This window comes from Peromyscus californicus, unplaced genomic scaffold, assembly GCF_007827085.1.
Source record: "Peromyscus californicus insignis strain IS unplaced genomic scaffold, ASM782708v3 Scaffold_9__1_contigs__length_137607984, whole genome shotgun sequence".
NCBI lineage: Eukaryota > Metazoa > Chordata > Mammalia > Rodentia > Cricetidae > Peromyscus > Peromyscus californicus.
The window spans coordinates 123,695,935-123,917,058 of NW_026294617.1; the positions used below are offsets into that span (position 1 = coordinate 123,695,935).

The window sequence follows — 221,124 nt, forward strand, 5'->3', positions numbered from 1 at the left end:
GGGTAGCTCAGGATAGATTAACATCGTCTGTGTTTGAATGCCACCTCTAAAACTATGGTTGAAACTGACTTGATGCTGCTGCAGTGTTGCCAGAGGAGACCTCTGAGAGATCACTCACTCCAAGTCACAGCCTTCACAGAAGGAACACTGCCGTTCTTGCAGGAGTAGGCTGTTCTTGCAGGGGTAGGCTGTTCAGCCCGTCTGGTCCTCTCTGTGTCGTGGTTGTGATACCTCCAAACCACATACACCATGACAAGAAGGCCCTCTATGAGATGGCCCCTTGACCTTGGATTGTCCAGGCTCTGGGCTGTAAGAAAAGAACTTTATCTTCTTTTTGGATCCCCCAATTTGTGGCATTCTGTTATAGTGGCAGAAATCGGACACTGAAAACATCTCTATGTTGGTGGCCTCCCTTCATGGTTATGACAGACCCAGATAATACATTTGCACATGAACGCACATAAAACAGAAAGACAGGAGGGTGGGGGAGGGGGTTCCTTCTACTCCTTTTATACAGGAAGCCATTTGCTTAGATTCCTCACCATGAAGTACTAGCTAGAGCCAAATAGTGTGGCCACCCCAGCTGCAGGGAGAGAAAGAGGAGCATGTGTCTGTCCCACTCAAGGCAAGCAGGATGGAAATGAGCATTGGGTAGGCAATCATCTGGTTTCCACTGCGTCCCATTTGCTGTAGTCTGAATGTAAACTGTCTCCTTCAGCTAATATATTCCAACACTTGATCCCGGGCTGGTGGCACTGTCTGGGAAGGTTGTGAAACCCTTAGGAGGCTGAGCCTCCCTGGAGAAAGTGGGTCACTTGGGGGAGGGTGGTCAGCCTTAAGGTTTGACAGCCAAGTCCCGCTTCCTGTCTGCTCTGCATCCTGACAGTGGATTCCATGATGGACTGTTTCCCCCAAACTGTGAGCCAAAACAAACCCTTACGACTTGAAATTTCTCCTGTCAGGTATTTGGACAAAGCGATGAGGAAAATGATCAGCACATCATTCTTACCTCTCTTTGTAGAACAGGAAGTGGGGGCCTGGGAAGTGATACTTAGGTTTGCCCGTGTCTCATAGGCAAAATGGCAGACTGAGAGGCAAATTCAAGAAAGCTGTATCCTGAGCCCTGAGTTAATCACCACCAGATACCCACCTCATCTTCTCTACAACTCTCTCTCTCTCTCTCTCTCTCTCTCTCTCTCTCTCTCTCTCTCTCTCTCTCTCACACACACACACACACACACACACACACACACACACACACACACCCTCCTACCCCTCTCCCTCCTAGCTGTACTTTCTTACCCTTCCACATGTTGCAAATCTTCCCAAGTCCCCACTAGGCAAAAGGGCATACACAATGTCTCTACAGCATAGTGAGGGAAGTGATGGTACCATGGAAATATCGGAACTCCTAGGAAGGCAGAGCATAACGGCAGCAGGGCGTGGAGCCGGCATACAGTGGAATGGCGGATTGGGCACAGTAGCTGGAAAACCGTCTTTCAGGCGGAGCTGGCTGATGGACATCTTCGGATCATTAGCACTTTTGCTCGAGAGCTGAGGGTGAAGGGCTGGTGTCAGCCACCAACCGCAGCACAATTTCAGTGAGTTCTCCAGAACTCTAATCTTGCTCCCATTGGAAGATGCAGTTAGATATGCCGGGGCTCAGATGACCTTTAGTGTCAGGGCTTTAAGGGCTGCTTCTCTGTGCGGGGATGAATGAGGCAACCAGCCTGTTAACTCTGTCAGACTCTAATGGGGGAGCCAAACTGAGGCAAAGCTGAGAAAACTGGGCCTCTGAGGTCGGTGGGTGTAAGGTAGGGTCAAAGATCAAAGGGACCGTTCAACTGGTAGGTGGTTGAAGAATGGGTGTGTCCCAGGACATTAATGATCCAGAGAGGATCAGTGGATAAATAAAATGACTCAAGAAACGCTAAACTGTGTCCTACAGGCTGCTTTCTATCAGAGTAAAGGATTTCTTTCAGCTTATAGCTTGCAGGCCATCATGAAGGGAGGGCAGGGCAGGAATCTGGAGGCAGAAACTGACGCGGAGGCCATGGAGGAACACTGCTTACTAGCTTATTCCTCATGGCTTGTTCAGCCTGCTTTTTTACAGAACCCAGGACCCCCTTTCCAGGAATGGCACCACCCACAGTGGACTGGGTCCTCCTCCATTAATCATCAATCAAGAAAGGCTTGCGAAGACCTACTCTGAACTTCTGATGTTTGACCACTCAGGAGTGCATGGCAGCTTGTCGTGGCACCGACAGGAAATGAGTTCTGCGTGTTAAAGTAAAAGCAGGTCCACATAGGCAAGGGTGACGTGGCCAGGTAGATGCATGAGGATAGGGGTCCCTGTGAGGACACAGCCCAGCTGCCCTGGGAGCTAGATCTGTGCTAATTCATGTGGCAGTCTCTCAAATGCATCCAGGTACACAAGAGCCTCCTGCTTGTAAGTACCTCCCCCAACACACACACACACACACACACACACACACACACACACACACACACACACACACCTCTGTTGCCTCTGCCAGGGACGCACAGGGCCAGGGTGCTGATGGCCAGACTCTTGGATTCAGGGCCCCTGACCACTTCCCAGGCTTGGCTGATGCTGCTCTTCTGTCCCCTCTACCAAAGCATTTTCCTCGCTCTAGTTTTAAATGACTGGCTGATGAAATTCTCTGTGGCTTCCCTGGGAGGCTTGGTTCATTACATCCATTAGCACTTCCCCCATCTCTCCCCAGCGTGAGATTTTCAAAAGCATCAGTTCAAATGGCAGCCGCCTGCCCTCCAGCCAAGCGTTGACATTCCCCCTTGCTGTGCTGGGTCCCCATGCCTCCCTTGGCACTGAAGACATCCCAGTTGGCCTTTCTACTTGTGGGGGCTTGTTTCTGGTTAAGAAAGCCTGTGTGCCCTTGGGTTTTACAAGGATCACATTCCTCTGCCGGGGTTGTTCCCTGATTGGAAGATAATCACTTTAGAGAAAGAAAGTGAACCAAACAGGCTTTCACCCTCAGCTCAGGAGGCCTCCTTGTTTTCTGTGAGTTGATTTTGATCACAGAGCACCGTGGGGACCACCCGACTTCCATTAGAGACCTCACTGGGGGATCCTGTGTACAGAGACGGGGGCCTGGCTAGAGCTTTGGGCACAAAGTTCACCCTGCTGTGGGCACAGTCAAAAAAAGGATGGCAGGCGATCTGTTTGGTCCTTTGTGAAAACATTTTGCTCTCCAAGTAACTGGTTGAAAAATCAGACTCTGCTGCATTGTTAAACACCCAGAACAAATTACTAACTGAATGTAGAAACAGCAGGATTGGATATATGGACAATTTGAAGCTCAGAATATTGAAAACGAGCGTTCCAAATAATGATAATACCTTAATAATTCTAAATATGGAGAGCATTTGGTGCTACTGTTTTTTGTTGTTTTATTGTTTTGTTATATGCAGGGACACATGTGTTTCAGACTGGCCTCAAACTTGCTATGTAGCTGAAGACGACCTTGAACTTGAGACCTTCCTCCTTTGACCTCCAAGGACTGGGATGCACCACCATGCCTGGTTCACGCTGCGACTCTAAACTGCATGCTTGGCAGATACTCTATCAATTGAGTTATGCCCTAGAGTTTTGAAAGATTTCCCTATTGTTGAGCCAGAGCTGTGGATAGTAGGAACTTTCAGATATAAGGGAGCCTCCAAGAACCTGTAAGCCAATCGTGATGATGTCAATTAGAAAACTAACAGGCAGCTGAAAAACCTACTCGTTCAGGTGAAAATCGGGTTACGTTCACAAATACTGTAAACAACCAAGATTATGTGACCAGCAGTGCAGAAGTGTGTGCTCTTTGGAAGTATGTCGTGAAAAAAAAAAAAGTGTCAAAAATGTCATGCATGCTGTCACTTGCTTCCTGTAGCCTCAGCAGACATCATGAATGAATCACCGTACTGTTCTGCATGACTTAACTACTGCATGAAAATCGGAAGGATTTTCTGCATGGTGCCTACGGGGTCTATCATGCCTGATAAAACTCTGGTCATCAAATTAACATCATCCACTAGCACTCTCATCCTAAATGGTTTCGGATTGTAAGGATTTAGCTCGCTGTCATGCCTCGGATGTGAGCCAGACAGATGACAGGAACAAGGGAATACAGTGGGAAGGAAAGGCTTATTGAGTTAAATTAAATGAATCTATAAGGGAAATCTCTGTAGGAAAGATAATATTTGATTTGGTTCATTATGGAGAGGAGGAAATAGAGCCCAATGGAAAACTGAAAAATAGTCAAGAAGGTTGAGGATGTAGCTCAGTTGGTAGAGCGCTTACCCAGCATACACGAAGCTCTGGGCTTGGTTCCCCCTCCCAATAACTCAGGTATGATGGCACATATCTGTAACCCCAGAGAGACAGAGGCAGGAGGATCAGAAAGTTCAAGGTCATCCTCAGCTACATAGTGAGTATACCCTGGGCTACATGAGAACCTACCCCCTCCCCCAGAGTCAAACTCTGGAGCCACAGCAGGGGAGTGCACTCTTGACATTTGAGAGTGCATAGAATGAAGCTAGAAAAGGAAGCTAAAATCCTGGAGCGGACTGTGAATCCGGCATTGGAGGTTTCCTGTAGGAAGTGATGGTTATCGGCTCAACCGAAGTCAGCTGTCCACGAGGAAGAGTGGGAGAAGCAGCCGCAGAGTCAATTGCACCAAAGGAGCCTGGAGAAGAGGATTGGGTCCTTGGAGGGAAAGACTGCGGCCCCTTCTCCCTTCCTCTGGGCCAACCGTGCCAAGGGTCTCAGCATCAGGCCATTTCTGAATTGACAATCTGAGTTGTTCTAGATGCCTGGTGTGGACAGCCCTCCCTTTCTCCCCATACCTGGGGACCCAGAGGCCTCTAATGTCCTAGGCTGCAAGCTCACTGAGGGCAAAGATCAGGTGCCCTGTACATAACAAGTATCTCATAAGGCTTATTGAATTACATCACTTCAGAGTTTTCCTCTTTTTTTTTTTTTTTTTTTGGTTTTTCGAGACAGGGTTTCTCTGTGTAGCTTTGCGCCTTTCCTGGAACTCACTTGGTAGTCCAGGCTGGCCTCGAACTCACAGAGATCCGCCTGGCTCTGCCTCCCGAGTGCTGGGATTAAAGGCGTGCGCCACCACCGCCCGGCGAGTTTTCCTCTTTTTATTAGATGCACACCGACTGTATGTTCTGCCCCATATGAGAAGGACTCAATGTGTTCCAAGTGGAGTATTAGACCTCTCCCTGAGTCCTTTCTCTGGCCCCTTCCCTAGGGATTTTACTCCTTCATTCCCACAAAATGCAGCTCACATTCATCCCTTCTCAGAGGTCAGAGTGACGCTGTAGACACAACCGTTATGGTAGACTCTGTGACCTTACAGAATCCGTGTCCACTGTGAACACACAAAAGGATCCCTGCCTTAGAGGACAGATCTGCAGCCCCTTGACACAAAGCTTTTCGTAGTTCAGATTCACAAAATGGCCTAACTCAAAACAACTGTAAACAGCCTACTCTGGTGAGGACCAGGAAGTCTACATCACCCAGCTTAGGAGTGTCGGGGTCAGGCTGAGTGCTTGGTCTCCTGAGTCCGACCAAGTCGACAGCCTTTACTACCCACCAACTCACATCTGCCTCTCCTGTCCACTGAGCGCATGGTGTGTGAACTTAGATTGCTGAGGTAACGAAGGTGACCTTGGGGGGAAAAATCACCTTTATTGACTTGGAAGAAAATAAAAATGTTCAAATAAAATCCATTTCACCCCACAATGGCGATGAACACAAGACCAGGGATGGCAGTATCTTAGAAGGCATTGCATGGTCTCAAAGTGTTCGCTGAAGTTCTGGTCAGTATCACTGTTTAGCAGAGCAAATGGGTTTCCCACTGGCCAGCAGAGACAGAAACACACTAACAGAATAGGCCAGCAGAGGCCCTGCCACAACGCCAGCCCACACTCAGGACTCAACACTGCTCCTTTGGTTGTTGTTGCTTCATTTCCAGAGGTTGGAGGACAGACCTGAAATGTTACCCTTTACCCTCTGGACATCCCAAAGGAAACTGTACTGAAGGACAGCCACCCAGACTTCCACAGCTCACTTACTCTCCTCACACTCCTTAAAGCAGGCATTGTGTTCAGAAGGACCTAGTTGTGTTCGAGCCGAATGGCAAGTTCCACAGACTGCTTTGGAACAACTATTGTCAGTCAGCTAGAACAACATGCTCGAGATGATTAACTTACACAAAAGGTTTAGTTTGGCCCACACTCTTCAGAGTCCAGCACATGATCAATAGGCCCCATTGTTTTGTGCCTGAGGTGAGGTAGGTCATTGTGGTGGGAGTGTGTGTGGAACAAAGCCTCTCATACCGTAGGCAGGAAATGAAGAGGAAGAAGGGATGGATGGACCATAGTGTCCCTTGGGGGCTACCTAAGTGCCTCCTATTAAATTCAGTCTCCTGAAGGTGTTGGACCTTTGGTTGGCACTGCCCTGGTGACCAGTTCTTTTACCACAGGCCTCTGGAAGTTACTAATACCCGGACTGCAACAATGTTGTGTTTATGCCGGTTCACATATCCTCGCACCATGCACAATAAGAACATAAATTATTTGCATTAATGGATTTCTTTTCTGCATAAAGGTTTAGCAATAGCTGCTAGTTACCATAGTGTATTAATGCATGTAAAACACTACAAAAAGTGTCTGTCACATGGTACCCATGGTTTCTTTTTAAACTGCACTTACCATGCCAATGATTCATAATGCATTGGCTTACGGTTCCTTTCTGTCAGCACTCTAGCCGGGAGAAACCTGGACAAGTGCTGTGTTTTCCTCCTTTTCTTAAATGAAGATTTCCACCCTAATGTTAAGAGCATCCCATGAGGCTAGGTGGCGGGGTGGGTTGGGGGAGAAAAAGAGACAGAGAGAGAGAGAGACAGATGAAGACAGAGACACAGAGAGAGACTAGCAACAAATAAATTAAGTACTGTTTGCACATTTAGTTTCTTTTACTGAAATAATAGGCCTTGTTTCTTTATTCATGGAAAATGTTTGGGCTCCTGAAAGAATTAAGTGGTAAGTTTGAAGAGCTTCTATAATGCCCCCTCCCCCTGGATATACACAACACAGCTTCCCATTATCATCATGCTCACCAGAGTGGAGCATGTGTTACAATCAATGAAGCTGTTTAGAGACATCATTATCACCCAGATTCCATGGTTTGCATTCTGGTTCACTCATTTTGTTTTGCTTTTAAGGACAGGGTCTCATTCTGTAGCCCAGGCTGTCCTCAAACTTATTGCCATCTTCCTGGAGTGTGTGTGTATTGGGAGGCATGGTTGAAATCCTGAGAGCTGGGATTACAATTATAAATCACTACATCTGGCTTCTAGGAGTGTGTGTGTGTGTGTGTGTGTGTGTGTGTGTGTGTGTGTGTGTGTGTCTGTCTGTCTGTCTGTGTGCGTGTCTGTATATGGTATATGCACATATTTCCATGGATGGATATGCACACATGTGTGTGCATATGGAGACCAGAGGTTGACACAGATATCTTCCTCAATCATGGTGTACCTTACTTTTGAGACAGGGTCTCTCAGTGAACCTCACTGATTCAGCTATGCTGGCCTGTGAGCTCCTGGGGTCTGCCCTTCTCAGTCCCCAGCACAGGTTACAGGCACATCCCACTTACCCAGCTGCCCAGCTTTTACAGAGGTGCTGAGGGTCTGACCTTTACCAACTGAGCCATTCCACAGCCTCTAGGGTTCACTCCCATACTGTAAGTTCTATGGTTAGATTATTTTTGATCCTTTTTAACTACACACACACACACACACACACACACACACACACACACACACACACACACACACCCTTAAAACACATCTTGTACTATCAAGAACTTATCTAGCCCAAGAAACAGTTATCCTCTGAGCTGCTCTCACTCTCCAGCAGAGGTCACAGAGAACTTCAGATGTTAGGATGTCTGATCACCCCAGGAGTGATAGAGGTCAGCAGAGCTGCATTGCTTCCCGGGAGTCTTAGGGTTCCTTCACACTTGAAATGAACGCCTTTCTGGGGGATGTAGAAATGCTGTTGGAAGCAAGGTCAACTGGCTGATGATGGGGCAGACCTGAAGGAAGGCTCCTTCACTGGACACTCTTTTTCTCCAGCGCTGTAAGAACAGTCGGACCCTGGTCCTGCCCCATCTGACCACATCTCCGCCATCCTCTCCCCTCATGCCAATAGACACAGTGGCCAATTGAGGGGGGATCACGCATCATTGCAATTGGCAAGAAGCCTTTCGAGTATGTGAAAACAGAGCTTTTAATTTTTACAGAGTTTCCGCGAAAAGATCTCTACTGATTAAATAGGGGAAAAGCGATTTATTATTTATTATTATTTAATGTTGGCAATTAATTGCATTTTATCTGGTGGCCGAGCCCAGTCCTCCCCCCAGAACGCTGAGGGAACAGTGGGGCACTTGGAGCTACCACAAACACTGCCAGCAAAGCTCTGCTCAGACTGCAAGGAAGGGAGTCGCCTGTGTATTATTTATGTTCCCCTTTCAAAACAAACCCTTCAAAAGAACAAAGCCTGTCTTCTGCTGGCTGCGGTGGCACTCCAACATATGGCTGTCACTCCCAACTCCCTCAGCTGAGGACTGGAGTGGGTGTCCAGGTTGCACGAGGGGACCGCCTGCAGCCATCTGCTGAGTGTCAGCTCTCTCTCTCTGAGCTGAATTCTAAGTGTGGAGCAGGCTGTGGAGGAAGAGAGGGGCGAGCGGAGAGACACAAAGCATGGTTTGTGACAGAGAAAATGTGGCTCTCCTGACTGTCATTTCTTACATGCTGAGTTCAAGTCTACTCTCTGGGAGAAGTGTGAGACTGTGGAGGAATTTGGGGGTGAAGGGCAGAGGTGGAAAGAGAAGGGGAGGAGAGGGGCGGGGAGGCTGGGAGAACAGTGAAGCCCTGCCTGGAGGTTCCTGATCACTCCTGGTAGTTTGACAGTGCTGTTCCCACCACCCCAAATACTTATGAAGACCGTGGCAGTGAGGGCACCCATGGGGTCATGTGAAAAGTGTGTTTTCAGGAGTAATTTGGGTTGCAAAATGAATGCTTAGTAAAATGTGACAGGAATTCTACCCTCTTTTGCTTGGAAGTCCCAAAATGAAAGATGTATAGGATCTACCTGGGCCTCATGGCGTTAGTGTGGTCCTTGTGTGTCCAGCTTTGCCAGCGTGCCCCTGCCGTCTGAAACACGGCAAAGTAGGGGGGCCAGATGAACGTCACACAGTGCTGGGCTGGAGACCATGTGCACACATGCATGCCTTCATGTGTGTGCATGTGCACACATGCAATTCCTTGAAGTAATTAAAAATATTTAAAATGTGTGATGTTTAAGGTCACATGCTGCATGCTGTTGACACTAGAGTGAACGGTCCAAGTCTAGGCACACTGATACCAGAAAATATCCAATCACTCATATATGTGTATTTTAAAAGACTAGGGTTTGGAATTTTTAAATCTTATTATAAGGTTATTTGCTGACTATTGTTGACTTCTAATTCAAGCTATGTTGTTTAAATTCTAGCATACTCATTAGTAGGATTGAATTTGTATTCAGGGCCACAGTGTTATGTATATTGGTTTACAGCCTCAGTAGTAAGCATTGTATTTCACAACTTTTTGCTGGTTTTATGATATAGGCCTCCTCCATTTGTTCTTGGCTTAATCATAGCATAATTTCATGAGCGTATTTCAAGTATCTGTGCTTTAGATCTAGTCCTGGATGGCAAATTCCCCTTATGCTGGAGCTCTTAAAATGAAAGTATGTGGCATGTTTCAAGAAGAAACTTGAAACATGTATTTGCCTTTAGAGGTCATGGAGCCTTCTGAAGATCATTGTTCCCATGAGCTCCAAGCAGTGTACCTTATCACCCTATGCTAAGAGTAATGATTGTATCAGAGTCACTCACATCTTGTCTTAAAATGATCGTCAAATTGACAGTGTTGGGGAATATTATTTTAAGGTGTATTACTTCTGTTTATGTTGATTTGTTTAACTCTGTGAAGCTGTGTTACTGTGCCTGTCTAAAACACCTGATGGTTTAATAAGGAACTGAACTGCCAATAGCAAAGCAGGAGAAAGGATAGGTGGGGCTACAGGCAGAAAGAATAAATAGGAGAAATCTTGGAGAGAAAGAAGAAGTAGCCAGAGAAGGAGGAGGACCCAGGACCAGCCGCCCAGCTGCACAGCAGGCCACGGGGTAAGAAACAAAGAAAAGTATAGAGGAATAGAAAAGGAAAAGCCCAGAGACAATAGATAGATAGGGTAATTTAAAGTTAAGGAAAGCTGGCTGGAAACAAGCCAAGCTAAGGCCGGGCATTTGTAATGAAGAATAAGCCTCTGTGTGTGATTTACTTGGAAGCTGGGTGGTGGGCCCCCCCAAGAGCAAAAATAACCAGCAACAGACAGACTCTAGAATCACCAATGAGACTAGACTCTGAGTATGTCTGTGAGAGATTTTCTAGGTTAATTAGTGTAATTAGAGTGGGGAGACTCAGGACAAATGTGGGAGCACCGTTCTGTGGGCCGGGCTCCCAGATTGAGTACCAACATCCATCCATCTCTGCTTTCTGAGTGTGGGTGCCGTGTGACGAACTGGACCACACTGCTGCTGGGATGGACTGGACCCTCAAACTGTGAGCCAAACAAACTCTTCTATATCAGTGCCATCTCTAATTGCTGAGAACAAATAACTTACAGAAGGACTCCCCACCCCACGTCAATTAACCAGACCTAGACAACTGCTCACAGAACCCCTACAGATCGGTTTCCATGGTGAGTCTGATCCCATCAACCTGGCAAGATTAACCATCGTGACTTCCTTCTTAAGATTTTGTCACAGCATGTAGAGAAGTAACTAGTACAGCCTCGGGAAGGTCCTAGTGTCATGGATGTGAATCGCATAGGCCCTGTTCCTACGGTTTGTCTAGCAAAGATCATAGAGTTATCCTTCCTCCAGCCAGTGAATGAAATCGGGATGGATAAAGCACAGTCAGGAAGGGGAAAGAAAAGGAAGGAATCCGATAGGAAGCGTCTCCGAAATGACCATCCAGCACTGCGGTGGGTCATTTCCGGAGGTGGCCAGTCACCCTAGGAACCGTCTTCTCTGGCCGCTGGGAGGCATTGTCCACATGGACTCGTTTTGATAAGGGCCTCGTGGGAAAATGAGGTGTGCTCCGAGCACCTCGGAGTAGGGGAAGAGCAAAACAGAGAGGCAGTCAGCAGCCTTCTTCCGCCGAGGGCCGGGACATCTCAGGCTCTGTGGGCTGAGGCGACATTGAGCCAGTGAAAGGCTTTATTTTTTCTCATTTGACAATTTGCATTTAGAAAGGAAAAGTGGGTTTTAGCTCTCTAGCTGTATGAAATGGGAGGCTGCATTTGTGCCCGCAGGCAGACATTCACAGTCTCTGCACAGCGTTCACATGGACGGCCATTAGTGCTTTGCTTAAGTACCTCGAAGTGGGGGGAATCCACTATCCTTCAAAGTTACCAGCTCCATCTCGGCACACCTTAAATGGCTAGAAAGCATTTTTATGTTGGTCTGGAATCTGCCTTCTTCATCTTACTACCAAGGAATTACTTTAAGGGCTGATTAAATTTCTAGAAATGTTTTTTTGATGGGAACAGTTCTCTGTGACCTCTTCCTCTGCGCACTGGTCATGTTGTAAACGTTCCTTGATGTGAAAGAGCCATTACGAAAACAAATTATTGCATCCTGCTATAATGCGGAGAAACCCTTGAGAGCCACTGGGGTTTGGAGAGTCATTGCCTTCTTCCTAAATGTCCCCACACTGCAACACTCCATGGATTCTTGCTTCTTTTCTCAGTTTCTCTGCCTGATCCCTTATTATAAGGATGTCATCCATGTCCTTTCTCACTGTTGTCTGTGTGTCTGCTGAAACGGTTCATCTCCCTTTCCTAATTAAATGCTCCTCATCTTCCCCTGATTTTAAACCAGCTCACCATGAGAGCACACACACCAGGGGCCTGGAGTCTGTGGTATTTGACTTGAGCAGTTTCATTAGCAAAAGCATTTAAGCCAGTTGGAGGATCTCTCTCTCTCTCTCTCTCTCTCTCTCTCTCTCTCCATTTCCACCTCTCAGTGTTTCCATATCTTAGTTCCTAGGTAGGTTTGGAGTGAACCAGAGAAGTCATCCCTTACCATTTTGTAACTCATTGGTTTTTATTCCCCGCCGAGGCCTGTGACTACGTTTCTCAACATCGCATAGCTCCGGATCCCAGTTCAGGGTTTCCCATACACTAGGAATTTGGGAGACTGAGAATGAAAGGCTTGAGGCTAATGCTAGAATGATTTGCTTCAACATATTTCAATTATCAGTGGAAGTTTCATGTGTGTTTCTTTAATTAACACTAAGATTAGGACTATTAAATAATATGGTTTAGAAACTAAAAGCAATCAACCCTTAGGGATACAATTTGACATAAATAAAGACAGGCAATTTCCAGGATGCTATTTTCACATAATCCACCCAGCCTTGACTCTCATCCAGCATGGATCTATGGGACTTAGCAAATGCGCACAGACCGCGCCAGGCTGTGCTTGACTGAGTTCAGGAGCTGGGGGTTGCTGTGTGGGATGTCTCTGTTTGGAGCTCTGGATGCTGGGAGGGGATAGTGAGCTTTAACTAATTACACCTCACATCACCCCCAGGAGGGAGGGAATGATTGTAGGCAGGCTTGGCTGAAGTAACTCAGAATGTCTTAATAATCACTTAATAGAATCTTATCATGAGAAGCAAATTGCATTAAATGGGCAAATGAAGTTGACTGTGAGAAGCAGAGCCAGGAAATAAAATGCTATAAGGGGTTTTATATGGGAAAAATCCAATTAACACCTTCTTAAAAGAGTTGGCCCCGTGGCTTTTCCATATCCCTCCTAGTGTCTCGCAGAGGGTTACACCCTAAATAAATGCCTTCCCCATCAATATGAAAGGACCTGTTGGTAAAAATGAAGGATGTGAAGGCCATGTTCAGCAGAGGAGAAGGAGGAAAACCTAGAAGCCACTGGACCTTACAATTCCACTTGGAAACAAAGCAACGTAACTTCATTGTGACATGGCTTGCACAAGCGTGGCTATGAAACTCCGCTTTCTGATCTGATTCTTAAGTGAAATAGCTATCTTGGTGTAATATCACAAAACACCAAGCAGATAAGCTGTGTGGGAAGGACTAGTGTGCCCTTGTCCATCCGGGAAACCCTGGTGACGAACGTGCCGAGCCTGGGTGGTGGGACAGGAAGGTAGCAACTGGGTTTGTGGAAAACAGTTCAGGTGAGCCCAGGGCCCACAGAGGTGCGACCTGCAGAGGCGATATAACGTGTGTAGTGTGGTGATGGGACACAATGGAACCTTCTGGGGGACTTGTGATGCTGTAGCTGGGATAAAGGAAGGTCCATCCATTTTCCTGTTGTTGTGACGAAGTACCTGTCAGAAGCAGCTTTGGGGAGGAGCGGTTTGTTCTGGCCCACAGTTTTAGGGGAGAAAGCAGGGTGGCTGCAGTAGCTTGGTCCCTGACAGAGGGAACCTGTGGCTACTCAGAGCACACAGCCACACGGAACTGGAGAGTCTAGTGGGAACCAGAGTTGGTATTACCTTTTAGGTCCACCTCTATCAACCGACTTCCCACAGCTTCCGTAGTCCCAAACGGTCTGTAAATAGCCTAGCTGGGTTCACGAATATGAGCTGGTGGGGGACATTTAAGACCTGACGATAACCCAAGGGTCAGCTCTCTTTAAATAAAATGGCTCTGAGGGATATGTTCACCGTCACAGCTTCGTTTTAAATTTCCTTAATTTTATTGACTATCACAAGAATTAACTTGCAAATAAAATAAACATCACACACCAAAATTAAGCAGACCAAAGTCAACACATCTCAATGAACAGCTGAATTCTGAAGCTGTGAGGCTTTGCTCTGGATTTTACAATTTCTCTATGGGATGTACTTTTAGGTACTTGTCCACCGCCAAAAATCCATGACAGAATCAGAACTAAGAATCCTCCTCCACTACTTATGTCCGTTACCCACCCTTAAAAAGAAGGGCAGCCGGAGAGCGACAGGGAGTCAGACAAAGTCCAGACTCTGCCTTCCTGATGCAGGTGTCCAATGTGGCTGGAACAGGGTGGAGTGTAAGGAGGCCAGGATCCAGTAGAGGGCAGAAGTGAGTCAGAATCCAGAAGCAATAGAGCAAAGACCTAAGCCTAAGACCTAAACTCAAATTCAAAGTAACATTATAAACTGCACTCTGAGCTATCATTAGGTTGAATTATATAGCTAATTGTAATTAGGTGAACAGCTGGACAATATGTATGAATGTTTGTGTGCACATATGTGTAATTATCCATCAAACTGCTCCAAGGCAATCTTCAGGAAGGTGAAGTCTAAGATAAAAGAACTACTTTCATCACGTTCTGTGCGTGAATTTTCTTTTGTAACAAGCATGCATTCCAATGAAACAACTATCACTTATTTATTGCTTTTAAGAATAAAATATGAAGTGAGTGAAGTAATAAACATATACTACTAACAAAAGAGAAATCAGGCTTTGGACCTTGGTGGAAGGAACTTCTAGAAGGACAAGAGAGCCTGTTTACTGTGTAGATATTTTACCGTGGCCTTCCTCCTGGGTTGGGTCTCATTGGTCTGTCAACATCAGAAAGCTTTCCTGTGGCCTCTCTTTCTTTATTGTTTCCATCATAATACTTTCATTTGCCATATCGTCCTATATCACACAATGTCAACTCATCACCCTCATTTCCCAGATCCAGAAGGAGCCCTGGCCGTTAATGACATGTCCCTTCTCCCAGTAGTGATGGGCAGGCCTCAGGGATATGGGCTAGGGTGGTTCTAACTAAGTGTGATGCTCTGTTTCCCTTCTCTCTTGCTTTCTTGTCCTGTGGGTGACTAATGATGGAAAACAGGTGTGTGTCACAGGCAGTCGGGGTCACTGTACTGGCACCCGGGATGGTGGTAGCAGATCATCAGGTGAACAACATCAGGAATATAGGACAGGCCACAGCAGCTTCCAGTCCAGGCTTAGACTCATTCAACCTAACTGGCTTCCAAATTCTGGTCGGGAACGCTTGGGTACAAGGCATAGATTCTTCCCGAGTGTTTTCCTGCTGGTTACCTGGGGGAATTTTAACTTTTTTTGTCGGTATAGAGGCCAGGCAACTGTGGGTCCCAAGAATGGAACTCGGGTACCAGGCTCAACAGCCCCAGCTGAGGAATTTGAATAATATTCCCTTTAACAATTTAAAAGGTGAAACGAACTAAATACAATAAAATGAAGGAATTTAAGCTTGTAAAAAGCAAAGTAGACATAAACAGGACTTTTAAAAGCATACAAATCTAAAAATGTAAGATTTCCAAATGGTTAGCTAAAGGGGAAATGGAGGGGGGGAGTTACCATAGCAACACCATTCCGAGCCACCGCGTGTTTCCCAATGTCTTTCTCTGTGGGGAGATGTTCGAGGGCAGATTTTGATTTTTTTTTTATTAAGGAAAAGAATAAAGAATCAAGTTTAGTGGGTTACGAGCTTTGCTAGCATGCCAGCAAGGGTCCTCCAACGCCTGCGACGTCTGCGGAGGAGAGCTCTCCGGGAAATGACAATTGACCACGTGGGGTCGCTGTTGCTCCACCGCTGCCTCCGCCGCAGTCTCCTTGGCGAAAGCGCTTCCCTGCTCCTCCTCTGAGCCACCCCAGCGTTCACTGCGTCTTTAAACCGTATTTATGTCTACTCTGTGCCTGAGACTCTGTGAGCCTCTTGGGATCGAGTGGTGAACGGCAGTCAGTGACGTTCACAGTCTAGGGAGAGAGATAAGTAAACAAATGGAATCATTAAGCGTGTGGTTAGGTGTGGATGAAAAGTCCCCACCGGTGATGGGGACTGAGGAGGGTGACTGCCTTTGTACAACGTGTGGGAAGATCTTGATTATCAGTTATCAGGCTGACCCCTGGCTAAGCAGTGAGCTCTCTTTCCCTTCCCCTAAGGTTGAGCACCAAGCAGAGGGAAGTACAGGGCCATGCGGCTGGGTGCAAGGAGAGAAACCCTGGGCTCTGGTCAGAGCTCTTTAGCCAGAGGGAGGTGTGGGGCAGGCATTGAATACTCAGTGCTACACACTGCAGAGCAGTCCCCTGTGAATTGCTCACTAGTTGTTGCTTCTGATGCGTGTAAACACCTTGAAGAACCTGTTCAGTATTATAACAATTTAATACTCTGATGTGGCTGTTATCACAACACAGATAGAGGTCATTAGGTCTAACACAGCCATCGTGGGTGGGACAGAATTGTAGAAGTTTGAGGGAAGCAAAGCATTTGGTGAGGGAGTGCTGGACTGTGGTGTGAGGGGGAGACTGGGGAGCAGCCTTCTTCCTAGTGTTTTCCATTTCTGTTGTTGTTACTCCCTCACGTGACTGCTAAATGGAGCCTCGTCCATCTTAGTAACAACACTGATTGGCACAGCAACATAGAAAGTGTTGGATGGGGGCGCGGGAGAGAGGGAGGGAGAAATGATTGGCTAGAGGGAGGGAGGTTTGGATGCGTGGGTTGACAGGTAGAAGGTAAGAGGTGTGGAAGTGCCAGGCGGCTATGTGAGCCTTCTACAGAGTTTTGGTGATGGGTTCTCGCCATTCAGAGCTGAGGCTCAGCATTTCCACAGCCTCCTTCCTTGTGCATGTCAAACACTTAGTGAAATACCTACTACATGCAAGTCACTGCCACAGACACAGGGGTGCAAAAGTGAACAAAATCTTATAGTCATAGGCGGTGATGCTTACAGTCAGTCGGGGAAAGAACCCCAGATGCAACTAATCCAAATTTAGGAAGTATTGTGTAAAAAGAGACGTGGGTGGAGTGTCGCCAGGGTTGAGAGATGGCTTTCAAACCATAGAACTAAGCAGAATCTCACAAACGGGATACTGGAGTTTCATCTCCGGAATGGGAGGTTCCCTCCAGGATGGCAGGCACTCCGTTCCTAACCACTCGGTGTTACCAAAAGAGAAGGAGCATGGGGCTTTGTAGCACCAAGCCCTTCTTAGAAGCCCAGGGCAGCACCACCCTCTTCATCCAGACAGCCCAGCTTCTCAGAGCAGAGCCGCAGGCCTCCATGGACCAGCACATCCTGGGTACAGATCTGACCACATCCCCAAACCTTCCAAGCAGCCTCCTCGGCTTCCAGTCTGTCTCTAGTTTGCAGTCACTTTTCCCTTTTCCTGCTGGAGTATTTCTCCAACTTCAGATCACAGTCCATTAGTGGGTCAGGGATCAATACGATGGATGCGAGCAGCGTTTCTAAAGCCTGGTAGGCTGGAATGGGAGCTGCCAAAGTGCATTTCATAGTGAAGATACACAGCTTGAGCGAAGCAGGCGACAGTGGCAGTCCTGTCAGGTGGCCCTTCTCTGGCTCTCGGACATGGTTCCTTACTAGGTTCTTCCATGGCAATTCTGAAATTTCATAGACTTGAGATCTCTGTTAAGCTTAGATTTTTCTCTGAAGCCCAAGGCTATGTAAATCAATGACACAATTTGGTGAAGTGCGTTTTAGTTCTAAGAATAAACTTACTTCTCAAACAGATATTTTGTTTGTGTCGCATTAAAATATTCCCAATTCTTCCTCCAGGGCAAGCATGCACAGATCTTCCCATAGCTGGCCAAGAGGGCTTAATGGCAACATTCTGTAGAACATGTCCACAAGGCAAGAAATACAAGCCAAAGAAAGGGTTGTAAAGTATTTGTGCCAGGGAGACACCCAGAGCCCCTCAGAGCTATGGAGACTTTTGATGTACTTCTAGGCTGTGCAACACCATTAGGAGTCCATAAACTCTGGCTTCTGTCACTCCCAAATTCGACTCAGATCCACTGAGGTCCTGCTTTGCATGATGTGGGTTTTATGGTGTGTGAGGGTGGGAGGATTCTCCTGAGGAGACATCTAAGAAGTATCTACCTCCTAAATAAAGAGGGTACCGACTGGCCGTGAGGGATTCTGATGGATCCAGCTTAGTGAGGTAAATGAGTTTATTCTGATTACTTAGAGCAGCACAGGCTGGCGGTGGGCATCTGTACCACCACAGCTTCCCAAGCCCTGCCCACCTCACTCCTGCTGTATGTGGCTCCAAGTTTACAGCACTCAGACAGGGCCAGATGCAGCTCTTCCTCGTGTTAAAGTTGGTGGTTGGTCACAGGCTCTGACGACGGAAGGAAGGCACAGATGCAAACAGACTCTGAGAAAGTTCTGTGTCCCTTCCTCGTGTTAAAGTTGGTGGTTGGTCACAGGCTCTGACGACGGAAGGAAGGCACAGATGCAAACAGACTCTGAGAAAGTTCTGTGTCCGTGAGTGCTGCCCCGCTCACCAGGGATTCTGCTGCTCTTGGCAAATGCTGACCAAATGTGGGAAGGATGGTCTGTTTTGTTTCAGCACGGCACAAAGGACGGCTAAATGGTATCTTGCTGCAAAGTGGACCCCAGGATTCTGGGGACTTCACCATGCCCCAAATGCTATCTTTGAGAGGATCTGGTGACACCATGGAAGCACACGTAAATTTGGACAGAACCATGTTATTCTTGCTTTTTCCTCAGAGGCACAGACAGACCCTGCCTGTTTGTTTATTTATTTATTTAGTTTCTTCTTTTGAGACAGGCTGCCATGTAGCCCAGGTTAATTTTGAACTTCCTAGGTAGTTGAGGATGACCTTGAACTTCTGGCCTCCAGTCCCTTTTCTGGAGGGTACTGGGAATCCAATGATGTATGAACCTGCTGTCTACACCAAACCAGCTTGAGTCCTGAGCAAGCATTTAGCAAGCTAATGGCTGGGGATGGATGATGAAGGACCTTCCTAAACTGAAAAAGGTATTTCAGTAGCTGTGTGACTAGTCAGCAGAGCTAGCAATGTTCAGTTGTTATAAAACAACTGCTCGTCTAAATCAGACTCACGCCCCTACTGTAGGTAAGGAGGTAAGGAGCAGCGTAGAGGTAAGGAGGTCCCAGGATGCTGCTCGGTGGGAGTGTGTACCAGGCATGAACGAGATTCCTGGGTTTGATTCCCAGCACTGGATAAACAAGTGATACCGAATGCTGGTGAAATTCTGGCTATTGTACCTAGAAACATGACGTGCTCCCCTCCTAAGCTCTCCAACTCTGCTCCAACAAAATGCAGGGTAAGATTCTGGATGGAGAGACACCTTATACTAAAAGTGATGGCCAAAAAGCACGGACCAAAAAGCTGATGAACTTGATTCAGATGAACAATTATTCATCTCTTTTTCAGATTTCTAGATACTTGATTGATTCCAGATAGACCAGCATGGATTTTCAAAAGCTGTGACTTCTACTGAACAGCCACTCATGAGGAGAGAAAGGATGTGAGCTCTCGGGCTGCAGGTGCCGTGGCCCACAGAACAGGCAGGGCTGAAGTCTAGGGAAGTCACTATATACCAGTGGCTCTCTTGTTGCTGTGATAAATACTCTGACAAAAAGCAATGTAAAGGAGAAAGGGTCTGTGTGGGCCACCTGTCCAGGTTATAGTCCACTGTGGCAGGTAAGTCCCAGCAGAAGGAGCTTGAGAAACCTGGTCACATCACATCCAGTCACAAAAGAGTATCGAACACACTCATGTTAGTGCTCTGTTCACTTTCTCCACTTACATGCCCAGTACCACTCACAAGTAAAATGGGTCGAACACACTCATGTTAGTGCTCTGTTCACTTTCTCCACTTACATGCCCAGTACCACTCACAAGTAAAATGGGTCTTCCCACATGGCTTAAGGAATCAAGGCACAGCCCCTCTGCCCCCTGCGCATGCCCAGTCACCCATTTCTCAGGTGGCTCTAGACTTTTGTGAAGTTAATAATTAATACTAATCATCACACAGACAAAGTTGGCCCATCTTGCATTCTGTCATCCATCACTAGCCTATGATACAGCTTTTCCGAGGTTCTTAAATTGTTCTGTAAGAGGGTCGGATGCTGGATCATATGTCCCTGAGTATGGTCGTAAGATACAGAGGTTCAGCAGTTCCCGTGTTCACCATCCCTGGGCTGCAGTTGACCTTGAGATGACCCAAGCTGTGTTGTCACCTCCTGTCTCAATCTGCGTCAGTCCAGATGCAGATCTGTGGGTGGCAGAGCTGGTCTCAGCACGTGAAGCAACCTGGCTCATTTTCTTCAGGATACTTCCAACCCATGCCCATGGGTCACGTGAAGCCCAGAAGAGCTATGGAGAGAGTCCAACACAAAGTCATAAGGTGACTTAAAACATGAGTGTTGGGGGAATGCTGTTAAATTTTTTGGTTATTTTTGTTTTTTGTTTGTTTTTACTCAGTTCTGTGATTCTTAAGGATGAACAGTGACAATGTCAAAAGGTGAACATGCCACCATTTTGAACCCATCCAACAGATTACTCGCAGAAAATGTTGGGAATGAGACAGTCTGGCCCTTCTGTCTCGTGCATGGACACGTCTGTTTCTCCTTTAATGACTAAGATTGCCTGAATAAATATTCTGAGAATAAAGCCAATATGACCAAGCAGAACCAGCCCATGTGACAGTGGCTTTGACCACAACTGTAATCAACTTACAAATGTTTATTATGCTTTTATAAAAACTTTTTATTTATTCTTTGTGTCTTTCACATCACGCATCTCAATCCATTCATTTCCCCATCCCTTCATATCCACCCTTTGCCCTTGCAATCCTGCCTCCAAATAAAATAACATTTAAGAGAAAGGGGAAAAAAATCTCATCATGGAAGCTGTAGTGTGACACAGTGAGTCACACAGTATGCCCTTTAGTCCATATAAATTTACTTGCAAGTGTTCGTTGCAAAGAGTCATTGGTCTGGTTTGAGGCCTCTAGTTTCTGCTACACTATCTATACTGGGCCCTCACTGGGACTCTTCTTGGATATCCTGTTGTTGCCCTGTGTCATGGAGATCCTACAGACTTGGATCTGCCAGACTGGGGCCCCTTTATGTGCTCTAGTAGATCCTAGATGAGTTGGATGTTGGGGTGGGCCAACCTATAACCCTGGTTCTAGGCCTGGTGGTTGCAGGGTTGGTCAGCCCACCAGCTTTCTCCACCCTCACCACCAGGGTGAGCTCTCCAACACTGTCCTGGCTAGTTCACCCTATGCAGCAAGGAGCAAGGGGTCAGGGCTGGTTCTCTTGCTTTCACACCCTCAGGGCCAGCTCACCCACACCTATACCATCAAGGCCAGCTCTACTGTGTTGTCCAGGCAAGGTACAAGGGCCACTCTCCTGAGTGCTGCAGCTGGTGAGAGGCAGGGACAGCTCTACTACCCCCATGACTTCAGGGCCCTGCACCTCCTCTGGACAGCGAAATAGAGCTGACAAGTTCTCTATAGTGATGCAGCCAGTGAGGGATGGGGCCACCTCTGTGCAGTCCTATCCTCTAGTCCTTCGGTGGTAACAGGAGCCACAGACATCCACACAGACAGTGGCTACATCAGGGTCACAGACCCAGACAGGCCTTGGGAGCAGCTGAGGTCTGGACATCGCTATGGCCCTGTGGTTTCAGCAGGCTTCCCACCTCAGCCCACTCCTCACCACCTTCACCTCCTCAGATCTGCCTCTCTCCACAGGACATGAACCATTCTGTTCTCTCTCTTTCTTCCATACCTCACCATGTATTTGCTCACCATAATAGTGCCTAACTGCCTCGCACACGAATGGAGCCAGGTGGACTGTGCTTCCCCTCACCACCCAGGGTCTCCTTCTCCTGCTCAGTCTTTTGTTTGTTTCATTTTTTTGTTTTTTTGAGACAGAGTTTCTCTGTATAATTCCCCTGGCTCTTCTGGAACTCGATCTGTAGTCCAGGCTGGCTTCAAACTCTCAGAGATCCACCTGCCTTTGCCTCCTGAATGCTGGGATTAAAGGTGTGTGCCACCACTGCCTGGCTGTCCTGCTCAGTCTTATCAGTGCTGGGCAGGGTTATGGTTTGCTCACCTTGCCTTTCAGATCTGCCTCTCTCCACAGGACATGAACGTTCTGCTGTTTCTAACTAAGTCTCTCTATTGGTCTATTTTATCAATAAAGACTTGGGAGCCAGATGCTGGGGTGAAAACCTGCCAGCTCAGAGAGACAGAGAAAGCACCCAGCTGTTTCCTCCTCCACCACTGTCCCAGAAAGAGACTTTTGTCCTATCCTGTCTAAAACAAAATCCCCTCCCATCTGATGTCCCCCCCTTCTACTTCCTGTGCCTCTCTCTCCAACCTCCTGACTTCCCCTCACTTTCTATGGTCACTTCCAGTCAACTGGTTGCTTGCTCCACCTCTTGACCAATGGTTGATTTTATTGAATAACACAATCTCGGGGTTCACAGTGTGATAAATATCCCACATCATTTCCCACTTTTTGTCCAAATAAAGAAGGAAAGGGTTTAACTCTAACACAGTAAAACTATTTACAACAATGAAGCTATTTCTACAATGTTCAGCTTGGTTGTATTTGACATTCTTAGGATTAAGTATTTCTGAGTTCAAAGTCCTATAAAATGTTCATGACAGTCTCAGATGAACTCAGCAATTTGAATGTCCTGAGCAGTTTGTAATCTGAAGCTGAGCTTTGGGTGGTGTTTGCCAGCTTAGTGGCATTACCACAGTCCAGGTGGATTCCTCATTGCAGCCCCATCTTCTTGGAGACCTCAAAGGTGTCCACTGTTTGTGCAGAACCTGACTGTAGAAGAGGCTGGAGGTGGGCGATACCACTTGACCAATTTACTTCTTTTCCTGGAACATTTTCTTTTTGGTGATCCATCCTTCTTCCAAAACAAAACCCTGACCCAACCCTAACTTTGGGGAGTTCTTTTTTTTGGCAGATTATAAGGGAAAATGATTTCGGGCAACAGAAAAAGTATTATCTTTCAATTTTTAAAAAAAAAGGTTTTTTTTTTAAAATTTGAAACTAAATATACCTTAGTATGTGTGGATAAGTATACCTATGTTCCCCTTTCTCTTTACATATATAAATTCAAGGTTTAAAGTATATTGATTTTTAGATCACAAAGGACATCCACTTTGAACTTCAGCCTATTCTTCTAGTAATTCTGTAGAGGGGTTTTTATAATAATCTGTAAATGTGGTATGTGATTTTTCTAGTATGTAAACATACCAATTAGGAACTGTATCTGAATTCTGTCTCTGAGTGGTGGGATTAAAGGCATGCACCACCACCTTGTTCACTGTAGCTCTAGAATTTAGGAAACAATTAACTTATAGAATTTTGTCTGTCTTTACTGTGATGAAAGACATGAGCTATTATGGTCTTGTTCAAATATTTTTCTCAGCTCCAAATCACTCAAACTGTTAGAGATTTTTTAAAAATTGAACTGTAGTAACCCTTTGATTTTACTTAAAACATTCTAAAACTCTTAACTATGTTTTTAATACCAAACAATAAAATATCCTTTTTATTTAAGAAGAAAACTCAAAAGCTGATATCCAAGATACCTTGGGCCACATGGCAATCTACAATCTAACATTCTAACATGGAATTAAGAAGTAAGGTTTATTTTCATTTAGTGCCAGTAAGGCAAATGTGCCTTTGGTAAGTTATGATTCAAAAATATTGTTATTTTTTAGTTTTATTTTTTCATACTTGATCAAATAAAATACATTTGTTAGTCTTTACAAGTTCAGGAGGTCTCTCCTGTTTAAAATCTAATCTTTATGAATCTTTGTGGTGTCCATTCTTTTTCTCCTGTGGAAACAAAAGCAAAACCTCTTTCCCAATGTAACACATATTCTGATTTCCATTTTGAGGTCAACACATCTTTAAAATATGCAGGATGATTTAATTAAGAAGGTTTTTTTTCTGCTATCCAATGTCTCTCTGCAGCTGTTATTCCTTTCTCATTGGCATTTAAAAAATTTAAAGTTAACAAAGCATGGTGTAATCTATCTCTGGGGGTCCTTATTACCCCTTTCTGTTTATGAAGCACATCCTTTAAAGTGTAATTATATCTTTCTCTAACTGCTTGTCCTGTAGGATTATGTGGTATACCCATAATAAATGTTTCACATGATAATATGCAAAATAACTGCTTCATTTTACTAGAGACATACACTGGAGCATTGTCAGTCTTAATTTGTACAGGTATCCCCATAATAGAAATAACTTCTAATAAATGTTTAATAACAGAATCAGCCTTTTCAGAACTTAAAGCAGTTGCCCATGGAAATACTGAGTATGTATCTATGGTAGAGTGCACATGCACATAATTTTCTAAACTCTGCAAAATGAAACACATGCATTTTCCAAATTTCTTTTTTTGGGTACCTTTTGGGTTACTTCCTGTAGGTAATGGAGTTTGGTTATACAAAGAACAAGTAGAACATTTCCTTATAACTTCCTTGGCTAGTTCCCAAGTGATAGAAAAATCTTTCTTCAAACCTTTGCCATTAACATGGTGTTTCTTATGAAATTCTGAGACTTCTAGCACATTACTTATCAATAGCTATCAATATTATCATTACCTTGTGCTAGAGGGCCTGATAGACCCATATAGGATCTGATATGTGTTATGTGCAATAAATAATTTCTATTTCTGATTACTTGCTGTTGTTGAATTAATATTGAAGTTAATTATGAATCATCCAGAGTAAGTTCAGCAGTTTCAGTATGTAAAACAACTCTTTCTGCGTGTTAAGAGTCAGTAACTGTATTAAGAGGTCCAGGAAAATCTAATAACACTATAATGGCATACAGCTCTGGGTTTTTTTTTTTTAACTAAATCATAAGAGCTTTGAGCCACTTTACTTATTTTTCCTGACTTATACCCTGCCTTTCCTGTAGGGGCTCCAGAAATTGGTGTTCCCTGTACAATGTGAGGAAGGATCCAATTAGTTCTTTTTACAAATTTTATTCTATTGCTTTTGGGATATTAGCTATTAATCTCTCCCAAGAAATTACTGCAAACTCTTTGCCAGTGTTCATTTTCTGCCCATAATGAGGCAATTTCAGCATTAGTAAAAGGTACCACATTCTCTGCTGGGTCTATTCTTGCTAATTGACAAAGTCTCATTTTTCTGTTCAGAATCAGTTCAGAAACCTTTTCTACATAGGTCTTTAATTTTTTACTCTGTGTGCTAAAAATATTCATTCTAAGATATTCTCTTCTCTCTGCATAAGAATTCTTGTAGGAGAATGAGTAGAAGACAAAATAACTAAAATACAATCAAGCTTTGGATCCAAGTGATCCAGATGCACATCCTGTAAAGTCCTTGAGCCACACAAGTAACCAGGCTCCTCCCTCAAGGACCTCTAACTGCCAGGTTCCACCCACAGTGTACTCTTAACTGTCCTAACTGCTAGACCCTCCCCCCCATCCTACAGAGCAAAAAGCCCAATCTCTGGACATGAAATCAAACCAATCTCTACCCTGAGAAGCTCAACCCACTTCCCAAGAAACTCTATATAAGCCCTCTATCCTGTTCAGCTTGCTGCTGTTTCTTGCTTGAGTAGAGGCAGCTACCTCTTGGTTTTTTCCCTCCCAATAAATCTCTTGTGTGAGGTTTGTTATGCAGTGTGACTTTGTGGTATTCCTCAGCTTCTCAACAAGCCAACTTCCCATCTGAGCTGTAATGCTTGCACATCCTATAATTGCTTTTCTACCAGAGAATTCTCAATCAGCCTCAACTGATAAATATCTTGGACTATTTAAGTCCTTGTCTCCTTGTAAGTTTTGAAATAATTACTTAGCTCTTGAATAGTTAATTCCAATTGTCGGCTATAGTCAGTTAATATCTCCCAGCAATTTTTGAAATTCATTAAGAGTTAGTAAATGCTCTCTCCTGATTTGTGCTTTCTGTGGTTGAGTTTTCTGTAAACTATCTTATATCCTAGATAATTAATAGAACCTCCTCTTTGTAGTTTTTCAGGAGCAATTTGCAGCCCCCCAACAAGGCAAAATTCTCTTTACTTCATCAAACATTTTTCTAAGGTATCTGCATCTGAATCAACCAGTAAGATATTATCCATATAATAATAAATTTTAGATTGAGAAAATTGTTTATGAATTATTTCCAATGGCTGCTGTGCAAAAAATTGACACCTGGTGCAGTTGTTTAACATCCTTTATGGAAGAACTTTCCACTGATACCTTTTAACAGGTTGAACATTATTATAAGTGGGCATTGTGAAGGCAAATTTTTCTCTATCCTATTCTTGTAAAGACATAGTAAAAAAGCAGTCCTTAAATCAATTACTATAATAGACCATCCTTTAGGTAACAAAGAAGGCAGGGGAATTCCAGGCTGTAAAGAGTCCATTGGCTGAATCACCTTATTTATGGCTCTTAAATATATTACCACTTTCCATTTGCCAGATTTCTTTTTTTTTGTACAGTAATTGGATAAACTAAGATTAGTTTTCTAACAACCTTGGGTTGCCTCTCTTTAGTTTCATCATGCAGTAGCATGGTAGATTTTTGTCTAAATTCCTCTGTCTGTGTCTGAGTATTTTTCTTGTTTTTGTTTATAAGTATTTCTAAGACTTGTATCTTATCAGTCCACTTTTCATATTTTGCACAGAATACCACTATGATCATTGAGGATAAAATATGAATTACCACACTGATAGTAATTATAAGTATTATATCAGTCTCAGTTAAGTCATTTATCTTTTCATTTTTTGCTTCTATTTTCAAGCCATCTAAAGTAGCACTATACAGAGTTCTAACACCCTGTATTATGACATTTTTCATCCTTCATATGGGAAAGAGTTTTCTTTTAAGTATTACTTAACTCTCTCCTTAAGGACTTCCCAGGTGTCTTACCAAATCTGATAACCTCTCAGTTTGACCACCACTGGCTTGGTTTCTCTGTCCATGGAGTCATACCCCACATTGGGTGTCAAATGTTTTTAACTATGTCTCTATTGTTCTATTTTGTCAATAAAGACTCAAGAGCCAGATGCTGAAGTAAAAACCTGCTAGCTCAGAGAGACAGAGAAAGCACTCAGCTGCTTCCTCCCCTGATGTCATGCTAGAAAGAGATTTTTCTCATATCCTGTCTGTAACAAAAGCTCCTCCAACCATATGTCCCTCTCTTCTACTTCTTGTGCCTCTCTTTCTCCAACCTCCTGACTTCCCCTCACTATCTACGATTACTTCTGGTCAACTGTTTGGCTGCTTGTTTCACCTCTTGACCTATGGTTGATTTTATTTAATAACACAATCCCGGGGTTCACACTGTGATCAAATATCCCTCAACACCATTCTCTCTCTCTCTCTCTCTCTCTCTCTCTGTCTCTCTCTCTCTCTCTCTCTCTCTCTCTCTCTCTCTCTCTCTCTCAACCATGTATTTGCTCACCATAATAGTGCCTGACTACCTGGGGCACTGCCTGTGGCAGACTGTCCCTGGCAGGTATGTGGGTCACCTTTTCCTGCTCAGTCTTCAATATTTATTATTCTTACTCAGTAAAATTAAAACATTTTTGCTTTGAAACCTAAACTGGATGAATAAAATCACCAGCTCTCACAGGGTATAGTGGCATACACCTTTAATCTTGGCACAATCCCAAGAAGCAGAAGCAAGAGGATCTCTGAGTTTGAGGCTAGTTTTGTCTATATAACTAGTTCCAGGACAGCCATAGCTACATACTTGTCTCAATAAATAAATAGATAAATAAAGCCTCTAGCTGAGTCTAGAACAACTGGCTTTTGATATGCATAGTAAGGGTTTCTATGCAGTTTTTCACTCTAACTCGCTATGACATTTGGTCCTTCAAATCTTCCATTGAGATTTCAGATGTTGTGATGTCTCAGGGCACAGACACTATGAGAATAGTGGACTGAGACATCACTGATCAGCTGAGGAATTCATGAAGGCCATTCTATTTTACCATTGATTGAAAAGATGATTATTTCTGTGTATGCACCAAGCATAACACACATAACATATCATCCTTTCTCCTTGCCCTTGATATTGTCAATTCCCTAAAGTAAAAAGAGAGAAACTGCAGCCTTGGTTTGGGTTTGGTTTGGGGTTGTAGCCTACAGTTCCCTTTCAGTGTTTCTGCTTCAGCCAGGATGCTGTAGATGATAGCTGCTGGTAGACCAGTGTCCCCGAGAGCAGGCTCTCTCTCTCTCTCTCTCTCTCTCTCTCTCTCTCTCGCTCTCGCTCTCGCTCTCGCTCTTGCTCTCACTCTCTCTCCTGGTACTGGGGATGGAACTAAGGGTTTTGCACACACTCGGCGAGTGCTCTGTCACTGAGCCACATTACACACGTAGGTGTCCCATGGGTTTATTCCCCAAGGGACCTGATTCTTGTTTGTTTTAGCCAGTTGCCTGGTTCTTAGTGATGGCTACAAAGTAGAATCAGCTAGGGAGCTATTAAAGTCTGGTGTCACCCCATGACTTCCCGTATGTTGGTCCTCTGTAGGTTCTGTTTATGCTTTTGTTTGGTTGGTCTTTGTCATGTGGGGTCTGGGACCCAGGGCCTCTCACATGCTGGGTAAGTGCTTGACCACCGAGCTCTATTCCAGGCCTGTGGTAGGTATTTTTTCAGAGCGAGTCAAATCATGGGTTCAGTTTCTATAGACAGGAGTTCAGATTCTCATCCGATTGCCACCTGCCAGCAGGTGAGTCTGGAGCAGACAGTATCTCTGCACCCCAGGCTCTTGAGTCATAAAATGAGAATAATAAAGCAAATTTTCCAAGATTTACAATGATATATTGTTAATATCATGTAACAATGAAGCCTGGAATGTAGTAGGCACTCAAAATGGCTGCCATCATTGTTTGGAGGCTGCTGTTATATAAATATGAAGGATAACGTTAGGAGATGAGATGAAAGAGAGAATGAAGATGATTTCCAAAGCCTTGTTCTTGTGTAAGTGAACAGATGGACACCCCCCCCCCCCCCCGCTCCCCATTCATCCATTCCCATGGTTTAAAATACGGGAAATGCAAACTGCAAAGAAAGCATTCTAGTCTCAGCTTAGAAAGAGATGAGTTGGACATGTAGGTTAGATCTCTGTGTGTAGTATCCACTGGGCAGATTTGGAGATGGGGGGAAATACGGGAAGAGCTAGGATAACTTTTCTGTAAATATGGGAAGAGATAGAACAGCTTTTCTGTGTGATAAGAGTCGCAAAGCTGGAGGAGTCAGAAGAATGGTAAATCAACTGAAGGCCCTCTCGCTTCAGTCACTTTGTGCACTGCAGTGATGCACAAGTCATCACAGCGTGCCTGCTGGAGTAATGACACCCTGACAATGGAAAGATGGCTTGGAACCACAAGGAACCAAACTGTCACTCTAGGCCCTCATCCGACTCTCTGGGGTAGAGTTTTTACCATTTTCCTAGAATGTGGTCTCGGGAGTTTCCTAGAATGGGAAAGATAGCCTGGGCTGTATTCCTCTGGTGCCTTGGTGGCTGAGGCACAAGCTTAGGTGTCTCCTTGCTGTCAATTCCTTTATATCCTGGCTTGTTGTGAGTCCAAGACTGGACCCTATTGGAGGAAACATTTTCTGCCTGTAGTTGTCTTCTCTGGGATCTGCTAACGTGACCCCAAAACTCAGTGTCCACTTCCTTCTGTCTGAGGCCTACCAAACGTGATAAGAGCTCAGGGCTGTGTTTTTCCTTAGCACTTGCTGGCCTGAGGATGAAGCCATATTGCCTCTAGGTGTACCCGGTCTCCCAGAATCAGTAAATTGGTAGACCTTCCCCTTCATACCTAGGACTTTCCCTTCATGCTTGATGCTTCCATAGTCTATGAATTCATACCTGAGCCACATCACAGATGGCCTATATTCCCCTTTTCAATCCCTCTGGTCCTGCAACAGAAGCCTGGGCATCATTCCTAGGTCATCAGTCCCTACCCCCTGGTTCTGTCTGGGTAGCCTGAAAGGGGACAACTTATGCCTACATGCAGTAAACTGAGCTCATCTGGGGTTTTCATTTTTTTCTTAGCTGCAAAATCCTTAGTTCAGATAAAAACAAGTGGAAGAATATGAAGCAGGATGTTCTGCATAATAGCAGTGGCTGTCCCAGGCCTATTCACTTAACATGTCCCAGCAGAGCCCCAGGCAGCCCTGGGTAACCTTACAGGAGCTGACCTTCCCCTAGAGCTCTTACGGTCCGTGCTTCTGCAATCCTGTTTGTTACAACACTACACACCTGAACCTTCTGTGTCTGAATTCACTCATCTCTGTTAGGGTTTCCCACCATCTGCTTCATGATGACCTTTTAACTGGGAACTCGGTTACATGCTAGGAGCTGTCTGGTATAATGGCTGCTCCTAAGTCATACTTAGATTCTCCTCTCTTTGTCCTGGGCTCCTACCCTGATTTACATCTTGTATTAGTTTCTGCTGCTGCTATTACAAGCAATCATAAAGCTTAAGAACTCCAATTTACTATCTCACAGCTGTGGAGTGCTAAGTCAAACATGGGTCTCATGGGCCTAAGCTTTAGGTGATCACAGACCTGTCTTTTTCTCCAGTGGTTCCATGGTTTCTAGCCGTTTCTAGCTGGGAAAGTCACCTTCTTTCCACGCTCAAATACAGCAGTGCCACCTGTACCCTTCTCCTGGGGTCACACTTCCCTCTGGCTCTCCTTCCCAGTTTTGAGCGATAAGGACCTTGTGATTGCATTGTGTGCCCCCACCCTGGGCAATCCAGGGTTATCTTCACTCAGGGTCCTTAAACTGACTGTGTCTGTAAAGTCATCTAACATCTACAGTTTCCAGAGTTTAGGATGACTCTGGGGCCATGGTCCCTCTACTGCACTCTCCAGTGTCCATCCGTGCTCATGCTGTGAGCAGCAGACGTCACTGAAAGGTGGGAATATGACACTTCATTGCAGCCATAATGCATTATAGTTTATATGGATTCCCAGGCATCACCATGTGTAGACGAATTGCTAAACGGTCTTATTAATAAAAAATTCAGAACCAGAAATTGGGGTTAAAGCCTTAGAGAGATCAGAGGAATAGGAAAAGCCACAGTTAACCTCACCTCACCAACCCTGCAGCTTCCAAAGTGAGCTACTTCCTGTCTACCCACACCTATATGTCATTCTGTTCTGTTCTCTCATTTGCTCTCTCAGCCCAGCTACATCACTTCCTCTTCCTGCCCAGCTCTATCAGTTCCTGTCTGTCTATGCAGACCTCCAGACCTCTATGGTTAGTGCTGGGATTAAAGGCGTGTATCACTATGCCTGGCTCTGTTCCCAGTGTGGCCTTGAACTCACAGAGATCCAGACAGATCCCTGCCTCCCAAGTGATAGGACTAAATGCATGTGCTACCACTGCCTGACTTCTATGTCAATATAGTGGCTGCCTTTTTCCTCTGATCCTCAAGTAAATTTTATTGGGAGACACACTATATTGGGGAATACAATACATCACCACATTTCCCCTTTTTTTCTAATAAAAAGTTTTAAAAAGTTATAACTAATATAAGAAAAACTATATCCAATAAGTACAATAACTATATGCAAGCAATAAATACATCAACAATGTCTAGTCCATTTGCATTTGACAAATTCAGAGAAAATATTCCATTATCTATTCTGTTTTTGTGAATCCAAAGTGTATCTAATTCTATCTATTTTGTATTCTATTCTATCTTGTATACCAACAGAAAACTATCTTATGATGTCTTTCAAACTTATACACTTAACACCAATTAGTGAGTTTCTTTTCTGAATTCCTTAACAAGGAAAACTATAACTATCTAATCTTATTTCTGGTTCTGATTTTTTTATTAATAAGATTGTTCAGCAATTCGTCTACATTTGGCTCTCACCTTTGGGCATTAATCCACATAGACCTAAAAAAGCTTAAAGATTCTGAACACACAGAAAGGGAGCCACACTAGGCTTCCTAGTCTCACAGTCTCATGCCAGTAGCAGTGTAAAGACTCCCAACAGCTGCCTGTGAGTTGGAGCTGGCCGCCAGTTGCCATAAGCTAAGCAGCATGGTGGATTCCCACCGCAGTACACAGTGGTGTCTCTGAGCCACACAGCACACTGTGTGGTGGATTTAGCTTTTGCTAGTTCAAAATAAAAATAAAGAAAAAGAAGAAGGAGGAGGAGGAGGAGATTACTGGGCTACATGTTGCTTGACAGAGGCATAGGCCCACTGCTTCCCAGAGTCTAGCGCAAAGCGTGGCTCCAGAGCTGTCAGTGAATTACCACCGCCATGTTGGACGGTTGAGATGAGCAGAGCCAGTAGCCAAAGCTGCCATTTTAGTCCTAGTCAGACTGCAGTTTAAAGCAGTAGATTCATGATAAGATAGATTCAGACGGGATAAACCTCTAAATGGTTACATTATATGTAAAAATGTATGTAGGCTTGGAAGAGAGAGGAAAAGGAGTATACGCAGTTATATAAAGAAACAGATAATTTTAAAAAATAAAGTCTTTAAAAAGACAGTAAACATAATATAAAAGTTAAACCATGTAAAGATGGAAATCACACAGTGAGTCTGGATTATATTGTCTTTGGGATTTTTAACTGCAGAAAGACATTTAATTGTAAAGGTTGCTGAGTTAAACCAAAATATATACTTTAAAGGTATCTTGACTTCAAATTTTTTATCTAAAGATATGTTGCTTTGGAAAGGAGGCTCTGCTTTTGTTTCCATAGAAAGCAAGAGGCTATGGATTTTCCAAGTTTGATCAGCCAAGACTCCCTGAAAGGTCTCTGATGACTCCATGGCCCAGATGATCCAACATCCAAAATCAGCTTCAAAGCAACTGGCTGAGATGATCCAGCCTTCACAGACTACAGCCAAGATTTAACTATAATTCTTAATTTTCTCAGGATCCCCATAAGATTACCAGTGCCCCCAACCAACAGGAAGTAGTAGGAGAAGCTATATCCAAATTCCCAAAATATTGTTTATATATGTTTATTTTTATTTAAAGGGTGTTGATTATAAATGCAATCTCCTTCTAAAGAAGAAAAGGGGATAGTATAGATATGATAGGATAAAGAGTAACAACTTGTTTCAAATGTTTTATATTGCTATGGATTTTAGTTTATTGATACAAATTTAATGTTAATTTTGTTATACTGTATGTATATTTCTACTCTTGTTTAAAGTATTATGTTTATGTAACTCATTTAAATTGTAGTGAATAATTAAGAAATACAGATTAACAAATAGTCATCTATGATAATCAAACTTACAGTCAGGTTAAGTTTTCTAGGTATACATAGATATATTTCAATTAGTTAGATAATCTTCAAATACTTCAAAGACCTACAGAATATGGCATTTAAAAATGTTTTAAAAACTTAGATTTTCTGGATAGTGAGACACGTCTGCTCCTGGCAGCACCAATTTACTTCAAAGAAGAAGATGGGCATAGAAGACACTCTATATGGAGTCTATCTTCTTTTTGGCAAAAGTAGCCATTTGGGCAAGAAACTGCTCTTGCCTGGACTACTGATAATATGTTGTATCAACTGGACATGTAGGACACATAGGAAGGTAACCATTGAACTTTGCAAGGCAAAATGGTTCTTCAGGTTCCTGCTTCACAGAGGAGACTGCCAGACATTCTGCAGGACACAAGAAGAAGCAACTAAAAACTCTAGGCCTATAGGCTGAAGATGGATGCCCCAACATTGCAGAGGAACTTTGGATGACTGTCCAGGAAGGCAGCTGTCTCTGTCAGTCTAGATTTTTGGAAGTTGTTTACAATGTACTTCCTGTTTACTTAGGTAATATTATATCCTTCTGGAGTCTCTGATGTAGTTGAAGACTAAATAATTATGGTTATACTTTTCCTTGCTTATGATAAAAGATAAATTAGATATGAAACCCTAAGACTCACAAATATAGGATAAATGATGAAATATTTTCTTTAATTTTGCCAAATACAAAAAGACTAGATATTGTAACTGTAATACTTGCTTGATAATTGTTTGTTATATATAATTATACTGTATGAAAGCTAAAACCTTCCTTTTTGATTAGATAGAAAAGGGGAAATGCTGAGGAATATCTTTCTGTATGCTTTGAATGTATGTTGTTCCCATTGGTTAATAAATAAGCTGCTTGGCCTATGGCAAGGAAGCTTAGAGGCAGGTGGGAAATCCAGGAGAGAGAGATAGGAAGAAGAAAGGCAGAGGTGGAGGAGACGGCATCCCACCATCCAGGGAGCAGCATGTAATGACATACAGATAAAGCCATGGAGCACACGGCAACATATAGATTAGTAGAAATGGGCTGAGTTTAGTTATGTGAGCTAACTAGCAAGAAAACTGAGCCATAGGCCATGACCATGCGATTTGTAATTGGTATAAGCCTCTGTGCATTTACTTGGGTCTGAGTAGCTGCAGGACCAGGCAGAACACAGGAAAACTTCCAGCTACAACCCTGCGTCCACATCACCATGGAAAGGGCTCCCTGACTATTTCACTCTAAGTAACATCCCCAATGCCACCTACCACTCCACACCCTCCTCCGACACCAACCATCTCCTTTTCTTTCCTACCCTCCCATCCCCCACTCCCCTGGGAATTCCTAATTCTTCTCACACCAATGTTGCAAAATAGTTCATTTTCTCTAGGGCCACTTCTGATCTTGGCTTCCCAGGAAATGGTTCTGTTGAAGAGGTGGCCTCTCTTAGAAAGGGCTTCTCATTGTAAGTCCCAGTGTTTTCCACATTGTAGTGAAATCATAACATACCAACTTACCACACACTTGACCCCACCACCGGGTGAGTGCCACATGTATGCACTGGCTGTTCTTTAGACACACATACAAGGAGAATGTCTCAGGGATGTAGCTGGAAAGTTTCACTGGTACCTTTCCTTCTCCCAAGTTAAAAAGAGAGGGGTGTGGGGAGAAGAGATATTGATTCATGCTGAAGTGAGTGATGCTAAAAATAGGGAACTTTTAAAGACAGATAAGAAGCTGCCAATCCATAGGAGATCACTTCCTAAATATAACACCAGTAGCACAGACACTGAGAGAAACAATCAATGGGACCTCTTGAAACTGAGAAGCTTTTGTAGAGCAAAGGATACAGTCAACAAGGCAAAGCAACAGCCTACAGAATGGGAAAAGATCTTCACCAACCCCACATCTGACAGAGGACTGATATCCAGAATATATAAGGAATTCAAGAAATTAGACATCAAAATGCCCAACAGTCCAATTAAGAAATGGGCTATAGAACTAAACAAAGAATTCTCAACAGAGGAAACTCAAATGGCTGAAAGACATTTAAGGAATTGCTCAACATCCCTAATTATCAGGGAAATGCAAATCAAAACAACTCTGAGATACCACCTTATGCCTGTCAGAATGGCTAAGATCAAAAACACTGAAGACACCTTATGCTGGAGAGGATGTGGAGCTAGGGGAACTTTCCTCCACTGCTGGTGGGAATGCAAGCTTGTACAACCACTTTGGAAATCTATATGGCGCTTTCTTAGAAAATTGGGAATCAATCTCCCCCAAGATCCAGCTATACCACTCTTGGGCATATACCCAAGAAATGCTCAACCACACCATAAGAGCACTTGTTCAGCTGTGTTCATATCAGCATTGTTTGTAATAGCCAGAACCTGCAAACAACCTAGATGCCCTTCAACTGAAGAATGGATAAATAAAATGTGGTACATATACACAATGGAATACTACTCATCAGAGAAAAACAATGACATCATGAGATTTGCAGGCAAATGGATGGATCTAGAAAAAATCATCCTGAGTGAGGTAACCCAAACTCAGAAAGACAAACATGGTATGTACTCACTCATAGGAGGATACTAGATATAAAACAAAGATGACTAGACTGCTACTCACAAATTCAGGGAGGCTACCTAGAAAACAGGACCCCAAGAAAGACACAGGGATCACCCAATGACAGAGAAATGGATGAGATCTACATGAACAACATGGATGTGAGTGGGGGTAATGAAGGGCAAGGGTCGAGAGAAAGAGAACTTAGGGGAGCGTGAGATCCCAGCTGGATCAAGAACAGAGAGGGAGAACAAGGAATAAGAGACCATGATAAATGAAGACCACATGAGAACAGGAAGAAGCAAAGTGCTAGAGAGGCCCACAGAAATCTACAAAGATACCCCCACAATAGACTACTGGCAATGGTCAAGAGACAGCCCAAACTGACCTACTCTGGTGATAGGATGGCCAAACACCCTACTTGTCATGCTAGAAACCCCATCCAATGACTGAGGGAACCGGATGCAGAGATCCACGGCCAGGCCCCAGGTGGAGCTCCAGGAGACCAATTGGTGAGAAAGAGGAGGGTTTGTATGAGCAAGAATTGTTGAGACCAAGTTTGAATAAAGCACAGGGACAAATAGCCAAACGAATGGAAACACATGAACTATGAACCAATGGCTGAGGGGCCCCCAACTGGATCAGGCCCTCTGGATAAGTGAGACAGTTGATTAGCTTGATCTGTTTGGGAGGCATCCAGGCAGTGGGACTGGGTCCTGTGCTCATTGCATGAGTTGGCTGTTTGAAAACTGGGGCTTATGCAGGGATACTTGGCTCAGCCTGGGAGGAGGGGACTGGACCTGCCTGGACTGAGTCTACCAGGTTGAACTCAATCCTCAGGGGAGTCTTTGCCCTGGAGGAGGTGGGAATGGTGGGTGGGCTGGGGGGAAGGCGGGGGGAGGGAGGAGGGGGGAGAACAAGGGAATCCGTGGCTGATATGTAAAATTAAATTAAATTATAAAATAAAAAAGATAAAAAAAAAAAGAAGCTGCCAATCACATCACAGTCACATACCAACCCTCATTGGACAATTGGAACACAGGGATTGGAGTCTAAGTTTTATTCAGTTGTGTACCCAGCTCCTTAGCATGTTATGTGAGCACAACAAATCCTTATTACATTTTGAATGAGATAATTAATGGTGTAAAAAGCAGTTATACAGTCTTCCTTCACCAATGTTCTTTTTCTCTAGTTCAGAAGGGACATTGTCTTTCCTTACACGACAGTGTATGGAGAGTGGCCTGTGCTTCTCGAAAGTCCAGTGAGAACTGGCATTAAGGGAGCCGACTGACGTAACAGAGAAAGACCCACCATGGGGTATATTGGAATGGGACATTGGTGCCGTGCAGGAAGTAGTGTAGCCAAATAAGCTTTCAAACAGTGAAGCAGCAGGATTTACAGCAGCGTGATAATCTCCACTCTGCTTCTGACACTTACTAGACAAGAGCTGCAAGGCACAGAATCTGCAGCCCTCAGGGAGGTACAGAGGAGGCCGGAGTCTGTTCACACTCCTGGTGGAGTGTGTCTTACATTCAGTTTCATACAGCTGGTGATTAGAACATCTTTCCGACAAATAGTTTTTTGACCACAAGTTGAAGTTTTCCTTCAGCCCTTTTGTCCTAATTCTAACCCCAAACACCTATATAGCCTGGATACCACAGAGGTGGCCCTTGACTGCTGTCATGTAAGGGCAAAACCTTCTGTGGAGCATCTCCAGCCTTCCATGCCCGGCTGAGTCCTCCTCTGAATTTTCAACACCAAACAGCAGCTCAGTCACAGGCGGGATGGGACCCCCATGCAGCATTGGTCAAGCCTTGGGAGAAGCTAGGAGACCTTGACCTGTGATGGTTCTCAGCAGATGTTGGCTGGGTGCCACTTTTGATCACCCTTGGGATCCAGTGATTGTGATTATAAACATGTGTCCCCCAAGAGGAAGAGGAGGGACCTCTTGTCCTTACACTTTTCTTCTCTTCCCCATGGGCTTCTGGTGAAAGAGTTCTCCCCCAGGAAGTTGTAAGTAGACTATGGGATTCCTAATTGTCTAAAACTAAGCCACTTCATCCCGCTGCCTCTATTCCTAAGGGAGACTTAAACTCCAACCCGGAGAACCACAGTGCATGCAGTCATTTCCCACATTTCCCGGGACAAAAAAAAAAAAAAGCTGCTAGATTGACATTGTTTAGGCTGTAAGGTCGAACTACAGAGTATATTTATAACCTATTTCTTTGCCTGGACCAAGGCATTTAGATGATGTTACTAGATCAATATTCTTAAAGAACTTTATTATGAAACAAGACAAAAAGACAAGCTATCATACAAAGCAATTAGTGACTTAATGAAACACCAAACAACCTTGTATTCACCACCCAAGACAAAGAAGAGAAAGTGGCCAGCCACCCTGCACATGGTACTTCAGTTAAAGATAGATAAGCTCCACACCTCTCCCCTTGTAGTTAGAATTCTAACACTCAAGCTGTTTCGTTACAGGCCAGTGGGGACAAATTTGAAATTGGCTCCCTCTCTTCCTGACACAATCCTACAGTCTTTGGCAACTTCTTTCTCATCTAGAATGAGGAGATGCTCCCTACATGTCTGGTCCAAGGCTTCAGTCAGTTTTATCATTTGTTTGGTTTGTTTTTTAAGAATGAGAACCTCAGCTAATTTTAATGGGAGGTAGTATCTCAGAATCCCAATTTGGGTGCTCAAGAGTTGATAGGGACCTGGGCTGGTCACAGTATCCCTGAACTCACACATACAAAATAAGGTTTCACATTACTGCGCAGGTTAGCCTGGAACTCATTGTGTAGCCCAGGCTACCTTCAAATTTTCACCAGTCCTTTGACTCCAGAGTACTGGGATTACAGGTGTGGACCACCATGCCCAGTTCAGGCTTGTTCTTTAAAGAGAAAAATTCTTCACTTGTTTACCTGACAGTTTCCATTCAAATACCACAACTACTGTGCTGGCTAGTTTTAGGCCAACTTGACACAAACTATAGCCATCTGAAAGGAGGGAACCCCAATTGAGAAAATGCCTCCATAAGAGCCACAAGATATACGGCATTTTTTAAAGTTAGAAATTGATGTGGAAGGGCCCAGCCCATGGTGGGTGGTACCATCCCTGAGCTGGTGATCCTGGGTTCTATAAAAAAGCAGGCTGAGCAAGCCATGGAGAGCAACCCTTACTGGCAGCACTCCCCCATGGCCTCTGCATCAGCTCCTGCCTCCAGGTTCCTACTCTGTTTGAGTTCCTGACTTGGTTTACTCCAATGCTGGGCTGCAATGTGGAAGTATAAGCCAAATAAACCCTTTCCTCTGCAGCTTGCTTTTGTCGTGGTGTTTCTTCGCAGCAACAGAAACCTTAACAAGACAAGCACACATATCAAAAATATTTTCTTCCATGGGAAGAATTCAGTGTCTGAGGGGACAAAGGGTCATGGATAGATGGGATAAAACTAGATGGCATCAGCTCTGCACCACATTACCTGCAGTCCAGTCTCAGAGTAACAATTCTGTCACCAGCAATGATGATAACTGAAAACAGTGAGATCTGTTTTTGCATGTGTTATGTGTTATCTCCTCTCTCTCTCTCTCTCTCTCTCTCTCTCTCTCTCTATATATATATATATATATATATATATATATATATATATATATATATATATATATATATATATGTAACAGGTCTATGTCCTCAGGGACCATCTGCAATATTCACAGCCACCTACTGAGGGAATGTCTTGACTCATTCAGGCTGTATGATCCACAGTCTCAGCGTCAATGCCTGACAAATGGCTCGGGGGATGATGCACCTGGTTCCTCGCATGTTGATAGCAGTTTGTATCTTTTAGTGTGATTTTGCTGGGTATGAATTCTTGGCTTACATTTTCTTTCTTGGAGTGTCTTAAATATATCATTTCATTTTCTTACATCCGTCTAAAAGTCTGAAGACAACATCCTTTCCAGCCCCTCCTAAGTCACATCAGGACACTGTTGCTCATAGTTATTTGCTCTAGTATTCCTCCTGGTCCAGATTTTGTTTCTTTTATTCTTCACTGAGTTTTTATTCCATCATTTCACGTTGTGTTCTACTAATTTTGGCTTGTTCTCTTGTGTCTAACATCACTTCAGTAGTGTATTTTATCTTGTTTGTAATAATGCCATAGTTTTGACTTATTTCTAAAGATACTGTGCAAACTGGGCATGGTGGCTCACACCTGTAATCCCAACACTTGGGAGATAGAGACAGAAGAGCCGGGAACTCAAAGTCATCCTCAGCTATATAGAGAATTTGAGACCAGCCTGGGATACCTAATGAGTGACTGTCTCAAAAAGACAAAGAGTAAGTAAGTAATAAAGATGTCATGTTTCATTTTAAGGGATTTGTTCTCGAAATAACTGCATGTGTGATTTGATCTAAGTTACTTTGTGTTGATCATTTTTATTTGAAATTACTTCAGGATAGTGTATACAACATCTGTGATGGTTTTCAGAATTAAAAAGGAGTCAACTCTAAAAGAGCCTGAAGCCAGAGGGTCATAAATGAAGTGTTCTCACAACAAAGGCTTGATGATAACTGTCTCAGAGACTCTGCCAGGGCCCCAGTCCTTTATACACTCTTGAAAATGTGTTTTTATGAGAACATCGACTCAAAAACTGTTCAACGTTGGACTGGCATCCTATCATTAATCCTTATGATCAAGGACTGTGGCAAATATGTGATGTAATCCTTCTCACTTTTGCCTTAAAAAATGTGTCCCTTCCTCAACCTTTTTGAGGCACATGTATTCCCACTGTGCTCTGTTGCTCTCAAATAGATATCACTGTTTTTGTTGTTGTTGTTGTTGTTTTTGGTGTTTTGAGACAGGGTTTCTCTGTGTAGCTTTGCGCCTTTCCTGGAACTTACTCTGCAGCCCAGGCTGGCCTCGAACTCACAGAGATCTGCCTGCCTCTGCCTCCCGAGTGCTGGGATTAAAGGCGTGCGCCACCACTGCCCGGCGATATCACTGTTCTTTAGACAAGCTATCTGACTATTACGTAGATTGGATCATCACAGACAGCTCCCTGTGCTTGTGTTTATATTCACGTGCTTATTTTTGGTGTATGTATCTAGTGTGTACGTGTGTTCACATATGTGCAGGCTCATGTGTGTGCACATGCAAGTTGAGAGCCAAGTTGACACTGAGTGTCTTCTTCCATCATTCTCCTTTCACGATCTCACTGAACCTGGAGCTCATTCTCTCTGATAGTCTGGCTACCCAGCTTGTTCCAGATATTTCTGACCCTTGCCCACCATCATCATAGATTATGGGAAGCTGGCTATCACACACACTCAGCTTTTATGTGGCTTCTGTGAGTCTGAACCTGGGTCCTTGCAGCAAGCGCTTCATCTTCCAAGTCATAGCCCAGCCCCCATGTGATTATTTTTCATGCTGAGCTCAGGAAACATGGTAGTTTGATTTCTGGGATCCCCTGGCTCTGTTTCCCTCTACCATTTGTATTTGTATCAATTTATTTGCATTTTCTCTCTAGCTCCACTTTGATTCCATGCTCAAAGTTTCTGCTCCGTGTGGGCCTTTTCCCTTTTACAGCAAGTAACCCGAGAAATCAATGAAGAATTTTCAGCAGAGAAGTGACACTGTCCAATGTCTTGAAAATCCTGTGCTGTCTGCTCTATTGAACAAAGACTGCAGGGAGGAAGACAAAGGAAGAAATTTGGCAGGAAGTGACTGCAAAACTCATACCAACAAACTTTATGTACAAAAAATAAAACCAGGTGATTAAACAGCAGCCTAGTCACTTAGCTGGTATGTGCAGAAGGTAACATTTTAATCCAGGGCAGTCAATTTCAGAAGCTATGGATGATCAACATGTTTTAACATTTCTCTCCACATGGTGTAATAGGTTTCCATATCATGAGTGTGGTGGTTTAAAAAGAACAGCTCCATAGGCTCATATATTAGAGTACTTAGTCACCAGGGAGTGGCACTATTTGAAATGATTAGAAAGTGTGGCCTTGTTGGAGAAAATGTGCCACTGGGGGTGGGCTTCGAAAAGCCTATGCCAGACCCAGGTGTTCTCTCTCCCTGCTTTCTCTCTGTAATCAAGATGTAGCTCTCAACTACTTCTCCAGCACCATGCTTACCAGCCACCACGCCCCTTGACACTCCCCACCATGTGATAATGGACTAAACCTCTAAACTCTAATCAAGCTCCCAATTAAATACTTTCTCTTCCAAGAGTTGCCTTGGTCATGGTGTCTCTTCACAGCAATAGAACAGTGACTAAGACAATGAGTCACAAGGAAGCATTTCCAAGGCTCCCTTGCAGCTAGAATGTAGAGAGACATTACTTGGGTTTCACCGGTCAAATGTATCCAGATTTAGCAATAATTCAGAATATTCAGTTAATTTTTATTGTATGTATTTTTTACTCAGGTATAACTCACATTCATGATTTATCCTTTGAAAGCACACAGAACAGTGACCTTCAATATAAGCACAGAGTTCTGTGGCCATCATTACTCTCTAATTCTGCAATGTTCTTATCTCTCCCAAAAGAAACTTGTATGTGCTAATGATCATTCTCCATTTTTCCATTCTTCCAGCCCCTGGCAATACTGATCTGTTTTCTCTTTCATGAATCTATTTATACACATAAATAGACTCAAATATGTAACCTTTCATGAATAACCTCTTTCACATAGCATATTTTATAGGTTCACTCATATTATAGTATAAATCATTATATCACTCTTTTTGTGGCTGATAGTATTCCATTGCATGATGTTATCATTAATTTGCTTGTGTCATTGGACTGGAATAGAGAAAGCTGAGATATCTCATTAAGCATTCTTTCTGGTTGTATTTGTTTAGTTATTTCCAGAAAAGATGCCTCTTAGAGCTGCCGGCCACAGTAAAGTAGATTCTCCCCCACCCACACAATGGGAATTAGCATAGTCTAATATGCTGAGGGCTTGAATAAAACAGAATGGGAGAAAAGGAAGAGATTTTTTGCTTTTTTGCCTTTTCTGTGGAGGTGGGGCACCCCGCTTCACCTTTTCCTACACTAAGACCAGAATCCACAGTATCAGGTCCCCCGGTTCTTGGGTGTTTGAACATAGGTTGAATTACATCATCAGCTTTTCTGGGTCTCCAGATTAAAGGCAGCAAATTCCAGGTTATCAGCTTCCACAATTATGTGAACCACACTTTGGAATAAATTTATTATCATGTCTTATTGTTCTGTTTCCCTGGAGAACCCTGACTAATATACATGAACCATTGTATTTCTATTCATCTGGATAGATCATTGTTAATCCATTTATCATTTATTCTTTGAAGGCTTTATAAATAATGCTGCTATGAACATCCATGTGTAAGTTTTTATAGGAACATATTTTCAGTTTTCTCAAGTGAGTTCAATTTTAATTTCAAATAAATACTACTTAAGTATAAGTTTGTCTACACTATTGCATGGGACAAACATACTTAGATTCCATTCATTGCTTATATAAGCTTTGATTTTAATTTGGAATATTTTATTTTATTTGACTAGTCTACCTAGGTAAGACCTAGCAAAAATAGTAAAATAATAAGAGATAGTGCCAGTGGCAAATACTATCAATACTTCAGAAATCAAAACTCATAATTATACAGTCTCTTCTGGGGAGTAGAAGAGAGGATATCACTGTATACTTACAAGGGAAGCACCCACATAGTGGTACTGCAGAGAGAGGATTCTGTGGGCTCATACCTCTGATAAGCACAGATGAAAACATCCCTGTCATAGTTAGGGTGTCTATTGTTGTGAAGGGACACCATGACCTCACCACTCTTACAAAGGAAAATATTTAATTGAGATGGAGCCTTACAGTTTCAGAGGTTTAGTCCATTATCATCATGGTGGGGAGCATGGCAGCTGGGACTATAGCAGTGTGCAGGCAGACATGGTGCTGGAGAATTGTACATCTTGATCCAAAGGCTTCAGGAAGTAAACAGAGACATTGGGCATGGCTTGAGCACATAATAAACCTCAAAGCCTGCCTCCACAGTGACATACTTCCTCTAGCAAAGCCACACCTACCCCAACAAGGCCACATCTCCTAATAGTGCCACTACCTTTGGGCGCCATTTTCTTTTAAACCACCACGATCCCCAACAAAATGAAAAAGCTTGAGTCCAAAAGTCCACTCTGAGGACAACAGATTATACCAGAAATCTGGGTCTCTCAGGCTTAAACCTGGTCCCAAACTCAGATATCTCTAGAAGTACCTGTGAAATTTAAGTGAATTTACATGCATGATGAAAGCCCATTCCAGTGTCCAGATGTTGTCCACCATTCCAGTGTCCAGATGTTGTCCACCATTCCACTGTCCAGATGTTGTCTACCATTCCAGTGTCCAGATGCTGTCCACCATTCCAGTGTCTAGATGTTGCCCACCATTCCAGTGTCCAGGTGTTATACACAATTCCAGTGTTCAGATGTGGTCCTTAGGTTAAGCTGTGGAGAGTGACACAGAGACCAGATTATTTTTCTACTTTATAAAATATTTTTCTGCCAAATTAACCCACTTTAAGAATGCCTTGTGATAAACAGGACTGTGAAAACCACAAATGTGTATTTTATTAGAACTATCATGCCATAACTTTAATGCCAACATGCAGTGGGCAGAAGCAGATGGATCTCTGTAGTCTGAGGACAGCCTAGTCTACATACTTCCAGATCAGCAATGGCTACATAGAAAGACCCTGTCTCAAACAACCAAATAAACAAACAAAAATATCTATCTCATCAAGATATCATGAATTGTAATGCTCCATGCTATTTCATGTCCAAAGGAGACTCACAGTCAAGGAGAGCTACATTTTCCTTGAACATTTTTCCCTTCTACTTGTCTTCTGGAAAATGCCCAGTCCTGTGACTGGTTGAGATTCTCACTCCCACTCACCACTACAAATACTGGAGCCAAATTTATGGCATTCCACTAGCAAATACATAAAAATGTCATGTTATGTTTGAGTCTGTGGTCCTTCTAACTTAGATGGGTCCTAATTTTTCCCATATTAAGTCTATTTTTGTATGAGAATGAAATTAATTGACACATGATGGATTATACTCTTGGTAGAGCATCCAGACTGTATGTTGAAGACAGCAACCCCCAGGCCATGTGAGAGCTCCAGGCTGAAAGTCATACTTTAACTTACAGTTTTGAAGGGAGGAAAAGGATGTGTGATGTTGCATTTCATACTTAGAATGTGAGATTTATGGTAGAACACTAAGCTCTGTTATATTTCCAAGTGGGTCCCCTTGCTCTGGGCTTGTAATAATTTAAAATTGCTGGCTTCAGAATCAAGGTGTTATTTAGTCAGGGGCTGTGGGAAGTGAAATTTCAATAAATACTTTGATTGTACCAATTCCAGATATCTCTGCTAACTTTCCTCACTGTTCAGAGAAATAGGATTTTTATTAAGAGGTCATTATAATTTATTTTAAATTTTGAGGCAGGGTCTCATGCAGCCCCAAGTCTCTAAACTCTATTTAACTGAGGCTTACCTTGAACTCTTGATCTACCTGCTTCCATCTCTCAAGTGCTGGGATCACAGGCATGTGGTATCATTTGTTTTCATTCTTGCAGGGAAAGATAAATAACTACAGAGATTTGGCAACAGTATAAAATACAAATGTATGTTATATTTATCTCTGTCAATCTGCTTTCAAAAATAAGCAAACAATCCCTGTGATCACTAATTATGTGCCAACTTGGAAAGCGTTTTTGGACAAGAATAACTTGAAAATCAGTGTATTTAGAATAAGTAAAATTCTCTGTAATGGGGACAAACCTCTTCTAATCTCAGTTGGGAGCCTAAATAGAATAAAAAGTTCAGCTACTCTTAGCACTGAGGAGCTCTCTAGGCTACTAGTCCCAGGACAGGAATTACACCATTAATCCCACACATGCCATCCCCACCTTCCTAACCTCCATACTTCAGGTCCTCAGTATAGAGTCTGGATTTGCTAGCCTCCACAATTGCATTTAATAACAGTCAAGAAATTAAGTCATGATCTTGCACATGAGGAATTGTCAGCTTCACAAATGTAGAGAGCTGAGGATCATGGAGTGGGACCCAAGGAGGAAGTGGTCTTCAGGTCCCTATTCTCACTACAGGAAGTCTACAGAACACAGGAAAGAACATGTGTGGCTCTTAAAATGCAGAGCTAGGAGAGTGAGGTATGGTGGCATATATCTATAATCTCAGTACATTTGAGACTGAGGGAGAAGGATTGCCATGACTTCAAGGCTAGACTGGGCTGCATCATGAATTCCAAGCCAGGCTGGGCTACAAAGTCAGATCCTGTCCTTTCTTAGTTAGGGTTTCAATTGCTATGAAGAGACTCCATGACCACAGCAACTTTTATAAAGGAAAAACTTTTAATTTGGGTGGCTTAAAGTTTCAGAGGTTTAGTCCATTACCATCATGGCAGGAAACATGGTGATATGCATGCAGGCATGGTGCTGGAGAAGGAGCTGAGGGTTCTACATCTTGATCTGCAATCAACAGGAAGTGAACTGTGACACTGGACATAGCTTGAGCATAGGAGACCTCAAAGTCCACCTCTACAGTGACACTTCCTCCAACAAGGCTACACCTACTTCAACAAGGCCACACCTCCTAATGGTGCCACTCCTTTTGAGGATCATTTTCTTTCAAACCACCATGCTGTGGGATGGTCTGTATGTCAAATATGTTGTTCTGATTGGTCAATAAATAAAACACTGATTGGTCAGTAGCCAGGCAGGAAGTATAGGCGGGACTAACAGAGAAGAGAATTGAGAGAACAGGAAGGCGAGGGAGTCACTGCCAGCCGCCACCATGACAAGCAGCATGTGAAGATGCCGGTAAGCCACGAGCCACGTGGCAAGGTATAGATTTATAGAAATGGATTAATTTAAGATGTAAGAACTAGATAGCTAGCAGCCTGAGCCATTAGGCCAAACAGTTTAAATAATATAAGCATCTGTGTGTTTATTTTATGAGTGGGCTGTCGGACTGCCGGGCTTGGCGGGTCCTGGAGAGAAAACTCTCCAGCTACACCACCACATCTCAAAATTCATTTAAAAAAACAAAAACAAAAAGAGAGTGAAGAGTTGGAAATGTGAGTGGGGAAGAAGAGCTGAGTGTTATTGTTGAACAAGCAGAGGAAGTCTGATGTCACTATACTCAAACTTACCTGGCCTCCTTTGACCTAGTGTTTATACTCTTTTCCTCTTCCTCAAATTATTCCTCTGGCCTCCCCAGGAGCTGGGAAAGAGCAATGTGACCCTGATTCGTTCCTGTATGAGCAGACCACAGCTGAAGGGAAGAAGAAGAGAACGTTGTGGTAAATAATGGCTCTGTTGACAAGAGGTGTGGAACCACTGCTACAGGATAAGCCAGCTTCTCGCTGGAGAGGCCTAGCTTAACATTAATGCGTTCACGACAGGCTGCAGACTAACAATATCGGGGCCAGGCCTCACCATTGCAATAACCAGGAAAAGCAATGAGCTGTACCCTATGGGAGATCAATCAGAACTGTGACAAACAAGTACTAGATGTTCCAAGACATAAAAGATAGCTTACATCATTTGTATATAGGTTGCCAATTTCCTTGCAGCAACCCCAGTTCCAATCCCTGTTTGACAAGTTGTCTGTTACCTCACCCCTTCCTGATCAGGAGTTCAACCCCCATCTGAATCTAGAATTACCTTACCCCCATCCTTCACTCCTTTAAAACCCAGCCATAACTGAGCTCAGTGCCCTCCTGATCCAACCAATGTGTCTGTTGTTAAATATTTCTCCTAAAGTAATCAGACTGTGTTCTGTTTAACTAGGAATACTGTCTTACTCAGAGTAAATATACACAGATCTTTTGTGTGTCTACAATGCTCACATGGCTGTCTTTAAAGACAGGTAAGTAAGAGAGAGAGAGACCCCCTCCAGGTTACTAACATGATTTACTTTTCCAAAAGTTTTCTCTTTTTCTTTCTTCTGGAAAGAGAAATGAGTGCTTGTTCTTAAGATAGTTGGCTTCTAAAAATACCAAGAATATGTGAATAAATTAGGATAAGAACATGAAGCATGGAACTTTGTAGGTTAAATTAAGAATTCTGGCCGGGCGGTGGTGGCGCACGCCTTTAATCCCAGCACTCGGGAGGCAGAGCCAGGCGGATCTCTGTGAGTTCGAGGCCAGCCTGGGCTACCAAGTGAGTTCCAGGAAAGGCGCAAAGCTACACAGAGAAACCCTGTCTCGAAAAACCAAAAAAAAAAAAAAAAAGAATTCTGTTCCCTCTAGCCAAGGCTAACTCTATTGAATTTTGTAGCATCACTCAGTGACTTTCTTTAGAAGTCCATAAATGCAAATTTTTCTCCTAATGTTCTAAAAGGTCATAAGTAAAACAAATAAACACCCTAACTAAACTAAAAGTATGTAATTTCAGATAGGCAAGTATGCAGCTACAAGTTATGGGTCAGGTATGTGGGGTCCACTCCAGGTACCCTTGACTGTGTTTTAGAACCTGATTAGGAAGACAGGCACTATGCGTACACCTAAAGCAAAGACTGTCCATTGATGAAGAGCGGTATTAGTCATGAGCTGCACAAACTCAGCATTTGCCAGGGGCCACTTGCCAGGGACACGTTAAAGAAGGTCAGTCCTCATTCATAGGGCCCAGGCAAACCTATGTTGTTAGAGCAGTCTGGACTACCTAGTTAAATGGGTCTATACCCTCTCTTGAAATCTTCCAGCATGGACAAGTGTGCTAGGGATGGACATAGTCTCCATTTTTCATGTGTTCACAGAAGGAAAGGGAATTCCACTCCTTTCTCCAAAAATGGAAAGAACACAATCAACTCCCTTCTGATCCTTTTCTTCCTCAGGCAAAGTGGACTGCATTGAAGGTGGACCGTAGTGGCAACCAGAACTGGGAGAGTTGAGAATGCCAGCTCTCTCTTCCTTCCAAGGGTCCAGTGACAGTGCCTGTCAGTTCAGCGACAGGGTGTCCATCAGTTCTCTACCTGCCGTGTGCTTGAGTCAGAGACTCAACAGCCATCCCATGACAACTTGGTGGACAGGTCTTTCATAAGAGACAGATTGGTGAAAACCAATTTTCCATAAGCTAAAAGCCATTTTATGTCTCCCACCTCCCCAACCCCTGTGTGTGTGTGTGTGTGTGTGTGTGTGTGTGTGTGTGTGTGTGTGTATGTGCATGTGAAGCCACAATCTGCATACAGAGCTTGGAAGACAACTTTGGGGGAATCTGTTCTCTACTTCCACCATGAGACAGAGCCTCTCTGTCTTTGTCTCTGACACTCTCTGTCCCTCAACCCCCACCTCATTTTTAAGACAGAGTTTCTCTATTTAGCCCTGGCTGTCCTGGTACTCTGACCTCAAATTAAGAGATTTTTCCTGCTTCTTCCTCACAAATTCTGGGATTCAAGGCATGTACCAACATTTCTTAATCATTTAAGCTTAGGTTGAACCTAATGCAATAGCAGATCTGGGGAGGAGAGGGCCAATATAACATGCTCAGCAATGGTTACACTGGCTAACTGAACATCTCAACTCATGTTGTTCAAGCTGACTAATAAAAAGGAGACCAGGTGGCGCACTGTGGCAAACAGAGTGTGGGGAAGGGAAGGGAGCTGCTACCAGATGGATGATGAGAGAAGATGGCCAGAATTTCAATTTTTCAGCCAGAGAGCTTGACTTTCTGTACCTCACCAAGCTCAAAGCAATGCTACAAAAGCACCAGCTGGCTACACAGAGATGGTCTAAGGATTGCAGGTGTGGAAGACAAAACCACGTGGAGAGTCATACCTGTCTTCAGGTTGATGAGTGCACTCTGGTATGAGACTCCTCTCTGTTTACAAGGTTCTGCAAAGAGTTTCATGGTGTATATAGCAGAAAACTAGGACGACAGCCATTCCTTGGCCCATTGCCTGTGACTGGAAAGGAAGGCATACCATCTAACCTGTCTCCAGTGAAACCTAGAAACAGTGAGAGAGGATTTACAAATTTTAGTTTAAATCTAGGAAGACCATTTCATTCAAAGCTCCTTTATCTAGTAAAAAGTGAAGAAGAAATGGAGGAAATTAGCTTTGCTCTTGGGAAAGAACAGTCAGATTCTGAAAACGGAAGTGAACCATGGACCAGGCATGGAGCTAGTTGGAAAAATTAGAAATAAATTAATTTGTTGCAGTTAACCATTTGATTGAACCTTCTCCGTTAGGAGGCCTGTATTTAGTAGAGTCATGGATCCCAGTTACTTCTACAGAGAAGTATTTCATAGCTCCTAGTTGAAGAAGACCCTTCTTCATTTACATATTTTTGTTTACACAAAAATCACAGCTCTCATCTTAGAGAGAATCATAATAGGTTATTCTGGAGTGATTTTGAGTGACCATTGTTGTTCAGCTTTATACTGTCCCACATTGGAATGTCAAAATGTTGTTGTTTGTTTTTGCTCTTTTGGAAGGCCCACCACTCAGATCCCAAATAAATCTCACACAGAGGCCTATTCTTAATTATAAATGTTCAACCTTAGCTTGGCTTGTTTCTTGCCAGCTTTTCTTAACTTTAAATTATCCCATCTACCTTTTGCCTCTAGACTTTTACCTTTTCTTACTACTGTAAACCAGGGTCTAGTGAGCACAGAGTTAGTTTATATTAAATTCCATGTTCTAATGTGGAAGAAGTTTCATGAACTTTTATAGTTTTACAGGACAAAGAAAGTCATAAATCAAGACAAGTTTAAAATACACTGATGGGTGCTTCAGAGAAGTGGTTACAGTGAGATGGGGTAGCTTTTCTAGAGGCCCAAGATGCTGTCTGGTGGCATTATTGGTCTGATAAGCTATTAGATTCCAAAATGTTTCTATCTATTAGTCACAGTATGTTAGTTCTAACACAAAGGTAGACAAGGCTGTTCTAAGAAGGAAAGAACTAACCAAAGACAAGGAAATTGGCCTCTGGACCAGCAACATTCCGATCTCTCCACAGTACTGAACTTCTAATCAGTCCAACAATCTCTGAGACACAGCTCCTTTTCAGTTTTCCCTCATACTGTCTTGAGCAGGTTTACATAGACAGCCTTTGCCACAACAATGGATGTATCCCTCATGCTGTGGCCAGAGTGCCATGATGGAGAGGGATGTCTTTCCGTTTCTCTTTTATTCCCAAAGTCCTCTGTTTTCAGGGGAGCTCATTTGAACATTCCCTTTGTTTATAGTTCATTTGAAAATAGCTTTGACTCATTAGCTGGTCTGTAAGTAATAAAACTATGACTGGCATTGGGGAGTAAAGAAAGAAGGACCCAGCACCTCCTGTACAGGGGCTTTCCGTTTAGCCGATGACCTAATTCAACTGGCTACAAGCTCTGAAATTATCACTAGCTAAAAGAAATTTAGCTAGTAGTTTCAACATCTTACATTTTTGTGGAAAGAATACATGATGTGTAGGGGTGGGAAGAGTTAATTTTTTTCCTAACCCAAGTAAAGGAAAGTAGTTTGTTTGCTTTCAGTGAATTAGTGCAGGTGAGCTCAAGACTTTCAGGTTCCTGACCTGTTAGACTACAATCAGTGCTTTTTCTTCAGGTTCAAAGAGATGTTTGTTTTGAGTTTTTCATGGACTCAAAGTGCAAGCCAGCCTGAATGGTGCAGGTTAGAAAGTACAGGGCAGAGTGTGTGCAGCCAAATTTCCTTGTCTTTGCTCCTCACCAGATTTGCGTTCGAATGATACTCTTAAAATTCATTAGACCAGCAATAACTCAGTGGCATTTAACCTGACAGTCAGGCACAATGCCGCCTCATTACTGTGCTCTGTTCGCACAGTTACACACTGATAAAAGGCCTTTTCATTCTGTTCTCGGTCTGCTCAATCAAAAAGCACGGATAACATTTCCTTTCCTCGGTCACGCACCGCCCAGCTGCACATTCCACTAATGTTTCCGGCCACGGTGCTTAGTGATTTAGTGGTTTTACAAATGCATATCCACAGACTGATCGAATTGAATTAGGAACAAAATTGCTGCAAAGGCTGAAAGTTCTCAAACCCGTGACTGGCCGTGCGGTGACTCCCTACATTCCGAAGGCGTGGATGGAAAAATGACTGAATCTCCAAGTGTGGTTTCTAAATATGCAGTGGATGCAACAACCTGAACCTTAGAGCACAAATGTTTGCTGGTTTCTGTTTTGTCACTTAAAAGATGCTCTTCTCACAGCTTGAGCATTCTAACTAACTTGAAGTGCAATAATTGGAGGCTGCTAACTAGGCACCTTGGCTCTATGCTTGCCAGTTTCGCTCATTCCGTTGGAACAGATTGTACATCTTTTTGGAAAACCTTTGTGTACTGTGGGAAGATTGGACTGTGCCCTGCTCTAATTTACTCCATATTTTAGGAAACAGAGGCTTCCCAGCTGCGCCTTGACCTGCTGACCCCATTTTATAAGCAACATGTGGCTCCATTTTTGTCGTGAACACAGAAGCAGGAGTGACCGTGCCTCGTGCCTCATGTTTGTGTAAACAGACACTGCCCAGCACCACCCAGGAGGCCCAGGCAAAGTTGCCATCTATAAACATATCAAAGTAGACTGGGAACACATGAACATGTGGGTGTATTAAAACTGTATCAAAGACACAAGGCCCAGAACCTGTCACACACGCCACACCATAATAAAGACACATAACCTGATGGTGATGGTCCCCACTGACCTCTCATCTGACCACCTAGTCTATCATCAAGGGACAGACAGGCAAGGCAATGAACCCCCAACTGTCCCAGGAACTTTCACGCAGCGTGGTGTCTGCTGCTGTCCCTCGTTCTTCCTTCCAGACTAATTCTACGCTTTGCATCTATGGTTCTGTACCCCGTGACTCAGCCTGATGCCGTAGCCCTGTTACCATGTGGCTTAGCTCTGTAGGCCTCTGGCAGATCTCCACTGGGTTCCCATTACGTATTACAAGCACTTGAAGTGACTGTCTTCCCATTAGTGTCTATCTCTGCCTCCAGGAAGGCCTCTTTAAACTCTTCTGTAGTCTGTATATATACAAACAGATACATGTGTGTGTCAAGCTCTGTGAAGTGTAATGTGTGATCAGGCTGCTAACATTAGTGATTAAGACTATTTTCAAAGAACTTGTGCTTGCCACGGGCTAGATATCAAAAAAATTCAACTACATTCTAAACTGCAGGCAATGAAACTGACTTAGCTTGTGAGTTTGTTATTCTATAAATCCCGACATTGTGGAAAGACACATGTCCATCTATGTTTCTGCCATAGTATGCTGACAACGTTGGCGTGTTCATCTGTGCTGGCCAGGGGCTGAGCCAAGGTGTGACATTCCCCACCCCTCCTTCTGGATGCTCTGGAACTTACTCAGCTATCTTTTCCGATTAGGAAAACTTGAAGAATGCCAACTCACTTTCTACTGTACGATTTTTTCCATTGGAGCGCTGTTGTGATGGAAAAAAACATAATTGAAAAATGTACAAATAGGTTCCCCTAGCATTTCCTATCTCTATTTAACCTGCTACACTTTCCATAACCATTGGTCCAGTAACAAGGCAGGAGGAAGCAGAGAAAAAGGCACCTCTCCCCATTCCAAGACCCTCTCCACCACCACTGCCTGGCCTCATTTGAGTCTCAAAGGAGCAAAAAAATGTTCACCATAGCTGAATTGGAGGTAGAATTTTCTTGGTTGGAAGAGGAGGCAGGATTGGGAAAATGATAACGAGTAGCCGGTTGAAGAAAGGATACTCTGTAGCAGCTCTTTGGGATCGGGATCGTCTGGAGAGCAATTAAATCTCACCCAGATTTTGAGGTTCAACAGAAGCAGAAACCAGCCTGTTGTTTTCCAGAAGGATTCCCAAAGAGTGGGGGAAATGTAGAGAGTTTGTTCTGGAGTCATTCTGAGTGACAATGGCCTAGAGGTTAACTCAAATTCTATGTTCCAACATGGAAGCAGTTTCGTGTTTATAGGTTTACAGAACAAGGAAAGTCACACATTAAGCAAGTTTAGAATGCATTCGTGGGCACGTCAGAAAGGTGGTTTCAGTGAGATGGGGGAAGCTTCTCCACAGGCTGAAGATGCTGTCTGGTGACATTCTTAGTTTTTGAGTTGGTAGAAGCCAGTAGTTTGCTAAATAACAGATTTCAAAGGGTGTTTATCTATTAGTTACAGGATATTAGTTTTGACACAGAAGTGAGCAAGGAATGACTACTTTAGGGGGCTAAAACAAGCCCAAGATAAGGAAATTGGACTCTGGACTTGCAATGTTCTGATCTCTCTATAGTGCTGAACTTCTAATCAGGCAACCAGGCTCTGCAGACACAGCTTCCTTTCAGGAGATCTTATTTACCGTTGAATCCACAAAAATCTCTCTCTAATTAAAATGCAGTTGCAAGCCAAATCATGAGAGGAGCCTAGAACTGAGGAGTTTTCCTACCACTCAGGAGATGGTGGGGATGAAAAGGAGATTATGTTCAGGTGCAGAAAAAACAGCCCTCCATCTCTTGAACACTTTGAGTTTGGACCCTAAGATCTAACCTCATACTGAAGGGCTGGGGGCAGAACTCAGGGGTAGAGCACTTGCCTATCACAAGCAACGTCCTAGGTTAGACTGCCAGGGCTGCAAACACACATAAATTCTCGCTGTATTTAAGAAAATAACAGCAATAATTAATCTAAAGTTGGAGGCTCTTGCTTACAGTCCAGACTGGCTTTGGAATCTTGATCCTCTTGCCTCAGCGTCCTCTGTACTTTTTTATAGAAGTTTTACAGTTAAGACACGTTTTTTCAGTCTTCAATCTATTTTCAGTTGTCTTGTGGACTTTTTTTCTCTCTCCCTTTTTGGCAGTTTTAACATTTTAATTAAAATGCAATTATATCATTTTTTCCCATTCCCTTTCCTCCCTCTAACTCCTCCTAAGCCTCCTCTCAAATTCATAGCCTCTTTTTCTTTATTATTGTTACATATTCTTATTCTTATCTAACTATATACGTATATAGACATATGCATATATGCTGTGGATATCGCTCTATATAAATAAAGCACTGATTGGCCAGTGACCAGGCAGGAAGTATAGGCGGGACAAGGAGAGAGGAGAATTGAGGAAGGAGGAAGGAAAGGGAGACTGGCTGGAGCCACCGCCAAGACAAGGAAGATGGAAAGTACCAGTAAGCCACGAGCCACGTGGCAAAGTAAAGATTAATAGAAATGGGCTGAATATAAGAGTAAGAGCTAGACAATGAAAGGCCTGAGCTAATGGCCAAGCAGTTTAAATAATGTTAAGAGTCTGTGTGTTTATTTTATAAGTGGGCTCCGGGACTGGCGGGACTTGGCGGTGGGAGCTGGAGAAAAACTCTCCAGCTACACATATATGTAATGATTTCACGGCTAGTCATTTGGTATTAGACAGCAAGTTAGGGAGCTCATGCCTGGGAAAGGCTAACTTTCCCTCTCCCAGCAGTCATTAGCTACCTGAAGTTCTTTGTCTGGGACAGGGAAGCTACACCCATGGGTGGATTTTTTTTAAATACTTGTTCAAGTTAATATCCAAATAAGGTGCGTACATTGTATTGCATGTTTAATACATTTGTGTCTCTTTTTATTTCGTACATTCCTCTTCCCTCTTTACTTTTCTTTCCTTATATTTTAGTTATTGGAAGGTCCAGATCATGTGCCCTGCTGGCTTTTGTACATTCTAGTATTGTTGATCTTTATCACACCGTTTAAGCCGTTCCTTGGCCTGCTACCAATTTGTGAACTTCCTGTTATATTTAGTCTCACTTTTAGATCTTTCTCTGTTCTTTCAGCTATCCACAGGTCTATAATGTTCCAGGAGCCCCGTCCAAAAACCAAGCCAGCATGCAGAAAGGTTTTCTGGGAGGGGGAGTTGTCTTTGTTCTCCATGAGTGTAAACGTTCACCTGTGAGGGCCAGCTCCTGCGTGCTTTACTAGACGAGTGTGCTCTCCCCTCCTCTCTGAGGTCTAACCAACCACTTACTCACAGATGATTCACTGTTTCCCAAAAACCTTTCTTGGAGCACCAACAAACACGAACACACACAAAACGTTCGTTTGTCTTGCCTTTTGCGTCCTATATCCCATTATGCCACCACAGTGTCTCTAATTTCTTTTTGTTTGGCAGACAATGCCTAGTGCCCTGGGATTGCTGATAAAGCCGGTCTGTTCCTATTCACTGCAGCACTAACTTTTTTCCTCAAAGAATAACTTCTGTCTGATTAGACATACTGAATGGCTGACTTCTTTCCAGACAGACTAGTGGGCTTTCCCCTGGGTGGAGGTGGGCCTAATCCTGGGCAGCATTTGATCGAAGCTGGGAACCCATGCTGAAAGCAAAGCCCATGGGAAAGAGGGTATCAGGTCGTATTGAGAGCAGGGTGTTGCAGTTTAAAAATCAGAGAAGCCACCCGGAGCTAGCCTCACTGTCCCTGGCTGTGTAAATGCTGGAAGATACCGCCATCATTTTAGCTTAGCCTTTGGGTGATAGCAGCACTGGTTTGTGTTCTCCTACCTGATCTCACAATTTTGTCATTTCTGATACTTTTAATACCTTTCCACACCCTGTTATGTAAGGAGTATATATGGACGTGTGTGTGTGTGTTTGTGTGTGTGTGCGTGCGCGTGCTAGCTAGCTAGCTAGCTACATTCTTAGAATGACTTTGCTATAAAAATTTCTCAGTTGCTTGTATTTCTCAGTTGCATAGAACTTCAAATCTATCCTGTCTTTTTAAGGAGTACAGTTATTTTTATTGCATTGAGTTTCAGTTTATAACAAATGAATTTGCAATCAGAAAAGGGCTTTGAGAAATGAAAACTCTGAATTACATGATCGGAGAAAGTACATTCTGTGTTGCAATGTCAATTTGTGAAGGGGAGTATTGACAGACTCAGAAGCAGAAATTGATGAACAAGGTGGGATGCATTATCCTGACGGGGACGTTAGGGAGTTGTCCCTCGGTCAGAACCCTGGGAAAGATGAGATTTACTAATCAAGAAAACACCGTGTTCTCGTGCCTTTGGGTCGGAGGGGAATGGAAAACAGGTGAGTCTGCAGGAGAGGCACGATCCTGCTTATCATCACGGTCTTGGCAGTTTACAAAATGAATTTCTCATCTAACTGCACAACAGGCTTGTGTGGTGTCGTGTTACCATCATTCTCAGCAGAAACAAATGAGGAGGAGAGAGATTAGGAGTCTTGCTGCAAATCAAATAGCCAATAAGCGCTGTAATAGTGAGGAGGTGTTTGGGTGCCATCTGCAAGCTTGTCTCATCCACCCCCTCCCCCAGCCCATCCCTCTCTACTTTGTCTGTCTCACAGTGTGGGCCTCAATGCAAGCTTCCACTGAGCGCTGAGCTGCCTTTTCTGGAGATGTAAGGGCTACATGGCTCTGTCTCTGTTCTTCTCTTGAATGTAGTGTGCATGGCAGCTATCCAATGTCTACAGCTTATCCTTGGGCAAACTGCTTCTCCTTCCTGGCTGGGCTCCATTTTTTCCATTTCTAAGGTTCCTTTTACTTCTTAATACCCTAATAATTTTAGAAAACATAACTCCAATAATAGAGTAAAATCTTGAGCACTGTCAAGCTGAGCACTACACTGAATCACTCATATACATCCTTGACAGCTCTGTACTGTCCTGAAATGTTAGACTTCTTCTACAGAGACACTTCTAAAACACAGAGATGCTCAACAGCTTTCCTGCAGCCCAGATTGTCCTCTCCCCCTATATCACAGCAATAACTTCCTAATTGGTCTTCCTGTTCCCAATTTATCACCACTACCTCCATTGTCCAAACAACCTTTGGAGCGACCTTGTTAAACATTTCTATCAGATCGAGTCTTGCCCTGAGGACATTCCCTTCCACCTAACTGACTAAAATTCAGACTCTCCATTGCTTTTTTCTTCACATTCTGCTTGCCCAAATTACTCATGTTCTGAAAAACCTAGAACCTGTGTGTGTGGCAAAAGAGACTGTTTGCAGATCTGATTAAGAAGCCTGTGTAGGAAAAATACCCTGCATTGTGTGAGTGTGGTGGTGTGTGTGTGTGTATGGGGTGGGGTGGGGGGGTGACAACATAGTCACAGAGATTCTTAGAAGAAAAAGAAGAGGATGGGTCACAGAAATCTGAACACACCACTCTGGCGGTTTGGACAATGGAGACCAGACTGAAGCTAAGAAGTCCGGAATCCTCTGGAAGCTAGTTAAAATGAGGAAGCATGTTCTCTCTAGGGCCTCTATGGAGGTAGGGTGGCCTTGTCATCTTGAGTTTGGTCCAGTGAATCCATTTTGGATTTCTGCCTTCCAAACCACAAGCTGTCACTGTGTATCTTAGTATGCCACTAAGTCTCTGATAATTTGTTAATCTGTTACGGCAGCATTTGAAGCTAATCCTCACGCACAGACCTTCCAGGTCTCAGACATATGAATTTCACTCTGTTTTGTTTTGTTTTGTTTTTCGAGACAAGATTTCTCTGTGTAGCTTTGCACCTTTCCTGGAACTCACTCTGTAGCCCAGGCTGGCCTGGAACTCACAAAGATCCACCTGCCTCTGCCTCCTGAGTGCTGGAATCAAAGGCGTGTGCCACCACCGCCTGGCTGAATTTCACTCTTGCTGGATCAAGACCCCTGTATTTACTGTTCTCTTTGCTGGAGTAGCCCGCCCCAGATTTTTCATGTGACTGCTGTTCCTGAGGTGACCCCTACCTGTTACTCATGGTCATGCACGTTAAAGATTTTGCAGAATATAAGATCAGAAGGAACAAGGCACACAACCTAGACAGAGGTCAGTCTTCTCCTAAACGCTTGCTAGATAGATCCTGTTACTAAGCACTTCTCCTTCTGTAGGCCATTGCTTATGGAACCTTGCCAAATTTGGAAACGGGGGATTATACTCAGAGAAGAGACATATCCTTTCCTTCCCATTTCGGCATTTTGTCGGTTGCCACAGAAGATATCCAAGAATGGAAGCAAGTGGATTCCTTTCAAAGATCTTTGTTGACAACAGCACTTGTAACATCTTTACAGGGCACAGGACTTCTTTTCTGTTTATGCAGTGAGTTCAATACTTACAGCCTTGATGCAACGGGAAAACTCAAACATCTAGTCACCTTCTTCCCAGGAGGCCAAATAAAAAGAAAGCTTCGGTGAGCTTTGCAAATAGATAGCTCTTTCCTCCACCTGCGTGAGTGCCAGTATGATGGTGCCGCACATATGCTTAGGGCAACGTGAGTCTCCTGAAACTTGTCTTCAGGAGTTTCTATAGAAACATGAAATTTGTAGAGTTCACTGAATCCTTGTAGAGCATTGAGGGAGAGAGAGGTGTTGGCTGCCTCTGAAGATGACAAAAAGGTTTTTCACAACCCCAGTCCCCGGGTGGCTAGCCTAAGTGAGAGATAAACGGCCTCCAACAATTGGGCTCATGTCAAGGGATGGAGTGCTGTCTCTTTTGGAGTTCTCCTTCCATAATCCTATGTTTGTGTCCCTTTGGTTTTTGTGTCTCTCTATCCACTAACCAACTGCTGAGACCCAGGAGTGCAGCATTCTCATTGGCCAAGACTGAGTCTCATAACTACCTTCAAATTTAGGGTTAGAATCAATCTATCCTAAAGTTGCTTCAAGGACAATTGTAGAGATACCCCTTAAAGACAATCAATGCCTGTCACCAGTATGGGGAATAGGTACTGGGTAGTCCCAAGAAATCATGTCTTCTGCCCACTCCTGTGGCTCAAGGTGGAGTTCCAGGCTTCAAGACTTTAAATCAGGAGGATAATTTTGAAGATTTCGGGGAAGGGAGATCCCTAGATAACGCCACCTCCTCTCCAGCCCGCCCCACGTGCAGTGAGAGCCATCTGGTCTGGACTTGTCTGCTGTATCCACGCTGCTGGCAGTTCCAGCTTCAGTCCCTTTGCTTGTGAAGTCAGCTAGCAGCCTTCAAACAAGCCAGAGTCTTAAGACACCCGGATTAAAAAGGCCCATCGCGCTTTAGAAACACAGGCGGCGGCTCTGAGGATGTCGGTCTCTCCAGACCTCCAGCAGAGCTGGTGGCCCTTCCTGTTTCATTCATTTTGCTTTGTTGCACAACATAGTTGAAAAAGGAAAATATTTGATTATCAACAATTAACCTTCGACTAAAAAAAATGATATAGCAAAAACTTCTTTACAGATAAATTTTGAATACCCATTTTATTTTTTTTAAGGCAATAAATTTTTGAATATTTTAGAATGTATTTGTGTGGTTGACTTCCTATGCTGGGTCTATAGGAAAATGTGAAAATTCATTTAAAAGTTTAAAATTCTGTGTGTGTGTGTGTGTGTGTGTGTGTGTGTGTGTGTGTGTGTGTGTAAAACCTGTGTATCACTGTGCATACAGAGGTCAGAGGACAGCTTGTGGGAGACAATTCTTTTTCTGCCCTGTGGGTCCCAGGGTATAAATCAGGTTGTCTGCCTTGGTAGCAAGCACCTTTACCCACAATGGAACCTGAAGGGGTTTTGTTTTTTAAATATGGAACACTTTACAGATTTGCATGCCATCCTTGTGCAGGGGCCATCCTAATCTTCTCTGTATGTTCTAATTTGTAATGTGTTGCCAAAGCAAGAACTAAAAGTGCTTTGTTTTGTTTTTTATGAAACTGGTAACTGAAGGTATTCATCAGATCTTTCTGACATGGGTTGCCAACTTAGAACATAACAATTAGACTCCTTTTACCTTTCTCTAAGCTTCACTTGTTATGATTTTTGCTTAATGCTTTATAAAATTTATGAATGAGTGGGTAAGACATTGTCAGTGCATTGGGACAACTCTCTTGAGTGTGGAATGACTGTGATTTAAACACAGCTTAGTCATATCTCCTTGGACTTGTTTGCTACCCAGGTTTCCAGGCTCCTCTTTCTCTTCAGGAACCTCAGTGGGCATGTGTCGTTTTCCTACGTCCTCCATCCCCTTTCTTTGGTGACAGCATTATCCCTCTGTGCCCTCTCCTTTACTCCCGTGTTTCTGACGGGACCACCAATCACAGCAATGCTGCCCCTGGCAGAGAATTGTATCATGACCAAAGCTAGGCTAGTGGCTGCCATGTTTATTAGGACACGGTGATCTGGTTTAGAAGTGACCACATGACCCAGGAACAGAGCCGTCCACCGTGGAAAATAAACGTAATTGGTAAAGGGTGGTGCTACCTACAAAGACAAAACGTTAAAGCAAAGACTAGCATCTTTCTGTAAAGAAAAGCAGGAAAACATTGCGATACTTGGAGAAAATAATATGAACAGGAGGAGTTTTTAAAATGACCTTTGTTTGCTAATGGGAGCAATTCAATGGTGAGAGAAAAATTTGAACATAAGGTGTAAGAAAGCATCTTGTGGGTAGCTATGGGAGAAGAACCTAAGGTACAGAGAAGGTGGTGTGTCCAGCAGAAAGGTGAGTTGGCTTCTCTATGACCATAGATGAAGAAGAGGAATACATGGGGAGAGCTGCAGTGAGGTGCGTTTGATTGTGTTGCTTGTGGTTTTCCTTAAGGAATATGAGTCGTGGTCAGTGAAGCAGGAAGAGGGCACTGGGGTTTTGAGAACAACAGACTAGGTGAATCAAAGACATTGACTAAGAACATGCATAAAAATTGATTGGCAGCACTGTGGGATAGCTTAATATCTAGGAATAGCATAACCATGGTTTTATTGAGACATATTCAGATTCTAAAGGACAGGAGACAAGAAGATGACCAGGTGGGGCTAGTTCTAGATTTGAGGATGATTTGGGAAGTGGTTTGAATGATAACCCCCATTGGCTGATATATTTGAATGCTTGGTCCCCAGTTGGTGGGACAGTTTGGGAAGAATCCTTGGTCTTGTTGGAGGAGGTTTGTCCCTGGAGACAGGCTTTGGGGTTTCCTAAGCTCATACCATTCCCAGTTAGCTCTTTGCTTCATTATTGGAGATCAGATGTGGGCTCTTAGCTACTGCTCCAGCACCATCCCTGCCTGCTGCCATGCTCTCCTTTATGATGGTGATGGACATTAACCCTCTAGAACCCAGAGCCCCCAATTAAACTCTTCCTTTTATAAATTGCTCTGGTGTTTTGTAATGGTGGTAGAACAGTAACTAAGACAGATGGGGATAATGCATTGGAAGTATTAGACAGTCAAGAAATGTAAGAACGTATTTGAAGGAGTAATTATGATGAAGGATAATGGAATTGGGGCAGGCAAGAGAGGAATGGGGGTCTTGGGAGAGATACGGTGGAAAGCAGTAAGGTCAAAAGAACGCAGTGCTTGGCAAAGTGGAATTTTTAGATCTGGGGCATGAGGGGACAAGGGCTGAAAATGTAGGAAGTCTAAAATGAAGATTGGCAGGTGCAGACATTTTAAGTGACAAGAGAGGAGAATGTGGAGAGCAGTGGGTAAAGTTCAATGATGGAAGACAAGCTCACTGGGGATAAAGAGGCTCATGGATGGAGAGGTCGTGGGAGTGAATGGGCTGTGCATGTAGTATTAACCTTACCAGGAATTGTGGCAAGATAATTAAGGGAGCATGCCACTAAACTGTGCTGAAGTCTTCAAGGAAGCATGAAAGTCATCTAGAGAAAACGACAAGACCACAGTAGGGATGTCTGGAGGGAAGTCACTATGGTTTAGGCCATAAATGCACCCACTAAAGGACCCCGTGGTAGAGGTTTACATTCTGGTATGGCTCTATTGGGAGGCTGCAGGACCTTTAGAGGTGGAGCCTTGTATTTCTAAATCCCTGGAGGCATGTCCTCAAAGGGAGTCGGGAGATGCCAGCCCTGTCCTCCTCCTCCTTTACTTCCTGGTCATTATGTGGATGGTGCTCTGTCAATTGCTAGGCTGCTTATCCACAGGCCCAAAAGCAACAGGGCCCACAGATTATGGACTGAAACTTCGCAGGTGTGATCCAAAACAGCCCTGGATCAGATTGTCTCCGATATGCGTTACACTAACGGGAAGCTGACTCAGACAGACAGACAGTTGGTGAGAGGAGCTTGAAGCAGCTGCTGAGGAAGAGTGAGGAGGACACAGTGGTCTGGAGGTCACAGGAAGGAGCAAGAATGCCGTGTGCATCACCCGACGGCCCCGTGGAACATGACACGTGGGAGAAAATTGGTCACCACTCACAAGGACCACAGAGAATTCTGTGGCTTTGACAAAAAGACAGAGTCCTTTAGGGTTAAAAGATGAGAAACTACTCAGATAACATGTAGTGAGAGGAGACTTTTTTCTGATGTCAGGGAGATGGGAATGAGATTTGACCAGAGAAACCTGGACATTCTTTGGTCACTTAAATATTTACAGGATCATGTGGTGATTGCTTAAAGCAGGGAGTATTGGTTCAGATTACTCTTCGAACTTGAGTCTGACAAATCTGAGATAAGGAATGAGCAAGAACTAAATGTTTTAGAATCCGGCTGAGTCAGGATCCCTTCTTCTTTCTCACTGACTCCTGCTACCCTTTCCCTTAGGTCTACGCTGAGTCTGTCTTCCCTGGGGTCCTCAGTGCTTTCCTAGGTGATTACAACTGTTTCCTGGCCTCTCACATGGTTTGTCCATCTTTGACATGGTTCTTCCCATGTCTCCAGGGTGTTCTTTGTAGATTATTAATTTCAGTAGGTGTCTCCATTGCTCTATACCCATGTATGGCTTTCCAGGTGCTGCAAATCACAGCACTATAGTTAATAAAATGGCTTCATGCTCAGGACTTTTGCTAAATAAGATCATTCCTGCTCTTGCTACATAGAGGAGAAGAATGATGTTTATTTTATTTTATTTTATTTTTTTTGGTTTTTCGAGACAGGGTTTCTCTGTGTAGCTTTGCGCCTTTCCTGAAACTCGCTTTGGAGACCAGGCTGGCCTTGAACTCACAGAGATCCGCCTGGCTCTGCCTCCCGAGTGCTGGGATTAAAGGCGTGCGCCACCACTGCCCGGCTGATGTTTATTTTTTAAAACATCTTTTATATTGACCAAGTGAATCACCAAGACAAGCTTGGAAAAAAAGAAAAGCAATGTTTACAGAATTAATTAAACCACAGGCAAAATGGGCAAAGCTAAGATTGAAATCATAGTAAGCTTTGGAAGGCTGGCCTTCCTGCGCCAATTAAAATTAACCAGGAAACAGATCTTAACTGTTTAACATATCTCAATAAAAAGTGACTGGGGAGCTCAGCAGTTAAGAGCATTGACTGCTCTTCCAGGGCCTAAGGTTTGATTCCCAGCACCCACACAGCAGCCCATATGTCTATAACTCCAGTCCCAAGGAATCCGATGCCCTTTTCTGGCTTCCGTGGGCATCAAACATGCATGTGATGACAGGCATACATGCAGGCAAAACACTCATGCACATAAAAATAAATTTAAACATATTTTCAAGTAGTTAGGATAACCTATTCTCTGGGTAAAGACAAACTCAGTTCTCAGCTGTTTGATGAGTGTCTCAGCCATGAAGAGCAGCAAGCAATTTATTTCATTTTACGCAAGAGCTGTGTTGTTCTATGTACAATGTTGTGTTTACGATGACCTCACCAGATTCTAAGCACCTTGGAGAAATCTTCCCTCGTCTTCAGTTTCGCCACTCACCTTTATCCTTGTATCCCTCGTCTTTATGTTGTCACCTATAATTTTTCATCTCAAGTTTTTGGCAAGACTAGATTGGCTGGCCAATGAGCCCCATACTCGGTACCACTCTAAGAGACTCCAGGCCGAGACAGGGAGTGCTGGGGGTGGGGGGTGGGGGGGTGGTGAGGGGCCACTTAGCCCAGTCTGAAGGTTTCCGTTAATTAGTCAGGAGTCTTTCAGATAAAAATGACAGGAATCAACAGCGATGAAGGAGCAGATTGGCACTGGCAGATGGTTAGGAGGAGAGCTGGGCCAATCCCAGCTCTGAAATGCACTAAGTAGGATTGTTACCCTCTCCCGGATAATCCTCATCTGGAAGTGGAGGCCTTAGTGACAGGGTTAGAGGGATTAAGTGAGTCTGTACAGGAAGCACTGACCTGTGCTTGAGGCTGCAGCCACTCCATGAACAAACAATCCTGGGAAACGAAGACACTTGACACAATAGCTCCAGATAAGTTAAGGTTTTATACACGTTTTACTGTTACTAAAGAAACAGTTTTATTCACACACGAGACAGAAAACATGATTCTTTTTCTGTTTTCTTTTTCACCTCTCTTCCCTTTTAATGGTCGTTATCTGTCAGAACCACAATTCTCGCCTGGAGTTTTCACTTTAAGGACTGTGTTGTGCCCCTTGAAAGACAAATGATACAAAAATAAATGAAATTGGAGATGAGCAAGCTTGGAGATTATTCCTTCTAGATCAAATGGTGGCACATCAGACAGAATTTGCAATGTCCTTATTTCCACAGTGGTGAGAAGTGTTCGTGGGCTTTACCCTCATCTTTTATAGCCACAGAAATGCCCATCATTTCCATTTATGATGCTTCTCCCCACCCACATGCTTATGGATATATATATATATATATATATATATATATATATATATATATGTCATTCAGCGTTTTGTCCTTAGACATTCAGGAGGGCTTTGGCTCTCTGCTGTTGCTGGGGCTTCAGGAAGATTGTGTTTAACTTTTATTTTTGCTAAATGAAACTTAGAAAATTTTTTTTCTCATGTTTTCTTTCCCTAAAACTTCCAATTGTATCCACCCCCGCATTTGAGTCTAAATTTGGGGTTTATGTTTGATAGCATAGTCAAGTTGAAAAACACAACAAAGCTTGAAAATCCCCATCTGAATAATGCTGACTTCAGGCACAGCTGTTAAGATAAAATAAAACCAAGACAACCCAGCAACTGAACTCAATTGTTTCTCTTCTTAAAGGGACAGGCAGGATTAAATGGCATCATCTGAAGTACAGTATTTTACTTGGTGCCAAAATGTTCACATCTGAGATTTTACGTGTTTGTTTTGATTTTGATTATAGAGAGGATCCTATTCCACAATAATCCAACTGGAGCAGTTATTTGCTAATGGTCACTGAGCATGTGCAAAGAAACTGCAAATGCCAGAGAGATGGCCCAGTGCTCTTCAGAGGACTGGTGTTCACTCCCTAGGTCCCACAGCAAGCAGCTTACAATCACCTGTAACTCTAGTCTAAGAGGGCCCAATGCCTCTGACCTCTTCAGCTCAGGGTGCCTCTAGGTACACATATTCTCCCACCCAACCCCCACATAATTAAAAATAAAATAAAATAATTGAAAAACAGAAATTGCCTAATGAAATATAAATCATAAAGGCAAATACATATTCACCAATAAAATAAAATTGAATTGCCAATTGAAAAATTTAAAGGTTAAAGTGTTTGCTTGATTCTAACAACTTAGCCTTCTGTAGTCTGATCCATCCTGCAAGAAACATTAAAATCATCTCAAAAAACAAAAAACAAACAAACAAAACCCAGTTGTAGCTGATGGCAGAGAGAATTCTTTTGAGGGAAACCAGAATATGGAGAAAGGTCCCTAGCATGAATGTAGGCTAGATGTTTTTTTGGTTCTACCCCGGCATGCTCATCGTGTAAAAGGATGTATCAAGTTTCCCTGTAAATATTTGACTTCAACAGTGCATTCAGAATACCATTGGATCTGTAAAGGTTTTATTTACATATCATTTTTCCTGGCAGGTATCCATTACATAAAGCACGAGCAAGCAAGAAGACATAGTCCTGTGACCTAAAAAATAAACAACAATAAACCATTTTGTAGAAGCTGAATTTATCAAAATTCTTTTAGTATTTCTTTTATAGTTTATGTAATACTGGGGAGACTGATGGGGGAATAGATGCACCACGCAAGGATGAAGGCCTGAGCTTCATCCTCATCACTAGAACCCATGTCAGAAAGCTGGGCAGGGTAATGGTGCAATTTGTAATCCTGATGCTGGAGAGAGAGACAGCCAGATCCCAGGGCTCACTGGAGAGTCAGTCTGGACTAATCCATGAACCCCAAGACCCATTCTCCCAAAACCAAGGCAGACAGAGCTCAAGAGTGAGCACACACATGCACACATACACAACCAAAACAGCAAAGCAAGTAAACACGATTCTGAAAAGCTTTTTTACCATCAATATATAATTCTAACACAAGTCTTAGATTTGCCCTTTGATGATTTGGATCTTAAATGTTCCCAAGGGGGACATCATGTGTTGAAGGCTCACTTCTTAGCTGATGGCACTATTGAGAGACAGAGGAACGTTAAGATGTAGAAGAGCTGGACTTGGTAGTGTGCAGACCTGTAATCTCAGCACTGAGTACATATTGGAGGGCAGTGGAGACAGGAGGAACACAGTGGGACTTGCTCTCTGCAACCCTAGTTCCAGTTCAGGAAGACATCCCATCTCAGAGGAATGAGGTAGAGACAGAGTAACAGAGCAGGACACCCGACATCCACCTCTGGTCTTTGTGCACACACAGGCACATATGTGCCACACACACATTTTCAAAAAGAGATGGGACCTACTTGGAAAAAGTTAGGTCCCTGGGAAGGTGCCCTTGCAGGGGATACTGGGACCCTCCGCCTCCTTTCTCTACTTTTCAGCCACCATGAGATGAGTAGATGAGTTAACATTCCCCCAAACAGTGGAGCCAACCCCTCATGTACTGAAACATTTTTAAAAATTTATCATCCCATGTACTTTGTCACAGCAATAGAAAGCTAAAACAAGCCCCAAATTTTTCCTTCTTAATTATTCCATTCAACCTTTATTTTGTAAACAAGTCTTCTGTTGACTGTTGTTACAGCTGATCACATTTATAGTCGTAAACAAAACATCACAGCCTCAGATCATTTCTTGAGAGTCTTGTTTGCCTGTTACTACTAGGTAGTACTCTTGGTTGGAAGAACGGCAGCCTAACAGTGGCTTGGAACCTTCGTGGTTTACTAAGGAAACACGCAGAGAAAGGTGGGCCCTGCAAGTTTGGGAGCTCGGTGACATCATCATGGACCCAGGTAGTGTGGCTCAGAGTTTAACATTGTCATTATTTTCCCTTCCTCGGACACTGGAGTTCCTGTCGTGGACAGAAAACTTTTCTTACATTGTTTGGCACAGTCACCATTTAGTAAATATCTACTAAGCCATGAGGTCGGCCTAGGACGTGGTGAAACTGGAGCGCTATGTACAGAACCAAATGTTTGAATTACTCAAGTTATGCTGGATTGTGCTTTTAAACAGATTTCTGTATAGCTGAAGACATTTTGGGATTATGTATAATCTTTGAGTTCTTTCGAAGGTCTTTTGTCAACTGAGCAGGGCTCTATATTTAAAATTTCAAGTCTAAGAGAATGAAGCAAATTAAATTACTGTTTTTAAAAAGGCACGGGCATCTGCTGTTTGGTAAGGTAGCTTTGTGGTGTGTGTGTATGTGTGTGTGTGTGTGTGTGTGTGTGTGTGTGTGTGTGTGTGTCACAAGTGTGCACACTTGTATACTGGAAAGGAAGGACAGACTGAGCAAAAGCCATGTATCTGAAGAAGGATTGAGAGGAGGTGTGTTTGGGGCTGGTATGAGGGCTAAAGTTATGTTTTAAGTTTAAATTGCTGTATTTAAGAGATCTAAAAAAAGAAAAAAAAAATACCACTAACCTGTAAGCCCCACTTACCCAAGGACAGATAACTTCCTGGAATGCTGGAGGCTGTTGTTCATGAAAGATAACAAGCTACTTTTGTAAACAAGGTTGGTGCCCCAACTGCACAGGATGTACTTGGCTCACCCTTAGGTGGGAGGTACGTAGGCAGGACATATGTCAGGATGTACACTTGCCCCCGACTGGATGAAGGTGGGAAGTAGGCAGCCTGGTGGGTTTTGCCTTTGTAAGCACCATCAGCTTCTCATGGTCATTCTCTGGGAATCCTGGGTATGGACCTGGCCACGGTACATTGTCCTGGCCTGAATTTAATAAAGCTTGCTTCAAATGTTGGCTCAAAAACTGTGGTAGTGGTTTTGTTCTTGTCTAGTAGGGATTAACAATGGTTTTGTAAATGGTGATTTTTTTTTTTTTAGACTTGAGACCTCACAAGCTTTCAGTTTCTACATGTCATATTATAAGCAGGGCATGAGGGTGCACATTTGTAGTTCCAGCTACTTGGGAGCCTGAAACAGGAGGATCAGTTGAGCTTAGAAGTTCAAGATCAGCCTGGACAACATAGAGGGACTTGATTAAAAAAGGAAGTTGTGCTCCTCTTCATATGAATGATTGATAAAGATGAGTTTCTGTCAAGAACTTGAGATGAAGTGTGAGATGGGAATTTAGAGCAGTCAGTCCTCCTTCGTGTGCTCACCATTCATGTGTGTGTCATGTGTGTGCCCACTCTTTCTGAAGGCAGTGCACTTGTCTATTAGAAATGCAGTCTTAGGGGCTGGGGAAGACGGTTCAGTCAGTAAAACAAAGACCTGAGTTTGATCCCTCATACCTACATAATACAAAGGCATACTCCAGTAACCCCAGTGCTGGGGAGATGGACACAGAGGGGTCCTCGGAGTTTGCTGACCAGCCATTCTAACCAAATAAATGAGTTTCAGGTTAAATGGGTGACACTGTCTCAAAATATCAGGTGAGAGTTTCTAAGGAAAACACTTGATGTCAACTATGGCCTTTACATGTACATACACATATACATATGTACATGTGAATGTCCACACATAGGTGTACACACATGAACACACACACACATAATACACTCTAGAAACTCTCTGGTTGATACCTAACCACTTTTCTATGATATATTTTCTCAATTGCTTGGATGATCTATGTATGATCAAATTTTGCATGACATTTTAAAGTTCATAACTCAATCTTGAGACACATGGTAACTTGGGAAGCACTGTGTTAGTGTCTGCTAAAACCCATCAGGTATTCTCAGACTCATTTCATAAGAAGCCACAGAGTAAAGCATTTTGGCCAGACCAAAGCCTAAAGTGCTGAGTAGGGAATGCCCAGGTATCCACCTATGTGGCAGGGTGGAGTCTTCAGTCATGGATAGTTTGTTTGCCTGGGGCTTTTTACCTGGACCAACAGGAGGAGTACGTATTCTCTGTTTTTCTTCCAAACACAGTTCTTTTAAAGCAGTGTTCACAGTCATTTCAATTATGCTACTAATAGCCCAAACAGAGGGACTGGTCAGAAAGACATTTTTGTAAATACAGCATGATGTCACCCATCCATGGGGATAGGTAGGAGACTGGGTCCCATTAAGTTTAAAGATGAGTCTTAAGACTTTTGTTTTGTTTGTGTGGTGCTGGGGGGTTTGGGGATAGGCTGTTGAACCCAGAGTCTTGCATATACTAGGGCAAGTGTTCTACCTCTCAACCACATTCCCAGGTCTTGGACCGGTTTTCCTTTTTTCTTTCTCTTTTTTCTTTCTTTCTCTTTTTTCCCTCCCTCCCTCCCTTCCTTCTTTTAGAATTACTCAGTTGGCAGACTTAAGATTGTCCTAAAGGTCTATACTCATTTGTCAGTCCCTTGTGGACTATTCCCTGGCAGAGAAGACTCTGAATTCTCTTGGCCCTTGAACTCTGGCCATACTGTGTCAAACTGTTCTCATAAATACAATGACCATGAGCACAGGAGCAGCCCACTCAGTATTCAGCAAGACTTAAGTTTACCCATCCTGCTGTCCTCAAAAAGGTAGTCCTGGCCAGAACCCAGAACTAATGGAAGCAGGACCATTAACAGAAGTGACTCAGCCCAGTCTTGTCTGTTCCAGCACACACGCAGGCCTGGACAAGAAATGCACTTCAGTGGATCCAGAAATCATTGCTTATTGAACAGCCCAGATGGTATTCACTGCAGCAGAAAGCATTTAGGCGTTGGCCTGTTACTACCCAGCTTTGAATCTGCATGCCAGAAGAACCTGTGTCTGAGTGCATGCCCGGGTATTTTAAATACTTGTCTCTGAGAAAGACAGATGAATTGAACTGGGGGTGGTTCAGACGCTATTTCAGCAGAATTAAGATAATTTAAAGATCACAATAATATCTACCTCTAAAAATTCTTGCATAGCAGAAATTAGTAAGCTGAAATGCAAGTGTTTCTTTCCCCCATCTGCCTCTTGCCTAATCACAGCAGTTCGGTTAGTGGAGGCTTAGTCCAGCCATGAGGAGCTGAGGCTACAGAAATGAACATGGCGAGCACAAACCCTGTCTCCTGTTACACTCTAGTGGGAGGAGTCGGACCCCAGCAGGGGAACAAATTGAGAAGGCTGCTCTGTGTTCAGGTGGGATCTGAGTGAGGAAAGGGAAGCAGTGTTGAGCCTTTGGGGGAAGAAATCTCCAGAAATACTGTTACAGTTTGATTTGAAATGTCTCCCAAATGCCACGAGATAATGCTTTGTTCCCAGACATTGTCGATATGGGGCAGTCAAGGAACTCCTGTGGGGGGTGGGCATAGTAGGAAGTTGGTTATCAGGATGTGTCCTTGAAGGAGACTGAACACTGGCCCCTTCCTCCCTCCACCCTCCCCACTCTCAGCCTCCTTTTTGTTCTGGCTACCCAAGGTGAGCAGCTCTGCTCCACGGCTGCTGCCCACCATGCTATTCAATCTTGACCCACCCCAAAGCCGCAGGCCAGCCAGCAGTGGGCTGCAAGCCCGAACTGTGAACCTCGGAACGCCTTGCTTCCTTTTCACGTTATCTCAGGTCACAGGGACAGAAAGCTGAGATATGACTGAGGGGTAGGTGCAAGAGACCAGGGGATTTACACGGGGCCTCTTGGATGCCATTTTCTGTAGTTGGAATTTTCTTTGGACCACCAACCAGCTCCCAAATAAAGACAAGGAGACTTATTATTATGAATGATCAACCTTAGCTTAGGCTTGTCCCACTAGCTCTTTTAACTTAATTTAACCTGTTTCTATTCATCTATGTTTTGCCTTAGGGCTTTTTACCTTTCTTTCATTCTGTGTGTCCTACTTTCCCGCTTCTTCCCTGTCTGTCTGGCTCCTGGTGTCTCCCTGACATCTCTTTTTCTTTCTTCCAAGAGCCTAAATTCCTCCTCCTCCTCCTTACTCTCCCTGACTGGAAGTCCTGTCTATGCCTCCTCCTCACTATTAGCTCTTCAGCTTTTTACTAGACCAATCAGGTGCCTTAGGCAGACAAGTCATATGTCTTTACATAATTAACCAAATGCAACACATCTTTACATATTTAGACAAATATTCCACAACATAAACAAATGCAACACATCTTTACATAAACAAATGCAACACATCTTTACATAGTTAAACAAATGCAACATATCTTTGCATAATTAAACAAGTCTGTAACAACTTTCTGTGCTAAATAAGAGGTTCCAGAAAGGTAAGTTCCGCTTAAGCCAAATGTGATAGAGTGGGAGGCTTGGTCCATATTAGTACACTGAGAAGTAATGTCTTAAACCAGAGTTTAGTTGCTGGGAATCAGGCTTATTCTCAAGGAAAGTATCAGTCATATACATCCTGAGGATACAGATGCGAGCTGCATCTTTGGAGGATGTATAGTTTTCACTGATAAAAGTGTTTACTTTGAAGTAGAAAAGATTCACCTGAACAGTCATCAGGTACTGAAAACCACTCAAAAGTCTCAGGCACTGAGAACACAGTGAGCAGACAAAATGGCCCTTGCTTGCTGAGGCTTTATTCTAGTGGACCAAACAAGCAGTCAGAAGACATGATAAAGTATGGTTGGTGGTTAAATGTGAGCAAGGAAATGGATATTTGGGAACTGGAGGGTGTCTAGTTAGGCCTCACAAAGATGGTGTTTGTGTAAACTTGAAAGGGGAGAGGTAAGTAATACAATGCTAAGGGGAAGCAGTTGATCACAGGGATGGCCAGGGCAACGGTCCTGAGGCAGTAGTGTGTCTAATAAGGATGAGGAACAATGAGGGAGATAGGAGTTAGCTGTTAGTGGACAGGCCTGTAGGGTAACAAGGTCAGAGTGCTAGAAAGATGTGTATGGAGAGGGGCATGTCTCTAGAACCTTGTAGCTAGGAAACATTTTGGCTTTGATGATGAGTATAAAGTCAAAGTAGAGAGATGGTGTTTTATACAAATTTTCCTAAATGGAGGTGAACAGACTACAGGGGAACAAGGGTGAACATTTTCATGTCTTGGAAAACAAAAACATCATTACATATCACTTCCTCTAATTCTCCTGGGGAGGAAATCAGCAGAAGTAAATCTGGAAAGAAACCAACCAACCAACGCTGGCCTAGCCTACTTTACCTCACCATAACAAATTACCTTCTCTCAAGCCCAGTCTCTTTCAGCCCTGGGCTGCAGGTATCCCTAGGCCTTCTTTCAGACAGCTGCCTCAACTATTTATCTTGTCCTGTGTGCCAGTCTGGATCTTCTTGATCTAAGAAACTGAACACCTGACCCCAAAAGCCTTAAGCAATGAGCCTATGTCATGTGAGGAGTGGTCTGGAGCTGTTACCCAGGGTCAGCACAGGCTGATTTAGCCATTCAGTGACATCTGGGTTTCAGGGTACTCTTCTTTGTGCTTCTGTCTCCTGACTGTAAGATATGCCACCACAGTTCTAAATATGTATTAAACTGGAGGATGCCAAGGCAAGAAGGAGGAAGAAAAAAGACTTCTTACAGGCTGTGTAGGCAGAAATTTCTGTTCTGCCAGCAACTCCCAAATACCCAGCAGCCACTTCCCAAATAATTGACTCAGAGGCTCAATATTACTTATAAATGCTCAGCCAGTAGCTCAGGCTTATTACTAACTAGTTCTTACACTTACATTAACCCATAATTCTTATCTATGTTTAGCCATGTGGTTTGGTACCTTTTCTCAGTATGGTATTCTCCTCTTGCTTCCTCTGCATCTGGCTGTCAACTCCTGACTCTGCCCCTCCTCTTCCCAGAGTTCTCCTAGTCTGGCTCTTGAGCTCAATCTCTTCCTGCTCGGCTATCGGCCAATCAGCTTTATTATTAACAATGAGTAAACCACAGCAGGCTGGCAGGAAGGAAAGCTTCCCTTGAAGTGCCCCACTCTCTCTTTCTATTATGTATTGACCAGAATTAGGTCCTGTGCTTGGCCCCTCAATCAGCACCTGTGAAAGAGGAACACAGCACAGAAGTTTAGATCAGTTCATCTCAAAGGATGATCTGTGGCACCCTTGGGAGAGTCTCCCTAAAAATCCTCCAAAGGTAGTCTATGAGGTCAAAGCTACTTTTGTTATAAAACTAAGACATTTGCCTTTTTCACTTTGTCTGAGTATACAATGGGGTGCTCCAGATGCTACTAGAAATAGCATCACAGAATGTAGAAACTTGAAAATCTGTATGCCTTCTACTGTCTTTGCATGTAAAGATACATGCACATTTTTAAATACCATTAAATTTTAAAGCAATACGGATTTTCATTAAAATGTTATTTATGTTGACATTGAATATGGTATTTATCCAAAGATGTGACCTTGTTGTTGAATGGGTGTGGGAAGAAGACACAGCACACTTTTTTTTTTTTTTTGGTTTTTCGAGACAGGGTTTCTCTATGTAGCTTTGCGCCTTTCCTGGGACTCACTTGTTAGCCCAGGCTGGCCTCGAACTCACAGAGATCCGCCTGGCTCTGCCTCCTGAGTGCTGGGATTAAAGGCGTGCGCCACCACCGCCCGGCAACACAGCACACTTTAAGGATGTCTTTTTAGCCTTTTCAGCTGTAGAGGGAATCAACCTCTCCCAGGACTGAGACACCTTCCCTTAGCCAAGGGCATTTTTATTGTCCTCCAAATATATACTTCCAGCAAGTTGATTTCCATATTCCCAAAACCTCCTGAGGAAACTTCCAAAGGGACAATGCCAAATGAAATTCTAGATTAAGGAATATCACAGTTTGCCGGATTTTTCCCAAGTTTGCATACACTTTGTACCCTTGGGAAACTCTTAGACAAGATTCACAGAGAAACAAAAGGTGGATAAAGGCTACATGCTAGCACTCTGGAGCCAGATCAGGTGTTAACTCGGTGGGAATTCTCCCATCATGACCTGTACAAAGGAAAGCTTTGGGGAGACCTTGGTACTTTACTGTGGTGCTGCAAGCCGCAGGGAAATGTAATGGAATCCAACTACTATCACTAAAGCTACTACTTGGAAAGGTCAAGGACTTTTTCAAAGGTCAAGCCATGGCTTAAGAAGTCTTGGTGATATTTTAGCTTTTGTATATATATTAGCTGGTTCCTACAATCATTTTTTTGTATGCTATGTGTGGTTCCAAGAACTCTTAACAGTGCATTTATCTGAAATAACTATCAAGTATCCAAGGCCAAATGATCTCCTGAACTAAGTAAGGTAACACCCTTGTGGAACACCCTTGTGGAAAACGCCCGTTTCCTAGGTTGGGCGGTCCTAGCTTGCTTTCTTGTACAATTTTAGCTGAGATCCTCCTTTCTTATATAGCCTTACTAACATTATAGACTCCTAACTTCTTACCTAACCTTTTGAGCACATAAATCCCCTTTTCTTGATAGACTAACCAATCATTAGCTCTCAGTTGACCTCCTTTTTTACCACTCCCTTTTTGGGTTCTAAAAGAAACCCCGATGGTCACTCCCTGAGGAAAACTCTTGTCTGCCTTTATGACTCTGTAAGAATTCAAGCCTGGTGACCTTGCTTGGCCAGAGGATTGCTATTGCTTGGGTTTATAACTGAATGCCCTAGGGAACTTGAGGATGGAGAACTGAGAGAGAGAAGGAGGATTTTTGACTAGAGAACTTGAGGGAGAGACCGAGAAAATAGAACAGAAGAACTAGATGGGTATGAACTGGAGAGGAACGAACTAGATGGGAAAGAACTAGATTGAAGGGCTAGAAGAGAATACTAGAGGAATAAGATGGAAGATGAGGAAGGGCCAGATGGGGAAGGATAAGATGAGGAAGAATAAGATGAGAGAGATGGGAGAGGAGTTAAGATGGGAAGGAACTAGATGGATGAGAACCTAGATGGGGCAGAACTAAGATGAGAGAATTAAGTTAGGACTTAGAGGAGTCAGCAGATAAATGTAGAGACAAATCAGGCAAGAAAGGAGCTAGGCATGAGAGCAGAACAGAAGCTGTGTAGAGAGAGAACTGACTCAGAATAATAAAGTGTATGGACTAAGGAGTTTTGTGTACATAGATTCATTTAATATCATCAAAAATTAATTATCAGCTGGTTGTAGATTCTTCCCAGACCCTAGGAGGGGACTCTCGAGGGGCTGGACCCCCATAGCCTCGTTACTGTGTGAAGCAGGTCCTGAGACACAAAGGCTGAACACCTCAGACAGGTTGAACTGACTGACTTCATTAACTCAGGAGTGAGTGCTCAGTTTCATTGCCAGAATGAAATGGTAAAGATCAAGCCTTAATTACTGTTTCAAAGGACAAATTCATATTAAGATGTTTTCTTGAGACAGGAAAAAGAGTGACACTTTGGAGAGTGGACAACGGAACTTATACCCCTTGGGTGCAGAGGGAGCAACCACAGCCCATTAATGGTCTGATTTAGGTTGCAAGATAATCAGTGGCAGTAGTTTCTTCCTAGCTTCAGCCCTGCATCGCAAAGCATCCTTTTAACGATGGGTCCTTGCCATGTTTCTGATGGTCATTCATCTGTACTCAGCATCTAGTCCTTCTCCCTCCTCTTTTATCCAGCCCTCATTTTTTCCACGTAGAACTGAGGGTATGTGCAGTCCTCATTTCTCTCTCTTGTTCTTTGGTAGCAGTGGCTTGCATATTTCCTGTTTTCTTTTTATGCTGTTTTGGTCTCAAACTGCTCTCAGGAGCCACTTAAAAACCTGTTTTTCTCCTCCGGAGTAAAAACCCCTGGCCAGAACCCCACCACTTCGCACTTTACAGCGATTTTCCATGTAACCCCTCTTTCCTTGGGGAATTTTAGGCAGACATGGTAGGGAGGGGCAGGCTGATTTGACCCCCGCCCCCCCCATGCTGTTTATACCTTTTCTTTGCACTCACCGCGTGGGCCTAGCGAGTTTTTTCATCAACTTATTTTCACAGGTGCCATTTCTTAGTTTTCCCCTTGCAGCTGTCTCCTCCTTAAGCCCGTTCCCTCACTCTAATTTTATTGACTCTGTTTTACTCATCTCACTTAGGCTAGACTCGAGCTCCCAGGGTAGTCGGAGATGACCTTGAACTTCAGTTCTGCTGGTCACAGACACGCACCCTCACGCGCGCGTCGTGTGCGGTCCTGGGGACTAGAACCCTGGTTCTAGTTTTACACGGATTTTTGTACCATGGGCGTGTTCTGCACTCAAGGTTCCCGAGGCGGCCACTACCTCCCTTCTCCAGGGCCTGACCTAATTTTGGGTGCCCTTCGGTGTCTCTCCATTCTGGCCAGCACACCCGACTCTCCTGGGAGCCCCACTTTGGCTCCTTGAGGCGCGCTGGGGTCCCGGGGGCCTCGGAGGCCGGCTGGGACCCTCCCCCTGCCCCGGCGGAGAGCTGGGGGCGGGGAGCGGCGGCCGGGTGAACCCGGGCGGAACAGGTGCGGCGGCCGCAGCTGCGCTGGGGAGCGCGGCTCGGCGTCTGCTCGGGGGTTTTCGGAGCCCGGGCCTCTCCGGACCAATTGGGGTCGCGGTTGTTCGTCGCCTGGCAACCGGCGGAGCCAATGGGCGGCGCCAGCGCGGAGCGGGGTGGGATGGGCGTCCGCCGCGGGAGGCGGCGAGAGGCGGGCCGGAGCGGCTGGAGGCTGCGCGGAGCTGCGGGGCGGGCGGGGAGCCGCTGCGTGCCGCCGCGGGTGCGGGCCCGCGGGCTGCGGGAGGCGCGAGCCGCTCCCGGCGCCGTGACGGTGAGCGGCGGGATTGTGACGCGCAGGCGGGGCGGGCAGCGGGCTGGAGGTGGGCTCGGGCACCGGGGCCGGGTGTCGGCGTGCTCGGCGCGGCCGTTGCGGCGGTTGGAGAGCGTTGCTGCCCGCCGCCTGCAGCGGGAGGTGCGAGGTAGGTAGTGGGGGCCCCGCGCCCTTGCGGGATGTGACGCGGGCACGGGCGGGGTCCACTCGGCGCGCGGGCTCGGCGATTTCTCAGAGGCTGCCACAGGACTTAGCGAGCGGTCCTCCGCGGCTGCTGCAGGGGAAGGTGCTTCCTAGTGGTCCAGCCCCACGTTTAAGGGAAGAACTTACATCATCGCCCCGGTAGGCTTGCTTGAGAAAGGGTTTGGCCTCGGATTTCCCAGTGCAGGACGGTGAACGGCGAGCTCTGGTCTGCATGTGTTTCTCCTAGTGCAGATAGCCGGGTTATGCAAGTCACCTGGGCCCAGGAAATAAAACTTGCCAAATAATTCCTCATCAGCACCAGTAGAGGAATCTTAGCATTAACACCTGCAGTTCAGTCCTGAGTGTCAGACTGATTGCTGGGAACTCTGATGCAGTTGTAAGAACTGGAATTTCCTTCTAGAGTCTAGATTCTAGACTGTATGGAAGGCGGAGGGTTTCCAAGCCCAGGGGATGAGAGCTTCCTGGATTTGGGATTTGCCTCCATCCAGGTTAGAGTCCAAGCCTGGAGTTAGATGAGAACAGTGCTGCCATGGAGCCCTCGAGGTTCTGGAAGAAAATCCTTCTAGCTCATGATTTGATCTTGAACTGGAAAGGTCTGTATATGATGCGACACATTTACGAGGCTGGATAAAGTTTGAAAAGATCTGGATTAGAAACATGTTGTCTTGAAATGTAGAAGAGAAGCAGATTTGTAAACTTGGATCCAGCCAAACTTAACCCATCCAGTCTCCTTAATCCCCGACAGCTCCTGGGCCCAGGGAGCTTACAGTGTTCATTCAAACTAAACAAGTATGAGAAGCTGTGATCCCGTTTGACACTCGGTCCTGCCTGGTGCGCATGAAAGTTCTCACACAAAACGGTTCTCTGAGAGGAGGATTAGGAATGGATAGAATTCAGACCAGGGCTTTTTGGTGCCTGGTGGGGCCCCTTGGGCTTAGTCATTTTACACCCTTCCTTCCCCTCTCGTTCCCCATCTGTACAGTGGAGATAGTAAGTCCAAGGATTAAGTAACCGGTGAAGCAGCTTGAAGATTAGTGCAGAGACCCGCTTATTCTAGGATGAAATGTGAAGCTCTCTCCATAGCACACTGAGCCTTGTGACGAGACTTGTTTAAGTGTGTAACATCCCGGACTTGCTGAGGCAGGTATATACGGAACAGGCAAGTTAACTGTTCTTTGTTTTTGTTTTGTTTTAATTCCAGAGGCCTCAGATCTAGCCCAGTCAAATTATAGACTCGGGCTCTCTTAAAACCGGACAAACCAGCTCTGGCCCAAACTGTCAAGGATATGGATTTTGTGAAAGTGTCCTCATTTAGCATTGAGAGAGACAGAGAGACAGAGACAGAGTCTAGAAAACACCTTTCCACAGTGATTTGAATTCATTTCTTGTTTAAATTGGAACAGTAAGCCTAGTGTGGCTGCTCATGCCTTTTATCTCAGCTATGTAGTAACTGAGGCAAGAGGATAGCTTGAATTTATGAGATCCAGATAAAGTGAGGCAACATGCTGATTCCATTTAAAAAACAAAACAAAACACCTCTTCGTTCTAAATGCTCACACCCATTCCTTAGGGAACCAGACCCAGGGCCATGCACATGTGTTCTGTCGTTGAGCCAGGAATCCAAATGCTCCTTTATGAAGCTGGGTTGCTTTGCCACACAGCCTCCTGGGTAGCTGTGATTATAGCCCTGGGCTACTAGGCCCAGCTTCAAAAGCAGTTTTTAGTGATAGCTCCTATATCCTTTACATATAGCTGTAAAAACAGCTTGTTGGCATAGCCATTTGTTCATAACTGTATGAGTCGAGTCTGTGTCTTGGGTGATTATGGCTAGCAGGTATGTCTTTACCTTAACATCGTGGGCTTATGAGACAGTAGAGAAATACGTCATCCGTTTCCTTCTTGGTAATGGAAAAACCTAGACTCACACCTTTGATGCTGGTCCGGTATTTTGTATAGTGTAGGAGCAGATTTATTATATGTTAAAAAATATATTTTTTAATCAACATTTATTATCAGGCACTCAGCTGCCCCTTGCCAGGCCTTAGGCTAAAAAAGATGTGTTGCCCTGAGTATTTTGTACTTAGGGAGTTTTATGTGTGGAGAAGGGGGAAATGCAGACATGGGAGGGCTTTAGAAAAGAAGGCATTTCAGCTGTGTCCTGATAGTCACTCACCAAGCAACTGGTGCATTCTGCACAGCAAAGCAGGCGCAGGTTACAGGTGGGTGGTCCAGTCCATGTGGCTGAGGACTGCAGGTGGCTGAGGACTGCAGGTGGCTGCTGGAGCTGCATTCGTGAAGAGTCACGAGCAGTGCTGTGAACCTTGACCAGAGGACAATAAGGAATATCTAACCGTTTTATTGAGGGACTGTGTTGCTTCTGACATAAGAGTATGTCCACCCAAGTCAATAATTTGCATAGTCCATGGGGCTGTAGACTTCGATGGTTCAGGTGTGACTGAAAGTAGCCACTTTTCACCAAGCACTTAATTGGAATCCACAGAAACCTTAAAAAGGCAGCAGTGGTTCCTTGCAAGCAGGTCTGTAGCAAACTTTTTCATTGGCTACCAGTTCACAAATAATAACATGAAACTATTATTGTGAAAGTTTGGGATTTAGCTTAGGCTTATCTCAACTAGCTCTTAAAACTTAAATTAATCTGTATTTTTATTAATCTACGTACTACCCGCGTGGCTTTTACCTCTATCCCATTCTGTATGTCCCACTCATTATGCATCTCACTGGTGTCTCTCATGTGCCTAGATTCTCCGCTATGACTTCCTCTTTTTCTGCCTTAAGCTCCGCCTATCCTCTCCTGCCTACTATTGGCCATTCAGTTATTTATTACACCAATCACAGCAACCCATCTTCACACAGTGTACAAATATTCTGCATAGAGGTCTTTGTTGAATTGTCTTCTGTTGCTAGGACTGGGTGGTTGATCTCCCATGGTGATGAAGATGCAGCCCACCAGTGGACAACAGTCCCAGTGCAGAGCAGAACCTGAGGGATGGGAGGACCAAAAAGGTCAGGCAAAGCAGTGTATGATTCAGAGATGAGATGTGAATCGATAACAAGTTCTTAATGGAAATTAAAGAGAATTGTCTGATTACAGTTCTGAACTGCTGTGCATGCCTCTCCTCTGTTCATAGTTTCTCCCCAGTCAGATGTTCCATCACCACCCTGCTGGTCTGCTTGTCATCAAGGAGAAGGGATGATAATACTGTGACCTACTCCATGGGGTTGTGCTGATTACATAAGTGTGTCCTGGTAATACCTACAAAAATAATGTGCCTTTGGAAAGCTTTCTGTGTGATAAGTGTTTGTAATTAGCCAGGCCTGGTGGCACATGTAAAGTCCTTGCATGCTGGAGGCTGAGGAAGAAGGATTCCAAGTTCAAGGCCACCCTGAGCTACTAGGTAATCCCAGTCTCAAAAAAACTGAAGCAAAAATCTAAATGTGACTCAACACAAACCCTAAGTTTACTTAAAGAATGAAATTTGGGTGAGGTTTTTTGAATTTTTTTTTTTTTTTTTTTTTTTTTTGTAACTCGATTGTGTGGTTCTCAAGGCTGAACTTTGTGGATGATAATGTCATTTCACAGTTTCAAAGGTTGGATGTGTCTGCCCTTGACTTTAATCTCCATTGAATTCTTCTGCAGGCATCTCTGTAGGTTCTGCCCTGATCTTCTCTATACACATCTACTCGAATCCAATTTCATTAATCTTATTCCTCTGTTTTAAGTGATATTTTGTCTAGTATCAAAGACAGGCTTTTACTAGAGAGAACATGTGTTCTTTCTGCCTAACTTCTGGAATATTTATTTTCTGCCCTTCTCTGTCCAGCTCATCATGACCATAAACCTCATTTGCTGTGTCCTTGAGAATATTTTTATTTTATTTTATAAAAGTATGTGTGCTTGTATAATGAAAATTGGGTCTAGGCATAGTGATACATGCCTTTAATCCCATTGCTCAGGAGACATAGGCAGGTGGGTCTCTGTGAGTATGAGGCTAGCCTGGTCTACATAGTGAGCTCCAAGATAGCCAGGGCTACATAGAGAAACTCTGTTTCAAACAAACTGAAAAAAGAAAAAAAAATGGAATAAAAAGCAAAAACAAAGAAAAAAGTACTTTAAAATTTTCTTGTTTTAGTTCCTGGAATACAGTGAGCACTAAAAAGTATTTTTGTGCCAGGTTGCTAAAAATAGAACTTACTTAGAAATATTAAGTTTGGAGGAAATCTGCAAAATGTTTCTCTAAAAGAATTGCAGTCCTGTGATATTCACATGGTTGGCAGATACTCGACTCCTGAGGGTCCCAGCTGTTAACAGAGTACAGTGTGCGCTGGGCCTTGGGTTTGGTTGTCCCCAGCCAGAAGACAGCACCTTCAGTGTTCCACTTTATAGACTGTCCCTCCATGTGGGATCTAGAATTAAAAGGTGAGACAACAGCTAAGAGATCGATCGTCAGCAACTAGCCATGTTATTCTGTGGGGAAGAGACAGGCTCAGGGAATTGGCACCGCTCCCCAGGATGCTTGCTGAGTGAAGAGTGGGCCAGAGTCCTGATGTTCTAGAAACTACCTAGTTTGTTTTCTCCCTTCCAGGCTTGTAGCTGTAGATAAAGTATCGGTTTCTTTCATCAATAGAGTAGGGCTGTATCCACTCACTCCTTTCCTATGGCCATCTAAGGAGTAAGGGACTTAGCCAGTGAGCCACATGTGGCGCGTGGTGGACGCTAGAGTTGTCATCTGCTCCGTTAGCTAACCTTACATAAACAGATGGCACGTGCGTTCTTTATTCTCACTGCACAATTTCTTGCCAGTCTCTGGATAGCTTCACAGATCTCTGAAACTGTAGCCAGAGCTCCTGGTCTTTACACTTTACAGGGAAGACATAAAACAGTTGAATCCCAGAACTCTTGGCTCATTGTGCCCCATGTCCAGGAAGACTGGAAAATTTCAAATTTTTTTTTTAATATGATGAACAGTGTGCATTTTAAAAGTTTATAAAGGACTTCAACTACAAAGAATTAACTAGTTTGTATTCCTTGGTTCACCACACATTGTGCATGTGTGTTTATGTGCGGGTCACATGGCATGGGTGAATGCATACTTAGCATGCATTTGTAGAAGGTCAGAGGGCAATCTCAGATGTGGGTCGTTGGGTGCTTTCCACCTTTTGTTTGCGACAGGGTCTGTTACTGGCCTGAGACTTTGCCACATACTGATGGAAAGAACTAAAGAGAGAGATTACATACTTCATCTAGATATTTATCCATAGCTGTAAACCTGGAGAAATCAATACTCCTACAGCATTCTAAAATCCTTACACATCCTGGCCCACTCTTAACTCAAAGTATCCTGAGTGAATGATGGGAATTCTCTGAGCCTGTCTCAGCATTATAAAATAACATGGCTAACTATGGGGTACTTATGTGACCACCCATGAATTTGCCTGTCTTTACCTACCATCTTCCTGCACCTGGCTTTGGCATGGGTTCCTGGAATCCACACTCAGGTGCTCAGGCTCATGAGACAAACTCTCAACACATATTCTTTGGTCAATTTGTTTTATTTATTTTAATAATAAAGCACCATTGAATATAAAAGGGAACATTGACAGTAACCTCTATATAACTAAATGTAGACCCCTCTGTCCCCTTTTTATAAGGCAATGATCACTGAGTCCTGTATCATTCTTGTGTCTTGTAAAATACAGATTTATCACATTTGTTTCCACATGTATATAATTAAAAGCCAGGTGTTACATGCTCTGTCTCTTGGAACGATCTTTCTGTGGTGTGTGTTTTATAATTCATCTGTTGTGTGTCACTAGGTTTTCAATGGCTGCATAACAGCCCATCTTGGGAGTCGGTCCCACTTTTCCCTTATGCCGTTGGAAAATGAGTGCTTGGGTCATAGTGGGGTCATACCCTGAGCTGTGTGACACACCATGCTTCTCACAGACCCTTTCTCCTGGAATACATGTGTGGTCCACAGTCTTCATAGTGCAGCAATAATCAAGGGTGTGTGAGGACTGTAGCTGCAGAGTGCAGTGTGAGGACTGTGACTACACTAGAGTGCAGTGTGAGGACTGTGACTACACTAGAGTGCAGTGTGAGGACTGTGACTACACTCGAGTGCAGTGTGAGGACTGTGACTACACTAGAGTGCAGTGTGAGGACTGTGACTACACTGGAGTGCAGTGTGAAGACTGACTACACTAGAGTGCAGTGTGAGGACAGTGACTACACTAGAGTGCAGTGTGAGGACTGTGACTACACTAGAGTGCAGTGTGAGGACTGTGACTACACTGGAGTGCAGTGTGAGGACAGTGACTACACTAGAGTGCAGTGTGAGGACTGTGACTACAAAGTGCAGTGTGAGGACTGTGACTACAGAGTGCAGTGTGAGGACTGTGACTACAGAGTGCAGTGTGAGGACTGTGACTACACTAGAGTGCAGTGTGAGGACAGTGACTACACTAGAGTGCAGTGTGAGGACTGTAGCTACAGAGTGCAGTGTGAGGACAGTGACTACACTAGAGTGCAGTGTGAGAACTGTGACTACAAAGTGCAGTGTGAGGACTGTGACTACAGAGTGCAGTGTGAGGACTGTGACTACAGAGTGCAGTGTGAGGACTGTGACTACACTAGAATGCAGTTTGAGGACTGACTACGGAGTGCAGTGTGAAGACTGTGACTACACTAGAGTGAAGTGTGAGGACTGTAGCTACAGAGTGCAGTGTGAGGACTGTGACTACACTAGAGTGCAGTGTGAGGACTGTGACTACACTGGAGTGCAGTGTGAGGACAGTGACTACACTAGAGTGCAGTGTGAGGACTGTGACTACAAAGTGCAGTGTGAGGACTGTGACTACAGAGTGCAGTGTGAGGACTGTGACTACAGAGTGCAGTGTGAGGACTGTGACTACACTAGAGTGCAGTGTGAGGACTGTGACTACGGAGTGCAGTGTGAGGACTGTGACTACACTAGAGTGCAGTGTGAGGACAGTGACTACACTAGAGTGCAGTGTGAGGACTGTAGCTACAGAGTGCAGTGTGAGGACAGTGACTACACTAGAGTGCAGTGTGAGAACTGTGACTACAAAGTGCAGTGTGAGGACTGTGACTACAGAGTGCAGTGTGAGGACTGTGACTACACTAGAATGCAGTTTGAGGACTGTGACTACGGAGTGCAGTGTGAAGACTGTGACTACACTAGAGTGCAGTGTGAGGACTGTAGCTACAGAGTGCAGTGTGAGGACTGACTACACTAGAGTGCAGTGTGAGGACTGTGACTACAGAGTGCAGTGTGAGGACTGTGACTACAGAGTGTAGTGTGAGGACTGTGACTACACTGGAGTGCAGTGTGAGGACTGTGACTACACTGGAGTGCAGTGTGAGGACTGTGACTACACTGGAGTGCAGTGTGAGGACTGTGACTACACTGGAGTGCAGTGTGAGGACTGTGACTACACTGGAGTGCAGTGTGAGGACTGTGACTACACTGGAGTGCAGTGTGAGGACTGTGACTACAGAGTGCAGTGTGAGGACTGTGACTACACTGGAGTGCAGTGTGAGGACTGTGACTACACTAGAGTGCAGTGTGAGGACTGTGACTACACTGGAGTGCAGTGTGAGGACTGTGACTACACTGGAGTGCAGTGTGAGGACTGTGACTACACTGGAGTGCAGTGTGAGGACTGTGACTACACTGGAGTGCAGTGTGAGGACTGTGACTACACTGGAGTGCAGTGTGAGGACTGTGACTACACTGGAGTGCAGTGTGAGGACTGTGACTACAGAGTGCAGTGTGAGGACTGTGACTACACTGGAGTGCAGTGTGAGGACTGTGACTACACTAGAGTGCAGTGTGAGGACTGTGACTACACTAGAGTGTAGTGTGAGGACTGTGACTACACTGAAGTGCAGTGTGAGGACTGTGACTACACTAGAGTGCAGTGTGAGGACTGTGACTACACTGGAGTGCAGTGTGAGGACTGTGACTACACTGGAGTGCAGTGTGAGGACTGTGACTACAGAGTGCAGTGTGAGGACTGTGACTACACTGGAGTGCAGTGTGAGGACTGTGACTACACTGCAGTGCAGTGTGAGGACTGTGACTACACTGGAGTGCAGTGTGAGGACTGTGACTACACTGGAGTGCAGTGTGAGGACTGTGACTACACTAGAGTGCAGTGTGAGGACTGTGACTACAGAGTGCAGTGTGAGGACTGTGACTACACTAGAGTGCAGTGTGAGGACTGTGACTACACTAGAGTGCAGTGTGAGGACTGTGACTACACTAGAGTGCAGTGTGAGGACTGTGACTACACTAGAGTGCAGTGTGAGGACTGTGACTACACTAGAGTGCAGTGTGAGGACTGTGACTACACTAGAGTGCAGTGTGAGGACTGTGACTACACTGGAGTGCAGTGTGAGGACTGTGACTACACTAGAGTGCAGTGTGAGGACTGTGACTACACTGGAGTGCAGTGTGAGGACTGTGACTACACTGGAGTGTAGTGTGAGGACTGTGACTACACTAGAGTGCAGTGTGAAGACTGTGACTACACTGGAGTGTAGTGTGAGGACTGTGACTACAGTGTGCAGGGCCCTGCTGCCTATGCTAGAAAGAAACTAGTTTCTGATGGCCACTTTGGGTTAGTAACATGCATCACTACATGAAATCTGTTATCGTAATTTGCATGTCCACACAATTTTATTCAGCCTTTACCCACAGGGAGATAGGATTAGAATCCTGTCTTTGGCGGAATTCATAGAGGAAGAGATTGCTGTCACACACTGCAGGGCCAGATGGCCAAGAGAGTGGCTGTGTAGACCAGGGCTGGAATCCTGGCGCAGCTCTCTGCTCCTCATTAGCCCTGCGACCCTGGATGCATTATCTAACCTGTCTGCTTTAATTGTCTCATGCATGGAAAGGAGTTAGTATGGCATACAGGGATGTAGTGGGGTGGACTTGGAAATATGTGTGAAGTGTTTAGACCAGTGTCCTGTGTTCTGATTGTAGTTCTGCACCTGTTGGCTAATTAAGTTCCTGCAGCAGACCTCAGAAATAGATATTGTGGCCCTTATCATACAGGCTAGGAGACCAGCTTGGAGAGATGGTTTGTGGGAAGTGACTTCGAGTAGGATCCCAGACCTATGGCCAGGCCTAGGAGGCCAGCGTGGTTTATACTGAATTTCCTAGCTGCAAAATTCCTGATAGCCATATGAAGGCAAATCAATAAGAATAATAGCTGTTTTTTTAATTTTAGCTCTGGTATGGTACTGTTTTCTTCATGAAGAATTCATGCTTGTATAAGTACTGCATGCTCACTGGCCACATGACTGGAGCTCTTCTGGAGAGTTCACATCTGTGGAAAATGCCTATAGTACTATTTCATACAGGTGAAACAATTTAGAGTTTAAATCTGTAAAACTAAGAGGTTGAATTTAGTGTTTCTGTACTTGTAGTTAGCAGAGGTACTTATAATGGAATTAAAGCTATAGTCTCCTTTAGAATGAAATTATAATTAAAGGTGTTACTCATATTTTAAATAATCAAATTTCATTTTTGAGATTAGTGATATAAATAAAGCATGCTGATAACTGAATCTTCAAGTTCTACGACTGAATTTAGAAGATTACTAATGTTTAAGGATTTAGGTTTTTTTTTTTTTTTTTCGAGACAGGGTTTCTCTGTGTAGTTTTGTGCCTTTCCTGGAACTCACTTTGTAGACCAGGCTGGCCTCGAACTCACAGAGATCCACCTGGCTCTGCCTCCCGAGTGCTGGGATTAAAGGCGTGCGCCACCACCGCCCGTAAGGATTTAGTTTTAACAATTTTATTTTCGTATTCCAACAATCTGGTAACTCAACCTGGTGATGTTTTAGCAGAAATGTTAGCGAACTTTCTAAAAATCATGTGCAGTATTTAGAAGGCCAGCTGGCACCATGTTACTCTGTTCCTGTGTGATGGAAAGCTGTTATTTCTGACACTTGATGGGCATTTGTTGCAAAATTCTGATTAGGTAGGCATTGTGCCTTCTCAAGCTTGAATTGCAAGTCAACTTGGAAAGAAGACTTTAGAGAATGCACTTTGTAAAGAGGTCCTTGCCATGAAGGTGAGGTTTCTGCCGCATTCCTTTTCCCTTTGTAGATATAGGGCAGATGTAGGGTGACCAGGACAGGAGAAGTGGCATTAGATAGCACTTCTTCAAGCATTAGCTCAGCATGTGCATCTTCCCATTGCCGCTTCCTTTCATATACGTTTGCCAGTGTGGACACACTGACTTGTCATGTGTGGTCATTGGAGTTTTCATTGATTACTGTTGATCATTTATGGGTTATTTAACTGAGTGTAGCTGAAAAGATGAAATGAGTAAGAATATGAGCGATCAAAGAAGAGAGTTGGTGGCTGGAATAGCAGACCTGTGTGGGCCTCAGGTCCTTGAGTGGAGATATGTGGAGTTCTCCTGCATGTCAGGGCCTTGGCTACAAAGATGGGACATTTCCTACCTCTCCAGAAGCCCATAAACTAGTAGGGAACCATCCAACGTAATATACAGAAAGATTAAATAGACTAATAGATGTTAATCATCATAAATCTAGTCATTTGCATTTGTAGTTCTTGGTATCATTTTTAGTTCCATTTCATCAGGATGTATTTAAATTAATTTTAGAGAGGGCTTGGAAATGTATCTTTTAAAAAAACTTACATTATCTGTTAACAAATTATTCCAAAGTTTATCAGCTTAACACATCAAGCATGGATTACCTCACAACTTCCATAGAGCAGGAGTCTGGCACAGCTTAGCTGAATGCCTCTAGCTCAGGCTCTCTTCAGGGGCCACCATCCAGGTATTAGCCATGGCTCAGGCAAAATCCACTTCCAGCTTGCTCCCGGCTCTTGGCGGCCTCATGTCCTTTTGGGCACAGATGTCAGTTCCTTGTCACATTGGCTCTCAGGGCTACTCACAGCAGGATGGCTTGCTTGGTCCAGAAATAACCTGACAGATAGTGAAGAAAAAAAATAACATGGAACCAATGAAAAGGGGAAGTGCTGTAGGATGTCTTTCTGTATGCTGTGAATATGTGTGGCTCCCATTGGATAATAAATAAAGCTGTTTTGGCCTATGGCAAGGAAGCTTACAGCCAGACAGGAAATCCAAGCAGAAATACAGAGAGAAGAAGGATGGAGTCCGAGGAGACACGAGCCTGCCACTGAAGGAGCAACAAGATGTCAGCAGACTGGTAATGCCACGGCCATGTGGCAATATATAGATTTATAGAAATGGGTTAATTTAAGACCAAAGAGCTAGCTAGCAAGAAGCTTGAACCATAGGCCATATAGTTTGTAATGAATATTAAGCCTCTGAGTGATTATTTTATAGCAGCTGCAAGATTGTGGGTGGAAGCGATTTGTCCGGACTGTAGGGCCGGGCAGGACAGGAAAACTTCCATCTATATCTTATGCCCCATGTTGGGCACCAGACAATGCAAGAAATCCATGGGAGTCTGCTTAAAGAGGATTAGGGAATTTATTAGGATATAAATTGAGGAAATAGACTCACAAATACAGTACTCAGTAGACAGCTAAAGTTGTCCTCTGATCTGACTGGGAGCAAATCCACCTGGCAGTTTGATCACACTAGGAAGCAGGGAGAAGGGACCTCATGACCCCTCTCCCCTTCCTTTTAAGAGGTCATGTACAACAACAAGCAGCACTGCCTCATTTGGGCCCTATAGCCCAAGGTCATGTGTGGAGCAAATACCACTACACACATTCATAACCTCATTTTCAAAGTGAAATCGTATCATGTTACCTATACTGTTAGAAGCCGCCTACTAGATCTAACCCTTACCTAGGAGCATAATGACCCAAGGCTATCCCAGCAAGACCAGGGCTAGGGGACTCTTAGAGACTGTCTACACCAAAGCCCTACAGGTTGTTGATGTGTAAAGAACATGAGTCTTTAGAAAGGATAACAAACTTCTCTGGTGGAAAGGATGGGTATAATTAATCAGAACTCAAAATGTTTGTGTGAAATGTCTTAGTTTTGACATGCAGAGACAATTCACAGGCTTGCCTGGATTTGATCTAAGTTCTGTAGGAATGGTGTGCTCTACGTGAAGTTACTTCAAGTAGATAAGAAGTACTCCGTCTTTTAAAGACATGAGGTGCACATCTTTCTGACTTTACAGCAGTTGTACTTGGTTCCCAAGCATCTTGTCCTATTTTCATAAAAATGAAATCTTCACTTAGATTGAGCTACAGTACAGCGTTTGTATGAGCTAACCTCTTGGTTTTCTGTTGAAAGGTGGTGGTGGAATGAAGGGAGCCCAGAGTTTTGAAAACAAGTGTAGATCTAGGCATCCTCTTGATCTCTCTGGTCCCTGTTTCCAGCATTTGACACAGAAAGACTAAGCATAAACTGAATCTGGCATAAAGAATGATGAGTCTGGAAAGTCTTTCTTTCTAAAGAAGCATTCCTTATGGGATGGGTGAAGACGCCACAGAGGAGGTGCAGAAGCCGGCACGCATCCTCAGGTCCCTGTGTAGAGATGTGCTAAGCCCTGTGCTACACTGAGACTGGGCTACAAAGACAGAATAACGTTAGTGCAAATGTCTCACTGCTTTCTGGTTTCCTGTCTGGATTCTACCCTAGACATTGCTACTAGATCCGTAGTGTAATTACTTCTCCCAGAAGGCTAGACAGCTCTTGCTGTGTTTATGTATGAAGGGCACAACATTGGTGCCTAGAACCAACAACCTCAAAAGTGGGAATGTAACCTTTTTACTGAAGTTATTGCTATTTTCTGAAGTTACTATAATTTTCTCTTATGGAGACCATTGATCAGAATACGTGTTGAAAATACCTCCCACAGATGAGTTCATTAGATGGCTGTGTACATGCTACCTGGAAATAGTGAATAAAATGGTGTCTCTCTGGTGTGAAAAGGAGAAAGATTTTTGTTTTAAACAGTTCTGGGGATGAAACCCAGGGCCTCCCATTCTAGGCAAATGCTCTTTGACTGAACTACTCCCCAGAGTGAGACTGCTGATGTTCTCATGGGTTATTTTGTACATTTTATTCCCTCTAAATTTTAGATGAATGAAATAGACTGTAGCTTGAGTTTTCCTGTCTGGCCCACAGTCAGGACAAATCTCTCTCACCTGCCAGTCCCACAGCCGTCAGACCCAACCAAGTAAACACAGAGACTTATATTGGTTACAAACTGTATGGCCGTGGCAGACTTTTTGCTAACTGTTCTTACAGCTTAAATTAATCCATTTTTATAAATCTATAGCTTGCCACATGGCTCGTGGCTTACCGGCATCTTCACATGCGGCTTGTCATCATGGCGGCTGGCAGTGTCTCTCCCACCCAGCTTCCTGTTCTCTCAATTCTCCTCTCTGTTAGTCCCGCCTATACTTCCTGCCTGGCCACTGCCAATCAGTGATTTATTCATTGACCAATCAGCAACACATTTGACATACAGACCATCCCACAGCACTTCCCCTTTTCTTTTCTTAAAAAGGAAGGTTTTAACCTTTACTCATCTCCAAAGTCAGCTTGGTATATTTGGGAATTTGGGCGTAGCTTCTCTTACTACTTCCTGCTGGAGGGGGGCACTGTATCTTCTGGGGAAACAAAGAAAATTTTAGGATCATGGAGTAGTCCGTGAGGCTGTATCATCTGAGCCAGTTGTCTTGAAACGGTTCTGGATGTTGGATTATCTGGGCCATGGTGTCATCGGAGACCTTTCAGGGGGTCTTGGCTGGTCAAACCTGATGTATCTTACTCTGGAACAAATCCATAGCCTCTTGCTTTCTGTGGAAACAAAAGAGACTCTTTTCCAAAGCAACATATCCTTACATCCAAATTTTGAAGTCAAAGTATCTTTAAAATATACATACTGGTTTAACTCAGCTTCCTTTACAATCAAATATCTCTCTGTAGTTAAGAATCTCAAAGACAACACAATCCAGATTCTCTGTGTAATATTCATCTTTACATGGCTTATTTTTTATATTAATTTTACTGTCTCTTTCAAGACTTTATTTTTTAAAACTATGTATTTGTTTGTATAACTCTATATATCATCTTTTTTGTCTCTTTCAAGCCTACGTATCTTTTACACACATTGTAAACTATTACATCTGAATCTGTCTTATTGTGAATCTATTGCTTTAAGCTGCAGCAGCTGTGGCTGCTGGCTCCACCCACCTCAGCTTCCCAACATGGCGGTGGCACGTTTTTCCACCAGGTCTGGGAGCTATCGTGGGTCTCTATGCTTTTATCCAAGCAGCGTGTAGCCCAGAAACCTCTTTTTTTGTTTTATACTAGCAAAGTCTAAATCCACCACGCAGCTTAATGTGCCACTTGCAGAGGCCTCATTCCCGCCATACGGCAGGCCGAGCGCGCACGCTAGGAACCTGCCATTAGCTCAAACCGGCAGCTGACGCTCATTTGAGAGACACAATTAGGAAGCTGTTTTTGGCTCCGTTTTAGAATCTTTTTTGTCAGTTTTTAGATGGAAACTCTTGCCACCACGTTGGACGCCATTTGTAGCTTGAGTTTTCCTGCCTGGCCCACAGTCAGGACAAATCTCTCTCACCTGCCAGTCCCACAGCCGTCAGACCCAACCAAGTAAACACAGAGACTTATATTGGTTACAAACTGTATGGCCGTGGCAGACTTTTTGCTAACTGTTCTTACAGCTTAAATTAATCCATTTCTATTAATCTATACCTTGCCACATGGCTTGTGGCTTACCGGTACTTTACATCTTCCTTGTCCTGATGGCGGCTGGCAGTGTCTCTCCCACCCAGCTTCCTGTTCTCTCAATTCTCCTCTCTGTTAGTCCCGCCTATACTTCCTGCCTAGCCACTGCCAATCAGTGATTTATTCATTGACCAATCAGCAACACATTTGACATACAGACCATCACACAGCAGTAGACTTTGAATGTCATTTCAGTTCTTGACATTTCAGTCATAAAATGTGCACGTGGACCTGACCGATCTTGGAGTCTGTAGGACTCTCCCAGCTAGTGGTGCATGCACACAGTGAGAAAGAAGTTAGAGAATGCCAGATTACTTGACCCAAATTGCTATTGTTAACTTTTTCCCTCTTTTGAAATGTTAGTAATACTGCGAGTGTAGCCAAGCCTGATACGGTGTGTTTTGCCATGGGTTGTTGCAGTCTCGAACAGCTGCTTGCTGCGTTGTCGTGAATCTGTCGTCCCAGCTTTCATGACAGAGCCCAGGCTTGCTTTTAGTGCTTCCTCATTGCGGTGGGTTTGTGGTAGTGTGAGGCTTGTGCTATGTGGAGATGCTGCTGTTACTGTTTATTTTTCTTTGAAATTAGCCTTGTCCTATTTTAAAATCATAAAAATGAAATCTTAGATTGAGCTATAGTACAGTGTTTTGTGTGAACTAACCTCTTGGTTTTCTGATGTACATTGTTCTTCTTTCTTGAAAACAGCTGGTAGAGTAACTTCTCCCAGGTCTCATGGTATGTACTTTGGTCCATCCTTAGACTGTGTTAGTGATCATGGGTCTATATCCCATGGTATACTATGACATGGTATGATATACTATGATATGCTATGATAAACTTGATTTGACTTGTTAGATGTTGTTATATCTTATAGTCAAGAACATAGACTGTACACATACAACTTAGTGAATTGTCTGTGTACCCACGTAATTGAGCCTCAGATCAAGATGTTTCTAGAACCTCAGAAGGCTACTCTATACCTTATTCACTTCCTCTTCCCATGAGATAAACCACATAATGTTTCCTTTAATTAGCTTTTAACATTTAAAAATTAGATTTCATATAAAAGTGCAGAATTCCAAAAATTGAAAGAGCCTAAAAATTAAAAAAAACTTGAAAGACTCTTCAGCATAGGGCCTGCCGCCTCTTGACTGCAGTTTCCTGTGGCTGAGAAGCAGCTGTCCAAAGTGTCACACATGTCTTCCCATTTGCCCACACTCCTCACCTTCCGCCTTCTGGAAATCTGGTGCTAGTTGTCAGTTATAATTTCATTTGAATTGTTTTTCTTGTGGTAGAAATATGTCTCATCTGTTAAAATGAGGAAGTATGAATAGTAAACAAAAGTTACATCTTTTTAGTCCATTTTACTCATTGTATTTCTAGACTGATATTTCTTACTGTACAGTGTTCTCTTGCATGAGCCAGTTTTCTGTGGAACATGTTTCTATTTGATTGTCTGTATTATAAAGAACACTCTGTAGATGAATCTTTATGTACATTATCTTCTTGGGATAAACTTGGGAGTGGCCTTTCCAGATCCATGTTGCCAGCTTTGCTCCTGGAGTGTGAGATGATGTTGCCTAAAGGGCCACACATAGGAATGTTTCTTCCCTACTCTGTGGCTTAGAATGTAAAAGATGGGCTAATATTATTAGGAAAAACACAGCATGGGGATAATGGCCAAGAAGGTTTCATCTTCTCATCTACATAAATAAGAGTTGTTCTTGGATGTGATGCAGAAATATTCCCTATTACAATGCTGCACCTTAGAGTTATATCAGGTACCATGTATCTTGGGAAACCCTACACACACACACACACACACACACACAAACACACACACACACACACACACACACACACACACACACACACACACACACCACACCACACCACACCACACCACACCACACCACACCACACCACACACAGTGTCTCTGTGTTCTAGTTTCATTTTTGTTGATGTAATTAACATCCTGATCAAACAACTTAAGGGAGAAAGGGTCTATCTGATTTATAATTCCAGGTTATGGTCTATCATGTGGTGAGTCACAGAGGTCCTGAGACAGCTGGGCACACTATATCCGTTGTTAGAGCACTGAGGAGTAAACATGTAGATTCTGCTTACTTACTGTTTTGGTTCAGCTTCACTCTTACACAGTTTGGGACCCAGCCCACAAGACGGTGCTGCCCACATTCAGGGTGGGTCTTCCTGCCTCTGCTAATAATGAAAATGCCCCCACAGGCATGCTCATAGACAACCTGATCGAGATAATTCCTCTTTGAGATTCCCTCCCCAGGTGATTCTAGGCTGTGTCAGTTGACAGTTAAAATGAACCAGCACATTGTGCACCTAATATTTTCTCTGTGTACATAGGAACAAATATTGTAGAACCTTTCTGTTGTAAAGGACATGTAAATGAACTGCAGAGATGGCTCAGTGGTTAAGAGCACTTGCTTGCTGTTGCAGGGTACATGGGTTCAGTTCCCAGCAACCACAGAGTGGCTCACAACCGTTTGTAGCTCCAGTTCCAGAGGACCTGATGCCCTCTTCTGACCTGTATGAGCACCAGGCATGCACATGGTGCACATACATACATTCAGGCAAAACACTTATATGCAAGGAACATGCATATATTTGAGGAACATGCAAACTATTTTTTGCTTTCATCTTTTAAATTAGATGACTCTGTCCCTTTCTTTCTAAGGAGATGCTCACGTAGAGTGGCAGAAGCTGTTGTCTGTGTTTCAGCACTGAACCACCTCCTCAGGTACCCTGGCTCTGGAAATTGCTATGGGAGATTGGATGACTGTTACAGATCCAAGTCTGTGTGCAGGTAACTGAGTCCAAACAGCAGACACCATCCAAGAGGAGTTATTGAGAAAAAATATAAACTAGATACCATCAGTGGTTATCACATATCCAGTTTTCATTTTCAGTAAAGTTATTAAAAAGCCAAGCTGGGCTTTGGGTAGGCAATAGATTATTTATTATCATTTTAAGGGAAATTTTATGCATTTGAAATATATTTATTGGCTCCTTCAGTCTCTAATTCCTTTAATCACATAAACTAAGTGGCACAGACAAGTATGTTTTTTCTATTTTTATAAACCCAGTAGTGGAAGTTAAGGTGTGAATCTATTTAACATACCTACCAAGAAAGATTATTAATGTATTTGTAGCTTGAGTTTTCCTGCCTTGCCCACAGTCAGGACAAATCTTTGTCACCCGCCAGTCCCACAGCTGCTCAGACCCGACCAAGTAAACACAGAGACTTATATTGCTTACAAACTGTATAGCCATGGCAGGCTTCTTGCTAACTGTTCTTACAGCTTAAATTAATCCATTTCTATTAATCTATACCTTGCCACATGACTCATGGCTTACCGGCATCTTCACATGCTGCTTGTCATGGCGGAGCCTGGCAGTGACCCCTCTGCCTTCCTGTTTTCTCTTTTCTCCTCTCTGTTAGTTCCGCCTATACTTCCTGCCTAGCCACTGGCCAGTCAGTGTTTTATTTATTGACCAATCAGAGTAATTTGACATACAGACCATCCCACAGCATGTAATCATGTCATTTTCTCATTTTACACTAAAGTGTCTTTGCCCTAACTTTAAAATACTTTATATGTAATTCAGAATCTTTGGTAATGGAGATTATGTTAGCTTTATAATTGCCTGAATGCTTTTTATTTTCAGAAAGCAAAAATCTCTCTCAATATACCTCAGAAACAAAGATGTCTCCATCAAGTTTATACTCCCAGCAAGTGCTGTGCTCTTCGATACCTTTATCAAAAAATGTGCACAGTGTTTTCAGTGCCTTCTGCACGGAAGAGAACATTGAACAAAGTATTTCATATCTTGATCAGGTAATGTGTTTTTTGTAAGAATTAAGAGCATAAGTCATCTTATATACTGGAAAATGTCAAAGCTACAAGAAGAGCATTTGCCAAGCCTGAGTGTGTCCTTACACAGTGGCCAGGACTGAGACACGCAGAGACCATGGTGAACTTCTGTCTGACACGAGGTTACCTGCCGGGTGCGCAGCAGCCAGATGCCTTCTGTCCCAGGCTCCTGTCCTGGGAGTCCAACCCACATCTCATTAATAAAAAACCTGGATAACTTAGGCCAGGCCATGGGTGATTGTTCAGTAAAGAATTTAAAGTTGTTTAAGTGTTCGTTCTCTGAATATTTAATATTAATGATCTAGGAATGGTTTTCTGTTTTTCTCTTTTTCCTTTTCACTAGGTTGTCTGTCTATCCACTGAAAAACAGTTAACTTACATATTGAAAGTTTCAGTCGACAAGTTAAAAATATTTTATGTACTGCATAACGTTTTAAATAAGTGTATATGTGGAGTGGCTCTGACGTGCACGTAGTGAGGGTGGTGTGTGTCAGGGTGACCTCGGTCTACTCTAGTTTTCGAGAATCAAGACATTGTTACTAGCTTATCACCGTGTGGTGCAATGCCCCCTCTTGCTGAACTGAACATCCTGCCCTCAGACCAGCGTCTTCCCAGAGATAACCACCGCTAAGCGGACATTTTCTCCTCTCAGGAACTGACTACCTTCGGTTTTCCTTCCTTATACGAAGAACCCAAAAGTACAGAGACAAAGAGAGAGTTAAATATAGTCGCTGTTTTAAACTGTATGAACGAGCTCCTTGTGCTTCAGCGGAAGAACCTCCTGGCCCAGGAGAGTGTGGAAACACAGAATCTGAAGCTGGGCAGTGACATGGACCATCTGCAGAGCTGCTACAGCAAACTTAAGGTACTCGTTCATCTGCCTGCCTCAGCGCTGGGCCACAGGGTACACTGCCACAGTGTGCCTCAGCGCTGGGCCACAGGGCACACTGCCACAGTGTCCCTCAGTGCTGGGCCACAGGGCACGGTGTCACAGTGGCCGTGGGCTTCAGACGGGATTCACAGCTGTGTTTAAAACCTGGCGTTCTTTTAGTTGTCGGTAGGAACGATTTCAAGTAATGTGCACAAGTTGGTGGTTCTGCTTCTTGCTGTCTATGTTGAAGGCCTTGGTTTTGCTGTTTTAGTGGCTTGCTGAAGCTGTACAAAGTTAGGAAATACTTAAGTTCTGGGGAAATTAGGGTTCTCTAACCTCATCCAATCTTGCTTGATAAAGTACATGCTTCATAACATGTTGATTCCAAGAAAAATATTCCCAAGGTTTGTGTACCAAAGAGCAGAGCTCAGGAATGGAACAGGCCAGACAGCAGCTGACAGCAAGGAGTCCCCACGCTGCAGGGGAGACTGGGGGTTCCTGTGTCCCTCCCTTGTAACCCTTCTCTGTACTTTACAGGGCCATTGACCGGCCACCTTAACATACAGAATGCTCTTGCTGATTTCTGGCTGCTTTCTTCTCTATAAGAAGCTTTTCTATCTTTTTTTTTTAATAAGAAATATAATTTCCCCTGCAAAAAGAGGAACACACATTTGAATCATGGTATAGGAAAGACTTGCATTATAATTGTGCATTAAGGGTATAGACCATAGAAACCATTTTTCCTCCCCTGCTTATGAGAACAAAGCCTTTGCACGCATGTGTATACTCTTGGCAAACTGGCTTCCTTGTGGTTTTCCATGTATTAGTTCTTAGCCCTCTTTCTTCTGTATGTCTTCTTGCTACCCCACCCCTTCTAAAACAGGTAAGAAAAGCCAAAGAACCTTGACTTTGGGGCTCCATAGGAGAATGGTAGTTTCTGTGTAATATTTATAAGGTACTAGCATATGCTATGAGTGTATATGGTGTGCACTGCCCTGCTCATGAATGCCGAGCACATTTGGGGATGCTCTAGAGAAGTGTCCCAGATCCTCCGTGGCACATGCTCCTTTTAGCCCACCGCTGCCCGATGTGTCTTGTCCGTCCTCAGACCAGGTGCAGTGACACTGTCTCTCTCTAACAGTGCTTTTAGCTTAGTGTACATCCTGTTTGCCTAAAGGACAGGCAGAGTACCCCACTGTGTGTGTCTTGGCTAGCTAGGGACCCTGCAGGGCTGGAGAAGGAACTTAGTGACTGTTTCTAGGGCTGTGAGCTGTACATGCCACATTGATTCAGGTCCTCTTCTCGGGACCTGGATGCTAATCAGGCTGATGCAGATCTAAAAACCTGGAAGACAGTGCTGTCTGCATACCATTGGCCAAGTGCCATGTGATTGGTTAGTGCCCAGCTGTGCTGTATAATGATGCAGGTTAAGTTGGAGTGAGTGAGGTCTTCCCTTTAAGGAATGAACTAGAACTACCCAGAGCAGATTGTTCTACCTATGATGATGTCATCTAACTTAGATTTGACCTGGGTCAGAATCTGTTATTTGGCCTAGCTGAGGACAGAAATTAAGGTTTCTAGATCTAATGTGATTAATTCACTAGGTACTGGGGGAAAAAAATAGTTCCTGCTCATGTGTTTCCTGACTAATGGAGTCTAATACATGAGTCCATAGTTACAATTATTTCAATGCACACCATGTCACATTTTCTTTATACATTCATATCTTTATATCTAGGCTAGTCTATTGCTTGGCTGCTGTGAACAGCGCTGCAGTAAGTGTGGGTGTGCAAGTGTCTGTGCGGTGTGAACAGCGCTGCAGTAAGTGTGGGTGTGCAAGTGTCTGCAGTGTGAACAGCGCTGCAGTAAGTGTGGGTGTGCAAGTGTCTGTGCAGTGTGAACAGCGCTGCAGTGATTGTGGGTGTGCAAGTGTCTGCGGTGTGTACAGCGCTGCAGTAAGTGTGGGTGTGCAAGTATCTCTGCAGTATGTTGACATAGAATCCTGCAAACTAGACCCAAGAGTGGTATACTGGATTGTATAGTATTTCCGCTTTTAGTTTCTTGAGGAACCTCTGTACTGGCCTCCATAATGGCTCAGCTTGTTTCTTTCCTCGCATCTCGACAGCATTTGGAGTTGCTTGTTCCCTTGATGGTAGTAGCCGTTCTGACCAGGGTGATGTGGAATCCCACTGTAGTTTTCAAGTTGTGTTTCCTGTAGGGCTTGAGATGTTGAACACTCTTTATATACTTACTGGCCATTTGTAGTTCTTTTGAGAACTGCCTAGTCAGTGTGTTTGTCCATTTACTCAGCAACTTGGGGCTTTTGTATTAAATATTTTGAGTTCTTTTTGTAGATTGTAAACATTATTTCCCCACCAGAGCTGTGGTTGGCAGAGATTTTTCTCCCATCGTTTTCCTCTGCTGACTGCTTCCTTTGCTGTGCATAGCGTAAGCTTTTTGACTCCGTGATGTCACGTGTCATTGGAGTCCTTTTCATCAAGTCCCTGCCTAGCCCTCCATCTGAAATGTTTTCTCTGTTCTTTCCTCTGGCAGCCTCAGAGTGTGTGGTCTTATACTAAGGTCTTGGGTCCATTTTGGTTTTTTTTTTTTTTTTTTTTTTTTTTTGGTTTTCCGAGACAGGGTTTCTCGGAGTAGCTTTGCGCCTTTCCTGGACCTTGCTCTGTAGGTCCATTTCGAATGAATGTTTTGCATAGGATGGATGAGGGATCTATCCTGCTTTCCCAGAACAACTTGTTGAAGAGGTTGTCCTTTCTCCAATGTCTATTTTTTTATACCATGGTCAAAAATGAGGTGGCTGTGGCTGTGTGGGTTTCTTTCTGGGTCCTGTGTTGTATTCCAGCGGCCTTATGTCTGTTTCCACGGCAGTCCTATGCTGCTGTCCTTTTGTTACTGTGGCTGTGCTGTATAATTTGGAATCAGGTTTTGTGGTACCTTCAGCTGTAGTCTTTCTGCATATGGTTTATGTATTCTTTCTGCGTATGATTGCTTTTGCTGTTTGGGCCTTTGTGCTTCTCTATGAATTTTAGGATTTTTTAAATAATTTCTCAGAGTTGAGACTTGAACTTGTGCAGTGTGAAGGATAGTGTCCCCAATCTCTTCACACTCAGTGGCATTTATTGTTCCCTAAAGCCAAGCATCCACCAAAGGATGAAGGTATCACTTTAGATGACCGGACTTCTGAAGTATGCTCTTAGAGTGTGAAAGTCTTACAGAGAATTCTGAAAACTTCAGTAACAGCATCGGAGAGGAAGAGCCTTGTAGTTCTTGTATATAAACAGAATAAAAATGAATTTAAATAAGGCATGTGATTTTACACATTGATCTTGGTAGTAATTGCTTTAAGTACACATTCAGTGTGCCGCTGAGGTTGGACTACACTTCCCAGGTTGATGTGTGGCTTCTGTCCCGCTCTTCTGAGGACTTTGTGACTCCCGTTGGTTTCACTCAGATGGTGTATTTCATGTTCCAGGAACAGCTGGAAACCTCCAGACGAGAGATGATTGGGCTGCAGGAGAGAGACAGGCAGTTACAGTGCAAAAACAGGAATTTACATCAGCTACTAAAAAATGAAAAAGATGAGGTGAGTTTTCTGTTACCATGCATGAGGTGAACTGTTGGGTTTTGGAATTTGAGGTGTGACATAATGGCCACTTCACTTTTAAAAAGGACCTGTCTGTTCATCCTGTGTCACACTGTCATGGTAGGTGGGCACTCCTGTGCGTGTTCTGCCCCTGCTCCAGGAACATCAGCCCGTAGCTGGCAGCAGGCAGTGCCCCTGTGCCATCCTTCCCATACTCACCCACTTTTTCTCAAGCACAAGAGAGCTCAGCGTGTGCGTCCTCCGTCCCCTCCGTACCGTCGCAGATGCACAGCTCCACGCCACACCCCTTTGCAGCAACACCTCATGTCAGCAAAGTCTCCCTTTACAGTGAAGGCCTCTCTCTGGCTCTCACTTGACCAGGGCCCCACACAAGCTAGGCAAGTGCTCTGCCACTAAACTGTTCCCCTTTCCTCTCTTGTGTGATCTTAAATGTACCATTTTTCATCTCACAAAGAATTTGGCAGCCAAATACTTGCCTAGGATGCACAAAGCTGTGGCAATTCATATATTTCATTTTTAACTCCAAATATCCTAATTCTAATCTTTGCTTAGTAGGTACGGAGACCCCTTATTTTTAGCTTAGTGCCTAGAGCACTGTGATGATGTGGAACTATAGCATTAGTGCATCTAAAGGCGTTATTTATAATGCATCTGAGAACAAGCCATTAGATCTTCCTTGTTCTGTGTTGTGACCCCTGTCCATATAATAGCTATAAAAATACAGTATTTTTAGTATTTAACTAAGAGGCTTAGAAGAGAGTTTATTTCCATTTTATCTCTTTTATTTTATTTTGTATGGGTATGGGTATTCTGTCTCCATGTCTGTGTACCACGTGCATGGCTGGTACCTTCAGAGGCCAGAAGATTAGATCCCCAGGAATGAGAGTTATAGGTGGTTGTGAGCCATCATGTGGTTGCTGAGAACTGAACCCAGGTCCTCAGCGAGAGCAGCAAGTCTCTTAACCATTGAGCCATCTCTTCAACCCCAGGAGTCCATTTCTTAAAAATCCCATGAACAGATAGGTTTATTTTTACTCTATTTAATTAGTATTTAATAATGGACAATGAATATCTAACCAAAGTTACTGTGTAGGAAATTTCGATATGATGTGTTGATTACATTCAGTTTGACTATAGTTTGTCTTTGGTATGGAGTAAGCGAAAACACCACCCTATGGCTGGGCTGGAGAATGGCTTTAAAGAACAAATTCTGCTTCCTGTCAAGAGCTGCCTGAGCTGAGCTGGTAACACAGGCCTGTAATCCCAGCTGCTAAGGAGGTGGGCAGGAAAATTGAGACTCAAGTCCAGCATGGACAGCTTTGTGAGACCGTGCCTTGAAGTAAAAAGCAGTCTGGGAGTGTGGCTCAGCAGTAGGCACTAGCCTAGCGTGCACAGGGCAGACTCAGAAGAGCAGGATCTGATCGAGGTTCCCAGTGGTTACTGCTCAGAGAGAAGACAGCTTGCTGGCAGCTGGGTGCCACTGTGTATTGTTGTCATTCATTGTGTGTTTCTTAAGGTGCTTTCCACTGGTAGACGTGGAAACTCACTTTGTGGGAAGATGAGCACTAGGACCTGTTTTACCTTTTGAATTTTTGGATTTTACTGGGTTTAGCAATACTTGTTTGAAAGAAAGTGTTTTTTCTTTCAGGTACAAAAATTACAAAATATCATAGCCAGTCGGGCTACTCAGTATAATCATGATATGAAGAGAAAAGAGCGTGAATACAATAAACTAAAGGAGCGTCTGCATCAGCTTGTTATGAACAAGAAGGATAAAAAAATAGGTATGATGCTGATGGATAGAGTGAATAGAGTAACTGCTGTGATGTGCCTATTGCGTGAAAGAGTGAAGTTGTAAGCATGGCTGTAGACGTTAGGTATTTCCATGTAAACTGTAAACTCAGACACTGATTGGTGGGGAGAAAACAAAAGTGGGTTGTTTTAGTTTGCATCACGAGTTACATGTTGTCTTAATTACTTTCCTATTGCTATAAGACAGAGTAACCAAGGCAACTTATAGGAGAGTTTATTGGGCTTACAGTTTAGATGGCAGTCAGTGACTGTCATAGCGGGGAGCGTTGCTGAGAGCATTGCTGAGAGCTTACATCTTGAGACAACTATGAGGCAGGAAGAGCCAAAGCCCACACCCCTAGTGATATACCTCTTCCCACAAGGCCACACCTCCTAAGCCTTCCCAAACAGTTCCACTAACTGGGAACCAAGTTATGGTCCCTGGAGGCCATTCTCATCCAAACCACCACACAAGTGTTTGTTTAACATGTCGAGTGTGGAGTTGAAAAGTAAAGCCAGAGGACAGTAGTTCCATAGAAAGAACTGGAGGTAGGAAGCATCACAGTGGCTTCTGAACGTCAAAAGAAGGGCGATTTTGGGGTTAGCTTTGTAAGTGGCAGCAGCAGCAGCAGCCTGGGGTGGGTAGCTGTTTCTTGACTCAAACCCAATCAGAAATAAATGATAGATTTCTTCTTATTCGAAATTAGAATAACTGTTTTCTTATGTGAAATGAGTCTGACTGCTTCTGGGGAAGACGGAGCATTAGTACTGTCAAGAGCTTTCTCTCCTCTGAAGATGACAACAGTGATGTGGTTAATAGGGCAGGACAGGCCGCCTCTGTAAAGCCCAAGCAGTGACTAGGTTCAGCGTGAGTGCTTCCTCTGCCGTTGCAGTGTGTAAACAGGCGGCTGTGGCTGAGTTCTCGGAAGCTTGGTGGTCAGGAGTAGGCAGCGGGCCTGCAGCCTGTGCGTTGTCGTCCCCTGATAATGGAGTTAACAGTGACGGGTAACATCGTGTGCCAGACACTGTGCCCTCTCCATTGAGTATATCCCTTATCCTCAGGAACCGGAGGGTATTTCTCTCCTTCCCCCTGCCAGGGAAGAAGCGAGCTTAGCATTTGAAGAATTTGCCGAGCCCCAGGGTATTTGAAGGGTCCTGGCCTGTGTCCCAGGTCAGCTTCGGTCCCTCATATGTCTCCAGTGTGGTAGGTTTTAAGCACATGGTAGAGATTGATTATGTTTTGTGCTTACATTTGTAGCCATGGACGTCTTAAATTACGTGGGTCGAGCTGATGGAAAACGAGGCTCGTGGAGGACTGATAAAACAGAGGCCAGGTACAGCCGTGTCACCTGACGGTGTGAGCAGGCTTGCTGTCACCGTGTGTTCTCACACCGTGGTTTCTCCCCAGGAATGAAGACGAAATGTACAGAATTCTGCTGAATGATTATGAGTACCGCCAGAAGCAGATCCTAATGGAGAATGCGGAGCTGAAGAAGGTCCTCCAGCAGATGAAGAAGGAGATGATTTCTCTTCTCTCTCCCCAGAAGAAGAAACCTAGGGAAAGGGCAGATGACACCACAGGCACTGTTGTAAGTGCCTCTGACACCAGCCTAGGCTGCTAACCCACACAGTTCACACCCCAGCTAGGTAGCGCAGTGAGGGTACCAGGAGGATTTTGCACAGTACAGTCGGTGCTCTGCCCTTTGTAGTCACTGTGACAACTGAAAGTTGCCCCTGGGTGTTTCCAGGCACATCCCAGAAATCATCTGGAGATGGTTATCTGGTACTTCATGAGTATCATCTCAGTAATATTTCTCCTGGAAGTGATTTCCAGCATTATAATTCTTAAAATGTTATAATAATTTGACTAGACTTTAATTATACCCATCTTAGATGTGAGCAAACAGAGGCACAGTAGTTACTAACACGACATGCAGAGCAGAAGTAGGATTGATTTGCATCTGCCCTCACCCTCAGTGCTATGTGTGACAGTCTTCAGTACCTGAAGCGTGATCGTAATTAGTCTTAACAATAAAATCCTAGAGTCAGATATAGAGGCTGAAAGCTGAAAGATCAGAGAAGCAGAGCAGCAGCCACTAGAGAATTCAGACTGAATGTGGTGATCCTGTCTCCACCTCCCTTGTGCTGGAATTAAAGACTGAGCCTCCCATGTGCTGGGATCACAGGCATAGCCATCACCACCTGGCTCTGTTTCTCTTTCAGACTGGTTCAATCTCGTGTAGCCCAGGGTGGTCTTGAACTAATCTTCCTGCTTCCTTCTCCCAAGTGCTGGGATTAAAGGTGTGTGCCACCACTGCCTGGCCTCTATGGCTAACTAGTGGCTAGCTCTGTCCTCTGATCTCCAGGCAAGCTTTGTTTGTTAGAGCACAAACAAAATATCATACAACAAATACCATGTTGTCTCTTTGGAGCTAAAGAAACATTCAGTCCACACCATTATAGAAGCTCACTGTGTTCTAAGTCCCGAAAAGACAGAGCTAAGGTTTTGACAATTCCTTCAAGAAGCTCTTTGGGAAGGGATAGACATGTAGAGAAACCGTTACCACATCGCTGCCCAGTCAAAGAAGACATCACAAAGAGAGCAACTGTGGAATGTTTTCTTCCAAAACCAGTCGATGCTCTCAAGGTGGAAAGCATGGGAAAGGCTGCTTGACTCAAGCATCTGCCATGAGAACCCAAGTTCTGGCCTTGAACTGAAGGTCACAGTGGTTAAAATCTGAGGATAACAGTTGGATATCAGGTCTGTCTGCTAGCCAGGCCACAGAAGTACATTTTGTAAGCTCATCTTCAAGGAGTCTTTATTTTGTGGGCTCTTAAATTGGCCAGCTGAGAAGCCCACCTCACCTCCTTGCCTTTTTTTTTTTTTTTTAATATTAATGCACGGGACACAATCCTTTTTTGTGTGTCCCAAAGTAGATGCCTGGAACTATAGATAGTACCAAAACAAATCCTTATGTGTCCTGATTTCCCTGTATATACCTATGAGAATGTCTGATTTCTAAACCAGGGACAATAAGATTAATGTCAGTAACTAACATTATAATAATATATGGTGATGGATGTTAACGTATGCTCTTCCTCCTCGAAATGCGACTTTAGAACAAGGGTGCCACTGTGTTCTTTTACAACTTCTGACTTAATACCTGCTTTAAACTTAGGTTTTGAGTCTGTCACTTTCAGCTAGTTGTGAACTCGACCAACATAGGTCACATCCCGTACGAGGTGTGTTCAGGGTTGGCTGGTACTTTAGTAATAGTCAGTAGAAGTAGGGAGGGAGTCAGGAGTACCTTCCCCGTCATCAGGCAGTGGTGACGTCCCCGGTGGTTCCTCACAATTCAGAGCTAAAGGAAGGCAGAGGTGGTTTTCCTATTAAAGAGTTCTTTCTCTACTTCCTTTTCTCTTAAAACTTAGGTAATTTTACCATTCCCTTCAGTGAAGGTTTTAGGACAGAAGAGCAAGAATAATTAGGACCCTTGGGTGCTAGGTACCTTTTGGATTTCACTTAGGTTTAGCTTGTACCGTAGCCAAAATATGAAGCCCAAATTAAAGTTAGGTGGATTTGGTTTTTCAAGACGGGGTTTCTCTGTGTCGGCCTGGCTGTCCTGGAACTCACTCTGTAGACCAGGCTGGCCTTGAACTCAGAGATGCACCTGCCTCTGCCTCCCAAGTGCTGGAATTAAAGGCGTGTGCCACTATTCTCCAGCTTGTTTTTTGTTTTTATAAATCTTGTGATTGTAGATTTTTACCCAATCTGGAAAACAAGTAGTATTTTTGGTTTTGTTTGTTTGTTGTTTTGAGACTGGGTCTTGCTACATAGTCTAGGCTAGCCCAGAACTTAAAAATCTCTCTGCTTTCACCCTCCTGGTGCTGGGATTTCAAGCGTGTGCAATCACACCTACCTATTTGGAATTTTTTAAATTTACTTTATTGGGGGCAGTATGGAGATCAGAGGACAACTTGTGTGAGTTATTTCTCTTTTTCTATCAATGCACCATATGGGTCCCAGGTATCGAATTCAGGTCGCCCAGTTTGGTGGCAGGTGCCCTTATCTGCTGAGCCATCTCGCCGGCCTGGTAAGAGTTAACAGCAGGTTTATAATCAGGGTGTAGCACCATGATCTGAAAAATAGAAATCCATCCTGCTCCACAAGCTGCAGCTTTGAGTGTAACATGATGCTGCAGTTGGAAAATTGCAAATTTGATCTCCCAAGACAGCTCAGTGATGAGACTCGAGCCGCACAAAAAATAACATAAAGTTACTTTAAAATTGTGTATAAATTGTGTATACAAGGGACATTTTAAGTAGAGTTGGTGTTTAGGCTTGCATCATATCCCTGACAGATAGACAGACAGACACACACATACACACACACACACACACACACACACACACACACACACACACACACACACACACACACACCCCACGGAGACAGACAGACAGAGGAGAGAGATACTGAAAATCCCAGAGTGTTTTAACTCCCAAGTGCTCAGGCCCCGGCATCTCTGGTGAGGGATGCTTTGTCTGTAGCTTAAGAGGCTTTGAAATGGGTCACAGCTCCTGGAGACCGATGATGGCAAAAGCTGTCACTGAGCCATCTGCCGAGCCTGAGTCACTGCTCTGCTTAGAGCAGGTCCCTGTTCCTCCAGTGCTCATGTCAGATCATCTAGCCAGCTCTTCATTCCTGCTGCATTTGCCTATGATTGAGGGTCTAATGACTCTTTTTTTTTTTTTTAATCTTTTGCCGTCTTTCTCCTGAGGGGTATTTTTCATAGTCATGTATTTTGACCTTTCTGAAGTTAATAACAAATAAGGACTATTTTATGTGGATGCATGTTTGGTTTGCACATTTAGTATTGTTTCTCTGTGGTAACTTAATCAACTGATAAATTTTCTTGTAATTTCATGTCTTGGTACAAAAAAAGAAAAACATGTCAACCATAAAATGATAGGAGAATTAGGGTTGATTATGTGACTCTGTAGATAATTTCAAAAGGCTTATTTGTTGCAGCAATCTAACTTAGAGACAAGCTGACCATCTCAGTCCTGCCTGTCTGTTGGCTTGTGGCACCAAGCCTGCCTCTAAGCCTGAGTTTACTTTTTACAGTTTGAGGAGGAAATGTGGGGCAGCATCCCACACAGCATTCACAGACAGCAGCTGTCTCTCCTCAGACAGCTCTGTCAGAGTCAAACAGAAAGAGATCTGATTTTGGGAGTTTCTGTCTTCAGTGTTAATTGCGTTGTTACAAGATACTGGGTAATGGGCAGAGAGCTGTATCAGTCTGGTGCGGCTGCCTGGGTGTAAACCCCTGTAAGCTGCTGGTCTTTCCTTTTGTTTTCCCTGTGCTATAGGTTATCTCTGATATTGAAGATGATGCTGGGGAGCTGAGCCGAGAGAGTGTGTGGGGCCTTTCTTGTGATACCGTGAGAGAGCAGCTTACAAACAGCATCAGAAAACAGTGGAGGATTTTGAAAAGCCATGTAGAAAAACTTGATAACCAAGGTAACTACTGCTCCAGTGCATGTGAAGTGGGTTGTGATGTAAACTGTTTCTGTCCACTTGCTCAGACATCAGTACTGTGGCCTCAGAGTTGCTGCCCACAGCTCAGCCTGCTGCTCTTGAGTGTCCAGTTCCATCTGGTTTGCCCCTGGCTTTGCATTCATTGAGAGAGATGCACCTGGCTTCAGAACCAACCTTAGAGAGCAGTGCCCCTCAGGTTCTGATGCTGTGTCCCCGTGCAGCTCAGTAATGAACTCAGTAACGTGTAACTCAAGAGTATGAAGGTGAACCCTTTTATATGTATTAAAGTCTGCATGCTTTCAAGTCAGGAAAGTTAAATTTTGTATTTTTAGGATTTATTTTGATCATTTTAATTGTGTTTGTGTCTGCAAATGGGTATATCCTATGAATGGAGGTTCCTGCGGAGGTCAGAGGTGTCGGCTTCCCTGGAGCTGAAGTCCCGTGCAGTTGTAAGCCCCCTGCATGGGTGCTGGGAACAGAGCCTAGGACCTCTACAGGAGCAGAGTACACTTTTAACCTCAGCCTGTCTTCAACATGAAATCTCCATTTAGTAAATGAAGTCTACTTAAAATTTATTGAAATTATCAGTTTTAGTACTAATGCTGTAAGTTGTAAAAGGCAAACGCACAGTACTTGTAGTTCCCCATTAATTTGCATGAACTGAACTCACTTCGTCATTGCTGCTCATTAACAAGCATGCCTGGACGCCAGTTTTGTAGGATTTAAGGTGAGAATACACAGCTGGTAGTACTGTAGCACTCTGTCAGTCACCATCAGAAACAGTTCGTACATTTGCGGGTTTGTTAGCATTCCTCTGTGGCTGAACCAGTTAGTTCCTCCTGAAGACTAGCTGTCAAGAACCAGAGGCACAGTGAGGTGTATTATTAATCTTCTCATGATAGTCTTGAATAAATGTGGTTTATAAGTTAAATGTTGGCAACAACGCTTATTTGTAAATCTGTTTAGCCCTAAAATTATATAACTGTGTAGTTAGAACTTAGATTTGTTTCGCTTTAAAACATGTAATTTTGTTATAACTTAGGAAAATATAAAATGTTAAAGAAAATAACTTCCTTTTACAAAACCTGTGAGAAGCCCAGAAAGGGAAAAGTTGTGAGAGTCTTTTATTTTTAAATGTCTGTTCAAGAGCAACATAAGCGGACGGTGGCTTTAAAACCTGTGCCTAGTTCTGGCTGTTCTAGTCAGGGTTTCTATTGTTTGAATAAACACCATGACTAGAAGCAGCTCGGGAGGAAAGGGTTTATTTTACCTTACAGCTCACAGACCATCGTGAAGGGAAGTCAGGGCAGGAACGGAAGCAGAGGCCACGGAGGATGCTGCTTACTGGCTTGCTCCTCTGGCTTCCTCAGCCTGCTTTCTTATAGACCCCAGGACCACCTTCACAGTGGGGCTCCACCATACTGAGCTGAACCTTCCCACAAGGCCAGCCTGGTCTACAGAGCCAGTTCCAGGACAGCCAGGGCTACACAGAGAAACCCTGTCTCCAAAAACAAAGGCTTATCAGTGAAGAAGATGCCTCACAGGCTTGCTCACAGAGCAGTCTGATGGAGCACTTCTCAGTTGAGGGGCCCTCTCCTGAGATGGCCCTAGCCTGTGTCAAGGTGACAACAACCTAACCAGCACACTGGGGTTCTGTCAGTTTCAAAGGTCCACTTAGAAGGCCTCAGTGATGAGGACGTCATCTCCCGACAAGACCACGAACAGGAGACCGAGAAGCTGGAGTTGGAGATCCAGCAGTGTAAAGAGATGATCCGAGCCCAGCAGCAGCTCTTGCAGGTAGACGGGAGTGGCACAGGATGCTACTGAACCTGCTAGACCTTTGCACCTCTGTCCCCGGGTCAGTAGAGGTGACGTTTCCCGCCGCAGTTGAGGTCTGCACCAGCAGTTAATAAGCTGCATCCCCTCTTCACATGGTCCTGCTTTGCCGAGGGAAGCAGGTTCTCATTGGCTTGCTGATTCTTCATAGTGTATGTCCTCAGCCAAGCTTTGGCCCATCTTCCTCACTTTCACTTGAATGTGCGTGAGCTGGATGGGCTTCCTGACTTACCGTGTTTTAAAATTTAATAGCAGCAGCTGGCCACTGCGTGTGACGATGACACCACCTCACTGTTGCGAGACTGTTACTTGCTGGAAGAAAAGGAACGCCTCAAAGAAGAGTGGTCCCTCTTTAAAGAGCAAAAAAAGAATTTTGAGAGAGAAAGACGAAGCTTTACAGAAGCCGCAATCCGCTTGGGGCTGGAGGTGAGCTGTGCAGGGCTGCTGCATTGGGCACGGGTGTGTGGGGGAACACTTCCGGATCCCACCTGTCTCTGCTGTCCATTTGACCTGAAGTGTCACCTGACCATCTTACTGTTGTGTGGTCTCTACCCGAGAATACTGCTCAGACACAGGTTTCAGCCAATGGAAAAGTCTTTATTATCCAGCCAGTGACTACATTGTGTGTTTGGGATCCCAGCCTTCCTCAGGCTGAGCCTTTAAGCACAAAAACCAAATCTTGAGTTGACATACTTCAGTTAACAAGAACAGTTAGCCAGAAGCAGAACTACAGAAGCCAGAAGGCAAGGTTAGTACATTTAGAGACTTTCCAAGAACTGTGGACCTTGATGGATTGGGTCTTTCCTTCAGTTTTGGCTGGTGGTGCTGTCCACCTGCTGAGTTTCAGGGTCTGAGTGGTTCTTCCATCATGGAGTCAGCTGTGCTAAGGCCTGGGGCCTGTTCCATTACAGGTAACTGGAAATTGAAGGGGTCTTCTGTTAGATCTTCAGTTCCTTTGGGGCATCTATCACTTATGTACTGTCAATACATGTGATGCAGAAGGTAGTCCAGCAGCATCCTTGTTGAATAGAAAAGAAAGCACAGGAAAAGATTCTGTTTCCCAGTCCTCATAGAGGAATGTATACAAGTTAGCAGTTTGGATTTTTCATCATGTATGTCCACAGGTTGCAGTCTATCAGCAATACACTGCCTCCATAGTGCCCTTTCAAAAATTAAAGACACGGTGTTTCGATATGGTTTTAAAACTCAACCTATACAAACCTATACAAAATATTGTGGAGTGAGACAGTGTCCTCTTAATCTCCAATTACATCTCTTAGAAATAACCAGTGACTTAGAAAAATGTCTATTTGAAGCCGGGTGTGGCGGCACAAACTTTTAATCCCTTCAGAGCTGGAGAGGGTACTTGCTGCTTTTACAGAGGGCCCTGACTGGGTTCCCAGCACTCACAACCATCTGTAACTCCAATTCCAGGGGAGGAGGCCTTCTTTGACCTCCATGGGCACCAGGCAAATGTGGTGCACATACATTCAGGCATCCATACACATAAAATAAAAATCCAGTCTTTAAAAACGGTTAAAATACTATAAAATTTAAAATTCTCAGAAAATTACCAATAGACATTTTTGTTTTATTTTGATTATTTTGGAAGTCTCTGTGTACGCTGGTCTAGAACTTGCTGTCCAGGACTGGCCTTGAACTCACAGAGATCTGCCTCCTGAGTGTGGGAATTAAAGGCATGTGCCACCGTGTCAAGTAGAAATCCTTGTATTAGTCGTTCCCTACTTCCCTTGCTTGCCCCTCCACTTTGCAGTCTTACGAGATTGTTTTCATTGTCCAGGTGCTACCACATAGACCTTCTGCCCTATACTATAAAATGTCTATAAATTCGGTGATTTGTCTGAAGTTGGGGCCTAGAAATGGAAAGCCAGAAAATGATGTTGATAATATGATTATGTGACATTATTCGTTCTATAAACAAATCATGCATTTGAACACATAAATGATGGGGGTCCATCCAGGGCCTCATACATGCAAGGCAATCCTCCTGCCTCCGAGCTAGTCTCGGCCCTAAAATACAGTCAGACTTTGCCTGCCAGGGAGGCTGTATCGCCCTCTAGTGTTTATGTTGTGATCTTTCGAGTCAGACTCTGCGACTGTGTTCCTGCCACTCGTTAGTCCTTTTCTAATCTGTGTCACTGTCTTATGTCACCTTTTAAAAAGAAACATGGCATGGTGACAACCGTTCTGAACACTGGAAATTCTAAAATGATGTTAGAGTGCATCAGCTGGCTGTTTAATTTGAACTTGTAGCTTTCACCTCAAAATTAAAAGGATTATTCATTTATTTTCATTTTTGTTGTAGTTGGGGGCTAGATGACAACATAGCCTATGTTACTTTGTGGTAATTTTGTGGGCCACCCGCCCACATACCTCCTATGGAGGTTTACGGGGTTTTCGTAGTTCCTAGGTTCTTCATCTGGAAGAGGCTAATGACTTTTTCTTCTGCCTGTTTCCCTGTGTTTGACTTGTCCATGTTGTTAGGTGTGTCTGTGGCTGACGGTGGGCTCTACGTTCTGCATATTCTCTTGTTTTAGTCTTTGGGTCACCAAACTGTCTTCAGGATCAGCTTTATTATTTACATCTATTTACGTCAGAATTTGTAATTTCCCTTTTCTTTGTACACTATTATTGTTTTGCATGCATTTATGAATCTTGTAATATGTGTGACAGTCAGTATTTTCAGAACTCTTGAAACATCGTAATCTGCGGTCAGTTTATTGTCTTGGCCTTTTTTCCACTTCTGTGCTTGGTTTTCTTGCTGTCTGGTGACACTTGGTTTCACACTCCCATTTATATGAGTGACAGACTTGGTGCTGGTCATTTAAGGGCTAACACCAATTCCCTCCACAATTGTAAAATCCTTCCATTGAGCCACAGCTGGTCATGTGTCTTTCCAGCTGTCTGAGAACATGTCTGCTTGTAGACACAGGTGAGAGTGACCGATCAGACGGAGATGAGGGAAAGTGTAGTTTAGGCATCCTCTGCTGATGAGGAGGTGCTTGGTGTAACCTGTGCCTGCCCTCTTGTGACTCAGTAGCAGTGACCATGGCAGATGGCTAGAGGACAGAAGAAATGCCTGATGAGTCAGAAGGCTGTTTCCAGGTGACTGACTCGTGAAGCAGGATATTGTTCGGATATCAGTTTTATGGTCGAGAGTGTTCTTTGTGTTCAAAAATTCTTCTAATACTCTGTTCATGGGAACCCCCGGCAATTGTTGGAGTAGTAAGTGAAATCTCTGATGTAGTATTATTTAAATTATTTGAAAGTTACTATCTATGTCTGAGGGTGTTTTACCTGAATGCATGTGTCTGTGCACCATGTGTGCCTGGTGTCTAAGGCCAGAAGAGGATATCGCATTCCCTGGAACTGGTGTTACTGATGGTTGTGAGCCACCATGTGGGTGCTTGGAATCGAATCCAGGTCTCTGTAAGAGCAACAAGTGCTCTTAACCATTACCCCATCTTTTCAGCCCCCATTTTTTTTTTTTTTTTGTTTTTTGTTTTTTTTGTTTTTGGTTTTTCGAGACAGGGTTTCTCTGTGTAGCTTTGCGCCTTTCCTGGGACTCACTTGGTAGCCCAGGCTGGCCTCGAACTCACAGAGATCCGCCTGGCTCTGCCTCCCGAGTGCTGGGATTAAAGGCGTGCGCCACCACCGCCCGGCTCAGCCCCCATTTTTTAAACATAATTTTCTCAAGCATCTTTTAGTTTCTAAGCAACTATTTTGTACAAGATCTATACAGGGCCCCGAGAGGAAAGAGTTGGAGAAGTTCCGGGAAATGACAATGAAGTAATTGCCAACTCTTTGGTTGTTGTTCCCCTAGAGGAAGGCATTTGAAGAAGAAAGAGCCAGCTGGTTGAAGCAGCAGTTCTTAAACATGACGACCTTTGACCACCAGAGCTCAGAAAATGTGAAACTGTTCAGTGCCTTCTCAGGAAGTAAGTGCTCACAGGCCGTGTCCTCTGATGCGCGCACGTCAAGTGCAGAGGCAAGCGTGCAGCCTCACAGTGCACAGGATGATCTATGTGTGGAGCTAAGACTTCGTCCTCGTGAAGCATTTCCTGTTTTTGATCTCTGCTCACCTGTGTGCTCAGGTGCTGGCAAGCAAACCCCAGAACTCAACCCATAATAGGCTCCAGCTCAACAAGGAACAGTGCCCCCGGCTCCAAAATCAACTTACTGATTTATTTACTGAAGTCACAGTAGAGCCCAGAGGAAACCTTGCATATAAAAAGTACTTTTGTGAGTGTATAATAATGCCATGTTTTTGAAGATTAATGATTTTAGGTATTGACCTTTTTTAAGCTAGATCCTTCTATTTGCAGAGTATGTGACAGAGAAGGCAGTTAATACGTTCTTTCTCAAATCCCACTCCAAATTGCAGTGATTACTCCTGGTTGACTGTCTTCATTATGTTTGATGTTTTACCATGTGCCCCACTCTTTCCCTTGCTTCTGAAAAACAGGTTCTGATCCAGACAATCTTATAGTGCACTCCCGGCCACGACAAAGGAAGCCACACAGTGTGGCTAATGGGGCCCCAGCTTGCTCATCAAAACTGACTACATCTCTGCCTGCTTCACCTTCTACTTCAGACATTTGCCAGACACACTCCTGTGTGTCTGAACACAGGTATTTGTTTTGAAATGATGTTTTCACATACTGCTAACGTGGTTAACATTGCATTGCTTAGGAGAAGTTGTTATATATAGCATTTGTGACAGTAGAGGCTTTGGAGAGAAGTTAGATTCTGGTTGCACAGAGATTCCCAGTGTGTGAAGCTTTGTACTCAGTATAGAAGTCTAGTGGCAAACAAGGGAGGATGTGGCTTATTTTACATTTAAAGTATAGACTTATGGACCAGCCATGATGGTACACAGCTTCCCTGCCAGCACTCAGGAGGCAGAGGCAAGTGAGTCTCTCCAAGTCGGAGGCAAGCTCTGTGTACATAGTGAATGTTCAATAGGGAAGGTTCGGAGTCAGTCGGGGCTGCATAGTGAGACCCTGCCTTAAAAGAGAGACAGGGATGACTCATTTCAGGAGTCACTCAAAAATCTCAATACTTTATTTGTATCGAAGGATGCCATTTTGTTAGTTTTTCAGAGTTCATAGTTTAAGTTTCTTTGGTATGCCCATCGCACTGGCATTAAAGGCAGAGAGCCAAGAAAAGCCACTTCCTCATGGGTGATAAAGGAGATTCATGCCAAAGTGAGAGTATTAATGCAGTTTATTCTCTACCACTTCTGTGTGTCCCTCTGACTTTCTTAAATGGTTTCCCAAAATGTACTGTTAGCACAGACACGGGGCAGTCAGACTTGATGTGTTCAGGAACATCTGCTCTAAACCGTAATCAAGGAGCAGGCTGTAGATGTATCCAACCTTCTTATTAAATAAGAAACACAGAACCAATGCAAAGAAGAAAGCCAAGAGGTCAGAGCTAAGAGCTAAAACCTTACCCTTCCTCCTGCGGTGGTCCTACCTCTCCGAACCAGAGCTACCCCTGTGTTAAAGTCTTTATCCTGCCTTCTCATTGGTTGTAAACCCAACCACATGACCGCCTCCTCACAGCCTGTCTGTATAGGCCTCCAGGTTTTCCATGATTGGTATTAAGATTAAAGGCATGTGTATCCAATAATGGCTGTATCCCTGAACACACAGAGACTTACCCAGCTCTGCCTACCAAGTGCTGGAATTACAAGTGTACGCTACCACTGCCCTGCTTTCCTATGGCTTGCTAATAGCTCTGACCCCCGGGCAACTTTATTTATTAACATACAAATAACATTTTAATAAAAAGGAAAAAAAAAGAAAAAGCTTATAACTAATATAAGAAAAACTATATACAAAAGGACAATAACTATATACAATATATACAAGTAATAAATACCTAAACAATGTCTAGTCCATTTGTATTTGACAAATTCAGAGAAAATAATTTCATTATCTATCCTATTTTGGTAAGTCCAAAATGTATCCTAATTAATCTTCAACTATAACTAACTAACCTTCAACTATAACTAACTAATCTTCAACTCCCTCAGAGACCCAAGAAGGAAATAATATTAGCTAACAAAAATAAAAACAGGAAGTGCACATAAGCAACTTCCAAAAAATTTGTGAGTTGACAGAAACAGACAGCTGTCTGGACAGTCACCTGAGGTTTCTCCGAAGTGCTGGGGCATCATCTTCAGCCTATAGGCTTAGCATATCTGACAGACTCATTTGTGAAGTAGGATGTACACAAGGTCAACAGTTCAACCTCACATTGAGTGAGAGTAGTCCATGTACCAGAAACACCTGAATTCCACTAGTGTCATGTCATGATTCAGGATTTTAAATTCTGGAAATTGTTGATGGTTTTTTAATTCAGCTGTCCATTCTTCTTGGCTGTGTATATATGGCTTCATCTCAGCATCCCATTCTTCTCCATATCCCTCTATCAAATGCCAGTCTACTATTGAGAGGCGTGAGCTTAGTTACTCTTCAAGAATAACTGTTTCAGCTGCTGTTCCATTGCACATCAGAGGCCATCGGCCCACTGCCTGTTCAGCTGCCTTCGAAGAAAAGGGCACTGTACCTTTTTCGAATTGCGAAGGCCACTTCAGGGATGGTGCCATATTGTCCTGGCCTCTGAAGATGCCTTTTGATAAAGCCATAACCACACTTGTTTTGGCAAGAATCAGTAATCCTTTGTTTTATGTCCTGTCTGTCCATTTTGTCCTGTTGATTCGAGGATACTTTGTTGTCTGGTGGCTAACTTTTGCCACAATGAAAGTTAACTCCATATGCAGTTTCTTCAATGCCCATATTTTCTCTGAAGTAGATTGGTACTGCCAGGAGCCGACATGTCTCATAGTCATAACAAAAAAGAAAAATTTTCTAAGTTATTAAAACATTTTAAATGCCATATTCTGTACATCTCTGAAGGGTTTGAAGATAACCTGTCTATCTAAAATATATCTACTCAATCTTGAAAACATACCTAATATAACTACAAGTTCTATTATAATATCTAACTACTAACTTTCATTTCTTTATATCCTAATAGTTGGTAATAACATTCAAGGATCAGAAAATTGCATTACATTGTTAGATGAACGGTACAATTAGAAAAATATATATAACATTTTCTAACAATATCAATTTCAATATATATAATTTGTATACAATATAAAACAATCCAATCCAATGTAAAGTATCTACATTTTTCTTTTCTTTCTTTCTTTTTTTTTTTTAATAAGAACCTTAAATCTAATCTCCTTTGCTTAGCCTTTTTCCTAACCCTTGACAACAACTTGTAACCAACCCCCCTAATCAATGAAAATTATCCCAGACCCAAAACCCATTAAAAGACCAAAAAAACCAACCGCCCCACACCACCTCTTTGGGAATGTGGGCGTCGTATTCTTGAAATTGCTTCCTGCTGGGTATGGGCGAAGGTATCTTTATCCTGAAAGAAAAATTTTAGGTTAATTGTCAAATTCTAGGAAAGGTAAATATATCCTTCGTTATCCAGTCTGTGTATAATGCCAAAATTCAGGGTTTATCTCAAATCCTTATTCAAGTAGTCTTTGAGACTGGATCATCTCAGCTAGCTCTCTCAAAATTGCTCTGAGCACTTTGTAGTTCAAAGCTGATCTGTAGATGATGTTTGTCAGCTTAGTGATGTTATTATTGTCCACGTGGAATTGTTGTTGTTGTGGGGCCCCATCTTCTTCCTGGAGACTTCAGTTGATGTTAGGCTTAACCGTGATTTCCTGCAAAAAACTGATAAGAGACTCGAACACAAAGACTATATATGCGACTTTTTAGAATTAGTTAGTACTCTATATGACCATTTATATCTTAACAAAGTTTAAAATGTATATATATCTATAATATCTATAGATTATATATAGATATTATAGATATATATAATATCTATATATATTAATCTTGTAAATTTTGATATAAAATTCATACTTTAAGAAAAGTTTAAAGAATCAGAATAGAATCAAAGAGTTGAGATTCGTAATAGAATAGTCCCTTAATTAATTTGGCTTTTCTCCTGTCCCATAGCAGAAGATGGCTCTTTTCTTCTGGCATGATACAGATAGTTTGCATTTTCCTTTTAACAACATGCTTGAGTTTAAAGAAGGAGAGAGCCATTCTCCAACTCCAAAGTCAGCTTTAAATTTTAATTGAACTGGGACTATTAGAAGTTAAATAGTGTTAAATCTTTAAAGAAAAGCAGAAACAAACACTTAGGAAGACATAAAATTTTTTTAGATAACATACCCATACACCATTTCACTCTGTTTCTTAGGATAGATGATTTGTTCCTTTTCTTCAGTTGTCTCATTTGTACTTTGAACCACTTTACTTAAATTTTCTGATTTGTAACCCGCCTTTCCTTGTTTGTTGGCATCTGTATAAAATGTACGAACTCCAGATATGGGTTTTTTCCTCACAATTCGAGGCAAGATCCAATCAGCTCTCTTTATAAGATCAATTCTATTGCTGTTAATTTCTCCCAAAAAATTACTACAAGCTTTTTGCCAAGCTTCATTTTCTATCCATAATTTTTCAATGTCCTCCTTAGTTAAAGGTACGACAATTTCTGCTGGTTCTATTCCTGCTAATTGACGAAGTCTCAATTTTCCTTTCCAAATCAAGTCAGAGATTTTTTCCACATAAGTTTTTAATTTTTTATTTGGTTTATTTGGTAAAAATATCCATTCCAATATAATATCTTCCCTTTGCATTAATATTCCTGTTGGGGAATGCCTAGAAGGTAAAATAACCAAAATGCAATCCAGCTTTGGATCAATACGATCTACGTGCCCTTCATGTACTTTCTTTTCTACCAAGGCCAATTCTTTCTCAGCTTCAGGTGATAATTCTCTTGGACTATTTAAGTCCTTATCACCTTCTAAGGTTTTAAACAAATTATTCAGTTCATCATTTTTTACCCCAACAATAGTTCTTAGATGAGAAATGTCTCCAAATAATCTTTGAAAGTCATTAAGAGTCTGTAGTCGATCTCTCCTAATTTGCACTTTTTGAGGTCTAATTTTTTGAAGTTCTATTTTATATCCTAAATAATTAATAGAATCTCCTCTTTGTACCTTTTCTAAAGCAATTTGTAATCCCCAGCAAGGCAAAATTTTCTTTACTTTTTCAAACATTCTTTCTAAAGTATCTGCATTTGAATCAGCTAATAAAATGTCATCCATATAATGATAAATTATAGATTTAGGAAATTTTTTACGTACCACTTCTAATGGCTGTTTTACAAAATATTGGCACAAAGTTGGGCTATTCAACATTCCCTGTGGGAGAACCCTCCATTGAAATCTTTTAACCGGTTGAGAATTATTATAAGTAGGCACTGTGAAAGCAAATCTTTCTCTGTCTTTTTCTTGTAAGGGTATTGAAAAGAAACAGTCTTTTAAATCAATAACTATGAGAGGCCAGCCTTTTGGTAACAGAGTAGGTAAAGGAATTCCAGATTGTAAAGAGCCCATTGGCTGAATTACTTTGTTAATTGCTCTAAGGTCTGTTACCATTCTCCATTTACCAGATTTTTTTTTTTATAACAAATACAGGAGAATTCCAAGGGCTGGTTGATTCTTCAATATGATGAGCATTTAACTGTTCTTCCACCAGCTCTTGTAAAGCCTGGAGTTTCTCTGTTGTTAAAGGCCATTGCTGAACCCATACAGGCTTGTCTGTTGACCATTTTAAAGGTAGAGCTGTTAATGTTTTTGGAAGATTATCAGTTGTTGTGCCCTGTTCTTGTATGACATGGATGGCTGGTGAGCACTCATTAGAATAATATCTTTTAATATTTGTCTCAGAAACATGTACTAATTTATGATTTGTTTCTGAGATTGGAGGGATATTAATCTGAGTATTCCACTGTTGTAACAAGTCTCGACCCCACAGGTTCATAGCTATGTTAGCCATATATGGTTTTAATTTTCCTTTCTGTCCTTCTGGACCTATACATTCAAGCCATCTTACACTTTGTTTCACTCTAGATAATGTCCCAATTCCTAAGAGTTGAATGTTTACCTCCTGAAGAGGCCAAGTTGGATGCCAAAATTCTGGTGCAATTATGGTAATGTCAGCACCTGTGTCTACCAGACCAGACAACAAAACACCATTTATTTTTATTGTTAGTTTTGGTCTTTGTTCATTAATAGAAGTTTGCCAAAAAATTTTCTTTATGTTTTTTCCTGTATTTCCTATTTTCTCTGTTTCATCATCTCGACTAACATGATTTATTCCAATAGACATTTGGTTATTTAGTCGCTGTTATTTGTTATTTATTAGTTATATATAATTATATATATATATATATATATATATATAATTAGTTATATATATATAATTAGTTATTTAGTTTCCTCTACAACTGCAGGAAAGGTTTGAACTGGATTTACTGTGGGGGCCTGCCTGAGGCCCCTCTGGGAGTTTCCCGAAGCTCGAGGCAGAGGGTTACCCTGTCTGTCCCTTGTTGATCTACATTCGTTGGTCCAGTGTTTTCCCTTACCACACCTTCTGCATACTCCAGAAGGAAGGGGCATTCTGTTGCCAGTGTTCCTTGAAGAAACATTATTTCTAGGAATGACCTGTTTACAATCCCTTTTCAAATGTCCTTGCTTTCCACATCCAAAACATCTAACATTGCTCAAACCTTTTGAAATTGCTTTTCCTACCCACATATCATCATGGTCATAAGCCTCTACATTAACTGTATCTCTAATCCAATCTTCCAAAGGTGCAGATCTTGCCTTTAACGGCCTGATTATTCTTTTGCACACTGCATTTGCATTCTCAAAGGCTAAAGATTCAATTATTATCTGACTAGCCTCTGAATTCGGGACCATTTTTTGTACTGCTGAAGTCAATCTTTGTAAGAAATCTGTGAAAGATTCTTTGGGGCCCTGTATAACCTTTGTAAATGACTCAGTTTTTTTTCCTGGTTCTTCAACTCTGTCCCATGCATTCAAAGCTACCGTTTTACATAGAACTAGGGTTTGGACATCATATGAACATTGTGTTTGTACTGAAGCATATTGGCCTTCGCCAATAAGCTGATCCTGGCAGACTTGTATTCCGCTATCCCTCCATTGTCTTTCTATATTTTTAACCTCATTACTGAACCATATTTTCCACTGGAGATTTTGTCCGGGTTCAAGAACAGCCTGTGCCAATTCCCGCCAGTCCTTTGGTAGAATCCTATTACAAGTTGACCAGGTGTTTAACATTTGCTTTACATATGGGGAGTGCATGCCATAAGATGCTATTGCCTCCTTAAATCTTCGTAAGTCTAACATTTCAACTGGAACCCAAGTATTTTGTTCATTCTCTTCATCAGGTAGCTGCTGTACGGCTACTGGATAAATTAAGGGTGATTGTGTGAAAACTGGCTTTCTTTCTGTAACCTTATGATCCAATTTTGAAACAACTTCACTATTTATTTCTTCTGTCTGAATTTGAATTTCTCTATAATTCATTTTTACCGGTTTAACAAGTTTTTCTAAGACTGTTATCCTGGCACTTAAGTTGACGATCTTTTTAAATAGTAAAATGAGGATAAGAAAAGTAATAAACTGAATAATTCGATCAATATTAATCTTTTCATATAGTTGTTCCATTGTCAGAGTGCCTAAAATTTCAAACAAAGCCCAATTTTCTTCCAATGTACACATAAAGCCCATTTTTTTTTTTAATGTAGAAAAAAATTCTCTTTTAAATAGATATGTTAATTGACTTACCAAGTCTGGGTAGAACAGTAGAATCCCAGGGAATTTCACAGCCACCTGGTGTTCGAGGTGTGAATCCAGCGAGAGAGAGCGAGAGCGAGAGCGAGAGCGAGAGCGAGAGCGAGAGCGAGAGCGAGAGCGAGAGCGAGAGCGAGAGCGAGAGAGAGAGAGAGAGAGAGAGAGAGAGAGAGAGAGAGTGAGAGTGAGAGTGTAGCCGCTTGAGCCGAGTCAAGCCTTGGCTTTACAGGCAGGGGCCCTGTTCAGCAGGGCAGGTCTGAGTTGTTTGTAGCAGTTGCAAGTAGCTCCAGCTGCGGGTCAGTCAGGCCTGGGCCCAAGCTAGGCAGCCGGGCCGCCCAGGCTGGAAACCGGACCTGCCGCCAAGCCAAGCCAAGTGGTTTTTAATGAATTCTTGTCACATTGGGCGCCAAATGTAGATGTATCCAACCTTCTTATTAAATAAGAAACACAGAACCAATGCAAAGAAGAAAGCCAAGAGGTCAGAGCTAAGAGCTAAAACCTTACCCTTCCTCCTGCGGTGGTCCTACCTCTCCGAACCAGAGCTACCCCTGTGTTAAAGTCTTTATATAGAGTTCCTGTCCTGCCTTCTCATTGGTTGTAAACCCAACCACATGACCGCCTCCTCACAGCCTGTCTGTATAGGCCTCCAGGTTTTCCATGATTGGTATTAAGATTAAAGGCATGTGTATCCAATAATGGCTGTATCCCTGAACACACAGAGACTTACCCAGCTCTGCCTACCAAGTGCTGGAATTACAAGTGTACGCTACCACTGCCCTGCTTTCCTATGGCTTGCTAATAGCTCTGACCCCCGGGCAACTTTATTTATTAACATACAAATAACATTTTAATACAAATAAAATATCACCATAGCAGGCGATTAGTTATTAAGATTTACCTTACTTTTTCCAGGAGTTCAATCAATGTGCTGAATATAACTCCTGAAGAAACTAAAGCAAGTGAGGTTGGACGAGAATGTACAAATCAGAAATGGAGCGTGGTGTCAAGACCTGGCTCACGGGAAGGTTGCTACAGTGGATGCTCCTCCACCTACACAAATTCTCACGTGGAAAGAGACGACTTACCTTAGATGCATAGACTGCAGTGTTCTCACTAAAATCTGAATTAAACAGGGTGTATCATAAAGTCAGTCATCTAATTTAAGATGGTCTGGGTTGTTTGTCTGGACTTCCCAGTCTTCCCCCAAAGAGCTGCAATGCTAAGCAATTTAAAAGGATGCAAAAGCTTTGGGTGTGTGTTGGTAGCAGAAGCAGCTGGCTCTGTGAACAGAGGAATGTATGATGTTTGGATGAAACAGAAGCACTAGAATGGATTTCCCTCCCAGGTATTGAAAATAGCACTTTTAGGGGACTGATTATTGTAAACATTAAATTTTTTGTCCCAGATATGGTTGGCATTGGAAGTTTAGCCTTTACTTGAATGTCTACTGTAGATTTTTAACAAAGCAAGTTCTATATTTATTATGTTTAGTGTGATTTTGAGATTACCTCTTTCATATGTTTTACATAAAGTGAAATTTATGTATGTTCTGTACATAGATATACATGATTATGTTAAGAGGCTTTAAAGTTTCAGGATTTCACACAATGCTTGAGTGTAGTATTTCCTGCCAATAAAAATGTTTTCAGTGGCATTGTGTTTACAGGTGTGTTAGGACCACTGCACACGACAGTTAAGATTTTATTTTTAAGCCATCTAGGCAATAAAAATTCAAAGCCACTCCATGAAAACTGAGTTCGGATAACTAGAACTACTAACACTACATTTTTGAGATTTTTAAAACATTATATTTTATTTTATATATGTGAATGTTATCATTTCTAAGAGGAATATTGATTATGGAGTAATGGGGGAAGACAAAAGTATCTTTGAATAACAATATAAGAGCATTGGTTTAAGATATTTGGATGATAAAGGATATTTAAGATAGCTGGATGGTGATATTTTCCTTACCAAATGTGTGCCAGTACAGTAATATCTGTACCAGCCAGGGCTTTATATCATTGCCAATAATTTTGTAATTAAAAACTTTTCCACTAGCTACTACTGCTAAAGAAGTGAGACGGTGTAAAAACATTGACTTTTATAATTGAGATGTGACATTCTGGACACTCTGTGTCATTTCATTTTCAGAACAGTCTTAGGCTCTTTTGTCTCTAATGTTTCTGCTGCATGTTTCTTCATGAGAAGTATATTACTATTGATAGAGATGACGGTAATAATCAAAGTAGACCTAGGCCCAGGCTTCTCCTGGATGGATTTTCATCCCAAAGCTTTTAAGTGCCTCCCCCGCTTAACTCTGCACATAGAAGCCTACGCAGCAGTCCTTGCTCAGCGATGCAGGTTAGCCCCGTCTGCCTTTCTCTTTCCTTGCCTCTGTGTGGCTGTTGCATTAAATTCATCATGCTACCAAAAGAGAAAACTGGTGTTGTCCATTCACTCTGTGACTGTGAGGTCATGCAGCAGCAGCAGCAGCAGCAGCAGCAGCAGTCATTTGTCTGGGGCTGGTAAGACAGCACGGCCCCATGAGGCTTTGCTGTTGAGAAAACGTTCTCTTGCTACCAGCCATGCTCACAGTTCCAGGAGCTAGCTTGAGAGTGTGAGCCACTACCTTCAGTCTGGTGTGTGATCACTTCTTCACTCTTTAAGATGTGACATTTCAGAGACACTACTGTAGTCCAGAGAAGGAACCCAGCTGGGATATAATTACCTTGCTGCTGAAGAAGGCAATCAAAGTTGTGAAGTAGTTACTGATTATTTCTACCCCACATCCCCACAGGGCTCTGTCTCCATGACAGCCTTGACCAGATACAAACATTGCTGGTTTTCATCATAACTGTGCTGTATTCCATGAGGAGGGGTTTCTGGAAAGAACACCTGCTTTTTTTGCTGTGTTTGCATTTCAGCACGGGCTGAATTCTCATACTGCAAAGAAACCCCTGAGACTTTCCAAGGAAAAACCATAGAAGGAAGCCAGATCCCTTTGCTTTAGGGGTGTGCACGAATCTGCCAAGAGCTGCACATCCTCCTAGCTCTCTTGTTTGCTGCCCACTCCAACTCTAAAATGATCCCTAATCACACACTTCCCAGAGATGGGCCAGAGGGATGTGCTGGAAAGCATGAGCTGCCAGGAAAGCTCCCCGAACTCTGCCCTTTTTTGGCAGGCATTTGCAGTGTGCAAGCAATACAGCCATGCTGGTCTCATGACTCGAGCGATAATGCCAGCGTCCCTTGGTTCAAAAGCCTCTTGGTAATCATATGTGCTTTACCAATATTGTTATTGTTTGTCAATATGGAAACCTGAAACTTTGTAACTCAAGTTGGTTTTTACATACTTGACATACCCATTTTGAATTTTCAAAGCTTACAATTGGCTCTGAAAACTTGAGATAGTTTCTACTCTTAAGTAACTGTTACTTACAATGATTAAAAACTTAATAGAAAAATCAGTGATGGGAGAAAACCATGGCTAAGATTTAATAAAGGAGTATTTTCTTACAGAAGCAAATAGTAAATGACTTGTTTACAGTACTATCCATAGCAAGTTTTTTGCCTCATTGTATAAATGAAATACAATACGTTGTTTGGGAATAATTCTGTGGTTCCTATCCCAGCTAAGTAGGATTGTCCAGAGGTTTTGTAATAACCTTATTGTTGTGGGAAAACATATTCTATGGTGCACGATGAGAGAGGGCTTGAAATCCAGTTTTAACCTCCCCTGTGGTCCATCTGAAAGGCTTTGGAACCCCAGGGGCAGCTTCTAATGTGTGGAAGCTTGGAGCACTGTGAGTTAACAAAGCCCTTCTCTGATTGCCCTGCTGTAAAAATTCTTAGAAGTATATATACCGGTGCAGAACATGTTCTTGGGTTGAATCGTGGAACTTCAGTAAATACACTTTGCTCTATGTTCGTGTTTACTCTTCCATTCAGTAAACATGGGCGGAGGGCCTGCTGTTATAACGGGGTTTGTCATGTGTCATGAGGGCCCAAGGATCAGAAGATGGGCATACTCACCAGATCGTTGAGAATCCCTGAGTTGAATGCCAGTTGTCAAACCTCAATTGTCATATAAGCCAGTGGTTTGTCAGTCACACATCTGGACTGTCCCAGGTCCTCTTGCCCATTTCATAACAGTAGCGATGCTTGGCTTCCATGAATCCTGCTGGTATTTCCTGTGGGATGCACTATGGAATACATTTATTGGTTTGCAGGGTTTGTTTTTCACAAATGTTGATATGCAAAGCAGATAAGACTTTATCCCCACAGGGGAGAAATGGATTATCATCCAATAGAAACAAAGCAAAGATGTGAGCAAGCAGGTGAGATCATGAAGTGGGTGATTTTAGTCTGTTTTCTAAATTGAGTGTTTGGTGATTTTTTTTTTCTCCTGGGGCTGAATGTAAATTAGAATGGAATGAACTACTGACTACTGATTAAATGATTTGATCTAAAACCACCAGTTGACTAGTTGAAGTTTTATTTTTGTGAACCCTTAGGAATAGCACATTTCAAAGGGTTCGGGAGATACTGTTATGCCAGTGGCATATACAGACTCACGTCAGTGTTGGCCTGTTGAAAACTTTGGAATATCTTTATCAAGTGTACCATTTAACTGATAGCAATATTAAGATCTGTTGGGAAGTTGTTAAGTATGGATGGATTTAATTAAGCGGCACATTTCTTCATTGGAAGAAGGGACAGTAATACTGACCTTAGTTCTCAAGCTCTGCCAGCTGAAATGGTAGCTCTTGTTTTCTGTCTCTGATGCCTGTGCTTGAGCCTTTGCGGAGTTTGAGGGTGGAGTAGATCCCACGACACATAGTGAAAGTCACAGTGTCATAGAAAAGGCTCCATTCCTGGAAGGCCTGTGTGGCTGAGGCGGCCCCATCTTCATCCCAGTCAAGGACATGTTCACATCATGAAGAGCCGACTGGTGACTGGTGTGCGTTCTTGTTAAGGTCCAGACCTGAACGTCACCTACAGCCTGACTGGGAACAAGTGTGGGGGAGGGGGGGGTAAACAGCTTTTTACAGTCAGCCGTGGAATGTCCTTGATCCTGACACTTCTTCCACTCAGTCACTACAAAAGCACAATTCTGCAATAGGTTTACTGGTGACTATGGAAGCTTCAAGGATTCTCTATCTTTGGAAGAAACATTTATTTTAAGGCTCATATTTTAAAATCTTTGTCATAACAGATTTAAAAACGTTTAAATGGTATTTTACCTATTATTAAAATACAGTGTACCGAACACATTTTGTTTTGGCTCTTTCAGTAGACCTCTGAAAGAATATTGACACCCTTCTTTTAAGATTTAATAACAAGCTCGTGTTAAATGAGAGCCCTGGGCCGCAGAACTAGGGAGCGTGGAACCAGAGCACTGGTGTCTCCCGGTCCCCGACCTCCTGCCTCCTCGGCAGTGCCACGTGGAACCGGAGCACTGGTGTCTTCCGGTCCCCGACCTCCTGCCTCCTTGGCAGTGCCGTAGTTCCCAAATTGTTTTTAAATTTTTAATTCTTGCCTAGTGTGGACTCACGGTAACCCTGTATGTCTGACGTTCACTTGGTGCAGAGATTTGGTGAAGTGCACTTCTTAGCCTATGTGGAGCCGAGTGCTTTGGGAAACAGTAACAGATTTTAAACACTTTTCTTTCTCTTTTCTCTTGAAAAGCCTTTTTTTCACGAAAGGTAAAAGACCTACTTTTTGGTTATTTTATTCTACTTAAGGAAAGAAACATATAATTGCTAAAATCTGTTACTTGGTGTCAGTGAAATTCAGCTTTTCAAACAAAATTTCACTGGAATGCCTCAAAGGAAAACAGAAATCCAACATCTGGCCACACAGTGCTTGGCACATTGTTGTAAGAAGTAAACAGAAACAGTGTGCTGGACTTTGAAAGACTAGCGTGGACCCTGTCTTTCTATGGCACTGTTGCTCATTTTGTCAGGGAAATTTTTTGACACAGGACACAATTCATAAGCGCTTCCAAATTTAACTTCGCTCTTGTAAGGCGCAGAAAGATCGGTAAATCTGAGGTGAACTCTGGATTGGCCGTAAGGACCAGAGAGACAAGTGTACCTATCCCAAACACGGTGGCTTTTGTGTGACATCCTGGAGTGACATTCCTATTGACTCAGTCCCTCCCTATGAAGGGTAGTTTGCTTTGTAGACACTAAGTCCCTTAATAACATTTCAGTTATCACTCTGTCTGATGGCTACAGATAGCCGCAAACTTCTGGAAAATTTTTGATAGTGATGGGGCTACTTGTGACTGGTACTGCAGGCATCAGCTGTGATGAATGGTCACCCTGTGTATGGTGCATTGCTTCTCTAAACAACTCCAATTTGAAGTTTCATTAATTATGCCCCAGTCTCCTTCCCCAGAACTTTGAGTCCTGTCTCAGATACCAGTAGTTCCTGAGAGGGAAGCAAGTTATAACGTATCTTAATATATAGTTCTGAACACTTGCTTATATATGATGAAAAACAACAAAATCCCAGAAATTTGTACAAATTCAAATCAATATAAGGGGATAATTTTAAGCATAGTACAAACCTTGCCTCTGTTTCTGCCTTGTGTGATCTGAGAAACAGCTACCAGCTGAGCCAAGCTGCGCAGAGCCATCTCCGATTATACTCTGTCGCTCCAGTGCACAGTGCATTATAAACTACACCCACACCTAATGGTACCATTTTCCCTCCCATCTTCTGCATCTCTCCAGCGTGTCACCATTTAGATGTTGGAACCCACTGATGCAATGTTCAGTCTTTCTCAAAGTGAAGTGTAAGCATTACAGTGGGCTTGTATTTCTTAGCCACTTAACATGCACGATGAAGCCATTTTATCCGAATGCCTTTGCTGTTTTGTTGGGGGTGGTACATGTGGTGTGCACAGAGGCCAGAAGAGGGTGTTGGAGTTACAGGTGGTTTTGTGAGCTGCCTATTGTGACTGGGAAATGAACTCGGGTCTTCCAGAGAACAGCAAGTTCTCTTAACCACTGAGCCTAGCCAATGAGGGGCAACTACACAATGTCACCAGATTAGGATGCATCCTGAGTGCTGGGAGGTAGGAGGGTATATTATTTTCCATTGCTGAATAAATGAGTCTGCTGTTTACCTTTTACCTGATTCCCAGTGTCTGCCGTTGACCCCTCGCCTTCTCACCCCCTCCCCCAAGGGAGCCATTAGGACCCAGCAACATCGCCTCTCCTGCCCCACTTTGTTAAAAACTCATGGGTAACATTTTTATGGCAGCCTCAGGGCTCCATTGCACATATGCAAGCCCTTCTTCCCCTGCCATCCTAGCATGGAAGCAGTCTTAGAGTGTACAAGAGAACACAAACAATTGTGTTGGTGCAACACTTAGCTATGGTCACAGAAATGCAATCACGTGCCTTTTTTCAAAATAGTCTTCATCTGAGGCTGACACCATGTGTGTTTGACCAGGTATGGGGTCACTTACCTGCTATAGTCTTTAAGGGGCATTGTCAGCAGTGCTGGTCCCACAGAAAACTCGAGTTTGATTCTGTGTGTAACTCAGGGAAATCCAATGGGAAGTCACATATACAAAAGCCGAAATGGGCAACTCGCATAGCAGTTCATTATAAAAAAAAAAAAACAACCCAGCAGTGTTTTGAACAGTGCAAGGTGTAAACAGAGCGCAGGAGGTAAGAGGCAACAAGATCTGCAGGAGTGGCCATGGCAGACTCCACCCCTAGACAGGCAGAAACCTGGTCCTGCGAACTGGCTGTGTGACAAAACTTCTGGGGAGATGTCATACATGTTCACTTGGAGGACAGGGTGAGGGATCACTTACAGGAGCAGAGATGACTCAAGACAGCTGTATCACCAAAGCCCACCCCAGCATGGGTGACAGCTCACAAAGCTGGGGACCTGGCACGACAAGCCTGCAGGCAGCTCAACAGGTCGGAGAGTGTCCTTTCCAGGTGCTTCCATTGGTCTAAACTTCTTGCAGGCAGCTTAGCTGGTTTCTGCGGCTTCCAGGCAGCTGGTCTGGTCTCAGAATCTTCTTTGCAGCTTGTCTTTTCTGGGAGTCTTCTTTGCGGCTCAGCTTCAGTTCATCTGCAAGAGACTCTCAGCTTTTACTGCTTACCCTGGCAGGGAGGGGGTCTAGTGAATCTGGTCAGTTTCAGGGACTTCCTGAAGCTATTTTGAGTTGTTTAACCTCCCTGCTTAAGGAGCTTTCCCTTCAGGATGGAATGGTTCAGTCTTGGAGGAAACTTAACACAATTCTCCACCCACTTCTCAAGACTTTTGTGTTTCCTCTTCACAGTGGCCTCTGAGCCTGAGAAGGGACTACAGATGTCTACTTATGGCTAAGAATGAGGCCACTGTGCCCCGAGTCACTTGTTTTCAAGAGCATCACCAGTTATGAGTCTGTAACAGACTTTCTTTTGAGCCACCAACCAGCTCCCAGATCATGACACAGAGACATTATTTATGAATGCTCTGCCTTATGTTTGTCCCTCTAGTTCTTAAAATTTAAATTAACCTGTTTCTCTTCATCTACGTTTTGCTTTGGCGCTTTTTACCTTTCATTCTGTATGTCCTACTTGGTGTCTGGCTAGCTGGCAGGCTGGTGGCTGCCTGGCTGGCCCCAGACGTCTCAGTCTCTTTCTCCCTCATTCTCCTCTCTCGAGCCTAGATTCCTCCTTATTCTCTCTGCTCGCCTGCCCTGCCCATCCCTATTTGCCTAGCTATTGGCCATTCAGCTTCTTATTAGACCAATCATGTGCCTTAGGCAGGCAAGGTAAAACAGCAACACATCTTTACATAATTAAACAAATACAAAATGTCTTTGCTTAGTTAAACAAATATTGCACAACGTGAATTTAAATTGACAATAACATTGGTTTATGGGCATAAGCATAGTATTTAGAAGGAAGTTTGACAGGCATAGAAGTTGCTTCCTCGGGCTGGAGAGATGGCTCAGATGTTAAGAGCACTGACTGCTCTTCCAGAGGTCCTGAGTTCAATTCCCAGCAACCACATGGTGGCTCACAACCATCTATAATGAGATCTGGTGTCCTCTTCTGGTGTGCAGACATACATACAAACAGAACACTGTATACATAATAAATCTTTAAAAAAAAAAAAAAAGAAAAAAAAAAAGAAGCTTTCTTGTTGGAACCTATGACCTCCCAGCCACAGGCTTTTGTTTGGGCATACAGTACCAGGCTTGAACTCACCCTTGAGTAGTGGGCCCTAAATCCAATCATAAGGCTGTTGATCTTACCCATGCCATCTGAGCCACATCTACCTGGCATGTTCCTATTGTAGCATGTAGGGTTCATAGCGAAGCAGGAATGTTGGTGACAGTTCTCCCCCAGCAGCCTCCGTGGCTCCTGCTGGCACTGTGAAAGCCAGCCAGGAAGGTGGGAGTGTCCAGTTCATTCCCACCCCAGTTTCCCCATTTTCCGCACTCAGCACGCACATGTGGTGTCTTTAGCAGGAGGGACTTTCCATCTAGTTCTGACATAAAAACAGCAGCCCTAGCAATAGTCTTTATTGTTTGTGGGGCCTCAGGGCCTTCCCTGGCCACCAACTCTCAGAGAGTTAGCCTGTGAGGCTTCTGGCTATATGGCTTCTGGGAGTGTCCATTTCCACCCTTTTGGGTTTTTTTTTTTTTAATTAACGCAGCCCCTATAGGGTTTTAAGGTAGGTGGAAGTACCTTTGTACCTGGTTATCTATCCAGTAACTTTCCAAATCTGCAAAACACTCAAGTTAGCATTATGTCATGCATATAACCAAACCTTTTTCAGATGATGGGCAAGACAAGGCAACAAGCCTCCTGAACCACCATTCCATAACAAATAGTGGTGTTCCAGAGATAACCTTGATGAGACACCATCAAAGTCTGTCGTCTGTGCTGAGTGGTGTCAAGTGATACCAGAGGTTCACAACTAAGAAGATACTAAAGTCGAACCTAAGCGAGGTCTAATGCAGCATGGAAAGGTTCCATCCATTTGTCTCAGTTGCTTCCTTCACAGATCAAAGTTGGGTACAAAGCATGGAGAGGAGGCACTAACTTAATTAGCTCCCTGTAATGCTCATTCTCTCCGAGCCATTACATTTCCATATCTTGTAGTTCTTGCATGGAGCTTCTACATTTCTCCACAACTGATGGCAAAGGTGAATGTGATCCTGCTCTCGCCTGCCGCACCTGCTGCTTCCCTGGGTTGCCATGATGGCTGTAGCTGTGGTTGTTGCCTCTCCATCCACCATACCTCGCTGGTGGGAGAGTGCCTGGGCAAACCATCTCCACCCTTAACCTTTCGCTGTAGGGAAACGTACCCTCCTTAGTATGGGGGTACACTCAGCACCCCCGGGACAGCTTGATCATCTTCCCCTGCCTTGTGCTGTCACAATGTCTCCTGTGAACTGCTCCTCAGGCTTTAAAGCCGCCCAGAAGCTGCTCAGCACACAATTTGGCTTTTTGTCAGTTTTCCCCCCTTAGGAAGTCCAGCTCGACACAAATATTGCCACATTTGCCTTTGAGTAACCCAGATAGATCTCTTCTCTATTTTACCATTTTTCAAATTCTCCTCTGCTGGAATACAATGCTGGCTGGTTAGAGGTTGCAGTCTGCCATAGCCTGGCAGCTCTCTCTAAGCACAGCAATATGGAAACTCCCTCCCTCCCCAGCAAGGCTTCCTGCTCCCTACCTGCCCTTATCTGGAGAATGTCCCTGGGCCTGGAGGACTGACCTCATCTAAAGGCTGTCTCTAAACCAGATGCCTGATTCATCTTCAGCTTGACCCTTGGCACAGATCCCTGCTGAGAAGACTTGTGCTAGGAACTCTGCTACAGGACCTACTGCCACATACGGAGCCTTGGGATAGAAACGTGCCACTCAATGCAAATTAGGGTTCTCCCCAACGCTCCCCAATCCTATATATTCCTTATGCTCTGCAATAAAGTTGAGCTGATTCACTGAAATCTATCTCCTGGGGGCCTCCCTCCATTCCTGCTCATGGACCCCATACAAAGATTTTTGATGACCCTTCTGCCTCTTTCCCCTCTCAGACTAATGGCTGACAGGCAGAGTAGGAAAGAGGACCCCCACACTCCTCCGGGTTTTTTTTTTAACTTTACGGACACTTTACATATTGGGCCAAGTCACTGAGATCCACTGTGGTGATATATTGTGTCCCCCAATATATTGTGCATCCTAATAAACTTATCTGGGGTCCGAGAACAGAACAGCCACTAGACAGACAGAGGCCAGAAAATGGTGTCACACACACCTTTAATCCTAACATTCCAAAGGCAGAGATCATCTGGATCTCTGTGAGTTCAAAGCCACACTGGAAACAGCCAGGCATGGTGACTCACGCCTTTAATCACAGGAAGTGATGGCAGGAAGCAGAAAGGTATATAAGGCATGAGGACCAGGAATTAGAGTCAGTTAAGCTTTTAGGCTTTTGAGCAGCAGTTTAGCTGAGATCCATTCCGGATAAGGACTCAGAGGCTTCCACAGTTTGAGGAAACGAGATCAGCTCAGGAATTGGCGAGGTGAGGTTAGCTGTGGCCTCTTCCGACTCTCTGATCTTTCAGCGTTCAACCCAGTACTTGGTCCTCCGTTTGTTTTTATTAATAAGACCTTTTAAGATTCGTGCTACAATCCACCAAAACCTTTCCTGCTTTATACAGATCTTGCCCCACCAAAGGACTCAGCAAAGTCACCAAAGTTCCTTCTCAATCTCTAGGTCCCTGTTGAATCAATCATGGACACACACACACACACACACACACACACACACACACACACACACACACACACACACAAGGCCTCTGGTCTCTGAAGCACCACAAACACCGGACCATTGCTGAGACTCCTTCCGTCACAGCCATGCTTTAGGTTTTCATCTTCGGTGGCGATGATGTGCTCCCAGATCTGGCTCTGCAGCACCGGCTCCAGGTCCAGAAGCTCATGGATGGAGTAGGTGTTGGGACTGACTGACTCAAAGCCCTTGATCTGGGCCAGGATGGCTGCCAAGTTGGTCAAGCTGCCCTGAGCTCTGGGGGCTCTTCCCAATTTTTTTTAACTCCTCTGTGAACATACTTCTATCAGGCCCAGTGAACTGGGATTTAACCACAGCTTCTCTTATATTTCCCTCACTAGTGTCTGTCCTTCCTATTGTTTTCCATCTGTACAATTGTGGGGTTCAGATGGAGATAACCAAGCGTTCCTAATGGCTTTGATAAGGCAATCCTTCAGGGACTGACTTCCTTCACACTGTCTCAGGGCATACGGCCTTTGCCTTAAGGAGGGATGTAGTTATGTTACTTAGTTTTTTCTTCCACAGCAGACTGACCCCATCTGCTCCGTTCCACAGCCTCATGAGTTAAGCTGTGACAGGCCCTATCATTGCTTGTTTGGGTCTCCAATTCCAGCAGCTTGATTGCTGAATATTCCTGGATTACTATGGGTTTGCACTGGACCACTGGATGCACCATTTGCCGGTGGAGTGTAGTTTTTTTTTTTTTTTTTTAACTAAAGGTCAGACCTATGGGGTATCTTCTATTGTTTTTACCATGTTTCCCTCACTCTGAATCTTCCCACAAGTTCCAAGTTCTCGGATGCCAGGAAAGGATTCTGAGCACAGATCTAACCTGTACTGGTTTTTCTCTCTTGCTCCTTCTACCACTGCCTTAAGCAGCAAGTCAACAGCTCCATCTCATCCTTTCATTTATCTAATTTATTTGCCGAATCAGAGGGCCTAGAGCTCAGCACCCCTGAGGTGGCTGGGACGGTCATTCAAATCGCACTGAACTGCACGTGCTTCTGGACTGAAGACTCCCAAGGGGCTGCTGGTATGAGGTTTGTTTCTGAACTGGCTAGCTCTCAGCCTACAGGTTAAGTTCATTGCCTCAGCTTCAGGGTCACAGACGTTGTTGTCAGGAGGGTTGGGAAGCGCCGGCAAGGCTTTCCTCCCAGCTGTCATCTTCCCAGCTCTTAGAGAAGACAGTCGGCCTGGTCCATTGCTTTTGTACCTGACAAAAGCAACTTGGCAATGTTTTGTCTGAGCTCACAGTTTGAGGACACAGGCGACCATCGTGGGGAAGGCATGCAGCAGGAGAGTAGGATGCAGCTGGTTGCATTGCATCCATAGTCAGGAAGCGGGGACAGACGCATGCTCACTTTCTGCTTATTCAGTCCGGGACCTCTGCCCATGGAATGGTGCTGCCCACAGTTAGGTGGGTCCTTCAACCTTGGTGAACTCAGAAACACCCTCACAGACATGCTCAGAGGTTTGTCGTCTAGGTGATTCTAGGGCATGTCAAGTTGATGATACTGACCATTGCAGTAAGCTGTGTTATGTAACTGGCTCAGTTACATAACTGAGGAGAAAGGGACTGTCACTGGCTCACTTTGGGGGGACTTGTTCTGGGAGCCCCATTCCCTTCTCTTTCCAAGAAATGCTACCTGACGCCATCACGGCAGCAGAGCTGTCTCTCCCAGTGTCACCACTGCAGTTAGGGGTGGGAACGGGAGTACTCTGCTCACCGGCTACAGCAGAAGGGCATCCTCCAGACTCCTGCACCGTGACTCCATTCCCATTGCCCGGGGTATAGATCGATCACTCCCCCTGAACACAATGGAGCCTCAACAAGGGGGTAACAGTCCCTTACCACTTCATCACTGTGGGTTTATACGGTGTATTTCTTGTGCTGACTGAATGTCTCAGCTTAAGTTCAGTGAAGAATGTGTGCCTTTGATGCATGGGCAGTAAACACATCTTTGGCTATAAGGAGCACCTTCCTACAGCAGTGATGGCGTATAAGTTCTCCTGTCTATCTTCCAGACATCTCAATGGAGACCTGGGTGCATTGCCAGTCCAGGCAGGGAGAGGGTGGGCAGGAAAGCAACCATTGCTGCCCCAGGCCTGGCCTTGCTTATACACAGCTTGCTTCCTCAGTTGTGGCTATGGCTTGGATATATGGCTCATACTCTTTTAGCTTGGTGCTTATTATGGTGGTGTAGATGGTGGGCCTCTTCAGTGGAGCCTGAGGTCATGGAAGCATGCCTTTGGAAGGAATCATGGCTGTTTGTCTGTCTCACCCCATTCCTCTGACTTACTTCTTAGCATGTTTTCCATGTGTACACATCCACTAGGAAGTGATGTGGCTAAGAGGGCCTCACCCAAGCTGAGCTAATGCCAGAATTGTGGCCTTGGAGCTCCAAATCTGTGAGCTGAATAGACATCTCATCTTTATTAAATTATCTTGACCATATTATAGTAACAGAAAGTGGATGAATACAGCTACCCTGAGTCACCAGCCTCAGAAGGACAGATGCACATCAGCTATCCAGAAATGAGTGTATAGCTTATTATCAACTCCCATCTTTCCTTTTAGTTACAAGTGAGGCTAAGTGAATTCTCTAGGGTCATATAGCTAATAAAGATAGACCTCATGTCTGAAATAACAGGTTCTATAAGAACTGTACCAAGAACTGTGGAGTCATTGTGATGGGCAGGATCAGTACACTAAGAACCCTCGTGCTGCAAATAGGACATGTTAGCTTTCTCTAATATTAAGTCTGACTAGTTGGTTTGACCCCTGACTCACAAGGACATATGTTTCCAGCTGTGGAATTAGGTAGAGCACAACAGAGCTCAACAGTCCTTTTGGGTTGCTCTTATACCATTTTGTGCATGGTACTAATAAAATGGTTCTTAATAAAATTACCATCACCACATCTACCATGGTCATTATTATTGTTAACTTCACCATCATCATAGCTTATATGAAAATTAAGGCAAGTTTCTATTATTTTAATTAGAATTATAAAAGAATCCTGTTCCATGTCTTGAACACTGTGGAAGAAACTGGAAGAAACCTGGTACATGGAAACTTACATGTTGAACTGACCTCTCCCAAATTCATGTTGAATTCCTAACCACTGGTTCAGAAATGAGAGCCCCTCTCTAGTTAAAATGAAACCATCAGTTGAGTTAGTTAAATGAAGTCTAACTGAATGAAGTCATCTAGTTAAAATGAAATTATCAGTGCAGGTTGTATTGCAATAACTGGTGTCTGCAGAAGCAAGGGAAATTTTGAACGCATTCATATAGAAAACACATCATGTGAATATGAAGGTGACTATTTACAAGCCAAAAAGCAAGGTTGGAATAGACGATTCTGTCATAGTCTTTAAAAAGACATCACCACCAATGTATCTTGTTCACAGACTTCTAGAATTATGAAACAGTAGATATGTTGTTATTGTTTCATTCATCTGGTTTGGGCCACTTAATTATTGCAACCTTAGTAAACTAATACAGGCAGCAAATGGAATATTGTGGCCATCTCCAAGTGTGTGGGCTATGTATCATTTATCTAAATTGTTCTATTGTCAATAAAAACCCGGGACTCAGATCAAGAAAGCAGCGGAGGAAAGACCAGCTGACCCTCTGTCTCCATGCTTCTCAGATTGAAAAAGCTTGTGAATCTTTCTAAGCCCCTCCCTAATCTTTTCTGTGCCTTTCTATCGTATCCTGGGTCCTCCAAAATCTCTATGGCTAATTCCTGTCAGCTAGTCATTGACTCTGCCCACCCCTCCCACCCCCGCCCCGATTCAAGGTTAACTTTATTAACAGTTTCAAAGGGTCACAGTGTGACCAAATATCCCACAACAGGGCTGTGGTTAACAGTGCTAAAGATGAGCAGGCTTCCGTCTGCTCTTCGGTGCAATCAGTCTTGGCATGTTAACAGAGACCTCCTGGCCAGCAGGACGGCCTTAGTCCCTATTGGTTTTCATCATGTGGCAGGTGGAAAGTGAACTCCTTTTCAGTAATGGTTGCTATGCCAATACAAGCCGGTGACAAGTATTCTGTTTGCAGATTGGCAGCCTGTTTTCTAAGGCCCTCAACTTGAAGTACATGAAAGGCGCAGCGTCTCTCAGTCTTTGCATGCAGGATGGACTGGCTCAAATAAGATGCAGCTTTATAGGATGAATGTGAAGCAAGTTAAACAAGTTTACTACATTAGTAAAAGGGGAACAAAAGTGGGCTTTACCTTTTCCATCAAACCAACAGAGAGGTTTTACTGATTGGGAATTTATTCTGAGCCCACAGGAATATGACAGGCATGAGAGCACATCAGCTCCTAAGAGTAATAGTTCTGCTGTATGATGCATAGTCCTGCTCACGCTGGAATGTCCGTAAGCACCATACATGCTGTCCTTAGAGATCATGGAAAAGAGTTCTGAGTGGGATGAGGACTGTTAGAGCAGGGTCCAGTGAAGGAGGTTGATACAGCTACAGGCGGAAAGGTTTGGGATTCAGGAGGAGGAAATGCTGGCCATCTGTGTTCAAATATCTGAAGAGTCCCCTACAGAAGAGAGATCACCGTTTCCAGCAAGTTCCCAAGGGAAAGTTCCTGGGAACAATAAGACAATTTCCAGCCCAAGGTGAAGAAACTATCTGCAATTAGTTTTCTTTAAAAGGTTAGCTGCTTAGTAAAATGGCAAGCATATTCTGGAAGAGCCAAGCAAAAGCAGAAACCTTTTTTTTTTTTTTTGATACAGGCTCTCACTATGTAGCTCTGACTATCCTGGAACTCACTATGTAGACCAGGCTAGCCTCGAACTCACAGAGACCTGTCTGCCCCCAGCTTCCCAAGTGCTGGTATTAATGACATGTACCACAATTCCCAGCTTTGAAATTTATTCCTTATGGAAGGGAAAGATGGGTGTAAGGTGAGACTGGAAGACCTGATGTTCAAAGATGGCCATGGAGATTCTAGAATCTGTCCTGACCTGTGCGGCTGACTTGATGTCAGTCCTAAGCTGTCACCCTAATGCTGTTCCTCCATCTCAGTAAGATAGATACCTAACTCAAATTGAGATGACTGTTAGAAATAGAGCATTCTGGCCCTGGGGTGCTGCGCAACTCTATCCGAGCAGACAGGTGACTTGCTCAGAGGCCAGGTAATAGGCTCTGGAGCAGCTTGAGTGCTGCCCCTCCCTGGTGGGAACTGGAGGCTACTTGGCATCATTGTTAAGATCACGGACTTGGAGCTATATTGTCCAAGTTGAAATCCTAGCTCCACACCTTACTATCATTGAGCTGCAATCAACCCTTGAGATACAAATCAGGTTTTAGACGGAAAAACACCGAAAACAAGAGTATCTGCTAAGGCAAGCTCAGGTCAAATCCCTGCCTCACATTTAGGAACATCAGGGCCATCTGCCTGTAGTTTAGCTCCATTGTCTGTGATATCAGCCTGAGACCTACGCCTGTTTCACACGGCTATGACTCTGATGCAGTGTGAGGAGTCAGTGCATATCAGAGCAGCGAGAAGGAGCGTCCGTGGAACAGGAGCCCTCTCAACACACTCATCACAGGAGACTGGAGAATGCTGCCACTGCAGACCCCAAGAAGACTTCAAGAGCTGTAGTGAGCTGTGATAGGGTGATCTAGGACAATCAAGGAGACAAGCCTCCAGGCATGGATTGTCTAGGTTAGGTTACCCACTGGGCATGCCTATGATCAAGTTAATTGTGGGAGGGAGACTCTGGCACTATGAGTTGCACCGTTCCCTAGGTTAGCTCCTCCACTGCATTATAAAGGGGAAGGCTAGCTGAACGTCAGCACGCACGCTTTCTGATTGTGACCAGTTGCCTCAAGCTCCTGTTGCCTTGACGTGGCTGCTATAGTAGACTGTGCCCTTGAACCATGAGCCGGCATAGTCTGTCTTAAGTTACTTTTTAATTACAGCAACAGGAAGAGAAATTAAGACAAAGCCAGTCTGCAAAGATTACAAGTATACTAATTTATTCCGTTTCTAGTTATCTTAAGCTTGGTCCTCTTCTCAGAGAGCTCAGGGAGGTCTTTGTTTTGATAATACTTTGGTTCTGGGAAAAGAATTCATTTAAATTTTTATTGGTGTTCAGGGGGTTTACAATAAATTTAAACTCATGCTATAATTGGCGTTTTAATTGTTATTGTGAGTTTAATGACATTCAGTTTCCTTTAGAGCCATAAAGAGAATATTTATTCCTGTTGATGCTTAAACAGGAGAATTCCCCATAGAAATGCAATAATCTTCAAAATGTGCTTTCTTTCCAGCATTTACTGCACTTGCCAAGCAGAAAAATATAGGTGCAACCCCAGGATCTCATAGAGCAGTGGTTCTCAACCTGTGGATCACGACCTTTTGGGAGTCGAACGACTATTTTCACAAGGGTAGCCTAAGACCGTCAGAAAACACAGATATTTACATTGCAATTCATAACAACAGCAAAAAAATTCGTTATGAAGTAGCAATGAAAATAATTTTGTTGTTGGGGGGGGGGTTTCACCACAACATGAGAAACTGTATTAGAGGGTCGCAGCATTAGGAAGGTTGAGAACCACTGTGATGGAGCCTGCTGAAACTCCCCTGTCACGTTCTCATAACAAAAGGAAAGGCTCTTCATGAAGCCATAACTCTTCATGCTAAGATCACTGCACAGAGTTTATTTTATCTTTAAATTCACTTTTTTTTTAATGCGGGGGAAAAAATCACAATACACACAACCAAATATCTGGTAATATGACAATAATATCACTCCATCTGTTTCACATGTTTTTTTTAACATCCTGTGTAGAGACTTGGAAAAGAATGCCCATTTTTTGATCGATTTTGAGTTTTAAAAAGAAAACATGAGCTCTTGGAGTTTACAGTGAACATACTGGGTGGGTGTGGGGGGTGGGTGTGCAAATGGTTCTGAAACAATTGTAAGATGGATGAGCAGAAAACTTTTAGAACACGCAACCATGGCATGGTGTGGAGACAGAGTCGGGGAGAGGAAAAAAGTGGTGGAGCTGAGAGTTACTTGAGTTAAGACTGCTTTGCTGGCCTTTCCAAGCACTGGAGTGTGGGCGCCTCTTGCCTTCACTCATATGCTGTGCCTGCAGCTACTGGGGAGGGATTGGGGGAGACAAGGGTCCCATGCACCCACCCAGGAGCAGGCCCAGCTATCTACCCCTCACGGAAGCAGCCCCGCCCTCTAAGTCCCGCACACCCGGCAGCAGGTCCCGCCCTCTAGGCCCCGCCCACACAGCAGCAGGCAGGCCCCGCCCTCTAAGTCCCGCACACCCGGCAGCAGGCCCCGCCCTCTAGGCCCCGCCCACACAGCAGGCAGGCCCCGCCCCTCCACCACAGGCCCCGCCCCTCAGGAGGTGCCTTCCGGGCGGCCTCCACCCTAGGCATGGCGTTTCGCGGTTTCCTCGGACTCACTCTCCTGCTGCTGCCGCTGCTGGCGCTCCGGCTCTCGGCCGGGGACTGCCCGTGTTCAGAGGCTGCGCTCTGCCGACCGGTCCGCCATCGCCGCGACTTCGAGGTCAGCACGCCCTTTGCCGTCCGCCTGGTACTCAAGGCCATAAGAGAAGTTGTGGCGCTCCCAGCAGCCTTAACCACCCCGAGCCTTCCGCTATGCTATTCGGATTCCCTACAGAGTAGACAGGAACTCTGGGCGGCTTCTCCGGCCGGCCGCTTGAGCCAGCGGGTACCCCTGCCTCTTCGGACCCCCAAGGCCAGCTCCTGTCCCTACCCACTCAGCCTCCTGCGGGGAGGGAGGAGAACCGGTCCTCAGTTTCCAAAGCAATGCGTGTTCAGTACGGATAAAGTCTCAACCCGAAAAGTACACCCGAAAGCAGACGTTCTGCTGACTTTTACTCATGATACGGATCCTTATGGACGCTTACTCCCCCAGGAGTGGGGCAAAAACAAGTACTTGATTTTCCTTTAACCCAACCTTACGGTTTATAAAGCTTCTGGTAACTTCACTCTTTTTTTCGAGACAGGGTTTCTCTGTGTAGCCCTGGCTGTCCTGGATCTCTCTCTGTAGACCACGCTGGCCTCGAACTCACAAAGATCCTCCTCACAGAGATCCTCCTGCTTCTGCCTCCCAAGTGCTGGGATTAAAGGCATGCGCCACCACCGCCCCACAACTTCACTCTTTCTTGAAGCAATAGTAAAACCACATAACTGGAGTAGACAGCGGTAGCTGGACCTGGAAGAAGTCAGAGAGGTCAGAGGTTCGAGTCTACAAAAATTGTACAAAGAACGAGCAATTCAAGGGTCTTAACTTTGTATTTGGTTTTGAGGTATAGCTATTTAAATCTCTGTGTTTGCATCCATTGTTTAGAAAAAAACAGTGACAGTGTTTTTGTAGACTCTGCCTACTGTAGAAAGCTAACATCCTTTAAAAGGAAAAATGTAGGTCCATTAATTTTTCTTTGAGCAATGGTCATTGGCAGCACTCATTATAAAAAGCTCAGAAGTTAAAATCCCGGGTAGTAGGTCTTTTACAGGCTGAATCTGGAAGAGAAGTAATTGGTTGACAATGGATAGCTGCTTACCTTTTTGTTTATGGTCTGGCAGAATTTCCCAGAGATTAGTTAGTTGGCTGGTCCTGATTGGCTAAATTGGAATCCAATGCACTCACTCAGCTATTTCAGCCTGAAGCTCCTCCCCACAATTAAGTGGTTTTATAACAATCTGATTTATTGTGGCACTCAATACTTAGTGGGTGATATAGTATTTGTGAGCATTTTGAATTATACACAAAGAAACAGAATTATGCTCATTCATAGATTCGTAGGAAATGAGGCCTTTCACTGGCTTTTTGTTTTTTGAAATAGGAGACTAGATTATATGGTCTCCCTCCCCACTGCATATATTTGTGTGTGGTCGGCGGGGGGGGGGGGGGGGGGGGGGGGGGGGGGGGGGAGTGGGAATACTGGAGAATTGAACTGTGCTTTGAGGATGAACACCATTTGTACTAGCTGGTTTTATGTCAACTTGATACAAGCTAGAGTTGTCAGAGAGGAGGGAACCTCAACTGAGAAAAGGCATCCAGAAGATCCTGCTGTAGGCAAGCCTGTAGGCCATTTTCTTAATTAGTGATTGATGTGGGAGGACCCACCCCATTATGGGTGGTGTCATCCCTGGGCTAGAGGTCCTGGCTTCTCTAAGAAAGCAGGCTTGGCAAGCTTCCAGGTTCCTTCCCTGTTGGAGTTCCTGTCCTGACTTCCTTTGAGGATAAACAGTAATGTAGAAGCATAAACTAAATAAATCCTTTCCTCCCCAAGTTGCTTTGGTCATGGTGTTTCATCACAGCAATAGTTACCCTAAATAAGACACCATTCTCTACCATGCCAAACCCAACACCTCCTTCCTTTGTATTTTCAAGACTGGGAGTAGTTGCTAGTATATCACAGGCCCTAGCTTTTTTTTAAAAAAAGAATAACAAATTGAATCTTAATTATGAGAATTAAAGCATCGGGCCATTCAGTTTTGCATTCTGTGTGTAGTTTATTGGATAGTTACTTGGCAGAAAAAAATGAACTATGCATAGTTAATTCTGAAAGGTAAGAGGGAGGATGAGGAAATCAAATGTTGGCCTTTACTGTTAGGGTTCGTGCTTTACACAGCCCTTCCCCATCCATTCTCCTGTGGTCCCCAAGTCTCTATTTGCAGTGCCAGTGTCATGTGCCATCCTTGCTTCAAACACTAGTGGATCTCCAGATAAAATGGACAATTCTGTGGTCCTCCAAGTGCTGCTTGAGAGTGCCACCTACCTTGTTAATTTTATGTGCTTCCATCTCGTTAGCGTTTCTGTGCTGTAGCTGTAGAATAGTTCGTTGTAAGGACTTTGGTTTTGTTTCTGCTCTGCCAACGCTCACTTGTCTCTTTTCTTTTGTCTTCCTCCAGGTTGCGGAAGTCCCCTAACTTGCAGTCATTGTGGATTTCTTGTGACACCTAGCTAGCAGATTCCCTTTATATGGTGTCACAGGCCCCTGCATCCCCTTGTATTTAATGCTATTGTAATTAATTCCTAGTGGACCTTGGTATTTATTAACCTCTGTGCCTCTAGTGCAGAGCAAAATGCCTCTCCTACATTTTACTGGAATTCATTAATATTTACTAAATCCATAAATTAATACCTTGAGGTAAAAGGAACATGATCAGTTTTGCTTTTGTGCTTCTAGAATTATCTTGGTAGGGAAAATGCTGGAGGAACAAGTTAGCTACTTTAAAATTGGACCTGACTGCTCTTCTAAGTTAGCGTCATCTAACTTACAAGAATTGAATCTTAATTATGAGAATTAAAGCATCGGGCCATTCAGTTTTGCATTCTGTGGCCCCACACGAAATAGGCAGAAGTTGAAGCTCTTCAGACTCTGTACTTGGTGTTAGCTGCGCTGCTCCAACCTTCGCTGAGACCCCACTCATGATCTCATTCACCCAAACACTTCCTACTGTGATTCCAGTTTCGGTCCCTTTCAATCTGTTTCTCACTTCTGCAGAAGGGGTTTTCCAGAACACATTCTTTTTCTTTTTAGAAATATTTGTGTCCTGACATTAGGTGACGAAGAATGCAGGGGAAAGGACACATAAACCACAAATGTGTAAAGCAGATGGATGGTTTTTCTCATTTCAACTCTGTCACAGGCTTTTTGTTTTGTGTTGTTTGTTTCGTGGATAAATGTAAAAAAATTAATCAGTAGTAAAAGTAAAAAACCTTAAGTGAACCTCCATGGCTTCAGGGTAGCCATTCAGTCTGCATAGAAGTTCGCTGAGATGTAGTTTGATGTTTGAGTGGCTACCTTAATCTAGATGAATGATGTTTTTATGTGAGTCCATTACAATAAAGTGTTTTATTAAATAAAAATGCTTTTGTCCTCTCCATTTCCCTCAGGATACTAACTTCTCAATAGGGCTGAATTATTGACACAGCTATTCATGATTTGCCCCAGATTAACCATTCCCTGGTTCTTTTCTGAATTCTAGGTGTCTGCCATACTCTCTCTGAATTCTAGGTGTCTGCCATACTAACATTTGTAGTCACTGCTCTTTTTGTCTTCAGACCTCGACAGTAGCCAGTACTTCTTCCAGGTCCATGTAGCCAGCAGTTATAATGGTAACCTGACATCTTGTCCTGTACTCTCTGTGCCCAGTGTCCACCACAGTACTCGCCATATGGAGGTGGTTTGTGTATGTCAGTGTGAGAATCTCGGATTAAGTGCTGGTGCCTACCCCTGTTTTCCCGGCAGGTCTTTGTATTTGATGTTGGACAGAAAACCTGGAAATCTTATGACTGGTCACAGATTACAACTGTGGCAGTTTTTGGAAAATATGACTCAGAACTTATGTGCTATGCTCATTCAAAAGGAGCCAGAGTAGTGCTAAAGGGTATGTTATTAGCAGACATATGTGCCTAGCCAATGGGAAAAACATAGTTATTTACTATAGTCCTTTTTTGGGCCATTCTTTTTTTCAAGACCTAAAGTTAATTGTGGATACTGTTAAATCTAGTCCAAAAATACTGATTTTCTTTAAAAAAAAATTAAATAAAACCACTTCTTGTTTTTGAGAAAATGTGATTGCCTAATTGCAACATGCTGACCTTTAGTCATGGTCTACAAGTTCTGCTTCTAATTGAGAATTATTTTACTTATAATGACCATTAGTAAGTAGTGGCTGTTATTTGGCACGCTACTTCTCCATTTGGAAAGCAAATCAGAGGCTTAATATTCCAAAAAGAACGATGTGTCTCAAAGACATTTTGATCCCTTTGGGAGTGGCTTTGTGAACTAAATGGCTTTTAACTCTGGAAAAGCATGTGTATAATTATGTCTGTGTCTGTGTCTGCCAAAGGTGATGTCTCCCTGAAGGATAGCATTGATCCCACTTTCAGAGCATCATGGATAGCTCAAAAAGTTAATTTGGCCAAAACACAACATATGGATGGAATTAATATAGACATAGAACAAGAAGTTAATTGCTTTTCACCTGAATATGAAGCACTGACAGCTTTGGTCAAAGAAACCACCGAGTGCTTCCATCGTGAGATTGAGGGATCACAGGTAAATAAATATTCATTTTTTGTTTTTGGTCTTTAATCAAAATATATTCATGAAAGTATGACTTATGGTATCTTAGTTTTTATAGTAATGAATGGTGAAAGAATTTCTGCGCATATTTCCCGAACACCTTGTCTGGAGTGTTAATATTATTTAAGTTCCCGAGTTTCTCGTCATATCAAAATACAGCATTGGGATTGTTCTGTCTACTTGCCTACTGCACTACAGGCTATGAGGCAGCAAGAAGCCAGAAGGGCCTGAACTGCCTTTTACGAGTAGAGAGCAGACAAAGCAGGCACTAAAGAAGAGGGGCAGTGTTGGGGAACTGCCCCATCCTCTGTAGTCTCTATATTATTTGCAAAGCACGCAGGGCCCACAAAAGCTCGAAGGACTAATTCTGTACAACCAGCCAGAACTGTAACAATAGGCCATACACATAATTAGAGCAGATCTCAGCACAAGGCGTCTTGACAGTGTGTAAGTAGCAAAGGGCCCTGTGCTTCTAGATCAGGGTTGTCAAACATGGCCATACATTAAGATAACCTGGGTCTTAAAAAAGAATAAAAACCTGAACACCTGTGTACACACACTGGCGAGTCATCTCCAGGAATATACACAAGGCCCTGGGTACAACCTCCAGCACTGAAAAAAAATGATTCCTGAGTGTCTTAGTTAGGGTTTCTGTTGCTGTGAAGAAACGCCATGACCATGGCAACTCTTAGAAAGGAAAACTTTAACTGGGGCTGGCTTACGGTTTCACAGGTTTAGTCAATTATTGTCATGGTGAGATGCATGGTGGCATGCAGGCAGACATGGTGGTGGAGAAGGAACTTAGAGTTCTACATCCTGGTCCACAGGCAGCAAAAGGAGACTGTGTGTCACTGGGCATAGCTTAAGCATATAAGACCTCAAAGCCTGCCTCTACAGTGACACACTTCCTCCAACAATGGCACACCCACTACAATAAGGCCACACCTCCTAATAGTGCCACTCCCTATGGGCCACGCATCCAAACACATGAGTCTATGGGGGCCATACCTATTCAAACCACCACACTGAGCAAATTAAAGATCCCTGTCTTTAAGCATTTAAAATCCTGCCATATGTGATGGTACATGTTTAATACCAGTGCATAACTGATAAGAGGCAGGAAGACTGGGATTTCAAGGCTAGCCTGGACTATATAGTGAGATGCTGTCTCAATAAAGCCAAAATATTTATTTAAGTAGGACTCACACACATTGTCCTTGGTATCCCTGAAAGTTGTTTCCAGGACTCTGGATATCAAAATCTATAGATGCTAAAGTCATGTATAAAATGGCAAAGTATTTGATATAACCTACGAAAAACTGCCCACATACTTTAAATAATCTTTATATTACTTATAATACCTAATACAGTGTAAATACATAGCTGTGTTGAGGATAAAAGGGTAAGAAAAATATCCCCACATGTTCATTATAGACAATTAGCACATGTTTTTATCTAAACTTTGTAGAATCAATGGATGTAGAACTCACCATTATAAAAAATATGTATAATAAATATATTCTGAGTATTATATATACATGTAATATTCATCCAAGGTAGAGCACCAAAAGTACTATAAACCAATGATTCTGAAACTTGCTCCAGGATCACATGAGGGTGCTATTTATAATTTCCTAACACTGATTCATTGAGTATGGGATAGAGCTTCCGGAACTGCATTTTTACTATGTGCCGTAGGTGATTCTAGCAGAGCTGGTTGTCATGAACTTGAGACTCACTGGTAAAACTATGACACAAGGATGGACATATCTAGTGGGAAGGAGATTTATGGTTTAGATTGGGGTGACAGCATCACTGTTGCACTCAGGAAATGTTTGCTAGATGTTTGTTGAATTAATTTTTTAAAAATTTACATTTATTTAGTCTGTGTATGAATGAGTGTGTGCATGTGCATGTGTGTGTAAGTCAAAGAACAACACTGTGGAGTCATTTCTCTCCTTCCATCAGTTCTAGAGAACAAACTCTGGTTTCTATACTTGGTGGCAAGTGCCTTTACCCTGAGCCATCTTGCCAGTCCTGAATAAATTAAAAGGAAGATTTTAAAAGGTATATATCATTTATAAAGGGCTAATCTTGAAATGATACTTGAGAATTTCATTATAAAAAAGGAAGGACAAACGATAGACCACTCAAAAAGGAGTTATTCATGACATGGCTCAAGGTTCTTAAGCTAGAGATCAGAAAACAAAAATGCCCAAAATAGAGAGCCTTGAGTGGGAAACTAAGCTTCATAGGAATGCAGTCAGAGTTAAAGAGCTAGAGATGCCTGTAAAGAGTTCTTTCTACAGCTTTGTTCTGAAAGTAGACTCAGATGCTGTGGTGGTTTAAATAGGTATGGCCCCCATAGACTCGTGTTTGGATGCGTGACCCATAGGGAGTGGCACTATTAGGAGGTGTGGCCTTATTGTAGTGGGTGTGCCATTGTTGGAGGAAGTGTGTCACTGTAGAGGCAGGCTTTGAGGTCTTATATGCTTAAGCTATGCCCAGTGACACACAGTCTCCTTTTGCTGCCTGTGGACCAGGATGTAGAACTCTAAGTTCCTTCTCCACCACCATGTCTGCCTGCATGCCACCATGCTTCCCACCATGACAATGGACTAAACCTGTGAAACTGTAAGCCAGCCCCAGTTAAATGCTTTCTTTCTTTTTTTTTTTTTTGGTTTTTCAAGACAGGGTTTCTCTGTAGCTTTGCACCTTTCCTGGAACTCACTCTGTAGTCCAGGCTGGCCAGAGTTGCCGTGGTCATGGTGTCTCTTCACAGCAGTAGAAACCCTGACTAAGACAGATGCCTTATGTGACTTAGCCCAGGGCAAGCTGTATGGGCTAATACTAAAACTTAAGGCTTTGGCTTTCTTGTCTTTATCCACTACTTTCTCAGACGTGTAAGATAAACTGTGACAGGCAATTCAAGTGAAAATACTCTTAGTATTCAAGATATATAAGTAGTAACAGTAGATTGGAAATTTAACTGTTTAGTGGTACTTGCTAACTTTCTCTATTACTGCAAGACAGCTCCCATTTTGTAATAAGAGGCAGTGACAGATGGGTCCAATATGTAAAGTTTTACTTCATAATCATTTGTTGTAGAACTGTTAGTACTCAATGAATCATAGGGGAAACTTTCAGAAAGTCTGAAAGTTTTGATAAGATAAATTAGACAAAATATGAAGATTTTATATAAAGACTCATTTTATTATAATTGATAAGTGTTTACTGGGTGCCTGATTACGGGAAAAACATTTGGTGGAATTTTAGAATGTTTTTACACAATAAAACTTATTAATATTTAACACAAACAATATTAGGTCCAGCCTATATTGTTTGCTCCCAGGGTCTGTGGAAGAGTCTAACAACCAGCTGAGGATTCTAATCTGAGGGATATTCAATGAATCTAAGCACACTGAGTTCTTTAGTCCATTCACTTTATTCTCCTATGGCGATTCTATCTGCACAGTTTCTTTTCTGCTCCCTTACTTAGCTCCTCCTGGTCCCTCCTGCTCTCAGTCCCTCCTGCTCTCAGTCCCTTCTGCTGTTCTCTCATCATTCTCCCTAGTTCTTTCCATCTCCATCCTCATCTTTGTTCTTTTCCATCAATCATATCCCAGTGCTCTCAGAGAACCAGTATATAGAACCACACAGTAATTCTTTAGTAAAGCAATGCGAGGCTTGAAGTTTTCAGGGTCGCAGAGAGAGCGATAAGGATCCACACATAAAACAATTGTCAGCTTCCAATTACAACGCAAAAAGGGGAGTGACAAAAGGGGAGTTCTCTGGTAGGGTCAACTAAAGGCTAAGATCAATTAGGGAATTCATGTGCTCAAACTATAATCTAGAAATGGCTAGGTAGACTGTTAGGGGTCAGTAAGTCACAAGAAAGTAAACTGTCTTTGGCGCCACTTTTCCCGCTCATCCCGGCTGCAGCTGCTTTCTGGTAGGGAGGGGGACATGTGCTAGGTGGCTAAGCAACCCATATCAGAGCCTGTAGCATTTGGTTAGTAAAAGCACATTCACTCATAGTAATTGCTGAGGAGAAAATCTGGGAATAGCACCTGCTGAGGAGGAATAAAAACAATTTGCACAAGAAAGAAGCTTGGCACCCATCACCTGCCTGGCCTTGTAGGCAATCTCCTTGGGTCAGTGGGAAGTAACTGCCTTAACTCAGTAACTAGCAAATGTCTAAAACTTCATCCCAGGAATGTGAGCAGTAAATCTCTTAAGTTAGAGTCTTGTATAAATAACCTAGGGTGAAGGTAAGGGGTTGAGGATTTAATTGTTAGTGGTTCTTTTCTCTATCTGTGAGTGAGAAGGGCTAATGTTTATCTATGTCAGTTCTGTCCTTGGAAAAAGGTATCTTTGTTGAAATACTTTTGTCTGCAGAATGGCCCTGGCCAGATGTATGTTGATGAAAAATAAATGCTGCTGGGGACAGTTATCCAATTACCCCAAATGTATAGGGAAAGTTGTGCCCAAGATTGAGATGCAATCGTGAGATTACATGTACACATAACATGGAGATGCATGGTAAATGGGGAGAATCATAGCTGTTATTGCACAAGAAGTTTACAACAAGAGACAGCCAGTTCATTCAAAATGCAGTAATTCCATAACACCTTGCATGATGGTTTACTCTAACAGAACCCTTAGTTCTGATAGGTTGACTTTCTGAGCATTAGTTGTCACCTGATGTATACTCTCATGGATTTTTGCTACCAACGGCTCTCAATAAATATTTAAAGTAAAAACATATTTTAAGAGACTCATCCTTGATGATCACCATTGAAAGTAAAGGATAATTTATCACCTATTTCATTTGGCTATTTCCAAAACTAAGATCATTTAAGTGATACGTTAAGCATTTTGAGTTGGTGAATAAAGCCCAATTCTCTTGACAGTAATATTGGGCCCACCCTACCATGTCATGTAATTATGAATCAGGAACTAACTCAGAATACCATCAGGCAGTACTAACAGGTAACCTATGTTGCCCACACAGTAAAGTCTGTATTTGATTTCTTTTCTTCACCTTCCGCTTATTCAGGGGCCCCACCATAGTGTTACTATTGAACCTTTGAACCTGCTTCTTTTAGTCAGTGAGTTCCTAGCCCACCCTTTGAGAACATTTGGATTTGAAATTCTTTTTCCTCACAGTGCTGTGCTCCTGGTCCTTGTATATCCAGATACATGCGCAGGCCAGTCCAATGTAGTAACAAAATATATTTATTAGGCCTTATTAGCCCTCTTCTACATGTGTCAGATTACATATGCACACATTGTAAGCAGTTCTTTATCCTTAGGTAGAATGAGGCAAGAGAATGTATGATAAGAATCTGATATACTTTATCATGTTATATAAAATAATATATAGGCTTTTTTTTCACAGGTAACTTTTGATGTAGCTTGGTCACCAAAGAACATAGACAAAAGGTGCTATAATTATACCGGAATTGCAGATGCCTGTGATTTTCTCTTCGTGATGTCTTATGATGAGCAAAGTCAGATCTGGTCAGAATGTATTGCAGCAGCCAATGCTCCCTATAATCAGACATTAACTGGTAAGAATCCAAGAAATGATCACTTAATTAGTATTATTTATTCCAAAACCTTGCACAGTAAAGTACCTTTTAGTTTTTCTAAATTATTTATATACTCCTTTTATATAAAAGCTTGCTTTACAAATAAAATATAACAATAAAATAATAAAAATAAATTGGACAGTTTTAGTATTTTCAAAAAAAATTGAAAATTTCATTTACTTCTTATCGCACCCTCATGGGATAGCTATATTATCATTGGTCCTACATTATACTTCAAGCCTAACACTCTTGCCATATGGCAAGACATTTTTATTGACTATTATGGAAGTTAGTGCAAAAATTCTCAACTGGTCAGAGTGCAGACAATAATTGTATATGGACTCAACCACAAATGGAAACTCTGTAACACACACACACACACACACACACACACACACACACACACACACACGGCTCAGGGACCATTGTGAGGCGGACAGAAAGAGTGTAAGAGCCAGAGTTAGGGAGGGCCATAGCAGAAGTGTCTCCTGGTTATGAAGGACTGCACACTCTGAAGTTTACAGAAAGAATGTAAGAGCCAGAGTTAGGGAGGGCCATAGCAGAAGTGCCTTCTGGTTATGAAGGACTGCACACTCTGAAGTTTACAGCAGCTGTGGCCGCCTGCACAAGACTGGCACAAGATCTAGCCCGTCCCCATTCTCGTGAGTAGTTGGAGAGTTTGTTCACATTCCTTGTGTCCTAATTACAGGTCACTGTAGTATAAGAGCAAGGACATTTCTTATCTACAGTGGTCACTAGGAAGCATACAGAGTACTTTTAAACATAGAACACTTGAGTTTCTGTAAGAAATTCTGAGTATCACTACCACAAAGTTAAGATTTACAGAACTTTTTGAAGCTTTAGAATCACAAATATCAAATATACGTTAACAGCTAACATATAAAATTAGTATGATTTCTTGCAATTTTCATTTCTCCAATTATATTTTGTGTATTTTGTTTCCATATCATCTTTACTGGATGTCATCTCTTATTAAGAAAGAAAGCTTAGAAAGCAAGACATAGGACTTCCAGTTCTTAAGGGATGACTTTTTAGCAGAAAATGGATCTGTAAAAATGTACCTGTTTCTCCAAACTTAAGATTTGGTGGTGCTGTCCAGCTTCTATGTACATATTAACAGATATATAAACAGAAGAATTATGTGTTTTTCTATCCCCATGTGACTAGGATACAGTGACTATATCAAGATGGGCATTAGCCCTAAGAAACTTGTAATGGGTATTCCCTGGTATGGTTATGATTATACCTGCCTGAATCTATCAGAGGTAAGAACAGCTTATTTGTTATATGATATTGCTCCATTATATATTTTATTCTGCTTTGATTATGTTTAACTTTATTTAAATAATTTCTGAAATATATTTTGAAGCTAAAATTTGTTTCTTTTTAATTTTCTAATATGGAAGTTTCTGAATGCCATGCATTTTCTTCTTAATATTAATGATTATTCTGTATAGTCAGATTATTTATAGTGTATCTTTTATTTCTTTTTTTTTTTTTTTTTTTTTTTTTTTGGTTTTTCGAGACAGGGTTTCTCTGTGTAGCTTTGCGCCTTTCCTGGAACTCACTTGGTAGCCCAGGCTGGCCTCGAACTCACAGAGATCCGCCTGGCTCTGCCTCCCGAGTGCTGGGATTAAAGGCGTGCGCCACCACCGCCCGGTGTATCTTTTATTTCTAACAGTTTTTATTATTTGTCTCATTTGGATTTTTACATTTGCTTAATAATAACATGAACATGTTTGTATTTCTAGGATGACGTTTGCACCATTGCAAAGGTCCCTTTTCGGGGGGCTCCTTGCAGTGATGCTGCAGGACGTCAGGTGTCCTACAAAGTGATCATGAAGCAAGTAAATAGTTCTGTTTCTGGAAGCCAGTGGGATAAAGACCAGCAAGCTCCTTATTATAACTACAAGGTAAGTTTTCATAAATTATGAACATTTACTCTATTAGTTTCCATAATTCTGTATTTTGTGGTTAGATATTTGGCATTAATAATTTACCAGTTTTACTGTTTCTGTGCATAAACCTGTCTGAGTCTGTGTAATCAGGAAGTTGAGTTGCCTGGGGAACAACTGAAGTTACATTACTAGTGTAAAACTCTTGCCTGGTCTACTTCCTTTAGAATGTTTTATGTATATCACAAATAGGACTTCCTTAATAGTTGACAACTATGCTAAGGTAATTTGCTTTTCAAAGGGCTTTGACCAAAGTAGGTTTTATATTTGAAAGTCTCCATTTATTTCAAAATAGCTTAACAATTCTGATGAGATCCAGAGAGGTGGGAATGAAGCTGAGATTAGTAGATGAGTCATTATAGATTTTTATATTGAAAAAATAGCATCTGTCAATTTTATTTTACAAGTAAAACAAATTATAAGGAATTTTAAAAGTTAGGAACAGAAAAACATTACATAAGAAAACACACACGTAGCATATATACACATACATAAATACATACATATAGGCAATATTACTAGAATTCTGTTCTGAGAACTGTTAACATTATGCATAGATATGCACATACATGTGCAAATATTCATGCATGTTCTATGACCAAATATATTTAGAAAACACTTGGCCATATCTGTTGGTCTGGGATTTCTATTGTATGGAATTATATTAAAATATTTAGGAAATGTTGCAATACATAAAGTATTTATTTAACATAGAGCCTGCTTCAGTCCACTTAGAACCAGGCAGGGAAACAGTATTTTATGGTTATAGTAATCAATTATATATAATTTAGAAATATGTATGTAATGATAGTATATACTGCCATAGTTTTGTAATCATTGGCTTAATTTTTCTTTACTAAGTGAGAAGATGCAGAAACATTCTTTTTTCAAAAAATTAACATTTTTAATTGACAAAATTGTATCTATTTACAGTATACAACCTGCTTTGATATACATATCCATTACATGTGTCTTACTTTACACAGTTCTTTTATAGTGAGATCAGTTAAAATCAGCAGTTTTAAAATATGTAATCCCTTGCTACTTTGCTCTTAATTATCGTGATGATGGTATTTACTAGATCTTTTTTACTTATTTCTCTTGTCTGACTAAAATAGTGTGTCCTCTGAATGTCTCCCATTCTCCCCATCCACATCTTCTGATATAACTACCATTTTAGTTTCTTTGAAAGAATAGATTTGTTTTTGAGTTAAGTATGTTTACTTTATTTCCTAGACACACTTTAAGATATTTTTACTCTTATGCATTAGTTGCATATATCAATGGGATTCAGTATGGTTTTTCAACACAATACACAGCATCCACTGATAAAATCAAGGTTGATAGCATTTTCCTTATAATTTCTTTATGTTTGAAGCCTTTGAACTCTTCCCTCTTATTCATAAGGTACTCCCTTCCATCTAATTGTGTGTTGGTAACTACTCTGCAGAACATACTATTTGAGGTCAAATAACTCATGAAACAATTTGGGGAGCCTTGGAGGCCATTTAATGGCACTTTAAACAACAATCTGTTGTTACTATTATGCTCCTCATTTTTAGTCACAGTATAATCAAGTTTCTGTTGTGTCTGAAAAGAATCATTCTGCTTTTTTATTCAGTTCAGCAATAGCAGATTCATCCTGAACTCAATATTCTAGAACCATGAAAATAGAACCACATTTTAAGCATGCTTAAACCAATCAATCCTCAAGATGAAGAATGAAGAATGAGATACACCTGTATTGAATGAGTCCACTAAACTGAAATGTCAGCAGCCTATTTGTTTATTATTGTTCTTCAAATAGACTAATCAAAAAACTCAGTCCAGGAGTGCCTCCACAGATAAAAATAGTACTGGCATTCATTTAGAATTCCCTTTAAGCAGTTTTCTAATGCATATAAAAACAAAATTATTTTTTCACTATATCTCTGGTTTTTTCTCATAATACATTTTCCTCCTTCATTTGTTCTTTTGCCTACACCTGGTCCTTTCCTTTATTTTTTTTTCTGATAACCCATGTGTTTCTTGAGAGACAGTGGTACAGGGTAGAAGGTGAATACAAGACCACAATCTAGTTCTTGTTCTTAATCAGTCCTGTGCTCAGTCATCCCGGGAGTCACCTCCAAAAGCCTTAGAATCAATTCTGTAAGACCTAGGAAGGTGGCCCTTTCCTCCTCCACTGCTATTACCTGTTCATCTGGCTGATTTATCACAAACAGTATTCATCTATTGAACTCTTAGGTTGGCACACTTCCAAAAACTGTAAAGAATACAAATAAATAAATACACAAATAAACAAACAAGCAGACAAGCTGGTTTTAATGGACAGTAGCAGTTGTTCCTTTTAACTTGGGCTGCACATCAGTTACCCAGTGGAATATTAAAACAGAAAATAAACAAATGTGGATCCTAGCACCCGCCTTAGAAGAATCTGATTCAGCATGTTTTATGTAAAGTGAGACATAGAAATCTGAACTGTTAGTTTTGTGTTGTTCTAGACAGGGTCTCAGTGTGTAGTTTAGGCTTGCCCTGAACTCATGATCCTCTTGCCTCATCCTTTTGAGTGCCAGGTGTTCATCACCAGGCCCTTCTAGGGTATAATTTAAAAGCTCCATGACTTACAATGATTCAAGCATACATCTTAGTTGATAGTCATTAGAACAGATCAAATAAAGAATCTTATGACAAGGAGGTTCTTAAATAGACTACATTAGGGGGTTAAATTGTGTAATCTTTATTGCTGCTAAAGTACCACAAGGTAATATTTAGAAATATCATGTATATGACCATTAAATAATAAAGCAGAAAAGTAATGTGCTATAAATTTTTCATTATTTCTTTGCATGCATTTTGAATCCTTGAATTTGATAATTTTCCCCTCCTGTATTGAATTCTTTAAATTTACAGTTTACTTGTTTTTGTATAGGATCCTGCTGGCCATTTTCATCAAGTGTGGTATGATAACCCCCAGAGCATTTCACTAAAGGCAGCATATGTCCAAAACTATGGCTTGAGGGGCATTGGCATGTGGAATGCCAACTGTCTTGACTACTCAGAAGATGCTCTAGCCAGAGAGCAAACGGGAGAAATGTGGGGAGCCTTAAAACCAAGGCTGTGATGGAGAGAGAGGAGCATCTTTTGTCAGACTATTAGATTTTTGCAAGAATGAGCTGTATAAATGGATCTAACTTCTTGCAGAGATAAAAATGTATATATTTTGTCATGTTGCCATAACTTACCTATTGATATACTCAACACACAGGTAAGAAATAGATTCTTCATTTGAACATAAAAGATACATACATATCTTAAACATCCAGGAATATAAAAGCAAGAAATAAGTCAACTACCCTATTAAATATACCTCTATGTTTCAATATTATAATTTAATTAGGAAAATTGCTTTCAAAATTTCATGTTGAATTTTCTCTCTTGGTATTAAAATATACTGTTAAAAACCATTACTGATTTTAAAAATATATGTAACTAGTGGACAAAAGAGGATAATGGGGTGGGGAATGAATATGATCAAATTATATTACACACATATACAAGAATCTCAGAATGAAGCCCATTATTTTTTACAATTAATACATGCTAATAAAAAAAGTTACAAGAACTATATGTAACTTGAAATAGAAACTATTGGCTTCAAACACGGTCTTAAGACCTAGCCTTTGAGAAACAGTTTATGTTGAATTTATTTTCAACAAATCTTAAATTTAGAACCAGGAATTTAGTATCTCTTTAGATTCATCAAAATGATTAGACATGATTTTTCTGCTTCCTGACTCCTTATGGTACATACTAATGTTTCATGACATACCCCATTAGCGTCACTTAAACCTTTAGACAGTGTATGAGATAAAAAAATATGCATACAAATTAAATACAAGATTACTTAGTAATATTTGAACCAGTAAACTTGATATGAGATTTGTGTGTAAAATTCCTGTAATAAGAATAAGCTGATGTTGAACTTGATTCTATTCACTGTTTATACTTCTAGTCATTCATAGTCCTTCACTTATTAACCCTCATTTCTTGCCTAGTTTTCATGTTTTTCTTCTACATTTGCATTTTGCTTATAGGCTATGTAAGAACATTATTCTCTCATCTTGCTCCTTTTCTAAAAGATCAATTTTGTGAAAATAAATTTCTAAATATAAAGCAGTCTTTGTTCTCTTTTTCTTTCTTTCTTTTTTTTTCCCCCCAAGACAGTGTTTCTCTGTGTAGTTTTGGTGCCTGTCTTAGATCTCGCTCTGTAGACCAGGCTGGCTTCGAACTCACAGAGATCCACCTGGCTCTGCCTCCTGAGTGCGCCACCACTGCCTGGCCTGTTCTCTTTTTCAAAGCAATTAACAACAACATCACAGGGCTGGAGAGATGGCTCAGCAGGTAACAGCACTGGCTGCTCTTCTAGAGGGTTTGGGTTCAATTCCTAGCACCCACATGTCAGCTCACAACTTCATTTCCCTAGGGGCTCTTTAACTCCAGTTCCAGGGGATCTGACCTTATGGCACACACATGGTACACAGACATACATACAGGGACAGACATACAAACAAACATGCATATAAAATAAAATAAAATCATAACATTGTATTTATATTGCTTTCTGAAAATACATAGATTAAATGTTTGTTGTTGTGGAATAATCTTTTTGTACACTGTGAAGATGTGTTACTCTGATTGGTTTAATAAAAAGCTGAATGACCAATAGCTAGGCAGGATTTCTGGGCTGAGAGGATGCTGGGAAGAAGGCAATGAAGACACCAGGGATGCAGAGCAAGTAGGATGGGCCCTATGGAGATGAGGTAATAAAACCACAAGGCAGAAAGTAAATTAATAGAAATGGGTTAATTTAAGTTATAAGAGCTAGTTAGAAACAAGCCTAAGCTATCAGTCAAGCTTTCATAACTAATAAGAAGTCTCTGTGTCATTATTTGGGAGCTAGCTGTCAGGACACAGAAAGACTCACTACAGTTTGTATCCTCTGAACTCCATGTACATAAATCCTGTCTTCTTTACATATGATCCCCTCCAAACTGGAATAAGTGATGTATCAACTATTGGTTATGACAGTGTTATGTTTTCTATTTACTTAGTTTTTATGACAGTAAAATTATTTACTTCCTTAGTATATGTTGAATAACTTTATAAAAATCATATTTCTAAAAGCAGTACAAATTAAATTATTAGTCACAAATTTGTCATACACCTATATATGCAGTTGTTTTTAATTGAAATATGATTAACAAAATTTTATTTCTAGGCAAATATACTGGTATTTACTAAAACATTGTATGTTTTGCTAATCATTATTTTTAACCATCATACTGGCCTTTAAGTTCATTAAAAATAAGAAATTATAAAATGTAGTACTGTAAAATAGGTAATAGACTCAAAATCTTCAAAGTAAACAGCCACTATTTAGATTTGTACTATAATTTGCAATACCTACACAAAAAGTAAATTTATTCTTTAACTGCTACATCAACCTTATGATTTATAAGAAACACTGCCAAGGAACACAATGGCTTGTTTTGTTCCAATCATTCTCTAAAATTTCAAGAGGTCAGTTAGATGGACTTACACGGTGGAGATTTGAAAGATGAGCTCATTTTCTTCTGTGTCAGTTCGGCTTTCAGTGTCTGTAAATCTGAAACTGCTTGTTTTCTCATCTGCAGAGAGAGGTGCCTTCAGAAATGAACTTCACCTCAGCATTCCAGAGGATGTCATGGTGGGAACTGCTCTCATTTACCTTTCATGCCTTCACTTTTACTAGACTACTGCAGTAAATTCATGTTATACATCCTGGTTAATAGGCATTCTTATCTAGCCAGATGTGCATGAAATAATGTCCGTTGTGAGTATATAAACAACAGTTGAAATGTCTCAAAATATAGAATAAAAGGAACTTTACTTTTTACTTTGGCTTCACAATCTCAATGTGTAACAAGTAAAACAAATGATAACAGGATCCTGAATACAAGACTCTTTAGGGAATGAATAGATAGTTAAGACGTTTAATAGGATACACTTGTGCCCAGAATGCTTCAAAGGGTCTTAAACCTTTGATTTTCCTCATTTCATAATTAAGGAAACAAGGCCAACCAAAGGCTAAGTACTTTGCTCAGAGTGTTAAACTACAAGATTGGAACAGCCACCTGTATTCCATATACTATGTATGGATCAAGAGCATTAGCACTGCCTATGAATTTGTTAAGAATAATGAATCTCAGGCTTCCCTGGGTTTATGGAGTCAAATGCTGCATTTTTAAACAAATTCTCCTGTTAAGATAAACCATTAAACTTTTAGAAGTACTACTTATGCTTCACTACCTTGAGTAAATATGGTTGCAACACACTCAGGCTTGATTTTCTGCCTCTTATTTCTCAATAGTATTGGTGGGAATATTTTAGGTGGTTCATTCAGAAATCAATAAATACTTATTATTGGTTATATATCCTCTAGGCACTATGGTTAAATACAGGATTTTTTCTTCCAGTCCATAAGCTGAAAACTTCTTTTCTTTAAAACTAAATTACCATTTAGGTTTAAGCCATAAGTCACAAGAATAAAGTTAAAATCTATACAGAAGGTGGAATCTAACGTGCATGCTTTCCAGAAGAAAGCAGAGGAAGTCATAACTGAAGGTTGGATATACTCCTTTCTGCATCCCCACTATCCTCAGGTGTACAAGTCTTGACTTTGGCTTCCTCTCCATATACTGAACATATATTGTTTCCTTCACTGGACAAACTTTTTATTGCACACTATTTAATATTTAACTCCTATTATTGAAGTTATCCTTTGTTCTTTTCTTGTTCTCTTAAGTCTTAAACATCCTAGTGCTGAGAAAGCCTTGAGGGAAGTGAAATGCATCTGGAACTGCACTGTCCAGTGTAGTAGATAGTAGTAAATTTAAATTAACTAAAGGTAAATAAAATTCAAAATTTAGGTCCTTCATCATACAAGCTACACTTGAAGTGCCTAATATCCTTAGGTGGTAGTGGCAACCATATTCAATGGTGAGTTATAAATATCTTTATTCTAGAAAGTTCTATTGGTCAGTGCTAATTCTGGAAAATAATTGTTCTGTGCCATGCAGCTATTCTGGAAAAAGAGTGAATGGAGAATTTCTGTGGCCAGTCTTTCCTGTTTTATGTATATATGCTTTAATGAAAGAATATACAGTCTTTTTTTGTTTTCTGTTGAACTCAACAAAAGAGTTTTTTAATTTCTAGGGATAGGGTTGTAGTTCTGTGGGGATGTACTTGTCTATCATGCACAATGGGCTGCAAGAACCCCCAGGTTGCAATAATACAGCATGTCCACACAGAGATAGAAACCACAACAAAGGCATCCATGCTCTAGAGATTCCTATGATACAGTTCCTATGTATTCCTATGATACAACTATATATCACCTTATAAAAGCTAAGCATGCTCCAAGTCATCTAGTAGACACTCAGTATAGAAAAGCTCCTACTGAGAAATAAAGCTTATATTAATGCAGTCTTTGTTCCCAAGGAGACTCAACACCTAGCAGAAGAGTCACAGTTCATATGTATGAAAATAACAACAATGAAATAATTACCCAAGAAAGGGAAACAAATCAAGTGAGAGTTAGGGGCTTATTTGGAGGTTTGTCAGATGTATGAATGTCTGAAAATGTAGGAAAACCATGTTTAAAGTTATTCTGTTCATATTGTACTGACTCACATGGTCCTTTAACTTTTAATTACTTTTAGTAAAATTTTACTTAATTTTTCTTTGGCCTTGTTATAACATGCATCTTTTTTATAATGTTTAGTTTTCTTCCCACATTTTTTTCATTCATGTTCTTTACTGTTAAGGTACTAATTTAAAAAGAGTCAGTCCCAGCTACCCTTATGATACTGACATTCAAGGTTAAAATACTAAACTATTTTATTTCAAGATGAATGTTATAATCTGATTAAGAGAAACTTAGATTACCTTAACTTCTAATATGAGTTTCATTTTATCAGTGTCCAATTTTCTCTTAAGTTGGTCAATTGCATGCTGTACTTCAGTGATCTGGATTATAAGATAATTCTGTGTGAGACAGAAAATCATTTATTTAGTATAATATTTGAGTATTTAGAATAAATGACCTTATGAACATAAACTATTAAGTAATCATGAAAACAACCCATTTCAGAAAGCAAACATTGTTTTGGATACCTTCCTTTCTGTTGATTCTTGTGCTTTAGGGATGACTGTCTCTCCTGTTCTACCTCTAGTCATTTACTGTTTTTAAAAACTGAGCCTGGCATCATGGTGCATACTTATAATCTCAGTATTCAGGCGGCTGAGGCAGGAGGATCTCAAGTTTGAGGCCAAGCTGGGTAAGATCCCGTTTCAGGAAACAAAATTGATATTTGTAAAACTAACCATCAATGTTAACATCATTAACACTATTAACATGAATATATTAGCAAACACTTAGAATTCAGCACAGTATTTTATTAGCTGAATCAGATTAGGATTATTTAAAAATACGTAATAATTTAACTCTTATATAAGAAAATATACTAAAAATAAAAATATTTTTTCCTGAAAAACTTATTCAGTTCAGTTCTCTTTAATAAAGAAGTTATTTAAGAAATTTATACTTCCATGCAGGACAGTGGTGGCATCTGCCTCTAATCTCAGCACTTCAGAGGCAGAGGCAGGTGCATCTCTGCATTCAAGGCCACCATGGTCTACAGAGTGAGTTCCAGGACAGCCAGGGCTACACAGAGAAACCCCGCCTCAAAATACAGAAAACAAACAACAACAAAAAAGAATTTTAAACTTTCTTTGTGAAACAGTCTCATGTTGAACCAATAAAAAAGTAAACATATTAACTATGATAAAACAGTATTGACTAATATAGTTGTGAAGGTCTAGACTTGACTTTACGGGCTCCATCTTAGGGAAAGGGCCACTATCTCAGACCACCTGCTGTATTCAGTTCCAGGAAGGACCTCAGGAACGTGCCATGACAACTCTAACGGATATAGAGCAATATCCTCCTGCACACATTCTGTCTGCAGTTTAAGGCCCTTGAAGATATCTAGATAATCCTGCTGAGCAGTCCAGAAAACCCTATTCAGCAGGTTGTGGTTCCCTGCCAAAAGTCCAACCCAATGGTTTCAAATGTAGTTTCGCGCCCAAAGTCTAGACCAATAGTTTAAAAAAATCACCTTGCCCCAATATCCCTTCTACCCAATCCCAAGTTGCCAATTCCCAGCTTGTGGTTTTTCCCTATAAAAACTCTCTACACCTGGGCTCGTGGCCGCTGCCACATTTCCTTCCATCTGCTGTATGGTGGCCCAGGTTGAACCTGAATAAAAGGACCCTTATGTGTTTGCATCAGAAACCGGCTCCTTGGTGGTCTCTGGGGGTTTCGAGAAACGGGTACAACAACAGTAAGTAATTATTTTAGCCTATCTGGGTTTTATATTAAATTTATCTAAAGTAGTAAACATTCTCTATTTCATTATGTCTAAAGTGAAGTCATTTTCATAATTAACATATCTTTAAATCTTTCAAATATGTGAGGTGAATCTAACAAAAAAATGTTAAATGACTCCTGGGTTTATTTATTTTTGCCTATTTAGTTATGTGGTAGAATTATACAATAAAGGATACTCTTGATGGCGATGTAAGATTAGACTATCTCAACAAAATAAATGAGTTGATCAAAATTTCATATAATTTGAAAAATTCTTTAGAATATCAGTAATTTTGAGTTCTGTGGGTGTTGTAACTCCCTTTCCCCACATGACTACAGTGAGCTTTATTAGCACCTTGATAAAAATTCCAACACAACCACACCCCCATGGTCGCACATGCCCTGGTAGGACACGTAGTCATTTCCTACATCTTACTATTCATACGTCCTACTAATCCATGCCCCATGGCTGTGTGGTCACCAAATTGAGAGGCATGAGCAAGTGATCTATGCGCATGTGTGGAGTAGCCACATGGGCCTGTGTGTGCAGGTGTGAGCTGGCTCTTAAAAAGGCAGGCCCCATGTTTCCCTGCCCCCCTTCTTCAAACACATGTCCTTCTGCAGGCCTGATCACATCTATCCCTTTCTCCTTGTCTTAATAAAACTCTTGCTAGTGGATTCTGTCTTGTTTCATGACTTTTCCTTGCAGGGTAAGAGCACCACTAAAAACTATCACACCTTACCTTTGTTTATCTGTTATTTATTTCTTTGTAAAGCTAATTAGCCTAAGACAGCCAGAGCATTCCTTGGCAATTGTTACTGAATCAGCATTTTGCCTAGTTAACCCTCAACTAGGCTAAAGGAAAGATTTTTATATTTCATGACTCTTCCTTGCAGGGTAAGAGCACCACTAAAAACTATCACACCTTACCTTTGTTTATCTGTTATTTATTTCTTTGTAAAGCTAATTAGCCTAAGACAGCCAGAGCATTCCTTGGCAATTGTTACTGAATCAGCATTTTGCCTAGTTAACCCTCAACTAGGCTAAAGGAAAGATTTTTATATTTCATGACTCTGTGTAGTAGGGAATCTAGTAGAATCGTTGTATCTAGGATTAATTAACATTACAATGAAACAGTTGTTTTTCACTGTATCTAGAGTAAGTATCAGAATGACTAGTTATTTTCTAGAAGTACTTTGGCCTTTAAGAAATCATTATGGAAAACAGTGATTGTTTTCTGTTAGCTATAGAGCTGTTTTTTTCTGAAGCAGCTTTTGCATAACTTTCGTCACAAGACTGTCCTGGCACACCTAGAGGGCTTGAATTACTGGGTACTGCAGCAATCAGTACACAATAAGGACTAAAGTGGTAGGGGTGTGATGCTTTCCTTCAGAAAACATAAATTATATCAGGGGCTTTCATGTGAGGAACTTGTTTACCCAAAGAACAACTTTTATGTAACAATAAATAAGCCTTTGCTCGGCTGTTGGAGGTTCAGTTCATAGAAACTGTTCCTCCCTGCTGCCACAGAGCCTAAATTACATCTTGCAGTGACCCTCTTTCAGAACACCCAGCCACTATGGACCAGGTTTCTCTCCTATTTTAAGAACATATGATCCTATTAGCCACTGGCAACTCTACTGCTGTTACTAGAAAAAAGCTGTCTTCTGAAGCCAACAATCCAGACAGGGAGGAAATACCAACAGCACCAAGGCCCTAAGAGACAGTATCTTCTGACTGTTGCCTCCTCAGCAGCTCTCCTGTGACAGCAGGCCAGGGACTTTATTTTTTACTGTCCAAGCAAGTTTTGCTACAAGTAACCCAGAGAATCCTAAATACAGTAATACAAGTATAAAGAATGCTTCCTGCATAGGACTTTTCTAGAGGAAGGGTGCACAGTTTACAGTACCTTAGAATCTGAGATGTTTGCCAGATTCCTTGGTCTCATCTTGATTTCCCTGGCTTCAAGCTGCATCAGGAGCTTTTTATAGTAAAGTTCCAAATCTTCTCGAAGTTTTGTTAAAACTTCCTCCAATGACGCTGTGACTTTCTTGGTGTCAAAGTATTTTTTCTTCCAGCTATCACAGGCTACAAACAAAACAAACTACAAAAGTTAGGTGGATACTATTAAAGCAGTGGTTCTCAACCTGTAGGCTGAATGACCCTTTCACAGGGTCACCTAAGATGATCAGAAAACATAGATATTTACATTATGACTCATAATGGTAACAAAATTACAATAGCAACAAAAATAATTTTATGGTTGAGGGGTCACAACAACATAAGGAACTATATTAAAGGTCAAAGATTAGGAAGGTTGAGAACCACTATGTTACAGGATTGAAGTTTTAAGGTAGAAAGGATCCTAGAGTTAAAAAAAAATACCAATTTAAAACATTTTCCTTCTCTCCTTTATTTCAGCTCTTTTTTTTTTTTTTTTCGTTTTTCGAGACAGGGTTTCTCTGTGTAGCTTTGCGCCTTTCCTGGGACTCGCTTGGTAGCCCAGGCTGGCCTCGAACTCACAGAGATCCACCTGGCTCTGACTCCCGAGTGCTGGGATTAAAGGCGTGCGCCACCACCGCCCGGCTATTTCAGCTCTTATAGACTTATAAATACCTAAAGCTGAGAGAAATGTTTGCTAGATAATAACATACTTAGTGCATTGATTTGAATGATAATGGTCCCATAGGCTCCTATATTTGAATGCTTGGTCTGAAGTTAGTAAAATTCTTTGAGAAGGACTAGGAGGTGTGGCCTTATCTGGAGATGTATCACTGGGGGTGAGAGAAGTGGACTTTAAAGTTTCGAAAGCCCATGCCAGGCTCAGTCTCTCTCTGCCTCCTGCTTGTGTATCAGATGTGAGCTCTCAGCTACTGCCCTAGTGCCACGCCTGTCTGCTTGCTGCTCTGCTTTCTGCCATGAGGATCATAGACTAGCCCTCTGACGCTATAAGGATGCCACCAATTAAATGCTTTTTGTTATAAGTTGCCTTGGTCTTGGTGTCTCTTCACAGGAATGTAAAAATAACTAAGACAGAAGTTGGTACTAGGGATTAGGGTATTGCTGTGCCAGGCCTTAGCATGTTGCTTGTTGGTGGAATGTTGACTTTGGGGCTTTGGATTAGGAAAGTGGTTGAATGCTATAAGCAGGGCTTAAGGGGCCATCCTAGTAGGAATTTGGAGGACAGTGGTGACAAGAGCAATGTGGACTATGGAGGCCCAGCTCAAGAGGTTTTAGAGACAATTATTGTAATATTTAGGCAAAGAAAGTGGCTGCTTTTTGCCTTTCTCCTAAGAATCTCCCTGAGGTTAAAGTGAAAAGTTTTAGACTAACATTGACAGCAGAAATTTCAAGACAACATAGTAATGACAGTGTCACATGGCTATTAGTGACCATTCATCCATATCAACAAGGAAAAGAGCAAGTGGGGCAAAAATACAAAATGTAAGTTTGAGGAAAAAAGAGCACAGGGAATGTAATGCTGGAGCCAAGTCCTGTGCTCAAGGAAATGAGAAGTTTAAAGAAAGGCCTGATGCTAAATGAATACTAAATGAAAAAAGGGAGGGGTGCCTTCAGCTAATTCTGCAACCTGTGAAAGGAAGTGTTGGGGGATAGTTGATCACACTGTGAACTCCATTTGCATTAATTAAATAAAATTAACCTTGGGTCAGGAGCCTGAGTTAGCAACTAGTTGACAAAGTAACCACAGAGCATCAGAGGCATCTGGGAGAGACAGAGACACACATTGGGTGGAGGAGGGAGGGATTTGGAGTGGTGTGGCTTTTTTTGTTTGGCAGAGTAGAAGAACTCTCTCTTTGGGAGATGCCAGCAAGGGGAGGTCAGCTAGTTGCTACTCAACCTCTCTGAGCTAGCAGGTTTTCACCCCATTCTTTGAATCTCAAGTCTTACTTATAAGTAGAATGATAGGGATTTAGTTGAAGCTACCTTTAGCGGCAGAGGCAGAGCCTGTGCCGGTGGGAACAGAATTCCTGTGAGGCTGAGGCCTGAGTGGCCAGGCCACTGCCAGAGAAGCAGGCCAGTAACTTCAGAGTCACAATTGCTGGCTGAAGTACCAGATTAAGGCACAGCCTTTGTGCTGAAGTTAAAACAACACCCAAGGGATTTCCTCAAACTAAAAACTACAAATGAAAGCTTATGCAGATGTAGTTAAGGAAGGAGCCAGGTTCTGGCCCAAGCAAGAAGAACATGGCAGCTTCATCCACATGGTTCTGGTTTTAGTGTCAAGGATACAGGAATAAAGGGGTTGTGGAATCTTCCTCCATGGTTAAGGAAAGCTGCTGAGGCCAGGTGTGTGGCAGAGGAGTCACTGCATGGATGCCTAGAGAGGCTTGAGTGAAGCTATGAAAGTGAATCTTGGATTGCAATGGACCCCAAGTTGTTGGAGATGACAGAATCGTGGGATATCTGCTTCGAGCTGCAAACAAGTTGAAACAGCCCAAGAGATAGCAGTTTGTTACCATCAGCAAAGCTGGAAGGAGTGGGAGATTCTATGAGCCAGCTAAGCTTTTTGACATCAGACAAAGATACAGGATCTGGAGTTTGTCCTGACGGACTTCAGTCTTTCTTTAGTCCAGTATTTTCTCACTATGTCCCCTTTCCTTTCTTTTGGGATGGTAATGCATATTCTGTGTCATTGTATATTGAAAGTATGTAATTTGCTTTTTGATTTTACAGGCAGTTACACTTAGAAGATTGCCTTGATTCTCAGAAGAGACTGGACTTTTAAATAGTGTTGATACTGTGAAAGATTATAGATACTTTTAAAGTTGGATTAAGTCATTTTGTATTATGATATGGCTACAAGACTAATGAAGGCCAGGGAATGTTCGTGGTGGTTTGAATGAGAATGGTCCCTACAGGCTCATATATTTGAACGCTTGGTCTGAAGTTGGCAGAACTCTTTGACAAGGGTGTGACTTTGTTGGAGGAAGTGTATTATTGGGGGTGGACTTTGAGGTTTCAGAAGTCCATGCCAGGCTCAGTCTCTCTTTCTCTCTCTGCCTCCTGTTTGTGGATCAAATACAAGCTCTCAGGTACTGCTCCAGTACCATATCTGCCTGCCTGCTGCCATGTTCCCTGCCATGATATGGACTAACCTCTGAAACTGTAAGCCCCCAATTAAATGCTTTATTCTGTAAGTTGCCTTGGTCATGGTATCTCTTTCCAGCAATAGTAAAGTAACTAAGACACTTAGAAATAAACTAAAATAAAGATACATCTATGAACCATAGCCGGGTTTTTCTTTAAGCATAATTTCTGAAAAGTCTTATTAAAAAGTATCAAGGCTATAGAGAAGGCTCAGCTGTTAAGATGTGCTGCTCTTCCAGAGGACCTGTGTTCAGCACCTAGCACCCACTTCAGGAAACTCATAATCACTTTAACTAGCTCCAGGGGATCTGATGCCATCTTCTAGTTTCTGGAGGTGTCCACATATGTTCACACAGTTGTATGTGCATGCACATAAATAAAAATAAGTATTTTTTTAAAATTAAAAATACCATACACATCAACATATATTTACTTTATTTTTGAAAGATATGATAAATTGTAAGGCTATTTCATTGATTCAGCCACCATATTGCTTTGTTCTATGGAATCAGCTGACCCATATTTATCATTTATCAAAGTTACTCCAAACATTTCCCTCATGTTCTATAGGTAGTGCCATAGTTAGATCCTCATCATCAACGTGACTGGGTTTAGAATCACCTATGACACATTTCTGTGTGTATCTTTGAAGGTGTTCAGAGAGGATTAATTGAGGATGGAAGACCCATCTTGAATGTGGGTGGTACACACCATAGGTTGGGATCCCAACTGTATAAAAAGAAGGGGCGGGGGAGAAAGCCAGCATCCGCCAGCATCCACCAGCATCCACCTCTCTGCTTCCTGCCTGGACCAACCATCTCTCGATCCCTCCACATGCCTTCTGGGGAACTGACACTATCCTTTCTTGAACACAAGTCAAAATGAATCCTTCTTCTCTTGTAGGTTGCTGTCAGCTATTCTGTCACAGCATGAAAAAAGTCACCAACACAGGCAGTTCCTCAAGCCTGAGGCCCTTGTTGAGAAAAGTCACTTATTTCAGTACTAAGGGGAGTCTAAATATAAAGTCTGTGCCACCAAAATGCTCTTGTGTTGATTTCTTTTAGATGATCACAGAACTGAAAACATAATGAAAACCTCTACATTAAAGTGGTTTGACAACAGTTCCATAGCTGCATGAAACTTCAGCTCAGAACTCAGCTCTCTCTCCAAGCCTGCTACCTGATCTCAGCAGCTTCTACTAGTGCCACTGCCTCCACAGTCCCCCCTCATCTTCTACTGCTTCATCTGTCGCTACAGTTGCTGGCAGCACTGGCATCTTTGTAAAGCTGCACTACGGTCTGAGCTATCCCCCTATTCCTGTAAACCATACTCCACACAATGTGATTATCGTCTTCATTTTTCAAAATTTATTTTTTACAGTGCTAGGGCTTAAGCACATGGCAGCTTTACTACAAGGCTTTACTTTGTTGTTGTTGGGCTTTGTTTTTTGAGATAAGAATTCTCTATGTAGCCCTGGCTGTCCTAGAACTCACTGTGTAGACCAGGCTGAACTTGAACTCAAGAGATCGGCCTGCCTCTGCCTTCCAAGTGCTGGGATTAAAGGTGTGTGCCGCCATACTTGGTCCTAAAATGTTTTTAAGATTATGGAACTACCTAGCTTAAAATCTTCCAAGTGCTTCTAACCTTACTTAGAATAAAACCCAATCTCTTTGATTTGGGTTTTCTGATTTTTTTCTTTTTTGTCTACATTCCACTTTACTTAGCATGCTCCAGCTACACTGGCCTTTTTTTCAAGCCTGACTACCACAAGGCCATCCTTATTTCTTCACCTGGGTATTTTCTGTTCCTCTTATCCACACTGATGTTTCTTTACAATGCCTGCCTCATTAATTTGATTTGGGTATCTCTGTTCAGAAATGCCTTCCTGGGAACTCTAGCTAAAGCCCCATGCTGCATTACCCTCAACCATGCCTGTGCGTATGCCCATGTATGTCTGTTTGCCTACATGCCCGTCTGGGCACCATGTGTGTGCAGTGCCCCTAGAAGCCAGGAGGTGGTACTGGATCCCCTGGAACTGGAATTACAGGTGATTGATAGCTGTTGTATGGTTGTTGAGAACTGAACCTGGATTATCTAGAACAGCCACTTCTCTTACTGCTAAGCCATCTCTCCAGCCCCAACTGTGCTCTTTTAAATAAGTTTTAAAATTCTGATCACTAAAAAGCTGATACTGTCTTCTTTATTATCAGTCCCTTACCATTTGGAAGCACATTCCTTATAGCAGGGCTAAGTCCAGGTCTATTCTGTTCACTGCTGCATCCTTAGTATTTAAATTAATATACTTGGCACACAGCAGGATCACTAAATATCTGAATGTGTGTGTGTGTGTGTGTGTGTATGTGTGTGTGTGTGTGTGTGTGTGTGTGTGTGTGTGTGTGTCTGTGTGTACATTACTTTTGAAGTAAAAAGTGACTCAATTTCCATTTAGCCGGGTGGTGGTGGCGCACGCCTTTAATCCCAGCACTTGGGAAGGAGAGCCAGGAGGATCTCTGTGAGTTTGAGGCCAACCTGGTCTACAGAGTGAGATCCAGGACAGGCACCAAAACAACACAGAGAAACCCTGTCTTGAAAAACCATTAAAAAAAAGACTGATTTAGTGTTAGAATCTAGGCCCCATGACAAGCCCAGTGTTAATCTGACTCTTTCAACATTACTCAGGGCTGAGTTACTACTTCAAGGTAACAATTCAATATTCTTAAGCACATTCTTCATAGATTATGAAATGGTCTATGGCCTTCAGTCACTTTTAGGATTGAAACTGTTAGTATTTTGCTATAAATTAAGAATTCTAAAATAAATTAATTTCACATATGGCTTTTTCTTCATAATCCTCAAATGCAACCCAAAATAAAGGCCTCTCAAATCATTATCATTTCTCAAACCATTATCTAACACTTTCTTCACCCTGGCTCACATTTCCCTTCATTCCTACTAGCTCTAATCATATTGCTTCTGGTTCTATTGCAAGAAAATGCCCCCCCTCTGCAAGTTCCCTCATTCATTCATATTAGTAAAGAAGCAAGGCACATATAGCCTCAGATTAAGCAGCGAGGGCAGTTCAAAGACTCAAAGATAGCTTCTAGAGCAGTGAAACAACCCAGTGAGCTGAGTAGAAGTTAGTGGGAGAAGGATCAGTTGATGACAAGGGAAAAGCATGGGAGAAGGCATGGGGCCAAGAAGTATGCTTGGGTCCTAGTACAACAGCTCCTCCTGGAAGGCTTTCTTGATTTCTTCCACCCAGGCTAGTGTTCTTCCTTTACATTTCTATATATACAACTGTGAAATCCTCTACAATAGCACTAAACACAATGTGTCAGTTAGTCTTAACTTGGTTATTTTCCCTGATTGTGCATAACTATTAGTATCTCCTCAGCCCTTATGACAGTGTCTAAATATGCTAAACACTTAAACACTTACTTAGTAAATGAGTGAAAGAATTCATTTAAAATGAGTTTCGATAGCAAAAAATATTTGAGTTTTAATTTACAAAGCCTTATGCAAAGCATTTATTGTATGAAAGTCAAATAATGATTTTCTATATTAATGTACTTCAATTATGTATTACTTAAACTGTAACAAGTGAAACAACAAATATTAATTATAACTGTATTATTTATACTGAAAGTATCAATTCTGTAGAATTTAGGGTTAGTTTTCTTTATAGGTATAAAATCTGTGCAATAAACTTTACCATGATATCGTTTCGATTTATTTTGTTCAAATAGTTTTTCAACTTTTTTAATTAGTTCTTCTCTAATATTTTCCAGATATTTTCTTTCTTCCTTTACTTGTTTCATTTGTTCAATAATCTTCTCTCCTAGAGAGATTATAACCCATACTCATCAATTCTGAAAAGCTAAAAGATGGCTCCTATCCCAAAAGACAAGCGTTACAAACCTGAAAGTGTATAAACAGAATAACATTTATTCAAAACGGATGTTTTTCTTTCTGCTCTTACCACTATGGAGAATCTGGAGGAGACACTTTTGATTTGCTTGGATTTATAAAATAGTCTATTTCTTCTGCATTTACATAGATGTGTGAAACTAGGTAGTCAGGTTAAGTTATCCTTCTATTTGTTACTTTCTTACTTTTGGTAAATTTATTTTGGGCCCATGACTAAATATACACTGTAATCAACATAAAACTAATGTAATTTATAATATATAATTTATAGTAGAATATATATAACAGAATTTGCCATTAACTATTTTCAGTATACAGTTAAGTGGCATTGCGTTACTTACAATGTTGTATAATCATTCCCACCACCCACCTCCATAACTTAAAAAAACACTCATAAATGGAAACTTTTTGGCCATAAACAATAACTCCTTGTTAACAGAGTTAAGTTGCCTCACACAGAATTATCCATACTTACGATGTTACAAATACTTACTCTCAATTTTTAACAAAGAGGAATCAATTAACCTTGAAGAAACTCGCTGAGAAGGCAATGAAGGAAAGTCAATAAGATCTGGTAGGGGGGTGTACTCCTTGTCACCCACCTGTAAGCAAACATGAGAAGGGACACAACCGCAGTGTGAAACTTGTCCACAGTGTCTGCTAAAGCACACCAGCAATGCCTTTTTATTACATAGCAATGCACTCCCAATTCTACATTTGTAGCTATACATTATTCCTCATATTCTTGTCTCTCCATTTCACTATGACTTGGACATTTTATGAAGACAGTATAGACAAAGGCTTTAAAAATTCATTATCTTTCTAAGTGTGATTTTCTGCAAGATTTCTGATTTTAGTCGCTCAATATAATAGCTTCTTAAAGTTTTTAAGATGGCTACGATTTTTTTCACCCTGCCAATTTTGATAACTTATACTTGCCAAGAAAATTGATGAGTCTATCACATTTTCAAAATGTTAGCATACTGTTTTGTATATTATTCTTACAAGCTCAACCTCCTCTGTGTTTTATTTCCTCAACTTCTTTCCTTTCCTTTCCTTTCCTCCCCTCCTCCCTCCCTCCCTTCTTTCCCTCCTTCTCCTCCTCCTTCATTTGCATTTATATACTTGGTTTTGTGTATGGTATATGCCTATGGAGGTTCAGAGGACAACTTGCAGGACTCATTTCTCTCCTTCCATCAACTGGGTCCTGGTGTCATAAAGCTTGGTGTCAAGCGACTTAACCTGCTGAGCCATCTTGCCAGCTCTTGCCTCAATTTTCTTCATTTTCATATTTTTACCTGTTCTTGATAAGGTAACTCAAGTATTGCCATGTTGATGTTTCTCTCATTACTTTTATAGAACTTGAATTGTTTTAAATTCTGCTAGGTTTTTAATTCTCTAATATACTAGTTACTACTTTTAAATAAATCAAGTCTTATTCATATTTTGTTTTGTTCTTTCTGCAGCTTATTTTAAGTTTCTACATAACAGAAATTAGATTTTTCTCCATACAGCCTTCTAAATATCACAAAAGGAAGGCAGATAATTTATAGGTACAGCCTAAGATCACAGAATCCTACAATTTACATGCAAGTGTGGAGATAGGAACTCTAACCCATAGTGTGGTCAGGAGGTCACACTGAAGCAAAGCCAGATGCACACTTTATATTACAGAGACACTATACATAGACAGCATAGAAATGTCAACTCTGCTCCACTCTAGAAGGATAGGACTCCACCAAGAGCAAGATTTGGTAGATAGATCATAGCACTTTGAATGAGAGGGTCCAAAAAGCAAGAAACTGAAAATATAGAGGACTGGAGATGGTTATCAAGCAGATACAGCTTGCTTTGAAATGTGTTTCTTGGGGGCTAATGGCCAAGATAAGAGTTCACTGAGTTAAGTTAGTAGAAGAGAACTGCTCAGCCACTGAAAATACCTGTATTTGACAATCACTGCAGGAAGGAAAGATTTATTTCAGCTCTAGTTTTAGTGGTCTCAGTCCATAGCTGGATCTCTCTATTACTGATGTTTCTGTGATGAGGCAGACAGACAACAGCATGATTATGTGGCCCAGCTGTTTACTTCATAGTGGACAGGTGACAGAACAAGAACATCTACCAAGTGGACTTCCTCCATCCTCTCCTTGTATTCTGTACAGGACCCAGCATGCTGGAGCATGGTGTCTCTACTTAGGATCTTCACCACTTATCTCTCTGGAAACACCATCACAGACACATTCAAAAATGTGCCATACTAACTCCTAGGCATATTTCAATCCAATTAAGTCAGCAATCAATATGTATAATCATATCTACCTCGTAAGGTTTTGTTGTTGTTTGCAGGGGAAAGGAAATCAAATGAATCATATGTGTAAAGTGCTGAGAACAGTGCTCATAGTTAGCTATTACTAAATCTAAATCTAGCATCTTAATAACGTCCTAATTCATGCTGCAGATATTTACAAAATTCTCTCCATGTCTTCACTCCTTCAGAATAAACTGATGAAGTAAATAGTGTCCATTAGCTTTTTTAGATTGTTGCTAGCCACATGAAATAGCTGATCCAAAGCCACACTGCTAATAACTGAGAAACACTACTATATACCCTTTCAATGCACTCAAAAAAATCTGTTCTAAAGAGCTGAGTTAATGAAATACATCTATCAGCATATTCAATTACAAATTACCTTTTAAAAAAAACAACCACCAATTAAAGGTCAGAGTACCTTAAGAACAGTGAAAGCATTTAAGAAAATGGTCTAAAAAGCTGTTGTATATAAAATTTTCATCCCACTTATTTGGGCATATTATTTCTTCACAAAAGCAGAAACAAAAATTGAACCACCAGTGATACTACAGATATTACAACAATATATTTATGGCATTATAAATAAAAGCAGATATTTAATCTGTAGGTCAAATTAGTATTATGTTTATTAGTATTAGGCCTGTACCTAAGGTTAATATCATACCTGTTTGGCCTGCTGTCTATTGATAGTTGTATCATCATCATCGTCATCATTACCATCTTTCCAAAGAAATGGACTTAAAAGAATAAAAGATTTGAAAGTCATATGAAAACTTGACCTACATATTCATACATGGATGTTTACTTTGATGTTATATAAACACAAATATAACTTTGAAAATGATTAAAGTTAACCTAAAAGTCAGATGGGTGGCTTGTATCATTGTAACTTTCTCCCTGGATGAAGCAGAGGACTACTTGAGCCTAGGAGTTCAGGGCCAGCCTGGGCATCATAGGATGACCCTACCTCTTATTAAAACAAGCAAACAAAAAAACCAAAAAAAAAAAAATAAGAAGAAGAATCATACTGGGCTGTATATTTTCTTTCAGACTCACAAACTAATGTGAATAGTAAAATAAGACATCACTATGGGTCTATGTTAAGGTTAAAAATAATTAGAAATTTTAGAAACATAATAATTTTGTGAATATAATTCTTTTGCTTATATAATTGATGCTTAATTTGAAAAGATTATAATCTACATTGTTGTATAAACACATTCTTTTCATTATACTCAAGATTAGGATATGTATAATCACCATTTATACTAATTACCTTTTGAGGTTCCCAAAGCAATCATTTGACTCTTCCAACGATCCTGGAAACTCGCAATTCCCATGGTGATTTTGTGTAGTCTGGCTTTCCTCAGCTGATATTTGTGTTCGTGCATGGCAAATAAAATTCAAATATTAGGAAAATAGTCAAGTAAGCATTGTTCTCATATGTGTATGTTATAACCTTATGCCACAAACTTTGCAAACACAAATGCATTTTCCAGAATGAGTTTCACAAAGTATTGGTTCATATGAATAAAGATTCTTTAGTGAACTCAACTGATCACCCACCCTCACCAACACAAACACGGACATGTGCACATATGCCACTGCAGTATTTTTATGTGCAACATGAATTTGAAAGAGGAAATAAGTTATGTTTTATCAGACTTAGTCTTCATAAAACCTTTTGTCTAAAGATACTTTTGAAAAAATCTGAGAAACCTATTTAAGAAAATGCTAGTATAAAAACAGAAGAAAACTTTTATATACACTTTCATTTATAAAAATCTCCCTTTGTTTAAGTAGCAATTCTTGGGGATGGAGAGATGGCTCAGCAGTTAAAGAACATTGACTATTCTTCCAGAACATCCAGGTTCAATTCTCAGCACCCACATAGTAGCTTACAGCCACCAAGGGATCTGATGTCCTCTTCTGGACTCTGGGACACTGGCATACACACGGTGCACAGACATGCATGCAGGCAATACATCCATACACAGAAAATAATTTAAAAATAAATATATCTTTAAAAATTTAAAGAATAGTAATTTTTCAAATATGTCTTTATTAACACTAATACTCTATTTATAAAGATCCATGGGCCTAATCAATAATGTAGATTATTTTTCCTAGAGATCAGTATTTTAAAATGTATTTAAAAAGTGAGCCAAATTAATATTTTAAAAGTCACTTTACAAAGTTTGTCAAATCATTTTGTGGGGGCTGGAGAGATGGCTCAGTAGTTAAGAACATGGACTGATCTTCCAGAGGATCTGCGTTTGATTCCCAGCATTCACATGGTGGCTCACAACCACCTGTTATTTTTATCCCAAGGGATCCAACGCCCTCTTCTGCCCTCTTTGGACACTGCATGAATGTGGTGCACAGACATATATGCAGGCAGAACACCAGAACACATAAACAAACAAACAAAAGCATTTTTTCCACTTGAAGCTGTATCACTTTAAATTTAGCCACATTTCCCAGTTGACATTGACAAAGTCAAGCAACTGGGATTTTTCAAAATGATCTAATTGATGTTAAAAGAAAAAAAACTGGATATAACAGCTGCTTAAAAGTAATAGTAAAACACCACTCTGCTTACCTACCCCCAGCAAATAAATGACAATGCAAAACTAGTAGATTTGTGGGTCCATTCTGATAGTAGTATAAGACACATATTTGTCATTTGTGCCATCAATACAAAGTAGAGCAACATGTAATGTCTGTGCAACTGTGAGTTGTTTGTGACAAAGGCAAGAGAAATTTAAGAAGGAATGGCATGTGACAATGCAGAGTGCTAACAGTGTGTATAACATTTTAAATAATTCAATATGCCTCTGGTTCAGTGCTATAAACATGGACTTTTAACAAAATCCAACTCAAGTCCTGGCACTGAAATAGCAGGTATGACTTCACCATTTCCTCCTCTTTAAAGTGGCTTAGTGCGGAAGCACACCATCCAAGCCCTAGAAGTCCCTGACTTTAAAATCTGATTTCAACCTCAACTGTCATTTTCCTAGATCAGGCCTTTAGTGCTCAACTCTGTTCTTCTTATTGTTACCTAATTTGTGTTCCTAGAACTGAAACTCAATCCTGTCACTCTAAATACTCCAGTTGGTTTCTACTGTCCACTGAATTCTTAAGCTTGTCCAAAGTTCTTAAATCCTTACCTACCTCTCCAGAAATACAAGTTCACAGTACATGCTTATCCTTTCTCCTAATAATATAATAGTATTAAATGTTTGAACAGATCCCCACTAACTAAATCCTGAAAATTCCATCCATATCATGATTATATGAAGGAACATTTCATAGGTGAACTATAATATCAATAATATTTGGAAAACATATATCAAAATTTTGACAAGTGACTTCTGAGTAGCACAATCATTATTAATCTTTATTCTTGATACACACTGCAGTTTCTGGAACTTTTAAGAACAAGTATGCATTAAATCATCCCATTCAAATTGTAGAGATTTTGTTTTGTTTTGTTTTTTAGAAAAGCACCAAAAAATTAACCCCATTTAAGAACCACACCTGTAGGCTAGAAGATGGGTTAGCTGGTAAAGGCACTCATCAAATCTGACGACTCGATTTAAATCCCTGGATCCAGCATGGTGGAATGAGAGACCTCATTCCCACAAGTTGTTTTCTGACCTACACACACACACACACACACACACACACACACACACACACACATAAATGTAAAATACAAAATAACCACATTTTTTATAAATTTGTGTAATTCAACATTCCCACAAAGTTTTAAAAAGTTGTATGCAGTTATCATAATTCATGTAGAGTGTGAAATCTGACACAACTCGAAATTTGATAGAGTAATCCCATCTTCATTACCACTCCACCTTGAAGCACTCAGAAATACTGGATTTCACTGTGAACGTTTTCAATTTCTTCCCCCTTAGTGTTTAGGTGATTGCCATGAATGAAAAGAACAGTCATGCCAAGATAGAGATTCTCACTGAGTATCTATCTTACTGGCATCAACTAACACTAAATATTAACACAAGAAATATTCCAGAAACTGTTAAGTTTGAAATATCATCTGGTGTAGAATAAATTGAGATGACAATAGATATACTTAGGAAGCAATATCCTGCAGCTGTAATGGATACTTTCGTGAATTTGAAGGAGATGTACTTCACTTACATTTAGTATGCCTGTTTTTTTTTTTTTTGCACATCTTCTTAGCCCATGAAATATGATAAAAATGTTTAACTGACATTTTTCTAAACAGCTTTGTTTGTATAAATTTAATTTTAATTAAAGCATTTTGGTTATCTGTCACTTTGTTTGCATGTAAGAGACTATGTGTGTATAGGTGCACCAGTGTGTATGGGTGTATGTACACATGTACACATGGAAACCAGAAGTCAATCTTAGGGGTCCTTCTTCAAGTGCCATCTACTTTTGAGTGTGCTTTTAAAGATTTATTTTATTTTTAATTATGTGTGTTTGTGTGGATATACACATGAGCCCTGGTGCCTATGGAGGCCACAAGAGGGTATCAGATCTTCTGGGCTACAGTTAAAGGCATTTGTGACCAGCCTGATGTGGATGCTAGGAACCAAACTCAGGTCCTCTGCAAGAGCAGTAAATGCACTTAACCTCTGAGTCACCTCTCCAGCTCCTACCATTGTGTTTTTGAGGTAGGGTCTTACCCTGGCTTGGAGCTCACCAAGTAGGCCAGGGTAGGTAGGCAGTAAATTTCAAGGCTTTGCCTGTTTCTGACTTGCCAGTGCTGGTGTCCAAGTGCATATCATCATGCCCAGCTTTTGTTTTGTCTTAATGCGGGCTCTATGTACTGAATTTGGGTCCTTACATTTGCAAGTCTAGCACAGTACACACTGAGCTGCCTCTCTAGCCCTTACTTTATTTTTAACAGCATATTTTATTGTTTTTCCTTTACACCTTTACATTTTAAAGCTCCAACTGAACTACAGCTTTCCTTGTATCTTCCCTCTATTTGAAGGTTAGATTTGCCCAACATTTATTTGCATATAGGCTTGGCTGCTCAAATTTACTATGAATAAGAAACTCTTTGCCTTCTCCATTTTAGTTGAGATCACCTTCTTCTTGATTTGTAAAGTCTTTCCAAGTATTTTCCAACAAACCTGGATCTCCAGGGTCATCCTTTGGTAAAGTTACACTATCTGGTCTGTGGATTGTTCCATTAATCTCTGTAGTATCATTATTATTCTGCCGTTCATCTAAAGTAACTGTTGATGATGCTGAATAAACATTTCCTAAGTGATCTATTACAGGAAGCAAATATAATTCTGGTTGAAGAGCCTAAAGCACAGGAAATTTTTTAAAAAGTCAAAACCAACAAAATCCACTTTAGGTTTTAAAATTAGTTAAGTTTAAGATAATAATACATACATATGGAGGAGCAAATGCTTTGAGTTTCAGTTCTGATTCTTGCTTTTCCTTCACCTAGATTTAAATACATAAGAAAAAGTTAAATCTTTGATAATATTTTCAATTCTTTTTCTGTGCTTTTCTATGGAAGACATACAGCATATCAATAAAAAAGTAACTACAGCTAGATCAAAGAGAACATAGAATCCAATCCTACTTCTAGTCACTGAACCAAACAACAGAAATTCTATGTCCCTTAATAATAATTATGGTAATCATTTCCATGGGAATCAGTGTATATCTGGCACTATTCTGTGTGAGGAATATAAATTAGCTCAGTTAATCTTTGCAATTTCATGAGACAGATATGAACATCACCTCTAATTTATAGACAGGGATATAGAGGCATAAAGAATTAAGTAACTTGCTCACATCACATAACTGGCTATAATATGGGCCCACAATGTCTTCCCACTTCACAATGAAGGTAAAGTAATTTTCATTAAAGGATTTAATCATGCTATTCATTTGCTCAAAAACTCCAAGGCTGGGCTGGAGAGATGGCTCAGTGGTTAAGAGAACTGGCTGTTCTTGCAGAGGACCTGAGTTCAATTCCCAGCAACCACATGGTGGCTCACAACCATCTGTAATGAGATCTGGTGCCCTCTTCTGGCATGCAGGCATACATACAGGCAGAACACTGTATACATAATAAATAAATAAATCTTAAAACAACAACAACAAAAACCAAAAAAAAAAAAAAAAAAAACCCAAAACAAACAAAAAAACCCTCCAAGGCTTCAGAAAAAAATCATTAAATATTCATCTGGCATTCAAGACCTTCAGAGTGTACTTTATGATTGGTTCTCTACTCTCTCCCCACTTTTTGACAGAGTTAATATAACAAAAGATAATCATTCATTCTTTCTTGGTTGCCTGATTTTCTAATCCTCTGATCATTCTCTTTTCTTTAATCAGGAATCTTTTTTCACCCTTCATTCTTTTCAAGATCAAATGTTATCTTTCAAGATCCAAGTCTGAGTATCATTTCTTCCTCAATGTCTCCTACCTACCTTTTTCAAATTCTGCTGGAAAATTTCTTTTTCTTCACTATATAAAATATGACATTTGATTTACTCATATTACATAATTTACCTTGACCATTACACTGAGTGCACTGTAAGGGCAGGCTCCATATTTATCTTTATATGCAGTAAAATGTTAGTATTTGTTTAAAATAAAATATTACAAACATTTTAGAATTTGACCTAAATTATCTCACAGTAGGTGAAGGAACTGACTTGATAAACATTTAAGAAACATAATTTGATAATGTAGACTTTACTTAGAAGGAAAAAAAAAGCAAGAAAACTTACCACAGCTAAATTATTTCCAATGCATTTCAGAAATAAAAATTTTTCTGCAACAGCATCTACACCAAGAAACTCACCAAGGCGCTCCCTCAAAGCTTGTAAAGTAAGTTGAGGAGATACTCTGAAATACCATGACATTGTTTTACATAGATTTTGAATATATTAATGAATCAGCAGGTTTAGTCAGTTAACTTACAAATGTAAATACTAATTTAATGTATTAAATATAATTTAATGCCTTATGTTCCTACACTGTCTTGAACTTTAGGTTTCCAGTAAGCATTTTTCAAAACAAAAAATGATTACAAACCTGCCTTTTAAAATTGTACAAATGAATATGGATTACAAAAGTGCTTTTTGGATTGAAAAGGAAATATCTGTTTTTCTAATCTATATCCAAGTTTATGGTTAAAACAAAACTTTGTTATGGAATTTATTATTATATTTGTGTATGGGTGTGCATGCCACTGTGTGTGTAGAGGTCAGAGGACAACTTTGTGGCGTTGCTTCTCCCTTCCACCTTTATGTGGGTCCCAGGAATTGAACTCATGTTGCTAGTCCTGTGTGGTATGTGCTTTCAGTTGCTAGGTGATCTTAGCAGCTCAGAACTGTATATAATGACTATATGTAATGTGTTTTAGAACAGAAAGGAAATCAATGTGACTGGAAAAGTGATGGGGAATTTGAGGAGGTGAGATAGCCTCAAGGGAAAAACAAAGAGCTAGATTATATAGTGTCATGTCTGTTTGAATGTGAAAACACACACACACACACACACACACACACACATAACACACAACACACACACACACACATATATACACACATACCTACAGTTTTATTCCTTTAAACAATTATAAAGACCTTGTCAATATATTGCTTTAACTACTGTTCAGAGTTCAACTGGTTTTGAATTTTAGATCATTTCTGTTAATTATTTTTGTGTATAATCTCAGTAACAAACAGGTTATACACTGTTTTCTGGGCAGTAGCAGTATTATGTCCAGATGATGTGTGTTCCTATAAAAATGTTTACAATATAAAGCTTATGTATGTATTGCAGTACTGGGGATTACACCTGGTACCTTGTTCATCACTCTACCCTACTCCCGATCCCTATCACTAGCATTACACAGTACTGTTTATTAACAGCATTTACTGAACTAGGAATGGATCCATCAAACTGACAAGAGATTTTCCACTTAGAAGATTTTCAATTTTCAGAAAACATATTTCTCTTTTTTACACAACTTATTTCATTGCCACAAAATACTTGCCTTATAAATCCAGCAGAAATAAACTTGTTAATAACTTCTATTGAAATAGTATTTAATTTATAGTTCCACGATCCTTCAGGGACATAAAAAACATGAAGTTCCACCAACTGAATAAGAAAAACATCAGTTAAAATTTTTCTAAAGTAGACAAAGAATTAATTTATTTCCTTTTTTTCCTTCCTTTCTTTCTTTCAACAAAAGTTTATTACAATGTACAACAGGCTCCAGGATAAAACTTCATTCTAGCTTTAAGTAGCAAATGATGTTAGAGCAGAGAATTCAGATTTTAAACAGGAATGAAAGGGGGTTCTCTACTATCTTTGGTATAAGGACAGCTTATTTTTGCCACACTTCTTAATTTCATCTGTGGTCAGGGGGCCCTTCCCCACAGTCTTGACTTTTAGTTCCTCAAGTTTCCTCTTCTTTGACTTTGCCTGAAAGCCATGTCTTCCTCATCAATCCCTTGGCCTAAACCTTGTGCCGTTTCTGGGGCTTCTTTTTGTCCCCTCATGGCCTCTTCCCCAAACCCTGATCATAAGCCAGAGATGGAGATGGTGTTTTCTTATTGCTAGCTCTATCCCTCACTCCATCTTATATTTTCGATTCCTTATCCTTTGTGTATTGTCTGCCTCTTAGAGTTTTGGGGATTGTAGCCTCACAGTGTCAATCAAAAAGCTAATACTGTGGTTTGGGGAATATGTTTGTTCCCTAGAGTTCTAGGAAGAATCTATTCTTGATGTAGGACTTGATTGTTAGCTTAGCCTGTTTGTGCTGTACCAAACCATTTACTTAAAAAAAGAAAAAAGAAAAAAAACTTAATCCATGACATATTTTATGTCTCTAATTAGTATTCCAATTAAAATATTTAGATTACTACAACAAAAACAATACTTAGAGCAGTCCCATGTTCTTTAGTCTAGCAAAGGTTGATATCCACTGCACATTAAAATTCAAGGGGCTTAACTAATTATACTATTAACTGCAACAGTAAATATCTGGGAACTTTGGAAGTTTGAATAAGGACTAGAGAGACAGCTCAGTGGTTAAGAGCACTTGCTGCTCTTGCAGAGGGTCCAAGTTTGGTCCCCAGCATCCACATTGTCAGTAACTCCTGTGTCAAGTGATCCAACACTGTTCTCTTGGCTCTGAGAGCTCATGGTGTACACACACACACACACACACACACACACACACACACACACACACACAAATGCAAGTAAGATAAATCTTTAAAAGCATTTGAATAAGATCTGTTATTAAAATTAGTAGTTTTTACAGGAGATAAACTGGTTCTTGAACTAAATAAAGGTTTTGCTTAAGCTGTTTTATAAACCAAATAAATCACTCCTATACTTTTGAGGATTAAACATTACCAATGACTAAAATGTTTGACATATGCTGATTTTTCAAGAACAGAACATTTAAAAGCTTATTCTCTAGTTAGAATATGAAGTTAATTACAAACTTATCTTTAACAAATACATTAATATCTCCTGAATTAAATGTCTATATTCATGTTTAAAAGGAACACATGTAATTTTTTTCTATAAGTGTAACATGGTTGAAAAATTGAATATTTTAAATGTGTAAGTTAAATATTCTATTCTTACAAATCACCACATTATTCTAATATTATACTCCTGGCTTTATAGCAAATAACTCATCAACAATGCTTCCATTAAGACCATTAACCATTTAAGAACACATTAAGCCAGGTGGTGTTGGCACAAGCCTTTATTCCCAGAACTTGGGAGGCAGAGGCAGGCATAGCTCTGTGGGTTTAAGGCCAGCCTGGTCTACAGAGCAAGCTCCAGGATGTGCCATCATCAAAGAAAAGTAGCAAGCAGCACAAGTTTCTGGGACAGGGTTAAGAACCAGCTTCAGATATGTTGTTAGATGTTTGCTTGGTGATCATCCAAACAGTGATGTCAAATAGTCAGCTGAATATATGTCTATATGATCTGGAATTTGCAAAGGAGGACTTATATGGGGATACAAATGAAACCCATATAAAGTTGGTATTAAAATCTACTAGGCTTGATCGGAATACCACCAAACAAGAGCAGAGAGAACTTATAATACCTTAGAGCTGAGATGGTCCACTACAGAGATGTTGTAAAGAAGAGGAAGATCCAACAAAGGAGACAAAATGTAAAACCATGGACAGGAAAAAAAATCCAAGGTAATATTTATGCAAGAAGCAATGTGAACCGGGTGGAGGTGGTGCATACCTTTAATCCCAGCACTCAGGAAGCAGAGTTCAAGGCCAGCCTGTAGGCAGAGTTTTCCTGTCCCAACCACCTCCCAAATAATCACTCAGAGGTTTAATATAAATTATAAATGATTGGCCAATAGCTCAGGTTTATTACTAACTAGCTCTTACAACTTAACCCATTTCTATTAATCTATGGGCTGTCCCAAGGCTTGTGTCTTTTACTCCTATTCCATTTGGTGTGTCCAATTCGCTCTCCATCTGGCTGGTGACTCCCCTGACTCTGCCCCTTCCTCATCCCGTCATTCTCAGTTTGACTTACCTGCCTAGCTTTATCCTGTTCAGCTATTGGCCAGTCAGCTTATTTATGAAACCAATCATAGAGACATATATTCACACAGTATACAGAAGGATTATTCCACAGCACCAGCCTGGTCTACAGAGCTACTTCCAGGACACCCAAGGCTATACAGAGAAACACTGTCTCAAAAAGCAAAACAAAAGATGCAATGTGAAGGAATTCTATCAAGGAAGAGAAGGATTAATGGTGTCAGCTGTTGTATTCAATCAGATCAATTATGTTTAGAAGAATTAAGTAATAAATTTCATGATGAAGAGGTGAATTTAACAAGAGTACGTTTGTGAAAATTGGAAGTATGATTGTGGAAGATCAAGAAAGAACAGGAAGTTGCTAGTAGTTTAAGAAGGTACAAAATACTTGTACAAAAGAATAAGTCAATAAGTGACACATAGTATGAATGCCTTCCAGCAAAAGATTCCACTTGAGACTCATGGTCATGAATTTAAAGTGAAAATGGCCCTTATACTTGCACATTCTTCCTCAAGTCTTCAGGGAAGATTAGGTGGAAAATGTATTCATTAGGGTTGTTGTTTATCAGAGAAGAAAAACAAAGCAGGAGATGACAAATGGTCAAAAGTATGAGCCAGAGTGATCCTGTGTCCTAGAGAAGTTAAACTAGGTCTGGAGGGCATCACCAGTTAAGAAACAGTAAAAAGTGTGATAAGACTAATTCATTGTTGGTCACAAGAGAAAAGATGGTAGAGATGCAAGAAGCATAATCAAATAATCTGATAATATGATATGGGAAGTTGGGATCATAGTAGAATCAGCATCCAACATTTTATGTCATTCATATTTTTTCTTTTTTCAGAACCAATGATAGACATGGTTTTCTTACCTCTGATGAAGAAGGTCGACTTGGATTGAGCGACATATTGACCAGTGTCTCAATAGGATAGTTACCAGGTGGAGTTTTGGATGTTTTATATATCTTTCATTTAAGCAGCATTAAATGTTTAAATAGATTTTTGGTTTAAGATAGCATTCCCGCTATATCTGGTCTCTGATGTGTTCAAAGAGTAAAAAGAAAAACATAAAAGCATTAGTGTAAACCTAAAATATAAGCTTAGAAATGTATACAGTCATATTATTCTCATTTAAAAAGACACTATACACTAAGCAGGCTAGTAGTTCTAAGAAAACATACACTATGTATAGACAGCTTCCTCAACTTATGGTGTGGAAGTGATATTGTCCTTGAATTTTAGAATTGTTGTCTCTTCTTCAGCTAGTAATATGTGCTTGATACTTTCTCGGAATGCTGGGCATTAACAATACGATACAGCTCTACTGTCAGTTACAGGATTACAAAGGTGAGTATGCTTACTAAGCTACAAAATTCAGTAAATTAGTTGTATTAAATGCATTTTATTTTCAGCTTACAATGGAGCCCCATGCCAGTCAAGGACAATAAACTGGTAATTACATTATGATGGATTTTTGACAAGGACATATTTTACTATTTACTAAACAATTCATTTTTATGGGTCAAAAATTTGGGTTAAATACATACATAATATAGAAATATACTTTTACATGGGGAAAGCCTGAATTTATATCAATGGTCACTGAATAATGAAAACTGTTTTCTCATATGCATTTATTTCAGGGCATAGAATAAATGTAAACAATTGTTTTAGCTGAAAATACTAGTCTTTAAATATATCAAGCATTGTTTTTGTATTATTTCCTGTGGTTTTCCTCATAGAATTTATGGCAGTTCATAACAATGCATGACAAAAATAAATATAAATATTACATATTATAAAAATATGAGATATTAAATATAAATATGATAAAAACTGAAAAACAGGGTAGTCGAAATATTACTCTAAAAAGAAATTTTCAAAGTTGGCCAATCCTAGATGATACATACACTAACTTAAACAATACTTACACTAACACAATGAAAGCTTTTTTATATCTCAAAGCACTGCTTTACACTGACCTCCAAGTAGTAATTTAAGTCATACAAAATTCAAAACTTTTCTGACCTTGTACTTATCTCAGTTCTGTGAACTACTACTAGATACCACTAACTGTTTTTGTTTTTTTTTTTTTTTTTTTTTTGGTTTTTCGAGACAGGGTTTCTCTGTGTAGCTTTGCGCCTTTCCTGGAACTCACTTGGTAGTCCAGGCTGGCCTCGAACTCACAGAGATCCGCCTGGCTCTGCCTCCCGAGTGCTGGGATTAAAGGCGTGCGCCACCACCGCCCGGCACCACTAACTGTTTTAACAGTATCAAAATTAAAAAAATATTTTGTGGGCTATATAATCTTTTGAATCAATTGAATATAGAGAAAGAAGCCATGAAGCAGTTATCATAGACATAAGACATGCTCATAGTATGAGAAAGATGTAGTTTACTGAGGTTTACAAATATATTGTAAAAACAGACTGACTAAGCAAATTGATTGTAACAGGTATACAGAGGGGCCACATAGCTGAAACTACTTATAAGCAATAAAGGCCAGAAATTTTGCTGCTGAGGTCCTGAGCCTTAGATTTTCTTTTAGTTTGGCCTATGTGTGGGGTAGTTCTAGTTTTGGGGTTTTCACATAGAATCAATTTCCATGACTTGTCTATGTTATCTTTATAATAATAACCCAATGCTTGACTTATTTGAATCTGTTATTAAATCAATAATAAGTTTAAATTACAACTTAGGCATGATTAGAATTTGGAGTTGATCCTAACCAAATAATTTCACATACTAAATTCTAACATAATATTTGGGATTCTCAAATTATTTATTTATAATAATTGGCTAATGGACAAAGTAATTCCAACAATTCAAACAAAAGGAAAATTGATGAGCAAAGAAAAGATGACTATAGAGTTCTAATATAATCTCTCATGTACTACAAAATTTTGCTTTACAACCTTTCTGCCAAGAATGGACAATCAGCCTTACCTGGTATACTAATTTATACTAATTTAGTTTGCCTAAAAGTGAGTTCTTTAAGCTGTGGGTACAGTGCAGGGGAGGACCACTTGCATAATGTGTGTAAGGCCCTTAGGTTTGAGCTCCCAAAATAACCTGCTAAAAATATAAGCAGAGTAAGTACTGAAAAGTATCCCAAGGCCACATCTAGTCTTAGCAGAAAAGACTACAGAGATCATTAAAAATAACTTTGAGACTCAGTTGCAGAGCTAAAATAAAATTTTAAGTATTTCTGGTATTATTCAGAGCAAATAGGATTTGAGTAATTTTAGTAATTGATTGATACTAGCATATACAAAGAGATACTCAGTGAACTAGAAATCCGAAGTAACCACTAAAATTGGGAGTTTGACATAGGCTATATTTAAATACAGCAGAACCCCACATAAAGCAATCAAACGGATCGGGCATTAGAAAAAGCAGGGTTCTAGTCCTCTATAGCATACAAGACCATTCATTGTGGTCTACGTGCCTTAAATCTGACAAGAAACTGATTTGGGCTCACTAAGACCCTTTCCAATTTTTAAATTCTTTATTCAGGAAGTAAGAGAAATCAGCATATAATCAACCTTATGCCAGATGATGGGAATACTTCTTGACAGGTCTCTCTGATCAGGATAAATTCAGGTTCTATTTCTGTTCTGAGAGTTTTGTCCTGCCTAGTTCATGGGTAACCTAATAAAGTTCTAACCTTCCTAAAAGGTAATTTGTGTTAGCTAAATAAAGTGCCCAAGGACACCCCAGAGCCTATATACTATTAGGTTATTTTAAGACTTGTAACACTAATTAGAGAATGAAATCTTGACCTGTTGATTTGGGCCTCTGGCAGCACAGTACATCATGGCAGGGACACAAGACAGAGGAGCTGCTCACCTTATGACAGAAAATGAAAGAGTGAGGAAGAGGCAAGTATCCTAATATCCCCATCAAAGATATGTTTACCTTCCTTCCACTAGGCCTCACTTCCTAAGGGCCTAGTGTTCCAATAGCACCACAGGCCGGTAACCAGGCTTTAGCATTTAGGCCTTTGGAGTGTATTTAGGATAGAACCCATAATATGAGGTGAATTCTAACATGGTAAGGTAGAAGAAAAAAAAAATGTAACATTTTAGAATAAGAATATTTAATACCCCATGGCTAACATGTATAGGTGTTGAACTAAAATACAAGTCTTATGACCCAACTTATCACTGGCTAAAGTTCTTTTAACAGAATTTACTTATGAGTTCCATATTCAATTATGAAAACTAATTACTATATCAATATATGAGCAAAACCATTGAAAGAAATGCATTACATGTATATAATAGAATTAAAACTGAGAAACCTAAATTGTAGTTTTTCTAGAAGCAAGTCGCTCAATTTGTCCAAACTTCAATTTCTGAACCTACTATAAAATAGAATAATGTAAACTCAAAAGTCCAGAGTTCTCATCACTACATGGTGGAATCTACAAGTAATAGAAACTCATTGAAAAACTCATTTTGAGACCTCCTGGCTTTCGGTTAAACTACAAAGGCTTGTGAGTGTTGAAAGTATTTTATTTATTCAACACTGAACTAAGACCCAATGAACAGAAGTTGAATAAGGTGTGGAAGCTAGGAAAATTTAAAATGGCGGTGTTCTGCAAACAAAACACCAAACGGCAAGATTTCTTGGTTGTGTTTTCTTGCCATTGTTAATAGGTTCTCGTGTCACGCTACTTTTGACAATAAAGTCTACCTTTAATCATCTAAAACGTAAACACACGGTAAAGCCTTTGAAATACTTTAGAACACAGTGGGAGATTAAAGAACAAGCTTTTATTAGGAGATGTTGATAGTTCATGAACCACATTTAATGCTCAGAGCTTCAGCTGCAAATGAACTAAAGGGGGTTCTGTTTTTCCTCCCTTCCTATGCCAATACGTACTGCTTATTAGATATACCGTAAAAACTAAGTTAACATCTGGTGTGTGAGACAGCAAGACATTCTGTGGTTCCCTAACCCAATAGTTTGGCGAAAGAAAAAACAAAACAAAACCTTGAGACCAAGACAAAATTAACTTTGTTTATTCCCCAACATTTACTTAATAATGTGTACTGTACCATGTAAGATCTTTGAAATGCCTTCCAGCCCTAACATTTCATAGTTCTTAAATATTATTGCAACTAATATAAAGTAGAACATTCCTTAAGTTACACAAACTTTATCTTAGAAATTTATGTTGAGATTTTAGCATACAAGGCACAAGGTAAAATATTTGTGTTACCTTTCATACTCGTTCATTCATTTATTTTGGTGGTGCAAGCCTTTAATCACAAGGCTTGGAAGGCAGCTGCAGATGAATGGATCTCTGTGAGTTCATGGCCAGCCTAGTCTACATAGCGAGCGTTTCAGGTCAGCCAGAGCTACAAAGTGAGACCTTGTCTCAAACAATTATGTGTATGAATGTGGGTCTGGGCGTATGTGAATGCAGATGTCCCCAGAATCTAGAAGAGGGCTACAGTACCCCTGGAGTTGGAGTACTGACGCTTGTGAGCTGCCCAGCCTGTGCGCTGGGAACTGAACTCGGGTCCTCTGCAAGAGGACTCAGGTTCTCTCTCTCCAGCCTCACTTTTCATATTTCTTATACATGTAACAATTTCATTTCGTTTCAAACTCAAGAACTCCAGGAAGCTTTCTTTCTAACTTCGCCAGTTTAAAGGGCTTGCCGAAGGACACCAGGGAAAACTGTACAACCATAAGAGCTGGGTGAAAAAAACAAAATTCCAGTGTACATTTTTGTGAACTGGTATGAACTGGTCAGTAATGCGATTCGTCGGCTGAGATTTTTTCCTCACTATTCAAATGAAACAGCACTTAGGACGAAACTCATGTTTATAGATGCTAGGTCTCACCCGGGACACTAGAGCTTGAACTAATTTAAAACTTTGAGTGTGTTTTCCTGAAAACCCCTCCGGGGTTTAGTTACAAGCACGAAGTAAGCGATTCCAGAGACGTCAGAAGAGCAAACGTGCCCTAAACGCCAAAGCTTTTATTTGGAAAAGCACCGGGACTGACTCCTGAAAGAACGCGGTAAGGGGACGCCGAGCTGGGCGGCCGGCGCCGCTGGGCGACACGTCCAACCCCATTCCCAACCTCTGGGTCCCCGGGTCCCGCGGCCCCGGGCGGTTACGGCCCTGCGCCCTCTCGCCCCGGGCCCGTTGGACGGCGGGTCCCCTAGTGACGGGGCTGAGCCGGCGGAGACGCGTCCGCCTGCGACTCGAGGCTGCGCTGCCGTTTCCCCTCACCCCGCCGCCGACTCCAAGCCGCGGCGACCTCTCCCGCGCCGGCACCCCGCGTCCGCCTTACCTCGCCCGAACCAGCCCCTCCTGACGCGGAAGGCGCCGGCCCGGCGTCGGGCCGCACCGCCCCCCGTCGCCGCTGCCGCGCCCACCGGCCGCTCCGCCCCTTCTCCTCCGCTCGCGCCCGCGGGGCAGCCGGCGGCCCCCCGGGGGCGGGGGCGCGCATGCGCGGCGCGCGCAGCACCGGAAACTTAGCCGAAGTTCGGAGCCCCGCCCCCGCCCCCGCCCCGCCGCCCCGCGACCTGCCGCCCCTCGCTTGGCCTGACGAGTCGGCACGGCTGTCCCGAGCGCCATGTCGGGTTCTTCCAGCGTCGCCGCCATGAAGAAGGTGGTTCAGCAGCTCCGGCTGGAGGCCGGGCTCAACCGCGTGAAGGTGAGCGGGCGTGCGCGGACGGTGGGCCGGGGTGGGGAAGCGTGGGCGGAACGCGGCGCCTGGAGCTCCGGCCCGGGCTGCGGCGGGCCGCGCGGCGGAGGGGTGAGCCCTCCCTCCCTTCCTCCCACTCTCCCCTGCCCCGGCGGGTCTCGATTTGCGGGCCCCGACTTTCGATTCACACTTCTCACCCCGGATCGTCACCAAACTTAGTCCCAGAGCGCGGCCTTCGAACACTTCCGAGACTGCGCGGGTAACTGCAGACGACGGTTTAATAGGCTAGTTTGTTTGCGGAACGGCCCGGGAGTCTAAGGACACCACCCTTGCTCAGGACAGCCTCGAACAAAGGCGTGTTTCGAACCGCCTGGCACAGTTTGCTCGGATCTGACCTTGCCGGGGTGTCTGTTTACTGGTTCACATGCCCGAGACTGATTAGCGCTGGCCTGGGTCGGTCTTACTTTGCCGTCTGTTAGGATTTCCTTGTCTTGGGCTGTTGACTTTTGGGGAAAGTTCTTGTGTCCGTATTGATAGACAGCCAGGCTTTCAAACGCTGTTCTGAGGAGTGCTCGCTTATTTTTAAAATCCTAAACAGATTGGCTTCTTTCTTATGCAGTAGGTCGGGTAACATGTAAAATACTTCCCGTGATTATAAAAAGAAACGAGAGTATAAATCACCCTGCTAGAAGCTGCCAGTTTCCAAGGTGATTTGATTTTATATTCAGCAGGCTAGTCTTTGTTTCCAATGTGCTATGTGGAGAGGACTTCTATTTAGCTTCCCTAAGTAGAAATGTCAGAGACCACATAACTAACTTCCTTGTGGGAACCTTAGGAGGATAGGGAGACGCCCATCAGTCTTGGTTTGGACTCCATTTCCCTAATCAGATTCTCACCTCTTCCAACTGACTTACTCCGTCTTGGACAGATAGAGCTCTGAAAGTTGAAGCAACCTATTGGTCATCATCACTCATAAAATGTAACAATCATAAGGTAGGCCAGGAAGAAAAAAAATAGTGAGTTGGGGAAGGAAATAAAAAGGCAGATGAATGCAGTATTAATTACAGCAATGGTACTTGGCTCTAGTGGCCAAAGAAATGAGCTCTCAGACCAGAACTTCCTTTTCCTGGAAACCCCTAGCTGCTCAGTGGCTATTTCCTAGCGTGATCTTGCCTTGTGTATCTTCATTCTTCTGAAGTCTTCCGATTGGGATCCTTTAAACCACCACAAATAAACACATTTTGGAGTTCTCATGGCAAAGCACATCTCACTCAGGAATTTAAAGGAGTTTTCCTAGGTTCCCAAATTAGGTTAGGTGCCGTTTCACATCATCCACGCCATGCGTATGCTAGGTACCTCTTTTGTGTGTGCCATTTTAAAGCCAGCATAAACTTCGTGCTGCATTTGTTTAGTTGGTAATTCCAAGTGCTTTATTTACCAAACTCCCAGAGGTAGGTCAGGACATTTGGAGGCCTGATTAATAGTTCCACTGTGTCAGCTTCCTGGATAGTGACTGTTACTGTGTTTTGGGTACTAGCAGCTTTTCCATTTCAGTCTCAAGGTTCCTGTTTAGAATGCTGTTTTTTTCACTGTGGTTATTGAGCTCGATTTGTTACCATTGAAATGCCAGCTAAAATGTCAACTCAGAGACACCTTCCCTGGAGTGACTACCTTGTCATTTAATCACTCTTCTTTACTGCACTATTAGTCACATAACATTAGCATATCACTGTTCTTTATTATTCTCAGTGCCTGGAAGTATTGTCCATATATAATGGTACTTGAAAATTTGTGGGAAAGGAATTAACAGGTACTTTATGCTTACTGATGGATGCCAACAAAGCCAAATGGTTTAACACTGAAAACTGATACTTTACCCTCCATACAGTAGGTACTTTTAAGGGGCAAAGCAGGGTATTGCTGTTTGTACAAGATTTAAAAACTGCAGGAACCTCTTACATTCAGAGACAAATAAACATGGGACTTACTGTCCTGAATTACTATATAAGCCAAACACAGGTAGATTCAAATTGAGTTTAAACTTACCTCAGGATGATTGATCCTCTGTAACAATATAGCTGTTACCTGAGGGGCTTTTGATACAGAGTATCTAATAATGCTATTAACTTTTAAGGATACAACACCTAGAGTTACCCTAGAGATAGCAGAGATTGAGAATAAATAGGGGAATTAGATGGTTTTGGTGCATTTTTAGTCACTCGTGGTCTACATAACCATTCAGTTTGTTGTGTTGGTAGTTGTATTCAATCAACTAGTTATAGATAGGGTTTCTCTAAGGAGCCGGACTGGCTTTGAACTCAACTGTTGTAGGTATAAAACCTGGCACTGACAGCCTTCCACCCTGTTTCTTGTGACTTGAAAAGCTAAGTGTACCTTAATTTAACAGCTTTAATTTAAAAAGGGTTGTGTATGCATGGTGTATGTGGGCGTATGTGCCATGGTGCATACAGGGAGGTAGTTGAGAGAACCACCTTACAGGGTCGGTTCTTTCCTTCCACCTTTCTGTGGGTTCTGGAGGTAAAACTCTGGCCCAGTTGAACAACCTTTCTGAGTAGCCTGTCTTCAAAAAACACTTTACTTTCCTCAAATGTGATTTGGCAGTATTATTATATGTATACGGTGGAAGCCAAATAGGATTTCAGTATTCTTTTTTATATTCCTAGATTTCCTAACCAGAATATATATAATAGTAGGTGTTTAGATGAATGAATGCATGTCTCACTTAAATGCAAGACAGTATATGGATGGGTATACATTTGAAGACTGTAATGAAGTGTTTGCTTGTCTGCGTTCTGTGCTTGTTACCTCAGGTTCATGGGCATTTCCAGTTTGCTTTCAAGACAGTTTCCCTATGTTAATCTTTTTGTTGAACTACTAATACTACGTACTACTTTTAATAAAAAAAACACAAGCCATTGGGCTAGGGATGTGACTCAGTTGTTAGAGTGTTTGCCTACGAATACAGAAGAGTCCAGAGTTGAATACAGGAAGTCCAGAGTTGGATCCCAGCACTGCATAAACCTGGCTTGATGGGGCAGGCCTTTAAAAATCCCAGCACTCAGGTGGTAGAGTCAAGAGGCTCAGCTGTTCAAGGCTGTTTGCTACATAAAAAGTTTGAGGCCAGCCTGGGCTATATGAGACAAAACAAATCCTATGCTCCCCAAATCAAGCTGTTAGGGTTTGTTGAACAGCCTGTCATATAAAAACAAGACATGCTGTGCTCTACAGATAAAGGGGATTGTATTTCATATTGAATCATTTGATGCCTGCAGCAAGTAGAAAAAATAGTAAAACCAGTTTCTTTTACTACGTGTTTTAAGTATAAGCCAGTGTGGAACTGTTAGCTGTCAATTATTTGAAGTGCTGTCTATTTTGTTTTCAGATGTATAAAGATCATTAAACCTTACCAATGGATGTTTCTCCACTCTCATTGTTATTTATAGGTTTCCCAGGCAGCTGCAGACTTGAAACAGTTTTGTCTGCAGAATGCTCAACATGACCCTCTGCTGACTGGAGTGTCTTCAAGTACAAATCCCTTCAGACCCCAGAAAGTCTGCTCCTTTTTGTAGTCATGTATCTTGAGGTAAGTTTTCTTCCTATCACCCCCTTTCCATATAAAAGAAGAACCAGCTAGGTTTCTAGGTTTTTATTTGTAGCACTGACAACATCTATCCCTATAATTTTGTTTTCCAAATTTCTTGTTTTTTGAAGTATAGTGAAAACTTGATTAGTAATCATAAAGACTACGTTTCTATAAAGAGTGCTATGTAACTCTAACAAGGTATGGGAGAGTCACAAAACTCCACTATCACAGACATGTGTTTGTACATTATCAAATTGAAACGTTAACAAAATTTATAGTCCTTATAGGACCGACTCTGTCAATACTGGTGGCTCTGAATAAACTGTGTAAGAGAGCCAAGGTGGTTGGGGTACCTGAATAAGCAAACACGGCACAGGCATCTGGAATAAGGAACAGGTTTTACCTTTATTTCCATTTGTTGAGAAAAGATTTAAAAAAAAAAAGAGAGAGAGAGAGAGATTTGCACTTGTTGGCAGGGAACTGGATTTGAGGATTAAGACAATGAATCACTTGCTCTTTAGTACATCTGTCAAGAGTTTATATTCATGTTCTAGATCAAATACCACGTGTGAAAAAACCTGTTGATCTAAAGATGTGGCCAAAACTGCTTCAGCTAATTTAAAATGTAATTAAAGGATACTGTCTGTCATTTGTAATCTTTGGTACATTAGTTAATGGTATTGAATTGGGAAGCAGACTTAAACTGTGTATTAAAAAGTACTTTGTTGTAGTACACACCCTTATACTAACATTCTGACTCAAAGTCCAGGAAGCTGCTTCCTAAAATACCTTATTACATAGGCTTTGTAGATCTGGGAGTGTTCAGGAAGTGTAAGTACTGTTCCAGTAAATATAATGATTAGTTAAGAATACAAGGCTTTTTGAAACATCAAGGAGAAGGGGAATGAAGCTGCTTTTAGGTAATAGGTTCTCCATGAAGAAATAGTGTTAACAGTCCAGCTCATATCTTTATATTTAACAGTGTTAATAGTTTCTGGCTTTTGGCAATATTCACTGGGGGTCTCAAGGAGTTTCATATTTTTATAATTTACTAAAAATTCTTTTTTAGACTCAGTTCTTGTATTTTTTTTTTTTTTTTGGTTTTTCGAGACAGGGTTTCTCTGTGTAGCTTTGCGCCTTTCCTGGAACTCGCTTTGGAGACCAGGCTGGCCTCGAACTCACAGAGATCCACCTGGCTCTGCCTCCCGAGTGCTGGGATTAAAGGCATGCGCCACCACCGCCCGGCTCAGTTCTTGTATTTTTACAGATTAATTTATTTTCATCTAATAAAAAATGTTAAGTCTGAAGTCCTATTAATACTTTTTTTGTTTTTAAGAGTCCACACTTCAGTGTTTAAATGATTTACATTTATAAATGACTGAGATAAGAACCCAGATTTCAAAATAAAATTAAGGCTGTTAATTCCAGCAGTAAGGAAAACTTTGGATATTATGATTTGAAGCAATTTAGGGTGAGGAAAGGGTATTTAGATGTAGCAACACTGCTCCTTAAAACTGTCAGTGAATTTCCAGATCGCCTTCCTGAAGTCCATATTATAACCCAGGGGTTCTAAGGTTTAAGGCTCCAGACCCTGTAAACTCTGCTGATGGTCTAGTGGACATTAAAGACGTGGACTAAAAGAAAATCACTGGCGTCTATACTCAGATTTTAAAAGTAAAACCAACCTAAGTAATTTAGCAACAGAGGATGCAGAAAGGAAATGACCGTTGTTGTTAATGTGTTTCCTCTTAAGAGCATTTCTGTGTCAGTAAATATTCACAGGGCTTTCAGCAGCTGAGCTATAACATGGTAATTACTTCACTTAGTATCAGTTTCCAAGTTTGAGGCCATGGCCAAGGCTGACATTTTGGTGGCTGGCTGTATACGTTAGTGGTGAAACTACCAAACAGAGACGTGGAAGTTTTAATAATACTTGATTATCACTGCTCATCTTTGGCCTTCCACTCAGGGCATGGATGGTTGTGTGTGTGTGGTGCACGCTCAATTTGCTATTAAGTGAAGTTAAATGTTTTCTTCTGTTTTTCCCCAGAGGTTCTGTACTTCTTCAGTGTTTGTTATGAAGTACTCAAAATTTTATTTTATTTTTTTACACCTTGTTAGTTTTTAAAAACAGGTTTTACTTTTACTACTTTCTGTAGTAACTTATTGTGAAGTTGTTATGCCTGTTTTTTCTTTCCCCTATATACATGAACTTAACTGTATTTTATAGTATCAAGATAATACTGTTTTTAAGTATATAATTATTGCTTTAATTTTTGAGATCTGTGTTTATCCTGTATGGATTGTTCAGTCATTTAAGCTGCTAAATGGTATTCTGCTGCCGCATACATAGATTGTCTATTCATTCTTCCAATGAGCTGCAGTAAGATTGTTGATGCTGCTGACAGCAGTATGTTCAGGATTCTTGCATGTTTTTTGTGTGTAGGTGAATAGAAGTGACTTCATCATAAATCATTTTTCCAAAGGAGCTTTGGATTTTCCTTATTGAATGTTTTTATGTTTGCCTTTTTATTATGAAAAAGTATATTTCAGTAATTTTAGAGATGTCATCTATAAGACTCCATAAAACGGGTTGATGGGTACTTTGCCTGTTGTAAGAACTAGGGGAAAGTTGGATTTTAGAGCGTTTTGTAGATTGTATCTTCAAAAGTAAACAAATAGGCTTAGGCTCAATTTAATTAAAAAACCCTTTATAAACTGATATTCAAGTGAGCCGCCTAGAAATAGAGGGGTTGACTGTAACATGAATTTCTAAAGGTCTTATCATAAAAAACCTGGTGCCAGATATTGTAAATGCTGAAAGATCAGAGAGATAACAGAATAAGGCACAGACACCTCTTAACTCTAGGACTCCTCAGCCTGAAAAAGCCTTGGTCAATAGGCCTCTAGCCGAATGAGCTTCTTCAGCTGAAAAGGCTCTAGTTCCTGTCTCCTCAAGCCTTACATACCTTTCCCATATCATTTCCTGTCTCAACTTTCTTAGTGCTGGGATTAAAGGTGTGTGCCACCACTGCCTGGCTCCATTTCTCTCCTAGACCCAGTCAATCTATCACCGCAGTTGCCTTATGGTAGGTGTATACCAGCAACCCCATAGTAAGCTGAAAATACATCACACTCTCACCTGTCAAGTCTACTGACTTAGCAGCACAGCGAGGGGTTGGCAGTTGGCCGGTCTTGGTCCTGGAGTGGACTAGGGAATGTCACCTCACTGCTGCTACTACACAGCATCTCAGAAGAACAGCATTACCGAATATGCCCAGGTAGCCCTTTACACCATTGTGAGGTTGAAAAGGATCATCTGTATGTTATTACTCAGAAAAATAGGCAGAACATAAACCATTTTCAAAAATAAAAAACAATTGTCCTTGCTTAAATATCAGTTATAAAGTATCGATAACTTTTTTTTAACATTTTTATCTTTTTTTTCCTCCCATCAGATTTCTCAAACCACTTTTCATGAACCAGTGGACATTCAAGAGAACTAAATTTGAAGTCTGTACAAAAGCTTCTCTATAACGCGTGCCATAATATACAATCTTCTACTTGTCAGATCTTAACATCTACCTCTCTGAATTTTCATGGATTTCTGTTTCACAAGGTTTAACTATTTTATATACACTGGCTATAGCATACAATAAAACAGCATACAAATTTCTGGCCTTGTTACTGTTAATGAAATGCACTGTATATTAATCTTTTCAATACCAGCTCTTAACTTATAGAACAAATGGAAATTTTTGTTCAAAGAGTGGGAGACTTCCAGTTTCTTTCAGTTAGTTACAGGAATTACTTTAAATATTCCAAATATGGGTGGAGAGGTGCCCAGTGGGTAAGAGTTCTTGCTATGTGATTATAATCTGAATTCAGATCCCTGCCACCTATACAAAAAGCTGATCATGGCTATGAATGCTTAGAACCCTAGCACGTGGAGGAGAGGGTTTGTTGGCCACCAGCATGGGTTAAAATGGTGAGCTCTAGGTTTAATGAAAGACTCTGTTTAATAAATGAGGCAGAAAGGGATGACAGGCACTTGACACTGTCCTCTGGGCTCACACAGACAACAAAAGATTCCAAACAAAACAAAATGCTTTGTAGTGTATTTAGCAGTTATACCAGGAAGGTAGTTGCTTCACTTTGGAAATAAGAGTCCTCTTAGAAGAATCAAGAACTTGACTGGATGATGGTGTAACATGCCTTTTAATCTTAGCACTTGGGAGACAGAGGCAGGCAGATCTCTGTGAGTTCGAGGCCGCCTGGTCTACAAAAGGAGTTCCAGGACAGCCAGAGCTACACAGAGAAACTGTATGTGGTATGGAGGAACAGGGAAATGGGGCAGGACTTGAGAACTCAAGACAATACCTGAATGAAGTAGGACAGTAGATGGTAATTAGGTAAAATTGAGCAAGAAAACAGGAATTGAAAGGTTAACTCCAGTGACTTGTAACTTTGTGCCAAGTCCTGGTAATCTGGCCTCTGAGACTGGTGTATTAAATCAGGGCTACACTTTTCCTAGCCTACAAGTTCTTTGGGAGTGCAAATTAGAAAGTTTGAATCTTCATTCCAACAAAATTCACAATTAACGTAAAATGATAGCAAGGTTTAGGAGTTTTAGACCCTCACCAAAATTATATTTATTTATATTTACAACAACAAAGTAGAAATTCATGGCACTTGGTCATTTGTTCAAATATAAGATTTACAAAATCAAAATCATTTAGAAAAGTGTGCTTTGTTAAATAATTTACCATGTTTTTCAAGACAGGCCTGTCCAGCAAAATTCAATACTACTCCCTCAGTACTTTATAAATGGAATTTTCTTCTACTTGTATCCATTTCCCGTGGCTGAAAATTAAAGGGGAGAAGACAATGAAGAAGAACTTTGGTGAGATAGTAAAGGCTGGCTTTCATAGATCTTTATGAGTAACAGTGCCGACACTATGGGTATGTGTGAGCCCGACAGTCAGTCTTCAGGGCTGATTTAACTGCTGGGAATTTCTGTTCTAAGCCTGTGTGTAGTGCAGAAATAGCACTGCTGCTAACTAGGCAGAAAAGGACGATTTACAGACATTCTCATCTGTCTTAAGATGCTTTCCAAATGTCCAACAGCGCTGGTTCTCAAACAGTGCAGCAGAGTCACCAGGCTTCAGACACTGCTGGGCAGCTGGCCTGAGACTTGCCCATTCCTACATTGGTGTTGGTCTCATTTAAAGATCGCTGTGCTTTGGGCCACTTCAAGCAAATCCAGGTTAATAGCAGCCCAAGAGACCACATCAGATTGCTGCTTTCTAGTTCATGGGAGAAGATTCTCTCACACACCTTAACATGTAAATAATATGTTAAAATGGGCTTTGGAGCAATCACCACATACCTTATGGACCCATTCATATTCTCCATATTTAGAATCAAAGGTACCCTTCTGAAGAGATCGTAATTTTAAGGTAAAACGTGGTCCAAGTTCCTGAATTCCCACTTTCTTTTCACTCTTGAATATATATCTTCAGAAACAAAAGTTAAACAACAATTAGGTTCATTCAAACTAATTTTCTATGGCAAAGCTTAAAGGACTTATTATATCAGAACACAGGTTTATGTTGACAAAAAAGTCCAAGTTAACATCTGCCCTTACCTGTGAAACCTGAAGAAGATGTAATCCCGCTGATTGTGGAATGTGGCAACCTGCCTTCCAATAAATTGAGGATTATGAGGAAAGAGAGACGCAAACATGCGTCCAATGGAATGACCAAGCCGTGTTGTGAAGTTATTCAGAATTATCTCGGGAACATGTTCTGTGGGATCTTTGCCTCGTCTCTGGAAAAATTAAAAAATATAATACCCAGTAAAGAGAATTAGAAAATGCATAATTATAATTTTGGGTCCGTAATTTAGACAACATTAAAAATAATTTGCTTTTACACAGGGTCTCACTCTAGCTCGGACTGGTCTGGCACTTCTTAGCTCAGCTTTACCCTAAAACTGCTCCTTCTGCCTCAGGCACCATGTTCTAGGATTACTGCAGGAGCCACCAATCCTGACTTTAAAAAAATTTTTAAATGACAAAAATGTAAGAGATGGCCTATCAAACCCACAAAGATATATTTAATATGTATTGAACACATCCTAAAGTAAACCCTACTATAAAAACATTCATGGCAACGTGGACTACTGCTATTATCAAAATTGTCTATGGTCTTGCAACATATCTCGGTAGACAACTTGCTGTCATCAGAAGATCAAATAATTAAAATCAATTAGATCCTTAAGCATCTACTGATAACCTGAGATCAGTATTGATCAAAGAGTACATAAGACTCACCTTAATTTCTTTACGAAGACGAACACTACTCATTTTAAAGTGAGCAGTTGGGCCATTTGGCAAGTGACTCAAAATAAGGCCATCTGTTCACAAAGGTTAAGAAGCATACCAAATTATAGCTTATGCCCTAAATTGCATAAATAAGTTGTCTTCTGTATGCTTGAGGGCACCTAGAAATTAGTGGATGGATGTATTTGTTCTTCTGGGTTAGCTGAACTTTTCCTACCAAACCAAAGTCCAACCACATCAAATCTTATAAGAAAATATGTATTAATCTACAATAATCTTAGTTTTTTTGTTTTTACAATTAAATAGCATCATTCACAATAGGGTATCCTGGGCTTTCAAAGTGAAAGTACACAACAACAAAAGTCTATCCAATGACCACTACTCAAGAAGGAAAAAAGATGGGATTCAATGCTATGTAAGTTCACCTCCACTTGTGTGTCCTGTTTGTAAGATTAGGACCTAAGAGGATCATAGGATCGCAAATTCCTGTTACAGCAAAGTCAAAGCTGCTATTTAAGAAGAGAGAAGCTCTTCGGATTAATGAGAACTTAAATCAACCTTTATAACCCATTAGTCTAGCATGAACGGAATGATGCTAGACACTATAAACTACAGATTAAATATAAGAGACCTGCCTACCAGCAAGTAGAGCAGCCAAAAGCACCGGAGTCTCAGCTACAGGAGACAGAGCAGCACTCAAGGGTTTGTGGCACCAGAGTAAGTTATGGCTGGTGCCCAGGGACCGCCCAAGTAGGCAAAACTGACAGCCGGTGGCTGACCACGGCTTTCAGTTAACAGCAGCTTTTAGTTTAAGCAGGTGGACAGGACACAAACTGGGATCGACGACGGCCCAGGCCCGCAGTCCCGCTGCCCAGAGACTTAAGCAAGAGGATGAAATTTCAAGACTGTGCTTGGGCAGCTCTGACCAAATTTCAAAATTAAAAAGTACGTAAAGGGATGAGGCCAGCTTACTGAGGCCTGGATTTGAACCCTTTGGCTGCTGTCTTTACTGAGCAGTGGGTCTCAACCTTCCAAATGCTGCCATCCTTTAAAACAGGTGACGCTGTGATGACCTCCAACCACAAAAGTATTTCGTTGCTACTTCATAACTGTAATTTGGCTACTGTTGTGAATCATAATGTAAATATGAGTTTCCTGATGGTCTTAGGTGACCCCCGTGAAAGGGTTGTTCAACCCCCTCAAAGGGGTCGTGACCCACAGGTTGAAAACTGATGGACTAAAAGCAGCCAGGAGAAGCTATATTACACCCAATTTTTAAAAAAAGCATCAACTGGGTTGGAGAGATGACTCAGTGGTTAAGAGCACTGGCTCTGTTCGTCCAGAGGTCCTGAATTGAGTTCCCAGCAACCACATGGTGGCTCAAAACCATCTGTAATGAGATTTGGTGCCCTCTTCTGGCATGCAGATATACATGTATACATAATAAATAAGTCTTTAAAAACGTGGTGTTTTGAATGAGGATGACCCCCATAGGCTCATATATTTGAATGTTTGGTTCACAGTTGGTGGACTGTTTAAGAAGGGGTTAGAGGTGTGGCCTTAAAAGTGTGTCACTGGGGAGGGCTTTAAGATTTCAAAAACCCTTACCGGGCCCAGTCTCTCTGTCTCTCTCTCCTCCTCCCTCTCAAACCTGTAGATAAGATGTAAGCGAATGCTCCAGTGCCATGGGCCTGCTTGCCTGCTGCCATACTCCCTGCCATGATAATCATGGACCCACTCTCTGAAACTGTAAGCTGTCCTCTAATTAAATGCTTTCTTTTATAAATTGCTTTGGTCATGGCAGCTTGTCACAGCAGCAGAAAATTAAGACCATCCCTAATCCAAACCATTTTCCATCTGTGCATACAATCTGAGATTTACAAGACAATACTGCCATCATCAGTTCTCTTCAACTTGTCAATCATCCACCTACTGCTCTCACTTAACATTTTCACTTCTATAACCACTTCCATCCTGACTTTTCTTAGTTGATACTTTCCACCTGTATCATTAAAATAAGGTAACAGCTGGTGCTCTCTACTTCAAGTTCAGTTTCTAATATAGATGATAAGTCTGGACTTGGCCCTTGGTTCTCCAAGTACTAAGCTGGGTCATTTTATCACCCCCACACTTTCTAATGACAAGAGAAGAACTACATAGCAGTTTCAATAGCAGTAGCTAATTTCCTACCATCTGTCACCATTGACTCGTGTTCAGAATAGACATTAGTTTGACACAGTAATGTAGGTCCAAACTACATTTCTTATATCCAATTTTCCCAAATGTTTCCTGACTTGAAGGTCCTCATACAATCTTACATACCACATATAATGAAGCTATTTTGCCCGTTATTTCAAACACTTGCAGTATTTTGCTTCTCCATTAAGGACTGCTGCAAATGCCACCTTTTCATGCAGTCAGAATTAACTTACCACAGTGCCCGTCACCTAAAATGGCAGTTATAAGTCAGGAAAATGCCTTTCTCCCCAACTTCTGTTAACCTCAGTATTAGAACTGGGTTTTGTTTATTTTTAAACAAGCTACCAGCAAATATTGAGTTCTTCTAGTTAAAGTTCAACTTCATGAAATATAGCCAAGTACTTTCTTACTGTTTGCACATTCACAAAACCATGAAAATTAAGGAGACCAGTAGATCTGAAATAATTTCCTCCAACCTTTGTAAAAGCTTGAATTCTATCTAGAACATTCCTATTAAATTGTGGCTTGTGCCAAAAGCAAAGTGCAGATTCCAAATTCATAGGTTCCTAAATAAATTGGTTTTGTTTGTTTGGTACATACAGAAGTTGTATTGTTAAACACAAATAATGCAAAACAGTCACTGTGCCTGTTTCAGTAATGAAGAAAGGAGACTGAATGCTGGTTCTACAAGGTGATCAAACGGGAAAACAAAATAATGAACGTTTCAGACACAAAGACTTATTTTGCCAAGACAAGGTGGGCTTTGTGAAAGCTAGAGACAGCGTCAGTTGTGAACCTATGAGAAATACAAAGCGAAGAGGAAACATTAAATTGATGAATCTTGTTATTAGCAGCTGTAAATGACAACTGTAAAACCAAACAGACCCTGCCATATTGTTTAGAGAAGCAATTACAAAGGCAGCAATCACTTTGAAAATGGTTCTTGGGCCGGGCGGTGGTGGCGCACGCCTTTAATCCCAGCACTCGGGAGGCAGAGCCAGGCGGATCTCTGTGAGTTCGAGGCCAGCCTGGGCTACCAAGTGAGTTCCAGGAAAAGGCGCAAAGCTACACAGAGAAACCCTGTCTCGAAAAAACCAAAAAAAAAAAAAAAAAAAGGTTCTTTTCTGGAATAATTAGGCATACAAAAAATTATAATAACCTAGCCAAACCAAATCATAATCTGGACAGCAAATGCCACATTAAAAAGTGAGTTTTTGTCTATTTTAGTTTCTGGAAAACTAATACAGGCAAACAAAACAATATACTTAAGTTATATTAAAAACAATGAAAGCTGTGAAAAAATGGATTTAAAAAATACATTGTATTAGAACAGTGTATAAAAAAATGTCCTATGGCAGAACACATAGTCCTATTGCTATTTTTACAAATTTTAACTAATCTGACTCACCCAACTGGTCATTTCCTAGATACTGAAATTATAGGCACTATTCAAGAAATAATAGCAACTACAAAAAGAAATCTAGATATATTTTAACTCTTTCATCTCAACGGAAATACCTTGAGGTCAGATGACATTTATGTCGGATGTGAGACTCACAGAAAAAGTTTCACTGTTACTAGCACGCACACCACCGAGCACATAGCACGGCTTCCCTCCTCAGAACGATGTGCTTCCTGACACCCTAAGATGAAGCTATACCCAACTACATGGTGTCTCCTGGGCCGGAGCTTTCATGCCGCCTCCTTCCCCACTGATGACTCCCATCTCATTCATTAGACCCGGCTCAAGTGTCCCCACGAAGCCCTCCTCCCCTCATGTCGCTGCAACAGTGTTGTTAGTAGGCAGGACTATTGGCCTGAAGTACTATGGCAGGTTGACTGTTGTTATATCCTTTACTAAGGTTACAGCAGTGTTTTAGCTGCGACACTTGCCTGATAAATGTTTTCATGAGTAAAAAAGTCTTACAGCATCTTGGATAGAGATGCAATGCTATGGAAAAATGTTCATTCTAAAAGTGATAGGAATCCTTTCCTAGTCTTTCAAATATGTTTAAAAACAGGCGAGGAAAGGAACAGGAAAATTTCCTTAAAAACAAACCCAAAGGATACTCGGTGTTTTTCGATCTTCATTAATAACTATCAGGTCTGTGAAATCTCTTGCAATGCACTGTGGAATAATTTTTTTCAGAGCCAGTCCTCTTCTGTAATAAACATGTGAATCTGGTATAACTGTTGAGAGCTGTTCACAGAGTCGTACTGTTCTCTGTAAGAAAATAAGAAAAAATACTGAGAGTAAGAAGGAGCAAGGATATACTTGTAAGGACAGGAACAATGATGAATCAGGCAATATTAAAAAAGAGAGCAAGACAGGCCAAGAACGAAAGCAGAGCAATGTCTCATGTATCAAAGACACAGGTTTGCAAAAGGAGTAGTGCTACTTCATGGAGACAGAGACATGGCAATATCTGGAGACACTTGGTGCAGGGCGTGGGGTTGCTGTTGGCCTGTAATTGACAGAAGCTGGGGATGTTGCTAAACATCCCATAATGAGCAGGACAGCACTTCATAACAAGGAGTTACCCAGCCATGATGTTAATAGTTGTCAAGGTCATAAAATTATCCTCAAGAATTGTGCTCAGTAACCATACATGATATCATCAGTTATTTTTCTTTAGCTTATTCACTGTCATTATCAAAGGCAATTAACTATTACACTTTTCTGAATGGACCATTTAAATATAACAATTCATGGACTACACTAATCAATGTGTTTACCCCATGAGGTCTATCCGATGTCGTGATGAGAATCTTAGGAGATGTCTGTCTGTTGAAGTAGGAAGCAAATTCATCTGTAGCTTCATCATAAGCGACCTGAGAACAGAGGAGAGATTATTTTATACCAAACAGTTCACTGAGCCTGGATTTTAAAGTGTTGCTTGACTGACTGTTAGCTGACAGGCACAGGAGGTGACATTAATAGTGACACGAAGAGGCTGAATCACCTGCACAATTAGAGTATAAACTGGGTAGCTACCAAAAATACTGTCAGGGCACAAACTAAGATGTGTGTATTCTTGCAGAATGCCTACAGATATGGGCAAGAATCCCAGTCCTGACTAATGCTATTATACCCATCTCATCGTGTTGGTGGAAGAAAACAGCAGGACTAGCTTCCAGGATGGGGTAGTAGCCTGGAGCAGAAAACAAGAATCAAAATTGGTAGGGGAGGGCTGGAGAGATGGCTCAGAGGTTAAGAGCACTGGCTGCTCTTCCAGAGGTCCTGAGTTCAATTCCCAGCAACCACATGGTGACTCACAACCATCTGTAATGAGATCTGGTGCCCTCTTCTGGCATTCAGGCATACATGCAGGCAGAACACTGTATATGTAATAAATAAATAAATAAATCTTAAAAAAAAAAAAAAATTGGTAGGGGAAAGGTCAGACCAGGGATGCAGACCTAGTGTAGGGGAAGTATGGCGTAGCTGGACATTTACAAGTGGTGAAGTCTGAGCTGTAATGTACTTCAGACACTGTCACCACAAACCCACTGGTGGCTCTAATCTCACACAGGCTGAGGGAGACCTGAGAACCCACTGAGCGTGAAAGGCAGGGAGACAGAACTGGTGGAGCTCTGAAGGCATTCCTCCACACATTGCACAGCTCAGACAGAGAAAGGTACATGTCTGAGGGACTCCAGGTGTCCAACAGTACCTGCCTAACCACCGACTGCCATAAGGCATGCAATCAAAACAGGGCAATCAGTGGTGAGGCAAATTAAATACAAAACAACAGGAACTCAGCAGACCTTGTGCCACTGCCCAGGAGAGAATGACTTCACACTCTGAAGTCCCAGGCAAGTTACAGAAACAACAAAACAGTCCTTACCAAATAAACTAGAGCTGAGCACAGTAGCTCATTCCTGTAAACCCAGAGAAGCTGAGGCAGGAGGATTGCCATGAGCTTGAAGTCAGCTGGGCTGCATAGGGAATTCCAGGGTCGCCTGGACTACAGAGGGAGATCCTGACAAATAAGACAAAACCAAAATAAACTACTTAAATAACTGACAGTCTAGAACTACAACATTGTGTGTGTAAGATGTCTAACTTCCACCCAAAACTTAATAGAAAAGGAAGTAATTAGCAGATAACTGAGTGGGCTGACACGTGAAATTTGGCAGATGGCAAAGCAGCTCTGAGTAATGTGCTCTATGATTTAAAGAAAGCATGAACCGGTGGACAAACCAGTGGACTAAGAATGAACAGACATCAACCTGATCCAGCGCAGAGAACAGAGAAAACCATCCTAGAAATGCAGCAAGGATGGAGGGAACTGCAGCATGTCAGACATTTCAGCCGTGTGTGTAAAGGGAGTCTCTCGAAGGGCACAAGAGAAAGGCAGGAAAGTATTGAAGAAATCATGGCTAAAAAGATAAACTTGATGAAAATACTAACACTTATGCAGATGAAAGAAAGCCAGACACTCTGAACAGTTGTCTCTGAAAATGAAAGCAAAGTGTATCTTCAGTAAACAACCCGGGGGTAATTAGCAGCTAGGAAATGTGCCATGAAGACAAAAGAAATGACACTAGAAGGGAAGGCAGACCTAGGAAACAGGTGCTAAACTATAAAGGTGCAGTACTTAAAGACTGAACTACATGGACACACACTCTGCTTTCTTTGAAAAGCTCCAGATGCATTCAAGTAGTCACTATGACTCCAGGTTGTTCACAGACAGCGTGTGGTGGATGACCATCAGCATCAGGTGTATGATACACCAGGATGGAGGGAACCGACTCTAACAGCACTGTCTCTCCGAGGTTTAGCAGAATCATGCAGCTTCACAGCAGACTGGGATGACTAAAGGCACACGCAGCTTCTGCTTGTTTCCTTCCAGTGCTGAGATTTAAGCTCTCAGCCCAGGCACGTTGTAATTCTAAGGGCAACTACTAAAAGAACACCAGCCTAAAAATCAAGCAGAATTAAAGCAGCACAGTGAAAAACTACCACAAACACAACAGCCAAGGAAGAGCTGAGAACAAGGTGGGGGTTGGGGGTGTGGGGATGGATGGATGCAAAAGTCTAGCTATGCTTATAACTTACATTAGGGTCTAACTTTCAGGCTGACCAAAAAGCAAGACCCAACCATATGCACTTGATAAGTGATACACATTAAATTCAAGCCCATGAATAACTTCAAAGCAAAACATGGAAAAGCATCCTGTGGAGAGAGTCCCTGGGGGAGAGTTTAAGTGGCTCCATGTACATAAGACAAAACAGACACTAAGAAGTACTGCTCAATGCAAAGGCAGTATTTTCTATGGGGTCAAGGATGAGTACATCAAGAAAATGTAATTATAATATACACAAGTAATTTCATAGAGCAATATGATTGTGAATGCGTGAGGCTAACAAAAGAACTAAAGTCGGAAGCAGAGAGTCAAAGTAACTGAAGAAGCAGACAGCTGAGGGGTATAGTACACAAGTCAAGCCCTCAGTGACAAGTCAATTAACACTCAGAAAGAATACGTGAGATGCAGCAGCCGACCAAGCAACACAACAATCCCTCCCAAAATAATAGGAAACACGTTTTTCAAGGGTAACACAACATCCTCAGAACAGACCACATGCCAGGACTTAAAAACCTCTCTTTAACTGAAAGAAACTGTGTTAAGCAAGCATGAGAGAATTAACAGATGTCACCCACAAGAAGGAAATCTAGAATATTTTCAAATATTTGTATATTAACATACACAATAATCAGTGAGCTGAAGTCAATTAGAAAGAAAATTAGAAAATCTCTTGGGCTGCAGAGTGTGGCTGCTTGGGTTCCATCTCCAGTTCCTTTGTTCCCACCAAACTAATCAAAACAAAACTCTTGAATAAGTAAAGAAGAAAAGCAGCAAGCTGTCAAAACATATGGACCATGTTAAAGCCACCACTGGGAAACCAGAGCTTTAAACACGTGTATCAGAAGTCTAGAACTGACCACCTACGCCTCCTTAGGAATCTCAAGGGCTGGGGAGGCAGCATGTAGAGCTGAGAGAGACACACAAGATGAAGACTGGGAAACGAAATAAGACCTGGTGGCGAATGACATCTGCCAGCAGAGAGAGGCGGGAGGAGTCCTAAAGACAGGCAGGAAAAATCAATTCTGTGTTATATAAACAGAGCAGAGTAAGATTATCAGTGTCTAAAGCCATTTATCATATTAAAAAATAACCAGACAACAGTTTGAAGGTTCTCACGACATAGAAATGATATTTGAGACATAAATGTACTACAATTTAATCATCAGGAATAGTATGTATATACTAAATTATGGACTCAAAAATAAACATGCCAATTAAATTTTTAATCAAACAAAAACTTAATAAATTGTGAGCAATCAACAAATATTCCACTAAAAGAGAAACTCTGATTTAAACTAATAATGAAAGCAGCACATTTTAAAACTTGTAGGATTTACCACAAGTGATACTCAAAGGGAATTTTGTCACTCATAGCAAAAAAAAAAAAAAAGCAAGTTGATAAAATAAAAACAGACGAAGCTCAATGAAAGCAGAAGGAAACAAGAGGGAGACAGAAATGAAACACTAAGAGAAAAGCTTAAAGAAAACCTACTCTGAAAGGAACACAAAATAACTGTCTGATCAAACCTGATGAAGAGAAAATGTTAAGACTAAACTGTGGGTTTTCTTGGACTAGACTGTGGGTCAAGCTCTTCTCACTGCCTGACTTTTATTTGCATGATATTTACAGTGAAGTTTTAATTTTTTAAAAAAGAAGGAATACTAGGAGTGATAATGAGACATTACTGTAGTTTAACGCATGAGTTCAAATATAGATACCAATTCTAAGCAAGTATCTACAATCCAGAACAATGTATAATAGAAAGATAGAACATCAGAGCCAGAATGGCTTATCCCAAGAAGGCAAGATACTTATTTTTAACATTTGAAAACTCACAGATGCCATTTAGGTATCCATTTAACATTCAAAAACCCACAGACGCATAAAGGTATCACGGGGAAGAAACACACAAGTATCTCAGTATTTTCAGAGAATGAATTCTATACTCATTCATGACAAAACAGAGCATAAACAGGATTTCTGTAAGCATAAGGAAACCTACACTGATGACGTACACATCAAGGAGGCTGTATCGGCAGTGTTCTTTCAAATCAGGACAAGGCAAGGACACCATCACTGCCTTTTCTATTTACTCAACGTTGTATCAGAAGTTCCAGTCAGTACAGAAGTAGGAAAAAAATAAAGCAAGAAATACACCTATCATTGGAGAACTAATTATCTAAAATTTAAAATGAAGTCAGTATTTAGATAATTAGTTCAGGTAAGCTATGGTTAGAGGACCACTACCCAAAAACTCAATGGCTCTTTACAAAACAGCAAACAAAGCATGTTTCAGAGATGCGTGTGCCCTAAGGATAAGCCGCAGAACAGGAGTAGCTCTAACAAGACACGTGAAACCAGTGTGGGAAAGATCACAAAATTTACCGAAATATATTTTCAGTGTTTAAGAAAGATCTAAGTGAAGCAACATATGTAGGTCCCCATGCTGGCATGATGTGGCGCGTACCAAACGTTCTGGGAGGGTCAAATACCAAAGAGAGGGATAAGGGCCAAGGAGGTAGGGAAGAAGTGGGTATTCTGCTTTACAGCCACCAAGGGTGAGCATTCAAATTTCTGACATTACCTCTTCGTCATTGGGGTCTACTGTGGTTTCATCGGGGACTCGTTGATTGTCAATGGTCTTGGGAACAGGCTTTGGTGGAGCCTAAGATGGAAAGCACCACATTTTAGAAGCATTTTATTAACTATTTTACATTACAGTTGAGAAACTAGTCTTCAAATAACTTCCAAACAACCTGTTCTTTATTTCAAACCACAACTACTGTCACATAAATTCTTAAAACAAAATGGAGTAATGTTACCTTTTAACAATCTGAAGAGACATATACATGGTAAATATGGAATCCAATGACTTAAAAAATAGGCAGAAGTAGCAGAAATCACAAAAATTATCTATCTCTAAGAAAAATATCTAACAGTAAAAAGGAAATTAACAAAATGGAAAAAAAAATCACAAAGGTACAAATCCAGGTGACTGTTTCTACACTTCCTGAACTCTATTAAAAAATGTGATAGAAGTCTATCCAGTGACCTAGTAATTCTGTTTGGGGGAATTTATGATAAGAAATAAAGGTCTGTAGGAGGTGGTCATTCATAATGGAAATAAACATCAATATAACAAATGTCCAGTACAGCAGGGTAATTGTTAACACATTGCATCTCACATGACCAGATACTGCAGAATTATCAGCTTAGATCAAGAAATGGCGCCCACAAACTGCCAAGGAGAACAGAATTACAAGAATATACTAAAACTACTTCAAAATACATGGATATTATGTAGAGATATGAAGGAAATATGAACCGATAAATTATTTATGACGTTGGGTGGGTATATTTGTTTAAGGCGTGAAATTTGTGGGAGTGATTCTCTTTCCACCTCATGGGTTCTGGGGATTAAACTCAGTTTGCCATGCTTGGCAGCAAGCACCTTTACCTTACTAAATTATCTTGCTGGCCCCTTAGTAATCTTTGAAGATAATTCTAGGAAGTCATCTTTCAGTACAAAAACTGATTTTTGTTGTGTTTTTAGGCAGGGAGTTGTATATTCAAGTTGAAAGCCAATTAAGCTACATCCTCAATCCAGGGCCAGTGATAACATTAAAAGTTGATTAGCACACCAATTTGCTGCAATTAGCTGATTATGGGAGTTTTGGAGATACTAATATTACATGATATATTAGAACTTGAAGGTCAAAATAGCCTAATATTGATGATTTTATATGATTTAAAATGATACCATTTGGACAATGCATGAAAAAGTAGAATGCTTAGTTTGTGTAGTCTGAACATTTTTTGCCTTCCTCGGAAATCCTTATTCTTACTTGGTACTTATATGAGATAAAAGTCGGGAGAACCACATGCTTTAAAATTTTTATAAGTATAAATTATAAATTAAGCACGTATGTAAAAAACTTTAAAAATGAAAAGCTTAGTTGTGCAACAATGCAGGAGTATTTAGTAGTTCTTTTAGCTTTAAGTCACAAGAGCTAAACCCTCAGGCCTAGAGTGGGGAGTCCGCCAGTCCCGAAGCCACAGAGGGCTTTCTCTGCCTCCTGAACAACAGCACTACTGTGCTTATTGTCTGCGCACAACATACTAAGGAAGGTATCGTCAGGGGAATTTTAAACCATGTCACATTTTTGAGAACGGTCAATGAGCTTTCACCACTGTTTGCTAAACTGAGTAAAGAGTAGAAAGGTATTTGTTACATTATTTTTAAACCTCTGAAATGTTTTAGAAGAAAGCAAGCAACATAGTATCAGGAAATTCTACTTAATATAAGACAAACTACATGGCTAAAAACCTTATTTACCTTATCACCAAGAGCCTCTCTCTCTTTTTTAAGTTTTTTCTTAGCTGCCAACTTTTCCTAATGGGATAAAAACAAACAATATTGAGAAGCCAGCAGTTATTTCACAAACTTATACTGAAACCACAGATCAGTTCTAAGAACAGTCTGAGAATTATTGTCATCTTTTAAAGTAAGCACACAAAACTTTTTAAAGGTCTGCTTAGGTAGCCCAGGCTTGCTTGTGATAACCCTCTTGCCTCTGCTTCTTTAGTGTTTAGATCTCAGGTGTATACTACCATCTCCCACCAGACACAGACTTTCCTTTAATAGCTAAATTACTGAACCACAAATGGGCAGCCTAATCAATAGGATTTATTTAACAAAGAGCTTGCTTTGTCAAATTGACATAAGTCTGAACATTTACACTTCCAGTAGCTTTAATTTTTACTATAAAGCTTCTAATTAAATCAAACATATAACAAGTATTTTTTTTCCATAGTGCTTACACCCTAAAGATCATGTTTATAACAATTACTTCTGGAAAGCACTAAAAATAAAGAGAAATGGGAGATGTGTTTTCAGGATGTTTCCACTAATTATTCTTCTACTTTACAACCAAAATAAGCGTTTAAGATCAATAGGAACTTTTTGCTATACACCAGTATCTCCTGACTTCTACAGAAAATGTTTGACACGCTATAAAAAAGTATATATATACATATATAATTTTGTAGTGCCTCCGCATCCACACAGTCCAAAGTAGTTTTCTAGAATATTCCTCCCTCATACTTGCAAATCAAAACAGATGACACGTCCATTGTACTAACTCCAGTAGCAGCGTAGCACTTACAAAAAGATTCAGTCAAACAAATGAGACAAGCAAATAAAAATTAAAAGAACATCATGTTTTTATGTATGCAGTAATAAGGAATTTTGTTTTTCAAACTGCAATTCAGACACAAATAAGCCTTATGATCTTGGCAAGCCTTGCAAGTCTGTTTCAGCTCATGTTTACTCCCAGAACAGCGCGAGTACAGGGGGTAGCGAGCAAACGCAGTTATTATAGGCACTTCACAGTACTAACTTCAGTAAGAGTTCCCGAAGCAATCAGGGCAGCAGAGTTTGAGATTTGGAATTTACACCGAGAAATTAACCAGCGCTGTAGCTGGCCGGGCAAAGCCAAGGTGCGGAGCCCTCCGCCTTCTGTGAGGCCAGAGGGTCATCTTCTCTAGGACCCTCGGCTTCCCGGAGTGCGTCCCAAGGAGCAGAGACCAGATCGCCCAGCCAGGACCATCCGGGAAAGGGCTGACGCTGGAGAGCGGGACCTGCAAACCCCGCGCGTGCCCGTGCGACCCCCTACCCCGCGCCCCGCGCGTGCCCGTGCGACCCCTCCACCCCACGCCCCGCGCGTGCCCGTATGACCCCTCCACCCCACCCCGCGCGTGCCCGTATGACCCCTCCACCCCACCCCGCGCGTGCCCGTGCGACCCCCCTACCCCGCGCCCCGCGCGTGCCCGTGCGACCCCTCCACCCCACGCCCCGCGCGTGCCCGTATGACCCCTCCACCCCACCCCGCGCGTGCCCGTATGACCCCTCCACCCCACCCCGCGCGTGCCCGTGCGACCCCCTACCCCGCGCCCCGCGCGTGCCCGTGCGACCCCCCCTACCCCACCCGGCGCGTGCCCGTACGACCCCTCCACCCCACCCCGCGCGTGCCCGTGCGACCCCCTACCCCGCGCCCCGCGCGTGCCCGTACGACCCCCCCTACCCCACCCGGCGCGTGCCCGTACGACCCCTCCACCCCACCCCGCGCGTGCCCGTGCGACCCCTCCACCCCACCCCGCGCGCTTACCTTCCGCTGCTGCTGTTTCCACCGCGTGAACATCAAGTGTCGCCGCTGTTTGTTCTTAATCTCCGAGATACTGAATCCCGGGGGGAAGGCACCCGCTTTCGGGGGCCGCGCCCCGCTCTCCGCCGCCCCATCGCCCGCGACCGCAGCCTCTTGAGGCTCTTCGGCGGCGGCTTTCCTCTTCAAACCTCGCTTCCCGCCGCCGACACTCTTCTCCCCGGCTTTCGCCATGTTGTTTGCAGCTGTACGGAACCGGAAGTGCTTCCGTGTTTGACCCGGGTCATACGCTTTTACTTCCGGGGGAGCGGAGGTCTTGATCAAGTCTGTTGCTTTATGATTTAGATATTTAAGAAACGGCTACAAGTCAGGGTTTGTTCCCAACTGTACGAACAGGAAGAGTTCCTAGATTCCTTCACTGAGCCTCTGCTGAGTGTCAATCTGCAATTTTTAGTTAACAGTTTGGTTAACTAAACTGAAACAAATGGCTCACAAATAAAAAAAAAAAACTTTAAGTAGTTAGTATGTGACATTAAAGAAAAAAACCCAGCAAGATAAAAGAATGGAAAGAGAGGAAAGGATCATTGCAACTACAAACGGTTCTCAGAATGTGCTTCTTCCTTTGATCTGAGATTTTAGGAAGTAAAGATGCTTATGCAGTAATCCGACAGCAGAGCCTTTAATCTGAGACAAGCTGATAACGCAGAAGGGTTAACCCAGGTGATGGAGACAGCCGGCCCGGAGAAAACGCAGTAGCAGCAAATGTGACGACTATTCAAATGCCACAGACACCAGAAGTCAGACTAAGAATTAGGAGAGAGAGAAGAGGAGAGGAAGCTTGAAGTTGAGCATATCCTGTGAGGGCTTTGTAAAGATTCTGGGTTTTATGTAAGATGGCAAATCTCTTAGTGTATTTTGAGAAAAAAATATGATATGACATTTTGTTTTATTTTTGAGGTGCTATGGTCCCAACTCAGGGCTTTCTTGATGTTAAGCAAGTGTTCTTCACAAAGCTGGATTTACAGCCTCCTTGATTTAAATATGAAAAACATCACTCAAAATAATTATTTAAGAACAAACTGAGAGAAAATGGATGGGGTGAGAAAGGATAGTGAATTGAATGAAGGTAGTGCTCAGACACAAAAACACAGCTCTCACCTCAAAGAGAAAAAGAGGTAGTTTATTGTGGAGCCAAATATGAGTGACCATGCCCTGGAAACATAGGTTTAGGTCTCCCTAAATATGAGTTTACAATGTGGAAGCAGGTTCTTGAGGCTTTCTTATACTAACAACAAAAAGTCATCAAGACACTTTCCAAATACAATGCTGAAGACACTAAGAAGACAGTTACAGAAGAATGAGAAATCACAGCTAATCTCCAGTTATCATGGAGTTGAAACCAAGCCTATTGGCTAGTGATGTAGCTATTGTAAGGCTGTAGCAGAATTCATTTTTGTTGTAATGCTGGTGTAAACCTACCATGATGGTAGTCACATAAAACTACAACATTACAATTATGACAAACTACTGTTACTGGCAGATGTGATGCTGCTGGTTTATGTATTTGCTGTTCTACACTATTAATCTTTGGAGTATACTCCTATTTCCAATTTTTTCCCTGTAAAACAATGTGCCATGTTACATCTGTAACAGTTCTTATATATATCATGTTTTATCATATTTCTTGATTAAATCAAAGGGCCGTGCCAAATGATAGCCATCTGCTGTGGATGTGTGTATAAGTATACGCAATGTTATTTGCACACTGATAAAATTGCCTGGTAAAAACATTTCTCTCAGAATATATCTTCATCACTAAGTTATCTATGATTCTTGGAAATTCATTGTTAAGAATTCTATAAAATTTAATCCATACATTGTGATCAAATAAGCCATGAAAAAGACATAAATATTTTAAATGTAAAGTAATAAGACAATCTTTAGTCTATTCTATTCTCATATATTTTGTCTCAGAATACTCCTAAATGTTATTGAAAACTTCCAAAGAGCTTTTGTCTATTTAGTTATATCTGTCAAAATAAAAATTTAAATTAGAACTTATAAAGCTTGCATATATTTAAGTATAGTAGCAATTAAACCATTATTTAACAACTTATATACTGTATGAAAATGACTATTTTGGAGACCAAAAAAACATTTGCAGTCATATTATTTTATGAACTTTTAGCTGGATTAATAACTACTTTTTTGCATAGAATCTCTATTGATAGGAAATTTTTGTTGAAATACATGAAGAAAATCTGACCTTAATTATGCATCTAGCTGAGGGAGGAACATTTAAGAGATTTTTGAGAAAATTATTGATATTTGGCATGGCATCAAACTTTGACAAGTAGTAATCTTCTTAAAGGTTAATTGCCATGAGGCCTGGGCATGGTGGAGCACAACTTTAATCCCAGCACTTGGGAGGCAGAGGCAGAGGCAGGAGGATCTCTGTGAGTTTGAGTCCAGTCTGGTTGACATAGTGAGTTCTAGGACAGCCAGTGATACATAGTTAGGACCCGTCTCAAAAAAAAAAAAAAAGTAAATATCTGTTATGGTGATATTTTATTTGTATTAAAATGTTATTTGTATGTTAATAAATAAAGTTGCCCGGGGGTCAGAGCTATTAGCAAGCCATAGGAAAGCAGGGCAGTGGTAGCGTACGCTTGTAATTCCAGCACTTAGTAGGCAGAGCTGGGTAAGTCTCTGTGTGTTCAGGGATACAGCCATTATTGGATACACATGCCTTTAATCTTAATACCAATCATGGAAAACCTGGAGGCCTATACAGACAGGCTGTGAGGAGGCGGTCATGTGGTTGGGTTTACAACCAATGAGAAGGCAGGACAGGAACTCTATATAAAGACTTTAACATAGGGGTAGCTCTGGTTCGGAGAGGTAGGACCACTGCAGGAGGAAGGGTAAGGTTTTGGCTCTTGGCTCTGACCTCTTGGCTTTCTTCTTTGCATTGGTTCTGTGTTTATTGTTTGATGGGAAGGTTGGATACATCTACATTTGGCGCCCAACGTGACAAGAATTCATTAAAAACCGATTGGCTTGGCTTGGCGGCAGGTCCGGTTTCCAGCCTGGGCGGCCCGGCTGCCTAGCTTGGGCCCAGGCCTGACTGACCCGCAGCTGGAACTGCTACAAACAACTCAGACCTGCCCCGCTGAACAGGGCCCCTGCCTGTAAAGCCAAGGCTTGACTCGGCTCAAGCAGCTACACTTTCTCTCTCTCTCTCTCTCTCTCTCTCTCTCTCTCTCTCTCTCTCTCTCTCTCTCTCTCGCTGGATTCACACCTCGAACACCAGGTGGCTGTGAAGTTCCCTGGGATTCTACTGTTCTACCCAGACTTGGTAAGTCAATTAACATATCTATTTAAAAGAGAATTTTTTTCTACATTAAAAAAAAAAATGGGCTTTATGTGTACATTGGAAGAAAATTGGGCTTTGTTTGAAATTTTAGGCACTCTGACAATGGAACAACTATATGAAAAGATTAATATTGATCGAATTATTCAGTTTATTACTTTTCTTATCCTCATTTTACTATTTAAAAAGATCGTCAACTTAAGTGCCAGGATAACAGTCTTAGAAAAACTTGTTAAACCGGTAAAAATGAATTATAGAGAAATTCAAATTCAGACAGAAGAAATAAATAGTGAAGTTGTTTCAAAATTGGATCGTAAGGTTACAGAAAGAAAGCCAGTTTTCACACAATCACCCTTAATTTATCCAGTAGCCGTACAGCAGCTACCTGATGAAGAGAATGAACAAAATACTTGGGTTCCAGTTGAAATGTTAGACTTACGAAGATTTAAGGAGGCAATAGCATCTTATGGCATGCACTCCCCATATGTAAAGCAAATGTTAAACACCTGGTCAACTTGTAATAGGATTATACCAAAGGACTGGCGGGAATTGGCACAGGCTGTTCTTGAACCCGGACAAAATCTCCAGTGGAAAATGTGGTTCAGTAATGAGGCTAAAAATATAGAAAGACAATGGAGGGATAGCGGAATACAAGTCTGCCAGGATCAGCTTATTGGCGAAGGCCAATATGCTTCAGTACAAACACAATGTTCATATGATGTCCAAACCCTACTTCTATGTAAAACGGCAGCTTTGAATGCATGGGACAGAGTTGAAGAACCAGGAAAAAAAACTGAGTCATTTACAAAGGTTATACAGGGCCCCAAAGAATCTTTCACAGACTTCTTACAAAGATTGACTTCAGCAGTACAAAAAATGGTCCCGAATTCAGAGGCTAGTCAGATAATAATTGAATCTTTAGCCTTTGAGAATGCAAATGCAGCGTGCAAAAGAATAATTAGGCTGTTAAAGGCAAGATCTGCACCTTTGGAAGATTGGATTAGAGATACAGTTAATGTAGAGGCTTATGACCATGATGATATGTGGGTAGGAAAAGCAATTTCAAAAGGTTTGAGCAATGTTAGATGTTTTGGATGTGGAAAGCAAGGACATTTGAAAAGGGATTGTAAACAGGTCATTCCTAGAAATAATGTTTCTTCAAGGAACACTGGCAACAGAATGCCCCTTCCTTCTGGAGTATGCAGAAGGTGTGGTAAGGGAAAACACTGGACCAACGAATGTAGATCAACAAGGGACAGACAGGGTAACCCTCTGCCTCGAGCTTCGGGAAACTCCCAGAGGGGCCTCAGGCAGGCCCCCACAGTAAATCCAGTTCAAACCTTTCCTGCAGTTGTAGAGGAAACCCCTACTCAAAGCAACTAAATAACCAAATGTCTATTGGAATAAATCATGTTAGTCGAGATGATGAAACAGAGAAAATAGGAAATACAGGAAAAAACATAAAGAAAAATTTTTGGCAAACTTCTATTAATGAACAAAGACCAAAACTAACAATAAAAATAAATGGTGTTTTGTTGTCTGGTCTGGTAGACACAGGTGCTGACATTACCATAATTGCACCAGAATTTTGGCATCCAACTTGGCCTCTTCAGGAGGTAAACATTCAACTCTTAGGAATTGGGACATTATCTAGAGTGAAACAAAGTGTAAGATGGCTTGAATGTATAGGTCCAGAAGGACAGAAAGGAAAATTAAAACCATATATGGCTAACATAGCTATGAACCTGTGGGGTCGAGACTTGTTACAACAGTGGAATACTCAGATTAATATCCCTCCAATCTCAGAAACAAATCATAAATTAGTACATGTTTCTGAGACAAATATTAAAAGATATTATTCTAATGAGTGCTCACCAGCCATCCATGTCATACAAGAACAGGGCACAACAACTGATAATCTTCCAAAAACATTAACAGCTCTACCTTTAAAATGGTCAACAGACAAGCCTGTATGGGTTCAGCAATGGCCTTTAACAACAGAGAAACTCCAGGCTTTACAAGAGCTGGTGGAAGAACAGTTAAATGCTCATCATATTGAAGAATCAACCAGCCCTTGGAATTCTCCTGTATTTGTTATAAAAAAAAAATCTGGTAAATGGAGAATGGTAACAGACCTTAGAGCAATTAACAAAGTAATTCAGCCAATGGGCTCTTTACAATCTGGAATTCCTTTACCTACTCTGTTACCAAAAGGCTGGCCTCTCATAGTTATTGATTTAAAAGACTGTTTCTTTTCAATACCCTTACAAGAAAAAGACAGAGAAAGATTTGCTTTCACAGTGCCTACTTATAATAATTCTCAACCGGTTAAAAGATTTCAATGGAGGGTTCTCCCACAGGGAATGTTGAATAGCCCAACTTTGTGCCAATATTTTGTAAAACAGCCATTAGAAGTGGTACGTAAAAAATTTCCTAAATCTATAATTTATCATTATATGGATGACATTTTATTAGCTGATTCAAATGCAGATACTTTAGAAAGAATGTTTGAAAAAGTAAAGAAAATTTTGCCTTGCTGGGGATTACAAATTGCTTTAGAAAAGGTACAAAGAGGAGATTCTATTAATTATTTAGGATATAAAATAGAACTTCAAAAAATTAGACCTCAAAAAGTGCAAATTAGGAGAGATCGACTACAGACTCTTAATGACTTTCAAAGATTATTTGGAGACATTTCTCATCTAAGAACTATTGTTGGGGTAAAAAATGATGAACTGAATAATTTGTTTAAAACCTTAGAAGGTGATAAGGACTTAAATAGTC

The 221,124-nt window shown here is 41.8% G+C and overlaps 5 protein-coding genes and 1 pseudogene across 12 annotated transcripts; 3 read left to right on the plus strand and 3 right to left on the minus strand.

Annotated features, from left to right (window-relative positions):
* Positions 1 to 60,370: 60,370 nt before the first annotated feature.
* On the minus strand, positions 60,371 to 60,470 carry LOC128106765 (uncharacterized; annotated as a pseudogene).
* A 17,089-nt stretch (positions 60,471 to 77,559) lies between these two features.
* Positions 77,560 to 126,484, plus strand: Ssx2ip (SSX family member 2 interacting protein). Of its 4 annotated transcripts, XM_052730154.1 has the most exons (15): positions 77,662 to 77,803; positions 80,785 to 80,883; positions 95,357 to 95,485; positions 96,349 to 96,518; positions 97,207 to 97,419; positions 100,916 to 101,026; positions 102,696 to 102,831; positions 104,097 to 104,172; positions 104,247 to 104,427; positions 108,212 to 108,362; positions 110,041 to 110,177; positions 110,469 to 110,642; positions 114,061 to 114,175; positions 114,703 to 114,868; positions 122,920 to 126,484. In XM_052730154.1, exons 3-15 carry the CDS (start codon positions 95,443 to 95,445, stop codon positions 123,095 to 123,097), a joined length of 1,851 nt encoding a protein of 616 aa, XP_052586114.1. In that variant the 5' UTR covers positions 77,662 to 77,803; positions 80,785 to 80,883; positions 95,357 to 95,442; the 3' UTR covers positions 123,098 to 126,484. The 4 variants fall into 4 exon arrangements, with proteins under 4 accessions (XP_052586115.1, XP_052586114.1, XP_052586113.1 ...); XM_052730155.1 differs by lacking the exons at positions 77,662 to 77,803; positions 80,785 to 80,883 and adding an exon at positions 77,560 to 77,655; XM_052730153.1 differs by lacking the exon at positions 80,785 to 80,883.
* A 14,721-nt stretch (positions 126,485 to 141,205) lies between these two features.
* Ctbs (chitobiase) lies at positions 141,206 to 157,687 on the plus strand. Its single transcript, XM_052730238.1, has 7 exons — positions 141,206 to 141,383; positions 145,102 to 145,240; positions 145,706 to 145,914; positions 151,343 to 151,514; positions 152,724 to 152,821; positions 153,308 to 153,469; positions 156,441 to 157,687. The coding sequence occupies exons 1-7, from the start codon at positions 141,252 to 141,254 to the stop codon at positions 156,630 to 156,632; spliced, it is 1,104 nt and encodes a 367-aa protein (XP_052586198.1). The 5' UTR covers positions 141,206 to 141,251; the 3' UTR covers positions 156,633 to 157,687.
* On the minus strand, positions 151,162 to 191,309 carry Spata1 (spermatogenesis associated 1). 5 transcript variants are annotated; one of them, XM_052730235.1, is made up of 16 exons: positions 191,212 to 191,302; positions 188,685 to 188,751; positions 185,775 to 185,939; positions 182,364 to 182,470; positions 181,090 to 181,207; positions 179,735 to 179,788; positions 179,467 to 179,644; positions 175,605 to 175,698; positions 174,993 to 175,065; positions 172,511 to 172,619; positions 171,803 to 171,928; positions 164,891 to 165,069; positions 161,498 to 161,596; positions 159,111 to 159,198; positions 155,704 to 155,774; positions 151,383 to 151,494 (listed from the first exon to the last, which is right to left on the minus strand). In XM_052730235.1, the coding sequence occupies exons 3-15, from the start codon at positions 185,808 to 185,810 to the stop codon at positions 155,752 to 155,754; spliced, it is 1,284 nt and encodes a 427-aa protein (XP_052586195.1). In that variant the 5' UTR covers positions 185,811 to 185,939; positions 188,685 to 188,751; positions 191,212 to 191,302; the 3' UTR covers positions 151,383 to 151,494; positions 155,704 to 155,751. The 5 variants fall into 5 exon arrangements, with proteins under 5 accessions (XP_052586193.1, XP_052586194.1, XP_052586196.1 ...); XM_052730233.1 differs by lacking the exon at positions 155,704 to 155,774 and having other exon boundaries at positions 151,162 to 151,494; XM_052730234.1 differs by lacking the exons at positions 155,704 to 155,774; positions 188,685 to 188,751 and having other exon boundaries at positions 151,162 to 151,494; positions 191,212 to 191,309.
* Positions 191,310 to 191,396: 87 nt separating this feature from the next.
* On the plus strand, positions 191,397 to 198,848 carry Gng5 (G protein subunit gamma 5). The gene is made up of 2 exons (XM_052730894.1): positions 191,397 to 191,577; positions 195,033 to 198,848. The coding sequence occupies exons 1-2, from the start codon at positions 191,497 to 191,499 to the stop codon at positions 195,156 to 195,158; spliced, it is 207 nt and encodes a 68-aa protein (XP_052586854.1). The 5' UTR covers positions 191,397 to 191,496; the 3' UTR covers positions 195,159 to 198,848.
* Positions 195,559 to 215,225, minus strand: Rpf1 (ribosome production factor 1 homolog). The gene is made up of 9 exons (XM_052730893.1): positions 214,974 to 215,225; positions 213,143 to 213,199; positions 211,391 to 211,471; positions 206,451 to 206,546; positions 205,785 to 205,938; positions 201,507 to 201,589; positions 200,820 to 201,001; positions 200,562 to 200,688; positions 195,559 to 200,035 (listed from the first exon to the last, which is right to left on the minus strand). Exons 1-9 carry the CDS (start codon positions 215,199 to 215,201, stop codon positions 199,994 to 199,996), a joined length of 1,050 nt encoding a protein of 349 aa, XP_052586853.1. The 5' UTR covers positions 215,202 to 215,225; the 3' UTR covers positions 195,559 to 199,993.
* Positions 215,226 to 221,124: the final 5,899 nt, after the last annotated feature.

What these genes read in the sequence shown, in the direction of transcription:
- Ssx2ip (XM_052730155.1), top strand. Translation starts at nt 95,443, where the DNA reads ATGGGAGATTGGATGACTGTTACAGATCCAAGTCTGTGTGCAG. An exon ending in ATGACACCACAGGCACTGTT is followed by an intron (nt 104,428 to 108,211) that starts GTAAGTGCCTCT and finishes CCTGTGCTATAG; the next exon opens with GTTATCTCTGATATTGAAGA. An exon ending in GTTCAGTGCCTTCTCAGGAA is followed by an intron (nt 114,176 to 114,702) that starts GTAAGTGCTCAC and finishes TCTGAAAAACAG; the next exon opens with GTTCTGATCCAGACAATCTT.
- Ctbs (XM_052730238.1), top strand. Translation starts at nt 141,252, where the DNA reads ATGGCGTTTCGCGGTTTCCTCGGACTCACTCTCCTGCTGCTGCCGCTG. An exon ending in GTGAGATTGAGGGATCACAG is followed by an intron (nt 145,915 to 151,342) that starts GTAAATAAATAT and finishes TTTTTTTCACAG; the next exon opens with GTAACTTTTGATGTAGCTTG. An exon ending in CTATAATCAGACATTAACTG is followed by an intron (nt 151,515 to 152,723) that starts GTAAGAATCCAA and finishes CCATGTGACTAG; the next exon opens with GATACAGTGACTATATCAAG.
- Spata1 (XM_052730234.1), bottom strand. Translation starts at nt 185,810, where the DNA reads ATGTCGCTCAATCCAAGTCGACCTTCTTCATCAGAG. An exon ending in TTGGAAATAATTTAGCTGTG is followed by an intron (nt 179,789 to 181,089) that starts GTAAGTTTTCTT and finishes ATTTAAATCTAG; the next exon opens with GTGAAGGAAAAGCAAGAATC. An exon ending in ATAGACAGCAGGCCAAACAG is followed by an intron (nt 172,620 to 174,992) that starts GTATGATATTAA and finishes GTTTGCTTACAG; the next exon opens with GTGGGTGACAAGGAGTACAC.
- Gng5 (XM_052730894.1), top strand. Translation starts at nt 191,497, where the DNA reads ATGTCGGGTTCTTCCAGCGTCGCCGCCATGAAGAAGGTGGTTCAGCAG. An exon ending in CCGGGCTCAACCGCGTGAAG is followed by an intron (nt 191,578 to 195,032) that starts GTGAGCGGGCGT and finishes TGTTATTTATAG; the next exon opens with GTTTCCCAGGCAGCTGCAGA.
- Rpf1 (XM_052730893.1), bottom strand. Translation starts at nt 215,201, where the DNA reads ATGGCGAAAGCCGGGGAGAAGAGTGTCGGCGGCGGGAAGCGAGGTTTG. An exon ending in GAGAGGCTCTTGGTGATAAG is followed by an intron (nt 211,472 to 213,142) that starts GTAAATAAGGTT and finishes TTTCCATCTTAG; the next exon opens with GCTCCACCAAAGCCTGTTCC. An exon ending in TGAAGATCGAAAAACACCGA is followed by an intron (nt 201,590 to 205,784) that starts GTATCCTTTGGG and finishes CTTTGTGAACAG; the next exon opens with ATGGCCTTATTTTGAGTCAC.